Below are 266519 nucleotides of genomic sequence, written 5' to 3'. Positions count from 1 at the left end.
CATAGAACAGTGAGCTGCGAACAGGCGGCAGGCACAGAAGACCCCAGCCCCTGGGAGCCGCCCTGAAGCCAGCACTTCCCTGGACGTGGCCATGGGACTGCCTGCCCCGGCTTTTTCTCTTTCAACGTTTTCACAACGTAGCCATGTCCTAAGCAGAGAATGCTATCGCTCTGCGTTATTTCTTGGGGAAGTACAGAGGGCTTTGTGTTCAAGGGTATGCATGGCGTTAGGTTCCCAAGATATTAAAACCGTAACTGTGCAGCACAGGAGCTGAGGGAGGGGTCGCTGGGTACAGACACTTCCAGAGCCGGACGCAGCACGAGGCCTGCAGTCGTCCAGGTGAAAAGGACAGAAAATGGGTGGCATAGTTATCCTTGCCTACGGGGGCTTAGGGGTTCTGTTCAGTGCGTAACGTAGACATCCATTCCTGCTGGTGGGCGCGCCCACAGGAGGGGTGAGAGACCCTTCCGTTGACAGTGGTTCTGCGAGGAGCTGCCCTTCAGGGAGCAGCGAAGTGACCCCAGGAAGACTTGGGACCCTCCACCCTGCGCAGCCAGCTGGGTGCTTCCCTCCTGCCCCCGCCTGGGGCCCGGGTCAGCGCCAGCCTCCGTCTCTCCGTAGGTTCAACTTTGTGGCCAAGAAGCTGCACCGACGGCTGCTGCAGCTCGGGGGCAGCGCCCTCCTGCCCGTGTGCCTGGGCGATGACCAGCACGAGCTGGGGTGAGTGGGGGGCGGAGCACCCTCCTGCAGGCCCAGCCGGGAGCGGGGTCCCCAGACCAGGGTGCACGTGCTCTCTGCAGGCCCGACGCCACCATCGACCCCTGGCTGCACGACCTGTGGGAGAAGGTGCTGGGTCCGCACCCTTTGCCCCTTGACCTCGGCCTGAGCCCGCCCGGAATCCCGTAAGTGTGGCCTTGGGGCGGCGCCTGCAGGCGCAGCAGGCCGCTCGTCCAGGCTGGCCAGTGGTCCGACAAGTGTCTTCCCCCTTCACAGCTGGCCCTCCAAGTTCACCCTGAAGTTCCTCCAGGAGGTCCCCAGCACGTGCTCTGAGGAGCTGTGTGTGGCCGGGACAGACCCTCAGGGACCCCCTTCAGAGTTACAGCCCTTCCTGGCACCCATGGTCACCAATCAGAGGGTCACCGGCCCCTCACACTTCCAGGATGTTCGGCTGATTGAGTTCGACATCACGGGCTCTGGGGTCAGGTGAGGGCTGGTCCTGGGGACCCGTGGGGGGCATGGCCGCAGCAGGGGGGACCGTGGTCTGGGGTTCAGCAGGTCCTCTTCCAAAGCGGGCACTCAGCGGGGAAGAGAAGAGAGACGGCGGCCAGGGAGGGGGGACCAAGGACCGCCCCTGGCCTCCCTGGCCGCTTGTTTCCTTCCTCTGAAGTCCCCCAGAGCCCTGGGTGTCCCCCACAGCTTTGTGGCCGGCGACGTGGTGCTGATACAGCCCGAGAACACGGCCAGGCACGTCCAGCAGTTCTGTCAGGCACTGGGCCTGGACCCTGACCAGCACTTCACGCTGCAGCCCCGGGAGCCGGGTGAGCCCCAGCCGCCGCTGCTGCCACCGTGCACTGCGCCCTCTTCTGTGTCCCCAGCCCCCGGGCTGCCCCCACCCGCGTCCCCAGCCCCCCACAGCCTCCCATTCCCCACTGCAGGTGTCCCCTGCCCCGCGCGGCTGCCCCAGCCCTGCTCCATTCAGCGCCTCGTGTCCCAGTACCTGGACATCGCCAGCGTCCCCCGCCGCTCCTTCTTTGAGCTCTTGGCCTGCCTCTCCTGCCATGAGCTCGAGCGGGAGAAGCTGCTGGAGTTCAGCTCGGCCCAGGGCCAGGAGGAGCTGTGCGAGTACTGCACCCGGCCCCGCAGGACGGTCCTGGAGGTGCGGGCAGGGGCAGGCGGGCGGGCGGGCGTGTGTGGCCGTTCCAGCCGCAGCCCTCCTGAGGCTGTCTCCGCCAGGTGCTGTGCGACTTCCCACACACGGCTGGCGCCATCCCCCCGGACTACCTGTTGGACCTTATCCCCCTGATCCGGCCGCGGGCCTTCTCCATCGCCTCTTCTCTGCTGGTGAGGGGCCGGCCTCGGGGCAGCCAGGGCCGGGGCCACCAGGGTGGGCGGCGGGGCCCTGCGTGAGGGCTTCGGGCCTTCCCCAGCCCTCAGCGGCCACTGGGGCCCAGCCGGGTGAAGGGGCTGGAGCCTGAAGCAGGGCAGGGTACCCACTGTCCCCTCCCCCAGGCCCACCCCTCGAGGCTGCAGATTCTCGTGGCAGTGGTGCAGTACCAGACGCGCCTCAAGGAGCCCCGCCGGGGCCTCTGTTCCAACTGGCTGGCGTCTCTGGACCCTGGGCAAGGTGACCCTGGCTCTCTGGGGCGGGGGGCCATGCGCAGGCCCCGTTCCCCCGCGTGCACCACAGCCAGTCCCGGGCTAGGGCCCTGGGCCTCCGAGCTTCTTCACGCCGCCTCCCTCCCGCGATAGGACCTGTTCGGGTGCCCCTGTGGGTGCGGTCCGGGGGCCTGACGTTCCCAAAGACACCAGACACGCCTGTGATCATGGTGGGGCCAGGCACTGGCGTGGCCCCCTTCCGAGCGGCCATCCAGGAGCGAGTGGCCCAGGGTGAGACCGGTGAGCACAGAGTCTCAGGTGGGGTGGTGGCCGGGCTGAACCTCGAGGGCCCAAGTCCTGGCTCAAGGCCCCCGCGCTTCCCCAGGAAACGTCTTGTTCTTCGGCTGCCGCCAGCGGGACCAGGACTTCTACTGGGAGGCCGAGTGGAAGGAGCTGCAGACGCGGGGCTGCCTGACTCTCGTCACGGCCTTCTCCCGGGAGCAGGTGGGTGTGGGGGGGGCGGGGAGGGACGCTAGGGGGCGCAGACTCACCCCGTCCCCCCGCCCTGCAGGAGCAGAAGGTGTACGTGCAGCACCGGCTCCGGGAGCTCGGGCCGCTGGTGTGGGGGCTGCTGGATCTCCGGGGCGCTCACTTCTACCTGGCGGGGTGAGCCCGGACGCAGGTCGTGGCGGGGGACCAGTCCCCTGGGGACTCCGACCGTGCTGAGCCCTAGCCTGCCTTTCCCTCCAGCAACGCCAAGTACATGCCAGCTGATGTGTCGGACGCCCTGACGTCCATCTTCCAGGAGGAGGGCGGGCTCTCCGGCCCCGCCGCGGCCGCCTACCTCGCCAGGCTCCAGCGGACCCTGCGTTTCCAGACCGAGACGTGGGCCTGAGGAGCCGTCCTGCTGTTGGCCACGGCCACTCTGACTTCTGCTCTCTGGAGACCATTGTTACCTCTCTCCCTGTCCAGTCCCAGCTGGGAGGACAGTCAGCTCTCCTTCCTGCACAGACCCCGAGCAGCGGGAGGAGACCCCCAGGCAGCCCACACCGTACAGCCTGAGCAATAAAGGATGGGCTCTGGGCGGCCGCTTCTTACCTGCTCTTCCTTGTGCCATAGTGCTTCTCAGGTGGTGGGTGGGCCCACAGCTCACCCGCCCTGCTGGGCGCGAGGGCACCGTTGCTCAGCCCCACACCTCGGTGCCCGATTCTCACGCGGTGGGTGCCAGCTGTTTGCCCTCCTTGTACAAGCTCTGCCCTGGCCCTGACGGCCCAGTAGGGGGAGGCCTGGAGAGGCACCAGGCAAGGCTGGCGTCGACCGTCCCCTCCCAGCCCAGGGCAGAGCAGCCCAGGGCCCTGGGAGGGAGGGGGCGGGGCCTCGGGTGGGAGGGGAGGGGCGGGGCCCAGGCTGGTGGGGGAGAGACGTGTGCGCGGTGTCCCCACCCCGGGAGTGGAATTCCTGCTGGAGGAGTTAGGCTGGCCTGCTCACAGCGCCGCCGCCTAGAATACAGCTGGCTGACACAGGGATCGCTGCGGCTGGGCCTGGCAGAGCCTCTTGGGGACGGGACGGCACGCTGGGCCCAGGAGCCGCCCGCAGCTGGCACGGCTGTTGGGGCCCGAGTGAAGTTTATTCTGAGTGGGGCCTGGAGCCAGGAGGAGGAGGCAGTCGCTGCAAGGTCAGTGCCAGGCCGTGCCCCAGCCCCGGAGGGCCACACTGACCTTCACAGCCCCGGCCTGCCCCGTCGCCGCCCTGGGGTCCCCACCCACCCATCCCGACCCCTGCCCTGGAGGCACCGCCCCTGAACTGTGCCCTGGGGCCCCCACTCATGGCCCTGCTGACCTCAGCTCTGGGCTCACCAGTCTGCCTTTGGCCTCCCTGGGCCCTGAGCACCTGGACCCTCTGCGCCAAGTGCTGGTAGATAATGGGTCGGACAGCGGGGCCCTTGGGAGCCCCCAGGGTGCCAGGACTCCAGACAGTGAGCCCCTGCTGGGGGCTGCAGCCTCGGCCCGCCCCTGGGCCCGGCCCACAGAGAACGAGGACGAGGACGAGGACGAGGAGTGCCCCATCTGCACTGAGGCCTACGGGCCCGGGGAGCACCGCCTCACCCTGCTGAACTGCGGCCACGGCCTATGTGTGGGCTGCCTGCACCGGCTGCTGGGTGCAGCCCCCAGTGCTGACCTGGGCCGGGTGTGCTGCCCGCTGTGTCGCCAGAAAACACCCACGCTCGAGTGGGCGATCTGCCGGCTGCAGGAGGAGCTGCTCCAAGCCGATGGGCCCCAGCGCCCTGCGCCCAACGCCCTCCCCGTGCCGCCCCGCCGGGGCCCCGGGCCCTGGGCCTCCCTAGAGCACCGCTACCAGCTGCGCTTCCTGCCGGGGCCTGTGGGCAGCCGAGGCTGCCTGCCCTTTCTGCCCTGCCCGCCCTGCCTGGGCTCCCGGCTCTGGGCCCTGCGGGAACGGGGGCCCTGCGCCCGCCGCCTGGCGCTGCTGGGGCTGCTGGCCCTCGAGCTGCTGGGGCTGCTGCTCATCTTCGCCCCACTCGCGCTGCTGGGGCTGCTCTTCGTGCTGCTGGACAGCTCCCGCCGCTAAGCAGAGCCCGTCACGGCCGCCACCAGCACGGCCTGGGTCTGGGACAGCCATGGCCGCCAGCGGACAGGAGGCCCAGGCTGGCCCGAGCCTTGGTGCCCTGAGGCCCGATGACCAGGCTGAAGGACCCAAGGGTGACTGGGGCACTAGCCTTCAACCAAGGCCCAGCACCCGGGCAGGGCCACCCAGGAGCCTGTGTTCAGCATCTGACCCAGCCAGGGACTCCAGACTGCCATGATGCCCGGACATGAGCCACTGACGCCCAGGACAGCACTGGAGGAGCTCTGTGACACGGGCCCCAAGTGCCCCTCGATGGACAGGCCCCACACTGCTGCCGGGCTGTCGCCGCCCTCCCACCTGGCCTGCCTGCAGGAGCGGGACGGGACGGGTGCAATGGCAGGGAGTCGAGTCCTTGGAGTGGGCGGAGCCCTGGGCCGGGGCTGCAGGCCCCCCACCTGCCCACGTTCCAGATAAGGGCCAGCGTGTGTTCCCTGAAGGTCAGGGTAGCCGAGGGGAGGGCTCCTGCCGCACAGGCCCAGCCCACAGAGGGCCTGCTCACCTGGCCAGTCAGGATCCAAGTGGCGACGCTGAACAGCCGGAGGGTCAGCACACGCCCCTCAGCTTCAAGGGACGTGGGCCCAGCCAGGCCCTGGAGACGCCAGAGCACCAAGCTGGGCCCCAGTTCTGCCCCTGCCTCCTCTGTGACCTCCCTTCGGGGAGCCGGGGCCTTTATCTGAAGGACAGGCGCCGTCACAGCACCACCTCCTGGGCTCGTTGGTGACATGCTGAGCCCTGTGCCCAGCGCGCGAGATGGCCCTCAGTAATAAACGGTAGCTACTACTGACACTGTTGTGGCTACGTCGCCGTCATCTTTACCCTGCCTTCACCAACCAGGCGACAAAGTTTCTTCTCCAAATCCAGGTCATTCTAGTGCCAGACAGGAGACCCTCCTCCGGTCCTCATACCTGATCGTGACTGCGGCCAGCCTTTGTCCCAACCCCAGTCCAGGCTGGCCCCCAGGCCATTCTCACATAACCTCAGAGGATCAGGTAGGCACCAGGGGCCAGCTGGACTGACTTGTTCCCCCGTTGGCTGCACTCACATCCAGCGGCCAGTGCAGAGGAAGCGTCCTCCCTTTGCCCAGCTGGGCCTGCTTTGCACACCTGCCCCCACAGTCCCGCCTGGCACATACAGGAGGCTGGCTCCACATAGAGGTGTGGGGCGTTCACACACACACACACACACACACACACACAGAGGCTGGCTCTGCATAGAGGTGTGGGGCATTCTCTCTCTCAAACACACACACACACACACACACACACACACAGAGGCTGGCTCCGCATAGAGGTGTGGAGCATCCTCTCTCACACACATACACACATACACACACACACACACACATGAGTGTCAGGCCCAGCCCTCCTGGGCAGCGTGCCTGGACCGCGTGCCTGGACCAGACTGGCCCCCAGCGAGCAGACCAGGTTGACCCCAAACAGCACTGGGCCTTCCTCTGGCTGCTCCAGCCTGGACCCTGTCAGGGCTGCAGCCCTGCGTGCCCACCCTGGCCCAGGCCTGTGCGCAGGCCTAGGCTTCAGTCCAGGGAACGAGGTGCAAACTTTGGCAGAGTTTTAATGGCAAGGTTGGCTGCAGCGACAGTGCCACGCGGGTGGGGACCAGAAGCTGTGGTGGGCAAGGGGTCAGTGGGCAACAGGGCAGGGCCAGATCCCTGAAGAAGCAGCGAGCGAGGACCGGTGGGCGGTGGCGGGCGGGCGGGCGGGCGGGCGCTACATGATGGAGCAGGCAGACAGCGGGTTCCGCACGTGGCAGGTGCACGCGGCCCCGCAGTACTGCCGGAAGGTCTGGTAGCAGCTGCCCTCAGGCTCGCCCCCCCACTGGCCACCGGACGGAGCGGTCAGTGCCTCGGGTGGCAGGCGGCTCAAGATGGACGTGTTGACGGCCAGCGCAGCCAGGCCGTAGTCAGTGAAGAGCACAGTCTCGCGGCGGCAGGTGGGACAGGAGATGAACTTGTACTTGGGGCAGGACTCGTAGAGAATCTGCAAGCACTGCTCACACACAGAGTGCAGGCAGGACAGCACGCGGGGCCGCCGCTGCGTGACGTTGTACGTGTGCCCGCAGGTGGGGCACTCCAGAGGCTCTCCTGCAGCCGCTGCCGCTGCCGCGGAGGCCCCTGAGGCCGCAGGGCCAGGCCGAATCACGTACTGATTCACGATGACCTCGTCCGCCGGCGCCACTCGGGGGAAGCCCAGCTCCGCGCTGCCCTTGCGGGGCCGACGTGGCAGTGGCGGGGTGCAGGGCGCCCCTTCCAAGGCAGGCATGTCCCCCCCACAGGCCTGGTTGACGATGATCTCTGTGTCTGAGGGCCAGGCTCTCTTGGGTGCCAGAGCAGGGGTGGGCCGGGGTGCAGGTGGGAAGCAGGGGGCGGCCGCCTGCAGCTCGGGGAACTTCTCAGGGTGGACCATCTTCATGGCCTCCATCTTGAGGATGACATGGGGGCCCTTCAGGCAGGACATGAGGAAGCTCGGCCAGCCACTGCCCGCCTCGGGCACAGGGTCAGCCGGCATCCGGCTGTCTCCAGTCAGACTGGGTGTTCGGGTGGGTGGGGGAGTTGGGTGCGGCCGGGGGGGAGGAGAGGGGGCAGCATCCTGGTCCCGCCAGGCCTGGTGGGGACCCTGGACGCCCTGTGGACTCCTGGGGGAGGCTGGCAAGAGCTTGGGGGGAAGGGCCCCCCCCAGTGGCCACAGTGGCTTCTCAGGTCCAGTCCGAGGAGGAGGAGGAAGAAGCGGGGGAGGAGGAGAGGAACAGGGGCAGGGGGGTGTGGGAGACTGCCCTGGGCTGGAGGTCGGGCCCAGGGGCTCACCCAGGGTCTCTGGCTGCTGAGGCTGGCGAGGGGGCGTTGGGGGGTGTCCCCCTGCAGCCGAGATCAGCCGTCCCGGGGCCGGGACATCCGGGCAGGCAGGGGCTAGGTGGGCCCCATGGCTCCAGGACAGGGCGCCCAGGGAAGGCAGCTAGCCTGAGCCCTGGCTGCGGAAGGACCCGGGCTGCAAGCTCGGCGGCGGCGGCGGCCGCGGCGGCCGCGGCGGGAGCAGAGGAGAGGCCTTCACCGGGCCCGAGCTGCAGGTGAGAGACAGCGTGAGGGCAGCGCCCGGGCCCACCCTCACCCTCACCCTCACCCTCACCCTCACCCTCAACCTCACCCTGCACAAAAGGGTGCCCGACCTCTGACCCTTACCCTCGCCAGACTCGGAACCCAGCCCCCTCCCCTGTCCCCGTTCCCGAGGCCCGACCTCTGCCTAGGAGTGGAGGCCGGCCAGCGGCGACCCCGCGCTGTCCCGCCCCGCCCGCGCTCACCTGCCCCAGCCTGGCGTCCCCGGCCGGGCCGCGCGCCGCCGCCGCAGAGGTTGTCTCAAAGGCAGGCCTGGATGCGGCGCCCGCGCCTTGGCCCGGTGGCTCCGGCGGCTCTGGCGGCGACCTCGGGCGATGGCCGGGCCGCGGCGGCTCCCGGGGGCGTGGGGCGCGGGGCTCGGCTCGGCGCGGCGGCGGCGGCGGCGGCGGCGGCAGGTGCGTGCCGAGCGTGGCGCGCTCTGCGGCGGAGGCGCGGGGACCGCAGTGCGCGCGGCGCCCGCCCGCGCCCGCAGCGCCACCCCCCCCCCCGTCTGGGGACCCGCGCGGGGTCCGCGGGGCGGGGCCAGTCTCTCTGCCGCCCCTCGATCCGCCGCGGGCCTGGCGCCCGCTCTCGGGGTCGCCCTCCTCCTCCCAGCGCGGGCCGCGTGGGGGTCAGGATCTCCGCGGCGTCCCCCCTCCTGCCTCCCCTTCCCCCGTCCCCGCCTGGCTGAGCCTGGGTCCTAGTCAAGCCCCCCGCCTCAATTCTGGAAGGGAAAGCCTGCTTTGAGTTCTCACAATGCCAGAGGGAGGAAGGGGAGGAGAGAGCCCAGGGGTGGTCCCATGAAAGCTGGTTCCCAGGACCCCACCATGGGACTGCCTTGTGTCCCCGCCAGAGTCAGGGTCTCTGCTTGCCCTTCCACTCGGCCCCCAGTGGGGATGCCTCCAGGGTTTTCTGGCTCACAGGTGCAGCAGACTGTTTCAAAGACCGCGATGTGACAGAAGAGGGTGATCAGGGGCGGGCAAGCCACATCAGAGGAGTGAATGGAGGGAGGAACGGCAGTTGGGAGAATGCTCCAGGGACAGGACAGTTGGACAGATGGGTGGTGTGAGGGGTAGGTGCAAGGTCAAACAGACAGCTGGACAGGCTGCCATGGGGCAGCTCAGGGAGGACACGCACCTACACAGGGTGGGGTGGCCCTTTCCAGCATCCCAGCAGGTCAGCACGTGTCCCGTTGTCACAGAGTTGTGTGCTAACCTGACCGCACCCAGCACAGAGGCTCCATTCCTTTCTGCTTCTTCCTCAGGCCAGGCTTCCTTGCCCACCCCCTCACCCCCCGGGATACGCCCTCTGCCTGTGAGGAGCTCTCAGGTGAGAGGGAAGACAGAGGACACGCTGACAAATACAGGGCAAGGGACCAGGGCTGCATGGGCCTCCAGAGAGCCTTTCCCTAACCTGCCAGGGCCACCACATGGCATGCTGGCACTCCTTTGATCAGCACTGGGCCATGCACCTAACCCTGGACAGTCCCAGCCCCTTCTGGCCACAGCTCCTCTGCTCTGTACAGGCCAGACTGCACCTGGCTATACACCTAGCCCCAAGTCCTGCAGGCAAAAGAGCCCGGAAAGGTCGGCGCTCCTAGTAAAGGGCCCCACGCGGGCAAAACAGGCTGCAGAGGCACCCCTGGCCCATAGGCCTTGACTTTGCCGCTCTTTGCCATCTCAGGCTAGTGCCTGCGCCTCTGTGCCCTCCCCCATTCAGCGAGAGCATGTGTGCTAGTGTGCAGGTGCCCCGTGGGAGGGGCAGCGGGGTGCTTATGGGGCCCTGGCGCGAAGGCAGAGAACCTGCGGCAGCCCCGACCAGGGGAGGACTGGGGGTCCAGTCTAGGCAAGGGCTTTGCTCATCTCCCCACCAACTCCCTAGGCGCGCACCCAAGGTGGTACCGGCCACTAGGCCCCACCCCTTACCCGAGGCCCCGCCCCTGGAGATAAAGTCCACCCAGTGCAAGGCTCCCGCCCAGAGCCCGCCCAAACCCACGCCTCCCGAGCCGGGCGGCTCAGAGATGGTGCAGCCCAAGCCGGGTCCTGGACAGATGAGGCCAGCTGACCCCGAACCTGGTGTTTAGGAAAACCCTTGAGCGCAGAGGCTTCTGGGGAATATAGTTCCCACCGGTCGCACCTCCACCCCAACCCTGTCAGTCCTGTTTTGCGCATGCGCCAGCCTCCTCTCAAAAAGGGGCAGACTCTGTAGGGGCTGTGGGCGGGGCTTCTGGCGCCTGCGCACTGGACCTCTGTTGTCCGCCTCCGAACTTCCCGGTCTTTGGGCCTAATTGCCCCTACGTCTGGTGCCGCATCGGTACTACTCATGTCCGGACCGGTCTGACCGGCCCCATGCAGGCCACTCTGGTCAGCTGGCCTCTGGGCCGTGTCTGATTTGATCCCGCCCTTCCTGGGGGTGCCCCCCGAGCGCCAAGGACTAGGGGTGCGTGTCCAGGCCGCACCCTACTGTCCCGGTTGCCCCAAGCGGAGCTCACCGTGCCAGGCCCAAACCCAAGACCCCAGTGTTCACATCCACCCCCCCACATACAGCGACCCTGTATGGCAGGTGCTATGTGCCCCCTCACAGATGGAGGGGGTGCAAGGGCCAAGGATGGGGACGCTGAGGGATCGGGGCCTTGTGGCCACGAGGCCACCAACCAGAGGGAAACTAGTTTCAGAAATGAGCTAGAAACGTCACTTGTGTATGAAGCCCATGTCGCCAATTGTAAGATAAGTAAGTTTTATCGGCAAAGGTGTGTAAACCGACCATTTCTCATCGGTTAAAAAAAACAGCAAACCTCCAAGCCGTGTGTTCGCAAACATCTTGGTCTCTGCCTGCGGGGTAGAGGCTGGGTCACAGTGAGGACCTCTGCTCTCTGCTTCGGAGCAGAGGCTCTGAGACGTGTGAGTAATGGCTGGGCCCCCAGACCACCTGCAGGCCTGACCCCAGACTCGCCTCCTGTCCTGCCTTCTGGTGAGCTGCAGGTCCCTGGAGGGCCAGGACATGCCCCAGATGCGTTGAGGCTGAATCACCCAGGCTGGCAATGTCCCAGGGAGGCCAGGCTGCAGTCAACGCCCATCCAAAAAAGGAACGGTGGGTGGCCGCTGTGCTCCAGGAGCCGGGGCCTCCTGGGATCCTGGGAACCCCATCTTTGAGCCCCGCCCACAGCCCCGCCCCTCCCCAGGAGGGAAAGGGCAGCTGCCAGTCGCTCAGCTCACAGGCACCGGGCCCCGGCCCAGAGAGCTCACGGGCGCCGGGGCCCGGCCCAGAGAGCTCACGGGCACCGGGGCCCGGCCCAGAGAGCTCACGGGCACCGGCCCAGAGAACAAGACAGCTTGCTGCCGCCACCACTTCAGGTGGGTCCTGGGCTGAGGGGCTTCCGCACCCCCTGTAGGACCAGCTTAGCTGCATATCCCAGCCCCCACCCCACTCCCAGCTCCGTCACAGGGCCCTGTCTCTCAGGGAGGGCAGGGGACCCCTGGGGGCAGCTAGGAGACGCTGGCTCTCACTCTCCTTACTCTCCGCTGCCTTGCACACGCACTGACACACAGGCCTCGCACACACTCAGGCGCTTCCACAGCCTGGCTTTTCTTGGGTTCCCCTGCACTGAGCTGATTTTGTCTCCTCTGCCCACCCCTGCCAGGGCAAGCCATGGACCCCCCTGAGATGCTCGTCAAGGACCCGTATGCCCATGTCAGCATCCCAAGGGCTCACCTGCGGCCCGAGCTGGGGCAGCAGCTGGACGCGGCTCCATCCTCCTTGGAGTCTCAGCCTCTGCCCGTGGGGTCCTGCACCCTGGAGCCTACCGAGGAGGCCCCAGGGCCCCAGGGTGCCAAGGGGCCTGCCTCCATCCAAGGCCAGCAGTCCTGGCAGCAGCCCTGCACCCCCCATGGCAGTGGGCAGGGCCAGGCAGGACTGACCTATGCTGGCCTGCCGCCGATGGGGTGTGGCGGCAACACTGCCCACCACTGCTGGTGCTGTGTCATTTCCTAGCCTGGCCCCTGGGCCGCAGGGCCTGCTGCGCGGCGCCCCCACACAGCAAGCCGGGCCTCTGCTCAGGTGGCCACAGCAGTGCCTGGACAGTTGGAACAGCCACTGGCCTGTTGTCATGGGTGTTGGCTGCTCCCCACCCTGGACAGCGGCACCTACCCACCGAGAAGGCTGACAGCTCAGCCCCTGCCCCTGAAACAGAGCCTGGGCGTTAGCCATAATGGCAGCCCCGGGGACACCCTTGACCACCTCTTCAAGGCCCAGGGCCAGGCAGTAAAGCAGGGCGAGCTTCGTCCCGGCCCCTCTTCCTTGCTGCTACCCGCTTTGGGAGGGTCCCAGGCTGGAGGCCACCACAGGCTGCCAGCCGCTATGGGACATTCCGGGGTGGGGCAGCCTCATGACAACCTAACCTGCTCTGCACTCTCAGGTTGGCCCAGAGGCTGGACAGGAAGGCTGGTCGGGCCTGGGTTTGAGCTGCCCTGCATTCCCTGGGGCCGAGGGTGAGCATGGGAGACAAGAGAGTCTGCGGGTCACACAGCAGGAGCATGCTGGGCCTGGAACCAGGAGTAGAGCCCGAGAGAAGCCTCCAGGAGGAGGACTGTGCTGGCAGCACAGTGGTGGGCGGCACCAGCACGGGCAGGTTTCCAGGAGTGGAAGCCCAGGTGGCCAGCACCAAGCCTGCCCACCCGTGACTCACTGCCCTGCCTCGGCCGGGGTGTTTTCCTGGTTTCCCACAGAACATCCAATTCCTGAACATCTGCCGTGTGCTTCTCCCCGCTGTCCTGCCTCTGGGGCCTGGGCTTTGTGGAGGTGGGCAGAGAAGGCGCTGGGCCAGACCCATCCCCCACCTGTCCAAGCAGCACAGCGCACCTGCGTCAGGGGCATGTGGGGAGCTGAGACGTTTGGCACGGGGGTGAGGCCGGGATGCCGGTGTGAAGACTGAGCAGCGAGGCCGGTACCGGGCACACTGATGTTTCCGGGACCAGGCAGAGAGAGCCGGAGGAGGCCAAGCTGGCCCCGCAGGATGGACGTGTCCTGGTGCTAGCCTTCCCCCGACCCCTGGTGACTGGCCACACGGCAGGACTGGTCCCTGGGTGTGGGCAGGCGTGTCACTGGCCTGACTCCACGGGGCTCAGGCTCCCGGCCCTGCCCCATGACTGGCCCGCACAGGAAGATGACCCCACCTGGGCCAGTCACCAAAAACCCATCTGACCAGCCCAGGAGGCGGGGGCCTGCCGGGATGGCAGGAGTAAGGAGGGGACCCTCTGGGCCTGGCTTCCTCTAGCGGGACAGAGAGGGTTCTGGGGTCCTGACCTCAACCCACCCTTCCCAACACACCCCATTCTGCTATGTCACTGGGCTGGCCCCAGAGCTTTGACCAGGCAGAGGCCAGGGGGAGGTGACCTCTGAGGAGGGCATCCGGAGCTGCCCGCGGTGCCCTGCACCTCAGAGAGTTTCTGGGTGGTCGCTGTATGAGTGGGGATCTCCACTCCTGTGCTGGAGGGCCTCCTTGCAGCCTTACGGGGCTGGCTTGTGATGGGAACATGACAGGCCTAGCCCAGACAGGGACAAAGGCAATGGGACAAATCAATATGGACACACACACTGTGACTGTGCTTGAGCCACAGAGCAGAAGGACCCCTCAGAGCTCTGAGCTGGTGGGGGTCCTGGCAGGCTTCCTGGAGGAGGTGACGCTTGAACTAAGAGCTGAAGAACAGGCATCACCCAGGTCAAAGCCAAAAAGCTTTCCCATCGTGAGGTGGGGGTGGAGTATGAGTGCGGGTGGGGTGGACACAGGTCTGGGTGGACGAAGCGGGAAGATGGGCAAAGTTGAGTGGCAAAGCCAGGCCTGGGTGAGGGGTTAGTGGAGCTGGGTCTGCGCATGAAGGGGGCGGGGCAGGCAGAGTGGGGGGGGCCCTTATCTCCTGATGAGTTGGTGGTGCCGGTGGATCCAGTTGCAAGCTCTTTGTGGCTGAAAGGGGAGCCCACGCCTGCCCACAGCCACCACCTGCCTCCCTGCTGACTGGTCCGTGGTAGGCCAGTAACGCGAGCCCCAAGGAGGGAGCCGCAGGGCGCCCTGGGTCCCCCCTACGCCCAGCCACCCTCTGGCTGGACATAGCCACCCAGCAGAGCGGATGCAGGTAAGAGAGGCCTGCGGCTCAGGCAGGCTGGGGTGGGTTCGGGCCTGGGATGGCACACGAGAGCCACAGAGGGAGACCAGACAGCAGGGCAGGGTGCTGCCCAGCAGCTGTCACAGGGACCCAGGCTGTGCCCAGAGCCTGGTGTCCACCAGGCCCACTGGCCACCACCCACCCTCCCGTGTCCGCAGAGGCCTGGGCTCCTGTCCTCCGGGGGGGCTTCTGGTGCTGAGGCCCCAACCACGCAGGACAAGCATGGGCAGCCTGGGACGGGTAGGCTGCAACCCCCCTGCATGCCTCCCCCAGGATGCTGCCGCCAGAGGGTCCCCGGGCCTCCGAAGAGGGCACAGCTGCTGGGCCCCAGCGAGGTGACTGCGTCATCTGCTACTCAGCCTATGACCTCACTGGGCACCTACCCCGCCGCCTCTACTGCGGTCACACCTTCTGCCAGGCGTGCGTGCGGCGGCTGGACACGCCAGCCCACGAGCAGCGCTGGATCCCCTGCCCGCAGTGCCGCCAGAGCACACCCACGCCCCGTGGAGGGGTGGCCATGCTGGACCTCGACCTGGCTGCCTTCCTGGCCGTCAGGGCCGAGCGGGAGCCGCCTCGCACAGAACCCCAGCCCCCCACGCCCCTCAAAGGCAGCACCGCCATCACTCAGCAGCCGGCCAGGCTTTGGCCTGCCTTGGGCCCCCAGCCCCACTTCCCCCAGCCCAGATGCTGCTTCTGGGGCTGCAGCAGCCTCTGCTGGGACCCCCCAGGCAGCCCCGAGGCCTGAGCTCCAGCCGGTCTGCAGCACGCCTGCCCAGAACCTCTGGCACGTCTGCCCAAAACAGCCTGGCGGCAGAGTGTCCCGGGTGCCACTCTGCGTGTTCACCCCGGGGCCACAACCTAAGGTCGGGAGCTGTGCCCACAGTACCGTAAGCCCCTGCAGGAGCTGGAATCCCAGCCAGGATTCCCAGGCCCCACGCTGGTCTGTGTGCAGGGGAGCGGTGCTGCTGTCAGAGGCGCCTGCAAGGCCAGCCCGGGTCCAGACCCAGCTCACAGGGTGGCTCCTGAAAGGGTCTGGGCTGCAGGCCGGAGCGGCAGGGCCTGGCAGAGGCTGTTCCCGGTCCTGCTGGAGCAGGTCTCCCCTCCTCTACAGAACAGCCCAGAGGCGTGAGCCCGGAGGGAGGGAGGGCCTCTCCCTTCACCCCTGGCCCGTGAGGCAGCCCTGCGATGTTCGTCTGCTCACTGAGCTCCCGCTGTGTCGGGAGCTGTTTGGGGAGGGTCCCCCGCAGGCGCAGTCACTGCTGCCACAGGTGTCCAAGGAGGTCCAGGCCCAGGGTGGGGGGACCTGCCTGAAGGGCTGCTCAGGACAGCCGCTCCCATGCCAGGCCCTCAGCTTCCTTCTGCCTCCCCGTGGCCACCAGACAGGCCCTTCAGAGGGACCAGAGCATGTGCTGGAGACAGTGGATGCAGACCCCACCAATTGGGCTGCAGCATCCCCCCCCCCGCACAGGAAGGAGGCCCTGGGAGGGCCCACGGGGCCCGCGCCAGGCAGCGGGTGGCAGGGACGGACAAGAGAATGTGCTGAGAGGACACTCAGAAACCTCCGCCCTCCTGGGGACAAAGTCCCCCTGCACCAGTGACCGGTGGGCAGCAAGCAGGGGGCCAGGAAGACCAGGCCTGACAGGGAGGGGCCGGCCCCAGCCGGACAGCTCTTCCTCCCCACATCGCAGGAGCAGGAAGGGGACTGACCCCAATAAGAGGCACTCCACGAGCAAGGGGGCCGGTCAGGGCTCAGCTGGAGAGAGAACAGGATGGGCCGAGTCTCCTGGTCCAGGTGAGCTTGGGCAGTGGGCTGGGCAGCAACATGGCCTGGGGGAGGGGCCTGGCCCGCCCTCCCCCTTGCAGATGACGGCATGACACCCGTGACCGTGACCATTGCTGCCCAGCACTGGGGCTGAGCCCGCAGGGAGCTCTGCCAGGCCCAGCCCTGCCCCAAGCCCAGACCTGAACTTGATGACCTCAGGGGCTGTTGCCCTCCCCGCCTACCTGGTGCAAAGGGCTTCCCTCTGGCTATCGGACCTGGGCAGGAAAACCACAGTGAGGTCCGTAGAGCTTCCCGAGGGGTCCCCAGGCTGGCCAGTCAGAGCCCCAGCACCCTGCCCTGCCTTGGGCAGGCAGCAGGCAGCACCTGGCGTGTCACCAAGTCATCCACTCGTGGAAGTCCAGCACTCAGGACCCCCTGCCCAGCCCCGCAACAGCCCTGAGTGACAGTGGGGCCTGGACGAGGCGGGTACCGGGGCTGCAGTGGTACCCCTCAGGGGCCTCGGCTCCTGGGTAAACATTAATGGGGCTCAGCGCACGGCAGGTCATGTGCGCGCCCAGCAGATCTTTGACCTGCAGCTGCTCCTGGCCTGTGTCTCCTCCCCGAAGGTGCCCCTCACTACCCACACAGGTAGGAGCTTCTAGGACCAGGTGGGGACCCAGGACACTGGGGTCAGGGCTGGGTGACCTCCAGGGCTTAGGCGCCCCCCCACTCTCTAGGAGCTGAGGGAGAGAGAGCAGCTTGGGGGCAGCAGGCTCCCCAGCTCCCGGGCCTTGGGCACTGGGAGCTGAGGTAGGTGGCTCGATGGGAGCTCCAGACCCAGCAGGCTGAGGAGGGAGCCTTGAGGTGGGGTGGGGGCGACCAAGCCCCCTGTCCTGCCCCCCATCACTGGAGGTGGGGCCCTTATCAAGCGGAGATGTTGCTGTTTGGTACCAAATACCAGAGTCTAAGCCGCGACCAGCTGCAGTGGTCTCTGTGACACCTGATAGGAAAGGCCCCCGAGTCCCCGGCTCCCGACCACTTCCGGCCACACCCCAGCACCCTAGGCCACCCACCAGGCCTCCTTCCAGCCAGGACCAGCAATGGAGCCAGGGTTCCCTCAACTCGGTCCCCCCAAACTGGACTGGGCTCACCTGACAGCCACTTGAGGTCACTATAGCCATCTCCCTGCAGACAGAGGAAGGGGACAGTCACCAAGGCCAACGGCGGGTGGGAAGGGAGGACAGCGGTGAGGTCTCAGGCCAGGGGACCCCAAGACCTGGCGGGCAGGGGGAGGAGCTGTGTCTGAACTGCCCTTCCCCCCAGCAGATCTAGATTTGGGCCTGGGCCTGTCCCTGCCCAAAATCCATGCCGAGTTCCCTCACCTGCGCCCAGGACCCTCCTGCCACTCTGGACACAGTTGGCCTGGTGGACCAGAGGCTGGGAAATGCAGGTACCAGCAGCCCCAGGGTCCCGGAGCCTCGGCCTGCCTCCCTGCCCACCCACCTGGCCCCTGACCCATTGCTCTGGGGAAGCTGGGAAAGGGGCTCCAGCCCATCCGTCCCCAGGAGAACCCAGGGGCCGGAACAGTTAGGGGCCCCCCTCCTTCCCACTCTTGTCCCTCACCCCAAGCCCCTGTGCCACAGTCTCCCCAACCCCTTTGGGCGCCACCTAAAGGTGTCCAGGAAACAGCTAGGTTCCTGGCCCTACCTGACCCTGATCCCTGCAGGGACCTCCGGTTCTGCCCCCATCTTGGAAGACGGGGATGTGGACCCCTGGGCCCTCCCTCAGCTAAAGGACACTGGCCAGTCCTGGAAAGGTAGGTCTGGAGATGCTGGGTAACCGGACAAACGAGGCTCGGACTTGCCAGGGTGTGACCGTGAGAGGGTTCTTGGGGAGAGCGAGCAAGGAGGGGGTTTGCCTCAATGGGCCCCATGGAAACCCGCCACGCAGACCACCACCAGGGCACCCTGGTCCCTCAGCTCAACGGCCTGCCTGCCCACCTGCCCTCCCTCCTCCCTCCTGTGGGCAGTGAGGCTCCCCGGAGGCCCTAAGGGGCTGTCTGCTTGGCCACTCTGCAAAGGAACAGAGGAGAGGGACCCTGGCCCTGTGCTGGGAGGGGAGAGAAGAGGAAGGGGCCTGGAAGGGGAGCCGGGGCGGGGGCAGGGTGGGGACTGGCTGAGGACAGCCCTGCCCTCTGTCCTCAGAGCTCAGCATGGCCGGCAGGGTGCTCCAGGGGGCTGCTGGCTTCCTCAAGGCCTGTGGGCTCCTGGGCAGCCTCTACCTCTTCATCTGCTCCCTGGACATCCTCAGCTCTGCTTTCCAGCTGCTAGGCAGTGAGTGACTGGCTAGGTGGCTGGGGGTGGGGCAGCCAGCCAACCGTCCCCAGCCTCAGGGCACCATCTCCCGGGCGTAGGCAAGGTAGCTGGAGACATCTTCAAGGACAACGTGGTGCTGTCCAACCCTGTGGCTGGACTGGTCATCGGCGTGCTGGGCACGGTCCTCGTGCAGAGTTCCAGCACGTCCTCCTCCATCGTGGTCAGCATGGTGGCCTCCAAGCGTGAGTGCCCCCCTCCCCTCCCCCAGGATGGTGGTGGCGGGGTGAGGGCCGAGAGGCTGATGCAGTGCCCCTACAGTGCTGACCGTGCGGGCATCTGTGCCCGTCATCATGGGCGTCAACGTGGGTACATCCGTCACCAGCACCCTGGTCTCGATGGCACAGTCGGGGGACCGGGACGCGTTTCGGAGGTGAGTGAGGTGCGGGGGAGGGCAGGGGCTGCGGCTGGGGCTTCCGACCACCCAACTTCGTGTGGCCTCAGGGCCTTTGGCGGCTCAGCCGTGCACGGCGTCTTCAACTGGCTCACGGCGCTGACCCTGCTGCCGCTGGAGAGCGCTGCGGCCCCCCTGGAGAGGCTCAGCGCACTGGCCCTGGGCGCTGCCAGCCTGCAGCCCGGGGGGCGCGCGCCTGACATCCTCAAGGTGCTGACACGGCCGCTCACACGCCTCATCGTGCAGGTGAGGCCAGCCGCTGCTTCCGGCAGGACCCACACGCCAGGCGTGGCGGGGAGGGGTTTCTTGGGGAGGTGGCGACAGACAGTCGAGGCAGATGTGGACAGGGCGTCGTCGGCTGGGGAAGAGAGAGCACACTGGGCCGGGCTGTGGTCCTCTGAGCCCCCGGGGAGTCCAACACCAGACCCAGACTCCTCTGTCCCCCAGCTGGACGCTGATGTCATTACGGGCCGCGGCACAGGCAACGCTACCAACAGTAGCCTCATTAAGCGATGGTGTGGCACCGAGGTGCAGACGGTGAGGTGCCTTGGACCCCTGAACTCCGACCCACTGAATTAGCCGGTGCTGGCTACTCTGAGCCTGTCCTGAGCCCAACCCGCCTTGCCTCCCCAGACTGCAGGGAACAGCAGCACCTGTGCGGCGGCCACTGGGGGCCCCTGCCCTGCGAGGAACAGCTCTGCCGCCGAGGAGCAGCTTCCCTGTGAGGCCCGGCGCCCGCCCCAGCCCCGCCCACCCCGCGCGCTGGCCGCAGCTCACCCGCCCCAGGCCCGCCCACCCCGCGCGCGGGCCGCAGCTCACCCACCCCTGCCCCGCCCACCCCGCGCGCTGGCCGCAGCTCACCCACCTCTGCCCCGCCACCAGGCCGCCACCTGTTCGAGGGCACAGCGCTCGCGGACCTGGCCGTGGGCTTCATCCTGCTGGCTGCCTCCCTGCTCGTGCTCTGTGCCTGCCTCGCCCTCATCGTCAAGCTGCTCAGCTCCACTCTGCGGGGCCGCGTGGGCCAGGCCGTGAGCACCGTCGTCAACGCTGGTGGGCCTTGGGGAGGCGGTGAGGGTGGCGGCGAGGAGGCCCGACTGCGGGTGACCGGCTCCCCCTCCGCAGACTTCCCCTCCCCATTCGGCTGGCTCAGCGGCTATCTGGCCATCCTCGTGGGGGCCGGCCTGACCTTCGCGCTCCAGAGCAGCAGCGTCTTCACTGCAGCCGTCGTGCCGCTCATGGGTGAGCACAACAGGTGGCACCTGACCGAGGGGGCAGGGGGTGAGGGGCCCGTGATGACCCCTGGCTCCCCCAGGGGTCCGGGTGATCAGCCTGGAGCGGGCGTACCCCCTCTTCCTGGGCTCCAACATCGGCACCACCACCACGGCCCTGCTGGCTGCCCTGGCCAGCCCTTCGGATATGCTGATCAGCGCCGTCCAGGTACCACCCTCCCGCACCCCTCCCCTGCCCCCAAGCCCCTCCCACTCCCAACACAGGCCTGGGGCTTGCGCTCAGGCTCAGCCCCCTCCTGTCCAGCCCTCTGGGCTGGAGGCGGCAGGCCTGCCCTGGGGCCTCAGGCTCGAGCTCTCCTGGGCCCCACCTCTGGCTGCCTGCTCAAACCTGCAGCCTCCTCATCTTCCGGGACCCCAGGGGCCCTGTGGGCATTTCTCAGGGTCCCAGGCCTTCTTCTCTTCCCCTGCAACCTTATCATTTCTAGGATCCTGTAGTCCCAGGGTGCCTTCTCCTCCTTTCCAGCTGGCAGCTCCCCCCAACCTCTCCTGAGGGACCACTGCATACTGCTGGCTGTGTCCCTTTGAGGCCTCCCGGCCCTCGGGGGCCTCAAGCCCCTCTATGCCAACACCTCTAGGATGTCCCCCACCCCCAGGCACCTAAACCCCACAGGCCCCTACGTGGACGACTCACCGTCCTCCTCCGTGCACCCTTGGCCGGTCACAATTCTGCCTCCGGGATGCCTCCCCCAGCTGCGCACCCCACGCCCAGTCCCACTCAATCCTGCAGATTCTCTCCAGATCATCCCGTGCTCCACTGCTTCTGTCCCAGCACCCTAACAGGTGCAGCTCCTGAAAGCCTGGATCTTGCTGGGCTGCTGCCCACAAGAAGAGATGAACCCCAGCCCTCCCCGACTCCCACCTGCTCTCTTGCCTTGGCTCTTTGTCCATTTGGAACCTCCCAGTGCAGGGCCCTGATCCACCCCCTCCAGGAAGCCCTCCGGACTGCACCCACCACACCGACTCCTCGACTTCTTCAGCAACCCCTGGAGGGAGTTGTGTTCTCTCCACGTGTGGCCCTGCAACTCCTCCTCACAGGAGCCAGGCCAGAGCCCAGGGCTGGGTGGCCAAACCCGCTCAGGGATGGCATGAGCGGGGTCACCATGAACGACGCGTTGGCAAGCTAAGCCAGCTCAGGGGAAGGTCGAATCCACGGGGTCATCACAGATGCAGTTACCACACGGGGATGCCGTACTAGGGCCCCGACCCTCAAAGTGTTGGGGGGTGCAGGAAGAGCGGGCCCAACACAGCTGGCCAGAATTTGCCCTCCCAGGCTGCCATCTCGGCTAACGAGCGGGACCGCAAACTGCCTTTGGGCTTAGTGCCCTTTCTGCCAAGAAAGGGAAGGGCAGGCGTCCCGGGGAGCCCAGGGGACCCCGTACCACAGAGCCCAGGCTCCTGAACCCTGCCTGCCCTCCCTCCCTCCAGGTCGCCCTCATCCACTTCTTCTTCAACCTGGCTGGCATCCTGTTGTGGTACGTGGTGCCCGTCCTCCGGCTGCCCATCCCACTGGCCAAGCGCTTTGGGGACCTGACTGCCCGCTACCGCTGGGTGGCCGTCGCCTACCTGCTGCTCAGCTTCTTGCTGCTGCCGCTGGCCGCCTGCGGGCTCTCCCTGGCGGGGAGTACAGTGCTGGCTGCAGTTGGGGGGCCCCTGCTTGTGCTGGTACTCCTCATCATCCTGGTCGCCATCCTGCAGCGGCACCGGCCAGCCTGGCTGCCCCGCCGCCTGCGCTCCTGGGCCTGGCTGCCCCTGTGGCTCCGTTCTCTGGAGCCCTGGGACCGCCTGGTGAGCCGCTGCTGCCCCTGCAAGGCCTGCAGCCCCCCTCAGGCTGCGGCCAAGGAGGCCCACTGCTATGAGAACCCCGAGGTCCTGGCCTCCCAGCAGTTGTGAAGAGCGGGCGCCCCCACCCCCGTTGACCTCTGGGTGCCCTGAGGGATCCTAGTGGCTGCGGACATCTGCATCACCTGCATCACCTTCTTTGCAAATAAACAAGCCTGTACCCAGGTGTGGGTGGTCTTCTCTCCCCAACCCCAGGCTGCGTGGTCAGGGCCCCACCTGCCTCCATAGGGAGCTGGGAGTGGGGCAGCGCCGTTGCTGCCCCCAGCGGACACCCGGGGCCCGCACTGAGCCCTCGTGGGAGCTGGCCTTCCCCGGAGGTGCGGCTACACAGCTGATCCCCGAGGCCCAAGCTGTGACTCTGTTTCTCTCCGCGGCCACTGGGGACAGAAGGCCCTAAGTAGTGGCCAATCCAGAGCGTAGAGACTTCCCGCAGCAAGAAGCTCAGGGTCCAGGGAGGCTGGAAGCGGCCGGGGCCTTCCCTGTGGGTACAGGAGGGAAAGGGCGACCGGCTCCCACGCACCGCCGCCGCGGAGGACGCGCGCGGGCAGCTCCTGCGCCATCCAGCCCCCTGTCGGCGGTCGGGCTGGAGGACGTCACGTGGCCGCGGCAGGGCCCCGAGTTCCGCAGGTGCGTCGGGGAGTGGGGCGGGGACAAGCAGAACCGGGTGGCCCCAAGGCGCCCTGCTCCTCTCCGTCCCCGTTCTGCCTCTATCTCTTTTTCCGCAGAGCGTGGCGCAGGCGCTGCAGAGCACGGCGCTGCGGGGTGGCGCGTGGCCGGAGCGGGGAGGGGCGGGGGGGAGGCCCTGCGGGGAGGGGAGTGGGCGGGCGCGGGGCTGCGGGCTGCGGCTGGGGGGGGGGCGGAGCGCGGGGGAGGCGAGCCAGTGCGCGGTTTCCCGGGTCCGCCAGCCTACAGTTGGCCGGCCGCCAGGGGCGCCACCCTGCCGGCCTGGGCAAAGGGGGTGCTCAGTGCCCCCCACCCCAGGAAGTGGGTCCTGCCCGCGACGCCCGGCGCCGCTCGCATCTGGAGGCCCCCACCTACGCGAAACACCTCGGCCGCGAGGCGGTCGAAGGCCTCCGGGCCAGGTGCCCACCTGGGGGTGGAGCGTGCGGGAGGGGGCCGCCCCCGCCCGCCCGCCCCCGCCCGCCCCCTGCTCCTCCCCGCAGCGCAGCGGGTTTCCACACAGGACAGCTTTTGTCTGGCGGCCGGGCGGTAACCGGACACCCCTTCAGCCCGGGGCTGCCCACAACCCCAGCCCGACCTCACGCCTCCGCCCTGAGAGGAGGGCATTGGCGGATCACGTGTCCCGGCACAAGTCGCGCACGGAGAGGGGCGCGCACGCGCAGACCTGCGGGCCGCTCGGGGTCTGGTTTGCCCCGTTAGCTGCTGCGGCCAGTCACCGCCTCCCGGTCCGTGGATGCTACCCTGATGGGAGCACCTTCCTTCCCTGGCCCCCACGTTTGCCTAACCAGACCCGGGGGGACAGGTGTGAATCGTCGGGAAGATGAGACCAGGGGACCCCAGAACCAATTATTGTCCAGGATCATGTCCTTTCACTTCTCAGGTCTCTCCGCCCCACTCCGTGTCCCTTAGTCCCTCTCAGCCCCTCCAGGTCTCCTGTCCCCCCCAACACGCTCCTGGGTCTCCTGAGCCTGGGGCTCACCCTGGCCTCGGAAGGAGCTAGTCACACGTTCTGAGAGCCACAGGGGCCTCATGGGAACAAGACCCCTGGGGCAGGCTCATTACCCCCTTTTGGCTTCCCCCCACTTTTGTAACCTCAGGACACACTTGTGGTTCTGACATCAACCTCACTCCCATGGAAGTCCCCTGAGGAGGGACTGGGCCTGGCTGCTTCCCTGGGGACATGGAGGGGGCAGGTCCCCCTCCCCATGGTGGGAAGGCAGTGAGAGGGGAAGAAAGTACCCCATGCACCTCTTCTTCCGGGGGCGGGTGAGGCCGCCCACAAAGGCTGACTGCTGGGTCCTTTGAGGCCGTGAACGACTGTCTGCCTGCTGCTCCTGCCTGGCGGTAACGCACCCTCCCGCTGGGACCATGGCCACCGGTAAACAGAGCCGTCGTTGTGGATGCCTCCGACAGCTGCAGGCTGGGGCAGGAGGGCCAGGCGCCTAGCACTCCCACAGCCCCTGCCCACTCTGCCCTGCGTCCCGCTGGGCCACAGAGCCGCACTGGGCCCAGACCGGCCCCCCAGCCCAACCTCTCCACCCTGCAGCAGGAACACCCTTGGCTAAGGGTGGGGACCTGCAGGGCTTACCCCCGCCAGCCCTGGGCAGCAGTGGCAACTGTGGTCCTTGGCCGAGGGACACGGGGAGCTTCCTGCTGTCTTGTTCCCAGTGTTCACTTTGGGAGGGCAAGGTGGACAACCTGGTGCCACGGGGGGCTCTGGGGCTCACACCTGGGTGGGAGACACAACCTCTATTTTGTTACCTGTAAAGTAGGGGGGCCATGCCGAACTCCCAGCCCTGTGTGCACTGGTCACAGGAAACAGGGACCTTTGCCAGTGGGGATCTCAGGCAAGTGTGGGGGGCAAGGAGAGAAGGCTTTGACAAACATCTCAAAGAGCACTGCTCACTGGCTCGCTTGGAGGAAAATCTGAGCTGCTCCCTTGCTCATCAGTTTGTGGGTTTGGGACAACTCAATGCTACCAGGCCCCAGAGCCTCCCTGCTGCAGGGCCAGGGCCGTGCAGACTGCTGCTTGGGCAGCTAAACCACTTTGCAGGGCACCGTGAGAACCCCGGATGCCAGGCAGTGACCCTGCACACCCCACATGCCACTGCCTGTGGCCAGCAGAAGCCGGGCCCACCTTCCTGGACTGGCATGGAGGGGGGACTGACCAGCACTTTGACATGCTGACTCACCCTCCAGGTCAGGACTGCAGCTGCAGACCACTCTCAGGGGATGCAAAGGCTAATCTCTATGCCGGCATGCTGCTTGCCCCAACAATTCCATCCACAGATTAAGTATAGAATAACACGTCCTAACGCTGCGGTATACCATGATACCGTAGTGTCATATATTACACGGTGAAGAGAAAAGCGCATTCTCTTTAGGTAGAAATAAACAGGTATTGCCCCCAACACCCTTGGGTTGGTGAGCAAAGGAGGGTAAGAACCGCACTGAGAAAACCAGAATCTACAGAGGACCCAGTGGCCACGGCAATGGAGGCTGTCCAGGGCAGACCCAAGGTCGTAATTCCTGGTTTCTTAAATGTTATGCAAATATACTGCAAGTGTACTGTTTGTAAAAGGAGTGATTAAAGGTGTGACCACGTGTAATTTAACTGTTTTTCCTTCATAAATTTTTTCCCCCCAAACAAAAATCAAGGACGAGTAAAAACATTTGTCCACCCAGGTGTACTGGTCCGTGGTTGCCCAGAGGCCTGGGCGCTGCCCTCGCCTCCACGCAGTTCTGTTCTCTCCTGGGGCCAAAGTCTCAAGGCAACGGGCGCAGGGCCAGCGCGGTCTCCACAACAAGCCGCTGCTAGGCAGGGCCCCTTCCCGCCCTGCCCTGCCCTCCTCTCCCCTCCCCGCCCCACCGGGCCCACTTCTCCCCTCCTCTGCCCCCTCTCCACGGGCCCGGCGCAGCGGGCCCACGTGCTCCCCCACCTGCCCGCGACGGGTGCGGACCAAGGAGGGGAGCAGGGAGCCACAAGGTCTCCGCCGCTCTGGGGGGAGGGCCCGACTCCACCGACACACCCGCCCCGCCGCCCCTTGGCTCCTGAGCCCCGTATGTCTCTGCTATGAACGGCTCCGCGCCCCTCCTCGGCTCGGAGACCCAGCAACCCGCGCTCGGCCGCCCTCCACAGGGCGCAAGGCGGGCCCGGGCTTAAGCGCTCGCCCACGGGGCGCGCCCCGCCTACCTTCCCCGGGCCTCGGGCCGGCCCTCCCCCGCCCTCCCCGCTTGGCCCCTCCCGAGCCCGCGCCCCCGCCCGCGTGGGTCCCCGCGGCACTGCGGCGGTTACCAGGACGCTGGCCCAGCGTAGCCAATAGCGCCGGCCTGTCGGCGTGCTCTCCGGAGCCAACCAATGAAAGAACAAATCAATCATTTGAAACACCCAATGGACAGAGCACCGCAGAGCGAAGGGGGGTATTTTGATAGGGAGAGCAGAGGCCGCGGCGGACCAATAAAGGGCCAAAGGCGTTGGGAAGGCGGGCGTTAGGCGGAAAGATTGACGGAGCTGCAGCCAATCAAATGAGGACGCTTGCTAGCCTCGCTCTGGAAACTCAATACGAGGCTGGCGGGGGCGGGCGCGGCGGCTATATAAGCACCGGCGGCGAGTCAGTTGTAGCACTCTGCGCGCCAGCTCTTCGGCTCTCGCTCCTTATCTACCACTGCACTGCCGCCGCCGCCGCCGCCATGAGGGAGATAGTGCACCTGCAGGCCGGCCAGTGCGGCAACCAAATCGGCGCAAAGGTGAGCGGGGGCGTCGGGGCCGGCGCAGGTCTTCCGGGCGGGGCGAGCGGGCGGCGGGAAAAATGGCGGCAGCGGGCGGGCGGCGGCGGCCCCGCATTGCGGCCCCGCGCGACGCCCGAACCGGAGTCGGGGCGGGGGCGGCAGCGAGGGCCCTTGGGGACGGCCCGGCGGCGGCGGCGGCGGCGGCGGGGGAGGGGAGGGCCGCGCCGTCCGGGGCGGGGCCGGCTCCGGGCACCTCAGGCGTGACTCAGCCCCAGCCCGGCCCGCTCGCGTCTCCCGCAGTTTTGGGAGGTGATCAGCGATGAGCATGGCATCGACCCTACCGGCACCTACCACGGGGACAGCGACCTGCAGCTGGAGCGGATCAACGTGTACTACAACGAGGCCACGGGTGAGACCCCCGCGCCCTTTCCCCAACCCCCTGCCGCCCCGCGGCCCTCCCGTCGCTGACGCCCTCCCGCCCCCCAGGTGGCAAGTACGTGCCCCGCGCCGTGCTCGTGGATCTGGAGCCGGGCACCATGGACTCCGTGCGCTCGGGGCCCTTCGGGCAGATATTCAGGCCGGACAACTTCGTCTTCGGTGAGCTGCAGGTCGGGCTGGGGGGTGGCTTGATAGCCAGGGCGCCTTATAGGTCAAGGGGTGCCCAAGGTCGTCAGTTTTAGGAGCGCAGAGCCGAGGTCCTGATTCACTTTGCACTCCCCGTAGAAGCGGGGTTCAAGGACACTCCCCTTCCTTCTCGAGTCACTCAATCCCCGCTCCTAAAGCGGCTTTGGGGGGAAGGCCCAGCTGTCCGCACGCACGGAAGGAGCAGGCAGATGTAATCTGCCAGCCGTGCAGGCTGAGTCAGAGGCGGTGGCGGTTCCTCTGCCCTTGGGAATTGGCGGAGGCTGCCCGTGGGAGCAGCTGGCTTGTCGTTCAACTACTTTAGCTTGAACTCTTTATTTCTAATCGGGTACGTCGTTACGTTATCCGTGTGGGGGTCCACCTGCTGTACCTGCGGTGGGGGGGTTGTGTGTGGCCTCACGCCGTGTCATCTGGCCTTTTGGCACAGGTGACCAGTGGTGACCACGTGCCTGGCCGAAGAGCGACTGGCTGCTCTCTTTTGCAGGTCAGAGTGGTGCTGGGAACAACTGGGCCAAGGGGCACTACACAGAAGGTGCGGAGCTGGTGGACTCGGTGCTGGATGTTGTGAGGAAGGAGGCGGAGAGCTGCGACTGCCTGCAGGGCTTCCAGCTGACCCACTCGCTGGGGGGCGGCACCGGGTCCGGGATGGGCACCCTCCTCATCAGCAAGATCCGCGAGGAGTACCCCGACCGCATCATGAACACCTTCAGCGTGGTGCCCTCGCCCAAGGTGTCGGACACGGTGGTGGAGCCCTATAACGCCACGCTGTCCGTGCACCAGCTGGTGGAGAACACGGATGAGACCTACTGCATCGACAACGAGGCACTGTACGACATCTGCTTCCGCACCCTGAAGCTGACCACGCCCACCTACGGTGACCTCAACCACCTGGTGTCGGCCACCATGAGTGGGGTCACCACCTGCCTGCGCTTCCCGGGCCAGCTCAATGCTGACCTGCGAAAGCTGGCTGTCAATATGGTCCCCTTCCCCCGTCTGCACTTCTTCATGCCCGGCTTCGCCCCACTGACCAGCCGGGGCAGCCAGCAGTACCGCGCGCTGACGGTGCCCGAGCTCACCCAGCAGATGTTTGATGCCAAGAACATGATGGCGGCCTGTGACCCCCGCCATGGCCGCTACCTGACCGTGGCCGCCGTGTTCCGGGGCCGCATGTCCATGAAGGAGGTGGACGAGCAGATGCTTAACGTCCAAAACAAGAACAGCAGCTACTTCGTCGAGTGGATCCCCAACAACGTGAAAACAGCTGTTTGTGACATCCCGCCCCGCGGGCTGAAAATGTCAGCCACCTTCATCGGCAACAGCACAGCCATCCAGGAGCTGTTCAAGCGCATCTCAGAGCAGTTCACGGCCATGTTCCGCCGCAAGGCTTTCCTGCACTGGTACACGGGCGAGGGCATGGACGAGATGGAGTTCACCGAGGCCGAGAGCAACATGAACGACCTGGTGTCCGAGTACCAGCAGTACCAGGACGCCACGGCCGAGGAGGAGGGGGAGTTTGAGGAGGAGGCCGAGGAGGAGGTGGCCTAGGGCTGCGGTACCGGGTGAGGCATGGGAGCCGTGGGAACTCTTTATTCACTCAGCCTGTTCTCTGATAGCCCTGTCTTTCTGTGTGTGTATTTGTTCTTCTTGTCTCGACATCACATGCTGTACAGGTACCGCCATTAAAGCGTTTTCATAGTGTCTGGCTGCGCCTCTCCAGTTCCTTCTGACAGGCCTTGCGGGTGCTGTTGCCAAACGTCAGTGCGTAGTTGTCCTGCATGGCTGCGAGGGGCACCACTGCAGCTGAGCGGGCTCGCCACGTGCGCAGGGTGAGCACGCGAGGGGCTGCTGGAGGGGTCGGCTCGGCCTGCGAACACGCCGACTCCTGGGAGCTTGGGGCTGCCCTGGGCCCCTGCCCCCTGAAGGCAGGTCTGGCCTGTGCACAGGAAACCTCTAGAAGGCCAGCATGGTCTGCAGGCAGCTGGCCTCTGTCTGACTTTTAGTGTCAGGGCTGTGAAACCCTTCTACACTGGGGAAGAGGGGACGTTGGGTAGTCCTGCCCCAAGGGAATCGTGTGGTCACACAGCTGGCCTTCTGCCTGAGGTTCAGCACGGGTAAGGGAGCCCAGCCCCGGACGCCTCCCCACAGTGACCTGTCACCGTGACCTTGTCTGGGATGGGGGCGGGGAGCCTACTGCACTCACCTGGTATGAACCCCATGTAGAAAGGTATCAGACCTTGGCTTCTGTAGATGGTGGTGTTAGGCCACTGCGTTCTGGGCAGCCTCTCGCCCGGGGCACGGAAGGGATTTCTGAGCAGGAACTGCGGAAACAGGCAGGCGTTGGCATGTGCTGCCGCCCCCAACTGGTAACCGGTGAGCAGAATGTCCCGGTGGGTGCAAGGCTGACATTCTCCTGGGAATGAGTGGCTCAGGGTCTTTTCCCATCTGCAACACTCCGAGGCAGAGAGCCAAGACCTAGTCAGAAAGACGTTTGGGGGGCAGGGGCGGGCGGAGGGGAGCAGCCTCTTTGGGCCAGGCAGAGCCCCCTCCCTCCAGGGAAGCCAGAGCGTGGAGACCTCTGTGCTCGCCCAGGGATGGTGTCCACATACCTGGCTCTTGTCAAACTCATCTGTGGCCTGTGCGACCCCATCGCGAAAATTCATCCCTATCACCCAGGCAAAGCGAGGGACAAAGCCAGCATAACCTGGGGAAGGAGGAGCCAGGGCCCCGTTCCCAATCATGCCCATCTTCCCCCGCCCGGGCATTCGCACCTGCTCCCGGGGGGTTAGGGAAGTCTGTCTGGGCTCCTCTCTCCCCCTAAAGAGACAGGAATGGGTCAGCAGGAGCTCCCAGTCTCGGGGAGGGCCCTTGGGCAGCCTCACTTGCTCTCCCCAGGTCCTGCCTGGGCCCTTGGAGCCTTGCGGGTGCGTGTCGTGCCCAGGCCCCAGGCACCCACCTGAGATGGCCTTGCGCTGGATCAGGTCGGGGTGGTCCATCTGGGGCGGCCTGTGGAAGCAGCCCACACGTAGTGTCTCCCGCTGGTGGGCTGGGGCCAGGCAGTCTTCCCTCATGCAGGGGCACAGCTGGAATGGGGAGGGGCAAGTCAGCGCCCCAGCCCCCACCGGGCTCTGGCTGTGGCGAGGCTTGATCCCAGTGCTCCCAGTGTGTCTCTCAGTTACCTGGTACTGCGTGGGGGCCTCACGGGCAGAGGTGGCGCTCATCCAGGCCTCTTCCCCTAATGCCAACCGCAGGCCCGGGTGTCCAAGGTCCCTGGAGTCCCCCTTCCTGCCCGGTGGGCAGGGAGGGTAGAGGGGGTAGGGCACGAAGCCTGCAGGCAGTGGGACTTGCCTGGATACATTCTCTCCTCCCGGCGGCCCCTGGGCATCCACCTCCTGGGGTGGGAACCGGCCCAGGATCTCACAGTTCTTGTAGGGCTTCAGACCTGTATGGACAGGGCAGCCTTGAGCCACAGCGGGCATGGGGGCGTCCCCGGGGCTGCAGGGCCGGTGGGCGGGCAGCGGCTTAACTGGTGTACTGGCAGACGTAGGGCTCTGTCAGTTCACGGCAGGGCGTAAAAGGTGGCTGGGACTTGCTGAAGTCCTCGATGGACTTGGGCTTGGCTATGGGGGACAGCACGGAGCACGGGCTCTTCGGCACGCTGGCGTCCGCGAGCAGCTGCGCCGTGGTGCGCCCATAGGTGTTCCCCACCTGGTAGCGCAGCTGCGGGTAGAAGCCGGCATAGCTGTGGAGGAGAGAGGAGCCGGTGTGGACCCAGCCTACTGGCCACAGGCAAGATCCGCGACCCGCCTACAGAATGGGGTCACGGCAGCACCTGCTGTCCGGGGCTCTTGGGGCTTGAAGGGGCAGCACAGGCCAAGCACTGAGAACAGGGCTGGCCCACGGGAGGGGAGCTCTGTCATCACCACCATCGGGGTCCCATCCACCCAGCCATCTTCCAACAACAAGGGTCTTAAAGATGAGGCAACGGGGAGCTCTGCCCCCCCGAAAGCATTGCAGGGGTGGTCTGAGACACAGGGCAGCCCATTGTACACGAGTCGGTCCCGCCAGGAAGGTATGGTGGGCATTGGGCCCAGATGGCGGCCACCCGGGAGGCTGGCGGGAGGTGGCACTTGAGCTGAGCGTCATTGAGGCCCGTGGGGAAGTGGTGTGGGCGCCATGGCTAAGCCCTGAGGGCGTCCACTGCTGCCCGGGGCCTGTGTAACGTCCAAGGGGGGTGCGTTGCTTTCCTCTTAAGATCTGCTCAAGAGAATGCAAGTTTGTCAGTCAGCTGCGCGCGGCTGGGGCTGAAGGTGAGAGCCTCTGCAGTGTCACCAGAGTTGGGTCGGGTTCTTCCCAGCCTTTTCCTTGTATGTGGTCTGAGTGTGTGTTGGTGTGCACACACACTCTGGAGGCCTGTTTCTATTCTTATTTATTAGGTTGTGCCGCACAGCACGCTGGATCTTAGTTCCCTGACCAGGATCCCACCCGTGGCCCTTGCAGTGGAAGCTCAGAGTCTTAAACGCTGGACGGCCAGGGAAGTCCCTCGTTTCTGTTGTTGGCATGCGGGACACCTAGCAAGGTGGCCTGGCATCGGTGTCCATCACTTTACTCCACATGCTCCTCTTCTCTTTATGTTTTTATTTATTTTTTTTGGCCGCGCGGCATGCAGGAACTTAGTTCCCCAACCAGGAATCGAACCCGTGCCCCCTGCGGTGGAAGTGCAGAGTCCTAACCACTGGACCGCCAGGGAATCCCCAGTTCATCTCCTCTTTAAAGCGCAGAGTGCTCTATGGAAGGAGAAGCCAGCCTCCCCAGCTGTCGCGCTGTCCCCAGTTTCTGCTCTCGACAGACGTGCTGGCCACCTGAGACGGCTGCTCCAGCAGGGCAGGTCGGCCGGGCCCTCTCGAGCCCACCCCAGCCCTCCCTCCTGGCCCCTCCAGCCCTCGGCCTCACCCCCATTTCCCTGGCCTTCCGGGTCCCCAGGTTCCTGCTCAAGGGCCTCACCCTCTGGCCTCAGCTTCCTGGAGACCCAGCTCTGGGGCCCCCCTCACAGCTGAGCAACCTTCAGCCCTTAGGCCCCGGCCTTGCTCCCCCATCCTCGGGGACCCCAGCCTCCCTGCAGGGCTCCGGCGCTTACCCAGGGATGTAGTGAGGTTCCGGCGGGAAGAGGTTGTGCTTCTGAGTAGCTGTCATCGCGCCTCAGCTCTGCCTGGGCTGCCTTCAGCCCCTCTCGTGCCTGCACCTGGCTCCTTCCAGAGAGGAGTCCTTGTTGCCTGGCAACCATTGTGAAGAGGCCCGGCATTGTTGGGCAGCACCTGGGCCGGGCCCCTTCCCATACCCTGTGAGCACTCCCGTTTTACGGGAGGCCCGGGGAGGCGTCTCACTGAGGACAGACCTAGAGCTTGGGAAACGGGGACTGTAATTGCAGCCCAGTCGGTCCTGCTAAGTAGTGAGAGGCAGGGTTGGGTTTGAACGCTTGCTACCCGCAGGGGGCCAGTACCCAACTGAAGGGCAGCCTCCCAGGGTGAGGCTAAGGGAGCCCCACCCCAAGCCCCCTCCTCAGATGCAAGGCCCTGGATGCTTTGGAGGCATTGCCACAAGGTTCCCGAGCCGGGGAGCTGCTGGGACTCTGTCCTGGAGGGTCTTTCCCCTGGAGCTGGGCACTATTTTCCATTTTAAAGAAATCCTGATCTGTGTGTGTGTGTGTGTGTGTGTGTAGGGAGGACTTTCTAACCATAAAAACGAAGAAAAATATCATAAAGGCAACGATTAGCGGGTTCAAATACGTGTCAAAAAACAGTATAAACAATACTAAAAGGCAGATGAGCAACTGGGGAAAAAGTTTGCAGCAAGTGTTATGTGCAGACGTGATATCAGTGGAAACAACCTTACAAAACAAACCTATGAAAAATTAACACCCCACAAGAAAAATACATGTGAAATGTGCCTATAGTCAACGAGGGCAGAGCCTCTGTCAAACGAATGCTGATGAAACGCTGATGCTGCACTTTCTGACGCTCCTTTGCCAGCATGAGGACCGCCTCTGATTTGGGAGCACAAAGGCTGCACAGGCTTTGACCCACCGCTTCCACTCGGTGCGTCTATCCTGAGGAAATGATCCATGTTTAGCTGAAGACAGGCGTGCACGTCATCCACCATGGCGGATGGCAGTATTTGTTATAGGGAGAACTCCCAGCGGCTCACGCCCAGTGACAAGGGCTCTGACAAGCTAGACCTGCATCTGTGGGTGATTATGCCCTCAGAGAACACCATGCACCACGGGAAGGGCCCTGGAGCACAGACTGGGAGCCCCCCGCCCTGATCAAAGGTATGTTTCCTCAAGGAAGTCTTTATCTGTCTGCCTGTCCATCTGGAGCACCTCCCGAGGCCAGGCAGGGTCAGCGTCAGATGGGAGGGCTCTGGAGAGGAAGAGACGGGGGTGCGGAGGAGGAGACATTCTTGGCCGGGCCCCGCCTGGATGAGGCCAAGGCCAGGGCTGAGCTGGTTGGCTGGTTAGCTCTGGAGCGCGCCGCAGGGCCCGGTGTGCAGATGGACTCTCGCTCAGTCGGCCTCGTCATTGTCATTCCTTTGCGTTTCAGCCTCAGCAGCCCCAGCTGTTTGTGATACCCTCCAGCCTCTGTGCCCCCAAGAAGACAGGCCTCCCCACCTCAGCCCCACCTGGGCCGCCAGGCCTGCCTCTGGGGTGGGCACGGTCCACTCAGAGCCAACCACTGTTGCTCCACTTTTCCGAGGGCCGGGTTTTCCGCAGGGGCTCCTCCTGCGCTAGGGAGTCTCCCTGGACCGTACACCCTACCCCAACGCCTCCTTCAGCTGGCCCTGCACAGCTAGGTGCCCCCTGGCCCCTGCCCCCTTCTCCACCCTCTGCCAGGGCCTCAGTCCTCCCCAAAGCCCTACTAGAGTGGACCCCAGCCCCCCAAGAGACCCCAAAGTCCAGGAGAGCGGAAGGGTTGGGGCAAGAAAGTGGGGGAGGGAGGAAAGGTGGCCGAGCCAGGAGTCACGGGCGTGGGGCGGCTGAGGGCCTCCTGGCCATGGCTGATCCCAGGGCAACCCACCTGGCAGGTCAGGGAAAGGGCACCTCCAGGGCTGCTTCCCCAGGGAGTTCCCGGCAACGGGGTGGGGGTGGGGGGCATGACCAGCCAGCGAGGTCACAGAGCCCCGAGATGTCCCTGGGGGAGGGAGCCAGAGACCCTGACAATGAATTTTGACCAAAAGGCGGTGAAATTCCTGGCAAATTTTCACATCAATGGAGGCGAACACTGGACCCATGGCCCCCTAAAACAGAAGCCACTTGTGACTTCCCAGTAACTTCCCAGGGCGCTGGGCGGGCTGGGGGGCGGGCAGCTGGCGTAGGGTGGCTATTGGCTGGGGGCATGGTGGCCCCCAGGGGTGCAAGAGCTCCAGGCGGGCCTCAGGATGCTAACGGGCCCCTCCAGGAAGCCCGCCCACCTGCGCCCACAACCTGAGGGAACTGTGTGAGTGAGGGCTCTGGACCCCCAGCCCTGGGCCGGTCTGGGGAGGCAGGCCGGTTGGTGGAGGCCTGCCTGGAGGACCCAGGCCCAGAGCTTGCTTCCCGCCAGGGCTGGAGCGACGCCCTCCCGTCGTGACCAACCTGGGCGTCCCGGGCCCCACCAGGTACCGGGTGCCAGATGCTTCGGCGCGAGCGTGCTCCTCACTGCCCCACTCTTCACCATCGGCTCGCATGCACCCCACCCGTGACGTGCGCCCTCCCCGAAAGCCCCCACTGTCCGCCCTCACCCCCGGAGTGGGACCCCGGCCACCAGCGCCCCCATGACGCTGCCCCCACCGCAGAGGGTGGCGGCTGCAGGGCGTGGCAGACCGTGTGGTTCCCGAGGGAAAGCCCTGTCACCCAGAACGACTTCAACTGGGAGCAGGTTTGCCCGGCGGGTCCTGGGGTGGGGGCGGGGGCGGGTCCCCCGAGGGAGGAGCCTGCGGCGACTTTGACCTGCAGTGGCCCTCGCCCGCCGACTACCAGCCGCCCAGCCCGCCCGCCTGCCCGGCCTTCAGCTTCGGGGGTCGCCTTACTCCAGCTCCCCCCCCCGAGGCCCGAGCCCACTTGGGGATGCTGCAGGCCTGGGGTGCAGGGCTGCGGGCCCAGCCCCTCCTGCAGGTCCCTCTGCCGACGGGGTTAGCTCCATCGCCTACAACATCCTTCCCGGGTGCCGCCTGCCGGGCCCCTGCCCGCCCGCTTTCTGCATGAGCTGCTCGCCCCTGCTAGTCTCCTGGGTGGGCTCCTGTAAGGAGGTGGGCGGGGGCGGGGGGGGAGGTGGGCACCGGGCAGAGGGGCCGGGCACGGTAACTGCACCCACCTTCCCTCTGCAGCCTGCACCCTGGGCCCGGCTGCCTATGGCGTGGAGGACTGCTACAACTCGCACTTCCCCTCCGCACATGGGGGTGGTCATCCAAGGCTTGCATAGACCCAAGTGCCACGACACTGGCCCCTTCTGCGCGCTCTCGAGCCCAGTGGGTGCAGCTGGCCCACCCAGTTAGCACATGAAACCCTGGCCTTCCGGGCCTGGGGGCCTTCCCGGGCCTCCCTCTGGAACTCAGTGCCCCCAGCCTGGCCTTCTGACCCTCTGGGCACCCGTGATCCACCCTCCGGGCCGGCCGACCCCTCTGACCTGTGGACCCAGCCTGGAGCCCAGCCTGCCCACCCCCCTTGTTATATAGAGATGCTGTTGCTTCTTCCGAATTCTGTGCTGTGCTTGGTGGTCTTGCCTGGTGAGCTGTGCTGCAGATGTGGCCTGCAGCTAACCTGTCATGTCCGGCTTTCTCTGGCCAGGGATCCCCCTTCCCTTCCCCTTCAGAGTGTCTCCTCTAGGGTGGGGTGGCCTGGGACAGGGTGGGAGGGAGCCCTGTGGGCAGTGTGGGACACACCCATCTAGCCGTGCCATCCCGGAGAGGGTCCGGCTGCCAGTCTACCCAAGGATCAGGCTGCTTGCCGAGCCGAGGAACTGACCGTTGCAGTGGAGGCGGGGGGCAGTCTTGAGGTAAGGTCAGACTGCCCGGCCACCAGGTAGGGCCCAGAGGACCAGGTCGTTAGGGCCCGGCCCCCCTTCTTCCCGCACCTGCCCAAAGACCCTGTGAACTCACACGGGGCCGTGCAGGCCAAGCTGTAGCCGATAGACTCCCCAGGCTTCACTGTGCGGCCCGGCCCCTGCCCACAGCAGCAGCCTGGCCACTGGACTCCTCGTCACCATGGACCCGCCCTCCTACCCAGGGGTCGGCCCCAAGGCTGCCTCCCTGCAGGGGCCTCACCTGCAGCTTGTGGTGGCTCCTGTCTCTGCACCAATTTCCCCAGGGGTCCTCCCTGTGTCACCCAAGCCCTGGGCCAGGCCCCCTTCTCTGTCTCCTCTAAGCTCAACCCCTTCAAACAGTCACTGCACAAGAGCTGCTCCCATGGTGTTGGCATCATCCCTTTCCGCAGGGAAGCCAAGGACAAGTGAGTCTGGGCGTCGCGCACCTGTGACCTCCTCCAGGGCTGAACCAGCTGGGGGTCAAGCCCCAGCACCCTCAGGAATCAGAGCAGTGGGACTGCAGACCGTTGGCACTGAGCCCTGGGCTGACCAGCTCAGGCAGCGGGCAGCAGAGATAGACCTGGGGCACTCTGGCCTTGGGAGTCTGGCCCAGCGTGGGAGGACCAGGAACCCTCCTCTCAGCTGCACCACAAGCAATCCCTAGGTCTCAAAGCCAGGAGTGGGACCAGCAGGAAGGTTGCAGCAATCCCTCGAGCTGGGCTGAGGAGGGAGGGTTTTCCGGAGGGGGCTTTCAAGGATGAGTTTGCTGGGCAGCAGGAAGGGAATTTATGGCACAGCAAACCTCAGAAGCCAAGGCACATGAAAAGGGAGAGGGTGTGATGTTTGGTGTGGCCAAGCTTGGGAAGACCCCGAGCTGGTGGGACAGAAGGAGGTGAGCTGGAGGGATGGAAAAGCTGCAGAGGGCTGCATGCTGGGTCCGGGGGCTTGCATGCTTGGCAATGGGGAGCCCACGGAGGGTGCAGGGCAGGCAGTGACTGCTGCAGGCACTGTATGGGCATCTTGCACTGCAAGAGATGAGGGACCCCCTGGAATCCAGGGCTCACGTGTGCAGCGAGTTGGGCTGGACCTCAGCCTGAGGGCCTAACACTTTTGGTTAGCAAGGGGGATAGATGCTCAAGGTGACAAGAGGACAGCCATCCTTTGTCACCCTGTCACTGCGTGTCCAGGTCTCTGCTAGGCACTCCCTATTTGAGGCAAACTGTTGTTTTTTTTTTTTAAATAAATTTATTTATTTACTTTTGGTTGCATTGGGTCTTCGTTGCTGCGCACGGGCTTTCTCTAGTTGCGGTGAGCGGGGCGGAGGGGGGCGGCTACTCTTTGTTGCGGTGCGCGGGCTTCTCATTGCCGTGGCTTCTCTTGTTGCAGAGCACGGGCTCTAGGCGTGCGGGCTTCAGTAGTTGTGGCACCGAGGGCTCAGTAGTTATGGCGCATGGGCTTCGTTGCTCCGCAGCATGTGGGATCTACCCGGACCAGGGCTTGAACCCGTGTCCCCTGCATTGGTAGGCGGATTCTTAACCGCAGCGCCACCAAGGAAGTTCCCACATTTAGATTTTGGTCTTTGTGACAACACTACGGTGTGAGCTTCGCCGTGTGAGCTTCGCCGGGTTGGACAAGGAAGAAACCAAGTTCCAGGATGAGAGAGGGTCGTGCACCTGGTGGGCGCTGTGAGGTCAGCAACAATATTTTTCATGATTACTAAAACGCTCTTGGCTAAAATAGCAGCTATGAATCTCCTGAAGCAGGCCGCGGCACCCCGCCCCCTGTGCTCCATCCCCCTCCTCCGGTGCCCCCTCCCCCAGGCACCCCGCAGCACTCCGCCCTCCCTCCGCGCCAACCCTGTTCTCCTTTGCCGGTAAACGGCTGCAAGCGCCGCGAGGCTGGGCGGGGTCGCGCAGGAGGGCGGGGCCCGGGTGGGCGGGGCGGGGTTTTCTCGACGCCCTGTGCGTCGTCCTGGCACCGCCTTCGCGCTCCGTCTCCGCCAGGCGAGGGCCGCGGCGCAGTTGCCGGGAACCTCTCCGGGGCGGCGGCGGCGTTTCCGGGGAGCCGGTTGGCGGCCGGACCCGGCTCCTGTGCGGGGCGGAAGTGGGCGGCTGCGGTCCGAGGGGATCCGAGCTGCGGGCGGAATCTGGCCGAGCTGGAGGGCGCCGGGGAGCGGAGCTCGGGCGGCCCCCGAGGCCCGGGCGAGCGGACAGCTGCGGGGCCTGCGGCGAGCGCGGCGGTGCCCGGGGAGCGCGGAGGAGATGGGGCGCCGAGCCGGATTGGGGCCGGGGCGTCGGCCATGTTCGCGGGGCTGCAGGACCTGGGCGTGGCCAACGGCGAGGACCTGAAGGAGACGCTGACCAACTGCACCGAGCCGCTCAAAGCCATCGAGCAGTTCCAGGTGGAGCCGGGTGGAGGAGCCGGGTGGAGGGGCCGGGTGGAGAGGCCGAGCGTCTGGGTGTGAGTCCGGCGTGGAGCGAGGTCGCGTGGGAAAGCGGGCAGATTTCTCTCCCTCCCGATCGCTGCGTCTTTTCCCCGGGCTGGAGGAACCAAGTGTCCTAAGTTGAGACTATGTCGACGGACATCTGAGTGGTTTCCAATTTTTGCAGTTACAGCCAGCGCGGCTGGGAACATCCTTGTCCCTGCCTCCGTGTGTACTCAGGGCATCCGGAGTGCCTGGCCAGACGGGGCTGTGGCTGAGGTTTCTCTTGTCGCCCGAAGAGTCAAATCGAGTTCCGCTTCTTTAGACAGAAAATGGCGTGCTGCTGCCCTCCCTGCAGTCGGCCTTGCCCTTCTTGGACCTGCATGGGACGCCCCGACTGGAATTCCACCAGTCAGTGTTTGATGAGCTTCGGGACAAGCTGCTGGAGCGCGTGTCAGCCATTGCCACAGAGGGGAAGGCCGAGGAGAGGTAAGTGGGCGGTGAGATGGGCAGCCCCCTCCCCAGCTCGGGCACTGAATGTGCCCCGGTGGCTACACATCCCTACTGAAAAAGGGGCCGCCTGTGCACATCACCCACCGGTCTGGGGACAGGCAGGGAGCTGCTTCCGACTTGGTCCTGGGCTGCTCCCTCAGTGCTGAGAGTCCTTCCAGGTACAAGAAACTCGAGGACCTTCTGGAGAAGAGCTTTTCTCTGGTGAAGATGCCATCTTTGCAGCCAGTGGTGATGTGCGTCATGAAACACTTGCCCAAGGTAACAGCCGCAGGACCAGCTTGCCTTGGGGAGGTTTCCTGAGCTGCCTGCCTCAGGAATAGCAGCTCCGGAGCACGTTCCCCACGCTGGCTTCTCCCTGAGCCGAGCCGCGCATCGACTGAACCTTGGCACAAGCTCTGGAGCGTGGCGCCCTTTCTGGGAAAAAGCTGTTTGTGGGCAGCACAGCTCCTGCCCCGTCAGAGCCTGGGGGGCCAGTCACGGGTGCCGCTGTCAGTTGGGGCTGGGCTGGCTGTGGCCTCTGCTGTGGGGGGCTGAGGCCTGCCGGCTTGTCTTGAGGGAGACCCCTGGGGCACAGGTGCTGCTCACAGGTGGGCTCCGGGGTCACGTAGGTTCCTGAGAAGAAACTGAAGCTGGTGATGGCCGACAAGGAGCTGTACCGGGCCTGCGCCGTGGAGGTGAAGCGGCAGATCTGGCAGGACAACCAGGCGCTCTTTGGCGACGAGGTCTCCCCGCTGCTGAAACAGTACATCGTGGAAAAGGAGAGCGCGCTCTTCAGCACGGAGCTCTCCGTCCTGCACAACTTCTTCAGCCCTTCCCCCAAGACCAGACGCCAGGGCGAGGTGAGGCGGGGCGGGGATGTGTGCAGGGCCTCCCCCGTGAAGCCCGGCTTGTCTGCTTCCAGAAGGCTGGGCTCGGATGTGGGGCTGGCAAGGGGCGTTGCAGCACTGCACCTGGGTGTGGGTCTCTGGTCTTTCCTGCGTACTTGGAGCTCGGCAGCTTAGCCGGCCTCTTCAGCTAAACTCTCTGTGTCTTCTTTCAGCTCTGGGAGCTTTTCTCTGTTTTTGTGTTTGATTCATTCCTTGTTTCAACAAATGCTTTTTTTTTTTTCTTTAAATAAATGTATTTATTTATTTATGGCTTCGTTAGGTTTTCGTTGCTGTGCACAGGCTTTCTCTAGTTGTGATGAGCGGAGGCTACTTTTCGTCGCTGTGCGCAGGCTTCTCATTGTCGTGGCTTCTATTGTTGCGGAGCACGGGCTATAGGCGCACAGGCTTCAGTATTTGTGGTACACGGGCTCCGTAGTTGTGGCTCGTGGGCTCTAGGAGCATAAGCTCAGTAGTTGTGGCGCACGGGCTTAGTTGCTCTGCGGCATGTGGGATCTTCCTGGACCAGGGCTCGAACCTGGGTCTCCTGCGTTGGCAGGCGGATTATTAACTGCTGCGCCACCAGGGAAGCCCAACAAATGCTTTTAGGGTGCTGACTCACTGCCCTGGCCCCTGGGCCCTTCAGTGACCCCTGGGGTACTGGGGCACCTGCCTGGGGGTACTGCAGGCTCGTGTGGGGCGGACCCTATGCAGTAGGTGTCACATTTCGGTCCCTGAGAGCTCCAGGGGTAGAGGAGGGCTGTGGAGACGGGGGGGGGGGGGTCTGGAGGCCACCGTGGACACTTTGACCTTTCCTGGTGAGGTTGGGGTCCCTGGCCCGGTTCCAGGAGGACCCCTCAACCTGGGAGGGAGGTGATGGTACGAGGCCAAACGTTGGCCAAGGAGCGTTCGATGTTTCGCCGTGTTCTTTCACCGCCAGCCTTCTCACCTGGGGTTTTGTGTGTGTGGCCTGAGGTAGGGCCTCACCTAATGTCTTCTCTCAGATGTTGGGCCGGTGCTCGCAGCACCACTTCCTGGACAGGCCGCTGAGTGTGTCAGAGCCCTGCCTGCATTGCGTCCCCCTTCGTTTGGGGGAGCCTGGCCTTGGGCCGTGGTCCTGCCCCTTCTTCACTCTCCCCTCCAGGCCAAGGGTCCGCCTTGGAGTCCTGCCAGGGTAAAGGGAGAGCGCGGTGGCAGGTGACACGTTGCCCCACCGTCCTCGGGTGGGTTAGGCCTTGGGGCTGTGGTTCTGTGCCCAGCAGGCCAGGCCGTGGTCAGGTTGGAGTGCGCGCCTGTCTCCGTGTTAGAGGTGCCGGTACGTCGGTGCTGAGACTCGGGTGATGCTCTATGCCTGCCCCGCTTGTCGGGGTACCAAGGCCTGCTGGTGGGTCCTCGGCAGGGGCCCTAAGGTGGGCTGCCGTCCCTGCTGACCTCCCCACTCGCTGCATGCAGCCTGTTGGGCTGCCTTGGTGTCTGTCACACCAGGTGGCCCTGTGCATCCTTACGGCCCCAAGTGGGGCCCCCTCCTGTTGGCTGCCGCCTTGGCAGGAGCCTCCCAAATAGGGGCAGGGGGCGGAGGGGGGTGGCGGCGGCCGCCGGGAGAAGGCGGGAGTGGGGTGGCTGCGGCAGGGCCTTGAGCAGACGCTGAGCGTGGCGGTGCCGCCCATCCTCATCTGGGCCCGAGTCCCCCACGCCACCACCGGCTGCCCCGCCCACCGACTCTGGTGGAGTCTGGGACCCGGGCTGACGGCCTCTCAGAGGAGCCGCAGGGCGTGATGGGTTCGCTTCCTTAAAGACAAGAAACGTCGCCACCCAGCACAAGTTGATGTTTTGTGAGAGAGGAAGCTTAGCGCCACAGGGCCGTGGCGTGTGCGAGGCCTGCCCGGTGTCCCGGCAGGTGGTGCAGAGGCTGACCCGGATGGTGGGCCGCAACGTGAAGCTGTACGACATGGTCCTGCAGTTCCTGCGCACGCTCTTCCTGCGCACCCGCAATGTGCACTACTGCACGCTGCGCGCCGAGCTGCTCATGTCCCTGCATGACCTGGACGTCGGCGACATCTGCTCCGTGGACCCCTGCCACAAGGTGGGCACCCGCCCCGCCGTTGCTGCTCTCCCCCTCGGCTTCTCTTTCCCCTCCCCTTGGATGTGGCGGTCCAGGCACGTGGGCTCCGCCCTAGCCCCTGTGCCACCTCTGCCCACCCGGCTGGGGGACCGTGATGTCCCCTGGACGTCTGAGCCAGAGCCAGCTGCGCCCCGCCCCCTCCGGTCTTTCCGGGGCCTCTGGCCCTCCCCTGCCCCAGAGCCCTCGGGGGCTGCTCACTGGCGAGCTCTGTGTTTAGGAACAGGGCTTTCTGCACTGCCCTTGTCCTGGCATAGGTGCCGTGCGGCCCCAGACGGCGTCCCTTCCCGGGGGCTTCGCAGCGTCACGCTCTGAGCCGGCACTGCCCCCTGCACAGTGGGGGCCCTGGAGGGGCCTGTGCGGCCCCAGACGGCATCCCTTCCCAGGGGCTTCGCAGCGTCACGCTCTGAGCCGGCACTGCACCCACCCCCGCACAGTGGGGGCCCTGGAGGGGCCCATTTCAGAACAAAACGCCCATTTTGCTGTTTCTTGCAGCACCTGGCCTGTGGGGGTGTGGGCACTTGGGCCTGCTTCCTTCGTGCTGTCCCATTCCTGGGGGCAAGCCATGCCTCGGCGACTCGAGGTGGGGGTCCCGATGTTCGCCCAAGGCTCAAGAAAGCTCAGGCAGCGGTGAGTGCTGCCTGGAGGCTGCGGTCTCTGGCTGAGTCCTGACCACGCCTCCTCCCCGCAGTTCACATGGTGCCTGGACGCTTGCATCCGAGAGCGCTTCGTGGACAGCAAGAGGGCCCGGGAGCTGCAGGGCTTCCTTGACGGAGTGAAGAAGGGGCAGGAGCAGGTCCTGGGGTGAGGGTCGGCCTTGTGCCGGGTCCTGTCCACGGGCGTCCGGACGAGCGTGCTGTGGCCGCAGTCGGGAGCGGCTGTTTTTTCCAGTACATTTTAGGAGGACTGGTTGGCGCCCGTGCCCACGGCTGAGAGGCTCGGCTGCTGGGGTGAGGCCGTTGCTGTCCCAGGCGAGCTGGGCGCCCGGGCTGGGGCTCTGGTGTCTGCAGCCACGTGGGGCCTGCCTGTGAGCTGAGAGGCCCGCCGCACCCGGAGGTGGGGGGGTCTGGCTCCCGGCAGGGCCCTCTCTGGGTGGGCTCCGCCTGGTCTCCTGTCTCAGCTCCTCGCTCCTGCAATTGTCTCTGTGGGAACCTGATTGAATTTATGGAGTCCGGGTCGGGTTCTCGACCAGGACTGGACCTTAATTCTTTAAAAACCACTTGATGCTTCAGGTTGTTAAGTAAGTTAAGGGCAAGTCACGAACCACAAGCTTGTGGAAGGCGGTCCTGGGCGGCGTGGCCGTTGTCCATGCCGAAGGGCTGTCTCCTCGGGTCAGTGGCTTGGTGGGCCGGGAGCGCCCCTCACTGATGCCGCGGGCACGTCCTCACAGGGACCTGTCCATGATCCTGTGTGATCCCTTCGCCATCAACACCTTGTCGCTGAGCACGGTCAGGCACCTGCAGGAGCTGGTGGGCCAGGAGCTGCTGCCCAGGGTGAGCGCAACCGGCTGGCCACATGCTGCTTTCTGGGGGACATGTGGGTGTGGGGAGAGCACACACACCAGCCAGGTGGAGGGCATGTGCAGCCAGAGCCCCTGGCTGAGTGCGGTCCGGGTGGGGAGCTCAGGTGAGCACGGCCAAGGCCTGCGTCTCCCTGCAGGACAGCCCGGATCTCCTCCTGCTGCTCCGGCTGCTGGCGCTGGGCCAGGGGGCATGGGACATGATCGACAGCCAGGTCTTCAAGGAACCCAAGATGGTAACAGGGTCAGGCGGGCTCCTTCCCACTGCCTTCTCAAGGGGCTGTGGGGTGGGGTTTGGGGAGGAGGACGGGCCCCAGGCCCACGTCCGGGAGGATGAACGGAGGAAGGGGGCCGAGGGGCAGGGACGATGCAGGACAGCTCTCGGGCCTCTGCCCCAGGAGGTGGAGCTGGTCACCAGGTTCCTGCCCACGCTCATGTCCTTTGTGGTGGACGACCACGCCTTCAACGTGGATCAGAAGCTCCCGGCCGAGGAGAAGGCCCCGGTCTCGTACCCGAGCGCGCTGCCAGAGACTTTCACCAAGTACGGGCTGCGGGCACTGGGCGGGAGGGCCTTCCCCTCGGGCTCCCTCGGGGCTGACGGTGCTCGGGCGCAGGTTCCTGCAGGAGCAGCGCGTGGCCTGCGAGGTGGGGCTGTACTACGTGCTGCACATCACCAAGCAGAGGAACAAGAACGCGCTCCTGCGCCTGCTCCCGGGTCTCGGTGAGTCACGTGGGCGGCGGGGCCCAGCCGTGTCCTCTCACAGACGCCCTCGGCTCTCGCCGCAGCCCGCGTTTGCGAAGAGCCACCTTAATCTTTTCCTGACGGGCGAGAGGCGTGGAGCCCCTCAAGTCCTCAGACCATTGAGAGAGCCCCCGCTCCGCGGTGGTGAAGAGGCCGCTTCCCCCGGGAGCCTTGCTCTGCCTGGGGTGCGGGGTGCAAGGCAGCAAGACGAGGGAGGGATCTGAGTGGACCCCTTCAAGGGTAAGGGAGCGCCCGGCCGGCCCGCCGCGCACGACAGGCCCGGGGCCTCTGCTGGCCCGGTCCTGGTCCCGTCTGAGGCGTTGCGGCTTCCCGGGGAGGATCTCACGCTTCACTGTCTGACAGTGGTGCGTGCTGTTTCCCGACTTTTCCATGTGGGGGAAGCGGCCCATTGTGGGTATTAGTTTCTACCCAGCCACCACCCAACTGGTCAACAGGAACTTATTCTTACGGTTCTGGGGGTCAGAAGTCTGCAGTGAGTCTCCCAGGGCTGGAGTCAGGTGTGGGCAGGGCTGGCTTCTCCTGGGGCTCCAGGGAGAAGCCCCTTCTTGTCTCCTCCAGCTTCCGGGAGCCGCGTCCTTGGCTCCTGGCCCCTTCAGTTCATCTGTCCAGCTTCTCCCGTCCTCCTGTCTCTGGCTTTGACTCCCGCCTTCCTCTTCCAAGGACCTGCGATCACCGTGGGCCCACCCGGGGCGTGCAGGACCATCTTCCGTCTCGGGGCCCGGTGCCCCTCAGGTGGCGCGTTCACAGGCTTCTGGGTCAGCATGTGGCGATCTCAGGGGCGACAGCTTGTCTGTTTCGGGGGCTTCCAGGAGCACAGTCATAAGGAACTTGGATTTGCCTCATTCTTTCTACTCACTTTTGAACTTCTGTATCTTTCTTGTTTAATCGGGTCTGTAGACACAGGATGTCCTGTGAGGTGGGAGCATCAGTGTCTCCCAGCCACGAGCTGCCGCCTGGGGGGCTGGGGTGCAGGTCTTCAATCACGTTCAGGGAGAGCGATCTCGTTCTTTGGTGTAACTGATAGGTTCTAGTAAGAAAGAATGTTGGTTTTTAAAATTCTTTATTTTTAAACTTTTTTTTGGTGGAAGTTTTTGATGAAACCCAAGTAAAGAGCACAGGATTGTGAAGGCCAGTGCCCGTCGCCCACCTGCACTGGGGTCCGCGTGTGGCTGCCGTCCCGTCCGCTCAGCGGTCTGTACGTAAACCCGGCAGACTGGCTTGGCACGGTGCAGCAGGTGTCTCTACAGAAGACAGACTCTTAAAAACCACGACCTTGGCACGTGGTTGGTTGGGGTCCAGGTCCCGACGGTGGCCGCGTTGCCCCAGTTGTCATATAACACTTTTGTGCGGATGGTCTGTGCAAGTCAGGAGTCAAACAAGGGCTTCCCTTCACCTGGCTTCTCCGGCTGACTCTCAGGTCTTGTGGTCTGTAGGGCTACGCGGGGTTTGCTGGGGGAACCAGGGCGTTTGTTCCCCGGTCGGGACTCTGCTGGCAGCGTCCCTTGGTGCAGTGACCGTGTGCTCGCTCGAGTGTCCTGTAACCGGCCACGAGGCCAGCCGAGTCCCCGGTCAGCTGTGCAGCAGGAGTGCACCCCGGGCGCGTCTGGTGGGGTCGTGTCTCCCGCCGCGTTAGGGGCTCGGTGGCTGGGGTCGCGTCGGCGTTTCTGTCTCAGCTGCTGTGCCTGCCCGCGTGCACTCGGTGGTGTTGCCGGTGATCGCTGCGATCGGTTGATAGTTACTCTTGCCATCTCTCTCTTCTGAGGTTTGATGGCCGTGGCTTCAAAAAAAGAAGGCTCGTTTGCTCCGTTCTCTCTCCTCTAGAGCCCGTGGTCCGGCAGGCCTGCCGGGCCAGCCCTCGGCACTTCTGTGTGTCCTCTCGCTACCGGCCCGTTCAGCTTTCCCTCTGCTGGAGTCCCCTTCATCCTAAGCCCCTTGGCCGCTGGGCAGAGCCACCCGTGACGGGCTCTCGTCCCTCCCCACCCCTGCTCTGGAGCCCCACCCCCACCGTCTGCTTCCCCCGTCCAGGCCCGGGTTCTGGCCCTCAGGCCCGGGTCGGGGAGGTGGGTGTTGGGCGAGCTGTGCGACGCCTGCTGTGCTTGCAGTGGAGACCTTCAGCGATCTGGCGTTCGGGGACATCTTCCTGCACCTGCTCACGGGCAACCTGGCGCTGTTGGCGGACGAGTTTGCCCTGGAGGACTTCTGCAGCAGCCTCTTCGACGGCTTTCTCCTCACCGCCTCCCCGAGGTGCCCGTCCTCTCGGTCCACATCTCGGTCGGGGGCGCCGGGCACAGCTGGGGAGGGGGTGGGAGGGCGGCTCTGCAGCCGCCTGCAGCCCAGCGCGGCCTCTTCCAGGAAGGAGAATGTGCAGCGGCACGTGCTGCGGCTCCTCCTCCACCTGCACCACCGGGTGGCCCCATCCAAGCTGGAGGCCCTGCAGAAGGCGCTGGAGCCCACGGGCCAGGTGGGTGCCCTCCCCTGCCCCGCCCCGCCCCAGGCTGGCTGGCGTGCGTGTGCGTGCGTGTGTGAGAGAGAGAGAGACAGAAAGGGAGAGGGAGAGGGAGAGAGGAGAGAGATCTGTGTGCACACGCTCTGGGCCTGCCCCGAAGCCACGCGCTTCCCCCCACAGAGTGGAGAGGCGGTGAAGGAGCTGTATTCCCAGCTTGGTGAGAAGCTGGAGCAGCTGGACCGGAGGAAGCCCAGCCCGGCCCAGGCCACAGAGACCCCAGCCCTGGAGCTGCCCCTCCCCAGCGTGCCCGCCCCAGCTGTACTCTGAGGCTCCGCCTGGGGCTGCTCAGGGGTGGGCAGGGCCCCCGGTGGGGTCGTGGCCCTGGTCAGCCAGGGGAAGAGGCGTCTCTCCTGGAGGTGGACTGACTGTTCTGGGACTGGGGGTGGGCTAAGCGGAGACCCCGGGGACCATCCTGTGGGCAGGGCACCGGTGCTCTGCACCTCAGCCTCCCCTGGAACTTGGTCCTGGGAGGTGTGTGCCTCCTGCGTGAACGGGACCCGGCCGGCTCCCTGGAGCACAGGCCTGCTGCAGGCCTGCTGCCCCCCGCCTGGCCCCTCGCACTCCCACGCCGTGGAAAGCTGCTTGCTTGTTCCTCCTTGCGTGTGGGTTTCCACTGCTGTCAGGCAGACAGGCAGTAGTTGGCATTAGGAAAAGGACACTCGTTTTCCAAGGGGTGGGGGGTGGGGGGTGGGGCAGGGTCCGAGGCCTGAGGGGAAGAGGGCGGGCTGGCAGGGTTGGCGCCCGATTGGCAGAACCGCGGAGTTTGCTGGGGGCGGGGGTCTGCAGGTGGAGCCCAGCTCTCCAAGGAGCTCCTCCCCTGTTGACAGTCCCGAGTAGCACATGGGGGAGGAAAGCCCAGGGTCCCCTGCTGCCTCGATTTACCCTCCGAGCAGCGTCCTCGGCCAGGGGAGGGTCTGCTGCTGCTCATAGTGAGACTTTCACTTTTGTAAATAAAAGGCGTTTTGGTAAATCCAGCAGAGGAGCTGTTCTGTGCGCGCCCAGGGCTGGTTGCAGTGCAGGCTGGCGAGCACTTTCCTGGCGCCTTTCTCCGTGGGCACAGCCTGGATGCCCAGCCCCGTCCGAGACAGCAGCTGTGGATGGTGAGGCCTGGGCCTGGCTGCGCTTGGGGCCAAAAGACTCGACACGGTCAGCCCTGGGTGGGCCTCAGTGCCCATCACCAGTGCTGACATGTTGCCGAGGGGCAGGCTGTGTGGAGGTCACTGTGACCTTGACAGGTGCGGCTCTGCAGGTGTCGGGGAGGCACTGGTAGAGATGGTGACTGAGGAAAGCAAAGACCCGGGGGTGTGGGCGTCAGCAGTCGGGAGGAGCCCGGTGTTCGTGCGCTGATGGGAGTGACAAGGAATGAAAAGTGGATGGGGCTTTGGGGGACGGCTGGGGTGTCACTGAGTGGGGGAGGGGGCAGCGCCAGGCCCAGGTGGGCCCCGCGGGAGCGGGCGCGTTCCCAGGGAGGAGGCGGGGACCCACTTCCAGCTGCCGCTTTTCCTCCGGGAGCCAGGGGGTCCTGGGCTGGGAGGCAGGATGGGGCAGAGGTGAGGAGAGGATGAGGAAGGAGCTGGGCCGGGGGAGGAGCAAGTGCCCGCACGGGGCCCGCGTGACCCCCCTGAGGCTCACGGTCAAGGGGGACAGAGACCAGTCGGAGGCCAAGCTCCTCCAGCCCCGACAAAGGGACCGGGGCCCAGAGGCCCCCGGTGGGCGGGGCTCGTCAGGGGGAGGGCGTGAGCTGCAAGGACGGACGGGGTGGGGGTGAGGGCTGCAGCGACGGCGAGCCCCAGGTGGGCCGGTGGGAGGGGGCAGCTGAGCTCAGGGACCCTCTGGGGCTGCGAGGGAGGCGGGAATCCTGAGGCTGGACCGGGCAGGGCTGCGGGGAGGCTGGGGGGTGGGAGGTCTGGTCAGAGGAAGGGAGCGTCCACACGGGAATTCGGGGAGGAGGGAGCATGTGTGTGGTGCGGGCCCTGCCCACCTCCAGGCCAGCAGTTTGGGAACCTGAGCCCACACTGGGCTGGTGGAGGGGTCGTGGGTGGGCAGCGAGGTGAGGCGTCTGCAGAGACCAGGCTGAAGTTGTGGACCTGAATTCGGGGCTGGGGACAGGGCTGGACAGGGCGCGGGCTGGAGGGAGGGGTGGGAGGGCATCCTACGGGCGTGGTGGGCTCGGTCCTGAAGGGTAGGGACAGGTGGGGCCCCCTTCACCCCTGGAGATGGGGGAGAAAGTACAGAGGAGGCGGGCCTCAGTGCAGGGCTCAGGCTCACCCTTGACCCCGCTGGGGGCAGGCCCTCTGAGGCATGACTTTCTTGACTCCTGCCACACCCCACGTCCAGGCCCCCACCTCACCCAGTGCTGGGGCTCTGGACCCCAGCAGGTTTGGGACCAGCATCTGGCGGAAGCAGCCGCCAGCCAGCGCCCCGCCCCCACCCCCGGGCACCTTTTCCTGCGTCTGCCTGTCAGGGCCCCCTGGGGTTCTCTGTGTCAGAAGCAGCTGGGAGACTGTAGAAAGCCGGAAGACGCTGAAGGACCGCACTCTCATTCCGGGGCCGTGGGGCACCAGCAGAGGCCTGGACAGATACCCTTCCGTCCTGGTTCCAGGAAGGCCTGGGCAGGGGCCACATGGTGCGTGAGGCCCGAGGGGTCCCTAAGCACCTGGCCCAGCACAGAGAGGGGCAGCGGGTCTCGGGGAGCCAGGCCCGCAGCTGGAGAGGAGGAAGCGGAGAAGCAGTGGTTTCTCAGTGATCCTGCCAGAGGGCATCGGACACACGTGGACAGGCAGGAGCCCCATATTCTGGGGAGGACGGGAACCCCCAAGCCCATGAGTGGCTTCTCCCTGATGCAGGTTGGACAGGGAGGTGGAGGGAAGCTAGGAAGTGGGGAGGGATGGCACGCTCGGCAGAGGGACCCGTGTGGGCAGAAGTGTGGAGGATGAGGGACAGGGAGGCTGGAGGATGGGGGGCTCAGGACTGCCAGCGCCCGCGGGACACAGTTGAGCTCGGGGCCAGGACTGGTCTGGGGGCATTACTGGTTAGTAGACCCGCTCCAGAGGGGAGGGTCATCCAGATAGGCCAGTCTCCACAGAGATGGGAACGGGGGTGGGGGCAGGGCCACTTGAAGCTGGTGGCGGGGAGGGGCCCAGAGCCTCCATCTGCCAACTCCGGGCCCAAGTTCTTTCTAAATTTGCCCTCCGACCAGGGCCCTGAGTCATGTGTGGGTTTTTTCCCCCCATTCTAGAACTTTCTGCCCTGTCCTGGGGGGGTGCTCTAGGCCGAGGTACAGGGGAAGACAAAGGGGGAGGCCGGGGGGGGGGGAGCGCCGTGGAGCCCGGGACCTGGTAGAAGAGGGGGAGGAAAAGGAAACGAGCCCTACTCTGTGAGCACCCAGATTGGGCTTGGGCGGGGTGAAGAGGGGAGAGGGTTGGAGGACCCCAGCTGGGGGAGGACCCTGCCCGCCCGCTCCGCCTCTGCTAACCGGCAGCCTGGACACGCCTATCCCCCTCGCTGTGGGTCCTGCGGGGGGCGGGGGGTGGTCAGGCGCAGATGTCCCTGGGGAGGTGGGGGGTCCTGTGGAGGGCAGGCTGAGGAGCAAAGGCACGTGGGACCCCAGGGGAGGCATTGCCCTCGGCCTCACCGGGTGTCCTGGGCCTGGGCTGAGTCAGGAGGGCTGGGAGGGCTTTAAGGTAGGTGACCGACCGGCCGGGGTACCTGGGCGAGTCAGCCAGGCCTCCCCCTCTGGTGCCTCCGTCCAGCCTGAGTCCCGCCCGCGCCACACCCCTGACTCACTTCCTTTGCAAAGAAGCGGAAACCTCCCCAGAGCTTCCTCCGCTCCGGAGAAGGTGTCGCTGCCCCTCTGAGCCTGAGCTGACCCAGTGAGGCCCCTGACCCCACCCCGACCCCCGCCAGGAAGCCAGCACATTCAGCTTCCTGCGTCGCAGGCCCCAGCCTCTGGCGTGGGCTGGGGGCCCGCCCTGGGGGGCTGAGGGCGGGCCAGCGAGAGCCTGAGCTGACGCAGCTGCAGGTACTGGGGAGGGCCGGGGGCATCCACCCCACCTTTCTCCAGCTGTCTCAGGGGCTTCATCTCTCCTTCTCCGGGTCTTGTCTTTCTGTTCTTCTTTTCACCCCACCCCCACCCTCCTCTAGGGGGCTCCCTGCCCCCAACTCCATTAGTGTGCCCACTAGAGCAATGCTGGGAGGCCTGGGCTCAGCTTGGGGACAGGGGCCCATTCTGGAAAGCAGAAGTAACGGCCAGACCGCCCCACCACCACCACCAAGTGTTCGTGGGGGAGGGGCATCTCTGAACTCTGGGGATGCTTGGGCGTCTGCTTCCCACGCCCCCCTCTAGGGACCGGAGGGCCCCCGGCGCCCGGCAGTCGAGCTGCGTCAGGGGCGGGGTCCGGCCTTGACCCTGCTCCACCCCTAATTGGCGGCAGGTTGGCACCGACTCCGACTCCTCCTCCAGGAAGCCCGGGCGGCGGCCGCCTGATAAAATGCGCCCCCGCCCCCCACCCCCCCGCAGCCACTTCCTCAAGGCCGGAGGCTGTTTATGCGAGGATCCGAGAGATTTGCATTGGGGCCCGGCGGGGAGCCGCTTCCTGGTCAGAGGGGCGAGGCCCGTGCCAGGCCCTGCCCTCGGGGCAGCGGGCCGCACTCCGGGGGGCCTCGCGGGGGTGGGTGGGGCTGAGATCTCGGGGGAGGGTCCCAGTCGGCCGGGCGGAAGTCTGGAGACCCTCCCCGTCTTCCTGTTGCAGGGAGGGTGACCTGCATGCCAAGCGCCGCCCCTGCGCCATGGACCGCGGCCAGCCCAGTCCGGAGCCCGCGGCAGCGGACCACGTCGCCCCCGGCCCGAGCGTGATCGCGCCCGTGCGCGCCGTGGTCCGCCTGCGCCGCCGCGTGCGCCTCCTGCGCAAGCGGTGCTTCTCGCCTACGGCCGTGAGGCCGGACTCCGAGCCCCGGGCGCCGCGCGCGGACCCGGACCAGCCTCAGTTCTTCACCTTCGACGGCCCGGCGGAGCTGTCCTCGAGGCCGCCGCGAAAGAAGCGCCGGCGCAGCCGCTTGGTGCTCTACCCCGAGACGTCGCGCAAGTACCGGCCGCGCGTGGAGCGCCGGAGCCGCGCGCAGCGTTGCCTGTTGTTGCTCGTGGCCATCGTGGGCTTCCAGGTGCTCAACGCCATCGAGAACCTGGACGATAACGCGCAGCGCTATGACCTTGACGGGCTGGAGAAGGCGCTGCAGCGTGCCGTGTTCGGCCAGCCGGCGGCCGTGGAGCGCATCGTGGCGCTGCTGCGGGACTACCTGGCCACGCACGTGCACAGCCGCCCGCTGCTCCTGGCGCTGCACGGGCCCAGCGGCGTGGGCAAGAGCCATGTGGGCCGCCTGCTGGCGCGCCACTTCCGCGCGGTGCTCGAGGACGGCGCGCTCGTGCTGCAGTACCACGCGCGGCACCACTGCCCCGAGCCGCGCGCCGCGGAGGACTGCCGCCTGGAGCTGGCGCGGCGCGTGGCCGACGTCGTGGCGCGGGCCGAGGCGGAGGAGAAGACCCCGCTCCTGCTTCTGGACGACGTGGAGCTCCTGCCGCCGGCGCTGCTGGACGAGCTGCACGGCTTCCTGCAGCCGCAGCGCTCGCACCACTTCCACAATGCCATCTACGTGCTCCTCAGCGGCAATGGCGGCGCGGAGGTCACGCGCTTCGTGCTGCAGAACGCGTCCCGCGCGCTGGCCCTGCGCGGAGACGGCGCCCACGGGGCCGCGGCGGTGGCGGCACAGGCTGAGGAGGAGCTGCGCGCCAGCCTGAGGGCGCTCCTGGTCCGCGAGCACCCGCTGTGGGAGGTCGCGACTATCGTGCCCTTCCTGCTGCTGGACAAGGGGGACGTGGTCAACTGCTTCCGGGACGAGATGGCCGGGGAGGGCTTCTTCCCAGAGCAGGCCCGCGCCGAGCTCCTGGCCGCGCAGCTCAGTTACTACCGCGTGGCTGGCCGGGAGTTCGCCGTCACTGGCTGCAAGCAGGTGGTGGCCACGGTGAACCTCTTGTAGCGCAGGTGCCACCGGACGCAGTGGACGCCCACTGGCACGACGGGACGTTGGTTTGACAGGGGCATTTGGAGGGAGGGGACCCTGTGGATTTGCCCCAGGCCTCTACGCCTCGAATAAATCTGTCCATGGCCCTCCGCCGGTTCACACTGGGACCTGGGGGGACCGGTGGGGCTGGGTCAGCTCTGAGCTCCTCTGCCAATTCCAACCTCCCTCAGAGCCCCAGCCTGCCACCTGCTGGGTCCTTAATCCAGCCTGCATTCTTCAGCGCCAGTATGTCCCACAGGTCTGGCTCCCCGGGAGTGGGTAGGTCTGTCTCTGTGGGACAGGATAGATGACGGCAGACAGCGTGAGCAGACCCCAGAGACACACAGCTGGTCCCCTGCAGAGTCGCATGTGACCACGAGTCTTTCGGGTGCCCGCAGCAGCCGAACACACACTCCCCCACACACACCTGCTCACCCCGGGGGCCTAAAATTCCGGATGCTTCACCACTGCAAGAATCCCGTGGGTCTGCCTGGACTTCTCATGGCCTCTTGGGCCCAGGAGCTCCCCGGCAGGCAAAGGGATGGGTGGGGGTGCTCCACCCAATGAACTGGTCCAGTGGAATATTCCCTAAGTGGTCCAGAAGGGGGGCTCTCTCAGGGTGACAGCAGCAGGAGGTGGGTCCAAGTCGGGGGCCCTGACTTCCTGGATCCCCCTGCGCTGCCCACCAACCTGCTCCAGGGTGCTGAACTTGGGGGAGGCCTCGAGTAGGGATCCCTCAGACCTCAGAGGTCCACTGCTTCCCAGGCCTGGGCTGGGGCCTCACGCTTGCCATCCTGGCTTCTCCACAGCCCTGGCTCCGCAGGCTCGTGTCTCCCCGAGCAGGACTGCAGGAACCGCGCCGGCTGCCTGGGGTGGGTGAGCCTTGGGGCCCCTCCTGGGCTGGGCTCCCAAGGGGGGCGAGGCAGTTTCAGTGCTGTCTCGTGGTGGGCACGCGGGTCAGCACGGCCCCACCCACCCGGGAGGAGGGCGCGGCCTGGGAGGTGGGCGGGACAGGAGCACAGCTAGGGGCCGAGGGGAGGGCTGGTCAGGGTGGAGGCGCCGCCAGCGTGGACTGTGCCAGGAGCTCCAGTCCCGCACCGCCGAGCTCAGCCCGACCCCTGCCCTCCCAGAACCTCAAGGACCACGGGGGCTGGTGTCTCTAGAGACCCTGTCAGACGCCCCATCCCTGGGGGTCCCGCATGGTCACAGCCGCCTCGCCGCCATCCATCCTCTTCGTGGTGGTCATGGTGGTCGGCTGCAGACCTGGATGCGCTGAGGTTTGTCAGAGAGAGGAGCCTGTTCCGGCACAGGGAAGCGGCTGACCTGCCAAGCTGGCACGCAGCCCCTGGGCCCCGACGGGAAGGGTGGGGAGGGGGCACGTCCTGCCGGGAAAGGCTGGATTCCTCCCGGCTCCAGGGCTCCCTGGGGGCTGCGAGGGATGGCCAGTTTGCACGGTGCTTCTAAAGCAGGAGGCAGACCTGCAGGTATCCAGCTGAATACACCGGAGAGACAGCGGGTTGTCCGTGACGTCGCTCTAGCCAACGTCCTTGCTCTTTAGCCTTATGTCATCGGGTCTCTGCTTCCCCAGGGGCATTTAACCACTTGCAGCAAGAGGGGTTTGCTGCTGCAGACACCTCCTTGCTCAGCAAGTAGGTAATTGCAGGCTCGTGGTTACCTGAAACCACCTTGGCTGGTGAGTTAAGTGACCATCACTGAGCTGAAACTGCTTTGGCTCCGGAGTGGCTAACTCTCCTAGTGTCAGGGAGAGACTCCTCATCATATGTCCATTGGTGCTCATTCCCATCCGTGGGAGGAAAGCTCTCCCTGCAGAGGTAAAGGCAGGATCTCTTACGCCTGCTGGAATTTCTTGTTTAAGGCAGTTATAGAGGTTTAATGGGACGGATCAACGTGAGGCTTCTGTTCGGTTATGTCAGGAGAACAGGACAGTGAATACAGCAGTGCACACCGTCCTGTGTTCTCCAGCCATCAAGACAATGGGCTGCCCAAGCATAAAGGCCATCCCCCAAACTTCCACATATGGAGGTGAAACCAGGGGGCGCACATGAAGCCTCCACACGAGTGATGGAATCTCTGGGTTCCTTCATTGGGGCAGAGGCACTGGCATTGCTTAGCCAAGGCTCGGAAATTTTGTTGTTACACGACAGGAAGTTACCTAGATGTACGGATATGTCAGCGAGTTTACAGATGACTCAACTTGCATTGCCAGCTCCGTTGAACTTTCATGCAGATATTCAAAGGATCTTGTTTTCCTATGCCAGGGGTGGGTCACATTGAAGCAAGGAATACATTTAGGTGGGCTTAGCTCCCTAACTCTATAAAATGGGCCTGCAGGACAGTTTGGACAGACAGCAGCATCTGGAACCCCAGTGAAATTACTTATAGGCTGAACCAAGAGGCCGTTGCTATGCTGGGTCAGCTGAGGATTCCAATGGCAAATCGAGCAATCGGAGAGGTTTCCCCCTTTCTTCAGGGACTGGGAGATACGAATGAGGGTGTTGTTCTTCCATAGAAGGGAGGGAGGAACAGGGTGAGGGACTGTATTGAAGTAAAGGTATACAGGCCTGGTCCAGACGTTTTGGGAAAGCTGTTGGCCTCAGATGTCCTCTGCTTCGGGTTCTAATGGGCTTTATCTTCAGGTCGCCAGAGAGTGTACAGGTCCAGTTGGGATTTGGTGCCTCCTTTAGATGGGACACTGAACCCAGGAGTCCCCTCTCTGGAGTTTGGTGGCACAAGTGTGAGTCAACAGGATTTGATGGGGCCCTGCTGGCAAGCCTGGAGAGGATCCTTTTGGAGGTGCCTTTTCCAGTACCCAGAATCTCCAGGCTGTGGGCTGTGACATTCGGGGTCTTGGTCTTCCGGGAGTGGGCTGGAAAAGGAGTGCTCTGCCAGAGCTTGGTGATTTTCTTTCTTTTTTAGTTTTTCAAAATTTAATTGAAGTATGGTTGATTTACAATGTTACGCTGGTTTCAGGTGGACAGCAAAGTGATTCGTTACACACACACACATGTGTTCTTTTTCAGATTCTTTTCCCTTATAGGTTATTATAAAATATTGAGTTGGTTATCTGTTTTATGTATAGTAGTGTGTATATGTTAATCCTAACTATTTTCTTAAACTTTTTTTTTTTTTTTGACCACACCATGTGGCTTGCACGATCTTAGTTCCCCCACCAGGGATCGAACCTGGGCTCTCGGCAGTGAGAGCACGGAGTCCTAACCACTGGACCGCCAGGGCATTGCCCAACTGGTTATTTTCAGTAGAAGCAATGAGGCCTTTACAATGCAGAAGTATTTCTCCCTTTCTCAGCTCGGATCAAAGAACCACGTGCTTTGGGTGTCCTGTTCAGGGACAACAGACTCCATTGAACGTGTGCACATACGTCCACTGTCATGAAAAACAAAAATACTTAATAAGAGTTTCAGAACTCTTGAGGGACCAGGTAGGGAGAAAATGTAAATGCTTCAACCTTTGATGCCAACGTACACTTTACCAAATTGTTTTAAGTTATAGACAGCTTAAAGGAGAGGAGAAAAGGGGATCCGTTATGTCTGGAAAGCAAAACATTAAAGCAATTGGTTTTCCATTAGAGTTTTAGAAATTCTTACACAGTTCAGTCGTATGATCTTAGAGTTATAAGAAGGAAAACTGTTTCAGAGTACCCGTCAGAGTCCTTTCCGTGAATCTCTTTAAAGAGGAACACGTTTGGAGAAGCATCAGAGTAACGCAGTAACTATAATGACAGAAAGACTTGAAAATGCCCATTATTAAAAATCTGATGAGAATTCATTATAATGGGAGTGGCAAGGGGATCAGCTTATCTTTTTGACATATGTTTAAAATGGTGAGCGGTTGGAAATTCCCTGGTGGTCCAGTGGTTAGGGCTTGGCGCTTTTGCTGCTGGGGCCCGGGTAACTAAGACCCTGCAAGCCATGCAGCACGACCAAAAAACCCAAAAAACAGAAACAAAACAAAAATCATGACCAATAACATTATATCAGGACATCTCAGAATTTAGCAATTTCATGATTTTGAGCACATGTTAATATGTACCTATACAACTATAAGGTTAAAAGGTTCTGTATTCCTTCTTATTTAGAAGCCTATTACAAGCTTCCCATGTAATCTAGCTCATCAAATAAGCCTGATTAGTTCAGCATTTTACCAGGTGAGAGACAAATCCTTTGAGATTCTCCAGGGGCCCTCTGGAAGAGCCCAGTTAGTGTGAGGTCAGCAAGACTTCATTTATAACATGATTTGGGGTAAGTTTGTCAAAAGTAACAAAAGGTTTTGGACATTTGACCAAACAGGACCACAGATCATTATGAAATGATACTTAATTATCTGTCTGACCAAAGTAACAATAAAAGATTTCAAAGGCAAATACAAGAGGTTACATAGTTGTAAGCAAAACTTAGCTCTTTTATTTATTTATGTATTTTTAAATTTTTTTAGCTCTTTTAATATTGAGAAGAGGACTTCCCTGGTGGCGCAGTGGTTAAGAATACGCCTGCCAATCCAGGGGACACGGCTTTGAGCTCTGGTCCGGGAAGATCCCACATGCCGCGGAGCAACTAAGCCCGTGCACCATAACTACTGAGCCTGCACTCTAGAGCCCGTGAGCCACAACCACTGAGCCCGCGCTCTAGACCCTGCGAGCCACAACTACTGAAGCCCGTGAGCCTAGAGCCCATGCTCCGCGACGACAAGAGAAGCCACTGCAATGAGAAGCCCGCGCACCACAACGAAGAGTAGCCCCCACTTGCCGCAACTAGAGAAAGCCCGCGTGCAGCAACAAAGACCCAATGCAGCCAAAAATAAATAAATAAAAAATATTGAGAAGACTCAATTTTCTTTAGTAATGAAAGTCCTGAATAAGACAACGTAAGCACAGGAAATAATTTTGTTAAAACACAAATCTTTGCTTTCTAAGCAGTTTACTTTAAAAAATGGTAAAGAAAAATTCATAATCTCCCACGAGAAGCAAACCAATATTCCAAGAAAACCTTGTCCTCTTAGCAAATGAAAGAAAATTGTTTTAGTTTTACCTAAGTACACTACTGATTTTTATTTTTTTTATAAATTTATTTATTTTTGGATGCATTGGGTCTTCGTTGCAGTGCACAGTCTTCTCATTGTGGTGGCTTCTCGTTGCGGAGCACGGGCTCTAGGCACACGGGCTTCAGTAGTTGTGGCGCATGGGCTTAGTTGCTCCGTGGCATGTGGGATCTTCCCGGACCAGGGCTCAAACCTGTGTCCCCTGAATTGACAGGCGGATTCTTAGCCACTGTGCCACCAGGGGAGTCCTGCTCCAGTTAACTTAAAAACTATAATTAGGGGTTAAGCATTTGGACCCTAAGAGGGTTCAATTTTATTTTATTTTTATTTAATTTTTATTAAAGTTTTTTTTTGATGTGAAGCACTTCTGAAGTCTTTATTGAATTTGTTACAATACTGCTTCTTTTATGTTTTGGTTTTTTGGTCTCGAGGCATGTGGGATCTTAGCTACCTGCCCACATATTGAACCTGCACCCCCTGCATTGGAAGGTGAAGCCTCAACCACTGGACCGCCAGAGAAGTCCCCCGAGGGTCTGATTTTAAAGGGGCAGGTTTTCACAGGGGAGGGGAAAGGAAGAAACAAAGGGGGCGGAGTCTGAGACAAAGGGGACGGAGAAGACACACAAGATGGTGCCAGAGACAAAGAAGTTAGGGGAGGGGAACTCAAGGAGCACAAGGCTTCAGAAACTGTTGTGTTCTTTTCAAGTTTTTTAGTTGTTTTGGCCAATTTGGAAATGGTATCTTGCAAAGAGGCAATTCTAGACTTTGGTGCACAGTTGCAAGCTTCCAGGTACCAATGAAAATAAATATCCCATTCTTCTTATTTAATTTTAGAACCACATGGGACTTCCCTGGTGGCGCAGTGGTTAAAAATCCGCCTGCCAATGCAGGGGACACGGGTTTGATCCCTGGTCCGGGAAGATCGCACATGCCGTGGAGCAACTAAGCCAGCGCGCCACAACTACTGAGCCTGCGTGCCACAACTGCTGAAGCCCGTGCGCCTAGAGCCCATGCTCTGCAACAAGAGAAGCCACTGCAATGAGAAGCCCGCGCACCGCAAGGAAGAGTAGCCCCCCTCGCCGTAACTAGAGAAAGCCCGCGTGCAGCAACGAAGACCCAACACAGCCAAAAGTAAATAAATTAATTTAAAAAATAATAAATTAAATAAAATAAAATTTTAGAACCACAGTTCTCCAATTTAATCTTAAGAAAAACAAGTTTGGGAAGATTGAAAGTTCCCTGTAATGGCCGTGATAATTCTGGATTACTTTTAGTTGGTTCAGCCCACTTAGTTAAAAATGAGCATGTCAGGGGAAAAAGAAACGAGCATGTCAGGGTCCATAGCTTTCAAACATGAACCTTCCAGAGTCCCTGAGGGAGGGCTGCCCTCAGAGCGCATAGATGACCAGGATCCCTTTTCCTTAAGTTCTCCTGGAAACCCAAGAAAGTTGCTGGAGTCCTAGCCCAGATTCCAAAAGGAATAAAGCAAATTATTCGATTCCAGTTAGCTCGATCCCCCCACTCTTGCACACTCCAGAAGAAAACTGAGTATTCACCAAGGGCGAAACCTTGAACCAGAAAGGATGAAACCTCTCCCCTGAAAGGACAAAGCCTTTCCAGATCCCGAAAAAAGCTAGAGAACTCAAAACGCAAAGAAGCAGTTTGGAATACAAGAAGAGACTCAGGGAAGTGATGAGCATGAAGGGCTCACAGTGTGGGTACCTCGCTTCATTCCAGGGCCTGTCATCTCTTGGGGTTCGCCGCCTTCAGATCCCACTTCTGACACCATATAAATATATCAACTTCAGTAAATGGTAGCCAGTTATTTTACCAGCGAAAGCAAGCTTATTCAGGAATAGCAGAGGAATTGCAATTTGGGATGTGGAAACTATGGCAGACAAAAAAGCCAAATCCAGAGAACAAGGAGGGGGAACTTGCTTTTATAGGGAAAAGAAGGAGTAGGGAGGGGCTGTGATAACCAAAGATTCCATTGGAGGAGCTGGGGTTCAATGGAGTCTTCCCATTGACTGGGCCCCTGCAGTCTCTGATTGGCTGGGCTGTCGGGGGTGGAGGGAAGTTTCCTTCCTCCTGACTGATGGTAAGTAGAGGCACCTTCCTGTCCAAGATGTAGGCGGAAATCTCTTCCTGTTTGGGGTAATTGACGTGCATATTCGTGGAGAGAGCTCCCTACAGACCCGTCCTGACTCCAACTTTAACTGAGGGTTCTATAATTAATTCCACAACTTAAACTTCTTCTTTTGACTTTATTTTGTGCCTTTTAGTTGTCCAGTTTTTTCTATGCTTCTTTTTTCTTATTTCTCACTTCTTTTTGTACTGGTACCCTCCAGTGCCCAGTGTTCCATTTTTCTCCTTAATTGGTTGGCAGTTATACCAGGAACACCTAATCTAACACGTCTTATATCCTCACTGGAGCAGTGAAGGGACTTTCCATCACATGGGCTCCCGTTTAGCCCTCTCCAACCTAAGGACGATTCTTGTCTAAGTATTTTAACTCTGTCCCTTTGTTTCAACCCTGCATATGAGATATTATTATTGTATTTCATTTATATTGATTTTGATATTTTATTTTATTGATTTATTTATGAACTAGTTCCTTCAGATGCTCTATAATCAGTGTTCCAGGTTGTGTATGTGCCTGTGGACTGTTCTGGACTCTCTATTGCCTTTTGTGGATCAGTTTGTTTTCCCTGGGCCGAGATCATGCTGTCCTGATAGTTATGGCTTTATAAGTCTGCAGAAGCCATGACAGCTAGCGGGATATCATTATTCTTGAAGAGTCACGTGGCTCTTCTTGGGCTTGTTTTTAATTTGATTTTGTTAAATTCTTTGAAAAACCTTTTAGGATTTGATCAGAGTTGCATTGACTCTACAAGTCAATTTGGGGAATAATGATCCCTTTGCCCTGCCGTACACTTATTCAGGGCTGATCTACTGCTTTTCAGTGAAGTTTGTAATTTGCTGTAGACACGTCTTCCTCATTTTTGTTAGATTTGTTCCCAGAAACAATACATTTTTTGGCTGGTATTGTAAAGGGTTACTATTGTGTAATATAACATATGTCAAGAAACATGTATAAAACAAAATATATATTTAAAGTTTTATGGGAATTCCCTGGCAGCCCAGTGGACTTGGTGTTTTCACTGCCGTGGCCCAGGTTCAATCCCTGCTAGGGGAACTAAGATCCTGCGAGCCATGCGGTGTGGCAAAAATATATATAAATAAAAAATATATATAATATATATATAATATATATAATATATAAATAAATACAGAAATAAAAAAGTTTCACTGTAAAGCAAGCACTCATGTGCTCACCGTCCAGGTCAAGAAACAGGACGTGGTCAGTCTCCTAGGAGCCCCCTAGCCTCCCCTCTACTCACTGGCTCCCACCCCCACCCCTCCCTGGGGCCTCTCCCCTGCCCCACGCGATAACCACCCAAATTTTAAGATAATTACCACCTTGGTGTTTTTTGTTTTTAATATTTATTTGTTTGGTTGCACTGGGTCTTTGTTGCGGTACTCGGGATCTTCATTGTGGCATGCAGGATTTTTAGTTGTGACATGTGGGATCTAGTTCCCTGAGCAGGGATCGAACCCAGTCCCCCTGCATTGGGAGCACGGAGTCTTAACCAGTGGACCACCAGGGAAGTCCCTACCACCTTGTATTCTTCATACTTCAACCACCTAAATTGATAACCCTAACCAGTCTGGTTGAGTTTGTTTTTTATGTTGTAGCTTTCTTGTTTATTTTTTTAAAAAACAGCTTGATTGAGATATCACTTCCATACCACAAAATATACTCGTTTTAAGTGGACAATTTATTTTTATTTTTTAAAAAAATTTTTATGTATTTATTTATTTTTGGCTGGGTTTGGTCTTCATTGCTGTGCGCGGGCTTTCTCTGTTTGCCTTGAACGGGGACTACTCGTCCTTGCGGTGCGTAGGCTTCTCATTGCAGTGGCTTTCTCTTGTTGCAGAGCACGGGCTCTAGGCCGGAGGGCTTCAGTAGTTGTGGCGCACGGGCTTAGTTGCTCCGCGGCATGTGGGATCTTCCTGGACCAGGGCTCAAACCCGTGTCCCCTGCATTGGCAGGCGGATTCTTAACCACTGTACCGCCAGGGAAGTCCCGCTAATTTATTGATTTTTAGTAAATTTGCAGAACTGTGCAAATATCACCACAATTCAGGTTTAGAGTATTTCCATCATCCAGAAAGATCCATCCTGCTCGTTTTCCATGAATCCCTGTTCCTACCCGTTTCTCAGACAACCACTAATCCTCTTTCTGCCTCTATAGGTTTGCCTTTTTAAAAAAGCATTTCAGGGGACTTCCCTGGAGGTCCAGAGATCAAGACTTCGCCTTCCAGTGCAAGGATTGAGGGTTTGATCCCTGGTTGGGGAGCTAAGAACCCACATGCCTCGCAGCCAAAAATCCAAAAAAACCCATAAAACAGAAGCAATATTGTAACAAATTCAATAAAGACTTTAAAAATGGTCCACATCAAAAAAAAATAACTTAAAAAAAATAAAAAAGCATTTCATACAAATGGAATTTTTTGCAGCTTTTCGCATCTGACTTCTTTCACTCAGCACGTTCTTGAGGCTCACCCGTGCCATGCCCAAGGACGTATCAGCAGTTGGTGTCTTTCTTTCTATTGCTAAATAGTATTCCATTAAATGGATCAAAGACATTTCGTTTACTCATTCACCAGTTAATGGACATTTGGATTGTTTCCATTTTTTTTGCTCTTATGCATAAATGGTGCAAGGAACATTTGCCAAAAATTTCTTTGTATGGACATGTGTTTTTATTTATCCTGAATCAATAACAAGGAGTGGAATTGTTGAGTCATATAAAAAGATTTTTTTTGTTTAATTTTTAAAGAATCTGCCGAACTGCTTTCCAAAGTGGCAGCACCATTCTTCATTCCACCAGCAGTGTATGAGGGTCGCAGCTTCTGCACATCCCTGCCCAAACCTGTTACTAACAGTCGTTTTATTACAGCGATACTAATGTGCGGTTTTACTTTGCATTTCCCTAATAACTAACGGTGCTGGGCATTTTTCCATGTGCTTATCAGCCATTTCTATTATTCGGGTTGTTTGTCTTATTATTGAGTTGATCTTTATATATTTGGGCTGTAAGTGTTTTATCAGATATATGATATGCAAATATATATTTCTCCCAGTCTGTAGGTTGTTTTTAATGTTCATAATTTAAAAATGTATTTTTTGTTTTTCAAATATTTTTATTGAAATATAGTTGATTTACAATGTTACATTAGTTTCAGATGTACAAAAAAGTGATTCAATTATATATATATGTGTGTGTGTGTGTATATATATATATTCTTTTTTTACATTCTCTTTCATTATGGGTGATTATAAGATAGTGAGTATAGTTCCCTTAAAAATGTCTTTTGGGGCTTCCCTGGTGGTGCAGTAGTAGAGAGTCCGCCTGCCGATGCAGGGGACACGGGTTCGTGCCCCGGTCCGGGAGGATCCCACGTACCGCGGAGTGGCTGGGTCCGTGAGCCGTGACCGCTGAGCCTGCGCACCCGGAGCCTGTGCTCCGCAACGGGAGAGGCCACAACAGTGAGAGGCCCGCGTACCGGAAAAAAAAAAAGTCTTTTGAAGTGCAAAATGTTGGTTTTTTTGTTTTAGTTTTTAATTTTTATGAAGTCAAATTTCTTTTTTCTGGAATGGATCATGCCTTTGATGTTGTATCTAAGAACTCTGCTTAATCCAGGGTTGTAAAGGTTTTTCTAAGTTTTTTTTAAAATAAATTTATTTTTTAATTTATTTTTGGCTGCATTGGGTCTTCGTTGCTGCGCGTGGGCTTTCTCTAGTTGCGGTGAGCGGGGGCTACTCTTCGTTGCGGTGCACAGGCTTCTCATTGCGGTGGCTTCTCTTGTTGTGGAGCATGGGCTCTAGGTGCCCGGCTCAGTAGTGTGGCTCACAGGCTCTAGAGCGAGATCTCAGTAGTTGTGGTGCCCAGGCTCAGTAGTTGTGGCTTGCAGGCTCCAGAGCACGAGCTCAGTAGTTGTGGCACACGGGCTTAATTGCTCCGCGGCATGTGGGACCTTCCCAGACCAGGGCTCGAACCTGTATCCATGGCATTGGCAGGCAGATTCTTAAACACTGCACCACCAGGGAAGTCCTAGTCTATGTGTTATTCTAAATGGTTTTATGTTTTTAGCTCTTACATTCAGGTCTATGAACCATTTTTGTACATGCTGTGACATGAGGGTCTAAATTAATCTTTTTACACGTCAATATCCAAGTGACCCAGCAGCATGTTTTGAAAAGACTATCGTTTCCTCATTGACTTTTGCTTTGATCCCTGTGTCAGTTAGGGTTCGACCAGAGGAAACAAATCAGTGGGAGATATAAGGAAATTGTTTCTAAAATCAGTTTACAAGACTGTAGGGGCTAACTAGGCTCCGCGGCATGTGGGATCTTCCCAGACCGGGGCACGGTGTATAGTTGCTTTATAATGCTGTGTTAGTTTCTTGCTGTACAACAAAGTGAATCAGTCATACGTATGAATGTATCCCCTCTTTTTTAGATTTTTAGATTTCCTTCCCATTTAGGTCACCACAGAGCACTGAGTAGAGCTCCCTGTGCTATACAGTAGGTTCTCATTAGTTATCTATCTTATACACAGTAGTGTATATATGTCAATCCCAATCTCCCAGTTCATCCCACTCCCCCAGATTAATTTTTTTGCATGTGGATGTCCAGTTGCTCTACGACCAGAATCTTGTGGATTTTTTATTTCATTTGTTGAGCTTTTTTAAAATATAAATTTATTTATTTATTTTATTTTTGGCTGCGTTGGGTCTTCGTTGCTGCGCGCGGGCTTTCTCTAGTTGCGGCGAGCAGGGGCGACTACATTGCGGTGCACGGGCATCTCATCACGGTGGCTTCTCTTGTTGCGGAGCACAGGCTCTAGGTGCGCAGGCTTCAGTAGTTGTGGCTCGCAGGCTCTGAGCGCAGGCTCAATAGTTGAGGCGCGCAGGCTTAGTTGCTCCGTGGCATGTGGGATCTTCCCGGACCAGGGATTGAACCTGTGTCCCCTGAATTGGTGGGCGGATTCTTAACACCTGCACCACCAGGGAAGCCCTGTTGTGCTTTTTAACTCCAGGTTTTTCCATTTGGTTATTTTTTGTCTTGCAATTCTTTATTACAAAACCCCATTATTTTCAGTCTTGAAAGTTTTAGAACCTAAGCACCTTCTCTTTCTGAAGAGTTGAAATGTTTGCAGCCAGTAGAAAGTGATGGAAGTCTACAAAAATATTCTGAAGAGCCAAAGGAGAAGCCTCAGACTTGCCTCTGGAAACACCAGCGGCTGAGATGAAGGACTGCACAGCAAAGTTTTCCCTAGAATGCCAGACCTCGGGCCAGCTCTTGCTGCACTGTGAGAACGGATGCATCTTATCACACGATACAAGAATCAATCGAAGCCAAAATGACGGAGATTGAAGTGGAACCTATGACATATCTCGATCTTCCCAGTGTGAAGCTCTTCACACAAATCCTGACTACCATAAAAGATTACAGAACCAGAGGAAGGTCTTAGATTGTATGGCAATGGTTATAGAAGAACTGCAATTATCAGTGGGGCAGCTTCAGGCCTTCATGGGCAAAAGTTCTCAGTGCTTCCAGTAGGGGTCAGTACAGTTTGGGAAGAGACGCCACCAACAGCCAGATCCCTCGCCGGCTTCACACTTCCGGAGCTTCAGCTGCAAGCCCCGCCCACCACATGTTGCTCTGGGTCTTGTCAGTCACCTTCTGCAGCTTTCCTGCCACAAGATGCTCAAGAGGAGAGGAATGGCAGACTTCCCAGCGCCTGGGGACTGCCTGGCGTCTGAGCTGGTATTCTCCACCCTCTCGCCTTTGGAGGTGACCGGGTGGCTATAGGGTTCCTTAAGTTTTTTCTAGAAGTGATGGGAACTGTCGACTTAAAAAAATGCACAACGTGAGAGTTGCGATTTGAGTTTTATTTGGGGCAAAATGAGGGCTGCAACCCGGGAGACAGCATCCCAGATCGCTCTGAGAAACGGCTCCACAGAGGCAGGGAGGAAGGTCAGTATAGATGTGGTCTGGGTGAAGGGGGAGTACATGCAGTCAAGCATTATTTTTTGTAGAAGGTTTCTGCTCGTCTCGTGCATGTCACTGCCAGTCATGAGGAGCAGACGTCGCCGTGAAGGATTTGAGTGCTTGTCTGGACACGAGGAGATACAAGAACTGGGCTCATAAAATTGTCTCCTGAAAATATCCATCTATCGGAAGACCTGTTCTGCCAGTGTCACCCAGAGCCCAGAGCGCCTCTGTTCAGCGTTTCAGGGGCTGTTGCAAGGCAGCAGCCGCAGCAGCACATGATTTACGCCTTGTAGAGGCAGCTGGCAAGTGACAATGGCGAGCGCCAATTTGTAGCTGACAGAACGTTGTAGGAACGCTTTTCCCAGGAATGTACAAAATGCTTGGAACTTTTTTCGGAATTAACCTCAGAACCAGTGGCCCATTCTTTTGAATATCCTTCATGGTCAGAAGTCATCATCCTGTGAAGAAGTTTTGCAGGTTTTGAAACAATCCAAAATCACTCAGGACGAGTCTGATGACACATTCGGGCATTTCAAGTCGTAAAGTTATGGGACTGCCGTTCCAGTGTGTCTCAAAGGTGGTTCCAGGTGGAAGAGTTTTGCATCACTGGGGTACATGCATCACTCCACACGATGTCCAGACTGTGGAAACGCCATATGCTCCGTGTCCTGATGTCCACTGTGTGCTGTAGCTTTTAGTTCCAAGTTGACATTCTGAGTCCCAGACCCATGGCAGGAAGGGACCAAGTGCCTTTTTTTTTTTTTTTTTCTTTTTTTTGCGGTACGCGGGCCTCTCACTGTTGTGGCCTCTCCCGTTGCAGAGCACAGGCTCCGGACGCGCAGGCTCAGCGGCCATGGCTCACGGGCCCAGCTGCTCCACGGCATGTGGGATCTTCCCGGACCGGGGCACGAACCCGTGTCCCCTGCATCGGCAGGCGGACTCTCAACCACTGCGCCACCAGGGAAGCCTCAAGTGCCCTTTTTAGCTCTTCTCTGTACTTGTTAAAATCTGCATTACAAATTGCAGATTATAACTACACAGTTATAAAAAGCTATTTTTATTTTAAAGAGCTTTCAAAAATTGAGATATAATTCACATACCATACAGTGCGCACAGTTCAGTGGTTTTTAGTACATTCACAAAGTCGTGCAACCATCTCTATAATCTAATTTTAGAACACTTTTGTCACATCAGAAAGAAACCCTGTGCTTCCCCATTATTCTTACCAACCCCACCCCCCGCCCTAGGCAGCTCATAACTGGGTCATGTACAATATTTGTCCCTTTGTGTCTGGCAGCTTTTACTTAACATAATGTTTTCAAGGTTAATTTTCAAGTAATATCAGTATTTCATTCCTTTTTATGGCTGAATAATATTCCATTGCATATATATCCCATATTTTGTTTGTATCTCCATCAGCTGATGGACATTTGAGTTGTTACTACTTTCTGGCTATCATGAATAATGTTGCTATGAAATTTGGAAGCAACTTTTTTGTTTTTTGGCCGCACTGTGCAGCATGCAGGATCTTAGTTCCCTGACCAGGGATGGACCCCATGCCCCCTCCAGTGGAAGGTGAAGTCTTAACCGCTGGACTGCCAGGGAAGTCCCTGCATACATTTTTTTGTGTGGATGTATTTTTTTTTAAATATCTATTTAGTTTGGCTGTGCTGGGTCTTAGTTGCAGCACGTGGGATCTTCGTTGCAGCATGTTAAGTTGTGGCATGAGGAATCTTTAGTTGCGGTATGCAGGCTCTTAGTAGCGGCCTGCATGTGGGATCTAGTTCCCCGACCAGGGATAGAACCCAGGCCCCTTGCACTGGACCACCAGGGAAGTCCCTGGATGTATGTTTTAATATCTCTTGGGTGTACACCTAAGCTTGGAAAAGAGTAATACATATGCTACGTTATGTGGAAACTCTATTTTTTCTTTTCCTATAAATTTATTTATTTATTTATTTATTTTTGGCTGTGTTGGGTCTTCATTGCCGCACATGGGCTTTCTCTAGTTGCGGCGAGCGGGGGCTAGTCTTCGTTGTGGTGTGCGGGCTTCTCACTGCAGTGGCTTCTCTTGTTGCGGAGCACGGGCTCTAGGCACACGGGCTTCAGTAGTTGTGGTGCATGGGCTTCAGTAGTTGTGGCACGCAGGATCAGTAGTTGTGGCTTGCGGGCTCTAGAGCGCAGGCTCAGTAGTTGTGGCGCATGGGCTTAGTTGCTCCGCGGCATGTGGGATCTTCCCGGACCAGGGCTCGAACCCGTGTCCCGTGCATTGGCAGGCAGATTCTTAACCACTGCACCACCAGGGAAGTCCCTAAAGTTTCATTTTCTAAACGTTAATTTGATAAGATGATTTTCTAAAGACACTCTGGGGTCAGAGTCCCAGTCCTTAAGGATCAGTGCCCAGGAGAAGGGAATGGAGTGTTTTGGAAAGGTAAGGGGTGGGCCTGTGCTCCCCTTCCCCTGGGCTCTCTGAGGTACCGTGTGCTGCCAGCACATTTACTGAGGATAATTCTGTCGACTGAAAAACTACCAGTGGAAACTATCCTGTGTTTTGTGTGGTACCAGCCAGATTTTTCTAGTGGGGGAAAAAAAAAAACCAGAAAAAAAAAGACCTCCCCCTCCCCCACAAAGTTACTGCAACCACATGGGTGAGTCTGGCACTGAGGGCCAGAAGCCAGGAAGTGCAAACCACACCAGTCCTTTTATAGATAATCCTGTGACCTGTGGTGATAGAGCGGTCGGCAGTGACCCAGGACTGGGGGGCGAGAGGAGCCAGCTGAGTCGCGGTGTGGAAGAACTTTGGGGGCTGATGGAAATGTTGTATGCTTTGGTTATGGTGTGGGTTCTGTGGGCATACACACCAGTCCATACTCATCACACTCTAAGTGGCTGCATTTTATTGTATATAAATTATACTGCAGTAAAGTTGATTTTTAGGAATATGAATGATAAACCTAATCATTTTCTTTTGACCTTGATTAAAACGAAAAGAAGCCATGCCCCAAAAGACATCTTGGGACACTCGAGAAGGAGAACTTTATTGACAAAATAACCTTGAGAATTCCAAGTCCTGGGTTACTTATTACTTTGCTCCGAGATAAGGGAGAGGGAGGTTGGAGAACAGGGAACGGGGAGCAGAGGGGCAAAGGCTGGCTCTCCTCTGTACCGAGTCCTGCTCTCGCCTCGTGCAGGGAGCAGGGGTGTCCCAAGTGCTTCCTGGGCCCTCCGTTTCCTGACGGCCACACGGCAGGGCCTTGTTCACCTAACCTGCAGCATCGTTTCCCGTGGAGAATGGCTCTGGGGCTCCTAGGGCACAGCAGCATGTCTGCTGGACCCATCACTACACAGACGGGCTGTGCTCCCCCCGTCGTGTTTCTCGTGGGGCTGTGCACGTATAATCGGTCAGGTCTGGGAGGTGTAAATCTCAGCGCAAACAAGCACCCAGGTGTGCTTCCGCTTTTCATCCTTTTCAGTCCATTGCTGGACAGTTTTAATCCTTAGAAAGTTCTTCAGCACAAACCTCTAACGTTAGAGTGTAGAGTGTATTCCCGTCAGGGAAAGCAAGGCAGAGCGTAAGACACAGACAACTCTGCCTGACCACGCGGCCTGGATGCTGCTGTCGCCTGGGCAGGGACAGACCACTCCCAAATCTGCAGCTCTTCTTCGTCTATGGCCCCATTTTAAGCTGGGCACATCACTGAATAAAGACTACATTTCCCAGCCTCCCTTGCAATGAGGTTGGGCATGTGGCTATGTTTTAGCCAATGGGATGTGAGTAGATTTGGCAAAAACAGACTTCTAGGAAGTGTCCTGGAGGGAGGGGGCCCAGGCCCTAGTTCACCTCTTCCTCCTCACTGTTGGCTGGAATGTAGACTTGATGGCTGGACATGGGCTGCCATTTTGAGCCATGTGAATGAAAGGTCCACCCAGCAGAATAACAGCCTGTACCCTAATGCCACACACCAGCCCCGGACCACCTGTTCTAACTTCAGTGATGAGAAATACATTCCATCTTGCTTACAGGCTACTGTTCTGTATATTGTCATATGTCTCTGGAAAGTTTATGGGACAATTTGGGTTGGGCTCCCTTGGGGGTTCTTGTCCATAGGGTACCAACAAGGAGGCAGAGGTGGATTTTATCCACCGGCGGGACACGTACTGGGGGTAAACCTGGTCCCCAGGCCCCACCTCTGAGCCGGCCAAGAGTTCAGACAGAGAGAGAAGTCCTTTCCTTGCTTATGCCCAACACAGACACTTCCTGTGGAATGGGGGATGGGGTGGGGAGACCGCTGGCAGACTCTGCAATTCCAATGCCAGCCTCACCTGACCATCAAAGCCTTGCCCGCCACCCTCTGCTGAGGCTCCAGGCTCTGTGGGGTGCTCTGGAAGCACCCCACTGCTGGCCCTGATGGTTCTGACGGACGTGGTCTGTGTCTTGAAGTGACTCACATGGTGGCCATGTCCACAGGGCTGTGACACATCCTGTGTCCTGCTGACCATCCACTCTTTGTGACTCCGGGGCCCTGAAACGTCCTCCCTTCCCCTTTTGACCAAATGGGAGAATACTGCACCACGGCCAATCGCTCCACGAGGACCGTGACGGGGTCACTTCCCCAGGCCCTGGTTTGGTTCTACTTCCGGGGCCTGCAGAAGCCAGGAGCCACTATGGGTTGTAAAACCAAGAATGTGGCCCACTGGCCAGCTCTACAAAGATCTTAAGTCATCGGCCACTGCCGTCGCCGACCTACAGTGCACCCTGAAAGGGGTTCGGGGGGAAGACGGGACGAGGCTCTCTGTGATTTGGGAAAACAGGCCCCTTAGAGAGTAGAGAGATTTCAGGAAAGATTTTAGTGAACCGGATTCCTGCCTCTTTCCATACACAGAAAAAAAGGGCTAAAATCATTAATGGAAATACCCCTTCCCCGTGACTAGCAGTTACCTTCTACCGAGATGTGTGCTTGGCTGCACACACCCCCTGGCCCAGACCACACAGATCCTGGCCGCTCCCCCACCTCTTCAGAGCAGCCCCTCAGAGCTACTGAGAAGCTGTCTCCCAGGCTACAGTCCTCGGTAAGATCCGGAAGAAAACTCAGCTCACGGCTCCTACGTTGTGCATGTTTAATGCCAGTCAACAGGTTCAACACAGCTGCCCCTTCCAGGGACACGCCCACCCTCTCCAGGGCCCTCCTGCCGGGCAGCGGGCCTCTGTGGCCGCCCTTCTGCAAGGTGACCCCAGTTCTGGCCCTGCCCCCTCCCCCAAGCCCCACAGATTGCCGGTGTTGTCACTGTAGCCTAGGCCGACCAGGCTCTGCTGGACGTTCTCTCCCGTGGTCGCCCGAGCGAGACCTGGGCCCACCTGACTTGCTCTCAGCCTTTCCGGCGCTTTCCTCTGCGCAGCGCGCACCTTCGCCCCGCCTCGCACGGGACGGCCACCGCGTGAAGCGGACCCAGTTTCTCGGCCCGAGCTGGGCCCGAGCGCCCCCATCCGAAAGGCCTTCGGCTCCCTACCCCCAACCCCTCGCGCCGCGGCCCCGGCGCCCCGCGGCCGACCCCCCAAGGGCCCCGGCCACCTTTCAGGGGACGAGGTCGCGGACTCCAGGCACGCGAGGCTGGTGCGGGGCGGCGCCACCAGTAGGCCCGGGTCCGCAGCAGGCGGCGGCGGCGGGGGTGGGGGGTGCGGGCGCCTGCGCTCAGCGAAGGGCGGGCGGGGGTCTCGCCGCCCGGGCCCCCGGGCCCCAGGGCGCAGTGCTCGCTGCCTCCGCAGGGTGGCAGCACAGCCCGCACCGCGCGGTGCTGGGCTGGCGTCCTCGCCCGGGTCCGAACCCTGCCATCGGGCGCTGCTCGCCGTGCCCGTTCGTGGGAGTCCCGCCCAAGGCGGGGGGCGTCCCGGGCTCCGAGAGCCATGTTTCGGGGGCCCTCGTCCTCATCCCTCGTCGCCCCTAGGACGCCGGGTGGGCGGCGGTCAGGGTCCCCGTGTCCAGCTCGGGCCGCCTCCACCCCTCCCCCGTCTCGCCGAGGCCCAGGGTCCTCGGGCGCCGCCCCCGGGAGGGGGGCAGCACGCGCCCGCCCCAGCGTCCAATCACCCAGGCCGGGGGGCTGCGGGGGTGTCCGGCCCTCCGTCTCCGGCTCAGACCCCCAGCCCGCGCGGGGCGCACCCAAGCCCCACGCGCAGCGGCGTCTGGTGGGCGGGGAGGGGGTGGGCGGCCTCCGGAACGAGCCGCCCTCCAGGCCGCGACCCCAGAACAGAGATGACAGCTGGTCTCTACTCCTCGCACCCCTCGCTCGGCGAGTGGGTGCGCGGGGCGGGGGCGGCGGGGGCGGCGCCCTTTCCCAGCGCCCGCGAGTGGCCCCCGCCGGTTCTGAATGCAGAGATCGGGCCTCTGTGAGCGCCCGTCCCTCCCCTCTCTCGGTCGGGCCCCCACTGCCGAGCCCCCGGCCTCCCGACGCTGGTTTCCCCCTGCGGGTGCCCCCACCTCGTCCCCCCTCCCCCGCCGATCCCCCGCCGCCCCCCACCCCCTTCTCATTAGCATAGCAGCTGCTCGCCGAGCGGAACCCGCTCGCAGGAAAGGGCAGAGGCCTCGAGGATGAATGGGGCCCGCGGCTTTGGAGGGGGCGAGAGAAGAAAGACCGACAGACGGACGCGCCGAGGGACAGTCCGACGTACAGCCAAGCAGAAGAATGCGCCGGGCAGAGGGAGGGGCGTGTTGGCGGCGAGCGGGGAGCCCAGGCCTGCCGAGGCGGAGTGGTGGGGGAGGGCGGCCTCCCTGAGACCCCGGAGCCCCGGGAGGGGCTGCGCTGGAGGCCTCGGGAGGAGAGGAGCCGTCGGTGATTCCCATACTTCCCAGGGCCTGCACCCGCAGGCTCCGCGGCCTCAGGCTTTGTTTCCCAGTTGCACGCAGCGCCTCCTTTCCTGTCCTCAAGGCCCGGGTGGACGCCGGCCTCCTCTCCGCAGGCTCCACTGCGACGTCAGGAGGTACTTGGCCTTCCGAAGGTCAGAACTGCAGGGCCGCGTCCCTGTGCCTGTGTGCGACCGGGGCTGTGCCTCCCTGCGCTGAGCCAGGGCCTTTGAGGGACAGAGCCCGGAAGGCAGCCCCTTCCCTCTCCTCCTCCGAACCCGTCGCTTTGGCCCTTCGCTCTGGCCGGCTGTGTCCTGGCTCCCACGCCTGCTGGCTTTGGACATCACTCTTTCTGGCTGACCATTTTCCTGCATTTCCTGGTCTCCCTCTGGCATCCCTTCCAACAGTAAACACTTCCTGCGTCCGGCCAGGGTCAGGTCAGAGAGATGGACAGTTGGACAGGAGCTGCCAACACTCCTGGCCGGGGGGGTGGGAGGTGGGGGGGAGTGGGGCGGGCCCTGCCCTTGCCCATTTGGTCTGTCTGCTTTCTCCATGGCAGCCACTCCAGGGGTTCCAGAGGCCCAGCCCCGGGGAGGGTCAGCTGTGCCTTCTTTCTCTCCCTGGCCACAAAAAGGCTCGAAGAGCTGTTCCCACCCCTGAAGACCTGCCTGAGGCGGGGTGGTGGGGACTCCCGGGTGACAGGGTTCCCAGAGTGGGAGCCTGCACCCTCTGCTCATCTGTTTATAGCTTTGACCCCCTCTCCTGCGCGAGTGCCTGGGGTGGGACGTGGAGACGAGGTCCGGCCCACCTGGGGTCCAGGTAGTGCCCAGGCCTTATACCCCAACAGCGTCCAAGTTCTAACACCTCCTCCTTTGGGGCCAGGCACCCCCAGCACCCTCAACCACTCCCCCTGAAGGCTCAGGTCAGGCCTTCCCCTGGGGCCTCATTTGCATCAAATATTCCACTCACCTCTGTGCCGTCTAACGAGGGAGCTGGTCCACCTAGTGGGCCAGCTGGGGGTCAGTAAATGCTTGTGTAACCAACTGAAAATTCACTCGGAAAATCCTCAGGGCAGAACAGAGTTGGAGATGCAAAGTAGGAACAGGGTAAGGGCAATGCGTCTGTCTTGGGACAAAATGTAGCTGCGCCCCCCTGAGGGGAAGCTGCCACCCTCAGGCTTCTCACAGGGGCTCTGGAAGCTTTACAGGAGAAAGTTATCTTGTAACTCTCGAGTCCCAGTAAAGTTAGAACTTCCTTCCGTCTCCTAAGGGGGGCCTGATCCCTCCTAAGACCCCCGTCTTTCTTCCTTCTGTCTCCTCTGGGCGGGCTACTCTTGCCCCTGGGGGATGTCCTCCCCTGCACCCTCTCCCATGCAAGCTTCCAGGGTGGACCCAGAGTTGAACTCGGGGTCTGCGCCCTGGGGGAGTGGCTGCCTCATCTCCCAGGCACCACCAGGGACCGGAGCAGAGGAAGGGGTCTCTTACTCATCAGAAGTTCCCCAAAATTTAAAAGATACCCTTTCTGTGCAGCAGGTGGTCCAGCAGAAACCCACAGTAGCAGGGAGCTAGAGGGGCCTGATCCCTCCTAAGGGGGGGCCTGATCCCTCCTAAGACCCTTGGCATCTCAGGCTGGCTTTGGGAGGGGGAAGGGCGGGAAGAGCTTCAAGTAGAACTTTCCACGTGGAGGCCTTTGCCAGGGAGCAGAGGAAGTGGTTGTGGGCGCCCTCAGGTGCCCCACTCCCATGGCTGGAAGCAGGCAGGCGGGCCCTCACAAGTCCTGTGCGTGGCCACTGCGGTGCCTTTGAGCTGAGCCAAGAGGCAGCTTACCAGGCTCTGTCTTCAGGTGGAAACAAGCCAAGCGCTGCACAGCCGTCACCCGCAAACAGCATGTTGCCGCCTGACCCTCGTCCCGGTGCCAAGCCCAAGAAGAACCAACAAACTTTTTTTTAATATAAAAAGATCAATGAAAAATTTATTTATAAATTTTTCACGCTGGGCTACAAGTCTATATCGTACACTCAGGAACGTGCCGCAGACTTCATCCAGTTGGAAGTGATCACACCGGGACCCATACACAGCTTCCATGTAAGCCTAGAAAGTCTTAACATTAATTAACATAATTAAAAAAGGTATTTGCATCTAGAAAAAATATACAGAAAAACTCCTTTTGGAGTAATCTGTGCCTCAGTTTCAATGTCTGCTTGTTTCACTGACATTATCAATATATTCTTCTCACACAAAGTTTTATAAAAAGCCACAGATGACTGCCCAAATCTGACCAGCCACGCACAAAGGGCCTCCACCCACCTGTGTCCTCAAGTGCTCCCCATTTTTGCACGAAGGGTCAGCAGCACTTCTACCCAGGGGAAGCCTCATTTAAATTTGAATAATTCAGCCTCCCTTTTATTTCTCAGGATCAAAACAAGAAGGGGTGTGGGGTTGCATAGAAAATTGGAACCTCTGAAACCAGGAAGGGCGCCTTTCGGGACAGAAAGTGACGCAGAAGCACCGCCTTCGTCCTAGGTCGTCGCGCGGCCCCTCCCGGCGGCCCCTCCCCCGTGGCAGGATTTTCGGATTCGAATCGGGTCCTTGAAGCTCCGGGAGGCTGAAGAGGGGCAAAGCGGCCCTTCAGCTCACTCAGCAATTAGCACAAGAGATTCACAGTCTTATAGGCATTTTATAAAAATATAAATATGGGTACAGTTGCCCTCACAACGCTGGATACAACGCCCTTTAAAATTGGGTCTATAACCAAGATTCAAAAAATACACCTAAAACTTGGCTTAAAATATGTTAATATTTTATATTCTGTCATAAATGTTATGACATTTAATCGTGGCAAATCCATTTACTTTTTTAAAAAAAGTGTGCAATCGACTGTTAACTATAATAGAACTCACTAGAAAAGGCTTGACCCCCCACCCCCACCCCCCCATCACCGCCACACCCGAGCACCCAGGCTCCCGCGGAAGCTTTGCAAACCGGCAGGCTTGGGGGATGGTGGCCTCTCACCGGACAAGGCGGAGGGAGGCCGGGGGCTTCCAAAACTCACGCGGAATTGTGTGTGTGAGTGTGAGAGAGAGGAGGAAAGGGAGGGCGGGGAGGAGGGGAGAGAGGTGAGGGAGAGAAGCCGGAGGGAGACGGAGCAGCACGGGGAAACCAGCAGGCTGGGCGGTATTTCAGTGCAACCAAGAAATGACAGACTCAAGTTTTTAGTTTTAAGACTAGAAAAAAAAAAATGCATCTTCCCCCCCATAACCACATTGACCACGCGAAATATTTTCCAAACAGAAAACTCAGGCGCACAAACAAAACCCACAAATATGCACACACGTGATAAATAGTTTAGAAGCCCGGGAAGAGCAGAGCGTCGTCTCCGTCGCGCGTCGGCCACGGGTCCTTCCACCTTCAGGAGAACATTTTGAGCGGAGGATCCGGTGTCTCGGGATTCCGAACTTGCTGGTAGCGAGACTCAAATTTCAAAGGGGCTGGAGCCCGCGCCCTGCCCCCACCCGCGCGGCGGCGGGCGGGGCCGTGGGAAGCGCTCCGGCCGGTCCCCGGCGGCCGCGGGGGGGCGCCGACCCCGGGCCGCGGGTGGGCGGGCGCGGCTCCCGTGGGCACCGACTTGCGCGCCGGACTTGTGGTGGCCGCGGGCGCCGAGGGCCGGGCGCACACCGAGGTAGTTGGAGGGAAGGTACAGCAGGGAGGACACGCGCGGGGTCCGCGCGCGGGTCGGGGTCCGGGCCGGCATCACCGGCCGCTGCCCGCGTACTTGGCCTTGGTGATGAGATAGAGCACGATGTCCTGGTGGCCGCCGAACGCGGCGATGTGCAGCGCGCTCCAGCCGTCGCGGTTGGCCAGGCGGATGTCGGCGCCGAACTTGACCAGCAGCTTCACGAGCTCCAGGTTGCCGTCGATGACCGACTGGTGCAGCGCCGTCTGGCCCTCGGGCCCGAACGAGTTCACGTTGAACTCGCAGTTGGTCATGTTCTGCAGCAGCGACTGCAGTTCCTGCGTGTTGCCCTTGCGCACGGCCTCCTGGAAGATGCGCTGCGTCTGCGGCGCCGAGCAGGTGGACAGCTCGGCCTGGCTCATGCTGCCGCCGGGCGCTGGCCGCAGGCCGGGCCGGGGCTCAGCGCGGGCGGCGGCTTCGGCGCGGGCCCCCGGCTGCCTCGGGGCGCGCCGCGGCGCATGGAGGGCGCGGCGCCCCTGGGCCCCGCACGCCGCCGCTAGGCGCTCCGGGCAATGGGGGCCAGGGGCCGCCGCCGCGGGACCCCCGCCACATCCAGCCGCGCCCGGCGGGCGGGCGACCGGGGCGGGCGCTGCGCTCGCGGGGCCGGCCGGGCCGGGGCGGCGGCGCCGCGCGCTCCCGGTCCTTGCTCGCTCCGGCTGCGGCTCCCACGCAGCCCCCACGCGCCTCCCCACGCGCCGCTGCACTCGCCCACCCGCCCGCCGCGCCTGGGCGACTTTTACCTCCTTTATATTTGCATAACAATAGGGCGCCCGTGACGCGCGCGCCGGCGGCCCGCCGATTGGGCGGCGCCCGCGTGGGGGCGGTGCCGGGGCGGGGCGTGTCGGGGGCGTGTCGGGGGGGTTGTGCAGCGCGGCAGGGGGCGCTGGTCGCCGGCCGCACGGGGCCGGGAGCCAGGTGGCCGCGTGTGTGTGTGTGTGTGTGTGTGTGTGTGTGTGTGTGTGTGTGTGTGTGTGTGTGTGTGTGTGTGTGTGTGTGTGTGTGTGTGTGTGTGTGTGTGTGTGTGTGTGTGTGTGTGTGTGTGTGTGTGTGTGTGTGTGTGTGTGTGTGTGTTGGGGGGGGAGTCCGCGTCTCTACCGTCGTCCCGCCCACTCTCCCTCCGGCCACCCGGGGAATTCCAAGCTCCCTGTGAGGACAGATCAGGCCCGGCCCAGGGCCGAGCGCGACCCCGAGGGGACCCGAGGGCGACCTCCCCTGGGTGGGTCTTCGCGGGCATTTCAGACTCGGGGGGCCTGGGTGGAGATCCCGGGTCTCACTCTGCTCTCCTGGAGCGCTGGCCACGGACCCTCAGCGTTCCCAGCACCCCGGGCGCTCGCGGTGACGAGACCCGCCAAGCCCGGCCCGCGGGACGCATTTCCACGAGGCTGACACCCCCATGAAGAGCTCGGGCGTGTGACCTCTGCCACGCGGGGCCCTCCCGCTCGAGGACGGCTCCCCTGGCGGCCCGGGTCACCCCGAGTTTGCTCCCTAACTTGAGGGGCACGAGGGGCCAGGCCCTGAGGCTTCCGCCCTGCCCGGAGAAGCAGCAGGTCTGTAGGTGCGGAGGCCCAGGGCTGGGGGCGGTTTGGCAGTGGGGCTCCTCAGTGGGGGCCTGCCGCGCTCTCCTGGGCCACCCCCATCAGCACGAACGGGCCCGGTAAGGCCTGGCCAGGTGAGCAGCCCCAGGGAAGGTGCCAATGCTGCTCTGAAAGAGAACTCTGAAATGACTCATTTCCAAACAGTAAACGCATCTTTTATTGACACTCGAACACTGCAGCCCCATTTCCTCGATAGGATTGAGCAGTCCAGAGCTCTGCCGTGGTCGTTGGAAATTAAGGAGGAATGAATCTCGGAGCAGTAGGCCTGCGGCAGGGACTGGGATTGTTTCAGAGGCTGCTGGGAATTCCCGGGGAGGCAGCTCAGGGCCTCGGCAGGGAAGACCACCCTGTTAGGCCTTGTTTGGGGATGAGCTCGGTGGGTGTCTGCCCCATGCCCCCCAGGCCTCGAGACTCAGGGTGAGCCCTCACCTTGCTCCGTGACCTGGGAGGAGTTGCAGCCAAACCGAAGGAAACACTGGGCAAGACCTCAGGCCTGACCCTGGCTGACTCCCTCGGGGTCCTTCCAGTGGCCGGGGAGGGCCGCCAGAGCCCCTTGCTTAGCTCTTCTCTTCCTGAGGCTGGTGGTCCAGCTGCTCTGTTCAGACCTAACCACCCCACTACCCCCAGGAGCTCTCCACTATGCAGGTGGGTAAGCCCGGGGCTGTGCGTGGCCTGGCCGTGGGTGCCCCTATTGGGAGCCCCTCCTTTGCCCCACTCATCCTGTGGGGACGTGTCCATGGGCGCAGTAAGGGGGCCTGGATTAGTGGCTGCTGAACTGACCACCTCCCCAGCACCAGAGTCAAGGCATGGCTCGGAGGGAGGCCCAGCTGAGGCTGTCCTGGGCTCTGTGCACCCAGACCCACGTTCACCTCTGGGCAGGGACCCTTGGAGTGGGGAGGTGTGACCCTGTGCAAGGCCATGACCTGTTGGGCAACCCGCCCCTGCCTGCCGCTCCCTGGAAAAGCATGGAGGGGAGGGATCTCTGAGGACATGTCTAGGGCAGGACCTCCTTCCAGTCACATCTGTGGTTTTTGTGTATCCGCCAGGGCCTGGCTGTGCCCAGGGCCGTCCCCAGAAGGTGGTAGGTTCACAGAGAAGCCCCAGCCCAGGTGGGCTGAGGCCCCCTGGCCTGGAGAAGAGCATCTGGAGACCCCGCTGGGTCCGGGAGCAGAGCCTGGGAGAAAAGTCCCATTGACACCCCTGGCGGGCGTCAGACAAAGGGCCCCTGTGAGCTCAGTGTGGGAACGCGCGGCCGCCACCTCGAGCCATGAAATCGTCAGCTCGGTGCCCCTGGCAGGGACGGTGCGGCTGGAGTGGCCACAGGAGCGTAGCCTGAGGTCGCTGCCCGCCCCACCCTTGCTTCGCAGCATGGGTCAGACAGGTGTAGCTCCGGCTACCACCTGGGCCTCCCCCTCAACGTGCTGCTCGTTTGTGGGGCTGGGGTGATGGCCACCCTGTCCACCTGTCCACGGGGAGCCGATGGAAGGCCCGTGGCTTCTGCTCCACCGCGGCTGAGGGTAATTTTTCTTGGGGTCGCTCGGGTCCACGCCCCATGTGCCAGGAGCTGCCCTGTTCAAGGACAGGACAGGGAGAGGGACATGTGGGGCACGGGCTCCAGGAAGCACTTGCCCATGTTTGCTGAAGGACATGTCCAAAAGGAGGATGTTTGTTCCAAATGCCTTGCGGGGGGAGGAGGCTCATCCCTGCAGACCCAGTCCTGGGGCTCAGAGAAGCCCCTCCCATGTGCGTGGCATTCCTTGGTGGTGTGGTCACTTCCACAAACAGGCAGGGGGCTCACTGGCTCTGAGGGAGAAGCCCTCAACCTGGATCTGGGGGGACAGACCCAACCCTGACTGCAAGCCTGGACCCCTGTCCTCCTGGGAGCTGGCCCAGGGGCGACACCCTGGAAGGCCATGGTGGGATGGAGTCCAGGGCTGGAGAGGGCTCGCACCTCCTTCTGGAGATCCCTTCTGGGGTCCTCCTTCTGGGGACCTTCCCCAAGGCTGGGAAGGTCTGGGAGGGGCGGCCGGGAGAGGACAGTGTGGAAGGGGCGATGGCCAGAGCTGGGCCAAGGCCCGTGGCCACCTTAAAGCGCTCGGCAGGGGTGGGAGGGTGAGCGGGCAGGCGGGCAGTGGGGGCGGGGCTTCCAGCTAATTCATTAAAATGTGTCGGGGAGCGTGGGAAAGAGGAGAGTGTTTCTTCCCAGCAGCCCAGACACCTGGTAGAAGGGCCGAGAGGATAGAGATCAAATAACAAACACTCAGCCCCGGGCCAGCGGCGGCCTGAGCGGAGGAAGGACGCCCGGGGCAGGAACTGCAGCAGACAATCGCTGCAGCGGCAGGCCTGGCACCGGGGCCACAGCCCACCCTGTCGGCCTGGCGTCTGACCCCTAGCCCAGAAAGGGGCCTGAAGCGGTCACGGGGCACGGAAGGCACTTCCCGATGGGCCAGGACCAGGGTGGGGGCTGGGGCCTAGGATGGGCTGGCAGGGAGCGAGTGAGCCCGGAGGGTCCCCGGACAGACGCAGCCAGTCTGGGCAGCAGAGGGGTGGGGAGGCGGGAAGCCCAGCTGGATGGGGCGGGCGTGGCGTGAGGACCAGGTCCCAGTCAGCTGTCCTCTCCTCTCCCTAGAGGGCTGCGCAGGGGGAAGGGCAGAGCGGAGCTGGGGCCGGACCTGCCTGGCGGGCCTGGAAGGACACGGGCCTCGTCCCCCTGAGCCTGTGGTCCTGGCCTCTCCCTGGCTCCGGCCTCTGTCTGTCCAGGGCCGGCTGCGACACCAGGGCCTCGGGTCACAGAAGAGTCTCCAGGATGCAGCTGGGCTGGGGAGCGGGGCCGGCACCCCCGGCTGCTTCCTCTTAACCCTACGGGGGGAAGGAGTGTGGACGGGGCTGCCGTCCCAGGACAGGACGTGCGGCTGGAGGTCCTGCTCTTGGAAGCAGCACCCCAGCGCAGAGGGTCCCCGCCCTGGTGGGCGCCCACTCACCCTGGCACCCCTGCCCACCCCTTTGGCTCGGTGGCAGAGCTGGCCCTCGCACGCAGCCCACGTCCCTGGGATGGCCTTCCTCTCTCCATCTGTGGGGCGACGCCCTGGCCCAGCAGGCCCCTGGGTGAGTGCCTGGGACGGCATGGCACCGTCCGTGCCCCGCGGGCCTGCAGGTGTGCCCCGCCCTGGGGAGAGGCGGCACCCTCCCCCGCCCCCAGGCCCCGCCACTCGGAGGCTTCCGCCTGGCTCCTCAGCAAATCTGAGCTGGTTTCCGCCCTGGGGCAGGAAGGACAGGAAAGGGATGTGAGCCGGGGTGGGTGTGCATTCCTGGGGGTGAGCCAGGAGGAGGCAGGCGAGGGCAAGACGGGTCTGTGCCCAGGCCCTCTGCTCGCAGGAGCCCCGACCCGGCTCCACCGCCCGGCCCTGTGGGCCCTCTGGGTGTTGGCACTGGCTCTGAGCCTTAGTTTCCCTTGGGAGTGGGGGCAGCAGCAGCTACTTCCTGCCGTTGGGAGGATGGAGGCTCAAACGCACATGTGCTCGGGGCCCTCCAACACGGTGCTGACTGCTGGTCTCGCTCACGCGAGGAGGCCACCCAGCCCTGAGCCTGCGTGAAGGAAAGAGGCCCTGTAGGAACATGGCCCAGCCGGGGCCTGTTGCCTAGGAAGGACCCCCATCCGCGCTCACTGGAGTCTGAAGCGCCAGGAGGGTCTCGAGGGCAGCCCGGCTGGGCCCCGGGCCCACTGCGGGGAGTGAGTGGTGCAGGGGCCAGCACGTACCGCCACAGCAAGGTGGGTGGACCACGCAGCACATGGGGCCCAGCCACCCGTCCTGCACCCCTCCAGCCCCGCTGAGCGCCAGCAGACTTGGGGAGCCCCCCCCCCGGTGCGGCCCTCGCGCCTCTGCCCAGGCCGTTTCCTCCTGCAGGCATGCCTCCCGAATGCCTCCTTGCTGAGCGCCGGGCAGTTCTTGGCTCAGGGTCCAAGCCTCCTGCCCGCGAGGAAAGCGCCGTCTTCCCGGGACGGCTGCGAGGGACTGAGCGCGCTCGGGGCTATGGGGTGAGACGGTACCCAGCAGCGGGAGTCCACGGCCACCACCCGTGCAGCTTTTCCACTTTATTGCCGGCTGCCTGGGCCCCCAGGGGTGAGGCAGGCCACAGGGCCGTGGGCCCAGTCCTCAGGAGGGGCTGCTGGCTGGGCTGGGGGCTCTGCTCGGCTCGCGGGAGCCAGGGACACCTTCCAGAACCTCTCGGAAGTTCTCGGCGACTCGGCCCAGGTGGGAGCCCTCCCAGAAGACTTTGCCGCAGCCCGTGCAGCAGTAGAAATGCCGCAGCCCCGGCCTCCGCAGCACGCCTGCCGGGACCCCCGACAGCTGCAGTCGGGTGCCGTCGCCCAGTGTGGCCGGCACGCGGCTCTGCAGGTCCTCCTCCTCCAGCCAGCGGCAAGAGGGCTCGTAGGTGCAGCCCCCAGGGGCCTCCTCTGGGGTTGAGCCTGGACAGGCGGAGCAGCCACCCTGAGCCCCCGCCCTTAGGCATGCGGCCCCCACCCCACTCTCTCCAGGGGCCCCTCCTTCCATTTCCCTAGCCACCCCCCCACCCTGCCTCCCCTACCCAGGGACCTCTGGATCACAGGTGACTGACCCCTCTCTCTTCCCAGCCCTCCCTGACACTGCCCCCCAACCCCCCAGGGCACAGGGACCAGCCCCTCAGAGTGGTCCCCTCTGCCCCATCCTGGGGGGGGTCCAGATGCCGGGGCCCCTTGTGTCCTTGGTGGGTGCTCCCAGGGCTCACCTGTCTCCCGTTCATCCTCGATTTGGGCGGCCTCGTCACCTGTCAATCAAGGATGTCAGGGTCTGTTCTAAGGATAGACTGGCAGCCCCAGCGCCCACAGGGCACCTTGAAGTGCCCAGCCTTTCCCCCACCCCCAGCAGAGAGGGCAAAGGGCAGGGGACCAAGAAGCTTTGGCGCCAGCCCATGGGAACTCACACCTTGGGAGGTTCTTGGGGCTCAGAGGTCCCTGGGAACCATGTTCTGGGCGTAAGATCGGCCGATTAGGGAACTTGGGGGCCTGAGAACCGGCGGGCAGGGGGGTGGGGGCGGCCCGTCGGTGGCGATGAGCAGATAAGCCCACTGCCAAGGAGGGAGTTTCGCAACCAGCCAGCACCAGGTCGGTGGGCGGGCAGGGGCCCAAGGGACCGCTGGAGCTCAGGGTGTGGGAGAGACCCTGGGAGGCGGCCTCCTCCTGACCCTGCGGGAGGGCCCCACCCGCACCGAGGGCACGGTGTGACGGCCAGGCCGGCAGCAGCCAGGGGCCAGTGCGGGATGGAGGCGGCGACGGCCGAGGAGCCCTGGCCAGCAGGTGGGAGAAGCGTCCCCCAGGCCCGTTGACCCTCGTAATTTGCTTGGCAAACATTTCTTTGCAGATGGTTCCAGATTAACTGCAGCCAGATCTGAATGGACGAGGCGCCCACACCAGCCCTGTCGCCCCCGTGGAGCCCAGCGAGGTCATGACCTCCGTCTGGCCTCCCTGCTCCGCCACAGCCTGTCTGGCCCCAGCCCTTACCTGCCAGCTCGTGAGGGTGCTGCCCAGGACAAGTGTGAGCCTCTGGGTGGGATGTCGGGGGCTCGGCGGGGCTGGAGCCGGGGGGGGCCCTGTGGGGGGCGCTGCTTGTGCCCTGCCCCTCCCCCCAGCCTCCAGCACGTCCTGGCCATGTTGTGGAGAGCTGAGAGCTGCACAGGGCCGGACACAGGCCGTCGTGACAGCTCAACCACTACGTGGGTGGCCCCAAATCTCCGAGGGAGGCGGGAAGGACAGTGAGAACAGCTGGAGGAACACCAGCTGTGCAGAGGGGCCCGGAGGCACCCCGGTCTCAAGCTCACCCCTTCGGCTGCCCCAAGATGCCCTCTGTAGCCACCCCATCCCGCCCTCCACGGAAGGAAACTGAGGCCGGGCCCCTGAATAGGACCTGCCCTGGTGGGGGCGGACAGCGGGGCTCGCCCTCCTTCCTGTGCACCCAGGCTCACCTGCGTTCAGACCGCTACTGGGCAAGGCCAGCGATGCAGGTGTACGCAGGTGAACGTGTGCGCTCTGCCCGCGTGCGTTCATCTGTGCGCACGTGACCGAGTGTGCACGGGCACACGTGTGAGAGCGCATGTGCCAGTGAGCGTGTGTGTCTTCATGTGCAAGATACACATATGCGTCCGTGTGCAGGTGCGCTCCACGTGTGGGGCAGGGTGACTGAGCAGGGCCCACGGCAGAGAAAGTGGGGGACACTATTCTGGGGGCCCTGAGTGCTGGAGCTTCCCGGTCTCCTGGACCAGTGGCCTGCACACCACACAGAGGGGAGCAGAGGCCGTGGCCCTCGTCCCAGCCCTGGGCACTGTCCACCCCCACACCCCCACCCTGGCACCGGCACCTCCCTGGCCGTCCCCGGAGGTTAGCCCTGGGAGCATGCAGCAGCTGGGCCACTGCCCACAGACTCCACGGAGCCCTCTCCTGAGCGAGGCACACTCACCTGTACCGCTAGGGCCTTCTGGGTGGCCGCTGAGCCACACAAGCTGCTTCATTACATCCTTGGAGACCTTCAGGTACTGGTGACAGTTGCAAGCCTAGGGACGGAGGAGGTGCTGAGTCTGTGGAGATGCTCTCCGTCCCTCCAGCCCCAGCCCTGTGTTCCTTGCAGCTCTGGGTCTGCCCAGGGGGTTTCACAGAGACGCACGACACCTCCCTTCCTCTTCTTGCAAGACCATGGGACGCACCACCTCCTGGGAGCCCTCCCTGACTACGTGGGCTCCAAGTGGGCCCTGGGCAGGCTCTTCTAAGTCCTAAGATGCTAGAGGCCTCTGCCGTCACCCAGCTGTCCTCCCTAAATCCAGAGCCAAACCTGGGCCCCCTGGGATGGTTCAACATTGGTGGGGGACGCAGGCCCAGCATCAAAGGGTCAGGGTGGGCGGCCCTAGAGTTGCTCTGACCCCTCAGCCCATTTTGGGGCATGCTGGGGCCATGTCAGTGTCCATGCCTTTTTTTTTTTTTTTTTGTGGTATGCAGGCCTTTCACTGTTGTGGCCTCTCCTGTCGCGGAGCACAGGCTCTGGACGCGCAGGCTCAGCGGCCATGGCTCACGGGCCCAGCCGCTCCGCAGCATGTGGGATCCTCCCGGACCGGGGCACAAACCCGTGTCCCCCTGCATCGGCAGGCGGACTCTCAATCACTGCGCCACCAAGGAAGCCCGTCCACGCTTCTTGATGACTCCTGCTGCCTGCCCTGTGCCAGGGGCTGGCATGGTCTGGCGGCTCCTGGGCACCGAGTGTGTGAGGGGCAGAGGAGCAAAGCCATTTTCGCTTCCACGCAGAGTCCGGGTCGAGGACACGTAGCGGGCTCAGCCGCACCGACCTTACTGTCCCCGAGGGTGGGGTGGGGCTTGTGGGGCCCATCCTGCCCTCGCAATGTGGCCACCCTGGGGCTGCTCCATGACAACCGCTGCCTGGCGGGGTGTCAGGTCTGGACATAGGATTCCCAGAGCGAGGCAAGAAGATGGGGTGGGGGGCCCGGGTGCCCGCTGAAACCCAGCTCCCAGGCGGGTACATGCAGGTATCCTGTCACGGGAGGGGGGGTGAGCCTGTCCACGGGGAGGAGGGGCCGCGATGGGTGCTCAAGCGACGGCTCCGGGCCCCCTCCTCACCTGGTGAGCCCTGTCAGTGCCCTGGACGACAGAGCGCCTGGGGTGGGTAGTAGGCGGTGGCCACGGGCTCCTGGAGCCACGGGCTTGGGGCGGGGAGAGGGCTCCTGCCCTGCCACCCCCCCACCCTCTTCCCACGGCCTTTCATCACGGAGCCTGCTTTACCTGTGGCCTCACTGCTTGGCCTCCAGCATCACAGCCCGGGGTGGCGGGGGGTGGGCAGGCGCCAGAGGGCGGGGCCGCCTCTGCTGGGGGGCTGGGGGGGGCGGGGCTGATCCTCACGCAGGACCCTCCCCTGGGCCTCTCTGGGGGCCTCCCCCCACCGACCGCGGCCAGACTCTGGGCTGGCCTCCAGCACAGGGAGACCGCTGTGGGCTTTGCCCTCCTGGTTGCAGGTCCAGGGGCTCTTGGGGCAGGAGTGAGGGCAGAGCCCAGGCTGCAGGTCAGGCCCGTGGTCACTCCAGGCCCAGCTGGGGAAGAAGCTGAGAAGAGGCGGGCCGTCTAGCCTCCGGCCGCTGCCCTGGGCTGCCTGCCACAGAGGCCCAGGCTCTCCCTGTCCAGGCCACCCGAGGGGACAGCACCAGCAGGTGTGGGAGGGACGGCTAGCGGGAGGAGGGTGGGGTGGGGTCCTCCGCAAGGGGTCCGCCAGCCTTCCCAGGCCTGGTGCTGTGTGTGCCTGGGCGGGGCCGCCAGCTCACGCTGAGTCACTGCGCAGACAAACGCCGGTGCTGTTGTCCGTGAGGGCCGGCCCCGCCCTCGGGAAGCACCGGTGCTAGTTTTCCCACGGCCGCTGCCCACTGTCGGGTCTTGCTGCCACCCTGGCCCCCACCCCCACTCCCGGCTGGAAAAGCCGGTTCTGGGCCACCTGCCCACCCCCAGTCCTGTGGTCCCCATCTGTAGGAGGGCCTGGCACCCAGGGCTTCCCTGTCCATATCCTGTCCACCTCACGGCCCAGCAACGCTTGCCTCACCACCTGCTGTGGGTGGCCGCGGCCCTACCCTTGTGGGGCTCGGCGCTGAGCGCACAGCCATCACCCTCCCCACGCAAAGGGGGACGGAGCCCCTGACCTCCCGTTGTGGAGAAGGGGCCTCCGAGGGGCTGAGTAGCTTGCTCACGGTCACACTTTGGCTGACCTGGCAGGGTCCTTACCCTGCCAGCCCCCAGACAAGGGGGTGCGTGCAGGTGGTGTCTGAGCCAGGTCCACTTCCTGCAGGGCGTGTGCAGACCCCAGCCTCGGCTGCCAGCAGGTCTGGGCAGACGCCAGTGGGGGGCCATGGGCGCCCTGGACGGGTGGACAGTGTGGTCTTGTTGGTCCCGCCCCGTCTCCTTGCCCCCATCCAGCCTGGGAGCCTGGGGGCAGGGTGGGCCTCCACCCCCAGAGCCTGGCTGGGTGGGAGGGGCCAGGTGAGTCGGGCAGGAGGGGCTGGGAAGGTTCCTGGCTCCCCTGTCCCAGGGGTCCACCTGCATGCCTGCTTGCCACAGCTTCCGAGGGTGCTTGGGGCCAACGTCCACCGTGACGCCCAACCCCAGGGCATGAGGCTGCCTCTCCGGGGTGGGCTGCCAGCCGGGACTGGCCCAGGGAACTGGTGGTGGTCCGGGACCCAAAGCCAGGCAGGCCAGGTCTGGTGGTCCGCCCTCTACGGCCTTTTCCCTCCCCCCAGGCCCAAGGAGGGCAGGAAAGGCCACTTTCCTGGGAGGCGCCCCCAGTCCTTCGCTGGGCTTGGCGGGTGTGCGAGCTGGCGCCCTCCGTTCCTCTAAGACTGGGACTTGGGGAGGGGGAAGCTGGAGGGCTGAGGGGTCGGTTCCCAGGTGCTGGGAGCCATGCCCATGAGCAGGCCAGCTCTCAGCTCTGAGCCCAGGAATCCCACCCCCACCCATCACTCTCCCCGGGGAGTGACTGCCACCAGCGCAGCCAGAGCTGAGCAGGGACGAGGTCACGGGGTCTGTCCTGAACTGTGTGTCCCCAGGCACGTCTGCTCCCACCAGCCGTGGACGCACACTTGCCGTGGTCCGTGGTGTCTGCTGTGCCACCAGGTAGTGGACGGCTGGTGCACCGGTGCCGGGAGTGGGGAGAGGGCTGTCACTGGCAGGCCGGACTGGGCCACAGAGTGCGGTGGGAGGGGCCTCGCACACACTCCTGCCCAGAGCCCACCAGCCCCTGCCAGGGCTGAGAGCAGCGCCGTGCGAACTGCTTATAAACACCCTTGAAGCCCCATCAGCCCCGGGCCTCCCCGAGTGGGGTGCTGAGGGGGGCGCGGTGGGAGATGGGCCTCACCAGGGGCTGCCAGGGCACAGGGCGTGAGAGAGGACCAGCGGTCCCTAGGGGACAGGGCGGCAGGAAGTGGCCTTTCCAGGCTGGGAGCCTAGTGGAGGGACCCAGTTCTGAGCAGGACCTGGGCAAGGCTCCCCGCCCAGCCAGCAGCCGGCCTGACCATGCTCCCTGGCAGGCCAGGCCCACCACCCAGTGGGATGTGAGGTACGGTCAGTCTGGTACCCAGGCCCCAGGAGGCCCCACGGGCAGGGCGGAAGGGGGCTTGGGCTGAGGAGCTGTGACACGCTCTAGAGTAGGGGCCCATTTCTCGCTCACTTACAGCAAATTTACAGCAAAGCACAGAAGAGCAGAAGAAAATAAACAGCATCCCCGCGCGGGCACTGGGCGAGAAAAGCCAGCGTGGGGTGGCGGGGTCTCTGGCACCTCCCCGTACCCACCTACACTCGGCAAGTGTCTCCTACTCGTGCCAGAGGGGCTGCAGGGCACCAGTGTCAGTTCCCAGGGCCCTATGGCCCATTTGGTCCCTGCCAAGCGCCACCCCCTGCCCCACCTTGCCTGAGGTCCTGAGAGCGGTGGGTCCAGAGGCCTCCCAGGGCTGCCTTGTGCACCATGACCCCCCAGAGCTGACCCCAACAAATGGTGCAGGGCCAGGGGCAAAGGGCTGGCATGAAAGACCCCCGGCCTGGGGGCGGGCCTGACACCTCGTGGACAGGCACTTAGGCGCCGCCCTGGGTCTGCTCCGCACCTCACTCTCCCACGCTGTCCGGCAGCACTTCGAGGGGTCCTGGGTCAGCTGCCCCCCGAGCCCCCTTCAAGACAAGCTGGCCTGGCCCAGGAGGGCCCTGCTGGCCCTGGCACTGGGTCGGGGTCTGGGAGAACTGGGGCCCCTCCCGCCACAGCCGAGACCCCAGGCACTTGCAGGGTTCAACCCCCCACCTGCCAGCCAGGGGCACAAGCTGGGGCAGCAGGACCAGGCCCCAGGCCCCCGGGGAGGTGTGTGGTTGAGATGGGGCCTGCCTGGGAAGGTTTAAAATCCCAGCCAGTGCTTTTCTGACCTGTGAAGCAGGCTTGCGGCCCTCTATCCCCACTGCTGGAGACCTAGGATGGCAGCCCTGCAGGGGCCCCGCTGTGTGCCCGCCCTGCCCCCAGGCCCAGGAAGGTCAGTTCCCACAGGCCCGGCCCCTCCCCCACCAGGCCACGGTCCATCCCCTTTGTGGGGCCGGGACAATGTCTCCGCAGACAGAGCGGGGGATGGGCCTCTGGCGCTGTCGGCACCCTGGGGGGTCAGGGGCCACGGGTGCCGGGGCCTGCGGTCTGTGACAGACCCTGACAGCGCCAGGTCTGGGCACACGCGTGTGCACTGGCACTCCGCAGGCGTGTGTCTCAGAAGCACCCAGGTCCTCGGGGTGCAAGGGCACCAGCTTTGGAGCAGCTGAGTGTGTCCACGTGTGGGCGTGAGTCAGGCATGTGAACACGGAGCCTGTGTGACCCGGCATGTCACGTGAGGACAAGGGGCCTGCGTGAGTGGATGTGCCTTTGAGTGCTCGCCCAGCAGCCTGCAGTGCCCCGCACGGGGGTGGGGGTGGAGGTCCGGAGGTGTGTTCCTGGGGTGGGAGGAGTCCTGACCGGGAGAGTCCGCCTTTCCCAGCAGATGGGGAGGGGACAGTGGCATCTGGGACAATGGGAGGAAAGCCACGTGCCCCGGGCAGAAAGATAAGCATGGTGTCCAGGACACAGTCTGGACGACACAAGGCCTGACTGAGGGGCACTGCCCGGTTAGGGCCACCCCGGTTAGGGACACACGGGAGGGTCTGAGCCCCTCCCTCAGGCTCTCTGGGGCCGGCAGGCCTATGGCCCGGGAATTGGTCACCCCCGCCCTGTGTACCTTGGTCCTCTCAAGCCTTCACCCCCTTCTCCTTCCAACTGTGCCAGCCCCGGCCCAGGGCCCACTTAGGACCTGGACGTGCAGACCCCGCTGCATGGCGACAGCCGGACTGACAGCCCAGCTTAGGCCATCTAAAGCCAGTCAGAATGAGACCCCACGTCCAGCTCACTTGGATGGGTCGGGCCAGTGTCCACTGAGGCAGACAGAGGGGTGTGAGCCACTGGGCCTGGACAGGTGGCCAAGTCCCCCCCTTCTCGTCGCATCCTGGACTCTGACACAAGACAGTCACAGCCCCCCTCCAGGGGGGCCAGGGAGAACGCGGACCACTATGTGAATTTCAGATGAAACATGGGATTCTGCTCTGAAGTTCGCGCTTATCAGGGTCTGTCCTTGCATTTCCCAAGTCCGGCACCCAGCTCTCCCAGGCTCATAGAAGGAACAGAGAAAGTGAGAGAGCTGCACGGGAGGCCCCGGACGTGCTCCCACGGCAGGGAGACCCCAACGAGGAGCAGTGCACACTGTCCCCAGGCAGGCATGGCCAGGACCCCCTAGCTCTCTCTGTGAGGTGAGGGTGGGTGGGTAGCCACGTGCCCTGGGTTACATCAAACAGAATCTGGGCCAGAGGATGCCCTCTGGACCCAGGCCCTGGGGTGGCTCCCCATCCCCTTTGGCCCCTCAGCACCTCCCCCTAGGCAGCACATCCCCCTTGACGCCCATCCCTGGCAAGACGCTGGGCAGCACACACCCCCACTCCGTGGCCCCCAGTTATCCCCACTAGCTGGTTTTCCCCCTCCCCCCACCGTCCACACCGCCACAGCCCCAGCACCCTCCTAGGCGGCACGTACACCTCCCCTGTGGCCCCTGAGCACCCCACTGCGAGCACATAGCACCCCTCCCTCGAGCACACCCCCAGGCGGCACACAGCCCCCTCCCAGTGGTCCCGAAGCCCCCCCCCCCAAGGTGGCCATACCCCTCCACCGTCCCCGATGAGCCCGGGAGGCGCCCCCTTCCCGGGGCTCCTGGGCACCCCCAGCGCGGCAGGCGCGAGCCGTTCCCAGACGGGGGAGGGGCGCGGGCCGTGAGAACCGCCGGCGGCGGGCGCGTGGGAAAGCGGGAGGAGGGGCGGCGCGGAGGGCGGGGCGCGCCTGGGAACGGCCCCCGCCCCCGCCGGCCTTTGAAAGGGCCACTCAGGGCGCCCGGCCCAGATTCAAAAGCAAACGGCCGCCCGCCCGCCAGCCTTCCCGCGCCGGCGGGGGCGGGGGCGGAGGACCTCGGCTGCCCAGGGCCGTGTGGGAGGGGGCGGGCGCCAGCCGGCGGAGAGAGGGGTGGCAGGCTGGGGAAGTCGGGGAGGGGCCGATGCGGTACGGGTTGGGGGCAGCCCTGGTTGTCCTCCTCCCACCGACAAGTGGAGCTGGGCCCTCAGACAGCAGGTGGCAGCCCTGCAGCCTGGAGTCTGTCACCCACTCACATCAGGCCTGCACAGGGGGCCAGGGGACAGTCCTGCCCCCGTGCTCTCAGCCCAAGGAGAGGGGGGCTCCAAAGGGTGGTGGTATTCCCAGGATTGGGCTGGGGGCCTGGAGAGCTTCCTGGAGGAGGTGACATATAAACTGGGGCTTGGCAGGCCTGATGGAGAGAGTGGGTGCTCAGGTGCTGCAGGAGCTGGGGTGTGATGTGGGGTCCAGTGCGGTCAGGAGGGACCGGTGTGGACAGCAGGCTGGAACGAGTCAGGGCGCTGGCAGTGTGGAGGGGTGGGCGTGGGGCTGAGCCCAAGGGCAGGCGTCCCCCGGCCCTTCCCCCTTCCTGCACCTTCCAGGGCCACTGAGTCAGGCCAAGCAAGAGAGGGCCCCCTCTTCTACTGCCACCTGCGCCTGGTGCAGTGCGTCTGACGAGATGGGGGGAGGAAGAAGCAGTCCCTACCCAGCTCAGCCCCCCACTTCCCGGGGGCCCCCCCGCACTGCACTCTCCCCCGCCACTCCCCCAGCTCCAAGGAGGAGAGCACCGTTCCTTCTCCCGAGGCCCTGCCCTACCCCTGGCTGACTGGGGGCACACCTAGACCCCCACCTGCCCAGGTATCCACCTGCCACGCTGCTCCCCTGTGGAGACCCCGTATCCCTGTGGAGACCTTCAGGGTCTGTGCTGGTCCCAGGTGTACCCGATGATGGGCTCTCAGCAAAGCTCCACCCACAGTGGCCCCGCTCAGGGTGGCGGGTGGGCGGAGAGTGGGGCTGCCTGGGAGGGGCTGGGAAGGGGGTGCCCCCACACCCCAGCCGGTCTGACCCGTGCGGATGGGGAGGGGCAGGTGGCCGGGTGGGAGTGGGGGTGACACATGCCTGCTCCTGCTGCTTGCCCACCCACAGGGCACCCACTGCACTGCCCATCGACCCAAAGGCCCCTGCTCTGTTCGGACACAGATGGAGTAGTCACTGCCTGGCAGGCCCTACTCTGTCACCCTGAGGACCCTCCCCAGACCCAATCCACAGCTCCCTGGGGCCTCCTCCATCTGCAGCCCTGAGGGGCTGGCTGCCTCTGGCCCCTGACCCCAAGGCTGGTGAGCCTGTCTTGCCTGCTGCATCCGGGGCTCAGGGGACAGAGGGTCTGCAGAAGCTAAGCCCGCTATCCTGGGCCAGGCCCCCTGTCTTTGGAGCTGGCAGTACTCAAAAGGAAGAAGAGACCACCTTCCCTGCTGGATGCCAGCCTGGCCCCTGGGCCCGGTCATCCCTGCCACCGACCCCAGCAGCGGGGTGGGGGGCAGGGGCTTTCCTGGAAGGGCTGCTTGGTTTCTGCGAAAGCAGCTGTGGGCAGTGTGTGAACGAACACACAGGCGGGGCTGCTGCCAACAAAACCTTATCTACGGACCCTGAAGTCCGCATTTCATGTGATTTAGCTCGTGGGCTGTGATGTCAGACATCTGGGGGAGGGTGCGCCTTCTGCCCTTCCGCCAGCCCCAGCCCCGGCCACAGGACCCTCGGACTGAGATGGGTGCCCTCCCCCACCCACCCCACGGGCCTGGCTGGCATCGCCTGCCCCTCGCTCAGAAGGCAGGTCATCTGCGCCCCGCCCTCCCTCCCCTTTCTTTCGAGCCCACTGAGCGGTGGTTTAGAGCTGGACTGACACCTCTGGCCAGTGGCTCCTGCTGGCTCCGTGGCTGGGGCTCAGAGAGTGGCACTGATGTGGGCCAGGAGGGCACAGAGCAGCAGGATGGGAGACCCCAGACTTTGTGTTTTGGGTGTCCTCTTGCGGCCCAAGGTGTCTTACTGACCTTGGGCCTGAGAGCACAGAGCCGAGGGTGCCCACGTGGTCTCTGCCCCTCCTTCCAGATCCAAGAGGCCTGTCCTCTCTGGCCTGCACTAGCTCCCCCTGAGGCCATGTCACACCAGCCTGTCTTGGGGCCAGCGTCTTGGCCGTGGCTGTGGACTCGTCCCTCCATCCTGTGTGTCTGTGCACCAGTGTGCCCGCCGTCCCACCCTGCACTGTGACCTGTCTGGGCTACACGCCTGTCCTCTGTCAGGCGAGTCTGCGTCCTCTGCGTTCTGACTTGAAGCATCTCGGCCCTTTTAAAAAGTGAACATCCGTCAACATCCAGGAGGTACATCCTGGGGGGGGGCCCAGACTGCACATGGGAGCACCTCTTAGAAGCACACAGTGAGGACCAGGGTCCAGAGGGGAGTGGCCCTGACCGCCGGGCCCCGGGGCACCTTCCCCGCAGACAGACACAAAAGGAGCAAGGAGCTGGGTGCCTGGATGGGCGCCTGGCGGGAGCTGGGCTGGGGACTCGCACACCCGACCTCCCCGGGCGCTGACCAGCAGGTTCCCTGGCCCAGGCTGTTCCCAGGGCCTCAGCACACATCTCGGACCGCATGGGGGCCCCTGGTAGCCCTGCGGGGGGATGAGAGTCCCACGTGGGGCAGGCATGGTGGCAGACTACCAGACGGCTGGTGACCAGGCAGCCCTGCGTCCGTGCGATCCAGGTCCTCAGTTCACGCCAGCCCAGGATCCTTCCTAAAGAAGTAGGCCACCGGGAGCAGGGGTCCCCAGGGCCGTGCGATCCAGGTCCTCAGTTCCCCCAAGAGCCATCTGGTGGGAACCAAGGCTGGGCTCTGGACGAGACCCAGAGGGGAGGGGCGGGACCGAGAGGAAGGCCCTGCAGGCTTGGGGGAGGGCCTCCTGGGGCCATCAGCTGGGCCCACCCTGCTGTCACCTCCGGGGGGCTACGCTGAGCTTGCCGACGGGGCCAACACCCGGCTGGCATCCTGAGTCTTGGGGCGTGCTGGGCCCCAACCCCTGATGAAACCTGTCTGGTAGCTCCCGCCACCCCCGAGGCCTGTGACAGGAGCCAGCCGCCCGGGGTCTCTGCCTGTGCAGGGTAGGGGCCGCTCCTTCTGCAGCCTCTGTGCCTGTGTGACCCTGGGGGCACCGAGTGTGGGAACGGGGCTGGGGGCCACGTAGCACAAAGGCCGGGGAGGGGCGGGGTCAGTGGCCGCTGCGCCTCTTCCTGTCTGTTCCTGCATCTGCAGTTGGCCCTCAGGGTATAGGGAGGGTCTCCGTGCTCGGGGACAGGCTGGGCATGGGCGCCCCGGCCGGCCCCTGGGTCTGGGAGGGCTCCGGGGCCCCCACCACTGCAGGCCCCCAAGTTGTGGGTGTGTGCGCTGGGGGGCCACTGGCCCGAGGTTCCCCTCGCATGCCCAGGCCCCGAGAGCCCTCTGCCCACACCCGTTCCCGTGCCAGAGATCAGCCTGGGCGGCCTCCTCCACCCTCTCAGGGCCCCTGCCCAGACCTGGGGTCTCCCGGGGGGGGGGGTCTGTGAGCCTGTCCCCGAGGCCCAGCCTCCCGTAACTGCAGGCTCCCCGCCCATCACCCTCCCCTTCCTGGAGACCCCTGAGCTGGCTCTGCTGAGAGCTCCCTGAGGTGGGGTGACTGTCATCCTGCAGTGGCCTCTCCCCTCCTGGGGCCCACTTCTAAGGGCTGACGTCACTGGGGCCACGGCCCAATCCGCACCACAGCAGAGGGGGCCGGAGGAACAGAAAAATAGACGTTATGCCCGGCCACGCCTGGGCTCCTGCTTAGGGTTTTTTTAAACTCAAATTTCTTTGATAAGATCCTTTCCCATGGTGGACAGCACTGGGAATGTCCTCTTGGCGGACGTTCCCGATGGACAGTCCCAGGCCCAAGTCGCCAACTCCGTGGGCCAGGACCCTGCCCTCTACGAGAGACCCACTGCCCCTAGCCCACTGGGCCCCGGGGTGGGCGGGCGGGCCACCTCCCTGTGACAGGGGCCTCCCCCACGTGGCCGGGCACACAGTCCCTCCAGCCTCACTTGCCCTGGCCTCGCACCCCGACGAGCAGCCCCGAGAGTGGCCGGGCAGGCTCTGGGAACGCTTCGTGTGTCAAGTGGGTTTTCCCTCTGGGAACAGCACCAAAATAGCAGAAGGAAGGAAAAGAAAATGGAAACTCAGCCTGGCGGCGGGAGCTCTCCAGGGAGGCGACCAGCTCTGGCCTGGGCAGGGGCAGCAGAGGCTCTGAGCCAGCGTCCAGGGTGCTCGGGCCCTCGGGGGCGCAGGACAGGACCCTGCCGGCTGAGCACAGCACGGAGGCGCTCTCTGGGTCAGTCCTAAGCGTGCTGCTCCCTGCTGGCCGGCGGCCAGTGCCCTTTGATGTCCAGATGGGCTTAGGAGCCACCCTGGCCCTGGCCGTGGCCTCTCAGTGCAGAGCAGGGTCTGCAGCCGCAAGGAGCTCCTGGTCACTGGGCCTCAGGCCATCACCTCGGGGCATCTGTGCAGCCCCTTTTCTGGGCTTCTTGGGGTCCACCTGCGAGAGGGCCACTGGTTCCCCTGGGCCGGCCCCGAGGACAGCATCGCTCTGGCGCTGGGTGGGCAGCCGTTCCCGGCCGCTGCTCAGGCTGAGCTCCTGAGGGGAGGCCGCGAGTACCGTGGCCGAGGGGCTCCGGGGGCAGGCGGCGGGGAGCATGGCCCGAGGTGCCCAGCCCGGGTGCAGACACTGCTGCAAGTCGGCAGTGAGACTCCTCTGCTCATCGTGACCAGCTCCACGGCCTGAAGACCACGGTGGGAACCAGTCCACTAACCCAGAGCCAGCTGGGTCCTCCCACCCTGCCCCGGATGCTTCTGTGGTGAGCGAGGCTGGGCTCAAATGCAGAAATCCGAGCTTCTCAGGGACCCCCTTCTCTGCCCGCCTGGCCCTGCCATGCCGGCCTTTTGGGGTCCTTGTGCACAGATGTAGATGTCCCCAAACAGCTGTCTGCCACCCAGGGAGGGTCCTGCCCTGGGGCACACCCAACCTGCCTCGCTCTGGAGCTGAGCCCCGCTGGAGGCTGCCGGACAGCCACGGGCCTCAGAGGCTCCCCGGCCCTGGGACCCCCTTCCCGACTAAGGCCCACTGGGCGCTGCTGCCCAGCCTCACACCCGGGCTCCCACCTGCCACCCGTGTGGCCGCACACACAGGTCTGCCTGGCGCCCCGCCCCACTCCCGGCAGCCCCGTATGGCCACTGGTGTGGCCACCTTCTGCTTCTGGGCCCTGAGCCGTGGACCCTGTCTCTGTCCTCCTCACCAGCTGGGCACGTGTGTAATGTGTGCACATCTACCACAGAAGGACAGCGCTGGGCAGGGCCCCAGCTGGGCAGGAAGCCCCTTCCCCCCGCCCCAAGAGCTTGGTGTACCCCGGCGTGCCCTCCAGACCAGATTCCCGAGAGCCCAGACCCAGCACCTGCCGGGCCGCCGGCCAGGGGCTCAGCCTAAAACCTAGGATCCAGCCGCGCCCGTGAATCGTATCCTGGATCTTATGTGCCTCGTCTTTGCGCGCCCCCCCGCCCCCCCCCCCACCTTACATGGGCAGGTGCACCACCTGCTCCAGGTCTCCTGCCTCCCCGCCCTGCGGTTAGAATGCTGCAAATCTGTCCCGCCTGCTGCGGCCTCCCTGGGCCCCGCTGCCCCCTCGGGACTGTCTCCTGTCTCCCGGGGGCACTGGCTGGCCCCGCCAGAGTGCGGCTCTGTCTCTTGCCTTTGCACCAGCTCCACGCCCCCCTACGGGGCCCACGCCGGGGCAGGGCAGCGGCGGGGCCAAGAGGCAGGGCACACGTGGGGCGAGGGCAGCGGGGCCCTGGGTGCTCTTCCCGCGAAGGGCAGCGGCCGCCCTCTGCGCCTGGCCCTCGCAGGTCCGAAGGCTCAGGCACCCCCCAGCCAGTGGCCTGCGGCGCGAGTGGCGTTTTCCTCCTGGCTACCCAATTTCCGTTTTCTCAAGAAGACACCAGCAGAGGCTCTGAAAAGCTCAGGAAAATGTCCCCCCGCAGGCCTCGCCTGGCGTCCTGGGGTCTTTACAACACTTGCAGCCTGGAGCAGGGACCCGGTCCCGTCCTCCCGAGCTCCAGCCCAAGGGAAGGCACTTCCCGCCGCCCGGCTTGGCCACCGTCCGTCCTGGCAGGGCAGGGGCCCAGCTTCTGCACAGACTGCACCCCAGGCCAGGCGGTGGGGGTCCAAGGACCTGAAAACAGGGGCTTCCCTCCCTCCCCCCTCCCTCCCACCTGCTGGGCGCCGGCCTGGGGGACTGTGCAGAAGTGCGGGGCCCCGCCGGCCTCCACGTGTACCCGGATGGGGGAAGCCAGGCTGAGCTGTCACCAAACAGCTGGGCTTCGGGAGCCGCTCCCAATGCAACATCGTCATGGCCTGAACTCCAGAACATTCTGGGAAGAGCCAGCACCCTGCACGGGGACTGGCCCCGGCCCTCCCTGCCTGCCGCACCCGTGCAGACCCCAACGCCGAGGGCAGCCATACCCCAGCCCGGCAGGGCCGGGCCCAAAGGCCGCATTGCCTCCCCTCAGCTGCACAGCTCACGACAGGCCAGCAGGGGAGGGGAGGGGTGCCCCCTCCCTGGCGCCCAGTCCCCAGACTCCTCACGGATCTTAACCTTGGGTACGGCTGCCCCGACCTGGGGATTTCCTCAGCCAGACCTTTCTAGCCGTCAGGGTGGACCCAGCAGCAATCCATGGCTCTGGACCTTGCCCTCGGAAAATGGGATCCGCCCCAGACAGATGCACTTTGGTGGGTTCCCTGTATTCCCTCCAGAAGCCCAGTGGGAGGCCAGCCCTGGGCCAGGAGGACATTCCCAACCCTGAGCTTGGACACTCGCCCTGAGCTGCCCTTTCACTCTCAGCTGCCCACCTTGGCCATGCGGGCCCCGACGCTCTGCCACCTCTTGGCCACAGACTACAGTGACCGCCCCTCCCCCACCCCACCCCCGCCAAGCTCCCCCGTGCCGTGGGCATGGGCGTCTGGGGGTGGCGGAGAGGAGAAAACGCACAGACCAGGCAGTGGCCACTGCTCACATGGGCAGAAACACCAAGGCCATCCCGCCACCGCCAGGGCCTCGCGGGCCTTGCCCGTCAGAGCCTGGGGCTTCCACACTGGCCCAGGGCCAGCAAGGGGCACGCAGCACCCACCTGGCAGCGGCTGAAGATGTCCGAGTGGGTGACACGCACGTTGAAATGCCTGATCACGGCTGTGGCTTGCTGCCGGGCCTTGAGGGAGCAGTCCACCGAGAGGCAGCGCCCAGCCCCAACCTGGGCCCGGAGCTGTGGACACATGCAGCCGTCGAGCGGTGGGCCAGAACCCAGAGCCCACCCAGGCCCCGCCTTCCCAGCTCCAGGCCGAGAGCCTCCGCTCTGCCCAGGGTGGGGCAGTGGTGCCGCTCAGCCCCCCTCCCCTTGGCCCCACGACAAGCAGACCCTGAGGTGTGGGCGGCTCAGGAAGTCGAGGCTCAGATGTGAGTCATCTGTGGGGTCCTCACCTTGTGGTACGGCAGCCCTGAGGTCAGGATGACCCTCCCCTCCTGCCTGGCGACCTGGGCGGGAGGAAAAACTGGCAGGTGAGGGTGTCAGGCCAGCTCCTGGGGCTGGGGCTTCTTTTGCCCCCCTTTCGCCAGCCCCCGCCCCCCACCCCGTGCCCCAGAGCTGTCTCCGCCTGGCACCTGAGTGGCCACCAGATTCCCGCAGGCTGAGGCGGGGCATCCCCTCCTGTTATAGATTTGGTCTCAGAATCGTGCAGACGCTTCACAGAATTGCAAACAAAATTAAATTTAAAAAGCAATTTCTAAAAACCCAAAGATGAAACAAGTGAACTACAAAGACAGAAACATTCCAGATGACACGAAGCCACAGTGAATCGACCATGTATCTCTAGGGCTACAGACCCAAAATGAAAAATACCTGGCAGTAATACTATTGTTGGTGATGATAATATCAACATTGTTATTCTGAAATATCTGTGTGTGAATTGTAACATAAAACAGATGGGTGGGCTTCCCTGGTGGCGCAGTGGTAGAGAGTCCGCCTGCCGATGCAGGGGACGCGGGCTCGTGCCCCGGTCCGGGAGGATCCCACGTGCCGCGGAGCGGCTGGGCCCGTGAGCCACGGCCGCTGAGCCTGCGCGTCCGGAGTCTGTGCTCCGCAACGGGAGAGGCCACAACAGTGAGAGGCCCGCGTACCGCAAAAAGAAAAAAAAAAAAAAAAAAGGGCAAGGAAGGGACCTGAAAAGACGTTTCTCCAAAGACACACAAATGGCCAGTATGCACATGTAAAGATGCTCAACATCATGTCATCCGGGAAACGCGAGTCAAACCACAAGGAGACACCACTTCACACCCATCAGGATCGCTTTTATTTTACTTCTATAAAGGAAAATAAGTGTTGATGAGGATGTACAGCGATTGGGAGCCCTCATGAGATGCCGGTGGGAATGTAAAATGGCGTGGCTGCTGTGTGAAACAGTGTTGCAGTTTCTCAAAAAATTAAACACAGAATTACCATATGATCCAGCAATTCCACTTCTGGGTATAGGTCCAAAAGCACTGAAAGCAGAAACCTGAACAGATGCTTGTACATCAAGGTACATAGTAGTAGCACTATTCACAATAGCCAAAAAGGTGGAAACAGCCCAAGTGTCCACCATCAGATGACAAAAACAAATACACACACACACACACACACACACAATGTACAATGGAATTTATCCAGCTTCAAAAAGGAAGCAAATGCTGACATGTGCCACAGCATGGATGGACTTTGAGGGCGTTATGCTCCCTGAAATAAGCCAGACGCAAAAGGACAAACATTATGTGATTCCACTTACATGAGGTCCCTAGAGGAGTCAAATTCACAGAGACAGAAAGTGAAACAGTAGTTACCAGGGGCTGTGGGAGGGGGAAGAGGACAATGATTGCTTAATGCATATAGAGTTTTTGTTTGAGACGATGAAAAAGCTCTGGATATAGACAGTGGTGACGGTTGCACACATTGTGAATGCACTTAATGCCACTGAATCGTACACTTAAATACGGTTAAAATGATCAATTTTATGTTATGTATATTTTACCACAATTAAAAAAAAGCAATAAGCAAGTGGTTACTTCGTAGCGGTAACAAATATATATCTATGTGATTAATAAAAAAGCAAAATTAAAAACAAACACACACAACTGAAGTAAATACGAAGAAAGACCCAAACAAAAGGGCAGTCGAGAGTAAAACCAGGAGTGACAAGAACGGAAGGCAGACGTCCCAACAGCAATGACAGGTGCAAGAGACAGTGGACTCTTATCGGAGTTCTGTCAAGCTATAGCTATAAACCCCGCAACATTCTTTTTCAGAAGACAGAGGAAACAGAGTTTTCAGGGAAAAATGGCCCCAATGAAAGGTCATAGCAAAGGAAGTTCTTTTAGTGAAAAAGAGCCTGCTTTTTCTTGGAGTGCATGTGCATGTCCATACATCATAAACTCGAAAAGGGACAGAATACATAAAACAGATTTAATGATGTCTAATTTTTAGAACTAAGAAAAACCACAATGTGTTAAAAATACTGGAAAATAATAGCAGGTAAAACGGAAAGCAGGCAAGAAAGCTAAATTGACCTAAAATCCCTGGATTAATTTTAACTTTAGACATTGTCAACTCAGAAATAAATGTTAAAATTTCTAGGCCAATCACTAAAAGAACAGAAATAGAATTTATAACTTTCAAACTAATAGAGGAAAAAAATAGAAACAAGGATGAAAAAGACAAAAAAATATAGGAAATAAAGGGAAAAAAGATCAGAAGAAGTAGGAGAAATAGAAAGCACAAGTTATATAGTACAACTAAACACAAATTATATCAGTAATTACAATAGATGTAAATGGATTAAACTTGGTTTGGATTAAATTGGTTGAAAAGCAAAGACTGTCAGACTAGATTTTTAAAAGTCCATCTAGAAGCAGTTTGTAAGTACAGTAATACACCTAATAAGAGCAAAGAAAGGTTGAAAGCAAAAGGGTGAGAAAAGGATATACAAATACTAACCAAAGAATGCTGGAGAAATGGTATTAATATTAGTTCAAATAGACTTTACTGCAAAGAGCAGTACTAGAGCCAAAGAGGTTCACCTCATAATTGTAAAAGATTTCACTCAACAGGAAGATATAAGAATTCTAAAAGTTGTATGCATGTGCACCTAATAACAACTTTAAAACATATTAAGCAGATACTGACATGACTACAAGGAGAACTTGGTGAACCCACTGTCGAGGTCTTCGATAGAAGCAGGCAGAAAAACAACCAAACAAGATATGCAAGACTTGAGCAAACATTAAGTAAGCTTGACCTACTGAGCGTGTGAGAGCAAGAGAGGGAAAGGAACATGGCTGGAGGAGACTGTGGCCTTTTAAAGCCACATGGAACATTTGTAAAAAGGATCATCTGCTTGACTACGAAGCAAGTCTTCACAGATATCTAAATCAGCAGTATACAGGCTACAATTCAGATAGGTGAGAAATTGATTTTTAAAAGATAACTAAAAAGCTCCCAAACCCCAAGCTTTCTGAAACTGAAAAACAGCCTTTCAGAGAACTCAAGTCAAGTAAGTAATTATAACAGACGCCCAAAAATTATTAAAACGAAAAAGTAATGAAAATACTACATATCAAAACGGATGGAATGCAGCAAAAACGGACTTCAAGAAAAATTTATTGCCTTGAATGTTTACATCATAAAATTTTAAAGGCTGAAAATTAAAGAGCTAAACACTCCACTTGGAAATAACCCCAAGCAAGCAAAAGGAAGGAAACTGTAAAGATAAGAAGAGAAATTAATGAGACAAAAAACACAAGAATGAAAGAGAAAGGATCAACAAAGCCAAATGCTAGTTATTTGAAAAGACTTAGTAAATTGACAAACCTCTGTGCGATCAGGAAAGAGGGGGAGCACGAGCGAGCAGCAATCAGAATGAAGCTGACCACCTGCAGGTACCGCAGAGCTTTCGCAGCGGAGCCGGACACCACCGCGTACGCGAAACACTCTGTGAAACGGGCACATCCAGAAAGAGGTACGGACTACCAAGTGACTCAAGAAGATGCAGACAACTAAGTAGTCCTAAAACTACTAAATAAGAAAGAATCAGAGACTCCTGGAAACGCCTCCCCCCTGAAACACCAGGCTGAGGAGGCCTTGCAGGAAGTCGGCCAATGTTTGAGAGGGTAATCTAAATGTTACTCAAAGCAGCAGAAAGCAGAGAGGAGGAAAAACTCCCAGCTTGTTTATGAGGTGGAAGAGAAGATGGTGAGGAAGAGAAGTTCTGTGTCAGACACGGTCCTGGAGGCAGACCCAGCCACGTGACATGCTGGCTAGGCTGGGTCCAGACTGAAAAGGTTCGTCACGTGCACAGGTCACAGGGATGCTCTCAATGGCTGCAGAGAAAGCATCAGGTAGGATTCAGCTTCTTTCATGATGAAACGTGCAGCGGATATGGCACCCGGGGAGCCTCCCCAGCCTGGTGTGGGGGCCTGGCAACCACCGTGGTTCACGGAGAAACATTCCCTGTCAAGTCAGAACTGAGACAGACGGCCACGGTCACCACCTAGTCAACCCCACCTTGGAGGCCTCGACCACTGGGACAGGATAAGGGAAAGAAAGAAGACCCATACAGACTGGAGAGGAAGGAATGAAACCAACCTGTTTGCAGAAGATATGTCCACAAAGAGAACCCCAAGAACTGAGTCGATTCAGTGGAATTTAGGAGACTTTTGCAAGGTGTCCAGATGTAAGATCAACGCTCGGCCAGCTAAGAACTAAAGGCCCACCACAGTTCTGTGTAGCCGCAGAAAAGCGAGCAGCACCGCGCGTCGTGGCAACAAAGCAGAAGGTTCCTGGGGTGAAACCTCACAGACGTGGCAGGGCTTCGTGGAGAGCTTACAAAACGTGCGTGGAACCCTCGCAGAAGAGCGAGACCAACACTCACGCACAGAGGACTCGACGTGATGACACGTCACTGTCCCCACCCTGGCTCACAGTGTCAACGAGATCCAAGCAAAGCCCACGGAGGGGCTGTTTCCGGACCACCACGGGAAGGAAACCACTCAAGCCCCGGAGCCTGCCTGGTGGAGTCGGCCTGTGCTGAGTCCCCCCTGCGCCGGCCACCGCAACACGCGTCACCGGGCAGATGCATTAGTGACTCAGCACCCGTGGTGTGCGCCGCGGTTCAGTCACCCAGGCACCCTCCGCAACCCGGAAGGGAAGCAGGCGTCTAGGCAGACCACACTGTCTGGACAGCTGGGGCACAATGAGCCCCTCCCACCATTCAGGGCAAGTTTTCCATCAGCTCTTTACCGGCAGGACCATCTGTGCCAGCGGGCCTTCCCAGCCCAGGGTCAGGCCTGCTACTTTCTGCCCGGGGCACCCCACAGGACAGGGGCACAAGCAGCGAACGAGCGTGTGGAAGGATGCTCAGCTTCACTGATATTCGGAGGAAGGCGAGCGAAAGTGCAGCGAGATGTGACTTCCTGCCGACGAGACTGGCAGAATGGACGGTGAAGCAGCGACCGCGAGTGTGACCTGTGTGTTGTCACCCAGCGGCTCACGGGATGGAGCCCCGAGTGTGGTTCTGAGCTGCCTCAGCACCGCCGCTCCAGGACTGAGGGGCTTCCTCCTGGGCCCTCCCGGCCACTGGCCAGCCCCTTGGGCTCTCCTTCTGCAGGGCCTCCACGGGGAACCCCAGCCATGTTCCGAGGAGCTTGGCCACATCACAGCATGGCCCACCAGTGGCCTCTTTACCCCTGCAGACCGGTCCTCAGTGCCCTAAGTCTACCAGATTAGCAGATCAGACCCAGAGACCCCAGAACCGCTCAGAAATCACTTCCCGGAGACTCTTCTGGACGCGCTTATCTCCCCACGTCTATCCGTCGGGGTCCCCAGAGCAGCAGGACCGCCTGGAGGCACACAGAGACCTGCTGCAAGGAGCCAGCCGAGGACGCAGGTGGCGGCGGGGGCTCCGTCGGGGCAGACTCTGTGCCACTGTCCGTGCGTGCACTTGCTCCTCAGTCTGGCTCCTGCCAGGGTGGCTGCCCGGCCTGGCCATGTGCCCCCCAGCTTTGCTCAGGCCACGCCCGGGGAAGCCACCACTGAATGCTGGCATCTTCCTCCATCCAGACGGGCTGAGAACCTCCCCAGACATCACGCCCCAGCTCTTCTTTGCTGACGGCTCTTCGCTCAGCAGACTCCGTCCTCTCACACTTGAGCCCAAGCAGCAGGAGGCCCAGGGTGCACCTCAGTGCGGCTTGGCTGGCGCCCCGGCTCATCCTTGAAAGGTCTACTGCCCGCAAGCGTGGATACAGCGCCCGGGCCTCTGCCCCGCGTGGCAGGACCCTCCTCCCTTCCCTCACCAGCAGTGCTGCCTTTCTTTAAAAAATGTTTGAGTGTTAACAGCGCTCATCATAGGAGTCAAAACCCACAGTACAGCCCTTCTATACCGAACAGCCAGTTCATCCACTCAGGGGGTCTGGACGGGAAACGCGTGATTGGGAAAGATCCATGGAAGAGAAAATGTAAACGGCCAAAGGGACACAGCAGCTCCCACGGCTAGAGACGTCCTCTCCGGAAGATGCCCTCAGGGCTCCCGCCGCACCCAAGACCATCACAGGTGTGAGAAGTGCGCAGTCGCCCCCGGCCCAGAATGCTGCCCCCAGCACCGCTCGCGGGTGGCAGTAAACCGTCCCACCCCCGCAGGGTGGGCACTGAGGACGAGGCCCTGGGACCTCCGACCACAAGGCTGAGGGGACAAGTTAAAAGCCTCACGGGAGACGTGGGTAAAGTCCGTCTGTAACGCAGGGGCTCGAGCTGCAGCTCCAACCCCAGGAATAAGCACCTCGGTCCCCCTCTCACACCCCTTGGGAGGGCCCTGGGCCCGTGGCCTCACGGGCTGCGATGTTCCAGGCGCCGAGGTCTGAACCCCCGGCTCCGGTCCGCCCCTGCTCTGCTGCCCCCTCTGCTCCGTCTGGGCCGTCGCGACCCCAGCACTTCCCCAGCCTCTCCGGCTGCTCCATCTCCCGCGTCTGAGGCATCATCACAGCAGCGCTGCACCCCTGGCTCCCAGATATACTGATTTTCTAACGTGGCCACAGCCACTGGAGCATGAACTCACACTCAGCTCTGTGGGGTGGGAGCGGGCGGGCCCCAGGGGCTCACGCACAGGACCCCCGGTGCTCCGGTGCCGGCGGCCCGGCTCTGGTGACGAACCCACTTCCAGGCTCCTTCGGTGCCGCAGGATCCAGTCCCGGGGGCTGCTGGATGGAGGTCCGTCTCCTCGCCCTGCGGCCCACACCGAATCCTTCCTGTGCTTTGAGTCTGATGATTGCCTTCCGTTTCTGCTGTCAAGGGCTCACGTGATGACACTAGCTCCACCCATATAATCCAAGGTCCTCCCTCCGGGGCGGCCCCTTTGAGGTCAGCTGACAAGTAAATCACACCTGCAACTCCCTTGGGCCGCATCATGTAAAACTTCAGAGGGTAACGTGGGAGTGCGGGTGCAGACTAGGGGCCAAACCCTGCCTTCCGTCTGCTGAGACCGGGATACTCTCGGGGCCAGTTGGGAAGGCCCCTCCTCCCTGGGTCCCGTGACCACTGACGCCTGGTCTGCGGTCCTCGAGATGCCAGGCTGGCCGTCCTAGTCTTGCCCCCATAAGCTAGAAACAACCCTGGTTGGGGACAGAGGGGTTTCCGACAAGGACGGCATCCAGAGCCACCCGAGGCACGACCACATCCTCCTCCCCTGGACACCAGGACCAAGCGACCGGAAGAGACGGCTGTGAGGGGCCAGGGCTGGGGAGAGTGGACATCCTCGCACAGACGTGGGGCTGGCACGGGAGGCTCCCGGCTTCCCCCTGCAGCCCCGGGCAGATCCCCTCTGCTCTTCCGGCCCCAGCTTCCTCATTACTGGGGGTGGGGGCTGCTGGGAGGACCCGGCTGGCGGTGCGGAGTGTGGAGGGAAGGGCCACTGCTGACGACGCCCCACAGCTCTGCAGTCCCAGGGTCCTTGGCCAGCTCTGTGCTCCGGCCACCCACCTGGTGAGCCTGGGGACCCCTTCCAGAAGAATGTGTTCAAATTCATAAAAGAAACCACATATTAAAAGCCCACGTTGTGACCCGGCCTCCTCTACGCTCTTTCACGGCTGCACGAGTCACAGCAGACGAGAGTGGAAACAGCCCGAGCGTCTGTCAGCGGCCGGGTGGGTGGATCCGCTGCGGTCCACCCGATGGAACGTTATTTGGTGGTAAAAAGGAGTGAAGCGCTGACAGACGCTACAACATAGCTGAGCCCGGAAAACAGCACGCTTGTGAAAGAAGCCAGGCCCGAAAGGCCGCGTGCGCGAGTCCACTGACATGCAGTGTCCGCAACAGGCGGCTCCCCGGAGACCGAAGCCAGGCTGCCAGGCGCTGGGGAGGGGGCGCGGGGGACAACTTCACGGGTGAAGAAAGTGGTTTAAGATCGACTGTGGCGATGGCTGCACAACTCTGGGAACGTACAATAAACGTGCGGTGCGTAAATCACATCTCAGGAAACCTGGTAGAAAACGCTTACCAGCCATGTTCTAACCCCTGCATTCTGACAGCCCTGCTGGGGTTTCTGCAGGGCCCTGGGGGGTTCGTGCCTCCAGCGGTGTTGTGAGCACCTGCTTCTCGGAGGAGGGGAGGGCCTCACGGGCACACAGCGTTTCCAGGGGCCAAAAGACAGCGAGGGGGCCAGGACTACCCTGAGTCTGCCTGTGTCAGGCCACCCCCCAAAGGATCCTCAAGGGCTCCAGGCCTGCAGACCACAGGTGCCGGAGCCATAAATGTCTCCACCCCGGCATCCAGGGGGTCCTGCCCTCTGCCCTAGTGGCGCGGGGGTCCATGCAGCTGGGGCCCTGTGGCCACCCCAGACACTGCCCCCTCTGCCAGCGGACGCGGGAGGCCTGCTCACCTCGGCGGCCCTGCGGTGGTCCTCGCCCGTGGCCAGCACCAGCACGTCGATGCCCAGACAGCGGAGTCTCCGCGCCAGCCCCTGCAGCATGCTGTCACACACCACGCGGAAGGCCCTGGCCGGGACCTCGGGGGCCGCGTCCTCACCCGCGGGCACCTGCAACACAGCCCCGCTCAGCAGCCGTGGCCCGTCTGGCCCACCCTGGACCCGGTGGGGAGCGAGGGTCCCACGGGCCGTGAGGTCAGCTCGTCCTGAGCAACATGCACTCAGTGCAGAAAACAGCAGAGAAGCTGGGCCCCAAGGGGAGCCGGCACACCTCTCCTGGGGGGGTGGTCGTGTGCACGCTGGAGCAGGGCCTGGGTCCCTGGGGCACACGGGGACACGGCCAGAGGCTGCCCTAGACCTTGGCAGGGGGCACGCCAGACCTGGTGTCAGGAGACCGTTGAGACCCCTCCTCCTTTAGGAAGCTAACCCGCGGCTTTGCTCTCCTTCCTTCCCGGCAGAGGGCCCAGCGTGCGGGACACAAGCCCTCTGGACGGCTCTCCCCGACACCCCACACCCACACCGGTCTCCAACCCTGTAAGGCCCCAGTTCTAAGGACAGGGGTCTCCCCGTAGGAACTGTGATAAGGAGTCCTGGCGGGCTTCGCCTACCTGCTGGGGTGAGGTCGAGGCCTTCTGAAGGGGCGGCAGCTCCCCAGGCCCTGCTCTCTCACCGCGTCCCAGCCTCAGGCTCCTGGCCAGGTCCCCCGACAGGCGGAAGCGCGCAGGCTCTCTGCACAGAGCCCAGTACACCTCCAGCAGGCAGTAGGCATCAGCGGCTGGGACAGGCAAGGTCAGCCTCAGCCTCCAGCGTGGGGACAATCGGGGGTGCGGGGCAGGGGTGCGGGGGCGCCCACCTGCGTAGACCAGCTGCCCCTCGCACAGAGGCCGCCGGTCCCAGTTGGAAAGCTGCTGCGCCTTGTCCAGGGGCTTGCCCAGCACCTGCTGCACCAGGAGGCTGAGGCCCCGCGGCCCTGCGGCCCCATCCGCACCTGGGGCTGGCCTGTCTGCTGCCCGCATCTGCAAGACAGCACCCCTCGTGGGTGAGGGGCCCGCCGCAGAGGGAGGACGGCCACCGCACGTGCCTTGGCTGCCCCACGAGGAGCCCTGGGGCAGGCCCTGTGTCCTCCATGGAGGACAGGGCCGCAGGAGAAGAGCGCTGGTGGCCAAGGCAGGCTGTGTCAAGGTCTCGGGGCCGTGGTTACCCGCCCACTGGTCAGCTCTGGGGCCAACGCCTTAAGCCCCAAGGGTGTGTGCTGAGAGCTCCTGGGGTGGGGGGTGGTAGGCAGAGCCGGGCTGGTTCTGGGGAAGCGTGGGGACGTGTGGTGACACGGCCTCCCTGGGGGACCCTGTGTCCCGGGTCCCTGGTGACCTGTGGCCAGGGAGCAGGGCCGGGGCCAGCCCAGAAGGCATAGAGAGCCCGAGGCCGAGTCCCGGCCCGCAGACACCCCGCCAGCCTGAGGTGAGACCCCTGCCCCGGTATCGCTGTGCAGGCGGCTCAGCACAGCAGGGAGCCCCCCACCCCCAGCATCCCCCCAACGCTGACCTGCCTGTGCACCTGCAGCAGGTCCACGCTGCCCCGCAGCTGCTTCTCGGCCTGGGCCAGGGCCGGGCAGGAGGCACCCAAGCTCCGCAGGTCCCCCGCCAACCCATAACCTGTGGGCGGGGGCCGTCGCTGTGATGGGCACCCAAGGAAGGGGCCCTGGCCTCACCCTGACACCCTCCCCTGGGCAGGCAGGGCTGCGGCGCGGGGCCGGGGGCTGCGCTCACCCAGCTTGGTGATGGAGGGGTCCGCGAGCAGCCGGGACACCAGCCGGAAGAAGGCCTGGGGCGCCTGCCCTCCTGCTGGACTTGAGAGCCGGGGCAGGTCCAGCAGGAACACGCGGCCCTCCACGGCCACCTGCATGAGCGACGCCCGGGGCCGGCCCCCGGCTCCGAACGAGGGCCTCCACTCCAGGTCCATGCCGACCACCTGGCCGGGCTGCAGACAGAGGGGCTGGCGTGAACGGCACAGCCAAAGACCGGGAGGAGGACACGCCCACCTGCCTGGCCGCCTGAGGGTTGATGTCCAGGGGAGGCGGCCTCTGTGGGGAGAGCTGGACCGGCCCTGCGAGTGCCCACACAAGGAGTCGAGTGCCACACCGATGCTCAGGTCCACACCGGGCTCAGGACTCAGGCCCGGAGTCCTTAAGCCAGAGCGCCCGGTGTGGACAGAGCCCCAGGAGGCCTTGGTGAGCAGCCCCCGAAGCCGGCTGCCTGCGGGAGTCAGGCACCCACCTGCAGGAGCTCCTCCTGGTGCCTGGCCAGGTCCTCCCACGAGGCCAGGAAGTGGAGGTGCTCCCTGGGGATGGGCAGCTGGTAGTAATCGTCCTTCCCGTCCTCCAGAGGGGCCTCAGCCGTCCTGCGGAGGAGCAGAGCTGCAGCACCGCCCCCACCAGGGCACCCCACAGCACAGCCCGGCCTGGACCCTGGGGCAGCGGAGTGCTCAGGGCCCGCGCGTGGGCCGGGGTCTACGCGGTCTGCTCCCCACGCCTCTGCCCTCGCAGACTGCAGGCGGCCGGGTCCTCAGGCCCCTGGGAGTATCTGGCCGGCTGAGGGATCTGGCCATGGGGTCTCGCTAGCACCCAAGGGGCTGATCCGCCTGACTCCTGCTGTGTGTCTGCATTCTGCCTGCGCCCCTGCTCGGCTCTCCCGCGCTTCTAATTCCCAAACCACCAGCACGTATGACTTATGGCCACTTTCGAGGGCGGGGGCCCAAGGGCGTCCTCCTTGTGGGCCTCTGAGCCTGGGGACGCTCACCTCTCCTGGATCCTGAGTTGGCGGAGCTCTGCGGCCACCGAGGCCGGGAGTCGCTCCTCGGGCAGCAAGAGGTCCAGGGCACACTGGGCGACCAGGGCCGTGTTGTCGTGAGATGTCAGCAGCTGCAGCAGCTGCTCCTGTAGCCACTGGTCCTGCCCGACCAGGCCCTGGGGGACGGGATTTGGGCTGCTCGCCTGGTCTGCCCCAAGGGGTCGGGCCCATCCAGGCAGCCCCCAGACCCAGGTCTGCCCCTCAGACTGGCCCTGCATCCCCCCCTCAGACCCCAACCCCCGCCAGACCCGGCCCTGAACTTCCCCCTAAGACCTGGCCCTGACCCCGACTCAGACCTTCGTCCTGACCTCCCCCATCAGACTGGCCCTGCATCCCCGCCTCGGACACCCCTCCGCCCCGCCAGACCCAGCCCTGATCTCTCCACCCCTCGGACCCGGCCCTGACCCCGACTCAGACCTCGTCCTGACCTCCCCCCCTCAGCCCCGCCCTGAGCCCTTCATAAGCAGGTGGCTGTCCTCTGAAGACCAGCAGTTCCCATGACTGAGGTTCCATGGTGACCGAGCTGGCTTGAGCCAAGGTGCTGAGGGGCCTGGACGTGTCAGAGGGAAGGGCCGCCATCCTGAGCCCACGGCCCGTCTTGCTACCCACTCCGCCTCGGCCTTTCTCCGCACGCACGAGCCCCCACCCAACACCGCGGCTCTGCTCAACGGCCTGCTCCCGGGCCTGGGACCCGCACCGCCTCCCTGAGCACGGTCTGCCCCAGCCCTCACCACCAGCATCTCCCTCTGCACCTCCTCACCCCTGCCCCTGGGCGGCCGCGGTGCCGGGGGGGGTGAGGCCACGGAACAACCCTGCACCCACTGTGCCCTCAGGGAGGCAAGGCCCGGTGTGGGCGCAAGAGGCCCACGTGGCCCACAGGGTCCCGACGGCGGTGGGGTGTCCGTGTCTGCGAGGCCACGGGTCGCTGTGGGCCCCACCCTCCTGAGGAGTCCCGGCTGGCCGGCAGGCGGGGCCACCTCCCCACACGGCTCTGTCCCCAGCAGCCTCAGGCCGTCCGTTTCCCGCAGGCCGCGGGTTCCCACGTGGACAATACGTGGAAGCCCCTCACATTCTTCAGGATGTCCGCTGCCCTTCCGGACGGCTCGGCCTTGGCACCCAGGAGGGACCGGCCTTCCGGGCCTTGCCTGGGGGTCCGCGTTCCTCTCCGGTGACTCACCACCCCTGCCCGGTCACTCCGGGGGCGGCTCGGCACTGCCCTCCACTGGATGCCACGCAGGCACCAGGCCCTGCACGTGCGCTCAGGAGGGAGGGGGCCCCCCATTCCACTGGCCACTGCAGAGCTCCTGTGCACACGGCACCCGGGACCCCCAAGAGCCCACCCTTCTCCCAGGCCGATTCACCTGGGGCTGGGGATAGCTCTATACCTGCGATGACCCCCACTCCAGCTCTGGCCTGAGGACAGAGGCTGCAGGACGACACTGTCATGGGGTCGCAGTCCGGCCCTCCGTGTCCCCACATCACCCCAAGTGGCGCCTGCCTCTTTCTCGGGGTCTTCAGTCTCACCAGGCCTCGGGGCCCAGCGCCATGGCAAGCAGGGCGCCTGAGGATGGTCTAGAATTTCCTCTCGGTGAACCTCTCCTCATCCAGCGCCTGAGAGCTCTGTTCACAAGTGGTGAAGGAGGGTCCTGGACCCCCGGCCGCTCCGACCCTGCCCCACGGTGGGGGGGTGGTCCTTGCACACTGGGACCCTCTGAACTCACCTGCACATGCTCGGCCCAGCTCTCCCGAGATACGCTTCTCTGCAAAAGTGGACACCAGCGCAAGCCTTTCTAGCGGCAGCCCCAGGAGCACAGCAGCGGGCCTCGCTTGGAGCCCCTCTCCACCCCGGGCCCCAGTCCACACACCTCTACCAGTCTCTTGTAGCACAGATACCGCAGGGCGGCCAGGCGCTGCTGGGTGATGACGTTGGGACACAGGTCTGAAAGAGAGGGCGGGCTCTGGGCAGGGCTGGGACGGAGTGAGTACGGGATGGGGCAGGGGTCGGGGCTTGTGTGGCTCTGCCTGTCTTCCCCCTCCCCTCTGCCCACCCCCCCGCCCCACCCCACGGGCAGCCTCCATTCCACCTGCATCAGAGCGGCCCTCCCAGCCCTGAAGGAGGGTGCCCCGCCCCCATGCAGCACCCCAGAGCCCTCCTTGCGCCCTCCGCCCGCACCTGCCGGGCCCATCCTCCCTTTGGGTCTCCTGGACGCCCACCTCTCAGGGTCTTCCTGCCTTGTCTCCAGGCAGCTGGTGCCTTTGCTTCCTGGCCCCCCCAGAACGTGAGTTTCTCAAGGAAGGGGTGGTCTTGCTCATGTGTTCACAAATTATGCTCACCTGTTGGCCTCACCTTCATATTCTGTTCAGAGCCCAGGGGGGCCTGGGAAGGGCACCCGCTGTCCACTCACCCGCTGTCCACCATCCACTGTCCACTCACCCGCTGTCCACCATCCACTGTCCACTCACCTGCTGTCCACCACCCGCTGTCCACCACCCGCTGCTGTTCCTCCCTCCTGGGGCCAGCTGTCCTTGCAACCTGGTGGTCCGGGGGGGATGCTGACCACAGAGCCTGCCCACCCGCACCTCCCAGTGGGGGCCCGGCCTTCCCCGGACCCTGGCCAGGACCCCATGCTCTCGAGGGGCACGGCCGCCCCAGCCAGGACCGCACAGCCAGCACAGGGAGCACCCTGGCTACAAGGACGCTGTCCGAGCACACAGAGGTCGGGGCTGCCCAGAGGCCGGGTCCTGCCAGCTGCCCCCCAGCCTTCCCTCCCGCTTCCTGCCGAGGCAGGGACGCAAGACCAGAGGGCTCCAGATCCACGGACGTGCCCCACAGGCCGCTCGGGAGCCTGGACGAGACTGCAGCAGGGAGGGAGGGACGGATGAACAAGTTACTCAGGGCAGGAGGCGACGCTCAGGACAGAGACAAAGGTGTCGAAGCTGCTGCAGAAGCAAGTCTCGCTCGGATGGAGACAGACAGACACCAGCTTTCCTGACATTTCTACAAGGCTGTGCATCATTTTGCCAATGAGATACTTTGTCAAAATCCTATGGGTACAGTATCGCATCGACAGAAGGCACTCAGGCCGCAGTCTGCGCTGATGGTTCATCCAAACCCAAACATAAAGGAAAAGGTGCAGATGGGTCAGGCCCAGCCACCTGCCAGACGCTGCCAACTGGAAACGCAACCCAAACGTGCCCTGCTGACTCTGCCCAGACACTGGGGCCTCCACCGGGACCCAGGCCTGGGGAGGGCGGGCTGGGGGAGCTCAGGGCTGAGGGGTGAGCGGGCCCTACCCTGCATCGTGTCTGACTCTGTCCTCCCAAGGAGGGCATGGGGTCAGTCCACGTGGAGGCCCACGCTGCAATGGTGGATGCCCAGCGAGGACCATGGGGGGCGTTGGTGCCCCTCCCTCTGGGGGGGCAGTTTTTAGGACGTTGGAAACGCTGGCCTGTGTTGTCTGAAATTAGGAACTGCCAGGTCTACTGAGAAGAGGCAGCCCTGCCACCGTGAGGCCTCCTGGCTGGGACAGACCCCGGAGCCAGCTGGGGGGCGACAGAAGGGGCCTTGCAATGCATATACCCGGGAGGGGGCCTGGTGGAACCTATTTCCCCAGCAGGGCTGCCGGCCGAGGCCCCACGGAAAGAACCTGCCGCTGCCCTCCTGTCCGCACTCCTGGCCCTCCGCACGATCAGCAGGGAAGGCCCCACCTGAACCGCGGGCTCCGGGCACTCAACTGCTCCAGCCTCGGGCCGGCCGAGACCTGTCGGGTGGGATGGACCCTCCCCAGGCGGGCACGCCCTGTCCTGGGAAGCACGCAGCTAAGGCCAGCCTGAGGCCGCCAAAGGCTGCTCTGGCGCCAGGCCTGGCCCACCACGGCCATGACGTGGCCCCTGAAGTCAAAGGATGGTGTGCCAGGGCTGCTGGATGGTGAGCTGCCCCCGCCACAGCCCTCCCATCATGCCTGGCTCTGTGGGCCTCCTGCCCACCTCCCTCCCCGGCCCTCGAGGCTCTGGTCCTGGTCCTGGGTGGGCGGGGCCCTGCCTCAACCAACCACCACCAGCCTTGCGGGAGGCCCTGGCAGCCGGGGCCTGGATGTCCCCACCTCATGTTCCCACGGGGCAACGCTCCCAGAGCTCCCTGACTGGTGCCCAGGGCAGGTGTGCAGGTGAGCCTGGAGGCCCCTGTGCCTGGGTCAGGGGTCCCTCCAGCCCACTCGCTTGGCTTCAGCTCAGGGCCAGGTCCCCAACTGCAGGGCGGTGGACGCAGTCCAGTCTTCCAGGCCCCTCAGAGCCCAGCACCCCCCAGCGGTCTGCGTCGCTGGGACCTTCCTCAGAGCTCCTGAGTCTAGAACTCACCCTCTGGGTTTTAATCAGCAGCCTGAGGGGGGCTGGCTCCTTCCTGCCCAGCCAGGCCTCTGAGGTGGGCTCCTGTGTCTCGGGTGCAGTGCCAACCCCCGCCCCCACCGCCAGTGCAGCCCGTGGCCCTGGCTCCCAGGGCCCTGATGCACCTGCGCCGCTGGCCTGGGTGGTCCCACCCCTCCTGCTTCTCCCTTCTGTGCACGTGGTGCCTCCAGAGGGGCTGAATCAAAACCTGTCAGTGGGGATGTCCCTGGTGGCGCAGTGGTTAAGAATCCGCCTGCCGATGCAGGGGACGCGGGTTCAAGCCCTGATCCGGGAAGATCCCACATGCTGCAGAGCAACTAAGCCCGTGTGCCACAACTACTGAGTCTGCGCACCACAACTACTGAGCCCATGTGCCACAACTACTGAGCCTGCGCTCTAGAGCCTGTGTGCCACAACTACTGCAGCCCGCGCACCACAATTACTGAAGCCCGTGCACCTAGAGCCCCGTGCTCTGCAACAAGAGAAGCCACCACAAGAAGCCCACGCACTGCAATGAAGAGTAGCCCCGGCCTGCTGCAACTAGAGAAAGTCTGCGCGCAACAACGAAGACCCAACGCAGCCAAAAATAAATAAATATATAAATTCCTTTCTGGAGGCAGGCAGCTTCATCAGATGATTTCTCAAGGTTGGCAGGTGCAAAGTTAGCCTGCAAGTAAGCAAGGCAGACAAACCAGACGAGGACCAGAGACAGTGCTGAAGTTTAGATACAGACCATAACACAGCCAGGAGCACGGTACTCAGAGACAGAAAAAACAAAATCAGAAATGTCTTCAGGCAATGGGAAGGCATACAAAGGGAAACAGCAGATCTGAAAAAGAACCAAACTATAAATTCCAGGGCTGAAAACATAACAATCGAAATAGAAATAGTGGATGGATTTCATAGTACGTTGGATACAGATGAAGAGAGAACTAGTAAAGTGAAAAAGACAGCAGAAGCAGTTACCAGGATTAGACAACACGGAAGAAAAGGGATGAAAAGTATGTAAGAAACGTAAAATACATGGAAGATATGGGGACTCAATGTACATTCAGAGTCCCAGGAAAAGAACAGAGGGAAGACAGGGGAAGGAGACAACATCCGAAAGAGGTAATGACCGAAAAGATTCCAGAGCAGATTGAAGACACCGATCCACAGATTCAAAAGCCCAATAAATCCCAAGCAAGACAAATAAAAAGAAATCTGTAACTAGGCTCCTCACAGTGAAACTGCAGAACACCAAAGACAAAGAGAAGAGTCTAAAGGTATCCAGAGAAAAAGAGACATTACTTTCAGAGGGGAGAAGTTAGATCTCTTCCCAACAACACATTTCAACCCAGTCAAAGGACTGACATCATACCAAGCATGGTCCCTGATCACAATGAGATTAACAGACCATACCAGAAAGATAACCAAAAATGTCATAGCTTGGAAATTAAAAACACACTTCTAGGGACTTCCCCGGTGGTGCAGTGGTTAAGACTCCTCACCCCCAATGCAGGGGGCCTGGGTTCGATCTCTGGTCAGGGAACTAGATCCCACATGCCCGCCACAACTAAGAGTTTGCATGCCACAACTAAGGAGTCTGCCATGCCGCAACTAAGGAGCTCTCGAGCCTCAACTAAGGAGCCCATATGCAGCAACTAAGGAGCCAGCACAACCAAGAAAACAAACAAAAGAAGAAATGAAACATACTTCTAGTTAGTTCATGAGTAAAAAAAAAAAAATTATAATAGAAATTTAAAGTGTCTTGAGCTGGACAATAATAAAAATAATACATATTGAAACTTGGGGAATATATTCAAGAAGAAAGAAGGGAAAGATTCAGTTTAGTGGGATGAGCAGGGCATACAACAGACAGGATCAAAAAACCAAAAGCAGGGCAATGAAAGCAAAAATCAACATATGTGCGACATCAAACAAAACCTGCACAGCAAGGGAACAATCAACAAAATGAAAGGGCAACCTTCAGAGTGGGAGAAAATGTTTCCAAACCACGTACAGATAAGGGGTTAATATCCAAAATATATAAATAACTCATAAAACTTAGTAGCAAACACCCCCAAATAATCTGAATTAAAAAGTAGGCAGGGGAGGGCTTCCCTGGTGGCGCAGTGGTTGAGAGTCCGCCTGCCGATGCAGGGGACACAGGTTCGTGCCCCGGTCTGGGAGGATCCCACATGCCGCAGAGCGGCTGGACCCGTGAGCCATGGCCGCTGAGCCTGCGCGTCCGGAGCCTGTGCTCCGCAACGGGAGAGGCCACAGCAGTGAGAGGCCCGCGTACCGCAAAAAAAAAAAAAAAAAAAAAAGGGCGGGGAACTGAAGAGATGTTTTCCCAAAGAAGACACACAGATGGCCAACAGGCACATGAAAAGATGCTCAACATCACTAATCAGGGAAATGCAAATCAAAACCACAATGAGACATCACCTCACACCTGTCAGAATGGCCGTCATCCAAAAACCAACAAATAACAAATGCTGGCGAGGATGTGGAGAAAAGCGAACCTTAGGACATTGTTGGTGGGAACGTAAATCATTGCAGCCACTCTGGAAGACACTGTAGAGGTTCCTCAAAAAATTAAAACTGGAACTACCGTACGATCCAGCAATTCCACTTCTGTGTAGGTATTCAGAGTCTATGAAATCACGCTCTCAAAGAGATACCTGCACCCCTACATTCACGGCAGCATTATCCACAACAGCCCGGACACGGAAACAACCTGAGTGTCATCGACAGATGAGTGGACAAAGAAGCTGAGGTGTAAATATAAAATGGAACATTACTCAGCCATAAAAAAGAAGGAGTCTTAATGACAGTACCTTTGGAACCGTAAGTGAAATAGACAAACTCCCTGAAAAAAAACCCCACAGCTGACGAATCAATAGTCATGTTTCCACAATGAAAAGCAATCCAGGTTCACAGGCCATTTCCCCTCAACTTCTCAGGAAGAAAGAATTCCAATCTTAGACAAACACCCTCAGTGAAAAGAAAGGACAGGCCGTCATCCACTGCGTGTTCAGAGGCCAGCTTAACCTCGTACACAAAGCCAGAAACAGACATTTCAGGAAGGCGAAGTCTGAATCCAGCTTCAGTTGGCAAACGAGACCTAGCAGTCTACGTAAGTGGCAACACAACCCGGCAGAGATGGGGCCATGGCAGGGATCCAAGATTCATTTAACGTCATATAGTCAATCAACCTGATCCACCCCACAGACAGACCAAAGGGGGGAAAGCATAGCATCAGCCCAACAGGTGCACAAAGAGTATTTGATAGAATTCCACATCCGTTCCTGCTCAACACTCTCACGGGCCAGGAAGTGAGAAGGATTTCCACAGTCTCACACAGTGAAGCTATAAAACACTGTCAGTAAGACTGCTCCTCTGAGAGGGTGCCCGTGATCACCAAGGGGGAGGGGGCAGGGGGCACGGTGTAGGTGTGGCCTCGGTGGTCCTCACCCACGGGGCCCAGACTCCCAGGGGCACCCCAAGTGGACAGATGCTGAGGGGAAGCAGGGAGGAGACGGGAAGGGAGCTGGGGGTCGGTAGACCCCGGTCCGCCTGAACCCCCGGCGGCACCAGCCTGGCACCCGCCCCAGCGCAGGGCGTGGGGGCCCCACTCACCAGGGTCCAGGCCATGCTGCTCCAGCAGTCGCAGGACCTGCCGACCCAGCGCTCTGGGGCTCAGCCTCTCCAGCCTCAAGGTCGTCTGCGGGTACCTTCTGCAGGAGAGAGACACGGCTCGTGCCCAGCAATGCTTTCTCTCGATTAACGCATCTCAAGATTTTACTTTTCATCAATGTCATACACGTGCACAGTTCAAAAGCCAAGTCTTCTTCCAAGGCTCAGAGAAAGGCAGCACGTCAGCACGCCCCTCCTGCCGCCAGTCACCCGCACGACAGTTTTGAGGTGGTCTACATTTGCCCCATGTTTCCAAGAACCACTTTGTATTGTGGCCTCTCGATGATTCAGTTTTAGGTGTTTTGTACGATGTCTCACCACAGAAGGCTCCTCTCCCCAGACAACAGCACCCACGGTTCCAGTTAATTGGGCACAAGCAGCTTCTACCATATCACGATGGTGCAAATACAACTGGCGGCTAGGCCACAGCCTCCTCTTCTCTGTGGGTTAATCCTTGCTGGTCTGATTGCTTCCTTAGCCTCCTGTCCTGTGGACAGAGCCCACATCACCCTGCGCCCCTCTCCCCGCCACTGGCTGCTCCCAGGCCCCTGTCCATCACCGTCCTGGTGGCCCTGCACCTCGCCTGTCCCTAGGCCAGGGCAAAGCGGCTCTGCAGGCGCCTCCCAGGGGCGAGGCGTGGACCTGGAGACGGTGCCCTAGGCCTCACGCTGGACTGCGTCTGGCTGGGCTGAAGCCTGCGCCAGCACTGCTCCTGGAACCGGTCTGACTCCTGCTCTTTCTGAGGGTTTAGGGTCCTGGTCCTCAGTGTGGGTCTCTCTCCATCCACCCAGGACTGGGTCTGGAGTGAATTCCTCCATGTTTTCCCTTCTTTCTGGAATTCCCATTATTTGGATGTTGGGTCTTCTTGACAGAATCTGCCATTTTTTTAAAAAAACAAACTTTCCTCTGCTTTTCCTCCTTTGTTCATTTATTTTGTATGACGTTGGGAAGATATCTTCAAGTTTATCTTCCAAACCTTTTATTGAGACTTTCATTCTGCCATCACGTTTTTAACTGACAAGTCTGTTCTGTATTCCAAAGGCGCCCTCTGTATAGCTCTGGTGTTTATTTCAGACACAGAAACTCTCTACAGGCCTACAGCTTTCGTGTTTGTTTTTAAGTGATTTTCTGCTTCCTCTAAGCTCCAGATAGGCTGGCCAGAGGTCTCAGAGCCCTGGCTGTGTTCCCCTGCTCAGGGGGCTTTTCTGGGGGATAGAAATCGTCAAAACTGATTCTAAAATTCATATACAAGTGCAAAGGGCCCAGAATAATTAAAAACAACTTTGACCTAGAAGAACAGCATTGGAGGGCTAACCCTGTCTGACTCAGGACTTGCTGTGAGGCTACGGCGGTCAGAACACGTGCCACAGACAGAGCAGAAGAGGACAGAGAGACCCACACATATATGGACACCTGACAGAGGCACAAAGTCAACTCTGTGGGAAAGGACAGTTTTTTACAACAAATGCTGCTGGAACAATTAGACATCAGCTGTTAAAAAAAAAAAAAAAGAACTTCAATCCACACCTAGCACCCCATATGAAAATTCTCCAAAAATGGGCCATAGATTGAAATGTAAAACCTAAAATTATAAAACTTCTAGAAGTAAACAGGAGAAAATGTTTGTGCCCTAGAGTTAGGCAAAGATTTCTTAGCTATGATACTAAAAGCATGATGCAAAAATTTTTTTAATTTATAAACTGGACTTCAACAAATTAAGAACTTTTGTTCTTTGAAAGATCATTAAAAGAATGAGAAGATGCACCACAGGGTGAAACGTCTGCAAATAACATGTCTGTTAAGGGCCTTTAACCCAGATTATATTTCTAAATCTCTCAAAACTCAGTAATGAAAACAGTCAACCTAATTAAAAAGTGTGTAGGGACTTCCCTGGTGGTGCAGTGGTTAAACTGCGAGCTCCCAATGCAGGGGGCCTGGGTTCGATTCCTGGTCAGGGAACTAGATCCCACATGCATGCCGCAACTAAGAGTTTGCATGCCACAACTAAGGAGCCTGCCTGCCACAAATAAGACCGGTGCAACCAAATTAAATAAATAAAAATTTTTTTTTAATAAAGTGTAAAAGATGGAGCAGCTAATTCACCAAAGAAGACACACAGATGGCAAATAAGCAAATGAAAATACACTTTACATCCTTAGTCATTAGGGACTGCAAATCAAAAGCACAAAAAGATACCACTCCACGCCCATTAGAACCGTGGACGTTACAGGCTGACCAGGCCGTGGGCCAGCGAGGATGTGGGGCTGGCGATTCTCGCCTGCTGCTGGAGGGAATGGGAAACGTGCAGCCGCCCTGGAAAACATTTGACGGTTTCTCAAAAAATTAATCCACACGCATCACATGGCCCAGGCATCACACTCCAGGGTGTTCACCCAAGAGAAATGAAGACACACGTCCACGCAAAGCCTTGGGCATGAATGTTCGCAGCAGCGGTGTGTGTAACAGACAAAACCTGGAAACCCCCAAATATCCATCGATGAGTGAATGGATAAGCAAAGCGTGGTGCAGCTACACGCGGCAACACCACTCGGCACTAAGAAATGAAATAACGTGGATGAATCTCAGAATAATTGTGCTGGGGGACAGAAGCCAGATGACAGAACTCCGCTTACATAATGTACCAGAAAATGAAAAGGAATCTACAGTAACACAGAGCAGATCAGCGGTCCTCAGGGGGTGGCGGCGGGGGGTGTGTGTGCTCAGCACCTGGACTGTGGTGATGGTTTCGTGGACACGTACATACATCAAAAGTTACAAACTTACACACTCCGAACAGAGTTCATTATATAGTAATCATACTTGAAGAAAACTCAGAGAAAAATGATGCTTGCTGTAGTTTTCTTTTTATTTTCAGTACTATCCTTTACCCGATAAAGGAAGTTTCCTTACATTTGTAGTTTGCTGAGAGTTTTTATCATAAATAAGGTTTGAATTTTATCATTTTTATATACGTTGAGATGCTTACATAGTTTTGTTATCTAATCTGTTGACAGGGTGAATGCCGATGGATTTTTAAATGTTTTACCAACCTCACGTTCCTTAAATAAATCCCACTAGATCATGGTGTATAAACTTTTGAAAAAATCGATTTTACTTTTTTTAGGGCAGTTTTAGGTTCACAGCAAAGCTGAGCAGACCGTGACACACACTGTCAGCATCTCCACCAGATGGTCCACGTGTCACAGTGATCAACCCACCTGGACACGTCATCCTCACCCACACACAGTCCATGGTTTACCTTGGGGTCACTCTTGGTGTCGCACATTCTATGCGCTTTGACAAATGCCTAGGTACCCACGATTACAGTGACATACAGAGTAGTTTCATTGCCCTAAGAATCCTCGGTGCTCTCCTATTCGTTCCTCCCTCCCCATAATCCCTGATTCTTCTATTGTCTCTATAGCTTGGCCTTTTCCAGAACGTCATACAGCTGGAATCTCACAGCAGTAGCCTTTTCAGATTGGCTTCTCTCACTTTGTAATTTGCATCTAAGTTTCCTCCCTGTCTTTTCACGGCTTGATGGCTCATGTCTTTCTAGCTCTGAATAATATTCCATTGTCTGGATGGACCACAGTTTATTTATCCATCCAACTACTGGAGGACATCTTGGTTCCTTCCAAGTTTCGGCAACTATAAATAGAGCTGCTATAAACACTCAAGTGCAGGTTTTTGTGTGGACAGAGGTTTTCAGTGTCTTTGGGTAAATACCAAGTGGCGCGATGGCTTGGTCATATGGCAAGAACGTGTTTAGTTTTGTAAGAAAGCACTAGACTGTCGTTCAAAGTGGCTGCAGCACTTTGTATTCCCACCAGCAGTGATGAGAGTTCTCGTTGCTTCACATCCTCGCCAGCACTTGGCGATGTCAGTGTTCTGGATTCTGTCCATTCTAATAGGGGTGTCATGATAGCTCGTTGTTTTAGTTTGCATTTCCCCGAGGACGTACGATGTAGAGCATCCTTTCATGTGCTTATCTGTCATTCGTGTATCTTCTCTGCTGAGGTATCTGGATCTTTGGTCCGTTTTTAAAATCAGGTTGTTGGTTTTCTTTCTTTTCTAAAAAAATTTATTTATTTAATTTATTTATTTTTGTCTGCGTTGGGTCTTCGTTACTGTGCACGGGCTTTCTCCAGTTGCCGGGAATGGGGGCTACTCTTTGTTGCGGTGCGCGGGCTTCTCACTGGGGTGGTTTCTCTTGTTGTGGAGCGCAGGCTCTACGTGTGCAACTTCAGTAGTTGTGGCTCACGGGCTCAGTAGTTGTGGCTCGCGGGCTCTAGAGCGCAGGCTCAGTGGTTGTGGTGCATGGGCTTAGTTGCTCCGCAGCACGTGGGATCTTCCCGGACCAGGGCTCAAACCTGTGTCCCTTGCATTGGCAGGCAGATTCTTAACCACTGCGCCACCAGGGAAGCCCATGGTTGTTTGTTTTCCTACTGCTGAGTTTTAAGGTAACTTTCTATGTTTTGGATAACAGTCCTTTATCAGATGTGTCTTTGCTAATATTTTCTCGCACTTTGAGCTTGTCTTCTCATTTTCTTAACTCTTTAATATATTAGTTGATTTGATTGCTAATACTTTCTTTAGTATTTTTGCATCTGTGTTCATGAGATACACTGCACTTTAATTTTCCTTTCTCCTAATGTCTTTTTCGAGTTTTGGTATCAAGCCTTAAACTAGCTGAATAAAACAAGTTGGGGACTTCCCTGGTGGTCCAGCGGTTACGAATCCGCCTGCCAATGAAGGGGACATGTGTTCCATCCCTGGTCCGGGAAGGTCCCACAGGCAACTAAGCCCGCGTGCCACAACTACTGAGCCTGCGCCCTAGAGCCCGCAAGCCGCAACTACTGAGCCCACGTGCTGCAACCACCGAAGCCTGCGCACCAAAGCCCATGTGCCACAACCACTGAGCCCACACGCCTCAACTGCTGAAGCCCGCATGCCTAGAGCCTGTGCTCTGCAATAAGAGAAGCCACCGCAATGAGAAGCCTGCACACTGCAATGAAGAGTAGCCCCCACTCACTGCAACTAGAGAAAGCCCCCGCGCAGCAACGAAGACCCAACGCAGCCAAAAAAAAGAAAAAAAAGTTGGGATGTGCTCTTTCTTTTTACATTCTCTGGAAGAATTTGTGTAAGATTGGTACAATCTCTTCCTTAAACACTTGAAGGAATTCACTAGTGAAGCCATCTAAATCCATAGTTTTCTTTGTGGTGAAGTTTTAAACTACAGATGCAATTTATTTAATAGATATAGGACTATTCAAATTTTCTATTTTTTCAGTTTTGTAAGTTGTGTTTTGCAAGAATTTGGTCTGTTACATCTAAACTGTTATATGTATTTGCATCAAGTTGTAAACAACATTTATTACCATTTTAAAGTCTGTAAGGTCTGTAGTGACGTTCTACTTTTCATTCCTGATACGGGTAATTTGTATTTATCTCTTTCTTTCTTAGCATCTCTTTATGATCTGTGCCTAAATCAATTATTTTATTGGAAGTTACAAAATGGTGATTTCTAACTTTATCATTCCTTTCTATTTATTAGCTGACATACCCCGTAAAAGAGTTTTCCTCCCTGCCTTTGAGCATCACTCCAGACTCATGCATTTTTAAAAATATTTATTTATTTATTTATGGCTGCGTTGGGTCTTCGTTGCTGCACACAGGCTTTCTTTAGTTGCAGTGAGCAAGGGCTACTCTTCGTTATGGTGCACGGGCTTCTCTTGTTGCACAGCACGGAGCTCTAGGCATGTGGGCTTCAGTAGTTGTGGCACACGGGCTCAGTAGTTGTGGCTCGCAGGCTCTGGAGCACAGGCTCAGTAGTTGTGGCGCACGGGCTGAGTTGCTCTGCGGCATGTGGGATCTTCTCTGACCAGGGCTCAAACCCGTGTCCCCTGCATTGGCAGGTGGCTTCTTAACCACTGCGCCACCAGGGAAGTCCCACAGACTCATGCATTTTTATAAATTTATTTATTTTTGACTGTGTTGGGTCTTCGTTTCTGTGCGAGGGCTTTCTCCAGTTGCGGCGAGTGGGGGCCACTCTTCATCGTGGTGCGCGGGCCTCTCACTGTCGCGGCCTCCCATTGCGGAGCGCAGGCTCCAGACGCGCAGGCTCAGTAGTTGTGGCTCACGGGCCCAGTTGCTCCGCGGCATGTGGGATTCCCCCAGACCAGGGCTTGAACCCGTGTCCCCAGCATTAGCAGGCGGATTCTCAACCACTGCGCCAGCCACCAGGGAAGCCCCAACTCATGCATTTTTAAAAATCCAAGGTATTATGCTCTATTACCATGCTTTTATGCTCTACTATTGTTTTCATTCTCAGTCTACTCCCCAAGGAGCCTTTGTTCCTTTTAGTGGAGAATGGTATCTAGAAACCAAGATCTGGTTGCTAGGTGTGCTCACTGCTAGGGGATGTCATCGCTTCTGAGCCCTTTCAGAGCATAGCACGAGGACATTTAAAAGAATCATGAAATATCCACGTTAAATCTAACTCACGGCCCCCCCCCCCCACTCTCCACCCGTGTGTCTCCCCTCTTCCCCGTCCGTACTGCTCCACCTATATTTCTCTCTCCTTTTTAATGCATAATAAAAGCAATGGCAGCAACACAACATGTGCCTGGCCTGCTGCTTTGTTCACTTCGTAGGGTGTGAAGTCACGACAGCCCTTTGAGACAGAATTAGTCCCATTTTAGGGACGAGGAAAACACCCAGCTCCAGGGGAGGGAGGGTCCAGAGAGGCCTGCCGCCAGAGCCCAAGGCCTGACTCTCAAGTGAGAGGGTCCGCGCTGCAGGGCACACGGACAGGGCGCCCAGCCCCGCTGCCTGCTGAGGGACAGGTGGCCAAGGAGCCTTGGCAGTCCCAGTGCACTTCCCCTCAGCCACCCCAGGGAGGTGGGAGGAAGCCCTTCTCCTTCCAGATGCCCATGCTCAGGGGACGCCCTGGGGTCACACGCACACGCACACACGTGGGCTCCCTGTTGGCATGCTGCCTCTTCTCTGTAACTGCTGGGACAGGGTTCACAGCAGGCGCTCCACAAACATTTATTACATGAAGGAAGAAACGAAGGAACCAGTGAATGGATAGGAGATATGACTTGCAGGACTGCGTAAGGAAGGAGTCCCTGTGGAGAATTATTTGTGCTCATCTCAGAGCATTAAACTCTCTCACCCGGTGGCTGCCAGCCCGACCTCTTGGCTCCCGAAGCAGGTCCCTTGCCCACCTGGCCGGGGCTCACCTGGAGAGGTGGTGTGGGGTGTGGGGTGACTTTCCCACGTGCCTACTGCCCCTGCCAAGTCCCTGCCCCCACCCCACCCCGGGCCCCCGTGGGGCTCACCTGGCGACGACTCTGATGTCAAAGCCGGGCTGGCACCAGGAGTCCATGAGGGCCAGCAGCCTCCGCTGGAGGTCGGGAAAGCCATCCACGTAGCGTTCCACGAGGTCTGCCTTGTCCTGGAGGAGCAGGGGGAGGCACATCTACGGGGAGACACACCTTCAGGCTGCAGCCCCACTGCACCCGAGACCGCGGACTCACTTCCAGCCCAGTGCAGGGAGTGGCCAGAGCGTCAGAACCAAGCGGCCTGGAGGCTGCTCCACGCAACCTGCCTCCCCGGGGAGCCTGGGGGCCCAACCGAGTGTCTGAGGACCTCGCGAAGCCCCACGCCCGGCTCACGGCCTGCGCCCCATGCTCTGCCCCTGCACACACACACAAGCCCCGCCGCTCCCTGGGCCCCGTCCCTGGGGGGCTCTGTGGTCACCCCATCTCCATCGGGAAGGATGAGAGGCTCCAAGACACAAGGGGGCTCCTGGAGGGGCCCCATTGTCCCCTTGTCTTCACCGAGCAGGGTGGGGTGGGCAGGATGGAGATCAACTACCGGCCATGGCCCTGCTGGCCCAGAAATGCCCATCACGGGCAAGACGGCACCAGCACGTGGCCTGGCACAAGCTCACAAGACCCCCAAGCTGCCTGAGCCCTCAGGGAGGCCCCGAGGGAGCCCCTGGCCGTGGTGTTGGGCACTGGGACATACGGGCCACTCCCCTTGAAAGAACCAGCTCTCGACAAAGCCCCCTCCCAGTGGCCCCTGTGGAAGACCCCTCCTCACCTGCCTTCCCCTCCCCCAGGTGGTCACATAGGGCAGGCTGTCTGGAGCCCAGATTGGACAGAGGCCCATCTGCCAAACCAGGGCTCCAGGTGGGCGGTCCTTGTGGGAGCCCCCATTCTTGAGAACCCTTCCAGCCACCCCAGAGCAGAGAAGGAACGCCTGGTGAACTCCTGGCGATCGGCCACTTTCTGAGCACGTTACACCAATGCCTGCTGACCACACACAGGCCCTTGCTGGCCCCTCCCTTCCCCTAGTCCTGGACCCTCCTCACATGAGCAGGTAGTCACATGTGACCCCTGCCCTCCAGCGCCCTGGCCCCAGCCGTGTGGGGCGCAAAGCTCAGGGCTCAGTGGGAGGGACCCTCCCTACACCACATTTCTGGAGCCCTGGAGCTGGAAGCTACGCGGTTTGCATGAGAATGACCCTTACCTTCTCAACATCAAGATCTGCCTGCAGCCGCAGCTTTGCGCCCAGCACGATGGCCTGGGAAACAGAGGGACCGGATGACACTGGGCCTGGGGGACAGGCGGTGCCACAGGTGGGGGCTCCCGCCCTTCTGCAGCCCCCACTCCCACCCCGTCACCGCCCAGTCGCTGCAGGCACAGCCACGGGGCCGGAAACCAGGCAGTGCTCCAGCCTACAAGCCCCCCTGTGCTGAGCCAGGCCCCGCACGCGGTGGGGTGGGTGGAACGACCCCTGTGCCCTCCAGACTGGGGTGCGGCCTGGTCGGGGCCGCAAAGTGCGAGCTGAGCCAGGTGGCCTGGGTCCTGGCTTGCTGACGAGAGGGTGGAGGACGCAGAGGGAGGGACAGAAGCCCCCATCACCTAGCCATGGGGCCTGGACACGGTGCACACCGCTCTCCCCACGTCTGCTCTTGCTGCCCCACTCCTCCCGGGAGCATCCCCTCCCACCATTCACAGTGCCCACAGCGAGGGCACTCTGTGCGCCCGGGAGGCCCGAGGGACTGCGGCGGCCCTGACACGCGGGGCTCCTTCAGGCCTCTGAACCCTTTCCACAAGCCACACCACGTGCCCCAGTGACTAGGAGTCGTCGGATGGGGCAGGCTCGCTCCAGGTCCATGGCAGCGGGACCGGCGTGGTCGTGCATTGGGGGCATGCAGAGAGCTGCCCCAGGAGCCACAGAGCAAGAGGCTCTGAATCCCCCCACCCCCAGGCAGCCCCTCATATGGGGCAGTGGGCACGCTGGGCGGCCTGCCCTACACGGGGCGCATGACCCTCCCCCGACTCAGCAGAGGAAACGGCGCGGCCCTGGGCGCCCGCACGTAGCACAGGCCGCTCTGCTATTAATAATTTCCATACGTCGTGCTCCCATTATGAGCAAAAATAACTAGCCGGGCAGCCCGGCCCCGCCCCCTGCAGCTCACAGAAGGCCCAAAATAGCGGCCTGGGAAAGGCTGCTCCGGTGGAGGCCTGGACCGCGCGGCGGGGGCGCGGGGCTGGGGGGCCTCTCCCTGCGCGGCACTGACCCGGCGCCCCGCGGCCTGGCCGGTGTCCAGGAGCTCAGCCTCGGCCAGGCCCCAGGGGGCCCAGGGCCAGGGGAAGGGGGGTGCAGGGCTTGGGCGAGGGGGATAAAGCAGAAATGGGGGAGGGGCTGGGGCGGGGCCAGGGAAGGAGCCAGGGTTGAGGAGAGGGTGCAGGGCTTGGGGGAGGGGCCCAGGGCTGCGGGCAGGGCGCAGGTGCCACCACGTGGGGGCCTTCCTGGGCACCACTCCAGCCTCACAGGATGGCACCGACCTCTTCTGGACGGGAAACCCCCAAGAAGTTGAGGGAGATCCGGACCCTCATCCAAGAAGGCCAGAGTGCCCACACTGGCGGCCTCACACACTTTATTCAGAACCTGGGGTGGTCAGAACCCCGTCCCCAGTGTCCTGCATCTGCTGGACCCTTGCCTGGCTTCCAGGCTACTGAAGGGCCAACATCTGGACCTGGGCTTGGTCGGGCCATGCCACGGTCGGAGAAGGGGCCGTGGGAGGGACGACTGGGGGCCTGGGACCCTCCTACCCCCCAGATCAGGCCCTGGGCAGTGACCTGGGAGTGGGGAGGGGAGGGGGCAGCGAGGTGAGCCCCTTGCTTCTCACCACTCTGCTGGGCTGTCGGCCTCCATCGTCTGAGGATCCAGCTCCTCAACAGGCCCCCCCCCGTCCCCCTCCCCATGAGGGGTGCACAGCCCTGGCCACAGGACGACACTGTCAGAGGGTTTGGGTCCCCTTCTCTCTGCCTGCTTCCTCCAGGGCAGCCAGCCTCTATCCAGGCCAGGCTGGAGCCTCTGTGCACCCAGGCTGCCCTCTTTTGGCCAGGCAGCCTGCGTGGACACTGAGGGGTGTGGCCAGAGCATCCAGGGCTGGAAGGCCATGGACACCCCCAGGGACAGTCTGGGAAGTGCCCTTGTCCTGCCCCCGCAGCCCTGGGGAGCTCCGTAGCCTGGAGGCTGGGGGGCACAAGACGAGGAGGGGGACCGTTTGGCCTCACCCGGCCACGGGAGGGCGCCCTAACTCCATCGGGGGCGGCCACGGTTACCTGGCAGCAGAACCTCCTCTAGGAAGCCCCCGGCCTGGACTCCACCTTGGATCTATTGGGCCTGGCTGAGAACTGGATTCTGGTCACTTCTCAGTCTGAGCTTCTGCTGAGGGGCCAGCAGGCCAGGCTGCCCACGGCTTACCACCGGTCACGTGGCCACGTGGGGGGCCCCGCGGATGCAGGAAGATCGCCTGCTGGCCCAGGTGCCTGCAACTGGCTCCAGACCCAGGCCGGGGAGCAGGCCCAATGGGAGGAGGGCAGTGGCCGGGACCTGCAGATGGACACTGCCCAGGGCTGGGCCCACCTGGCACCTTGTGGGCCTCCCTGACCTCCGCCCAGGAGGTTGAGAGCCAGCCGCCGAGAAGAGGGCTGCCCTGCAGCCGGGTCAGGGTGGGGCTGCAGGGACCTCTGACCAGACGGACCCCAGAGCTGCCGCTTTGGGGGAAAGTAACTAAGAAGACCAGAGGGGCTGGGGCGGTGACAGCGGGAAGAGCCCTGCACGGACGCCCGACTGCCCGCTCGGCCAACAGGGGGGCTGGGCAGGTGCCCAGACCCGGCGGCCGGGCCCCGGGACGGGCCTTCCGTCCTCGGCGGCTCAGCGCGGGCCTGGAGCCAAGGGGCTTTTTTTTTTTTTAAAGCAAAGCTATCTTTTTACCTTGATAAGCTGTTTAAAAAATGTAAATAAAATAATGCAGCAGACAAAAGCAGGCATTCACGCGGCTGGGGCCGGCCGCCGCCCTCGACATGAAATATCGCAGCGCATTAAGTCGTGAGTCCCCGCTAATCCGAGCGGACAGGCCTGAAGGCGGCCCCTCGGCGGCGCGGCGGTGGGCACTGGAGCGTGCACTGCCTGCCGGGCCGCCCCGCTCGGGGACAATGGCCTTTCTTCGCACGAGGGGCCTGTGCGGGACAAGAGCCCCCTTTGTGTGCAAGTCTTGCCTCAGAGCGCAAGGGAGGCGCATTCGGCCGCCCAGACGCTCTTTGAAAGGCCTGAGCGTAACAGGAGACGCGACACACCAGCCCGCCTTCTGCCTCGGCGCCCGTTCAGCCCCGGCCGAGCCCCGAGCAGCCGGGCGCCCGGTCCCTGCGCCGCCATCGTGGCCGCGCAGCACATCCTCCACCTGGGCCTGGGCCGCACACCTCCGTTCCGACGGGCCTCCTCACCGGGAAGAGGGCCCCGTGTGGGGTGGGCCTGGGACCCGCCTGGGTGCCGGCCGCACCCCACGCCTGTTGGCACCCTGGCGCCAGAAACTTTGGGCCCCACGAGGCAGCGGGTAGGTGAGCCCGGAGGGAGCCTCTGGGCCCTGGGTGCTGGACTCACCACCCAGGGAGAGGGCACCTTTGAGCCGGGCGCCCGGGGCTGCCCCACCTCCCCTGCCCTGCAAGGGCATCGCGTGTCTCGCATCTCGGGGTGCGCGGAGCCCAGGGCCCCCTGCGCCTGCAGCACAGCTCAGAGCTTCGCTGACAGCGCCCCCTTGCTGCTCACCCGTGGGCCCCGCCGCTCCCGACCTCAGCCGCAGACGGGTCATCCGCGGTGAACACTGGGCCAGGACCCCAGAGCTCCCGCTGCATCTCAGAACCTTCCGGGCTTCAACGAGGACCGCTGCTGCTCACGAAGGACACTCAGCAAACCCACCGAGCTTCCAAAAGCCCCCAGTTCCCACCCAGAGACCTGCAGCCACTAAGCCCCACGTTTGCGCTCCTGGCCCAGCCCTGCCCATGACAAGGGAGCAAAACGCCCTCCCCCTCGGGCGGCCCCCAACCCACATGCGTCGCACACGCTGGGGACTCCTGACTGACGTGGCTGAGAATCTGCGCCCCAAGCCGGCACGATGCCCCACAACCGATCTTCTGAAAACCACAGGTGTGCCGGGGCCGGTCCCTGGGGTGGGAGCCAGCAGGGCCCTCGGGACGCAGACCCTCACAGGGTCACCACCACTGGCCCGACCCAGTCCGAGGGACCCAGCAAACAGGCAGGGGTGGGCACCACCCAGAGCGTGGCCCCCGGCTCTGGGGCAGGGCCGCACGACAGGTCCGGGAGGCCGAGCGCAGCCTACAGATGCCCGGCCACGTGCTCTGTTACCGACCAGGACTAGAGCACAGTGGCCAGTCCCCCGGCCTGGCGTGGTCGTGGCTTCAGGGCCCCCCACGCAGGGAGGGTCTGTCCTCATGGAGCAGCAGCTGGGCCCCAAGGGGCCTCGGCTCCCCTGCCCCCAGGCCAGCACAGGACCAAGTGACCTTTGGGTGAGTCTGGGCAGGGGCAGGAGAAGACAGAAGCGGGCCCCGGGTCTGATCTGGGCCCGGGGCACAGAGACTGCGGCTAGCTTCTCCCACACCCGCACTTCTCAGCCCCCCGGAGAGCAATTCTGGGAGTTAACAAAGGGAGCTGGGCCGCAGCCACGCGGGCTTCTGGGCCAGAGCTGGGCGTCCCCACGCTGCTGACCGAGGGGGAGAGGCCGGCGGGCACCTGGGGAGGAAGGGCCCTGAGCGTGGTGCAGACCAGGCAGGGTGTGGGGGGCTGTACCCAGCCTCTTTCTCAGTCGGTCAGCGCGAGGGGCTCCCAGGGCCGCCACACCAGGCACGAACCTGACATGGTCCCCAGAGCAGCTGGTCCCCAAAAGCCTGCACACCAGACATGAGGCCCCCTGCAAGGCCCCCCACGCTGGAGGGCAGAGGGGACACTTCTGGGCTCGGCGCCTCGAGCCCCAGCCTGGCTCCTGCCCACCCCGCTGACCCACGTGGAGGCCCAGCCCGTGGACGAGAGGCCCAGAGCCACAGGGAGGGTCTCACTCACTTCTTTGAACTTGCCCTCCTGGTGCAGCCGGTGGACTTGAGCCAGCAGGGGGCTCCGGTCTGCGTCCTGCAGCTGGAAGATGCTGACCAGTGGCTCTATGAGGCCGGGGGGGCTCTCGGCGAGGAGCTTGACCGCACGGGCCTGCAGCTGCTTCAGCCCTGGGCTGCCCTGGAGGCCCCAGACCCAGCTTCAGTGGAGGCGGCAACCGGAGTCACGGGGCCTGATGCGGGTGGGGGGTTGGTGCTTGGGCAGGCCCAGTGCGGCCAGCACCTGGCAGCCCAGAGCCAGTGGGTGGACGCTGTGGGTGAGCAGGGGCTGGCTGGCAGGGGCACAGGCAAGGGAGCCGAGGTCGGCCCGGCGTGTGGCTCTCGGGAGGCCGAGAGCCCCCGACCACCGTGGGCGACCTCCACAGGCCACAGGGGCCCGGCCAGGTGCGCGTGGGAAGCCCGTGCCGAGGCCGGGACGGGCTGGGAAGGGGCAGGCTGTGGGCCGCGGGCAGGGCTCACCCGGGCCGGCCCCGGGCACAGCTGTGCCTGCAAGCAGCGCTTCAGCTCACGGGTGACCCAGGCCTCCAGGGAGGGGCCCTTCCCCCGCCAGCCCCGGCTGCTGTCCAGCATGTCCAGGAGGGCGGCGAGCGGGTCCTCCAGGGCGGCGAATCCCCTCTGGGCTTCCTCCCGGAGCTGTGGAGACACAAGGCCTCGCTGTGTTGAGTCCTCCTGCCGGCCTCCCCCACCCGCACGGAGCCGCCCACACCTTCCTGGTCCGCTGCACCCAGGCCGGGCACAGGGACCGTCCAGGCCAATGGTCCTGCAAAGGCTGGGGCTTGCTCCCCAGGCCAGACCCTGGGCGGAGCTCCTCTGTGCCCTGACCACCCGCGTGGCACGCATGGGACATGGCGCTGGCCCTTCAGAGACGGTGACAGGTCAGCAGGGCCCAGCAAGCAACAGGAGACGGAAAAAAGGAAAAAACCCCAACTGAAAAATGCCTTTTGTTTACTTTTCTACCTCCTGTGCTGGGAAGCTCTGGGGGACACGTAAGAGCTGCAAGACAGAGACAAGAACAGGTGTGTCCCCAACACCCACGTCCAGGGGGACAACATGCATCTCACCACCGTCTCTAGAGCAGCCGGGCGTCCTCTGCGTGACCAGCAGGGCCCTGTGCACGGCCAGCCCGCCACGCCCTGCCCACTCCAGTGGTTCAGGTCACTGCGGCTCCCTTAACCGAGGACCTGCTGGGGTCCAGCCCAGGGTGGACCTGCAGGCGTCAAGTGTGAGCTCAGGGGGCCGAAGCCCTCGCACCCAAGGGCTCTCTGGAAGGGGCTGCCCTCGCTGTGGCTGTTGGAACTCACCTGAGATGGCCTCAAACAGACCCTGAGGACAGCTGTCACCCTCCAGGATGGATAGGCAAGGCCACACACACCTCTCAGGGGTCTGAAGGGCACCAGCCGGGGGCTGCGGTTCCCACAGAGCCTGGGGGCCACCGTCCAGCATTGCCCGAGGAGGGGGCGGGGTCTCCATCAGCAGCACCACACCCCTTGCTTGGGAAAAGGAAAGGTCTAGAAGGACCCAGCTCTGGCCTTTGGATTAGGATTTATTTCCATGTGTGCTCAGGAGGTTGGTCCTGGGGACGGCCCTGGGGACCTGGCCCTCAGCCACCAGAGGGAAAAAGCTGCACTAAGGTGAGCTCACAATGAAAAACAACAGGACACACAAGGAACAATTCACCATGATGGTGACCGCAAGCAGGGTGATCAAAGCTCTAAGAGTAAAGAACAGTAAGGTACCGGTTTGGGGATGAAAATAGAATATAAATATGTCTAGAATTATAAAAGAAAAAAAAATCAAAACTAAGTAAAGAATAAGACGCAAGTGGCCCTGAGCGGTAGCTGCAGCCCTGGGGTGGAACTCACGCACCAGGTTTGGGCCCCAGGGGTTTACGTCTGGCCCCGTGTCGCCCTCCCGTGCTACCCCTGCCCTTGGCGTGGTGGGCTCAGCGTCCATGTCGACGATCCTCCGGACCCCTGGCTCTGAGACCCTGGCTGACCTCCTCTCTCCTTCCCTCCTGCCCTCTGGCCTCCCCTTCGTCTCCAGATTCCCTGTCCTGTCCGGTCCCTGAAAACTCCACGTGCTCTGCTGGGCTCCAGCTGCTCTCATGCGGCCGCCCCCTGGGTCCCTCTGCTGCTCCCTTGGCCCCCAGGACACTCTGGCTCATCTGCACCCTCGTCCTCAGGGCTCGAGCCACCGCATCTCCAGCTGCTGGCCCCTTGGTTATCACACACGTCTGAGCTTGGACTGCACAGCGTGGTGCCGGCTGCTCACAGGAACCCAGGACAAGCCCTGGTGAGCAAACGTGTGTCCCCTCCAGGCGGGAGCTTTCGCCAAGTAGGGAACCCGGAGTGTTTATATAACTAACCACAAAACAAGCCTGTCCTGTGCAAAAACCAAAACAGATGGACCGGGCTCCTTCACAGCCAGAAACAAACAGCTAAGCGACATCAAGACACAGCCCTGTGTTTCTCTGGAAATGTTGAAGGAGACACGGCGAAAATCAGAAAACAGGAAGGACGATGGACCCCTACACATCAAACCGGTGACGAACAGAACTCGGGGGGAAGGTGTGGCGTTAAATGCAGCATCGGAAACCAAGACTCCTGGAAACCGATGCCTTGGGCGTCCGGCTACCTGAAGGCTGAGATCAGCCCCGGGAAAGAGGCACAAGGCCGGGGGAGGGGCAGCGCTGCCGGGAGACGCGGGGGTCAGGAACCGGGAGGGACCTCCGGCCGAAACCGTGGTGACGTGGAGGAAGCGGACGCTTCCCAGAGAAATAAATCCAGAGACAGACACTCTGCCCAGGAACAACCATTAGGGAGACCGCCCCCAGGCTTCATTTGCAGGCCCCCCACCCGTGCCCCGCCGCCCCCGGGGCAGTGCCCGGCTCCTCCTCAGGCTCTGCGGCCCTCTGGCTCCTGCCTTCAGTGAACAGGGATGGAGGGTCGAGCCGAGCTCACAAGCCGGCTCACCGTGACACCAGGGCAGAGGATACCACCTCGCAACGAGCCCGCTCCCAACTGGAAGGCTGAACAGCACCACAGCCCTGTTGCCTGAGTCTCACCCTCAAGCCACACGGCACGAAACTGGAAAATCAAAAAACGTTTGGCTTTTGCAAAAACTCTGGATTCTCCAGCTGATGGCTAGAGACGGCTGCTCTCAGGCCTGAGCGCAGGCAGTGGATGGGCCGCTATCTGCCCAAGGCCCCGCAGCTCAGCCGGGCGGGGAGCCCAGGCCTGTCCAGAGAGGAGGCGGGCTGCCGGCCCTCCTCCACCACGCAGCGCTGTGGAAGCCTGGAGTTTACCTGCTCCGGACGCCTGCCCGACCAGCCTGCCCCAGGTCTGGGTGCCCTGCCCACCCTCGGCGGGCAGCTGGAGGCCAGGCTGGCACGAGAGGATGTGGCCCTCTCCCTCCAGCCACGCGTGGGCCCGTCCTCCCCAGAGCCAGGGCAGCCTCCCTCGCCCTTTCCATGCCTCAAGGGAGCAAAGTGCAGGGAAGGAGCGGCCGAGGGCCAGTAACTGCACCACTCCCGGGGGCCGCGAGGCAGAGCTGTCCTCCTGGCACAGGTCACGGCAGGACACGGTCTGGGCAGTGGCAGCTGCCACTGCAGGACCCCCAAGTGGCCGTGGAAGACCCTGGCAGCCTCCCCGCCAGAGCTCCTCCCGCCGGACCACACGCATCCCCCCCGCTGTCCAGGCGGGCTGTCCTGCTGCCCCTCTGGGAGAGGGGGCAGCGGGCGAGGCCCGGCAGGTGCCCCGCACTGCCCGGAAGTTGGTGGTGGGCACAGGCCCTCCCTGCCTGCTCTGAGCGTCCAGCAGGCCTCGTCCCACGGCTCCAATCCCATGCACCCCCCAGAACATTCCGACACGGCAGCCTGCCGAGGCTGGCGGCCAGGTGCCCACACCCCGAGGGCTCACCTGTCCCAGCTCCCGAGTGGACCACAGCGTCTGCAGGGTCTGCAGGAACAGCAGCGGGTCCCGGCCTGAGGGGACAAGACAAGGGCCGAGGAGGGGCTGAGGGGCAGGCGGGGGCCGAGGCCTGGGGGCTCCCACAGACGCTGCCCAGCGCTCACGGCCCCTTGTGCCCTCTCTGCCCCTTCCCCAGGACCGTGGCCCCGCCACCCAGCAGGGCTGCTTCCCGCAGTGCCCACCGGGGTGGGCTTCCCCTGACAGCTCAGGGAGCCTGGCCTCAGATTTAAGCCGCGGTGGGTTCAGAGTGGCCGTGTGAGTGGGGAAGGGGCGTTGGCCGCCGGGGCTAAGTCAGCAGTACTGACCTGGCCCCCCACGGGCAAGGCCCGCCCAGCGGGGTACGCCGCCCGCAAACCCATCCACCACCCACCATGTCTGGCCTCTGGCCCCTGCCGAGGCCCCGAGGTGGTTCCAGCCTCTGTCTCCCCCGTCTCCCCTCTGCCCTGTCCCGGCCCCGGGTGAGCCCCATGCAGGCTGGCCACTCCCCAAAGCTTCCCCACCCCCATGGCCGCTGCTCCCTGAAGCCGCTGTCCCTGCTGCAGAACGGGGCGTGGAGTCATGACACAGGTGCCACTCAGCCCGGTGCTGGCCGGGACAGGGGAGGTCGGGGTCACCCTCCTGCTGGAAAAGGGTCGGCGCCCTCAGGTGAGATCCAAGGCCAGTGCCAAGGAGAGCTCGCTGGCCTGGAAAGGTCGCTGCTGCCAGCTCTTGGCTTGCGAAAGAAAGCTGTTTCCGAGGCCAGGGGACCAGGGACCCAGCTCCGAGGTGCCCATGGCCACCAGCGCCCCCTGGCTGCGGGCCCGCCCCTGGGCCTCAGGCTCCCTGCACTCCAGGCGGGGCTCCCTCCTCCCCAGCGCCTCACTGCAGCCCTGCCAGCCTCAGCAGCACCTCCCCGGCCTAACCCACTCCCCCACCCCCGCTCCCTGGCAGCCCGAGCCTTGAGGCCCAGCCCCTCCTTGCCTTGCGAGTTCTGCTTCAAAGGCCCAGGCGCTGTAACCTTTCCAGCCCCGCTGAGAAATTACAGACAAACCTTCCGGTTCTTTTTTTTTTAAGCTGAATGACCGCACTGTATGTATGTATTTATTTACCTGGCTGCGCCGGGTCTTAGTTGTGGCAGGCATGCGGGATCTAGCTTCCTGACCAGGGATCGAACCCGGGCCCCCTGCATTGGGAGCGCGGAGTCTTAGCCTTCTGGTCCTTTTGTTCAGAACCGGCAGGCACCAAGGCCCAGAGCCCAGGGAGGACCGGAAGGAAAGCAGCCAAGGGGGGTCTGGGCTCCCAGCGTGTCCCCGACCCCAGCCCAGGGAGTGGGAGAAGCCCCTGGCACTTAGCCAGGACCTCGGCCACACCTCGCACATGGTGGGGGTCAGGGTCAGGGGTCAGGACCCCAGCCATGCCCTCACATGGTGTGGGTCGGGGTCAGGCGTCAGAGTCAGGACCTGATCATCAGTGCACACACTGGGGCAGGGGAGGCCACTAACAGACTCTCCTGGCCAAATCTGGGGGATCAGGAGCCCAGGTGGCTTCACCTGCGAACCTACCCAAGAATCAGGGGGACGACGGCAACCTGCTGGCTCCATGCAGGAGGCGGGACGGAGGGAAAGGCTGGGGACCTGAGCCACACCCTGGGGGACAGCCCCCGAGCACACGGGCTCAGGGACCCGGGAGAGACGCCCGTGTACACCACAGGAGGGTCCGTCCCAGAAAGCAAGGCTGGCTGGACAACTGAAGGTCCATCAGCCTGGTTCGCTAGTGAAATAAAGGACGGAAGTCACATGATGCTCTCAATAGATGCAGAACAAGCACCTCTTAAGGGAGAGTTCTAGTTATAATTTAAGAAATAACTCAGCAAACTAGAAGAGAAGGGACTTCCTTAGCCAGACAAAAGGCGCCTATAAACCCTCAGCGAACACAGAACTCAATGCTGAAAGCTTTCCCCTAAGACGCAAACACCAGGAGGATGCCCACTGTGCATTCGACGCCAGTGCAGAGCGGCAAGAAGGAAAAATTAAGGCCACAGAACTTAGAAAGGAAAAAATAAAAGCATCAGCACTCTGACCAATAAACTCTGGTCCCTCCAGACGATGGAATATTATTCAGCACTAAAAAGACGTGAGCCATCAAGCCATGAGAAGACAGGGAGGAAACTTAAATGCCGATTACTAAGTGAGAGAAGCCAATCGGAAAAGGCTGCAGACTACGTTCGTAGTATGATTCCAACTCTATGACGCTCTGGAAAAGGCAGAACTATGGGGTCAGTATGAAGATGAGGAGTTGCCGGGGGCTTGGGGGAGGGAGGATGAACAGGAGAGCATGGGGGGTTCAGGGCAGTGAAACTACTCTGTGAACCTTCAGTAGTAGATAACATGTCACTCTGCATCGTCCAAACCCACAGAACGTACAACGCCAAGAGTGAGCCCCAAGGTAGACTACGGACTTTGGGTGATGATGGCGTGTCCAGGCAGGTCCCTCACTCGTCACAAGTGTCCCATCTGGTAGGGATGGTGATAACGGGGGAGGTGGTGCATGTGGGAGGGGCAGGGGTAGATGGGAAATCTCCACGTTCTTCTCCATTTTGCTGTGAACCGAAAACTGCTCTAAAAAATAAAGTCTTTAAAAATAAAAACAATACCCCAAAACGTCGTTACGCACCGAACAAATGATTCATTTTTTAGAAAGCAATGAAGAATCTAAAGACAAGTATTAGAATTACTCAATGGACTTATTTCAGCATGGATGGTGAACACAAGGACAGTATTAAGAAATCCATTGTTGGGGCTTCCCTGGTGGTCCAGTGGTTAGGGCTCTGCACTTCCCCTGCAGGGGGCCCAGGTTCAATCCCCGGCGGGGGAACTAGGATCCCTCAAGCCACTTGGGTGCGGCCAAAACAAAAAGTCCACTGTTCCCTCCATACTAGCGACAGACAGAAACGAACATTTAAAAAATACCAGGTACAGTAACATAAGAAATTTCAAATTTCTTGGGATAAATGTAACAAAAGAAGTTCATGCAAAAAATATAAAATGTCACTGAGAGGGGCTTCCCTGGTGGCTCAGTGGTTAAGAACCTGCCTGCCAGTGCAGGGGACACGGGTTCGAGCCCTGGTCTGGGAAGATCCCACATGCTGCGGAGCAACTAAGCCCGTGCGCCTAAACTACTGAGCCTGCGCTCTAGAACCTGCGAGCCACAACTGCTGAGCTCGTATGCCACAACTACTGAGCGCACAAGCCACAAGTACTGAGCCCACAAGCCACAACTACTGAAGCCCGCGCGCCTAGAGCCCGTGCTCCGTAACAAGAGAAGCCACCGCAATGAGAAGCCCGCACACCGCAACGAAGAGGAGCCCCTGCTCGCCGCAACTAGAGAAAGCCTGTGTGCAGCGACGAAGACCCAACACAGCCAAAAATAAATAAATTTAAAAAAAAACGTCACTGAGAACAAAATTAAAAGGCCTGATTCAGGACGGGCTATACCGTATAATCAGTAATATGCAAGTTGTCAATTCTCCCCAAATTAATCAGCAGACCCCACACTCTAACCCAAACAGTAGCAGTGTGAGTGGGTGCGGGGGGACTATCTTAACAACCACAGGGAAACCACAGGACCGCCCCACCCAGGCCAGAGCCACAGGGGTTAAGGCTGAGCGTGTGGCCCAGGGAGGGGGGACTTGGAGCCGGAACTGGGCCTGCATGGGCCAGGGTGTGCGGCCAGGGTGGGAAACGGCATAACCTTATTGAAAACACTGGGATGTCACCCCCATCTCACACCTACAGAAAACCCACCAGGGGCTGTAGGTCTCACTGTGAAGACAGATCAACAGAGCCTCCGCAGGGCACCTGCACAATACCTCGATGACCTCGGGACACGGTTAAGTCAAGAATTCCTACCAAAAGAAAGGGCCTAGCAGGCGCCAGCCAGAGGTCTCCCTCTTCCCCACTGGGCTCTGCAGACCACGCCCAGTGCAAGGAAAGCCTGACAGGGTCAGGCTGGGCCAGGCTGCTCTCTGTTCACGGCTCCCCCAGGCCCAGTGCCCTTTTGGGTCCAAGCCACAGGCCAGGCTGCACCCTCGGTCACTCACACCCTCGGCCTTCAAGCCGCTGCCCAAGCGCCGCTGACCCGCCGGCCTGGCCCCCTCACCTGACACTGCACGTGGGATGTGGGTTTGCTGTCTGTCCCCTCCCGATGCTGCCAGCTCCCGGCGGTGACCATGTTGGCCCTGTTCAAGGCCGTGGCCCAGGCCTTGAGGGACACTCTGTAGTGACTGCTGGACGTGCCAAGGCCAGACTTGCACACGCAGACAAGGTCACCAGCTTCCGTGGCCATGGGCAGACACCCGGGAAGCCCAAGTTGGAGCTGGAGGGGCCCCAGGGCCGGTGTGAACGTGGGCCCGGGCCTGAGTGCAGCAGGCACCAAAGGCCGGCACAAGGAGGACTCATCGAGCACGGGGTGCCCGGCCCGGGGCCACCCTGCCAGCCGAGAGTGGGCCAGTCCCGCTCCCTCGACACAGGGATGCACCACAGGAGGCCGGGCTGAGCTAGGAGGGCGGGCACGGGGGCCTTCCGTACACAGCGTGGACATCAGCCGTGGCTGCAGCCTGGCCACCGCTGCCACCTCCCCAGCCTGGGCCCGGGACTGGGCCACCCTGATATCCTGGACCTGCTGGCCAGGGGTGGCCAGACGGCAGGTCAGGGGCGGCAGGGCAGGTGGCCTCTGGCCTGGTACCTGCCCCCTGACACCGCCCCAGGAGCACGTGGGTGAGGGCGGGCGGGCAGCAGTGTGTCCAGAGGACACTGAAGCTCAAGCTCAAGAATCAAACTTCGGGGCCTCCCCGGTGGCGCAGGGGTTAAGAATCCAATCCCAGTGCCGGGGACGCGGGTTCGAGCCCCGGTCCGGGAAGATCCCACATGCCGCGGAGCAGCTGAGCCCAGGCGCCACAACGACTGAGCCTGCGCTCTAGAGCCCGCGAGCCACAACTACGGAGCCCGCGTGCTGCTCCTACCGAAGCCTGTGCGCCTGGAGCCCGTGCTCCGCAACAAGAGAAGCCACCACAATGAGAAGCCCGTGCACCACAGAGAAAAGCAACCCCCGCTCGCCGCAACTAGAGAAAGCCCGCACGCAGCAATGAAGACCCAGCGCAGCCAAAGATACACAAATAAATTTAAAAAAAAAAAAAAAAGCACTGCTGAAGACAGAAGAATAGAGAGAAAGGCAACGGGCCCCAAACAAGTGGTTCATCTCTCAGGATCCCAGATTCTGTGGGTCAGGAATTTAGACGGGCTCCTCCCCAGGGCCTCAGGCACACACCCGAGCCCGGCTCCCAGGGCAAGGCCTCGGGAAGCACCACTCAAGGGCAGAAGCAGACCCCACCTTGTGGGAAGGCGTTGTGAGCCCCCAGTCCTGCCTGACACTGGGATGAGATGGCGTCAGATGCTCTTTGGCCAACCATAAATGTCATGAAATCCAGTAAAAACAGCAACGGATTTCTGCAGAAGCAAGCAAGCTATCCTGACGTCTACATGGAAAATAAACAAGAAACGAGAGAGAAGCAACGAGAGGTTTAGTCCTGCCGGATGCAGCAGGTCATAAAACCACCGCCACCAGATAGCGTGATGCAGCAGGTGAACAGAGCAGAAAGCCGGGGAGACTCCACCCGTGGGGAGCTCAGTGTTGCTGCGTGTCCCAGTGGTCCTCCAGGACGGACTGGACCCATTCCTCACCTCTCCCAGCAAAATAAATTCCACCAGGTCAAAGACTAACGAGGATCACAGCTAACGCCTCCACAGCCCACACGCAGGCAGTCTTTCATTCACAGATGGAGCTAAGCATAGGGCAACAACTATTTTTCTCAGGTAAGGAAACAGAAAGGTCACACAGCCAGGAAGGTGGGTGCTGTGTCGCCTGTTTTCACAGCCTCCCTCAGGTCACAGCCCAAGGATGGTTCCACAGCCCCAGGGGCTGGGGGGCCCCCCACCCCAGCCCTGACACAGGGAGGGCCAGGCCTGGAGGTTCCGGGTACTGCACGAGCCTGTGAGGGGTGGCGGGGCGGGGACGGGGCTTCCTGGAGGGTCGTGCCTGCCCCTCCCTCCATGCTGAGAAGTGATTCAGCTCTGTCTGCCTGACTTTCGAATTTCCCAAGGAAGGGGGATCCACTGCTGCCCGAGACCCTGGGACCTGCTGGACTTCAGCCCGCAGCTTTTCTGATTCAGGTACACTTGCTCATCCAAAGGCCACGATTTCAGGAGAAAACCAATTTTTGAGCCCAGCTGACTTCTCAGTTGGGGAATGTTTTCTTGTTCCCAGGAGAGGGGAGGACGGGAGGGAAGGGCCACAGGTCTTCCCCGGCCTGTCCCTTCCCCTCTTGCCCCCAGCATCAGGACAGGCGGGGGAGGGTGGCATCCAGATGGTCCAGGACAAGCCGAGGCCCTGGGGCCTCGGGTGTCAGAGTCCAGGGGCCACAGGTGAGGAGGGTCCTGCTCTTGGCAAAACCAGCAGAGGCGCCAGAAGCATCCTGGGGGAGGTACCCAGATCCTGGTGGAGAGATGCCCACTGAAGAGGGCTTCCCTGGCCTGCGGTCACTCACAGCAGGCCAGGGGCTGTGTCTGATCCCCAGTCCCAACAGGGTGGTGTCAGGTCCTGAAGACTCTGCACACTGGGGACAGGTGGGGAAAAGCACAGTCTGAAGGTCTGGGGAATCTTGAGCAGAAAACGAGCCCATTGTGGGCGGCTGAGGGTGCCTGGGCAGCCCCCCGGAGACTCCGCTTGGAGCAGGCTGTGTGCACCTGCGGAGGACCCCACAGGAGACGGGGGGCCGACGCCACAGCCTCTCGGGACCCTGGGGTGGGTGGCAGAGGCTGGGAAGAGGCCCCAGGTTCCCCACCACCTGCAAGAAGGGGCAGCACTTTGTCACTTACTGGGGGCCCCCCTCCCACCCCTGCGCCCACCAGAGGTCCCCAGCCCGGCACAGGGGCGGCCCCCAGGGTGCCGGGGCCGTCAGGGAGGGGCGCCCCACTCTCCAACCGGACACCCGATCCCAGCCTGGGAGGAGCCCCTCCTCCTCCAGCCTTGGTCTCCCCTTCCACGTCACCACCTGTCCTTGGTGGGGTGAGATCAGGCTTCACGTGGCCCCGCGTCTGCCCTGCCCACAACACTCACCAAACGCAGGAGACACTCAGAAAGAAAGCCTCCCGGAGCCCACAGACACCACCGCGAGGAGTTCGGGGCTCCCGGAGGAGAAACGGAAGGCAGAGCCTCCGCTCTCTTGGGGCCAGCGACCATGTGGGATCCCGGGGCTCCCAAGCTGGAAGCGCCAGTCTGGGGCCCTCACTCTTCAGACACCTCCCAGCCCCCCCGTCCTCTCTCCCTCTTGGCAGGACTGATAAGATGCCTTGTGTCCGCACTTGGTGTGGGGCGCAGAGCCAGGCTCCAGAGAGAACCCCGCCATTCCCACCAGCCCCCTGCACCCAGCTTCACCCACACTTCAGTGTGGGCTCCCTGAAGTGTCCGTCCAGTCATGGCCAACCCTCGGTGTCAGACATGAAGCAAGTGGCCAGGAGGCGGTCCACTGCAGGACCATGAGGCCACATTTCCCAGGGCAAAGGGAGGTGCCCGCCCGCGGCCCTCAGGACAGGAAGGCCGTGGCAGCAGCCACCTGCCTGCTCCCGTCCACACCTGAGGCCGCTCCACACGTCCCAGGCCCCTAGAAAGCCACATCGCCTGGACGCCTCCCACCTGGGGTCCCTGCCCGGTGCACACGCATGCACCTGTACACAGACCCCCCACACACCCACCCCATGCCCAGCCCTGACAAGTGCAGCCAGGCTGGACCTGGGCCGTGCGGGGTGCAGACTCACCCATGGGGACACACTCACCACCAGCTGGGTCACCAGCAGTGTCACCAGCAGCAGGCTCTCCGGCGGCATCTCCGGCAGGGTCTCCGGCGTCCATCCTCAGGGGAAGGCAGGGAGCTGCTCAAGGGACCAGTGGAGAGGGACAGTTAGGCTGCAGGTTCCACACAGAAGGGAACGGGCCCTGACAGGCAGCCACGCAGGGCCCACTTCTGTGCTTGGGGTGGGGGTGGGGGCTCAGGTGGCCTCAGCTTCCCCGGCTGGACCCAGGACACTCAGCACTAACCTCAGGGGTGGACCCACCATGGGGACCCCTGAGCCAGCCCACACGGGCACACCCAGCTCCAAATCATCCAGGCTGGCCACAAAGTGGTACCATTCCCAGGCGGCCAACAGGGTCCTGCCAACGTGTATTTTATACAAGACACTTTTCCACATTTACGGAGCTGGTCTAGTTTTTCCTCATTTGCGGTGTGATTTATGTCACGGTGACACACACGGCACCTCCTGTGTAAACCCGAGTCCTGACACAGGCCTGGAGGGGCGAGCCCTTGGGGCTTTCTCCTCCCCAACTCCCACACGCTTTTAGCTATGCTGTTGGACATTTACATTCACATTTCTCACTAACACGCTGATACGGTTGTTTCCTGAGTGTCCAGTCTTACACCTGACTGACCAAGCTCAAGGTGAGAATTCACTGTCACGCCCCAGCCCCCCAAACCCCGACAGCCCCTGAAACAGCTCTCCGAGCGTCTTCTGCTGACACGCTATCTGCAGGAGACAGGAGCAGAGCAGGGCTGAGCTGGGTGAACTCCGGATACTTTCCTGCCTTGTTCAGTTTGCTCCAAACTTGTGCTCTGGCCATGCAGACTGACTGGTGTCAGACCGGCCCTCCCACTGCAGACAACGTCCACCAGACACGTTTTAGGCGGCCGACTTCTGGACAATAGGCTGTGCACGACGGGTGATGCCCAGGCTGGGGGGCCCAGGGATGGGCCGGCTCCCAGCTGGGGGCGACCTCCCAGCTAAGATCATGACCCGGAACCTGGTGAGCAGAGCATCCCTCCGGTGGAGGAGGAGGCCGCGCATCTGCGAGCCAGGGCACCAGCTGGAAGGGTCATTCAGGGCCAGAAGTGCAGGTGAGCAATGCAGGATCCCCAGGGCTCCCAGAGGCAGCTGTCCCCAGGCCGAGAGTTCGACAGGGGCACTAACAGTCAAGCAATGCTGCACACTCTGGGCTCCAGCCCAGTGACGGTGGCGAGTTAGCCCTGCCCCAGACCAACTCTGCCAAAATCTAAAACCAAGTCCCAATAAAATCCGTGGAACAGGGCTTCCCTGGTGCCACAGTGGTTAAGAATCTGCCTGCCAATGCAGGGAGCACGGGTTCGAGCCCTGCTCCGGGAAGATCCCACATGCCACGGAGCCAACTAAGCTCGTGTGCCACAACTACTGAGCCTGCGTGCCACAACTACTGAGCCCACGTGCCATAACTACTGAAACCTGCGCGCCTAAAGCCCGTGCTCCACAACAAGAGAAGCCACCGCGATGAGAAGCCCGCGCACTGCAAGGAAGGGTAGCCCCCGCTCGCCGCAACTAGAGAAAGCCCGCGCACAGCAACGAAGACCCAATGCAGCCAGTAAACAAAAGAAATAAAAAAATCCATGGAACACTCTGTATGTTGAGTCCCACCAAGATAAAGATCCACCCTAACAAAATGTCAAGCCGTGCCCCCCAGTTCAAGGTAATCAGCTAGAAATGAACTGTTCACTAGAACAAAGGTCAACATTCTTCAGCGGAAGGTAACAATCCAGTCTCTACAGTGTAACATTTACAATGTTCAGTACATAATATAAAAGTCACAAGACCTGCAAATAGGAGGAAAATATGACCCACACTCAAGGGGAGAGAAATACAGAACAGCACATAATGGAAAGCAACTCCAAGGCAGCTCACAGGTTGAATTTAGCAAAGACTTTAACACAACTATTGTAACTGTGCAAAGAATGAGTGAAAAACATGTTCAAAAAGTTAAAGGAAAATGTGGTCTTAAATGAGTAAACAGAGAGGTACAAACGGAAATTACATGAAACTACATAAGAGAACTAAATGGCAGTTCTCCAATAAAAAGTATAATAACTGAAACGCAAAACCCACTGATTGGGCTTGGCCGCAGACTGGAGACGGCAGATTACAGAGTCAGTGAGTCTGAAGACCGATCAACGGAAATTATCCTATCTACAAAACGGGGGGAAAGATTGAAGAAAAAATAACGCGACCTCTTCCCTGCTGGATTTCCTGCAAGGCCATCATTAACAGGACTCTGACAGCACCCTAACACCTCCCCAGGATGTTCAGACAAGCCTGGAAGTCTGCCCTTGCTCCCAGAGACACCCCTTCTCGAGCCTCTGCCCGCCCGCCTCAATCCGGATGGCTGCTCTCTAGCCTGGCGGCACAGCTGCTGCACTAGGACTCCCTCCCCATCTTCTCTCCTGGTGCATCCGGCATTTCCTGATTTGTAAGCCTTCATGTTTCTCAGTTTTCCTCCTGGTGCTAGAGGAACACATTCTCCACGAGTTTCGTGAGAAGAACTCAAGGGAGGGGCATTTGACCGGTCTTTGTTTGTCTGGAAATGTCTTCGCTGGGCACTAAGCCTCGGCTGGAAGGCTGGCTGTGCACGGGCTGCAGGTGAGAGGCCGTCCCCAGGTATGTGATGGTGACGGTCCTTCCAGCTGCTGACGTTGGTGCTGAGAGCTCTGAACCACCTGACGCCCGACCGTAGGTAGGACACTGCTCTTCTCCTCCTGGGGGACCTTCCCCTGACAGCATCCAGGTGTCAGCAGGACAGACGGATGGGGCAGGACCCCCTAGGCGTGCTCATGTCCTTCAGTCCTGGGAAACGTCCTCCTGGACGTCACTGTGGGTAACGGGCCTGGAAGACCAGTCTGTCTGTCTGTAGGGAAGGAATCCTCCCTTCCCCACCTAGGGTCTCAGTCCCCACCCACGCAGACCTCCCCAAGGCCCTGTTTCCAGCCTGGAGCCTCCCCGGCTCTGCAGCCAGGCTCTGCCAGCCCTCAGCCGTGGGCTCTGCTTTCCCAGCCTGCAAGACCCCTCTTCCCTCCTCTCTGCCTTCAAGCACTTTTGGTTTTCCTAATGTCTTTACTGCCATTTTAATGGACCTCGAGTGGGGCAGGTAATCCGGCCCCTGTGCACAGGCACCCCGCCCCTTGCCGGGACCTAACCCCAGATGGTCCTTCCCACCTCCCACCCCAAATCTGACCCAACCCCGGGGGGCCTGCCACTCCCGGAGGCTGTGTCTCTAAACAGAGACCCATCCCCACCGCACACCCTCTTTGGGTGGCCGGGGGGGCGCACCATCCTCCCAGCTGCCGAGTTCCCGCCAGGGAAGGGAGTGCAGCACCCCGAGCTGGTCTCTGGGCCCTTCTGCTGGCGGTGCTGTCCCAGGGCGCGTGACCGCAGCTGTCCCGTCCACACCGAGGCCCCAGCCAGGGCACTCCGCAGGGAGGAGCACTGTCCCTGCGTGCTTGTCCCGCACAAAGCAGAGGTGCCACTCACGCCCCTCACGGCCGCTGTCCCGCGAAGCCCGCCCGGTCACAGTCTCTGACGGGTCCAATGTCTGTCCCTCTTCTGCAGGCCCTTTGCTGGGGGTCCCAGAGCAGCAGTGGGCGCTGAGGGGTGGTCCAACTCCACGGCCCGCTGACGGGCCTCCGTGACCACACCCCGCCTCTCCGGGGCCCATCTGGCCGGGGCAGGGGGTGACCCTTGGGCCGGCGGAGGGTTCCCAACAGGGGGAGCTGCAAATGGCCCAGGCCCCGTGGGCCCCTCCCCGGGGAGGTGCCGGGAGCCCGGCCTGTTTCTTCCCCTGTCTTCCTGTCCTTCAGCCCAACAGTCAGGCCTCACCCAGGCCCAGTCCCCGTGGGGTCAGCTCACAGCATCACTGAGGCCTCAGCAAGGCTGAGCGCTCGTCCAGCTGGGCTGGCTCCACCGTTGCTGGCTGCCTCTGGAGCCCCTGGCCATTCGCGGCACACAGCTGTGTCCAGATCCATCCAACCACCAGCCAGCCCGCCAAGCAAGCAGCAAACCCCGGGCCAGCGAGCTCCCGGCGGGGCTGGGGCCTGCATCCCTACGCGAGGCCAGGGTAGGGGCCGGGGCTCTCCCGGGTGCAGCGTTCTGGCTCGGCACCCTTTCCTGTCTCCCACCCGAGAACACGGGGCCAAGCACCCACCTCCCACGCGAGGGGTTAAGAGCAATTGGGTTGTTTAAATAAACCCCAAAGGGCGCCGGGGGCTTCTGAAAGGGTCTCCTGCCCTCCTCGTTCCTCCCAGCACGGGGCGGCCCGAGGGACATTCCTCCTTGAGAAGGCGGAGGCTTTATTTCTGCGGGGTGAACGTCCTGCCCACCCCGCTGCGTCAGGCCCCCGCAGGAGGAGCCCCAGCCCAGCAGTGCGCCCACTCCCTGGCGGTCATGCTCTTTCCACCCGAGCCGCTCGGGTTGCTGTCCCTGAGCTCACCGCCCTGATGGCCTCCTTCCCGCTGCAGCCGTCCACTTTGCTGGTCAGCCCAGGAAGGGGGCAAATGGCCAGTGGCTCTTTCACGGGAGGGTGCTTTTCCCTAACCCTCTCTGTTAGGGGAGTCCCTGCTGCAGGCGGGCTTCCACCTCCCTGTTGGCACCACTCTCCCCCTTTCTCTCAGGGGCACAGTGGCCAGCGCCTGGCCACTCGGAGGCAGCTGATTGGCTGGGGCCTCAGGCCGGCCCCAGGTCAGGTGGACAGAGCCAGACCCTCCTTGGGAAAGGACTGAGGCCATCGAAACTCGGCTCTGGTCTGTCCCTGAGCCCTGGAATCTGAAATCAATCTACAACCAGCCACAGCAACTAAGCCCAATGTGCTTCTGAGATTGAAAACTGCTGACAACGACCAAGTTCAAGTTCACCCCACTGCAGACTTTAAAAATTGACCTCACTTTAAAATGAAAAAGTCTGCCTGGAGCCCAAATGGTCTTTAGCCGGAATCGTGGTGCTGGGTCTGCGGCGCGTGCCGAGGCGAACAGGCCTTCCCAGGGACAGGAGCTCCCGGAGGCCCCGCGGTGAGCGCGGTGAGGCAGTTTTCAAACTTTCCTTAAATCAGAGTCACCAAATACAACTTGTTTAGCGTTGTGGCTTTTGCTGAAAGGGGCTAAGCAGAGCCAAATCCCTGCAAGGAGCCCTGGCACACGACCAGATCTCCACTCACCCGAGGCTCCTGCTTCCCCAGCTCCACTCCCTACCTGAGCAGGAAGCCCCCAGCCCAGCAGCAAACCCACCTAGAAACAGACTCAAACCCCAGGAAGCGCGCAGGGGAGTTCCCAGAGACACACCTTGCAGGTCGGACCGCCTCCTCCTGAGAGCTGGGACCTACCTGGGAGCCTCCCGGGCGTCTACCAGAAGCCTACCTGTAAACCTACCTGGGCGTCTACCTGAGAGCTACCTGGGACCCTACCTGAGAGCTACTTAGCAACCTACCTAAGAGCCACCTGGGAGATGGCCTGGCCTGCTACAGGTTCTGGGGTGATCAGGGTGCCCAGATGTGCCTGCCCCATGTCCACCAGCCTCCTGCTTGGCACACTGACCAACCTGGCCCAACGCAGATGCCTCCTGGATGCCACCCCTCAGCCAGGCCCAAGGGGATCCAGCAGGCCCAGTAGGGGAAAGAGGACACCTCAGCAGGGCCACCCTCCCAGGGATGCTGCCGCCTCCAGACAGAGTGCCCCCACGTCCACCACAGCCCAGCCCCACCGAGAAGCAGAAGGGGAGTACAGAGTGGGTGCTCGTGGGCACGTCCCCCCACCCGGCCCGACTGTGCCCAGAGACCCCTCAGGTCCAAAGGAGGCCAAGCCAGGCAGGAGCCCAGCTTGGTCATGAGCTGGGCTGGGGGCACGTTCTTCAGGCCAGTCGCCCCTTCTCAAAGCAGCGTTGTGAGCGGGCGGGGCGGGGGCGGCAAAGCCTGAGACCCCGCGGGAGCCCAGAGGACGTGGGAAGGGCAGCGAGGAGTGGACGATTCACTGTTCCTGACCCGAAGCTGCCCTTCAAACAGCCCAGAAAGGAGAGCTGAAGGACCCCACAAAGAATCACATTGCTGGCCCAGGCCCGTGCCTCCCGTCCATCTGTCCATCTGCCCACCTGGCCCAGGAGAGCACAGAACACGATGCATTCTCTCAGCACCACGGGGAGTGACGGAGCGACCTTTAGAGAGGTCAGCACAGCATTCTGGTTTGGGCGCCAGACCATGCTTCCTGTGTCATTTTTCTGTGTCGTTTTCCACAACTATGGGAGCGCTGGCTGCGTGTCCCCCCAGGTATGCCCTCTGCCCTCCATCGTGGGGCAGATGGGGTGGTGGAGGGTGATAAGGGCGGCCTCCCGGGCCCATTTCCCCACGTGCTGTAAGCGCAGAACGCACACGGGGTGACAGCAGAAAGGGCCTCAGTACTGACTTCCGTGTATCCAGTACGTGTCGCAATAGTAACATGTTGCGTATGCCAGGGTTAAATAAAATATACCACTAAAGTTAATTTCGCCTTTCTTTTTATAGAAAATTTAAAACCACACGTGTGGCTCATGTATTTCTGCTGGACACACTGGTCTTGACTGAGAAAAGCAGCTGACCACATAGGAGAGCGGCCCTGCAGGCGGCCGGACGCCTCTCCACTGCAATCCCCGGCCCTCGGGGCAGGACGAGGGGACACCGGACCCCCAGCTGCCACTCCCCACAACAGCTACGGGGAGACGTATCCTGCTGCCCCCGGTCCCAAATGCAGAGACACCCAGGATCCCCAGAGACCTGGGGGTGCAAAGCCTGGGCCCTGCAGATGTGGCCACTCAGGCCGCTTCAGTTAAATAACAGCGCTAACTTGAAAGCCATTCAAACTGAATTAAACTTTTGTGCGATCATCTCAGTGATTTTTTTAAAGCTTTACTGAGGTGTAATTCACATACCATGGAATTGAACCTTTTGAAGTATACAATTCAGTGTTTCTAGTATATTCAGGCATGTGTAACCATCACCCCTAATCCAGAGCTTGTCATCACCCCAAAAGATCGCCTATCCCCGCCAGCAGTCACCCACCCTGGCCCCCCGCCCTCCTGCACCCATGACCCTGCTCCTGTCCCTGTGGCTTTGCCTGTTCAGGACGCTTCGTGCACACGGAGCCGTAATACACGTCCTTTCCTGTCTGGCTCCTTCCACTAAGCACGACATTTTCAAGGTTCATCCACACTGCGGCATCTCAGCTGGGTAACGTGCCACGGTGTGGACCCGGCCGCGGGCACGCCTGTGGGCAGGGAGCGCCGGGCCAGACGTGGCTGGTGTATAACTCTCGCGGAACCCGCGGACTCGTCCAGGGTAGCTGCCTCAGGACGCTACCCCCCACCCCACCGAGTTCTTGCCAACACTGGTCGATCTCTTAGTCCCTCCATGCCAGAGGTGTGATTTTTAACTTCCTGATTTGACTTAACGATTGTTCCTTTCTTTAAAAATTAAGGTTGCCAACTTTAAACACCAAGGGTCACTGCGATGGTGTCAAACTGAGTCGAGTTACTCCTGCAGCACAAAGGAACCAGCCCTGGGAGTCTCGGCCAGAAGGCTCTTCGGGCCCCGTTCTCACCGGGTGCCAGACTGCAGTGGGGGCCGGGGGTAGAGGTCAGGGGTCACCGCCATTTGGGTGGGCTTTCCTGCTCCCTGCCTGCTCTGACTGAGGGCCTCCTGACGACCAAAAACGAGGCAGAAATCGGAGGAATGACGAATGGCTACTTAAAAACCACATTTTACATTAAATATTCAATGTCATGGGGACAAATCCTTCCAGTGTGTCACGAGGCTGTGTGTCACCGAAGCGGCCACGTCGGGACAAAGGCCCGGGGGGCCTCAACCCACTTGGCACCGGGGGGCACCTGCCAGTCCTCTGGGTTTTCTCTTTTACTTTTTGCGTTTTCTAAATATTATACAATGAACACACTCCGCTTTGTATTCATGAAAAAAGAAATCAAACCACAGATGTTATTCTTAAAAGTTAAAATAAACTATATGGAATCTTAAGTTACAGGGGATGCCAGCCACCCGCCCACCCGGATGCCCGGGGGTCTGAGCTGCAGAGCCGGCCGCTGTGTCGCTGGCTGTCCGTGACCACCAGACACATGTGCTGTCTCAAGCGGCGGCCAGTGGTCCTGACTCAGGGTCCTGGGGCTGCAGCCAGGACTGGTGGGGAGCCCGGGGGCCCACGTCCCAGACAGCGGGAACTTCTGAGCCCATCTGCTCTCTGCTCATCGCCTGCTCCAGTCTCCTGGTCCCCCAGGCCCGTTCTGATAGGAGGCCTTGATTTCTTGAGGAGGTTTTCACGTTTATTACCATAACATCAGGGCGTTCGGTGTAAATCTTGTTTGCGTGTGTGCTTCTCACCTTTCATGAACGTTCAGCAAGTTTTTACTTCTCTTTTGTTTTCCCTTAATTAGTTTTATCAAAAGTTTAGTTCACTGGTCTTTTCAAAGAACTAGATTTTGGGGACTTCCCTGGCGGTCCAGTGGTTAGGACTCGTTGCTTTCACTGCCGAGGGCCTGGGATGGATCCTTGGTCAGGGAACTAAGATCCCACAAGCCGCTCGGTGTGGCCAGAACAAAACAAAACAAAAACACAAACACAAAGAACTGGTTTTTGGGTTTGTACCTCCTGATTTAATTATTTAATTAAGCTTTCTCCTTTTTTTTGAGTTATATACATATTTTTTCAGATTCTTTTCTATTACAGGTTATCGTAAGAGACTGAATATAGTTCCCTGTGCTATACAGTAGGGCCTTGTTGGTTATCTATCTTAAATACAGTAGTGTGTATATGTTAATCCGAAACCCCTAATTTATCCCTCCCCCCACCTTCCCCCTTTGGTAAACACAAGCTTGTTTTCTGTGTCTGTGAGTCTGTTTCTGTTTTGTAAGTTCATTTGCATCCTTCAGATTCCACAGATAAGTGAGACCACATGATACTTGCCTTTCTGCCTGACTTACTTCACTTTGCGTGATCATCTCTAGGTCCATCCATGTTGCTGCAAACGGCATGATTTCCTTCCAAGCTTTTCTCTTTATTAACTCCCTCTACTGCCTTTCGTTTCTTGGTTTTGACTTCGGGGGCACGGTTTCCTTCCCCACTGCAGACGAATGCCTTCTGGTTAAACGCAGGCTTCTTGGACCTGCCTTTTGTCGTGACAGCCCAGACGTCCCTCTTCCCTCCGGCCGGCCCTCCTTCCTTGGGAGGTGGAAGCCCCCGGACTGGCCCTCACCCCTGGGGTTTGGGAGCCGCAGTGCTCGCAGGCTCCGGCGATTACTCCACGCGATGAGCTCTCCTTCACAAGCTCTGGTTCTGTATTACAGGCTTGTTGCTGCCGGTCTGCTCGAAGTTTCTAGCGTCTGGCTTCCCCTTGCTCAGGGACAGGCCCCGGCCTGCAGGGTAGCCGGCCCGGGGCAGGACGCCGTGGGCCGTGCGGGGGGCTGCGAGTGGACATTAGCTCAGGGACCAGCAGCACAGTCTCTGGTCTGAAAGCGCAGGGGGTCCCCGTCCGTGAAAGCAGAGACGGGTGCCCAGGTGCTTCCAGGTCCGATGCACCCAGACAGCCAGCCCCCCGTAGGATGCAGCCCTTCGCCACGGGCCCCTACAGGACAGAACTGAAAGTCTCCTGTTTTATTTACATTCTCCTTTCAACTCTGACCCTCCAGGGAGATTCACCTGGAGCCAGCTGCTGTGTGCGTGGCTTCCCTGGAGTGTGGGCTGCCCTGGCTGGAGGGGCCCTGCTCTTGTCCGAAGGCCGCCCTTCCTTGTCATTCGCACTTTTCTTCTTTAAGCCCTCTTGGCGGGGGCGGGGGCGGGGGCAGGGTCCTCGGCAAATGTGTTCACGTTGGCAGCCTGTAAACACCTGAAGCGGTGGGTCTGATGACCCACCCAGTGCCCCGGCTGAGCCCCGGGGAGAAGCGTGATCACCGAGCTCTGAGCTGGGAGGCTCTCCGCGGCCTTGTGCGATGGACACAGCCCGGGGGGACCCAGACCCACACGGCTGGCCTCGACACCAGGCGCCCCTGTCGCATCTGAGCCTGTTTCTATTTCCTGAGGGAAAATCTCACGTGGCGCTTTGTTTTTTCTTGGAAGTGCCCATTGTTTAAAAAGAAGACAAAAACTCTTTGTACTGGGCGAAAACCAGTTCCCAAGTACCCAGCTCCCGCCCATCTGATTGACATCTGTGCCCCAGAACCAACCAGTTACTGAACTCTTCTGGCCACTGAGGCTTGTCCTCACTCAGGACACGCCCCTGTGCCGGCCTCTACTGATTTACGAATCACGGGATCCTACCAATCTCAGCAGCCCCACCCCCACGGAGGAGGATCCTGGGAAGTTCTCACCTGCGGCAGCGGCCAGTGTCCTGACCAAGGCTGGCTTGGGGCTCTCTGGGCCACAGCCGCCCCAGGCACCTCCACAGCTACTGGGGAATAGAGTTTATTTATTTATATTTTTGGCCACGTGGGGTCTTCCTTGTGGCACGCAGGCTTCTCTCTAGTTGTGGCGTGTGGGTTTTCTCTCTCTAATTGTGGTCCGTGGACTCTGTAGTTGTGGCCATACAAGCTCAGTAGTTGTGGTGCACGGGCTCAGTAGTTGTGGCGCACGGGCTTAGTTGCTCCACAGCACGTGGGATCTTAGTTCCCCCACCAGGGCTCGAACCTGTGTCCCCTGTATTGGAAGGCGGATTCTTTACCACTGGACCACCGGGGAAGTCCCCTGGGGAATAGATTTTTAGCTCAGATACAAGGAAGTTTTTCTAAACAACCTCTAAAGTATTGAATTTTAGAGCTGGAAGAATCTTAGCGGTCACTTAATCACTCCAATTTTCAGGCTATCTGTAAAATAGAAAAACTTGTAATTGAAATCTTCTTAAGGATTTTTAAAAACTAAACATTTTATTTTGAGATAACTGTAGATATACATATACTTGTAAGAAATAATAATAGATGTCCCATATACCCATACACATATACCCCAAATCACAACCAGGACCTTGTGTTGCTTCAGTGGAAAACCAGAACGCTGCAGCCCCATGGAGCCCTCCTGTTGCCCTTTCATAGCTGCCCCAAGTCGCTGATCTGATCTCCATTCACATCATTTGTCATTTCAAGCAAGCTGCAGAGATGGAGCCACACAGTCTGGCCTTCCCAGGTCTGTGTTCACTCGGCACACTCCCTGAGATGCACACAAGTTGCTGTGCGTGCCCAGGGCTCACCCTTTTTGCTGAGGGGGCTCCCTCAGTGTGGACGCAGTCTGTTTGACCAGCGCCCCCTGAAGGGCGTCTAGGCTGTTTCCAGTTTTGGGCTATTAGGAGCAGAGCCGCAATAGTAATCCGTGCACACTGGTGGGCACAGAGATGGTACTTTTTTCATCTTTTTATTATGGAAATAGAAAAGTTGAAGAGTAGTGGGCACACAGAACACCCAGAGAGTAATTCAAACAACGGGACCCCGGGTGGTGAGTGCACAGAGGCAGGGCCGGCCAGGCACCGACAGGCGGACGAGCCACAAGGAAGCCACCAGAAACCCTGACAAGTGCTTGGGTGGAACCCTGGTGGGAAGGCCGCCTGGAGCAGGATTCAGAGTAAAAAGCACGATGGGAAAACAGTCAAACAGCTACACACGGTGACCACCTGACCCGGCTCCCAAGAGAATGGAAAACACACGGCCACACAAACACGTGCGCACAAGTGTGATTCGCAAGAGCCAAACACTGGAAGCAAAACCCTAACGCCCACCAGCGGACCAACAGAATCGGTCCATCCACACAACAGCATGTGATTCTGCCTTAAAAGGACTGAAGGACTGACACACGCTACAACGCGAATGATCCTCCAAACCATGCTGCCGAGGGAGCGAAGCCAGACACGGATCAAACGCTTTATGACTCCACTGATATGAACTGTCCAAAAGGGGCAAATCCACAGACTGGACCACCGGTTGCCCGGGGCTGGGGGAGGCGTGACAGGGAGTGACTGCAGTGGGGACGAGCTAGTGGTGATGGCCGCACAACTCTGTCAGTGTGACAAAAACACTGAACCGTACACTTTAAAATGAACTTTACGATATGTGAATCATACCGAAGTTTCTAAAAAGCACCCAGCAAAGGTAACAGAGACGCTGAGTACTGGCAACCCTTTCAAGGAGTCTTGCTGCAAAGGGGAACAAAGAAATGGTGTGGGCGCAGGAGGGGAGTGTTTTGTTCAAGATGCGAAGACAAACACCTGTTTCGAGGGGGGAAATGATACCTAGAGGGAGCACCCCAGGAAGATACGTGGGGATGAGGAGGGGGCAGCGCCAGGCCCAGGGGGGCCCCGCGGGAGCGGGCACGTTCCCAGGGAGGAGGCAGGGACCCCCTTCCAGCTGCCGCTTTTCCTCCGGGAGCCAGGGGGGTCCTGGGCTGGGAGGCAGGATGGGGCAGAGGTGAGGAGAGGATGAGGAAGGAGCTGGGCCGGGGGAGGAGCAAGTGCCCGCACGGGGCCCGCGTGACCCCCCTGAGGCTCACGGTCAAGGGGGACAGAGACCAGTCGGAGGCCAAGCTCCTCCAGCCCCGACAAAGGGACCGGGGCCCAGAGGCCCCCGGTGGGCGGGGCTCGTCAGGGGGAGGGCGTGAGCTGCAAGGACGGACGGGGTGGGGGTGAGGGCTGCAGCGACGGCGAGCCCCAGGTGGGCCGGTGGGAGGGGGCAGCTGAGCTCAGGGACCCTCTGGGGCTGCGAGGGAGGCGGGAATCCTGAGGCTGGACCGGGCAGGGCTGCGGGGAGGCTGGGGGGTGGGAGGTCTGGTCAGAGGAAGGGAGCGTCCACACGGGAATTCGGGGAGGAGGGAGCATGTGTGTGGTGCGGGCCCTGCCCACCTCCAGGCCAGCAGTTTGGGAACCTCAGAGCCCACACTGGTGAGGAAGCAGGGTCCTCGGGGGCACAGCGGCCCAGGACACCTTTTGAGCACTTCTCAAGCATCATGGCAGGCCCTTCTCACAGCAGCCCTGCTGGGTCGTCCTCATCGTCCCTGGTCCTCAGGTAAGGAAGCCTGCACAGGTAAGGCACAGGGAGCTGGCCCAGGGCCACACAGGGAGGAGACTCAGCCATAACTGAGCAGAGTCACAGGCCCAACTGAGGAAGGAGGAGTCCAGCGTCAGAGGCAGTTGGGTCTCTGTGTTACTGCTGGGCTCCGGGCTCTGACATCTCCCGAGACACAAGCCTCCCCTGGACCCTGGAGGGTGCTCTCCTGAGTACGGAAAAGGGCAGAGCCCATCTACGGGAGTGTTTCTAGGGTTGGGTGCTGTGACGGTTAACTTTATGTGTCAACGCGACAAGGCCATGGTGCCCAGATATTTGGTCAAGTACAGTCACATGTTGCTGTGAAAGTATTTTTCAGATGAAATTAACCTTGAAGTCAGTAGACAAAACAACACTGGTAAAGCAGAGACTCTCCACGATGTGCGTGGGCCTTGTCCAATCAGTTGACGGCCTTAAGAGAAAAGACTGAGGTCCCCTGAGGAACAGGGATGTCTGCCTCTAGACTCTTCCCTGGGTCTCCAGCCTGTCACCGCCCGCGCCCACCCCCGGGCTGAGAATTCTGGACTTGCCAGCTCCCACAAGTGCGTGACCTAATTCCTTAAAAAACAATCACTCTCTCTGAAAAAACCTAACACAGGTGCTAAGATCATGGCAGCAAATAAGACATAAATAGGGGTGTCCGTGGGGCGTGTGCTGAGAAGGGAGAGGTCCAGGCACCTGTAGGGGTCCCCCGACTTTAAGGAGCAGCTCCCGGCCTCTCCTGGGGATGGAGCCCCAGGACCCTGTGGGCAGGCACCACCTCACTCCACCTGCAGGGGCACCGTCTCTAGAGGCTTCTTCTTTCTCCGTGAAGGAGGAAGGGGGACCTTCTGGTGTTCACGGTGTGAAACTGAATGAAGGGAATCCTCATTAAAATGGAGTCGGGAAGGCTGGAAGGGGGAGCTCTCACACACCACCACTCATCGTGTCTGCAGACCCCAAACAGGCAGACATGTACCTCACATGGACCCAGAGGAAAAGGCAGGTTTTCTCCCCGCCGGCAGCAGCCCAGCCAATGGGAAGCGTCGCCACCCTGAACCCCGTTTCCTCCAATGGGCTCTCCCTGCAAGCGGCCCCTCCCAACTTCCTCCTTTTTCTCTGTCAAGTAACATTCCTCTCCTTTATTAGCTGGTCTTGCCTATAGTTTTCGCTGTAGCCCTCTTGTCCTGAGTTGCAATTCTCTGCTGTTCCTGAATAAACCCATTTTGCTGATAAAATAACTGGCTGTTTTATCTTTAATGTCAACCAGAGACTTGGGGGGGGGGCGGGGTACACAGGGGCTCTATGCTTGGCGTCCAGGGTCTCCCGGGCCGCACCACGTGGGGCCCACCTGCCCACACAGGGGCAGCGCCAGCCACGGGAGGTGGGGGCTGGACCAGTCCTGCCGGCTGAGGGAACGACGGAGAGTGGAAGGGTCTCCCTGGGCGGAAGGACGCCCTGACAGACGTCCCCAGAGGGTCGCTGGGGAGGACCACGACTTGCTTCCTCACGTGAGCCTCGGGCCTACCCTCCGGCTCCGACCCAGGGTCCTAGACTGGCTGTGCCCAGCCAGGGTGACCCACCCCCGGAGCCCTCCCAGCTGTGCCCATGCCCAGCACCGGCCGAGGGCGCGGGAGGCCCCAGGGGCACCAACTGTGGCCAGTGCACGGCCCAGGACGTGCTCCACAGCCCCCGCCCCTCGCACGCTCGGCCCGCGCCCCGGGGTCGCTTACCTGAGTCGGCGGGGTCCTCCCGGAACCTTGGCCCGGCCGCGGCCACGGCGTCAGCAGCGGGCCCGGACGGCTTTCCCCAGCGCACCAAGGCCGACGAGGCCTGGCGAGCTGTGGGCGGCGGGCCGGGAAGCGCGAGCAGGAGGACCTCCAGGCGGAAGTCCAGAGGGGCGGGGTTGACTCGGGGGGAGGAGCCGGGCCTCTGTTTGGGGGCGCGGTTAGTCCGGAGGGGCGGGGCTGGGTCCGGGGAGGAGCCGGGAGGCAGGCTAGGGTCTTGGTCAGGCCGGTGGGGCGGGGCCGGCTTGGGAGAGCCTCCAGGCCGCCGTTTGGGGGCGTGGTCAGTCCGGGGGCGGGGCTGACGGGGTGGGGCCGCTCTGCCGCCAGGGGGCGCCGTGGGCCTCAGGAGGCCTGGCCCACCTGGCGCTCCCCGGCCCGCCCCGCCCCTCACCGAGTACCTGGCGCCCGTGTCGGTCCCCGACCCTTCCGTCCTCCTCAGAGGGCCCCCGTAGCCCCACGCCGGTCTCCGGATCCCGGGGCCCCTGCTCCGCGGTCCTCGGTCCCCAGCCACCCCACCGGACCCGTGACGGGACCCCCAACGCCGCCGGCCGCGCCCGCTGCGCCCCGGCCAGGAATCTCCGACTTCCGCCGTGGGGCCGGGCTGGTGTTCACGTCGTCATGCCCTCGCTCGGGGACCTGGTGCGCGACTGGCACCGGGGCGCGCAGGCCGTGGCGCGTGGGGACTGGGACTACGCCCTGCGCCTCTTCTCGAGCGTCCCGGAGCCGCCCGCCAGGATGAGCTTCAACGTGGGCTGCGTGCACCTGCTAGCCGGGGACCCGGAAGCCGCGCTGCGGGTGAGCCAGGGGCCCGACAGCCTGCGCCCCCGGGGTTGGTCGCAGAGACCCCACCCCAGGGGGACGCTGCCCTCTGGCCCTGGGGGGGTCGATGAGGGGTGGGATAAAGTCCCAGCTGCAGGGATGAGCCCAGGACCCCTGCCCTTCCTCCCTGATGGCCACCTGAGGATGTCTCCCCAGGTCCGCCTCAGTGAACACCTAAGCAGGGGAGGCCTGTGTGGGCAGGGGACCCCAGCGGAGCTGAGTCAGGGCCGGGATGGGGGTGCAGGGCTCTGGCACTGCCTCCACTGTGTGGTGACCATGTGCCAGGCTCTGCAGTTTTGGGGAACGGCCGGGATGAACACTGGCTCAGGTGCTCTTGGCCGAGGTGCTAACATACCTGCAAACAGGCTCGAAGCTGGATGGGGCTGGGAAGGGGCACCCAGGGTGTAGGGTTTGGGCTGGGCCTTCTGCAGACACCTGTGGTGATGGCCAGGAGGTAAGGTCTCTGGTTGCTGCCCAAACCCCAGATCTGAGCGCTCACCTGTCTCCCACCCACTCCCCAAAGCAGAACCAAGAGCTGGGGGTACACATGGGCGCACACACACACGTGCCTCCGCCGAGGGGCCGGCAAGTCCACTCTCCACCCTTCAAGCCCCCAGGTTTATTACGGTGGTGCACGTTTCACGGGTGACAACAGAAAGCCAGCAGCACACCGAATCCCCCTTGGAAAGAGACGGGCTCCCGCGTTGTTCAGGCCATCAGTGACAGCTGCCGAAAACGTGTTCAAGGGACCTACCCTGTCATTCTTCACATCTGTGTATGAATCTACAGTTATCTCAGCAGCAATGTCAGTGTTAAAATGTTATCCAACAAGGGGGGTGCAATCACTGGACACCAGTGTGAGGCCAATCCAGTCACCACTTCCTCTAAACTGTGATTTAACCAGAGGGAGGGGACAGAAGTTCTGCGCAGAGGGGTGTGAGTGTTAAATTCGCCTCCACCCTAACCGCAGACGGAGTAGCAGAGGCATGTGTTTTGGAAATTTTTTTGAAAGCAGATGGAACGGCTACAATTAATAAAACTGGTTGTCTCCGAGGACCTGGACAGGGTGAGAAGGGTGAGGCTGGGAATGCAATCTGTTGCCCTACGGAAGCTTCGATTCGCTGCTCTGTGTGGCAGGACAACAGACGGGCTTCCCTAGAGCTGAGTGGCCACGTCAGTACTGTGTGCGGACCTTCAACCTCGGGTCAAACTCACTTCAACAAGCCCCCCACTTGGCCATGACACCGATCCAGTTGCCTGGATTTAACTTGATAGCTGCTGTATGCCCCCCTCTTGCTTGTGTTTAACTGGTGGCTGCTGTCCTCCTTAGGAACAGATGATGTCATCTCTGAGTCTAGTTTCGGGAAGAGCTGTGTTTTACACATATGTTAAGACTTCAGCGTTTTTGCTCTTTCTGATTCTAATAGATGAGAAGTGCGTCAATTTGTACGAAGTACCAAAACTAGGATTTAAAAAAGACAAAAACCTTGCATAACTTTCCCCCCCTCGAAGGTAACTATTATTAATGCGATGGAGTGTTTCCTTGTCCTCATGGTAAACAGGTTGGTTTGTGCTGCCACCGAACTGCCCTTGAGTGCATCGCAGGGCACCTTGGGAGCCCAGGCGGCTTTGGGTTGTGGCTGTGACGCGTGCGCCCAGCCTCAGACCCAGAGGCCCCCTGGGTGGGCGCGGGAGACCTTCTCCTGCAGGTGGCCATGATGGGGGCCAACACGATTCCTTGATCCATTGCTGGGCATCCGCCTGGACCGCATCTGTGACACAGGAGTGACGGGGTTACAGACCTGGGTGTTCCATGGGCATTTTTGTCCCCAGGCATTTGACCAGGCAGTGACCAAGGATGCCTGCATGGCTGTCGGCTTCTTCCAGCGAGGAGTGGCCAACTTCCAGCTGCGGAGGTGAGCACAGAAGTGCCCTGTTATTTCTCTGATGGCCCTTTGGCTCTGCAGAGCCCTTTCCTGTGTTCCTCTCTGCCCACGGGTCATCTCCTCTTACTCACCCTTCCTGGGCGGCCCCAGGGGAGCCCAGGAACAGGATGCTGTGGTCGTGTGGCGGCAGAAGCAGCGTAGGGCCACACCTTGACCCATGGCTCTTTACGGGGTTCAGGGGATCACAGAGTGCTTGTGCCAGCTTCCCCTCCTTTGCTCCTACATCCCTGCTGTAGCCGGGACAGCGCGATTATACCCGTTCTGCCCACGTGGAAACCGAGGGCAGGGCTGGAGGAGTGGTGCGTCCCAGGACATGGAAGTGATGGGGGTCCTCTCTAGCCACCCGGCCCTCGGCGCCCGGCCCTTCCCAGAGAAGAGATCCGGGCTGCAGGACGGGCCCGGCCCCCACAGGAGGTCCCACTGGGGGCAGGTGGGCTCTGGGGGAGACCTCCTCTTCTCATCGACCCAGGAGCCTTCCTGGGGGCGATGGGGATTCTGGTGGGGGCTGGGGAGCTTCCAGCGGGGCTCTGCATGGGGAGGCCCGTGGGGTGGGGCCCGAGAAGCAGGCAGGACACTCCCAGGGCACTCTGCACACCAAGGTTTGGGAGAGGGTCTGGGGTACGCTCCCCTCGCAGGGGAGCGAGGCGCCCAGAGGACAGAGCTGGAGCCCCACATGCTGCTCAGCCCGTCTGTGTGTGGACCCCCTGTGTTGAGACCTGGGTGACCACCACGGCCTCCACCACTGCAGCAGGAGCTGGGGCAACGTGGGGCTGGGCGAAGCTCCGCCCCCTGCCCTCTGGCAGCTGAGGGCCTCCACGCCAGGCTCCCCTGCCGCCCACAGGTTCCGGGAGGCCCTGTCCGACTTCCAGCGGACCCTGGCACAGCTGAGGGGCAACGCCGCCATCGACTACACCCAGCTGGGCCTGCGGTTCAAGCTGCAGGCCTGGGAGGTGGGCGTGCGGGGAGCGGGACGCGGCTGGGCGCTGGGGGTGCTGTCTGTGGGCAGGCGGCCCAGGTGGTCCTTCTAGGCCGCTCGTCCTGAAGACCCCATCCTCCGGGTCCCGCTGTCTTGTCACTGTCACAGCTGGGGCCGTGTTGACTCAGGTGCTCCCTCTGGCCAGAAGGGCCCCCAAATCCCACCGGGGGGTGCAGGGGAGGGTCAGAGGTCAGCAAGAGGTGACAGTCTGGGCGGGGGCTGGGCCGAAGCAGGCCTGGCTGTGGGCCCCTGGCATCCCCGCCCTGGGGTTCTCGCTTGGCGCCGTTCCTGGCCTCCTGGGGCGGGGTGGGCACTGATGGAGGGGCTTAGGAGGAGCGCCCATGCGCTCCCAGAAACGTGCTGCCTCGGAGCCCCTGGGAACCAGCCGTGTCCCAGTAAGCCAGCCGCGGGGGACGTCCCGCCGGGGTGGCCCCGGCCCAGGGCACCGTGTGCCAGGCGGGCTGTGGGAGTCGGCCGGCCGTGACCCCAGCAGGCCATGTGACAGCAGCTCTGGGAGCACCGTGTCCCCGCGGAGTGCGGGGACAGAGGCTGCCGCGGGTGAGCGATACGCACCCTCCGCCCTCGCCCTCGTGGCCACTTGCTGCTGTTTCCCAGCACATCCAGCCCAAAACGTCCTTCCACACGGGGGGAGGGGCGGGCGGAGAGAGGCCTTCCTCAGACAGCACCCCAGACTCCTGGGGGCTCAGTAAGCAGGGCAGCACGGGGAGGAGGGGGTCAGGCCAAATGCAGGACGGGGCTGCGAAGGCCGAGAGGCTGCTTCCAGAGATGGGAGGTCCGCCTGACATTCAGAGCAGAGAAGCAGAGAGGGCTGATCCGCTCCGGCTGGGGGTCTGTGGAATGAGGCCTGCGGGGCAGAGCCGGCCCCGGGGCAGAGCCAGGTGTGGGACCAGGCGGTGGGGCTGGGGGCAGAGCTGGTGGGGGTGGGGCTGGGGGGCGTCCTGGGCCTGCCGTCACCCCCGCCTCACTCTCAGGTGCTCTTCAGCGTGGCTGCAGTGCAGAGCCAGCTGGGGCTCTGGGCGGAGGCCACCCACAGCCTAGAGGAAGCCATCTCCAAGGGGCCGGAAGGGGCCCGCGATGACCTGGACATCGCCCTGGGCCAAGTGCAGGTGAGGGGCAGGTGAGGGGGCAGGTGAGGGGCAGGTGGGAGGTAGGTGAGGGGGCAGGTGAGGGGCAGGTGAGGGGGCAGGTGAGGGGGCAGGTGAGGGGTAGGTGAGGGAGTAGGTGAGGGGCAGGTGCGGGGCAGGTGAGGGGAGGTGAGGGGGCAGGTGAGGGGCAGGTGAGGGGGCAGGTGAGGGGAGGTGAGGGGGCAGGTGAGGGGGAAGGTGAGGGGGCAGGTGAGGGGGCAGGTGGGAGGTAGGTGAGGGGGCAGGTGAGGGGAGGTGAGGGGGCAGGTGAGGGAGAAGGTGAGGGGAGGTGAGGGGGCAGGTGGGGGGAGGTGAGGGGCAGGTGGGAGGTAGGTGAGGGGCAGGTGGGGGGAGGTGAGGGGGCAGGTGAGGGGAGGTGAGGAGAGGTGAGGGGGCAGGTGGGGGGCAGGTGAGAGGTGAGGGGGCAGGTGAGGGGCAGGTGCAGGGCAGGTGGGGGGCAGGTGAGGGGAGGTGAGGGGGCAGGTGGGGGGCAGATGAGGGGAAGTGAGGGGGCAGGTGAGGGGGCAGGCGGGGGGCAGGTGAGGGGGCAGGGGAGGGGAGGGGAGGGGGCAGGTGGGCAGGTGAGGGGCAGGTGAGGGGAGGTGAGGGGGTAGGTGAGGGGCATGTGAGGGGGCAGGTGGGGGGCAGGTGAGGGGCAAGTGGGGGGAAGGTGAGGGCAGGTGAGGGGGAAGGTGGGGGGCAGGTGAGGGGATGTGAGGGGGCAGGTGGGGGGCAGGTGAGGGGCAGGTGAGGGCAGGTGAGCAGAGCCAGACTCCTAAGCTGACTCAGGTGGCTTGCCCAGCCCGTAGCCTGCAGTTTGGGGCTCACATCTGTCTGGCCCCCAAGACTGACTATATGAGCTGAAGAAACTTCTGGAGGGAGGCAGCCTATGTGCCCAGGTGTGGGCTGGACTTCCCATGGGCTATGGGAAGTAGGTGACAGGGCCAAGCCGTCCCTTCTGCTTTGAGGCTCCTGCAGCCTCAGGCCTGGCCCAGTGCTCAGGTCTGCATTGTCTGGACCCCCCTCCAGAAACAGGCCCCCCTGCAGCCTCGGCAGGTCCCCAGGGGTGAGGTCTTCCGGCCGCACAGGCGGCACCTGGAGCACCTGGAGCCCGTGGATTTCTTGGGCAAGGCCAAGGTAAGGGAGGGGTAGCTTCTCGCTTCTCAGGCCCCAGGGGCTCAGGGGCCAGCAGCACCCAGCAGGCCGCAGAGCGGCAGGCAGCCAGGCCCCTGCTGAGCTCACACCGTGTCCCGAGCTTCCAGGCTGAGTTCACAGGGACACCCGGGGTCATCAAGGCCTTGGTGGGTGGACAGAGGACACAAGGCTCCTGGGGCGGGCAGCAGTGTTTCCAAATGGGGCTCACAGATCTGGGTCTTGGAACCTGGCAGTGGAGCCCACCAGAAGCTGCTGAGGACCCCCAAGGTGGTGCCGACCCTGCCTACCTCCGCCTTCGACTCGCTCTTCTGGACTCAGCATCTCCTGAGTTTTGTGTTTCTGTGTCCTCCCTGCATCTCTGCCTCAGAGAGCAAGACCCTGGGGAGGCCCGAGGCAGGCTGGCCTGGGCCACCTCTGCCCACCCTGGGTCAGGGCAGGGCAGCAAAGTCACAGGATGACGGGGAGCAACTCGCCCCAAAGTCGGGAAAGGAGGTTCCCTGTGCACAAAGGAAGATGCACTCTGCTTTCCAGCTGGTGGCCCTCAGCCAGGCCTGACACCCCCCCCCGGTCACCCGAGGGCTAGGTGTCGTGCATCTTTGCTGGAGGGCTGCGTGGAGGAGGGGGCTCTGAGCTGCATTAATCCATCAACTTGGAGTCCTGTTATCACAGGAGATGACTGCTTCTAAGAAACAAGAATATTTTAAAGGTTGTACGAAAAATAAGTTAAAATGATCAGCACAGATGTTTTCCTTCTTCAAACATATTTTTCCCACCTCCCTGCCCCCACCACGTGGTCCAACGTCTTTGGGCCAGGCTTGGGCAGCACCCCCCGTGCAGATGGGCGACTTCGGGGTTCAGAATGGGCAGCGAGGGCTGGGCACCCCTGACTCGGCCGGCCCCTTGCTGTCCCTCCGCAGGTGGTGGCCTCCGCCATCCCTGACGGCCCGCACGAGGACGCCCGGCCTCAGCAGCCACAGGTGGGTGGGCAGCCTTCCGGCCACCTGACTTCTCCTCTGACGTTTTGCAGGTGGGGCCTTCCAGACCCATTACTCTTAAGGATGCCTTAAACCCTCCCCGCGGGCTTCTCAATGTCCTTCTGATCTAAACGTGGGGGGCGTCCCATCCCGGGAGAGAGCCAGTGAAAACTGTGCAGCCTTGCCCCCCAGCCCCCGACGCTCCGTGGGGTCTGCATCCTGAGGAGGGGGGTCACTGTGTGCCCACAGGCTCTCTACGCACGTGGTGAAGCCAGGCCTGGGGCTGCCGAACGGTAGGAAGGGGCCGTGGTCCCCCACTCTTCTTCCCCTGTCGGCAGAGCCCCTTTGCAGGCCCAGTGTGGCCACTCCGGGCCAGGGACCAGGTGGCTGTGTCCCCTTTCTGGACCGGCTGGAGCCCTGGTGCAGGGCGAGGGGTCCCGCCTTGCTCAGCCCTCCCTGTGCCCCCGTTTGTCCTGAGCCTGTTCTGCTCCTGGGGAAAGAGCCTGCCTGCCCCTCACTGAAGCTCTGCTCAGGCCTGGGGGTGGGCACCAGAGGCACCAGGGTGGGGTGCAGACTGGGCTGCAGGCCGACGGGAGCAGCCCTGCCGGCCCCACCAGATGCAGCCTCACAGGTGGTGGTCCGACTGGGGTGCTGTTTGTTTCCAGCTCAGGGCTCTCCTAGGCCCACCTTTCATGGAGGACCTCGACCTCTGTGCTGGCTGGGTGAGGCCTGAGAACGAGGACCCCTCCCCCTTCCCTCCAGGGCCCGTGACACAGGCCCCTCCAGACCTGGTACCCGCTGTGGCCCCAGGACGCCCCTCGATGTGGAGACGGAGGTCAGCTCTGGCCAGGCTGAGCGGGCTGACCATGGCACACTGGTCACCAGTGATGAGCAGGTGGGTGAGCGCGGGCAGGGCAGGCAGGGGCCGTAGTATTTGGAGGGCCCCGCCCCAGGCTGAGCTTCGGGCCCAGCCACAGCTGGGCCCTGCAAGGGCCTCAGGGCAGGGCAGGTGGCCTCATCACCTGCTGGGGGATAGAGACTTGGCTTCCTCAGGCAGGCCAGGGCCTTGGCGGGAGCCAGCCACAGTGACCAGACGCCGTGGGTCAGGGACACACTGCTGCTCACATGTGCGCAGACAGGAGCCTGGGTGTCTGCTCCCACCCTGGGCCCGGCAGAGGCCTGCAGCCCGTGCGCCATAGCCATGAGGCTCCCACCCCTCAGCTGGGGCCCCCGGCCTTCCTTCTTGGACATGGGACTCCCCGAGATGCCCCAGGCACTGGGTGAGGCCGAGGAAGGGAGGGGCACAGGGTTCTCCTGGGCAGATGTGCCGGGCAGGTGTGCCGGGAGGCCGCCCAGCACAGAGAAGGTGGTTAAATTTCACATTCAGTTTATCAAAGGACTCAGTTTAAAACGAGACGGTCACTTCACTTCCTCTTTCACTGAAGTCCAGCTAACTCGGTGGACAGTTGGTGCCCTTGAAAGCCATCCATCACAGCTGTGCTTGATGAAACCCCGTGGCCCTGAGTTCACATACTGGGCGTTCGAGCACTTGACCCTCCTGACAGTGGGCAACAGCTTCCTAATTGCTTTAAACAGCTGACAAGTCTGATAAGAATCTAAACACTCCGTTTACAAACTTAGTCCAACTTTCAGATCCCACCTGAAATCAGCATCTGAGTCAGCTGGTCGGTGTGGCCAGGACTGGGGCCCTCTGGGGTTTCTGCCGCCCCTCAGCACACCCACTGCTTAGGGTCCCAACAAGGGTGAAGTCCAGCGGGTTCCTGGCTTCGGTCCCCAGCCCCCAGGGTCACCGGGAACCCCAGCTGGAGCTGCCGCCTCCTGGTGGGCCAGGGGAAGACGGATTGGCGCCCACAGTGCAAGGTGGCCTGTCTGTAGTCTCCAGGCCTATAGGGACCTGGTTCATGCCCCGGATTCACCTCCAACGCCGTTAGATTTGTGGCTTCCTGCCTGGCCAGGCTGTCTTGCAGGCCATGCCCCTCACCACTGGCTCTGCTTGGACAGTGTCTGGGCACCGCCCCCGACGAGCTCCAGGCCCAGGGAAAGCTACCTCCACCCTCAGGGCCCCACCCCGGCCTCAACCCCACCCCGGCCCGGCAGAGCCCCAGCCTGCGGCTTCCCTTGCAGAAGCCTCACGTGGAGCAAGTTGGCCAGTGGGTCCCTCCAGGTGAGGCGCCCTGAGCAGCTGGTAGTGGGAGGGCACTTTGTGGAGGGAGCCCCAGGCAGGTATCTGGGCGGGGCTGGGAGCAGCCTCTTTGTCCTCCAGGGAGGAAGCTGGTGGGCTTGGGGCTCCCGGTGGTGTCAGCATCTCCTCTACTCCAACACGTTCTACTCTGGGGGTCGGTAGCCACCGGAGTCCCTGACTCCTCCCCGCTCCGCAGGGCTGCTGGTGGCTGGGGGGCTGGGCCCTGGCTCCTCTGAGGATCCTGCAGGCGCTGGGGTAAGAGGCACTGGCTCTCATAAGGGATGAAGGGCTCCAAGGCCAGACCCCATCCTCCGAATGCCTCTAGGGACCCCAGCTAAAGAAGCCTCACGAGTCCAGAGCCCCAGCCCCTCCCACCCTCCCGGTCCCTGCCCTGCCCCCTGGCCTGAAGCCCACCCTGGCAGTCCTGGGCACACAGATCTGGGGCCTTGGACCCAGGGTGTGGCTGCAGGGGGCCCCGAGCCCTTGGTGACCTTCACAGTGCAGTGCACCTTCACCCTGGCCCTGAGGGCCCCAAGAGGAGCTGACCTGTCCAGCCTGCGGGCCCTGATGAGCCAGGCCCTCCCTCCCCAGGCCCAGAGTGGGCAGCTCAGGTGAGCTGGAAAGCCGGGTGGGAGGGCTCCAAGCTGGGCACCTATTAGTCCCGGCCCTGGGAGAGGCTTTTGAGGTCAGAGGTCAGCACCCTCCCTAAAGCCCTTGCCCGCGCTGCCCACTCTGAGGCATCTCTTTGCAGTTACCGAGACCCTAGTGACAGCAGGGGCTGGGTGCCCCTCACCGGGGAGGAGGCACTGCAGAGGGCCTGGCGGGGCGCGGCTGCCGGCTCTGGGGAGCTGCGGCTACGGTGCCAGGTGAGCCGGGGCGGGAGGCGGCCCGGGGCGGGGATGTCCAGCCCTTCTCTCCGTGCCGAGCTTACCCTACAGCCCTCCCCGCTGCCGCAGGGAGTGGGCGGCCGGCCTGTCCTCTACCAGGTGGTGGCCCGGCACGGCTACTCCGCCCAGGGGCCCGAGGACCTGGCCCTGCAGCCCGGAGACACGGTGGACGTCTTGTGCGAAGGTAGAGCTGGCACTGCCCCCGCCCCCCATCGCCCTGCCGGGGCCCCGGGGCAGACGCGGTGTCTGCGAGCAGATGTGGTGATGCCCTGACGCCCCCTGCAGTGGACCAGGCGTGGCTGGAGGGCCACTGTGACGGCCGCGTCGGGATTTTCCCCAAGTGCTTCGTGGTCCCGGCCGGCCGGCGCACATGAGGAGCTTGGCGCTAAGGAGTCCGTGGCAAGGAGGGTTTAATAAAGGCGATCTGCCCCCCAAGGTGTGGTCCGTCTTCTGGGCTTGGCCACTGAGGGGACCTGACTGAGGCTTCCGAGGGTGTGGGGTGGCTGCTTTGGGAAAAGCCCACAGAGCCTGAACACTGGCTCTGCCAGCTCCTGGAGAGGCCAGGGCCCGCTGCCGGCCCCTCCCAAAGAGCCGGCCCCTCTACCTCCAGCAGTCACCCCTACCCCCAGGCTTGGCCTGGCCCTGAACCCGTAGGTCTGCAGTCACACAGCCCTGAGGGCTGCAGGGGTCGCGATGGCCCAGCCCTCGTGCAACATGGGAAACCCGCTGGGGCGCCGGCACCTGAAGGCCATGGTCGGGGCCACGGTACAGCCTCCGTGGCCAGAATGACCCCAACGGCAAAAGGGGGCCATGTGACCATGGGGCCAGCGCCCACAGGGCGAGCCTTGGGGGTCGGGGCTCAGGAAGGCTCCGGCCAGCTCAGGCCTCTGCCTTCCAGCATCAGGTGGCAGCCAGCCTAGTCCCGGAGCCAGAGCTGCACCACAGTGGCCCCGAGAATGGCCGTGAGGGTCAGCACCAAAAAGACGACTCCGGCCACCCAGACGCCATAGCTCTGTGCCCGCCACTGGGCGGGCGCCTCGGCCGGGATCAGGCTGGTCAGGTTCAGCATGTAGCCCAGCGTCCAGCCGATGTCGGTGCCACCGGCCTGCGGGCCACACGGCCGGTCAGGCTGCAGGCAGCGGCCCGAAGCCCCAACCCCCTCTCTCCCTGAGCCGTCACCTGCTCGCGGAACTCGATGCCGCCCCAGGTCTCCTGGCTGAACCCGTAGCCCTCGAGCAGGAGTGTGAGGATGTACAGGCCCGAGGCACAGTAGTCGCGCAGCTGGCCATCCTGCCCGGGCGAGCTCGCCTCCACCTGGGGGCCCGGGAGGCCAGGAGCCCCATGAGGCCTCACCTCCTGGGCCCCCAAGGCTGGCGCCCCTCGGAGGCGTGCCCCTGAGTCTCCTGCCTGGAGCCCCCCAGCCCCCCGGCCACACTGCCTGGGACGGGGTCCCCGCTCGGTGGAGTCTGCAGCCCAGGGAGCTGGGGCCCAGGTGGGGGGCGGGTGGCCCGCATCCACCCACCAGCTTCCAGGGCCTCTGGCAGAACTCCCAGATGGTGGCATTGGCCGTGGCCAGCGGCGGCCTGGAGGTGAGGTTCAGGAAGTGGAAGGTGTGGTAGAAGTTGGAGAAGGCCTGGGGGAGGGGGTGAAGTGCCCGGCAGGGCGCAAGGCGGGGGCCCAGGATGAGCCAGGTTCCGCCCCGCCCCACCCCGCCCCACCCCACCTGGGGTCCCAGGCTCCCCAAGGGCCCCCTGGGCTCGGGCCCTGGGGCCCCGAGGGGAAGCTTGGCCCCGAGGGCAGGCCGCAGGGGCTCACGTAGAACTGTCCCCGCACGGGGGGCTGGTAGACGCTGTCGAAGGCGCAGTCTCCTCGGCCGTCGCAGCTGGAGAAGTTGAAGAGACCCCGGATGGCGGCGACACAGGCCCCGGGGTTCCCCGTCCCCTCCACAGTGAGGTTCTGGCCGAGGTCTCGGGGGGCTGCGGCCTGGACGCAGGGCGACCCGTACAGGGGGGCCAGGGCCAGTGTGCCCCGGTAGCCGCTGTGGTAGCAGGGGTGACGCACCAGGAGGCTCGGGCTGCTCTGCGGGGAGGGTGGGGGCACCTCTGAGCACCCGCCTGGCAGGGTGCCCCGCCCCCCTCCCGCAGAGCAGCCCACCTGCACCAGCCCGGCCAGGAGCCGGTTCAGCATCTGGTCGCGCCCGAAGCAGAGGTAGCTGTGGGTGTAGACGCTGTGTTCTGTGCCATAGAGGCGGAAGGTGGCCTGGGTGGTGGTGTCCAGGATGGGGCCCCCAGGCACAAAGGTGATCTGGGTGGAGGCCCCACCCATGTCCAGGGCGCCCACCAACGTCCCCTCCAGAGGCTGGATCCATTCTCCGGAGAAGGAGTACTGACCACAGACAGGGGGCACTGAGTCCTGGGGCCGCGATGACCCCCCCGGGCGCCCCTCCCACCCTGGGGCCGTCTGTGGCACCTGCACCAGCAGGCCCAGGACGTAGTTGATGGTGACCCAACCTAAGGCCCCTTCGTCCTGCCCAGCCAGGAGCTCAGCGCCCCAGAAGGCCACGGGAGACCGGCTCAGGGCCTGGCTGACCGCTGCGAAGACGTCCTCCGCCTGAGAGCTGTTCTTCTGGCTGCGCGGAGAGGACAGGCCGCTGGAGCTGGCAGAAGCCACCCCTCCTCCATCCCGCCTGAGCAGGACCACAGCTCTCACACTGCACCCCAGGGACGCGTGCGGGCCCACGCCAGCCCCCACACCTGAGCAGCCTCATGCCACCTGTGGCCCCCAGGAACATGGGCGTTTGCTGATGCTTGGCCTTTGGGATCAGTGCCAGCGCCTCCTCCAGGCAGCCCTGCAGGCTCTCGCCAGCCTGTGCAGGGTCAGAGGCGTAGGAAGAGATGCCAGGCCCTGAAACAACACCACAGGACAAGGCTCCAGGCCCCGAAGGAAGCTGGGCTGAAAAGCAGCCCCCGAAGATGCATCATGACCCTCGGAGCCTGCGGACGGGACCGTATCTGGAAAAAGGGTCTTTGCAGATGTCATTAAGTTAGGGATCTTAAAAGGAGAGCACCCTGGATTCCCCAGGTGGGCCGTGAAACCAACGACTGGCCTCCTCACAAGAGACAGAAGAGGGAGATTTGAGACACACAGGGGAGAGGCCACGTGAAGTCCGAGGGAGAGGTTGGAGGGATGCCACGTCTGGAGCCCCAGGAGCTGGAAGGGTTTGTTTCGGGTCTCTGCGGGCTCAGGCAGGACAGATCCAGAGCCCTGGCCCGGCTCCCACTGACCGGCTGGGCACCCTGGGGCAACTCACTGAACCTCTCTGAGCCCCTTTTCTTTAGGCTGATTTGCTACTGCCCAGCTCCAGCCTGTGCCACTTCCCAAACCTCCACCCAGCTGGGAACCCCAGCCGGGCAGCGGCTGGCAGCTCCCAGCACCCGTCCACCGCCGACGGAACTGCCCACTAACCTTTCGCCCGGCAGGCCAGGGCCTGGCTGACCACACCTGTGTCATTCTCCTTGTTTGCCAGCCACTGATACACAAAGAGTGATGTGTGGGAGGACCCAGCGTCGAACACGATCCCGAACTGGGAGTGACACCAGGGTCAGGAGGGCATAGGGGCCGTCACGGCCCAGCCCAGCCTCCCCTGGGTGGGGTCTGGGGGCACACCTTGGTGTCTGCAGGCAGGAGGACGTTGGTGGCCTCCACCAGGAAGAGAATGAGCGTGGTGAGGCCTGAGACCGCTGCAGCCCCCAGCAGGGCTGTGAAGGCCCGTTCCTTCCATGTCAGCCCCATGGGGGTGGGACTGGCACCTGTGGGGTTGGCAGCAGTGAGCACCCAGACTCTGCTGCCTGCAGATGCCGCTGCCCTGGAGAGCCCCTCGGTCCTCCCCGGGGCTCAGACAGCCCACCCCGGCTGGGTCGATGGGCAGGACTAAAGACCACGCCGGAGAGCCAGGCTACGCATGGTGTCACAGCGTCACAGGGGCCGGCAGGGGCCGGGCACCGGGACGCCCTGTCTGGCGACAGGCTAGGCTGCAACACACAGCAATGAGGAGGTCCCGGAGACCCCCTTTCTAGTGCCACGCCGGGGCCCAGCGGAGCCACCCCCGTGTGATCTGCCAGCCCCACTGCCCGCACCCTCCCAGGACCCCAGCTCCCCTCCCGTCCCCCGCAGGATAAGGAGCCCCAGATCCACAGTGAACTCCGGGAACCCAGGGCCCCACCTCTCCCACCTACCTGGCTCCTCCCTGCAGCCCTCACCCCAGGCCTCTCCCAGGACAGTTTTCTAAGAGTCCTGGGGTCAGGCCTGAACTCGGTGGGGACAGCTGACCGACTGCCTGGATGTCTAATTGTTGCCAAGCAGGTCAGCGGGTCCCGGAAAGCACGGTTTCTCTACTGAAGGACCTGAAGGCTGAGGGGTTCTGAACAGATTCATCTGGTTTCTGTTTAAAAACCCAACCTCGGGCTTCTCTGATCTGAACCTTTTCACTTGGCCCCATGACGATCCCTCGCAGCCGGCCCAGGCTGACCCAGGAATGTGGTTTGCACGGGGCCACGGCACCAGCTCAGTGGCTGAGGCCTCTGCAGGGCCCTCTCCAGCCCCCAAACGTCCCTGAGCGGAGACCCACGCACACGAGGTCACCAGGGGCCTCGGGCCAGTTGCCACCACTGCCCAAAGGAAATGGTCTGAGGTCTGCAGAGCTTTGAGGCTCATGGACTTTGTGCGGCATCAGTATCCCCGCAGGAATGCGGCTGTTCCCAGGGGGCGTCCGCCTCTCAGGGCGAATGCAGGGCCCTGGGCTCCAGGCGGCCCGTCTGCGTCATGATCCCATTTTAAGGAGGGAAGAGCGAGGCTCAGAGAGGACGGGTGATCTGCTCGAGCCACCGCCAGGCCAGGCCGGACGGGACCCAGCCTGTGTCCCCAAAAGCACGCTGGCCACAGGCCACTCACAGAGACAGACCAGTTACAGGCAGGGCCAGGGACACCGGTACCCCCCTCACACCCCCCTCCAGGGCGTGTAGCACCCTGAGCCCCCAGCCTGAGCCCCCAGTGGGTGGGCAGAGAGGCTGGGTAGACTCCACACAGAGCACGCCCTCAGGACCGGTCAGCACCCCCAGACCAAGACGGCCCCTCACCTGGGCTGGTGGGTAAGCAGTGGCAGCAGCGTGGAAGCTGGCCCGTCTGTCGCCTCTCAGGCACCTGCCAGGTGCCGTCCCGCCTCTGCCCGCCACCCGACGCTGGTCACCGCTCCCCTGAGCCCGGGTCCGCTGTCAGGCAGGTGACGAGCCGCTGCTGCCTGCCCCCACCTGGGGTCACCACCCCCGGCCAGGGTGGTCCCCTCCGAGGCTGCTCAGACTTTGCCCTCCGACCCCGCCCTTCCCCAGTGGGAGCACGGTGCCAGTGCTCAGGCAAGGGGCAGGTCAGCGGAGTCAGGTGACTGGAAAGGTCCCAAGGCCGAGGGCTCGGCCAGAGCAAAGGCCCGGAGTCAGGACCAGCTGTGGTCCCATGAGGAGGGCGAGAGTCAGCCCCAGTCGAGTGGTTTGGTGGTTTGCAGGCGTGCGGTGAAATTGCCCCTTGTTGTGCACACAGGTCTATTTGTGTGACCCCGGCCACCGCAACCAGATCCGCCAGCCCAGCCCCGGCCCCCCCACCCCACTGGCTCTCCTCGCTGAGGTTTTGTCCTCGGGAGGGCTCTCAGAGATAAATTGAGCCTGGCTTCTTCGCCTCAGCTTGAGACCTGAGGCCCAGCATCTCCCCCATGCCCACGTGGAGACCGGCTGCTCTGATGAACCGTTTGCTGAACCCCCGGTGCTGGAGGCATCGGGGTTCCCGCTCTCCGACTGTGAAAAGCTGCCGTGGACATTCATGCACGAGGCTTCGCCGGACCTGTGCTTTCGCTCCCACCCCGGAGACAGACTGCTGGGTTTAACTGGATGCAAAACTGTGCAGATGTTCTCTAGCGTGAGACAGCCGGTCTCTCTGCGTCCTTCCAGCGTCCGCGTCACAACTTTCCATTTCAGCCGGTCTGGCCGATGCCGGTCCAGCCTCGCTGTGGCTTCAGTTTGCACCAAGGGCTGAGGATGCCGAGAGCCTCCCCACGCGCTTTTTGCACTCGTGTGTCCTCTCTGGTCACGTGGCACATCTTTTGGTTGGATTGTTTGACTTATTCCTGCTGAGTTTGGAGAATTCTTTATATATTCTAGGTGCAGCCCCTCCTCCTGGATGAGGTTTGCAAGTATTTTCTCTCAGTCCGTATCTTATCTGAACAGTGTATTTCACAGAGCAAATTTTAAAATTCTTGATGAAGCCAAATTTATCCGTGTGGTTTTCTGTGGATCGTCTTTTTGTGTTGTTACTAAGAACTTTTTGCCTAACCCCTGGTCATGAAGAATTCTTTCTCCTCAAGTCTCTTAGTTTCATGATGTAACTTGATCTATGAACCATTTTGAATTATTCTTTGTAAGATGTGTGGCTTGGTCAAGTCCACCTCCTCTGCATGTGGACGGCCAAGGCACCGGCACTGGGTGTTGAAAAGACCATCCTTTCTCAAGAAGATGTGGTACCTATATACAATGGACTATGACTCGGCCATCAAAAAAGAAGGAAATAATGCCCTTGGCAGCAACATGGATGGACCCAGAGATTATCATACTGAGCGAAGTAAGTCAGAAAGAGAAAGACAAATACCGTATGATATCACTAACATGTGGAATCTAAAATATAGTACAAACCAACCTATCTATGAAACAGAAACTGACTCACAGACATAGAGAACAGACTTGCGGTTGCCAAGGGGAAGGGGGAGTAGGGAAGGGAAGGAATGGGAGTTTGGGGTTAGCAGATGCAAACTATTATATACAAGATGGATAAACAACAAGGTCCTACTGCATAACACAAGGAACGATATTCAATATCCTGTGATAAACCATAATGGAGAAGAATATGAAAGAGAATATATGTGTGTGTGTGTGTGTGTAAATAACTGAGTCGCTTTGCTGTGCAGGAGAAATTAACACAACACTGTAAATCAACCATACTTCAACAAAATTAAAAAAAAAAGGATGGGGGCTTCCCTGGTGGCCCAGTGGTTAAGAATCTGCCTGCCAACGCAGGGGACACGGGTTCGAGCCCTGGTCCGGGAGGATCCCACATGCCTCGGAGCAACTAAGTCCGCGAGCCACAGCTACTGAGCCCACGTGCCACAGCTACTGAAGCCCACGCGCCTAGAGCCTATGCTCCACAGCAAGAGAAGCCACCGCAATGAGAAGCCCACACACTGCAACGAAGAGTAGCCCCTGCTCACCACAACTAGAGAAAAGCCTGTACGCAGCAATGAAGACCCAATGCAGTCAAAAAAATAATTAAATTTTAAAAAGAGAAAGGACCATCCTTCCTCTGTGGAACCCTCTGCACCTCTGTACGATGGGCCATGTTTGTGAGGGCTCATTTCTGGACATTCTATTGGAATTCTGTCCCCAATTCTGTCTTGATTATGCAGCCACATAGTAAGTCTTTTTTTTTTTTTAAAGATGTGGGTTTTTTTTAATAAATTTATTTATTTACTTATTCATTTTTGGCTGTGTTGGGTCTTCATTGCTGCGCACGGACTTTCTCTAGTTGTGGCGAGCGGGGGCCACTCTTCATTGTGGTGCGCGGGCTTCTCTTTGCGGTGGCTTCTCTTGTTGCCGAGCACGGGCTCTAGAGCGCAGGCTCAGTAGTTGTGGTGCACGGGCTTAGTTGCTCTGTGGCATGTGGGATCTTCCCGGACCAGGGCTCAAACCCGTGTCTCCTACATTGGCAGGCGGATTCCTAACCACTGCACCGCCAAGGAAGTCCCCACAGAGTAGACCTTAATATTGTGCAGTACGAGTCCTCCAACTTCAATCTTCTTTTTCAAAATTGTTTTAGCTATTCTAGTTCCTGTGGCCTTCCATATAAATTTTATAGTCAGCCCCTCTTTATGTACAAAAAAATTCTCCTGAAACTTTTATTGGCGTTATATAATCAGTTTGTGGAGAATTGATATCTTTACAATTTTGAGGCTTCCAATCCCTGAACACAATTTCTCTTCTCTCTAGTTAGTGTTTAGGTCTTAAAATTCTTTTCGTCAGCATTTTTCTAGTGTTCAGAACCATGATCCAGTACATGTTTTGTTAGATTTATACCTAGGTATTTCATTTTTGTGGGGAGCTATGGTACTTTTAAAAATTCAGTTTTCAATTGTTCATTGGTGGTGAGTAGATGCAATTGGTCTCTGTGGTTGACCTTGTACCCACCACCGTGCTAAGCCCACCTATTAGCCCCAGGAGTCTGTAGATTCCCTGGAGTTTCTGACGCAGACAGTCGTGTGGTCTGTAAACAGGACAGCGGCATCTCCTCCTCTCGTGTGTGGCTCTTCTTCCTTCTCACCTACTGCCCTGGCAAAGACTCCCGGGTGCATGAAGTACGGTGATGACTGCACACCTCAGCCTTGTTCCCAGGCTGAATTGTCGTCCACCACGAAGCACGGTGTTAGTTGTAGGTGTCATGCGATGCCCTTTGTCAGGGTGCGGAAGTTCCCTCTAGTTTACTAGAGTTTTCGTCACGAATGGGCGCTGTATTTTGTCACGTGCTGTGTCTTCATCCTTTAATGTGTTCACGTGACGTTTCTTCTTTGGACACTCAGTGTGGTGATACACACTGACTGACTTTCCTAAATACTGCACCAGCCGTGCATTCTCAGGATAAGTTTCACTTGGCTGTGGTGCATCGTTTTCTTTATATCTCACTGGATTTTGTTTGTTAACACAGTCAGGTCTCATTATTTGTGGATTTTGTACTTGCAATTTTGCTTACTAACCTCAAAATTGTTTTGTAATTCCCAAATCAATACTTGTAGCGCTTCCGTGGTCATCTGTGGACATGAACAGAGCAGCAAAAAGTTTGAATGACTCGATGTGCACGTCCTCAGCTGAGGTTGAGCAAGGCGACACTGCCTTCTTGTTTCAGCTCTTGCTGTAAACAAGCGTCCTTTTCACGGTCTGTTTCGTGCCATGTTTTTTGTGCTTTTGTGCTTTCAGGAACCTGAGCCTCTATCTCCCCTGGGGAGCAGTGGTTCGGTGTTGGCTAACTTGGAGTTTGCAGTGACTTCATAGAACAGAACTACTTCAGAGAATAAGAATAATTCTATCTGTTGAGGGTTTTTGCAGCTATGTTCACAAGGGTTTGTTGTTTTCTTTTCAGTGCTGGTTTCAGTACTGGGGTGATGCTGGACTGGTAAACGAGTTGGGAAGTTGTCCTTCCCCTTTTATTTCCTGGAAGGGATTTGTAGACTTTGTACTTCTTCTTTAAATGTTTAGTGTAATTTGCCAGTGAAACTATGAGACTTTCTTTTTCAGAAGATATTTAACTATAGATTTAATTTCTTTAGTAGTAATAGGGCTATTCAGGCTATCTAGTTCACGCTGAGTGAGTTTTGGTAGCTTGTGGCTTTTGAGGACTTGGTCCGTGGCACTCCAGCTATTGAATTTATGTCAACAGAGTTATTCAGAGCATTCCTTTCCTATCCTTTTGTGATGTCTGTAGTGACAGACCTCTTTCGTTCCTGATACTGGTAATTTGTGTCTGCACTTTTTTTTTTTTTTGCCAGTGTTGCTAGAGGTTTATCAATTTTATTGATCATTCCAAAGAATCAGCTTTTTCACAATCTTTTTTCTATTGTTTTTTGGTTTCCACATTCTTTTGATTTTTGCTCTTATATTTATTTTCCTTCTTCTGCATGACTTGGGTCTATATTGCTCATCATTTTCTAATTTCTTGAGATGGAAATTTAGATTATTGACTTGAGACCTTTCTTCTTTTCTAATGTGAGCATTTGTACTATAAATTTCCCTCTAAGCACTGCTTTAGCTGCATCTCTCAAGTTTCTTACATGCTGTATTTTAATTTCATTCAGTTCAAAATATTTTAAGTTTCCCTTAAGACTTCCTCTTTGATCCGTGGATTATTTAGGATTGTGGTGTTTAATTCCCAAGTGATTAAAGATTTTCCTGGCACTTTTCTCTTATTGATTTCTACTCTAATTCTATTATAGTCAGACAACATGCTTTGTATGTTTTTGATTATCTTAAATTTGCTAAGGTTTGTTTTTTCAGATCAAGCTATGCTTTATTTTGGTGAATGTTCCATGTGCATTTGAGAAGAATATACATTCTGTTGCTGTTGTGTGGAGTGTGCTGTAAATATCATTATGTCCAGTTGGTTGATAGTATTGTTCACTTATTTTATATCCTTGCTGATCTTCTGTCTACTAGTTTTATCTGTTACTGAGAGAGAAGTACTGCTGACTCCAACTGTAATTGTGGATTTGTCTATTTCTACTTTCAGTTGTCAATTTTTGCTTCAAAAATTTTTTCTATTAAAGCTCTGTTTTCAGGTGCCTACCTTTAGAATTGCTATGGCTTCTTGAAGAATTGTCCCTTTTTTCAATATGCAATGTCCCTCTTTATCCCCGGTAATTCGCTTTGCTCTAAAGTTTATGTTGTGTGATATTAACAAAACCACTCACTCCTGTCTTCTTTTGATTAGTATTTGCATGGTATATCATCTTTCATCCTTTCACTTTAATCTACTTTATCATTATATTTGAAGTAAGTTTCTTGTAAACAGATTTAGATATTGTGATTTATAATGAGAAATATATATTTGGTCTTCATCTGTCTCTGGTTCTCAGTTCCTAAAACCCTTGCACTTTCCTAGGCTATGAGAGAAATCCATTTACACCTAGTGTAATATGGATAATTTGAATTTGGTAATTCAATTGGTATTTGGCAATTCAATTCAAAACGGTACTTTGAATTTAGGTCTAGCATTTTATTATTTTGGTGGGTTTTTTTCTTCATTCCTCCTTTCCCCTTTCCTGCCTTCTTTTGTGTTATTTGAACATTTTTTTTCATATGCCATTAAAATTTTTCTCTTATGATTTTGACTGTATCTGTTTTGTATAAAATTTTACTGGTTTTTCTAGGGAATTCAAAATACATACATCACTTTCTACAGTCTGTTTGTAATCAGTATTTACCACTTCAGTTGGAGACCACGTTGGTCTCTTTTCTCCCCACCTTTCACGTTATAGTTGTCTTATACATCACACTGACATTGAAATCCCCCCAGACAATGCTGTAACTTTTGCTTTCATTGTCCAACATATTTTAAAGAACTTGAGAGGAGAATAGTCTATGATATGTATCACTTCTGTTGCTCTTCCTTAATCCTGGTGTTCCAAGTTTCCTTCTGGTATCATTTGATTTCTGTCTGAAGAATCTCCCTTAACTGTCCCTTTAGAGCAGGTCTGCTGCCTACAAATTCTCTTAGTTTTCCTTCACCAGCACAGCTCAGCCAATGAAAAGTCACTGTACTTCCAACTCCCAGTTTCCTCCAAAGGACTCTTTGTTTAGAACAGCCCCTCCCAACTCCTCCTTCTCCTCTATAAAAGAAAGTTCCTCTCCTTTGTTCTCCGAACTTACCTGTGGTACACCACAGATTGTGTACCTTGAATTGCAATTCTTTGCTGTTCTCAAATAAACCATTTTTGCTGGTAATATAACTGATGGTTTCATTGATTTAGGTCAACATTACTTGGTGTCAGAAGAGGGACCCAGAGAAGACCCCTAAGAACTCCAAGGCAGTGAGCAAACAGGTGTGGACTTGCAGAGCCTATCGAGCTCACTACTTTCTTGCTGACCCTGGAGTTTGAGGGTTAAGTTTTCTCCAGGGTTCAAACCCCACTCTTTTTGTGTTTTGAGGCTCTCCAGGCTTTATTTGAGATCTGCTTTTTTTGGAAGACTTCATCCTTTCTTTACAGGCTTTGTCCTTTCTGAGAGTACCTGTTTGGCCTGTCTCTTGAAATAAGGCTGTTCCTACTGAAACTGCACTGCTAAGCCTTTGGTCCAATTCCTTTGGAACTGGGTTATTCCTATAGGAACTGTGCTGTTTAAAAATTTATTTCCTTTGCTCTAGAGAAAAAACTCTAAGAAAAGGGATCCCAGCAATCTAAATGTTTTGACAGTGCCCCCTCCACCCCCTTCAACCAGTTTTATGTTTAAAAACTGTGGTCCTTCCTTAGGCACATTTCTTTTTTTGTCTGTTTGTGGTTTTGGGGTTTTTTTTGGCCGTACCATGTGTGGCTTGTGGGATTTTAGTTCCCTGACCAGTGATTGAACCCAGGCCCTTGGCAGTGAGAGCACAGAGTCCTAACCACTGGACTACCAGAGAATTCCCTCTCATGCACATTTCTAATTAAATGGACCAACTTAACCCAAAGTAATTTATAACACTGATGGTCATTATGGGGAACTTTTAAATTTTCCAAGCTTACTTTTCTTAAAGACGAATTGGACAGCCGTGGCTCTAAAAAATTTCAAAACTAAACGGGATTCCTTTTTTTTTTTTTTTTCGCGGTACGCAGGCCTCTCACTGTTGTGGCCTCTCCCGTTGCGAAGCACACGCTCAGCCGCCATGGCTCACGGGCCCAGCCGCTCCGCGGCACGTGGGATCCTCGCGGACCGGGGCATGAACCCGTGTCCCTCGCATTGGCAGGCGGACTCCCAACCACTGCGCCACCAGGGAAGCCCGGGATTCCTATTTTGATTGGTATTTTGAGGCTTCCAAACATTATCAAGATTCTGAAATTGCCACTTAGCAAAATACAATTTTTAAATTAACTGAGGCAAACAAACAATTGAAGAAAAACTGGCTTCTGAGGACTCTCCCCCTGGCCCCCATCCCCTGTCTGTGGACAAAGCAGCCCCTGTGCTCAGCACCCCCCCACGCCCCCCCCCACGCTATCTTCCTCTTTTCTTCTGCCCTCCGCTGTCTCATTCCAATTCTCTCACTGTGCTTCCCTAAACCTCTCCCAACTTCCTCCTCTGAACCTGTTAGAATCTGCCTCTTTATTTATTCTTTAAAATTTTATTTTATATTGGAGCATAGTTGATTAACAATGTTGTGTTAGTTTCAGGTGTACAGCAAAGTGATTCAGTTATACATATATATGTATCTATTCATTTTCTATTTCTTTTCCCATTTGTTTCAGAACATTGAGCAGAGTTCCCTGTGCTATACAGTAGGTCCTCGTTGTTTATCTATTTTAAATATAGCAGTGTGTACATGTCAATCCCAAACTCCCAATCTATCCTTCTCCCCCATCCTTCCCCCCGGTAACCATTAGTTCAGGACCTGCCCCTTTAAACTTAAGTCTTCTGAAGATTCCAACAAAACCCAAGTTCATGTTCCCTAGACTAAGGCCAAATTGAGAGCCCTAAAAGAGTGTCCTAAAGTCAGTGAGGAACCCCACAGGTTTGCTGAAGAATTTAACATCATTATCCAAACATACCAGCCTGGTTTCCCCAGATCTATATGCTTGCGGATGGGGGTCAAGCCAAACATTGGATGAAACTTGCCTGATGGGAACATCCTGAAAGGGATTTAGAGAAACAACCCCCAACTTTTGGCAAGAGGTGAGAACACCTGCTGGAGGACTCCCCCAAGCAATTATAGTAGCCTGTCCTTAGCCTGTGGTTGTGAACAAAATTCAGGCTTGCACACAAAAATCGGATGAACCTGCTCATGACTATTACAATCAACTTCAGATAGTTTAAAAAAAAAAAAATCTGGTCTTCCTTCAGATGTTGAGTCCATCAGGGTAGCCTTTAACTCTGTTTATTAATGGGCTGAATGAAGATCTTTCCTTTTAGTTAGAAGGACCAGGATGGAATGGGAAGCTATGTCCACTCCAGATTTAGTTAATTTGGCAAACCAGCTCACTCACACCCTAGATGAGTCACTTAAAAGATTAATTAAAAAAAAAGATTAATTTCAACTCCAGCAAATAAAGGTCCCTCAACAAAACCCAAACCCTCCTAGTTCCTGCTATTATCGCAAAAAGCCAGGACTTTGGGAAAAAGATTGTCACAAGTGTAAGTGCTTCAAGTGCCTTCAGCCCTCTAACCAGCCTTTCCAACGCCCTCCTGACCACCACCAACGGGCCTCTGAGGAACCACAGGGGTTCTTCCCAACCCTCCCTCTTCATCAGCTCAGAAAAACAACTCTCCAGATTGGGAATCAATCTCTTGGCACCAGAGCCTCACTCTCAGTTCAACTGCGGTAAAGCAGCCCTGGCCTCGGAGCACGAAAGTGATCCAAGTAGTGGGGGTCTCTGATGAACCTCAACAGGGTCCTGTCCCTGAACCTGTTCCTTTTTGCTTAGGCCCCTGAGAGATACCCACACTTCCCTCCTTAGTCTCTCCGCCCCTATTCATTTATTGGGCCAAGACAGCTCAGCAAATATGCCGGAATTTCTTTCTCCCAAAAGGGGAAATAATTCTAGAATTTCACAGTAACAGTCAAAATAGCCAACCAGGTGAGTTCAGTGACCCTTCACTGGCTTGGCTTTGCTTTGTCTCTGACGGTCCTGGAGCTGATTCGGGAGACGCTGCTCATTCGTCCCTGCTGAGTCAGCTACCATCCTCCTTATGGGCAAAACGTCTCCAACTGATATTGGCAAAACCCACAGTGCTCTTCCCATTAAGACTCAAATAGGTCCCTCGAAACCTCTCCCCAGAACTAATCAATACCCTATGAGGAAAGAAGCCCTTCAAGGTGTAAAGCCCGTAAGAGGATTCCAAGGCTCAGAGCCTCACTACCCCTTGTGCTAGTCTCTGTAATACTATTAAATATAACCTGTGAGAAAGCCCAATGGCTGAGGATGGAGGCCTGTCCAGGACCTGCAGGCAATGATCAACGTGCTGCCCCTCGACACCCTGTTGTTCTTAACCTCCCTACTCCACTAGCATCCGTTCCTACTGAAAGCACATTTTTTCACTGTTATTAATCTGTGCTGTGCACGCTTCAGCATTCCAGATGATAAAGCCAGTCAGTACCTTTTTGCCTTCACCTGGGAAGGACAAAAATATACCTGGACAGCAATGCCCCAGGTTTTACAAAAATCCCTCTTACTTTCCACAAATCTTGAAAGCTGACTTGGATGACAAAGTTTTCTGCAGGCTTGACTTTGCTACAATATACAGTTGGCCTTTGAACAACATGGGTTAGAACTGAGCAAGCCCATTTATATGCATTTTCCCCAATAAATACTACAGTAGTACTGTACTGTGCAACTTGCAATTGGTTGACTCCATGGATACAGAAACGTAGACGCAGAGGGCTGACTGAAAAGTTACACGTGGATTTTCAGCTGTGCGGGGGTGGATGCCCCAAACACCCGCGTTCTTCAAGGGCCAATTACACAGACGATAAGCTGCTCTGCTCGCTTCCTCAGACCTCTTCACAGGAAGACAGCATCCACCTGTTAAAACATTTGGGCTTAAAGGGACATAAAGTCTCCAAGGAAAAATTGAGTTGCTCAAACTCGGGATCAATATTTAGGGCACATGATCTCGGAATAAGGGTGACACTTGGATTTGTGTACTCTTTATGGCATCCTGAACATCCCCAAATCTAAAACTAAGCCCCAATTATGAGGTTTTTCTTGGGTTAGCTGGCTACAGTCGAAATTGGATTCCAAATTTCTCCCTTATGGCCCAGCCCCTATATGCTCTATTTTTTTTTTTTTTTTTTTTTTGGTTGCACCGGGTCTTAGTTGTGGCAGGCGGGCTCCTTAGTTATGGCATGTGAACTCTTACTTGCAGCATGCATGTGGGATCTAGTTCCCTGACCAGGGATCGAACCCGGGCCCCCTGCATTGGGAGCACGGAGTCTTATCCACTGCACCATCAGGAAAGGCCCTATATGCCCTATTAAAAAAGATCAAAACTGACACTATTATTTGGGAAGATCAAGATGCCACAGCCTTTGAGACCTTGAAGAAAAGCTTAACAAGACCATCTGCCCTTGACGTCCTAATTATCAGCTTCTCTTTTGCCTCTTTGTATGTGAGAAGGATGGGAACGCCCTTGGAGTACTTGCCCCAAAACATGGGGGCTGCCATTGACCCGTTGAGTATTACAGCCGACAGCTGGACTTGCGGCACGGGGATACCCCCTGGTCTCAGAGCCACTCCTGCCACTGCCCTTCCAGTCAAGGCCACCAGAGAAAGAATCATCACCAGAGAAAGAGTTTTCACCACCTTTGCACCCCACGCGGTAGAAGCCCTCCCAAATTCTCACACACCCGACGCTTCCCAGTTAGTCACCCCACCTCCCATGAAACCCTGCTAACAGCTCCTCGCACAGCTCTCCCCGTTGTAGCAACCTTGCCACTGCTGTTCTGCTCTCTCCCTCTCTGCCAACCTCATGACTGCCTCACACTGACAGATCACCTGCTGATGCCCCATGCCGCTTCACAGGGGCTCCTCTAACCAGGGCGGACTTCCCGTGGTTTACTGACGGCTCCTGTTGAAGATGACAGCGGTAAACACTGCTGGGTGTGCTGTTACATCCCCCCCGAAGTCACCAAGGCAACACCTTTACTTTTTGGCTACTTTGGCCCAACAGGCTGAACCATATGCTCTCGCTCGGCTTGCGCTTCAGCCAAGGGCAAAAGCACCATATTTACACCGTCAGCATGTCTTCGGGGCCGCCCAACACCTTGGGACGCTGATGGAAACAACGAGGTTCCTTACCGCTAATGGGGAAAAGATTAAAAATGGCTCCTATGTCCAAATCCAACAGATACCATACTCTCGCGGCCGCCCTGACGGTTATTAAGATCCCTGGGCATTCCAGACTCGACTCCCCAGAGGCTAAAGGAAGCCATGTCACTGATATTTCCTCCAAAACCACTGCTCTCAAAGGACTCAATGGCCAAACTTCTGTCACGGTCCAAAGACATGCTCCCCAAGACGACAATCTGGAAAAATTGACTAGAAATGCATAACAATTGGCCCCAGAAAAGGTAAAACAATATTGGAAATCTAGTGACTGTTGGTTCGATAAAAAGAACTCTAGCTTGGGCCAAATAACGATCCAGCCTCCACCAGAAATTCTAAGGTTCTCACTTCTCACCATTGGACATGCATTAAACCATAGGTCCACTGACAAAATGAGAGCCTTCACGAACCAACATCGGTGGGGAAACATTCATAAGGCTGCAGAAAGTGTCCACCTGGCTTGTCCCACCTGTCTCACCTGTCCAAATACAATCCAGGCAGGGACTTCCCTGGCAGTCTGGTGGTTAGGACTCCGCGTTTCCAATGCAGGGGGTGAGGGTTCGATTCCTGGTTGGGGAGCTAAGATCCCACGTGCCACACGGTGGGGCCAAAAACACCTCCACGAGAAACAAAACACGATCCAGGGAAACCCGTTCGCACTGCTCCCGGACACTGAACTGCCTCACGGACCACTGGAGGTTCGGCAGATGGATTTCACACAGCTTCCCCACCTCACAGATACAAACATGTTTAGTCATGAGCTGTATGTTTTCTCACTGGACCAGAGTTTTCCCCTGTAGACAGGCCACTGCTTCTTCCAAGGCTAACATTTTGTTAGAAAAGATTCTCCTTCCCTGGGTAATCCCTAATCCCCTTCCCTGGGTAGTCCTTCACAGTGACCCGGGAACCCACTTTGCTGGTCTGGTACTTCGACTAGTCCGTACTGTTTGGCCGGCTTTACACTCTCACTGTCTTACCATCCCCAATCCACAGGGTTACTCGAATGCACTAATCACACTATTAAAACCCGACTGGCAAAACTTACAGAGACTCTCCAACTACCGTGGCCAAAAGCATTGCCGTTTATCCCTCTAAATCTCAGACCACTCCCTTTGGAACTCATAAACTCTCACCCCTGAGACAGTCACCAGACCTCGGATGCACCTGAGAGCCGCCTCTTTTCACCCACTGCTGGTAAGCGGAGGCACACTTCAATATTATAGAGGCCTGATTGCGTCTGTTGAAAGTAACCATGCCCTGGAAGAGCGATCTGTTCACAGCACGCTCCCAGGAGACGAAGAGCTTGAGCACCGCACCTGCAGCCCGGAGACTCTGTTGGAAAAGACCCATAAGGACCCCCTTCACCCTCACTGGGAAGGCCCGAACCAGGCACTGCTAACCCACCCGTGTGCTGTCAAACTCCGAGCAATAGACCCCTGGATTCCGGTGACTCATGCCTGAATGAAGCTGCACACCGACTGGGGACCTGAAAGCAAAGATTTCCCCGAATTGAAGAAGACATCTGACCAGATATCAGAACCGGGCCTGTTAGGTTTCAAATTCACACTAGTCTCTCTCTTGCATCTGGACTATCAACTGACTCCGGATCCTTATCCAAATTCATGTCTAAATTTGTAACCTACAGGCTGTATTATTGACAAACATTTAGTTTCAAATGAATAAGTCTTTGATAACCCAACACTGTCAATCAACTATACTTCAATTTTAATAAATAAATAAAAAGTCCTTGAAGTTTTGCTATTTGGGGGAAAATTTATCAGCTACGGCTTCATGTTTATTCCTGCACTGTGCCTTCTCAAAGTGCTTCTTTCTTTCTGTGTTGACTGTTCCCTTGCTGTATTCACTATTCTAAGACACAGACTTTAGATGGGAAATTCCTGAGATCTCCCTCCTACCCCTCCTTGTTACTTGAATGTGACTTCAAGAGGTTTCCAATCTGTGCACTCGCCCTTCCACGAGGGACACGGTACCCAGGAAAGGTCCTCCCTGGAAGTGATGGACAAAAAGTCACTGAATCCATAAAAAACTGATCTTTTTGTTGCTGTTGTTGTTGCGGTACGCGGGCCTCTCACTGCTGTGGCCTCTCCCGTTGCGGAGCACAGGCTCCGGACGCGCAGGCTCAGCGGCCATGGCTCACAGGCCCAGCCACTCCGCGGCACGTGGGATCCTCCCGGACCGGGGCACGAACCCGTGTCCCCTGCATTAGCAGGCGGACCCCCAACCACTACGCCACCAGGGAAGCCCAAAAAACTGATTTTTGATAAGCAATGCTTTCAGAGAAAAATCTTGATCAAAAAGGAGAAACGTGAAAATTAATAAACAGAAACCTTATTTAACAGGAGGCCAGAAGGGGGAGCGCCCACGGCCTACCGTGCAGCCTCAATTGCAGACCCAACAGGAAGATTACTACTTACTACCCAGCAGGAGAAAGGAAGATTTTCTCCCGGCCCAGCAACAGCCCAGCCAATGAGAGACCATCACAGTTCAGCCAATGAAAAGCCACCACACTGTGAACTCCGTTTCCTCCAACTGACACTTTGTTTAGAACAGCCCCTCCCAACCCCGCCTTCTCCTCTATAAAAGAGTTTCTGCTCCCTTGTTCTCTGCACTTGCTTGTGGTTCACCTTAGACTGCTTGTCCTGAATTCCAGTTCTTTACTGTTCCCGAATAAGCCCATATTGCTGGTAAAGTAACTGGCTGTTTTATTATTTTAGATCAACAGCTCATGTGAGCATCTTTACAACAGCTCTACCAAGTCTTTGTCAGATAATTTCAACACCTGTGTCTTCTCATCCTTGGTACCTGCTGGTAAGCTCTTCATGGTTCTGCAAGTGCCACAGTTCTTCTGGTTTCTAGTACTTTGAATTCCACTCTGAGACTGGGGTCTTGCCTCCATCCTATGGAGAATGCTGGGGTTTTAGCTGCGCCCCCAGTGGTGGGTCTGGGAACGGGCTGGCCCACTGTTGAGGGCGCTGGTTGGGTCAGGTCCACACAGGCCTGGGAGCAGGTCCAGGGGCTCATAAACACCTTTGCAGGTGGTTTTCCTGACCTTTCCAGGTCCCTAGTTCCCAGCCCCTTCCAGGGTCTCCCTTCCTGGCCCTTGAGCCATGTCCAATGAATACAGCATGTCTGGTCCACGACTGCCTTCCTGGGGTCCCCAGAAAGACCCTGGCCCTGTCTGGGTGACAGCTGCGTGGGGTGGGACCAGCAGGAGGGTGCCTCCACAGTGGCTTTGATGATCTCCCTCCTAATCCTGGTCTCTGGAGATCCCTCCCTGGGAATTCAAGTGCGACTCTCTTCCCCCCACACAGACCTCCTAAAGGAGCTGTAGGCACAACGTGTCCCTTCCGGATAGTAGGGCAAACAGTGGATCTGAGTTTCATCCTAATGGTGATGGAAGGTTCTAGACAAGGCAGATGTGCCCTGAGTCTGTCCTCCCCAGGGTGGGGTCTGTCCCTCTAGGGCACACATCCAGGGCAGGGGGTAACGGGGGGTGGCTGTTTGGGGTTGAGGGGGTGAGCCTGGCCACGTAGGCTGGGGCATGCACACTGCAAGGCTTGGAGAGAGCAGCACAGGTAGACAGGGCAGGCCGGGGCCACCTCTGTCCACGTTGTCACCAGGAGGTGAGGACTGGACATCAGACATTATAAAGGCGTGTGTGTCACGGTGGGTGAGCGGAACACACCTCATCACTGTGAGCTTGACCTCATCAGTTTAAACAGAGAGTATTCGGGCCTCTTGCAGGCCCAACCATACTTCTCCCTCAACAAGCCTTTTAAACAATCTGCCTCTTCCAGGATAGCCGTCCACATGATCTGGCCTTGCCCCAGTTAATGGCGTGAACTGTGGGACATGGACATCCATGCAGAAGGCCCCAGTGGGAGGTGCTGGTTCAGTGTTTACCAGTTATATTTTAAGAGCTATTCCCAGACTGTTTTCTAATAAGGCTATGGCAATTCACATGATCTCCTCCCCACACAGTCACCAGCACAGGGTGACTCATACCCTTTAAATTTTTGCCAAACAAACAGGCAGCAAGCACCTCTTCCCCTTCACTGGCTCTTCATCGGCCGCTTGACTTTCTCCTCTGCGAGTTGTCAGTTCAGGCCTTTACCCACTGTCCTCTGCTGGCTTTTGTCTCTTTCTTGTCAATACATCAAAACTCCTCGCATGCTAAGGACCTTAAGCCTTTCCTCGCGCACTAGTCGCCAATACTCCTCCCCCAGCCCTCGCTGGCTGCTGCCGCGGGTTCCCAGCTGGCTGGGTGTGCGGGGAAGGCCACAGAGACCTGAGCGTGCCCCGCCCCCACCCAGCCTGCCTCCGGGTCGGCCACCCCTCCCCTCGTTTTGTTCTTTTCCCAAAACGCCTTCCTCATTTGTACTGGGCTTCATGTCTTTTCTCCAACACGCTGGTTGGTGCTTATGGGGTGTGAGGGAAGGAACCCTGTGAACCAGATGCAAGACCTCAAGCCTCCCACGGGCGGACCTCACCAGCCCTTACCCACAGCAGCTGACCCAGAAGACTGTGGGGCAAGCCCACTTGCTTCCGCAGCCCCAGTCCCTCGACTACAGGGTCCACCGTCAGAGTCTGGGGGAGGGGCAGGGCCACGCGACAAAGCTTCTGGCAGCCCCGGGGTCAGGCCTGCAGGTCACACGGTAATCGTGCCTTCGAAGCACACGGTGAGAGCAGCTGGGTCACGCCGGGAGCTATCCTCGTGGCCTGCGTGGGCTTTCTTCCGGACATGAATTCTCCTGGCAGCACCCCCTGATGCCAGGCTGCCAGCCTCCAGGCCCCCCGCCCTCACCCACGCCATCCCCTGGCAGCCCCCGCCCTCCCCAGCCCTTGGTGGCCCTGGATGCACCCATCTGGCACCTGCTGATCTGCCCACAGGCAACTGGACCAGGAGCCACCAGGGTAGCCAAGCCTGGCTGGACCCCAAAGCACCTTGGCCACTGGAGGGGAGGGTGGTGGCAATGGGCACATCTGGGGATGACTAAGGCTAGTGATGGCCAGCTGGTCCTGTGGTCACCTCCTAGCCACCTCCTAGCCTGGCCACACTGCTGACCACATGCAGAGAATGGCCTGAGGGAAGGAATGGCCCTCCGCTCTGTGCCCAGGAGTGGGGCAGAGGCTGCAGGAGGAGGGTGTCTCTGCCCTCATCCCCCGACCTCACCTGGCTCCTCTGCAGGACCACATCCTGCAGCCGTGTCAAGGACCTGCTCTTTCCCCAGACGCTTCCCCGGAGCCCTGGGGGCCCCGTCCCCAGACCTCTCGCAGAGTGTGCCCTTGGCAGGGCAGGCCTAGCCGCTCCAGCCCCTTGCTCCAGGCCAGGATGTGCAGGCGGCCATCACAGCAACAACCTCAGACCAGCGGGCCCAGAATCTTCTGGGCCCAGGGAGGCAGTGGACGGTGGGTGCTGAGAGAGGAGACCCACGCGGCAGCCGCAGCAGAGAATCAGATTTAATGGTCACTCTAAGGAAAGTCGTACATTTTTCAGCCCCCGCCCCCCCTTGGCTGGGGGCACAGCCAGGTGTCTCAGACCAGGCTCTGCAAAGGGGGGCCAGCCCCCGAGCCCCAGCTATGTACAAGAGAGCCCACCCACTGGGCCACGGGCCAGGCTTCGAGCCCGCAGCACACCGGCCGCCCAGCTCTCAGGCCCCGGCTGCAGGGTCCAGGCCCCTACGTGGAGTGCAGCAGGGTTCTCACCCACCAGGACCCAGCCCCAGCAGGCCCCGCCGAGACCCCAGGGCTCTGCACTAGGAGAGGCCTTCAGAACTCGGCCGCCAAAAGCTGAGCTGGACAGCAGCAGGGAGCTGGGCGGGCCTGGGAGGCAGGGGAGCAGGCAGGGCCCGCTCTGAAAGAAAGAAGGTGTGCCCCCCAGCTGCTGCCCAGGCACCCCTGCCGAGCCGGCGCGGCCGAGGCCAGGTAAGCGGGGTGGCGAGAGCAGCGCGAGCACAGACGATCAGGGACTCGGCCAGGGACGGAGCCAGGCCGGGCAGGCGGGCCGCCCTGGTGCTGGTGATCAGATACGGCAGGGCTGGGGCGCTGGGGCAGACAAGGTCCTGAACACACGCTGAGCCGGGTGGTCTACGCCGTTACTAGTAACGTAGCACTTAACTAGTTAACCAGTGATGCTGCTTCCCTCTGAATCGTCTCAGGGGTTGTAGAAAATTGCACTTATTTCTATGACCCTGCACAGGAACCGCCCCAGAGCTGCAGCCTCCAGCCGAGGCCTAGACCCGGTCAACATCCACCGGCCGCGGTGGCTCCTCCCAGGCGCGGGGGCTGGGACCTCTTTGACCCGTGATGCCTTGAGGAGCAGACCCCTGGGAGGGAACCTGAGCGACGTCTGAGGGTGCCCTGAAGTGGCCGTGAAGACCAGGACCCACACGGTACTGGGCAGCACACAGCGGCCCAGCCCCCGTCGCTGGTCCGAGGAAGCGGCCGGGTGGTGGACCCACCCCTCACAGAACGTCCTCAAAGTCCAGCAGCTTCGAGTGCTGGCGGCTTTTCCACAGGCGGTACAGCCGGAAGTCAAAGTAGGTCTCGATCATCTGCTTCCCTGAGGCAGGAGGGGCGAGGCCGGGGCTCAGGCCACCGCCCCCCGGAACCCACCCCACAACTGGAGACCAGCCCGGCAAACTCACCTTGGGCTGACAGCTCCAGGGGGGACTCGAAGGTGACCCTGTAAGGGGTCATGAGGGTCCTGAGGTTCTGGAACAGCTGAAAAGAGGGGGTGGGCCATGAGCTCAGGGCAGGGGAAGAGAGAGGGATGAGGAGAATGGGGGGTGGGGGACAGGACGCCCCCAGCTGGTTAGGCCCAGGCATGGGGGTTTCTCTGGGAGGATGAGAAGGGAAAGGGAATCTGGAGAGAAATGGGGGTTCTATCAACCCTTCACAGGTCTGGGGTCTGGGCCCCATACCTTCTCCCCGTTGGGGTTCCCCAGGACGTAGCAGCCCATGACGTGGATGACATTCGGCTCCGGGTTCACTTTGCTCATCAAGTGGCTCAACCGTTTCCAGAAGCTGGCGGGGGAGGGGTGGTCACAGGTGGCCTCCAGCCCGACCCCCAGGTGTGAGGGGGCATCACAGGAGGCACTGCGGGGACACGGTGCCCCAGCAGGTGCTGCATCCAGCCCCCCAGCCTCCCAGCTCCCCCCAGCTCACTGGATCATGTCCTCTTCCTTCTCCACTTTGGCAAAGGTGGCCACCTTGTTCTTGAGCAAGTACAGGTGTCCTGGGCCGCCCTGTGAGAGACTGCAGTTAGCAGACGGGGCCGCGCACCGGTGTCCAACCACCGCTGCCCTCAACACGTGCAGATGCAAACGTGCATGCCCAGGGAGGTGGCACCCTCCACCCCCCACCCCTGGGCAGGAAGGGCTGAGCCCTACCTGGCAGAAAATCAGCATCTTCCAGATTTTGGCCCCCTTGTGGTAGACGTTCAGCTTCTTCTCTATCTCCTCTGCAGGAGGCAGAGGTGTGAGTGCCGCCCCCAGCGGCCCCAAGACCAGAGGGTGGGGTGGGGGGGGGCGGAGTACTTACCCAGAATGTCCTCGAAGGTGGCGTGCTCGTGGTCCTGGGACAGATGGAAGCCAGCCCCACGTCAGAGCCCTTCTCAGGCAGCACCCCCCACCCAACACCGCGATGGGGGCTGGGCAGGCACTCACGTAGAGGATGGGAATGATGGAGGGGTCGTCCCTGCGGAGGATGGTGGGGATGTACTCAGCTTTGGGCACTTTAGAGGAGATGAGCTGGGAACAACAAGGGGGCCACTCAGTGCCCTGGCCGCCTGGGAGCCAGTGGGCAGCAGGAGCCCCCCTGAGACCCCCCTCCCCACTGCTGAGCAGCCTGCAACAGCTGTGTGGGGCCTCACCATGACCTTGGGTGGCACGAAGCCCTCAGTGTCACAGGCTACAGCCTCCAGGCCCCTCTCCGTCTCCCAGTCCAGGTCCTCAAAGGCCTCACCCAAGGTGCAATGCGAGCTCTGCAGGTCACTACCTGTAGGGCAGGATGTGCCACGGGCCTGAGGGTCAGCTGCAGCGCCTCCTGTCCCGGCTGCAACCCCCAGAGATGCGTGGAGGCCAGAGCCAGCAAGCCCTGTCCCAGAGGGTCCTCCAGGTCAGGGGGAAACCCAGGGTGGGTGAGAGCGCCAAGCTGAGGACCCCAGCAGCCTGGCAAGGCTGGCGGCTGGAAGGCAGTGGACCCTGGTGCAAGGCCAGTGGGAGCCGGAGGGCAAGGGTCAGCTCCAGCCAGGTGCGCCTGTCGCCTGGGCCAAGGAGGAGTCTGGCACTGCTCCTCAGGCTTCGGGCATGAGGGCGGCACCAGGCCAGGGCAGCCAGCGAGCCGCAGCCCTTAGTTACCCCTGCCCAGAAAATCGGAGGTGCCAGAGCGCCCCCCCCCCCAGTCTGGTGAACTGAGGTTCAGCAAAGGCGCAGAAGCCTAGCTGCTCCCCCGGGGTGGGAGCGCAGAACTGGGGCCTAGGGGAGCCTCTGGGAGAGGTGCGCTGGCCTGCGCCGCCGGGCACCTACTGTCTCGGGAGTCGTGGGAGGTGTCGGCTTTCATGGGGGTGGGGTCGCTCCAGGACCGGCTGAAGCTCCGCTCGCGCCGCTCGGCGAACGCTGCAGCGAAAGCAGAACCCGTTAGGGGCGGGGCCTGCAGCCACACGAGGTGGACAGGGACAGGGGCTGGCTGGGGAGGACGTGGGGACGGTGAGGGGGTCCGGAGAGTGGAGGACGCCACTGCGGCGGGAGGGGCGGGAGTGGGGAGTGCGGAGGGTCGACGTTGGACAAGGACAGTGCTAGGTGGACATGGGCGGAGTCTGAGTGCAGGGGCGGGGCCCTGTCCTGGGGCGGAGCCTGGGAGTGGGAAGGTGCCCGCCCGCGGGGCTGCAGCGGGGCCTGGGGACGCGGGCCTTTGGGGCGCAGAGAGCAGCACGCAAAGCCCCAGCCGGCCAAGAACAGCGCGCCCCCGCCCGCCCGCCCGCCCGCGCCGCTCCCGGGCCTTACTCTGGGCCTTCACCCGCCGGCTGCCGACCATGCGCAGGTGTTTGCGGAAGTTCCTGGGGGCGGAAGCACCGGGGGCTGGTGAGGGCCGCGAGGGTGGCGCCCCGTCCCACGCGCTCCCCTCCCCACTGCTTGCTGGCCACCGTCCCAACATTGCCCCTTGCCGTGAGGGATGCCCTCCCGGCGCCCCCAGCTCTCCCACAGGCAAATCCCACCCAGTCCCTCTCCTCCTGAGACTCCTCCCGGACTCCCCCTTTGCTGCCAGTACAAAGGCACGATAAGCCAGCCTCCTCCTGCAGCCCCACCCTCTCCCAGGACAGCTCCCTCGGCGACCCTGTGCACTCGGGTCTCCCACCTTCGCTGCCCACGCTTCCCTTCTCTCCTTGCGCCCAGGTACTCTGAACCCCGAGAGCCTCCCGCCCCCCGTGGTCAAGGGCTCCTGCTTCCTGCGCACGGTGGCCAGGGCAGCACAACTGTCCCCAAGCGGGAGGTGGGTTAGGGGCTGGCAGCTGCCCCCTCCCCTGCTGCTGTGTCCCTGGGCCACCTCAGAAGCAGGTCTCCTTCACTCCAAACTTTGTGCCCTGCCAAAGCCCAACTTCCAAGATGGACAGACAAGCTTCCTGGACACATCTCTGAGGTGGGTGGGGTTTAGGGAGGGTAAGCCTGGCTGCTGACCCCACTGCTCCGGGCTTCAAGGGCCAGAAAAAGGCACAGGGGGGCCAGCTGGCTGCAGTTCAGCTGTCACTGTACCCCCAAAACACAGGCCTAGGGGCTCAGGCCACTTGACCTTTCCTGCCTGCCGCGTCCCCAGAGCAGGGCCAGGCCAGTGTTCGCCACCGCCCTTCCCCCATCAGGTCTGCTGAGCTGGGTGGGCCCAGGCTAGACCAGGACAGACAAGAGACGGACCCTGGTGGCGAGTGGCTGGCAGGCCCTACCTCTGGATTACAGACGCGGAATCATTCTCCCGTTTCCGGCGCTTCCTCTCCGCGTAGCCCCTGAACACCCTGGGAAACCACCACGAGTCAGCACTGCCCTTGGCCGCAGGCAAGAGGGACAGAGACGTGGGGACAGAGGCTCGAGCACAGGGCCCAGCGGGGCATCCAGGGCGCTGGGCCAGGCAGAAGGTCCTGGCCTGCCTCGCCCTGTCCTCGGCCCAGTTCCGCAGGCCCTGCTGTAGCCTTGGCGCTCGCTGGGACCCAGCACGCCCTCATGGTCAAGGCCCAGGTCCCTGGCCTGCCCCAACCTACTTGGGGGTGGGAGAGTCCCCCAGGGACAACCGCCATGCCCTCAGGCTCGAGGTCCACATGGTACTTACGAGATGCTAGAGTCGAGGCGGGAAGGGGCAGCGTGAGAGAGAAGACACAGTGAGCAGAGACCCTCAGACCCCCAACCGCCCTTCAGTTAGTTCCTTTCTTGTCATTGACCTGGAGGATCCCTCACAGGCACACAAGCACCAGCAGGGTGCCGGCTATGCCGCAGGCCAGCCCTTGCAAGGGCAGCAGACGCGGAAGTCACCGTGGCCCAGGCCACCAGATGCTGTGACCTTGTCAGGCCGCATAGAGGCCTGACTGTGCCCTGCCGACCCTGGGTCCAGCAGCGAAGGTAGCGGCCCCCATCCGGCCCAAGGGCGGTGGTGCGCTCCCCAGGGTAGCACACGCAGGAGGAAGCTTCTGGTATCGGGGACACTGCAGCAGAGTCCCTCCCTGAAAGGAAGCCCTGACAGAACACCCAGCTGTGCGAAGGTCAAGAGCACGCCCCCAGGGGACTAAGTTGTGATCGCTTGCAACACACGAAACACAAGTGGGCCGCTGTTTGGGGCGTGCGTGAAGGCGGAGCTGGGTGACACAGGGCAGCGAACCACCTCTGCTGGTGGCTGCATCAGCTGCAGCCCCCAGCCAGGTCCCCGCAGGACAGGATGGACGGACTGGAGGGACTGAGGGACAGGGCAGTGGGGAAGGGGTGGGGCGGGGGAGGGGCAGCGGGAGTTCAGAGCAGCCAGGCCTGCCTTCCTTCAGGCTGACACATTCAGGCAGAGCTGGCGGTACACGGCACACGGGGCTGCTCAGAAGCAGCCACGCAGGTGGGCTCAGGACCGGAGAGGGTCCGGCAGTAATTCCTGAGCACCAGGAAGACGGCGCCCGGCTTGGGCCCGGCACACGTCAGACGGGACTCACGCTTGCATAGTTGTGGTTGCTGTCTGGAAACTGAAGAGGTTTTCCTTGGGGAACCAGGTACGGATGGGGATGTCATCTGGAAAAGACCAAAGGAGCAGTGACTAGGCTGGCTCAGGGGTTCCTGAAGCCTTTACCCCCACCTGTCGGGGAAGGGGATGCTTCTGCCACAGACGGTGGAGGAGAAGCGCCAGGGCTCCCCAGCGGCGCAGAGCCAGCAGGCTTGGGTGTCCGCTCAGCTCTTCAAGGCACAACAGCTCAGCGGCTTGGTGACGCTTGTCTTTGCTTGGCTCTCCCTCTGCTACCCACAGCTGACGAGTGTTCTTTTGAGAGCACAGCCTGCCTCCAGGGTGCCCAGGAAAAGGATTGATTTTGTCTCCATTTAAGCAGGAGGGGAAGGGCAGGGACAAATGGCTGCAGCCTCTCCTTGGGGTCTCCAGGGCCTTCTCTGCGGCCCACTCTGGCGTCCACTTGGTTGGACCTCCCCTCTCCCAGACCCTTCTCGGAGGGCGAGGTGGAGACCGCCCCTTCCCAGGGCCCCTACAGCCACTAGACAGAGTGGGTCGCTCTACTTTCTTCCCTGACCCCCGTCCCAGCCCCTGGCCTGGGTGCATCAGAGGAACATGAGGTCGTGGAGGTGAACTGCCCACACCCCAGGCCTGTGCCCTGAGGCCCAGCTGGGTTGCTGATCTGGAGGCCCAAGAGGTGCCCTGAGAGGACGTGCCAAGTCTGCTAGGTAGAATTCTGCTCTCAGGAGATGACAACCTCAGAACCAGGAAGCGTGGGGCCACTTGAATGTCCCAGGGAGGCCTCTTGCCGACAGCAGGCCTCCGGGGCTCCGCAGCCACCGGCACAGCTTGACCATCCTGGGGCGAGCCCCAGTAGCTGGCTGGGCCCCAGGCAATCATGCGCCTCCCTTGGTGAGTGGGCCCCAGGGCAGGGACTGTTCCCCAGGACTCCCTGGAGGCAGCCCGATCTTCCCGTTCAGCCAGGTTTTCTACCTGCTCAACCTTTAAGACCCTCCCAGGCCCCCTCCTCGGGGAAGCACTCCTCCGGTGACTTGGTGCTGGCAAGGCTAAAGCCAACCATGAGGCCTGAGGTGGGGCACGGGATGTGGCGGCAGGTCGCCACCTGCAGGCCGTGACCTGGGCACCCTGCTCTGCCCAAGCCTCACAGTGCTCGCTGCTGGCTGGCCGACCCCAGCACCAGCATCCTGCCTGAAGCTGCCCAGGCCCCCAGCGAGCCCCCTCACCAGACACACGGTCAACGCTGTACATCCTCTCCAGCTTCTTGCGGCGGCTGGCGGCCTCAGGCAGAGGCGGTTGGTCCAGCCCAAAGGCCTGAGGGGAAGGACTGGGGGCGAGCTGGGCACATCCAGGACATTCCCTGGAGCCCTGGCGGCTGCCCGCCCAGCTCTGGCAGGGTCTGCTGACGTCCTCACGACTGCCGCCCGGGCTGGTGCGCAGGGGCTGGCTATGGTGGCGGGGGTGCCGCTCCCGCTGCTGCCGCCCCTTCACCACAGCCAGCTCGATGGCCTCGGCCTCCGGGCCGGGAAGCAGGGCCGGCTCCCCGGAGATGGTATACACACGGGGCTGGGGGCCCTCGCCGGCCGGCTTCCCACTGACGGCCTCCTCCGGGAGGCTGTCCTCATAGCGGCCGTTGGAAATGAGGGAGAGGCGGCGCTTGTTCTGGGGGGCAGGCTGCATCTCGGGGGACCCGTCGTGGCCAGAGTAGGCGTCAGCCAGCAGGTGGTCTGGGGGAGAGGCACCAGGTGAGCTTGCGGCCTGCTGGCCCTGCCCTCCCAGTCTCCGGGTGTTCTGAAGGCAGGGAATGAATACCCAGCGGGTGCCTGGCCCGCTGAACGAACCGTGGGCCCTGATGACTTCAGAAGAGGTATTTCTGAGCTGCGCACTCCCCCTAGAGGTTCACGTCTCACGCCTATCGGGGCCCCAAGCCCCTCTTACGTGCGTGTGGGCGACAGGCTGTGCTACCTGTGGGTGATGGGGTGGGGCCAGAAACAAGCAGGCCACCTCCCAGCCTGCCACCACGCCCATGTGCCCAGTGCCAACTTCTCCCCTCCTCCCTACCAGCTGGCCCCCAGAGACAGTGGTGCCAGTCCTGGGGGTGCCAGGAGGCCTGTTGCCATGCCAACAGCCCAAGCTGGGTGGGTGCCGTGGTGATGAGTGACTCGGAGCTCCTCCTGGGGCTCTGGGCCAGGCGGGGCAGGGGGCGTGAGGAAGCCAGCCCAGCAGGGCACTAGCTGCCTGCTCACGCCCCACAGTGCGCAGGGGCTGGGCCTGACCTGGACAGGAGACAGCATCCTCTCGCCTAGGATGGGGGGCTGTGGGTGGACCCCGTCCCGGCACTGTCTCACGTGCCCTTACCTGCACCGTTTCGATTCTCGGGGTGACTCTGGGACAGGTACTCGCCAAACGCTCGGGCTGCTCTGAGGGGTGGACAGCGGGGTGCGCCGTCAGTGCACACCACCCACCCTGGCGTCCCCACCCCACCCAGGCCCTCGGCGCCAGCAAGGGAGGGCTCAGGGGTCACCCCCAGCAAGCACTCCCATCCCACCTCAGAATGCCCAGGGCTGGCAGGTCGCAGTTCGGGGACCCTTGGGTGTCGGTGCACCTTGGCCAGACCTGGGCCCAGGTCTGCTTTCCATCCAGCCCCTGCCACCCAGTGTGTGTGAGGGTCGTGAGGTCGTGCAGCTCGCCCACCGCAGCCTCAGGGAAGGGAACCGCACGGAGGTGGGGGCGGGGCGCCGGCTGCGATCACGCTGCGGGGGCGGGGGCGGGGGCGCCGCTGGCCCCGGCGGTCGGTCCGCCGCACTCACCGCACTTTGGCCGCCACCGAGGACATGGCCTCGCTCCGCAGCGCCCTCCTCCGGGAGGCGACGGCGCCCATGGTCGAGGCGGCGGCGCATCCCCAGGCCTCAGAGCGCGCCCCGCGCCCGTCGCCTCCGTCGGGGGAGCCGCGCCGCGCCGGAGATCGGGCTCGGGTTCGGGCTCAGGCTTGGGCTCGGGTTCGGTTTCCGCATGGCCGCGCCGATCACTCCGCGCGCTCCGCCGCACCGAACAGCACTGCCAGGCCCGGGGGTGGCGCTCCGCCCACCGCGACGTCAGGGAAGGGGCGGGGCTCGGCGGGGCCGCCCCCGTTACGTCAGGGCTAGGGCCGGGCCGTCCACAGCCAAAGCAGGGCGAGGAAGGCTCCGCCCACCGTAACGTCAGAGCCGGGCGGGGCCCAGAAGGGACTACGCTGAAGCCTCGCCCACCACACCGGCAGTAGGTGGGGGGGCGGGGGGCCAGGGGGCCGGGTTGGGCGGCAGGGGGCGGGACCAACCATCTCTCCGCCCTCTCAAAGCTGCCTCTGGAGCTGGGAAACTGAGGCCTGCGGTCCCCCGACCTCAGGGTCCTGGGCCCTCCGGTCAAGGGTCTCCCTGCTCTCGCAGACCCATGTGCCCTGCTCCGAGACCGGCAGGGATCGTGGACTCCAAAGTCATAGAGCTGACAGGTCTCCTTTTTTGTACAAAAGGACCCCCCTGGCGCTATTTAATGATCTGAAAAGTAAGGTGTGGGCATCATCTTAGGGAAGACTCTTGTGTGTACAGAATGGAAACAATGCCTGAGAGCTCGGGAGGGCCTCATCCTTGGTTTGGGGGGATCCCAGCTGCACCCCAGACCTTGGGTGTCCTGCCTGCCTGGCTTGGGGTCCTGGGGTCCCCGCATGGTGACCACTCCGCCCTGCAGCCTCAGGACTGTGGGGCTGCCCATCTTGGTGCTGCCCCCTGCCCGGGGGACCTCGGCACAGGGACCACATGTCCCACACAATCAGATCTACCTTTATTGACAGGCTAAGCAGAAGCATCAGGGGCTCTGACATCTCAGAGGCCTCAGGGGGCCCGCAGGGGCCGACACAGCCCCCCAGGACTGCTGTGTGTGCAGGGGATGCCAGGACCCAGTGCCCCACCAGGAGCGGCCGGCGCAGAGAGGCCCCAGACACTCCAACACCGGCCGGCAGGGCCCTGGGCCCCAGCAGGGTCTCCCTGGCAGGCTGGGGAAGAGCTGCAGGAGCTGCGCCAGCTGGTTCTCTGAAACCCACCCACAGGAGCTGCTGGCTGCAGGGTGCATCAGAGCAGAGACCTCTACCCATCTTGGTCAGAGGGCCAGGGGGGACGAGGAGTCCTGGGATGGTTCAGGGGAAGCCAGACGGGAGTGCCGATGCCAAAGCGAGGGCTTGTCCTCCTGGAAGCAAACCGCACACACGGTCAAGGTCAAGGTGGGGGCAAGCCAGGAGGGCAGCAGGGAGGGAGCAGCTGGCCTGCTTTGGAGCCCTTGGAGCTGGCAGCTCAGCTGGGGAGCACAGGGTGTCCGGGCAGCTCACTGAGTCGGAGCCCAGGTCTGCTGGGGCTGCCCAGCAGCACCTCCTTGTATTCGGTCTGGTGGTCAGACTCATCTGGGCAGAGAGCAGGGCCATGCAGGTATCCTCTTGAGAGCAGGGGCAGGGGCCGGCATGGGTCCCCATATGCAGCCTACCAGGGCCAGGGGCTGCTAGAGGGAGCCTGGTGGCCAGGGTGGCTTATTGAGAGTGTCAAGGGTCAGGAGGGGACATTGCCACTACCATCCTCAGCTGTGTGGGCATATGGCCCGGGGTCCAACTCACCATCTGCTGCAGCCACCTTGGCAGGCTCGATACGTGATACGATCTCAGTGAGGTCCATGAAGGAGGCGTTGGGGCAGGTGAGCACGTTGGGGGCAGAGGCGAAGGAGACATCTGGCGAAGCCCCTGACCGCAGCCGGCCCCACCCTCTCTATGACCCTCTGTGGTCCTAGCCCTGGAATGCGGGTGGGGCACGGACGACAGGCAGAGTCCTGAGCAGCCCCCCACCCACAGTGACATCCTCTCCCACGTGAGCACTTCAAGGGTGGAGAGTCAAAGGGGGGCAGAGGCCAAGAGACAGCCCCCAGGGCCACTGCCCTTGCCCTTGTCTTCTGGCCCCTGGGGCGGGGCAGGGGAACCTGCAGGCCTGAGCAGTTGAGAGGGTGTGCCAACGTGCTGCTGGCTGCAGGGAGCCCTGCCTCTCTTTTGGACTGGGCAGCAGAGGACGGGTCACAGGAGTGGGAGAGGAAGGAGGGGTGCCAACTCAGGCACTCACATCGCACGCCTTCACCTTGCTCGTCCCCTACCGATCCTGCAGCATCTTCTCCATCATGCCACTGCGACCCCAGATGTCAAACACTGTTCGGCCGTGCTGGTACCCCACCTCCTGCACACACACCGGGAACCCCGTGATCGGGACGCGAGAGCAGGGAGGCCTGGGAGGGGCAGCCGGCCTGGACACTCACACAGATCTCGTCGAACTTGCTGAAGTCCAGGGTGCCGTAGCTGTTGGGGGGGGAGGGGCGCAGGTCCTCGCAGTAGTCGCTGCTCTTCACCATCTCCAGCTGCCGGACGCAGCACACATAGGCCAGGCGCGTCTGGATCTCCACCATGTTCAACACCTGCCGTGTCACAGCCCTTGAGTGTGGCTCTCCTGTCCCTGCGTGGCCCCTGGCCTCCATCTGGGCACAGCCACTGAGTCTCCTGCCCTGGCCCTTCCTTCCCCTTCCCTCCCCCCAAGGGGAGGCAATTTCTACTAGGCCTGGGGGGAGGCTGGGCACCCAGCCAGGGGTCCTGGGGTGTGTGGAGCCTCTAGGCCTGGCTCCTTTCCCAGAGCTGGTCCCAGGCGGGCAGGGATGGTGAGTGACCGACCACCACCCTCCTGGACCCAGAGCCTGGAAGGTGCACCCCCTCCCTGCCCATCTCAGGGTCTCAGGGACACAGGCGCCAGGATGTGGGGAGGAGCAGCTGGGGTAGGCAGGGCTGGGCCCCCACCTTGACCTTCGTGGCCAAGGGATTCCAGCGCTTCCACAGCAGCCACCACCTGGAGAGCGCATCCCCGTAGTTGGTGAGGTCTGTCTCATCCCGGCTGCCCATGTCGATGGCAATCACCACCTTTACCCCCATTGACCTGGCCACATCTGCTGGGGAGGAAGTGGCCTGGTCACCAATGGGGACAGGTATGCAGAGCCCCAGGCGGGAGCCTGGCTGGGGTGACGGGTCAGAGCTGGGGGAAGTTGGGGTGGAGCCAGGGCTGGGGGCAGAGCCTGCCTGAGAGGCGCTGAGAGTGGGGGGACGGGGGTGAGGGTTTGGAGGGTGGGGAGGGCCTCCTCTCCACCCTCACACCTGGGCCTGTGGAGGGGGTCGGCCAAGCGCACAGAGCTGTCCAACAGGTGACAGGTGTGCCCCAGGAGGGGCCTTGCCCACAGCAGACCCGACACCTGCAGGCTGTTAGTTCTGACTGTGGGCACAGACGGGCCCTAATTGCGGCCGGCCCCTCTACCTGGCCTGGTTCTGAGCACTGCTGAGCCGACAAATAGAGCCATCTGCTGGGAGCACGCAGCGCCGAGCGTGCGCACGCCCGTAACCCCCAGCGCGCAGGAGCGGTGGGGCTGAGGCGGGGCCGGGCGGCCGCCCCCCATCCGTCACAGTACCTGGGAGGTTGTTGATGGAGCCCCCGTCTATCAGCAGGTGTCCATCTTTGGGGTCGCAGAGCGGGGGCATGTAGCCCGACAGGGACATGCTGGCACGCACGTACCTCCACAGTGAGCCTGGGAGGGGGTCCAGAGGGATCGGGGGAGAGGAAAGGAGCCTTTCGCTGCCCAGGGTGAGTTCCTGCCCTGGACCCTCGGCTCAGAGCCTCGCCGACACGGGTCCTGAGCCCTGCACGTCTGGCCTCCGGCGGAGAGCACCAGGCCCGGGCAGATGACACCCTTCCTGGACATCCTCCCCCTCAGACGGAGCGCAGGGGGGCCGGGCTTGCTCTGGGCCTGCCCACATCTCCCCTTGCCGTGAGCTTCTGCCAGCCCTGCCACCCCACTCACTTCTAAGCAGACCCATTTCAAGGGGCTCCCAAAACACTCTGGCCTGGAGAAGGGCCTCAGCCGCCCACCCACAGATGGGCTCTCTCCTCAGCATTCTGCTCCGACCCACACGCAGCTGTGACCCACGTGGGCCCTCAGTCTGCCCCTCTGCCCCCGTCCCATCTCTACCTCTCCCTGTGCACCCTTCAGCCTTTGGGCCCAGAGCAGTCATCTCTGTTCACATCTCCCCGAGCCTCTTGCCTCCTCTGGGAGATCCTGGGGCTTCCCTGGGCCTGGCCTGGAACTGGCCCCTTAACGCCCCTCCCCGCTGGGGAGCCTGCACCCCGGGAGGAGGTGCTCACCATCTGTGTGGACCCTCATGGCAGAGGCTGTGATGTCCGTGGTGATGGTGAAGTAGGGGACCCACAGGTCCTGTGAGGGGAACGGGACTCAGAGGGACCACCCCCGGCTGCCAGCCCTCGACCCTGTGGGCCCAGGGTGTCCAGGCCCAGGCAGGCTGAGGCCGTGGGCTCTGCTGGGGGTGCACCTCGATCTGCCTGTCCTTGAAGACACTGCAGATGCTTCTGCTGCAGCCAGCCCCCGAGAACACGAACACAGAGGGGATGGGGTAGGTCAGGTCCAGCATGGTCTTTACCATCGACATCACATCCTGGGGGGTGGCACACGGGGGCACGTGTGAGGCCTCTGCAGAGGAGAAGGGGCTCACCCCCCGCCTCCCTCTCCGGGCACCGGCAGCAGGCGACCCCGAGGGAACACCAAGAGCCTGTGTCAGGAGAAGGGAGCAGGGACCTGGGCACTCACGTGCGCTTTCTGCGAATAGAAGCCTGTGGGGAGCAAACACTGTGGCCTGAATGGCAGGGCCTGGAGGTCCCAGAGGAACGCCTGCTGACCCCGGGCAGGCCTGGCCAGCTGGGCCCTCACCGCCCGCTCAGCGGGGACGGCTCAAGGCTCACTGGGACAAGGCCCATCCAGGACCAGGGCCAGCTGAGCATCCACCACTGCCCCTCCGGGCTGGCCTGGGCTTGGCCTTCACACTCCACCGCGGCAGACGCTCCACCCCTCTGATCCTGGGAAGCCCTCACTGCCAAAGCCCCGTGATCTCTGGTAGGACCGATGCCCATCCTTCCTCAGTGAGGACCTGTGAGCACAGGGCACAGGCCCAAGAATGCCTGACTCCTCAGGGGTCAGGGATGGAGAGGAAGGGTCCTCCTTGCCTCTGTGTGGACAGACGCTGGGACGGGCTGTAAGTGGGCGTGGGCCCCCAGCTGGGGGTGAGTCACGCGCCCCCAGCCGCTCTCACTGAGACTCGTGGACGAGCAGAAGGCACACACGTGCCCCTGGAGGACAGGGAACCAGGACAGCCTAGGACATCCCCAGTGTCCTCTGCGGGCAGCAAGGCCCTCACTCCCGAGGAGGCCCTTGCCCAGCACCGCAGCCACCCCACCGTGCCCCCTCCACGTGCCAACAGGTGGGACCACAGAGCAGCCTGGGGGGTCCATCCCCCATGGCCCACAGGGTGGCTGCCCAGTGGGCTCCCTTGGCCCAGCAGAAACTCAGGGTGGCAGGACATGATGCCCGAAGCCCCCTGGCTGTTCCCACACCCGTGGGAGAGCTCTGCCCGACCTGCACGCAGACCCTTGCTGAGGCTAGAGCACCGTCCCCCGCGGCCACTGCCCTCGGAGGCTGTCCTTAGTGACCGGAGCCGAGCAGCCCGCAGCCCCCAGGGAGACTGGGCGCCTTGGGGATCTGTGGATCGGGCAGATGGCCTGCTCCACAAAAAACGAGCAGAGCCCTGAGAAGGGCAGGCTGCAGCCCGCCTGCCCGGGTGGGTCCCCAGATCCTGGACTGTCCCCTGGCGTCCGTTCACCGCAGGGCCAACTGTACCAACGACGTATATTTCTTACTTTCTGTGTCCCTGATGCTCTGGCATTTGGGGTCCCGCACACCGGGGGAGAGAGACAGACCTGGGCTCACCCAGCCCTTCCAGAGCCCACACCCGACCACCTGTGTCTAACGCACACCCCAAGCCTGAATCACCCAGGGCCAGGTGCCAGGCAGCTATGCCCAGAAACCCGCCGGAATTATTCGAACGGGCAGATCTTAAGCTGTGTGCCCTGCCCCGCCTTGCCCTTCCCACAGAAACCCCAATAGGGCCCCGACCTACGCCTTGCCCCCTGCCTGCCTACCGGCACCGGTGCCCCCATGGCCCTGTGGGGTGGGTGTGGAAATGTGGGGAACTGTGCGTGCACTAACCTCTCCTCAGTCACCTTTACAACTCAAGACCAGGCATGAACCAGAGCCCATCCCACAACACTGACGCCCTTGCTTCTCTGTGCCCTCCCTGCCCCAACAAGCCACGCCCTGAGGCCAGAGCCCTGCAGAGCCACGTCCGTCTCGATGCCCTCCTGCGTCCCCGGCCCTGCAGGGCCCCTCACCTCAGCCCACTGCTTGGCCCGGATCCGTATCTGGCTGTAGTTCCACTCCTCAGAGCACAGGGCGCCTGTGAAGGCCCTGGTGGACGTCCGAGCACGTGCGCAGGGATGCCGCCCTCTGTCAGGGCCCGGATGATGCCCACCTGGGCACAGCCTCTACGCCAACAGGAGGATGGAGCAGGCAGTCAGCGCCGCCGGGCCGCCAGGACCCCGGGGACGGCCGTCCCGTTCCACCCCACCCCTCGGTGCCTGAGTCCTGCACACGCCACGGGGAGAGGGGCAAAGATGCCAACTCAGAGAGGAAGTGGGACGCTCTCGAGAGGCAGCCAGCACTCAGCCTCCTCCACCCGCTGGCGTCTGGGAGGCTGTGAAGCCGAAACAACAGGCTTTGAACAGACTTGGGCGGGTGGGGAGGCAGGTGGAGGCCCCCAGCGCAGCCCCCAGGGCCGGACGAGCCACCACCGGAAAGCAGCGCGGGCTGAGACCACTCTGGCCACTGTTCGTGTGTGATGTCCGCCACACAACCAGAAACAGCACGTGTGAGCGGAAGAGAGCGTGTGACTGTAGCCAGCAGGAGGGACAGACAGTGCAAGTGGACAGAGGCAACACCCAGGTTCTAGAACCGATGACTGACACTGAGCGTCGGGTTCAAGGAGCGTTCTGAATGCTGGGCGTAAATTACAGAAAAAACCTACATTGTTGGAGACTCGAGATGAGGAGAACTGCAGACCCGGCTGAGAGCAGAAAGGCGCGCTGCCCCCAGAGGCTCGGCACACACAGAGCTGGCCTCCCTGCCCCGCGCCGGCTGCCGAGGCCGCGGGCTCACCGCCTGGCCCTTCACAGACAATGCCTGCTGGCCCGCGAGCTAGGAAAGAAAGAACAGTTTAAATCAAAGAGTAAAACTAAGGAAATAATAAAGAGCAGAAGTTAATGAACCAGAAGACAAACACGCTATAGAGAGGACCCTCGAAAGGACGAGTTCAGGTACGACTGGTCCATAAAAGTAAAAGGCGGGGGACGGAGGGAGGCGGCCAGGGTCGGGGAGTGGAGGGGGAGGGAGAAAGGGACAGAGACGGAGAGGGAGAGAAAGAGGGAGGAGGAGGGAGACAGAAGGTCTTAATAACCAATATCAGGACTGAGAAAGGGAACCTCTGGACAGATGCTCCAATTAAGAAGGTAAGAAGCTAGTGTGAGCTTCATGCCGTAAGTAGGAAAAATCAGATGAAATGGACACATCCCTAGACCAACATAACCTACCAGACCCGACGCTGGAAGTAGAAAACCTGAAGAGTTCAATAACCATCAAAACAACTGAATCTTTAATTTTCAAATCCTCACAAAATTTCATGTCCGGATGGTTTTACTAGTGAACTGTACTAAACATCTAAGGAAAACCAACACAAGCCACCTGGAACCTTCCAGAGAACAGGGAAAGCAGCAGCACCTTCCAATTCAGTTTTGCATTTTGGAAGGTAGGCAAACAAACCTGCCTACATTTCAAGAAAGGACAAGCACGGCCCACCTTGCTCAGACCCAAGGGGTCAGGTGACACAGAAACAGGGCCACATGCCACAGGCAGATGAGTCCATCCCAAGAAGGTGATGTTTGATGTTACTTAAAAATCACTCAGTGTGATTCACCATATTAACAGGATAAAGGAGCAGAATCACACAATCTGACAGACCCATAAAAAAAACACCCGTGATAAAAACTCGGCAAACTAAGAATAGAAGGAAACTTCCTCAGTCTGATAAAGGGCATCTACAAAACCCAAGAGCCGAGCTGGCAGCGATGGCACTTAGCGCTTAAAGGGAATGCTTTCCCCAACACTCACCACCTCTGCTCAGCTCTGCGCTGGAAGCTCTAACCAGTGCAACAGGCAAGAAAAAGAAACAAAGGCATTTAGGTATTTTGGAAAGAAAGAGTAAATACTGTCTTTATTCTCAGAAGAACAAAATGTAAAAAAACTACAAAAAAAGGTACTGGAAGAAGTGAATTTAGCAAGGTTGTAAGTCATGACATTAATTTACAAATATCATTTGTATTTCTACATAGTGGTAACAAACAATTTAAAATGAAATTTAAAACATACCATTTAGGGCTTCCCTGGTGGCGCAGTGGTTAAGAATCCACCTGCCAATGCAGGGGATACCGGTTCGAGCCCCGGTCCGGGAAGATCCCACATGCCGCAGAGCAACTAAGCCCGTGCGCCACAACTACTGAGCCTGCACTCTAGAGCCCGCGAGCCACAACTACTGAGTCCACGATCCACAACTACTGAGCCCGCGTGCCACAAATACTGAAGCCCGCGTGCCTAGAGTCCGTGCTCTGCAACAAGAGAGGCCACCACAATGAGAAGCCCGCGCACCGCAATGAAGAGTGGCCCCCGCTCGCCGCAACTAGAGAAAGCCCGTGCCCAGCAATGAAGACCCAACGCAGCCAAAATAAATAAATTTATTAAAAAAAAAAAAAACATACCATTTACAATAGCAAAAAAACCCATAAAATACTTAGCTGACTCTAAAATTTACACAGAAATGCAGAGGACCTAGGACAATCCAAACAACTTCAAGAAAAAGAATTTGAAGGAATTACACTGCCTGATGCTTTCCCATAAAGCTAGAGTAACAAAGACAGTGTAGTGGTGTGGCTGGGACAGAACACATGCCTCCGTGCAGCTCACACCTGGGCAGGTGTCTGGTGCTTCACTCAGACGCCTCAGCAGCTCAGCAGGGAGGGAAAGTCGTCACCTAGGCAACCATGTAGAATACCCTCACCTCACACCCCGCCACTCACAGGAAACAGCTGTGGGTGGGCTGCAGGCCCAGATGTACAAGCTTTGAGAAGACGTAGCCTAGGCAAGAGCCCCCAGAGCACCAGAAATTAAAAACCTGTAAAAAACTGGGAAATCACACTTCATCAGAGTTAAAACGTGCTCATCAGAAAACGCCATTACATGCCATTACAACAAAAACAAAAGTCAAGGACTGAAGACAATATTAGTAATAAACATATCTGGTAAAAGACTTGTATTCAGGGACTTCCCTGGTGGCACAGTGGTTAAGAATCCGCCTGCCAATGCAGGGGACACGAGTTCGAGTCCTGGTCCGGGAAGATCCCACATGCCGCGGAGCAACTAAGCCCGTGCGCCACAGCTACTGAGCCTGCGAGCCACAACTACTGAAACCCGCGCGCCTAGAGCCCGTGCTCTGCAACAAGAGAAGCCACCTCAAGGAGAAGCCCACGCACCACAACGAAGAGTAGCCCCCACCCACCACAACTAGAGAAAGCCCGCGCGCAGCAACGAAGACCCAACGCAGCCAAAAATAAAATTAATTAATTTAAAAAAAGAAAGTTAAAAAGAGACTCGTATTCAGAGTATATAAATAACTCCTCTAACTAAACAGCAGAGGGCAAGCCACCTGTGAGAGAGGCGCGTGGAACTGGATGACCAAGAGGCACCTGGAACCCGAGTCCAGGGATGCAGATCAGACTCACGGTGAGGCACGGCCTCCTCCCACCAGGGGCGTGGCCACGACTTCCACCCCGGAGGATACCAAGGGGTGTGGCCACGACTTCCATCCCGGAGGATACCAAGGGGCGTGGCCACGACTTCCATCCCGGACGATACCAAGGGGTGTGGCCACAACTTCCATCCCGGACGATACCAAGGGGTGTGGCCACAACTTCCATCCCGGACAATACGATACCAAGGGCGACAGAGATGTGGGCAGCCCGAACTCTCAAAACTGCCAGTGGGGGTGTAAAACTGTTCAACTACCCCGTGGACAGGTAATTCCACTCCTAGGTATTAGCCCAAGAGAAGAGCACATATGTGCACAGGAAAGATCTGTACAAGAATGCTTGTAGCCGTTTTGTGCACAGTAACCAAACCCAGAAAATAACCCAAGTGTCTGTTGACAGGAGGAGGACTACAGGGGCCCACAGGGGCCCATGCGGTGACGCCACGGGTGCGGTCAGCGCACACAGACAGCCTCAGAGACTCGGAGTTCACGGGACCAAGCCGACACAGGCCGGCACGGAACGGAACGGAAAACCGAGCAAGCAAGCATTATTATTCTCAGAGAAGTTCAAACTGCACTACTAGAACAAACAGAAAAAAACTGAGGAAAGCACTCAGACATTAGAAACATCTTAGCAAAAAAAGATCGATTAGAAGATACATCTGAGAAAAATCACCCAGAAAGTAGAACAAAAAGACAAAGATGGAAACTTGGGAGAGAAAAGAAAAGATGGGAGCATGAGAGGATGAGGGGTCGTCTGCACTGTGCTCCAGAAGAGGGAGCAGGGAGCAGGGGTGCGGGCCTTAGCCAACGCTCCGAGGGTTGGAGGTGATGAATTTCCGAATTTGAAAGGGCCCACTGGGAGTCTGCCCAGCCTAACACACCCAGGCACATCCTCAAGTACTTCCAGAAACACAAGAGTGAAGAGGGTCTCCTACAGGATCCAGAAGCAACAGGCTTCGTGAAGAACACGACACTGAACTTCAGAGCAGCAGTACTGGAAGCTAAGAAGATGATGGGACCACACCGTAAAGTTCTCAGGGAAAAGTATTTCCATGTAGAGTTCGTAACCAAACTGTCATGCGAGTGTGAGAGCAGAGTGAGGGAACTTTCTGCTAAGCGTGGCGTTGAAACTCTTCCCTCCCATGCAGCTTCTCTTAAGGAAACTTCTAGAGTATGAACTCTACCAAAATCAGGAATGTATCAAGAAAGGGGAAGACATGGTATCCAGAAGTGGAGCTGGACACAGGAGAGAGACAAAGGCAGTTCCCAGGATCATGGTGAAGGGAAACTCCAAGGCAACATCCCAGCGGCATGACTGGGGAGCAAGCAGCAGAGCTGAGAGGAGGCCGCTCCAGAGTGAGTTCAGCAGCGATGACTTGGTGGTCTGAGCACACTGAGGGGGGCTGCGTCTCCAGCAGCATCTGCGGTGGGCTACTGAGCAATTATTACTCTGAGGAGGGAGACACTGCCGTATATACAGTAGGATAAGGCTTAGCTCCAAAGACCCATCTTGCTGCAAGGCAAGCAGTGAGCAATGGCTGACTGGGGCGGGGACCACACCGGGATCCCGTGCTGAGGAGGAGGATAGACGGAGGATACGAGACGGAGACACACAAACAGACTTTGACCCTGTGCATATATGGGGGCGGTTAGGAACTTAATCATCTAAAACTGAAAAAAATGAAAAAACAGATAAACAACAGGGTCCTACTGCATAGCACAGGGCACTATATTCAATACCCTGTAATAATCCATAATGGAAAAGAATATGAAAAACAACATATGTACACTATATACACACACAGACACATACACACATGCACACGCACACACACGCATGCACGCGCACACACACGCACACACATAAAACTGAATCACTTTCCCATGCACCTAAAACCAATACAACATTGTAAATCAACTATGCTTCAATAAAAAAAAAAACGTAAATGAGGAAACAGCTGAAGAAAAGTTGGAAGTGACTGTCTGTGGGATATTGTCTGTGGGATATCTCTGGATTTGTTGGTGGGGCAGAGGACTGCTGTGTGTTACACAAATACCATACGGCCTTACAGAATGGCCACATGGCTTTTAAACTAAGTATTACTTTAACTAAATTTTCATTAAAAACGCTGCTGCAAGCCAGCTGCTCCAGGGCACCTCACTGTCCCAGCCCCGCAGAAAGCAGGCTGAGTGCTACCCCCATCCCGGCAACTTTGGGTAAATCACCCGAGTTTCTAGGCCCACTGGCTCAGCTTTCAGGTAAAAACACGGCACTACACGATGCCCCCAAATCACCCCAAATAAACGAGCAGGGTACTCATTACTTCACCACCCAGGCCAGGCCGCACTCAGGGGGCCAGGGCCAACACGTGCAGGCGTTCCACCCTGGCCGCTGCCTGCGGACCGCGGGATCCCTCCCCTGCAGCGCAGCCCCTCAGAGAGAGGCCACAACGTGCGCTGAAGGCACAGGAGGCCAGTGAGGAGGCTGGAGGTGAGGAGGCGGGGTCTCCATAAGGGCAGCCCCTCCCGTGCCCACCCCACTTTCCTGGCTGTAAGGGTCTCAGGCCAGAACTTGGAGCCTCCGAGTCTCCAACAGTGGGGAAGTAAGGAGCGTGAATCCGGCCAGACAAGCAGTTTTGAGGCTCACCTGCATCATTTCTCTGACCCTCTCCAGCTACAATTAGCCGAGGAGTGGAGGGGCCGGGCGCGAGCACAGCCCCGACTCTGCAGGGTGCACACACAGTGACTCCAGCGTCCTCTGGAAGGGACATCCTCGGGCCAAGGCAGGTGGCGAGCCAGGCTCCTCTGTCAGGCCCTGGGGACAGGTGGCCAGCACGGTAAGCAGGGCTGGCACCCAGGCCTGGCACTCAGGGAGCCTCGCTGCAGTGCCGGGGAAGCGGCACAAGCCCGCCAGCCCAGCGACTGGCCTGACGTCCTCCGAGGCCAGGGGTGTGAGGGTATCCACCCCACAGGGCACCCCTGGCCCTGGGACCTGGCCCTCAGAGGGGCGGGGGTCCAGCACAGATGCTGCAGGAGGTGCTGCCTTGCCCCTCCTCGCGCCGACCGGTTCACCCGGGGCCCTTGGCCTGTCACACCCTCACCACACACCTGCCCCTCCGTTTCTGCCCCCACGTGTATTTTTCTCTTTAACCAAGGTCAGGAGAACGGCAGCAACTTGGGGTACAAGTGCTTTGGGTTAAAAGTCCTTAAAGGAACCCACCAGCCCAAGAAACTAAAGGCTGCTTCACGACGGTCGTGAGCAGAGCAGATCACTGTTCCATAAAGTGTGCATTAAAATGGAAAGAAACTCTCCCGCAGCCCAGCGGAAAGACTGGCAAAGGGTCAGAATGGAGTTTTCAGAAGAGGAGACAATCGGAACGAGAAATACATTCTCTTCCACTGTCTTTGTGGAGGGAGGGGACACCTGCCCGTGGAAAACACTGCCGGGCACGTGCGCCAGCCCAGCCCGGGGAGGATGAGCGCAGGCGCACACGTAACCGACTCGTGGCCCGCGGGAAGGGGCGGGACTCACCTGGCTCCCCTCCCCCGGGTACCAAGGCGACAGCGTTGCTGGTCAGCACCCGCGCCAGGCCGGAGAAGTCCGAGCGCCGGTCCGGGGGCCTCTGGCAGACCCGCTCCGACGGCTCCACCTGCGAGAGAGGCCGGCAGACGCGGGGGGCCGGGCCGAGTTCGCACACCCGACGTGGCCTGGCTGTTCTACCCCACTCCTGACCCAAAGCTCCTCCTGGACACGGCCGGTGGGTCTGATCCCGACCCAGTCGTCACCTCGGCGCCCGGGCTCACCTGGGAGGGCTCTTGGGGTGGGGCGGGCAGTGCGGGCAGCTGGGCCACATACCGACGGGCCCAGCCGAAGCCCACAGCCCCGAGGTGGAGGGCGCTCAGGGCTTGGCCACCTGGGCGCAGACGCCGCTGGCAGGGCGGCTCCACCAAGCTGTGGGGCTGGGTGGGCTGTGGCCAGCCGGCGGCCCCTGCGCTCCCACCACGGCCCGCGCACAGCCGCCAGGGCTGGGGACCCCTGAGGAGGAGGCGCCTCAGGATTTGTGTGCTTTGCTGTCCAAAGGAGGAAGCAGTGCCAACCTGAGGCCACCGGGCTCTCTGAGGCCTCAGCTGGAGGTGGGAACCTCAGGCCCATCGCTCTGGGGTTCTGGCCCCCCGTAGGGGCTCCCCCATCCGGGGGGCATGTCACCCTGTGGCCCCGGGAATCCGAAGACCAAGCTCAAGCAGATGTGAGTGCACAGGAGCGGGAGAGCTCGTGGAGAGCCAGCGCCCTCATCAGAGCCAGCGGGCTCAGAGCAGAGTCAGAGGCAAAGGGCCCGAAGCAGGTCGGCGGGGCCCCCAGCCGCCCCGGGCCTCACCAGCTCGGGCAGGCTCCTCCTGGTTAGACGCGGCGAGGGCAGCAGGGGTGCAGGTGGCCGGAACAGCAGGCCCCAGGTTGAGCCGCTGCACAGTGCGGGCCGGCGCAGGCCCGTCCTCCCGGCGCTTCTGGGCACGCACAGCTGCGCTCTCCAGCACCCGCTCCAGCTAAGGGAGAGTGGAGCCCCGCGTCAGGCAGCCCAGCAGAGGCCGCAGGCTCGAGCAGGACAGAGCCAAAGGCCAGCGCGGGGCTGTCCACAGACGTCCCAGGCTGGACGGGACCACGCCTCACGCCCTAGCCCAACACAGGTCTTGGCCTTGGCGGGTGGCACCCTGGTTCTGAAGACCGACCCGGCTGTGGCGTGCTTGGCCCTTCCTCTGTGAAGCTGTGACCCAGGGGGTGCGGGGCTGGGTGCGGGGGCATGAGGGAGCTCCGGGGGCCTGCAGGAAGGGAGGCGGCGCACACACTGCAACCTTCTTTTGCAAACACTCCCCCACAAGGGAGCATCACTCCTGGTAAGAACAGGAACCCACATCGGAGATGACGAGTTTGTAGCTGTCCCAGGACCGGGATGGAAGCGTGAAATGAGAACAGACGACGGGGCAGAGGAAGGAGGTGGGGAACACAAAGCGAAGGGACAACGAGACTCCACTTCACACCCAGGAAGTTGGGAACACAGGGGACTGACAGTGCAGAGCAGGGAGCATGGAGCCCCAGACCTCGCCCACATCACGTGCACAACAGGAGTGCAGTCTGGCAGCTCTCTGAACCTGAAGACACACAGCCTCTGCCGCTCAGCAGCAATTCCAGGTGGTGCCCTGAAGACACCCCTGCACACGCGTGTAGTGAAGTAACTTCACAGTCCGTTGGCTGAGAAGAGACAGATGGTGGGGCATTCACAAATAGAAACTAAACAGCCATGAGACGAGTGAAACAATATGGATACAATTCAAAAGTGTAAGTGTTGAGTAAAAAGGAAATTTCAAGATGGTATAAACTCGAGCACTATTTATATAAAAAAACCAGTGCCATATACACACATAGTAAAAACGTGAAACACGGACAGAGGCTCTGACTTTACAAGAGCAAATACCTGGGTGTCTGCTCTTATTATCCATCCCTTTCTGAGTTGTTGAAATACTTCATTCAGAGGACAAGAGAGAAACAAGGGGTTGGAGGAGAGAGTGGGGCCCCCCTCCCGCCAAGACCTGCCCAGCCTGCAGCCCTTTGACCACGCCCACTGCCTGGCCCAACCCAGCAGCCGGCCGGCCCCTCCCCTCAAGCCCTGGCCACGGACCCCACCTGCTGAGGCCCCACCCACTGCCCCACTCACGCAGGCCGGCTCACCTCGCCCAGGCCCACGATAAGGATGAAGTCGGGCTGCCGGATACAGCGCTGGGTCCAGGGTGTGAGCGTGCTGTCCACCTGGTAGAGCACGATCCGGTGGATGTCCTCCTGCTGCCCCAGCCAGCTGGACGGCCGGTGCTCGTGGATACTGGAAGGCACAGACAGAGGGGCGCAGACGCCAGGGCACCCTTCAAGGCCGGGCTGGGACCCACTGAGAGCAGCAAGCCAAGCTCGGCTAGGCTGTTCCGACACGGAGGCCGGCGTACCTGTCCAGAGCAGCAGAGACAAGGCGCTGTTTTACGTTGCCGCTGGTCAGCAGCAGGGCAGGGCCTGAAAACACAACCACCAAATACAGAAAACTGTGCCGGCAGCTCACACTGGAGGACAAGCGAGGCCCTTCCTTCTCCTGGAAGTTTGCTCTTCTGGAAAGCAATAAGCCTTTCACCACTCAGGAGGAAGTGCCTGTGGCCCTGAAGCAGACCCTCTGGGCAGGTGAGGCTGCAGGTGTGGCGGTGGAAGGGCTGCAGCAAGTACAGGGAGGGGCGGCCTCTCGGAACCTCAGTCTCCTCCTCCACACAGGAAGGGGTTGAATCTCTGCGGCACTGAGACTGTGTATGCGTGGGGGCAGGGAAGCACAAGCTTGTAAAGTGCGAGATTAGACAGGCTCCCAAATCCAAGGCAGCCCGGCTGGCTGGGCTCCAGGCAGGTGCGGCTCACCAGTGTCTATCACCAGGGATCAGCGTGCTTCCTGCATCTACAGGGTCTTAGAGTTGCTGTCCACACAGACACAGTTGCTCTCAGCCAGGAGGGCCAGCGTCAGAATATGTGAGAGGGCCGCCAGGGGCAGAGACAAAAGCTGAGAGGCCAGCGGCCCTCAGTGTCAGGAAGGCTGCTGGACCGCCCTGAGGATGCAGAAGTCCCGCTGCTGCAGGAGAGGCCGGGCTCTTCCCCATGGCTTCCTTCTTACACCCTCGCTTACACCTGAGCTTCTCTGAGAGCTTGTAATCAGAAGGTGAGAGACAAGAAATCACCGCCTTGAGTTTAACTGGCAGCATCTGCTTTCTTGGAGGCACAAGCATAAGGGTGCATTTCACAGGGTGGTGCCCTGTGATGTGGCTGCTGGACTGACCTGTGCGTCTGTGCAGCTCTGACTCAAATGGCAGAAGCCCGTTGATACGGGGAAGCAACTCCTCTGGGGGCTCGGGGCAAAGGGCGCTGGTCCCCCTGGGGGCTGCAGTCCTGCTCTGGGGGTCAGGCCAGGTCGGGCCAGGTCGGGAAGAGCTTCAAGCTCGAGTTGGTCACCCTCCGTGGGTCTGACAGAGAGAGGGCGTCCTCTCGGGGCTGATGCCTCACGTGCCTGCGAGGGCCGGCACTCCTGGGCACTGCGGTGGCTCACCCCGTCCGCCTCTTGGGCGTCTAGGACGAGGCGGGACAGGCAGGCCGTGTCTGGCTGCAGGAACACAGCGGAGCGCAGCCCTGAGGTCCTCAGCGGACCGCAGGCTGGGCTCTATCTGCCCTCAGGGCACGTCTCCTGCTCTGGGCCCGCCTGCCTGGACTCGGAAGGCTCGGAGGAGGCCCTTGGGAAAGTGTGGAGCCCCCCGGAGGTGGCGCTCTGGGCTCTCGAGGTGCGGGCTGCAGCCCCAGGCAGTCAGGACTGTGGTGACCATTCCGTCCGGGGGAGGGTCTGCTTAGGGCCCAGGCCATGGGCAGGTCCAGGGCAGTGCGTGGACACAGGCTGATGCCTAGGCACTTATGTGTCGGCTCCGTGGGGCACGGCTGCTGGTCCAGGACGGATCTGGCCTGGATAGTCACTGCCAGCCTGGCTGTCACACAGCCTCTCTCCCAAGCTCTGGAAGCCAGAGGAAGTGGACTGACACCTTCACAAGTGGAAGAAAAGGACCACTGGCCTAGATCCTCACTCTAAAAACACGCTTCACAAATGTGGTCACCTGACTGTCAGCAAAAGATCACTGCAGGGCAGAGTCCAGTCCTTCTAAGCGAGGGCTCTGGGGCAGCTGAAGATCCTATAGAAAAAGGAATCCTGACTCTACCTCGCATCATCACCAAAATCAATCTCCAATGAACTGTAAACTTGCAAGGTAAAACCCTAAGGTTTTTAGAAGAACCTCTTCATGATTTGGGGGCAGCATGAAATTTCTTCAGTAAAACACAAAAAGCAGTAATAATATAGGAAAAAATTGATAAATAAATTGGTCTATATTAGAATTAACAACATATGTTTGTCAAAAGATATTATTAAAAGAATAAAAAAAACAAGCCACAGAGGGAAAGATATCTGCAACACTTTCATCCAATAAAGCGACTGTATCCAGATTGCCCGTCAACAAGGAAAAGATAGCAAACCAATAAAAAGGGTGGGCAACTTGACAGGCACTTGCGAAAGAAGGTATCCCAATGGCCAGTAAACAAACAAACTTCTTGGTTGTTGGGAAATGCAAATTCAGGCCCAAACAAGATACCACTGCACACTCATCAAAATGCACAAGGAGGAAAGGCCACCTGCCCAGCTGCAGGACACACACTCTTCCCTTTCTCCAGGACAGACTATATGTTAGGCCACAAGGTAAGTCCTAAAGAACTTTAAAGACTGGATTTACAGGGACTTCCCTGGTGATCCAGTGGTTAAGACTTCTCCTTGCAGTGCAGGGGATGCGGGTTCGATCCCTGGTCAGGGAGATGAGATCCCACATGTCTTGGGGCCAAAAAGCCAAAACCATAAAACAGAAGCAATATTGTAATAAATTCAATAAAGACTTAAAAAAAAACCAAAAAGATTGGATTTACAGATGTAGAGAACAAACATATGGATACCAAGGCGGGGGTGGGGGGGTGGGATGAACTGGGAGATTGGGACTGATATATATACACTATTGATACTGTGTATAAAATAGATAACTGGGACTTCCTTGATGGCGCAGTGGTTAGACTCCGTGGGTAAGACTCCACGCTCCCAATGCAGGGGGCCTGGGTTCAATCCCTGGTCAGGAAACTAGATCCCACATGCACGCCACAACTAAGGGGCCCTCGGGCCACAACTAAGGAGCCCGCCTGCCACAACTAAGATCTGGCGCAACCAAATTAAAATATAATTAATTTTAAAAAAAAAAGAAATGAGAGAAAATGGAATCTTTCTTTGAAAAAATAAAATAAAATAGATAACTAATGAGAACCTACCGTATAGCAATGGAACTCCATTCAATGCTCTGTGGTGACCTAAATGGGAAGGAAATCCAAAAAAGAGTGGATATATGTATCTGTAAAGCTGATTCACTTTGCTGTACAGTGGAAACTAACACAACATTGTAAAGCACTATGCTCCGATAAAAAATTTTTTAAAAATTGGATTTACACAAAGTATCTTTTCTGATCACAATGGTATGAAACTGGAAAATTCAAAAATATATGGAAATTAAACAACACATGCATAAACAACCAATGGGTCAAAGAAATCACAAGAGAAATGAGAAAATATCTTGAGAGAAATAAAAACAAAAATAACAACATTCCCGGATGTACTGGACACAGCGAAAGCATAGCTAGGAGGGAAGTTTACAGCTACACATGCCTCCTTTGAGGAAGAAGAAAGATCTCTGATCAACAACTGGCTTTGTACCTTAAGTAACCGGAAAAAGAATCTCAAACTAAACCCAGACCTAGCAGAAATAAGGAAATAATAAAGATCAGAACAGAGATAAATAAAATAGAGAATAGGAAAACAGAAAATCAATGAAACCAATAGTTGGTTCTTTGAAAGAATCAATAAAATTGGCAAACCTTTAGCTAGAGGAATAAAGAAAAAAAGAGAAAAGACTCAAATTACTAAATGCAGAAATAACAGGACATTAGCTATTTTACAGAAATAAAAAGTAATACAAGAGAGTACAGTGAGCAATTGCAAACTAAGGAACTGGATCATCTGGATGAAATGGACAAATTCCTAGAAACGCACAACCTACCATGACTGAACCATGAAGAAACAGGAAATCTGAATAGACCTATAACCAGTAAGAAACTGAACCAGTTAAAAAAAAAAAAAAAAAAAAAAGCCCTGCATGAGGTGGCTTCACTAGGGAATTTTACCAAATATTTAAAGAAAAATTAACACCAATCCTCCTCAAACTCTTCCAAAAATATTGACTCGGAGGGAACACTTCCTAACTCATTCCATGGGGCCAGCACCGCCCCGCCCCACCAGTACCAAAGTCTGCGTGGGACCAAGACGCCAGGAGAAACTACAGACGAGCACCTTTGACAATGCAAAATCCTCAGGAAACAGGAGCTGACCAAACTCAGCAGGGTATTAAGAGGATTACATACCACACCAAGTGGGATTTATTCCTGGAATGCAGGAATGACTCAGCATATGAATATCAATCAGCGTAATAAATCACATTAACAGAACAAAGGGGGGGAAGTATGATCATCTCAACTGATGCAGAAAAAGCACTGTCAAAATTCAACATCTTTTTATGATATAAACACTCAACAAATTCTGAATAGAAAGAAACCTCCTCAACATATTGAAGGCCATACATGAAGAACTGACCACTAACATCCTACTTGAAGGCGAAGGACTGAACGCTTCCCCCTAAGATCAGGAACGAGGCAGGATGCCTGCTTTCACTTAACACTGCTAGGATGTCAGTGCCACCCAAAGCCACCAACAGTTCAGTGCAATTCCTGTCAAGATCCCCAGTTCCTCGAAGAGATAGAAATTTGCGTGGACACACATGAATGTCACATCAGCGCACCACACGGACGCTAACCTCCTGGTCTGGAGGCTGTGCTGCAGCCTGGGGCAGGGGGTGGTGTGTGGCTCTCGCTTTACTATTTTTACAACTTCCTGTGAATCTGTAATTATTTCAAAATAAAAGGTTGGTTTGTTTTTTTAAAAAAGGGAATAAGCTTTTATGGATCAACACATCTCCACTGTGCAACTGCAGATCTTTTGGGTGTGCCCTGGACAGTCTGACCAACGTCACTGAAAATGTATAATGTTTTCTACCTCCAGAATATTTGTTATAAAACAAAGACCAAGACGAATCCAAATTAACGCTTTCTGTGATTTAAATTTTCCCTTGGAGAGTAACTTTTACATATTAAATATTTATAGTAGTATCTTCAATTTCATAAATCATTTTCATTTGGCATTTATTTAATGCCTTCTACTATCAAGTGTCTGTTTCAGATAGCGGACGTTTCGCCATATTAAGATACATACTCTTGTCACAACGTATTGTTCCATAATAGTAACGTAACATTCATTGCACCTATTGTTATATCATTTTTGAAGACACCCCTGAAACCTTTAGGATAGCCCTATCTCAGAAAATTGACTTATTGTCTCTTACTATGGTCGCTCACAGTTATAAAAACATATACATAAAGTGTTAAGAATATGGAATACTTTATGATTTGGGGAATTTCTAAGGGTTCTCAGGAATTTCAGTTTCTTGTTCTTGAGCCCCCAACTTAACAGCCGGGGAACTTGGGAACATGACCTAAGCTGCCTGACCCCAGCTGCGGGTGTTCTCCACGTGGTCAGTCAGCTGCCCCAGCCATTGCGGTGTCCCCTCCGAGTAGTGGAGCAGCTGCACGCACCCACCCCAGGCTCACACCCCAAGATGGGCTCCCGCTGGCGGGGGGCGGTTCAGGGGTCTCTGTGCCCCTGGAGGCCCCAGAGTTCAGCTGGGAGGAGCAGTGCGGTGTGACTCACACCAGCCCCTGTGAGATAGGGTTTGCCCATCAAGACTGTCCAGAGGCGCCCGTCTCACTGTGACGGTCCTCTCCCCAGCGCTGCACCCCTCTCCACCCCCTGCCCAGGGTTTAGCCTTGCGAGCAACACTAAGTGCTCTTTCAGGAGAACCTGGAAGGATGAGAGGCAGGAGGAGGGGGTCCAACCGGACCTCAGGTGCCTTTGGGCAGGGCTTACCGATGGCGCTAAGGGCGTGCTTGAGCTCCAGGGTGAAGGTGGTGAGGGGCACATCCTCTGACACGGGCATGACGGCCACCGTGGAGAGGTTGCTGGCAGGGTTCCCCGAGTCCCACTTGCTCCCTACAGCATGTAGCCCAAACTGGTGACCTGCAGAGCACAGGGGCGTGCGTTGGCCTGAGGGATCGGGCTGCCACTCGCACCGTCTCGGTGTCCCTGGATGTTTCTAGGTGACACCACGGCACGAGAGGCCTCGGCAGATGGAACAGGCACCGGGGTCGGCCCCGAGTCCCCACAGCCGGAGCCCCGCCTTTCCCGCTGAAATTACCAACCACACTGTGGCGCCCTTGCGTTTCATACACACCAGGACCGGGCCGCTGAAGGGGAGACGGATGCACGGATGCAGAGAAGGCCGTGAGGCCCAGAGCAAACGCAGAGTCGAAAGGATCGGCCAGGGGAGGGCCCATCCTCCGACCTGCCCCCTTCCTGGAGTTCTTGCACTGACTGCTCCAGAGACAGCAAACAGTCTGAGGTTTAGGAGATCGACATCTACCACCTCGTCTGCGTGGGGTTTCCAGACCCCGGGGTGAGGCACAAAACAACCCAGGGTTGGTCAGGGCTGGGTCCTGGGGTGCCTGTCCCTGAGGCCACAGGCTTCCCCTTCTCTAGGCGTGAGGCCAGGAAGCCCCACAGCAGCAGGGACGGAGGCAGCGGGCACGTGGGCGCACGAGCGCATCAGCCTCGGCCCGAGCGTCCCCGGCTGAAGTTCGTTCCCGACACAGTCACTGCTTGGTAAGTAGCACCCCCGTCTCCATGGGCGTGGCTGAACGGGCAGCCTCACCCCTCCTGCCGCCCACGCCCCAGCCAGACCCCAGTCTTCTGGGGCCCCAACACAGTGAGGGCTCTTCCTGGCCCCGCGGGCTGGCCGCTGTGCCAGCCCAGCTCCTGCACAGACCCTCCCGACCAGGAAGGGCACGGCCAGGTGCCAGGTGCAGGCGCCGGCCTTGCAGGAGGGTCCAGCTCCGCCAAAAGGGCACCCATTCTGACTCTGCTGGTCTCGTCCCTGGGGAGGAGCGGTGGGTCCTGAGGCGTAGAGCGTGGGTTCCTGCAAGGCCTGACCCAGAAGCCAGAGCGGGGGCTGCAGAAGGCAGAGAGAGGGGCCCCCAAGAGCTAACCTGGGGGCAGGGCAAGAAAGTGAGGGCTGTGAGCCAGTGGGCAGCTGCATGCGAGGCAGCAGGGGGCCCCTTTTCACCGGTTTTCTGGCAGCTTCTCTGTGGGGAATCCCCTTCCTCTCGCTCTTTCCCAGTGACCTCTGACGTTAGAACCCTCCGTCTGACGTAGAACCAGAGGGGGATTCTATTGCCAGCTTCTGACAGTTTTCTTTTAGTCTTTAAGAAAGGCATGTGGGAGGTTCTGGGTCTGACCAAGAAGGAGATGGAGCCGGCATATCGCACCTAACCACTGCCACCAGTTACACGGAGGCTCTGGACACAGTTCTCAGGAGACCCAGAGGGGCGTGAAGAGGAGTGCAGACGAGCCAGGACTCGTGGGAAGACCACGCTACTAATGCCACAAGGGTAGCAGTGCCACTGCCCCGTCCCAGCTACAGCCAAGTGGGGTCCATGCCTCCCCCTCCGCACTCACTGGGTGCTGCCTCCAGGGAGGCTTTCCAGGGCCCCAAGTTCCTGCATGGGGCGATAGACACAGTGGGGTGGAGCCCCCAGCTCTCCATTCCCTGCACTAGGGAGGGGAGATGGACAAGGGAGTCCTCTAGATCTAGTATGAAGTCCTGGCTTCACCCCCAAGCAGCCCATACATGAAACTGGCCAGGATCGCACAGCAGAGGCTCTGAGAACAGAATCCAGTGTGGCATACCAGCCAGGCTTCACACTGGCTCTGGGTAGCACACAAGCACAGCAGACCAGAGCAGTACTGCAAAGGCCTTGAGAATTAAATTAACATTCAAACACAGCCCAAGGAAGAGGGCCAGGACATGCTCTGTGAATATAAGCACATTGACAGTCTGCAAAAATAGAAGATTTAAATGGGAACCAGGCTCTCATAACATAATACTCGAAATACAGGATGCAATCCAAAATTACCAGGCATACCAAGAGCCAGGAAAATCTCAACTTGAACAGGAGAAGACAATTAACAGACAAAAACGACAACATGTGGGCTTCCCTGGTGGCGCAGTGGTTAAGAATCCGTGTGCCAATTCAGGGGACATGGGTTCGAGCCCTGGTCCAGGAAGATCCCACGTGCTGCAGAGCAACTAAGCCTGTGCACCACAACTACTGACCCTGTGCTCTAGAGCCTGTGTGCCACAACTACTGAGCCCGCGAGCCACAACTACTGAAGCTGCGCACTTAGAGCCCGTGCTCCTCAACAAGAGAAGCCACCGCAATGAGAAGCCCGCACACCACTACGAAGAGTAGCCCCCGCTTGCCTCAACTAGAGAAAGCCCGCGCACAGCAACAAAGACCCAACGCGGCCAAAAATAAATTAAAAAAAAAAAAAAAAGACAACATGTCACAGAATTTGGAAGTCCTTGACGAGGCAATAAAGCAGTGATCATAACCAGACAGAGACAGCTGTCATGGACTGTCTTGAAGCAAATGCAGAAATATAATAACTGAAATTAAAAATTCTCTGGGTGGCCTTAGGAGCAGAATCAAGAAGACAGAGGAAAGAGCCAGTGAGCTTGAAGACATATCAAAAGAGAGTACTCGGGCTTCCCTGGTGGCGCAGTGGTTGAGAGTCTGCCTGCCGATGCAGGGGACACGGGTTCCTGCCACAGTCCAGGAAGATCCCACATGCCGCGGAGCGGCTGGGCCCATGAGCCATGGCCGCTGAGCCTGCGCTTCCGGAGCCTGTTGCTCCGCAATGGGAGAGGCCACAACACTGAGAGGCCCGCGTACTGCAAAAAAAAAAAAAGAAAGTACTCAATCTGAACATCAGATGGAGAAAAAAGATTAAAAAACAAACAGTGTCCCAGAGACACTGGGACAATAACAAAAGGTCTAACATTTGCTTCTGTGAATTTCCAGAAGAGGAGAAAGAATACAGGGCTGAGAGACTATCTGAAGAAATAAAGGATGAAACCTTTCCAAATTTAGTTAAAATATATATATATACTTACAGATTCAAGATGAGCGAACCCCAAACAAGATAAACACAAAGAAATTCACGCCAAGCACTCCAAAATCAAATTTCCAAACAGTAAAGGCAAAGGAAAATCCCGAATACAGCCAGACAGAAATGATGCACTACCTACTTGGGAACAATTTGAATGTCTGGATTTCTCATTAGAAGCAACGAAAACCAGAAGGAAGTGGTACAAAATGTTTAAAGTGCTGAAATAAAAGGACTGTCAAGCCAGAATTGCACATCCAGCAAAAAGTATCCTTCAGGACGAAGGTGAAGTAAAGACAGTCTTAGATGAAGGAAAATTAAGAGAATCTGTAGCCAGCAGACCTGCGCTAAAAGGACTATTATTAAAGGAGCGTCTTCAGACAGAAGGAAAATGATACCAGGAGGAAGCTTGGAACACCGGGATGAGGGAATAGTTTTAAACGTGTTTGACGGCTGAAAGCAAAAGTTCTAACACTGTGAGGGGGGTTTCAACCTAAGTAGAGGCTCTGGGCGGGGCTCTGAGTGGGGTGGGCGGGGCTCCCAGGTTGCAGGCCCAGGCACCCAGCCAGACAAAGCACAGACAAAGCGACACACGTGAGACCTGTACCCTGACGACACTGTGGTCTAGCAGCCCGAAGACCATGCAGGAGCTGTGCGAGGTCAGGGCCCACCCAGGGCCCGGCAGGCGGGAACTTCACGTGGCCGGGGTGGGGGCGACCTCGTGCAGTCCAGGGTTCACTGTGTCTGCGGCGGGAGGCTGCGTCACCCATCAGCAGGCAAATAAACCCACATGCCCTCAGGAGTCCGGGTCTATAGGTGCCCCTGGCAACTGTGACTCAAGCATATAAGTCAACAGTGGCAGGAAACAAAGAGGTAGCTTCCAGCTGAATTATTTTCTTAGAGTTAAAACTATTCACAGCCTGAAACCCAAAAATAAGGCAAGGGTGCTAATGATCATCATAGATCAATACCCAACCACTGAGGGGTTCCAAGGCAGTGGGAGAGACACGGCAAGATGCTTGTGATGTGGGCTTCCCTGGTGGCGCAGTGGTTGAGAGTCCGCCTGCCAACGCAGGGGACACAGGTTCGAGCCCTGGTCCGGGAAGATCCCACATGCCACGGAGCAACGAAGCCCGTGCGCCACAACTACTGAGCCTCCGCTCTAGAGTCCGCGAGCCACAACTACTGAACCCTGTGCACCTAGAGCCTGTGCTCTGCAACAAGAGAATCCACAGCAATGAGAAGCCCGCGCACCGCAACAAAGAGTAGCCCCTGCTCGCTGCAACTAGAGAAAGCCCACGCACAGCAACGAAGATCCAACACAGCCAAAAATAAATTAATTAATTAATTAATTAATTTTTAAAAAGTGCTTGCAATGTGTCTGGGGAAATGCAGAGGTGAGCCACCATGCACAGCCCCTGTACAGCAGAAGCTGACACACCTGCGTCAAGGGCAGCTGTGGTCCAATGTGCCTTTTCCTCCAAAGAACAAAAAGTTTAAATTTTGCACTCCGAAGGCCCATAGTTTGGCTCACCATGTTTCTCTCCGCGGCGTGCTAGCCTACACAGGTGGCCTCGCTGCTCAGGGGGGAAGACATACAAGGAAATTTGCATAAGACAGTGGTGCAAAGTGGAGCTGGAGGAGGCTTATCTGTGCACAGAGACACTCCTGAGAATAACCCAGATACTCCACTTGATTTCACACTGGAAGAGTACAAGAGGATAGAGGCAGCTGTAAAAAAACTACCCATAAGGGCACAAAGCAGCAGCTGTACTTCCAGTCCTGGATTTAGCCCAAAGGCAGAATGGATGGCTGCCCATCTCTGCTATGAACAAGGCTGCAGAAAGTTACAAGTACCTCCAATGAGAATATATGAAGAAGCAGCTTTTTATACAATGTATAATCAAAAAGCGGTTGGAAAGAATCATATTCAAGTTTGCACTACTATCCTTGCATGCTTTGAAACTCTGACAGCATACTGGAGGCCACTCAGAAAAAGCTTGGAATAAAGGTCAGGGAGACTACACTTGACAAACTTTTCACTCTTATAGAAATGGAATATTTAGGGGCCTATGTAAATGCACCAATGGTTCAAAGAAATGACAACTACTATGAGGATCTGACACCTAAGGATACTGAAGAAATTATTGATGAACTCAAGGCTGGCAAAATCCCAAAACCTGGGCTAAGGAGTGGACGCTTCTCATGGGAGCCACAGCCAGAGGTCTTACCTCTTTGACTGAACCACCTAAAGAACCTGGCTTTGGTGGGCAAGCAGGCCTTTAATTTATATTCAACTGTAAAAGTGCCACTGGAGAAATAAAATATGAATCTCCTATCTACATAAAATAAAATAAAATAAAATAAAAATTGGTACTAACTTTTCAATGGAAAACTTAACAAATGTTAAAGAGGGCAGACCTCTAAGTGAAAACACAACAGACCCCAGCCCTGCCCCACCCAAGGGCTCTCACCGAATCCTGGATGCAGACCTCCAGCCGCCCGTCCTGCACCACATAGATGCTGGTATCTGGCTCCCCTGGCCGGAAGACGTACTCCCCTTCCAGAAGCTACACAAACACCATGTGTTTGCAAAGTTCCAGGAAAAGTGGCTTCTCAAAGTGACCCAGGACCCTATAAGAAACAGTGCACATGGGACACCTACAGGAAGGAGGGGAGAAGGGACACAGGCCACAGTCCCTGCCGGCCAGACCACAGAGCGAGCTTTCAAGAGCTGCAGCGCCCACAGCACAGGCACCAGCAGGACAGAAGCTTAAGCTGCAGGCATTTCCATCAGCTACTGTGCCATGAGCTCAGAGAACTCTCAGGCCATGAGCGTGAATTTGAACCAGATGCATAAACGAGGGCAGGTAGTGAAGCGCTGGACAGAGGAGTCGGGGCTTCCAGGGAGAAATGGGGAACCAGACTTGCAATTTTCCATCCAGCCATGCGCTTCCCATACTCGCTCCATGTCGCCCTGAAGGTGAACACTCTGATAAGCAGACAGACACACGAAAGAACCGGCGAGGAGGCTCCACTCACCACTGGGAGGGCAGCGATGGCAAGAAGACTTCCCAACTGATGAAAGCAGTGTTCACATGTTGGGGTCGGGGGCGGGCATTCTGGCTTACACGTGAGTTAACTCCCGCTTCACGCTCACTAGATAGAATAGCCTGTTGTGGCTGATCAAACACATATTGTGCGTCTGCTTAATTATTAAAGGGCACATCGGCCAGAAGTAAAGAACGTCCGGGGCTTCCCTGGTGGCGCAGTGGTTGAGAGTCCGCCTGCCGATGCAGGCGACACGGACTCGGGTTCGAGCCCTGGTCCGGGAAGATCCCACATGCCTCGGAGCAACTAAGCCCGTGCGCCACAACTACTGAGCCTGCGCTCTAGAGCCAGCGAGCCACAACTACTGAGCCTGTGTGCCACAACTACTGAAGCCCGTGTGCCTAGAGCCTGTGTTCTGCAACAAGAGAAGCCACCGCAATGAGAAGCCCGCGCACTGCAGTGAAGAGCAGCCCCCGCTCTCCACAGCTAGAGAAAGCCCGCGCGCAGCAACAAAGACCCAACGCACCAAAAACAAATAAATTAAATAGATAAATATTAAACAACAAGAACAACAAAACGTCCACGTAAAAAATAAAGATTAAATGCCTCCCTTTCTAGGGTGCCAATGCTCGTTCTCCTTCAATGCTAAGACTCCCTTCCCAGGTGCCGAGGCCATACTGACTCACCATGTACCTGCTATCTGTTTTTTTTGAAACCTTGAGGGAATGTATCCCTGACTAGCTTAATGCTCTTTGTTCTGACAAGACATAAAACTGCCAAAAACTATGCTTCTCTGGGGAAGTTCCTCAGAGTTATCTGAGAGGTTGTCTTCCAGGCTATAGTCCTCAGTTTGGCTCAAATAAAACTCTTCTTATTCCTATTATAGGTTGTTTATTCATTATTTTTGTCGACACAACCAACGGTGGCCACAGAGAAAGGACACCTCGGAGGCCAGGTGACAGCCAGTCCCCGGAGCACAGCCGCAGGCACATGGCGGGCCTCCCGTGTCCACTTCTCTCTTACCGAACATTTTTCAGCATGTACAAGACTTCTGACGGCAGGTGAGAATTCTTCACATCGAACTCCGTGAGGTCGGCCTCCAGCAGGGAGGGCGGGGGCTCCTTTGGCTGCAGGGTGGGGTATTCCTGCTTGAAACGCAGGATGCTACAAAGCAGAGAGACGTGCACCTGGAGCAGAAGCCCAAAGGGGTTCAAACGCAGATGGTGTTTGCGCTGTGAACTCCATGGCAGGGAAGCCACGGGCGGCGCAACGTCCGCGGCCTCCCCAGCGCCCACTGGGGAAGGCAGCTGAGACGTGCCTAGTCTGAAGGGCACCCCCAGTACCTCTTGGCCAAAGACAGCACCTTGGTCCTCTTCCTCGCCTGCTGCCGGGGGGCAGCTGTGTTCCCCACAAGCGCGTGGGGGAGTGTGGTCACCTGCAGAGAGAAAGGGGGAGGCCGCGTCTGGACCCTGCAGCCGGTGGATCCAGCTCTCAGCCTCAGGGTCGGTCCCAGCCCTCAGGACCTGGCCTGCCCGCAGCCCGACACCAGCATCCCGGCCCGGCCCCACCCTGCTCACCTGCCTAGGACACAGGGAACCATCCTTGGCGCTGATGATAGCGATACCGCGTGGCCATGTCCCCAGACAGCCCATGCTCTGAGAGCTCTGAGTCCTCAGCCCTGCGTCCTCTCTGCCTAGAAGGCTGACGCTCTCCACCCCACACCTGTCACGCTGGCACACACGACAACCCGAGTGCCTGCACAGTCCTCCCAGTCTGGAAGGCTCTTCACCCTCCCCCACAGTCGAGGCCCACCGGACTGCCCCAAACAGCAGCACCGGGGAGCGCGGAGGGCCTGGCTCCTAGCCAGGCACCAGCCAGCCTCTTCGGGCAGCCACTGCCCCCTGCTGTCCCCTAGCTCCCGAGCTGCATCTGCCCCACGGTGCCAGCTGTGGTTGTCGGTGGGCGGTCACCACAACCCCTCCTTCCCTCCCAGGCGTCCTGGCCTCATTGGACCACGTTCCTGTCCTTAGCCCAGGTCCAGCTTGCCGCTGCCCAGTCCTCGGCAGGGTCACCAGGGGACAGCCCCCCACCCAACCACACACGCCTGAGTGCCTTTGAGACCTGCAGGGAGTCACTCCATGTGGCCCTGCACGAGCCTGCGGGGGGCCCGCCCACTGTCCCTGCGCGCCCGCCCCGCCAGACAGAGCAGCCCCAACCGACCGGCCTCCCACAGCGCCTGACACTGAGGAGGAAGAGCCACGTGAGGACACCCACGTGACTCCCCATCGACAGCTCAAGCTTACCCACGAAGAACACGAATCGATTGTGTAACTCGAGGAAAGTAACAAAGAGAAGATATTTTTAAATACCAGCAAATGCTTCAAGCGTGCATTTGAAGCACAGGCAGCCTCAGGCAGTCTGCTGAGACCTCCTGCCCTCAGGCGGAGAAGGGCGCAGGGGGCCCAGCTGCTGGACGGGCTGGACGCGGCTGCTCCTCCCAAGGTGGGTCTTGACACTGGCAAGCGAGGCCTTGCAGTTTCCTCCTCTGCGGAGCCTGGCCCCAAATCCTGGTTGGACCAGCAATCTCAGCACCAGAGCCAGGACCCTCCACCCGCCACACGTCAGGGATGCTCCGGGCGGGGGGCTTCTGTCCTCCCTTCCAGTTCACGTCCACCTCACGGGGTGACAAGGCCTCCTCCCCAAATGCTTCCGCCCAGCCATGCCCTCCCCAGACCCTCCCCGAGCCCCAGAGCCGCTGCACAGCCCCCAGGCATAGGCGTGCGGTGCCGACACCTCTGAGGGGGAGGAGGCCTGGGCCTGCAGCGCGAGCTACCTTCCTCATGATATTCCTGCCGTATAGCATCGCTTTGTCTCTCTTCCGGAACCTGTACTGAGGAGTGGGCTGCCCTTGTCCTGCAAGGGGAGCCAAGGGGCTGCCTGAGCACGGCTGGGACCCACGAGGCGGCCACGTGTACACACTAAGCTGTCCTGCCCCTGCCTGGCCCCGCCCCCCGCCCCGCCCCCAGTCACACAGCACCTTGTCCCAGGGCTGCGACAGACCCTTGCAGAGGAAGCGGGACTTCACTCTTCTTGGAAACATGAGCCAAGGAAGTTCAGAACAGACTCGAATTGCATGGATCCGACGAGCTCAGCCTCGTGGACAGGCCAGCAGTTTCCAACAAAAGCCACCACCCGGGCCTCCCCCACCCTTTCAAGCCCTCCTCCCGGTCCCCCTAGGGCTAAAGTCTGAAGCAAGATACTCACGGAATCAGTTAACACTTCTATACACAAAAAATGGTCATCGGGCTTCCCTGGTGGCACAGTGGTTGAGAGTCCGCCTGCCGATGCAGGGGACACGGGTTCGTGCCCTGGTCCGGGAAGATCCCACATGCCGCGGAGCAGCTAGGCCTGTGAGCCATGGCCGCTAAGCCTGCGCGTCGGGAGCCTGTGCTCCGCAACGGGAGAGGCCACAACAGTGAGAGGCCCGCGTACGGCAAAAAAAAAAAAAAAAAAAAAAAAAAGATTGTCATGCCGATAAGGTCCAGGGCCAGGGCCAGGAGGATTTCAGTTGCAACAACCACCAGCTGGGTGAGGTCACAGATAGAGCACCCGTCAGCAAGGTGCCATGAGGCCCCTCCCAAGCCCAGACACAGGCTGGACACAAAGGACCCAGGGCAGCCAAGGGTGCAATAGGCCACTGATTCTGGGGCCCGCCCATTAGCCGGGGGCAGTGAGGTGGTCACCTGGTGGACTGGGAACGCTGCTCCGTCAGCTGCAGACCCCAGGACCGAAGGGTGGCCAGGCAGAAGCACGCCTAGGGGGGAGTCTGCAGTCGGGAAGGGCCAGGATGGGCACGGCCCTGACTCCCCAGGGAGTAACAACAGAGCTGTGGGTCAGGGACAAGTCAGCAGCCCTGGAGACCTCCAGAAAGAAGCGAGCTTCCAGGGCGCTGAGGTCCCCTGAGCCCACTCGCCCTGGTACAGCGCCACCCACAGCATGGCTGGGCGGGGCCAGCAGCTGTGCTGTGCTGACAACAAACGCTCCAGGCATCATTAGCGCATCTGAATCCTAAGTCCTCAGCTTTCCTGCCCCTCAGGATGCAAATCCAGAGGAGCAGGCCCGGCTGGCCGCAGCGGGCACAAAGGCCACCTCTCAGTGCCCTCTCGCCGCCAACAGGACCACGCGCTGCTGGCCTCGGGGCAGACAGCAGCCCACACAGCAGCAGTGCTGGGAAACCCTAAGGAGTCAACTGGATTTTGAGAGCATTAAATACCAGCTCACAGCAGAGAAGGGCTCCCAGGGAGGGAGTTAACAAGGGGCTTCAGAAGCCCAGACCCCAGGGAGAGAGAAAGGAAGGTAAGAGAGAACAGTGAGGGGCTTCCCTGGTGGTGCAGTGGTTAAGAACCTGCCTGCCAGTGCAGGGGACACGGGTTTGAGCCCTGGTCCGGCAAGATCCCACATGCTGCAGGGTGACTAAGCCCGTGCGCCACGGCTACTGAGCCTGCGCTCTAGAGCCCGTGAGCCACAGCTACTAAGCCCGTGTGCCACAACTACTGAAGCCTGCGAGTCACAACTACTTAGCCCACGTGCCACAACTACTGAAGCCCGCACGCCTAGAGCCTGTGCTCCGCGACAAGAGAAGCCACCACACGATGAGAATCCCGTGCACCGCAACGAAGAGTAGCCCCTGCTCGCCGCAACTAGAGAAAGCCCGGGCACAGCAATGAAGACCCAACGCAGCCAAAAATAAATTAATTAATTTTAAAAAAGAGAGAACAGTGAGTGTGGAATGGTGAGTGGGCAGACGGCTGGGGCCGCCCATACACAGGATGCTGGCAGATTCCCCCCAAAGCTGAAGAAACCAGCCAAACAAGTAGCTACGCTCCATTCCTCCCGGTACCCACATACCTCCTTCCAAGCAGCCAGGAACAGGATGGCTTTGGGGGAGTGGTGGGGGGACTTGTTAATCCTTTCAAGTTTCTACACAAGTGCCAAGGACTAAAGCAGCTTGCCTGATCCTTCAGAGCCAGGATCACACACAGCATCGATGCCAGAAAACCCAAGGAAATCAATGCGCTCAGAAAAGCATTTCAAAAGCAGAATGTCACATCGAGACAGAATAAGGAAGTGATTCAGAAAGCTCAACCCTTTGAACTCAGCTCAGGAGGCAGATGGAAGCAGTGGGAGCTTCTGCTTCACAGTGAGGCGTCCAGGCCCCCCGGCCCAGACTGCGTGCTTGGCTAAAGACGACATCCACCAGGCAGCAGATGAGCACCTTCCTCCTAAGTGTGTCTCTCCGAGCTCAGCCACCCCCTGGGGGGCAGCCAGGGCTGTCCACAGGAAGGGTCACGGGGACGCCCCAGGCCTATTTATACAGTCTCTTGTGGTTAGGCATCTCAGACTTTCCAGCTTTTCACGGTTGTTTTAATGCATCTACATTTCTGGTTTAGAGATAAAGGCCCTTGTAATGTGGCTATATATGTTCCACGGGTAAAAGGCCCTAAGACAAAGCAAGCAGACTTCCTAAGGGGAAGCAGGAACTCACAAGAGTGACCTTGGGGAAGAGGAGGGAGGGCCTCAGCCCTGACAAGGGGAAAACAGGCCCCACACACCACCCCCACATGCAGCAGGCTTCAAGGAGTTGCTGCGGGGCAGATGTTAAAAGGACCCTTTCTCCTTGTCCTGAAGTGGCCATAACTGGGAATTTTAAGCCTGATTCCTCACTGGAATCCTCAGGTTCTGCACCTCTGGGCCGGCGTCCCCCTCTTGCTCCATGGCTAAAAGTGAAACAAAAGAAGAGAGACTGGTTCCAAGGAGGGCACACGTTCCACCACCTCACGCTCACGTGCAAAGCAGTGTCTCCCAGCCCTTCCCCAGGTTCCTGTCCACGTTAAATTATGTTTCTATTGACAGGAAAACCCTGATGAAAAACTGTGTTCTCCATGGAGAGAAGCTCTTTTCACAAGCAATCGGAGCCCCTTCCCTCTCTGTAAATAGCCCTCGCGTGGCTGCCCAGGAACCTAGAACTGCAGCCAAGTCCCGGGCTCCTCTCCCAGCCAGTCAAGGGCCAATGTGGGCAGCCGGGCAAAGGCCTAGCGCAGCAGGGATTTCCAGCACCTGGGGAGGGGTGCGTGGCCACTACAGGCTGTGAGCCAGACCCTCCCTAGTGGCCTGTGCACAGGATTTCCCCCGCAGTGCGGCTGAGCCCTGGAGGTGGGTGTGTTGGTCTGGGGTGTGGTGAACTTGAGGACCAGCTCTGCTCACATGGCCTCTGTGCCGCAGGGAGGAGCCCCGTCTAGGGCCTTCACCCTGTGGCTCCCAGGTCCCTTGGAAGGGCAACAGTAAGAGAGGGTTGTCTCTTCCGAAATCCCACCGGGAGAAGTCAGGGAGCAGAAGGTAGGTGCAGGGTCATCTGCATCTGCTCACTGGTCAAAGGTCGCTGCTGGCCCCGTGGGAAACCCTTTCTTCTCAGATGTCTCCTCAAGGACCAGCAACGCCTTGACCCCAGCTCTGCCGCCCAGCCCTGACCAGGGCGGTCTCCCCACGCCTCCCAGGCTTACAGGCGACAGAGCTCAAGGCCCCAGCACCTGCCACACAACCAAACCGCCTTCAGCTGCTGCACGTGCTCCACAGCGCAGGGGACGGGAGGGAAGGAGACAGAGCGCAGGAGAACTGGGGGGCCGGGGGCGGCGCGGTTGGGGTCATCGAGGTTAGGAAGATGGTGGTTAGGGGGGCGTGGAAGTTAGGGCGCAGGGCTGGAGAGCAGTGATTATGGGGCCGTCGGGTTGAGGGCAGTCAGGTTGGGGGGCGTTCAGCTGCAGGGGCATCGGGGTTGGGGGCAGTCGGGGTTGAGGGCAGTCGGGTTGGGGGGCGTCGAGCTGAGGGGCGTTGGGTTGAGGTCAGTCGGGGCTGGAGGCAGTAAGGTTGGGAGGCGTCCGGTTGGGGGCAGTTGGGTTGAGGTGCGTCACCGGCGACAGCCCTGTGGGGCAGTGTACGTCCCGACGATGCATGGGGGAGGGGATGGCTACCTCTTCTCACAGAACCGGACCCCCAGGTCTGCCACTTCGGGGCGCTCGGCGGCGACTCACCAGGATCGCGCGCTCCCGACGCCCGCGCTCCCGTCACTCCATCCTGACGCCCCGCCCCCGACACCCGGCACTCCCGTCGCTGCTCCCGAAGCCCCGCCCCTAACGTCCGCACTCACGGCGTCCGGCCCTGCGCCTCGAAGCTCCGCCCCCCACGGCCGCGCTCCTGACGGCCCGCCCGGACGCGGGATCTCCCCGAGCATTGGCCATGCCCCCACAGGTCCCGCCCCCCCGCAGGGCCAAGGCTGCACATTGGACGCGTCGCAGCCAATCGGAGCTGCTCTTGCTCTGGCGCGGGGGGCCAGGAGGTGTCGGAAGCTGCAGTGGTCGCCGGAAGCAGAGCGCTGGGTTGCCGGGGTTCGCGTGGCTGTGCGCGGGAGTCGGAGGGCGTTCGCGTCGTTCGGGCCCCAGCATGGGCCTCCTGAGCGGGGCGGCTCGCGCCCTGGTGCGGGGCGCCGACCGAATGAGCAAGTGGACCAGCAAGCGGGGCCCGCGCACCTTCTACAAGAGCCGCGGCGCCAAGGGCATCGGCTTCCGGGGCCGCGACGGCAAGTTCGTGCAGGTCAAGGAAATGGTCCCGGAGCTGGTGGTCCCCGATCTGGCCGGCTTCAAGCTCAAGCCGTACGTGAACTACCGCGCCCCGGAGGGCACAGACGTTCCCCTGACGGCCAAGCAGCTCTTTCTGGAGACAGCGGCACCTGCTATCGAGAAGGACTTCAAGGCCGGGACTTTCGACCCTGAGCGCCTGGACAAGTACGGCTTTGAGCCCACGCAGGAAGGCAAGCTCTTCCAGCTGTACCCCAAGAACTTCCCGCGCTAGGAGCAGTCGGCGGCGGTCGGGTGTGCCTGCGACTGAGGACTTCGACCTATCCTCCTCGCTGAGCCTAGCTCCCGGGTGGCGGGTGGGGAGGCGTTGCCCTCGTTTAGCTTCTATTAAAGACCTTGCCTACCCTACAGTGTTGTTCGGGGCAGCTGGTCATTTTGAAAAGGAAAGTGTGACACGTAACAGGCTAGGGCGTAGTGACCGAGGCGACGTTCTGAGGTTCCAGCCAAACCAGAACCCCAACCAACAGGTTCTGCGAAGTAGGCAAGAACACGTGGCTTAGCTTGCAGGAGAAAGAGAATTCACAAGGCAGATCCAGCCACATGACAGCACTGGTTAATTCATCCCCCAAAATTCACCCCAAGGAACCACTAATGAGAATACTTATGGGTTCCAAAGCAGCTTATTTTGGGGAGTCAGGTGAGACAGCCCCCCTTGGGGTAAACCTAAAGATAAGGCCACACAGGAAGTTGATGCCAAACTCGTATTTCCCTAGTAATCTATAGTCTCCTTCCTCCTTGTGTTTTCCTGTTTCAGTGCATAATCCTCAGATTCTAATTCTGTTTCATATTTAACTGACCCTTAAGTGAAATATCCTAAAATAAACTCTGGAGGAGGGTTCAACATTAACACATTCTGACCTGTACTGGCACACAGTGTTGTACCGTCAGAAAATAAGAAAGCAAAGGATAGAGGCTTGTGTTTTCTAACTCGGAACACGTATCTGTTGTATTTATTAGTGGATGCTGAGGAGCTGACAAATTCCACAGTGGCCTATACTTCAACATCTGTTCCTTCCAGAGAGACAAGGAGGAACTGATCTATGGGAGTCAGATCAGTCACAAACCCAGTTATGTTTCTGGAGTTAAACCGTGTCCAGGTTTGGAAGCTACTCGGTTTACTGAAGCCGCAGTGAGGAGGTATGACTAATTCAGCATATGACAACGTATTTCAAGTTTATGACATGCTAAAGCAACCCAGAACGTGTATACACTTCCTTTTGCTTCTCTGCACAGGAGGCTATACAAGCACTTCTGGGGCCATGACATGAGCTTTTTTAATGTTCATACAAAACTACTTCTGGTGTTTCAAAGTAGCTTAAGAAAACAAAGCCACTCCTTTGAGTTAATACAAACAGTTGCTTAAGTAAGTATGAAAAACTGAAAGTCAGAAACAGGAAACTGACAAGACAGAGCTGGGAACCACGCCCCACCCACACCCTGCCCCCTGCTGCCACAGAATCACCATTTTGAAGGGCCCCAGCAGATAAGGCTTATTTAGGAGGCCAACAGCTTTTCTGACTGCCTACCTGGAGATTCCATGAGATGCACTGAGCCCTATACAGAAAACCTGCATGCAGCCAGAATGTCAGTGAGATGGTCTGAGGATACTTCATTCTCAGAAAAGGTAGACATACTCTTGGTTTTATTGGTGGAAATGGTCTTTACGAGGTCAAACCAAGTAACTTCCCTAGCTCAGCTGTTCTCCCACTTCCAGAGGTGAAGAACATGATCATAAAAGGAGCAAGTGGCTAGAAGGCTGGCGTCAGAGGTGGCTGCCTCCAGGTACTGGTCACAGTCACAGATCTCGACCCCCGAGGCATGCAGCCGGCCGCCGCTCTTCTCCTCTGCAAAGGGCTGGAGAGGACTCTTCAGCTTGCCTCCACTCTGGTGTTTGGTACCACCCTCTCCATCAGCATCAGCTAGACGCTCAAAACAGGGTGCTGGCGACTGGGCCGCAACTTTGAGGGTATAGACTGGGTCTGCTGTTTTGGCTCCTGGGTCGCTGCCAGGAGAGGACCCCAAGCAGAATGACGGATGGGTCTGCGGCAAGCGGCGGAAGTAGAGCCAGGACCAGTCGACTCCATACACCAGCGAGTTGGGCAAGGTGTGGGACAGAGTGACTGGGAGCACTTCCTGATGCTCCTCTGGAGGGAGACAGGAGGACATGGGGAACTTACCCAGGGTTGATCTCATCATCCCCACCCGATGGCCCTACCCACCCTCGAAGCGAGACGCTGTGCCAAGAGCAACCACCGTGTGTCACGCAGAGGACTATCAAGACGCGGACAGACAAGCGGAGAAGCACAGACCATCATCCTGCAGGGAATGCACTCTGTGTTCCTGAGAGAGGAGTCAGCCTGCACTACAGAGCTAACCCTAACGTGTACCCTAACCCTAACCCATACCCTAACCCTAACTCATGCCCTAACCCTAACCCATAACCTAACCTGTACCCTAACCCTAACCCTAACCCTACAGAGCTAACCCTAACGTGTACCCTAACCCTAACCCATACCCTAACCCTAACCCTAACCCTACAGAGCTAACCCGAACCCGAACCTGAACCCTTAGGACTCGGCAGAAGCTTCTCGTTAAGACTTAAAAGCAAAGGACAAGCGAGTGAGCCAAACGGAGGGAAAGGGGTGTATGAGAAGAAATAAAGGGAACAGTAAGTGTAAAGCACAGAGGTGGAAAGACCCTGGCGTGTGTGAGGAACCACACATGAGTGGACGTGGCTGAGGTGTCATCAGGAACTGGCGACACGTCAGAAGGGTCCCGTGATGCAGAGCTCAGCGTGCTGCATTAGAGAGTTTGGACTTGAGCTTGGAAAGGGAGTAACTCACTGAAGAGCTGAAGCGTGAGCAGCTTTCCTTATGGTGAGTTGCTATGGCAACTCTGAAGACAGAGGGCAGGACGGGCAAAGGCCCGGCCTTATTCTGGACAGAACATGGCTGAGAAAGTGTGAAAGTAATATGCGACCAGAAAAAGAAATGATGAGGTGTCACCAAACCTGAGATGGTCAAGGGTCCAGGGCAAGGCCGAGGCTGGCAAGAGCAGCCTCAGAAAACTAGTGGCCAGTGAGCTGGGGATGCGGGCTTAGAAAACTGTCACCAGCCGGAAGGCCCAGTGGCCGGCCATTCAGTCTTCACTTAGCCTGGATGCCACTGCCACCTCCCAAGTGCAGGGATCAGTGCCACTGCACTCTGAATTGTGATCGGAATCTGAATCACGACTAGAATAAGCAGTGATGCGGAAAGCCTGCAGCTGGCATCAAGAAACACACCAATGATACAACCAGGGCCCTGGAGATCCTCCTCCGTAACCCAGGGCTTTGCCTGAGCAGAGGCGGCTCCAGAGAGGAGCTGGACACCAAGCTTACCCTAGAGCAGAGGAGCTGGACACCAAGCTTACCCTGAGAGCAGAGAGGCGCCCTGGCACCACCACCGAAGGAAGCTCCCAGGAGACCTCCCGCTCCATGGTGTGCACGCTGGGGTACCGGGAGGCGAGGGTCACTAGGACAATAAAGGCGCACTGTAGCCGTACATCCAACCAGTGGCAGCACCCGCTTGTGGCCCAGGTGGACACAGCAGCCTTCCTACCACACAGTAATACCACACAGCAACAGCACATCCACTACTCAGGTGCATGTGTAGCATGAACTGAACAACCATGCTGGGCAACAAGAAGTCGAAAAGTACTATAAAGTAGAAACAGTACAAGCAACACTCTGATCACAGCGCAATGAAACAAACTTAATAATGTGGTCAAGATACGAAAAATTGCTCCACCTACAAATTTAGAAACTTCTACTAAACCACACTTGGGTAAAAGGGGAAATACAAACTCAAGTCATAGAATTTCTTCATAAAAATGAAAGTGAAGTTACTACATATCAGAACCTAACAACGTGCTTAAATCAGAAAAGTTCAGACATAAAAACACTCAATACAAAGTAATAAAGATAAGTGAATTGTATTCCCAACTCAAAATGCTAGAAAAAGAATACAGGAGGCACAAGGAGAGAAACAACAAAGATAAAAGGAGAGGTTGATGAGGTGGAGAACAGAAACCACCGGACTATAATAAAAAAGTAAAACCCTGCTTCTTTAAAAGAAGTAAAATATACATGCTAGTAACTAACCTAATTAAGGAAAAAGACATAAAAAATACTGTATACTTGCATAAGTATACAAAGTAAAACATGGTAAAGGGGAAATAACTATTAGAGAAGAAATTTTTTTTTTTTAAATCCAAGTAACTTTACACATCTTTGGGCAAATAAATTTCAAAACGTAGATGAAATGAATAGCTGCCTGGGAAAATACAGTTCAAAACTGACCCCAGGCCTTCCCTGGTGGGCCAGTGCTTAAGACTTCACACTTCCACTGCAGGAGGCGGGGAAGATCCCGCATGCCGCCTGGCATGGCCAAAAAAAAAAGAAGAAAGAAAAAAGAAAACAAAATTGACCCCAGTAGAGACATATAGCATAAACAACCAACTTCCATAGAAAAATATTGAGAAAGTTAACACAGAGCCATCATTCAAAAATATATCAGGCCCAGACAGTCTCACAGGAGATTTTTTTTTTACCAAATCTTGAATGAAAAGATAATCCAAATGGCATATAAATTGTTCAAGAGAAAATGAAGAAAAATTTTCACACTTTTGGTTTTGATTCTCACATGAACCAAACAATGCTGCTAAATAGCACAGAAGAAAGTCTGTGTCTCCTTTGAACGTTAATGCAAGTCCCCAGTAAGGTGCCGCCAGAGCCCAGTACCGCGCTGGAAAAACACCACACCTTCCAAAGACACACAGATGGCCGAAAGGCACGTGGAAGGACGCTCAACATAACCAATCATCAGAGAAACGCCAATAAAAACCCCAATGAGATATAACCTCACACCTGTCGGAATGGCCATCATCAAAAGACCACAAATAACAAATGTCAGTGAGGATGTGGAGAAAAGGGAACCCTCCTACACTGTTGGTGGGAGTGTAAACTGGTGCAGCCACTGTGGAAAACAGTATGGAGGTTTCTCAAGAAATAAAATAAAACTACTGTATGATCTGGCAATGCCACTGCTGGGTACCTATCTGAAGAAAATGAAAAAATTCAAAAAGATATATGCACCCCAATGCTCACAGCAGCATTATTTACAACTGCCAAGATATGGAAGCAACCTAAGAGTCCATCAACAAATGAATGGATAAATAAGATGTGATGTATATATACAGCGGAATATTACTCAGCCATAAAAAAGAATGAAATTTTGCCATCTGCAACATGGATGGACCTGAAGGGTATTATGCTTAGTGAAATAGGTCAAAGAAAGACAAATACTATATGATATCACTTATATGTAGAATCTAAACTATAAAACAACTAGTGAATATAACAAAAAAGAAACAGATGTAGAGAACAAACTAGTGGTTACCAGTAAGGGGAGGGAGGGGGGAGGGGCAAGATAGAGGCAGGGGATTTAAAGGTACAAACTATTATGTATAAAATAAATACACTACAAGGATATATTGTACAGGGACTTCCCTGGCAGTCCAGTGGGTAAGGACTCTGTGCTTCCACTGCAGGGGGCATGGGTTCGATCCCTGGTTGAGGAACTAAGATCCCACATGCTGTGGCCAAAAAAGCAAAACAAAAACAAGAAAAGGATATATTGTACAGCACAGGGAATATAATCAATATTTTATAATAACTATAAACAGAATATAACCTTTAAAAACTGTTAACCAGTATATTGTATACATAAAACAAAATACTGTAAATCAACTATACCTCAAAAAAAGTTTTTGACAACTAAAATAAAACAAAACCATAAGCAAGTGGGATTTACTCCAGGAATATATTCCATATTAGGAAATCCATAAACAAAATTCACCATATTAATATATCTAAGGAGAAAAATAATACAGTTCAACAGATATTATAAAAGCATTTAACAAAAAAATCAACAATTCCTGATTTAAAAAAATACTCATGAAAACATGATTGATGAATACTAAGCACACACATTAGTCCTTATATATCATCAAACCAAATGGGAACCAGCAGGGACCCTATCAAGGTCAGGAATAGGGCTTCCCTGGTGGTGCAGTGGTTGGGAATCCGTCTGCCAGTGCAGGGGACCCGGGTTCGAGCCCTGGTCCGGGAAGATCCCACATGCCGTGGAGCAGCTAAGCCCATGTGCCACAACTACTGAGCCTGCGCTCTTGAGCCCATGCACCACAACTACTGAGCCCATGCACCCTAGGGCCCATGTGCCACAAATACTGAGCCCGCGTGCTGCAACTACTGAAGCCTGCATGCCTAGATCCTGTGCTCCGCAACAAGAGAAGCCACTGCAATGAGAAGCCCGCGCACTGCAACGAAGGGTAGCCCCCGCTCGCCGCAACTAGAGAAAGGCCGCACGCAGCAACAAATGCAGCCAAAAAAAAAAAATTGAAAAAAAACAAAAACAAGCAAGCAAAAAAAGCAACTGATGGGATGCAGTGAAAGCAGAGCCTAGAGGGCAACTGATCACTGTAAATCCTATGCTTAGAAAGAAGCAAGTTTGCAACTTGTTTTACAGCGAGAACTGTCAGAGCACATTCATGTGATAAACAGAAATGACGCAGTAGACAGAGGACTGAAGATTCAGAAGACGAAGCCCTTGAGAACAGCCAGTACAGGGGACACTGACCTTGGAACCATGATGGGAGGCGCCTATAATCCCTTGTTTGTACAGAGGAGGGGGACGGGAGATCACGAGGGATGCGTGAGGCGGGGAGCGCAGGGGGTGGGGGTTTAAGAAAAGAAAACGTGGAACAGCCCTGACAGTGAAGAATCACTGGCTACAGAAAGGTCAAGGTTTGCCTGACAAGGGACCCACAGTAGCATAAACTTGCGGTGAGATCACGCTGCATGGCTGTTTCCCTCAGCCACATTCTGTGGCTCAGGCATAAGCAGACTGGGGTTACCAGTGCTAGATGCTGCCCAGAGGGTACGAGGAAGCAGCAAGGGGAAGAGTTTAACGATGTTTGGAACACAAGGCCGTGGAGCCTACGCTGTCCGCAAGCAGGAAGACTTGGCAGAAGGTGGGACAAGGATGGTTAGGAAAGCGACCAGTGGTTAACACCTCTGGTGGAGAGGTCCCAATAGGGCCAGCAGACTGCTGAATGCAGAAGGTACCAAAACAATTGAGATGGTCAGGGAAGAACCACGGTTAGAGAGCAGCACGCTTGAAACCGAGATTCTGAAGTCGGCAGACTTACAAATCATGGCAAGGCCTACGGGGAGACCCTGGGAACGCGTGGAGGCTGCAGAAGAGCTTGGTGCAGCAAAAGCAGGCAGGAAACTGGGAGCCCCGCCCCAGGCCCCCACTCACCTATGGCCTTTTGGCAGCTGAAGATCGTGAAGCCACCGTGCATACACGCTGCCAGGAGCAGGTGCGAGTGGAAAGGGTGCCACTTGAGCCTCCACACCCCGCCCTGCACGGGCATGTCCGCCAACGGCTCCTTCATGCTCCGAGTGTCCCAGAGAAGAACGTGCTCGTCGTAGCTGAAACCCATCGACCGCAGAGAGCGTGCAGGAGAGCAAGGCCCCGGGGCAGCAGGGGTCACCTCCCGGAAGACCCGGCCCACTTCCCCTCCAGGACTCGGTTCCCTTCCCAAACCCCGACGCCCGCGCTCTGGGTGGAGAGTTGGCCCAGTCGAGCATCACAGTGGCCAACAGCAGGGAAGGAAGCGACGGTGCAGGAGGAACCCATGCGCACGGACCCTAGGGGGCTCACCTTCCCGTGGCCAAGATGTTCTCGCGATGGGGGCTGCTCTGGATGCTGCACACGCCCGTGGAGTGTCTGAGAGAGAAGGGTGAGCCTGAGCAGAAGCCCGGCAGCACTGCTCCGCCCGCGGGCAGGGAGGGCTGCCCCCCACGCCGAGCACCGGCCCCCCGGTGACGTACCTCCTGCTTGTGAACACGGATGTGCCAGGGGTCCTGGTGTCCCAGCCTTTCAGAAGGCCATCGTCCCCACCTGCATGGAAACAGAAAGAGCCACTGATGAGGACGGGCACTGATGGCCATTTCTCAGGGACTGGGTTTATGTCTGTGAGGAAATTCCCACGGGTGGCTTTTCTCGGGTTTCAGGCTGCCACAGGCAGGGGAGCCCCAGAAACAGTCACCCCTGTGCTGTAACCGTGTCTTCAGACACCTGCAGGGAAAGACAGAGGCTACACCCGTAGGAAAAGGGCAGACCTATGGGGGCAGAATGACCAGGTCACACAAGACTCAACCCTTCGGGCTCCTGATGCCAGGAACCAGAGTGGCCCCGTCGAAGTGCTCCGAACAGACCTGCGTGCAGGAGGCATCAGACAGGGAGGCTCTGTAAGGTTCTGGAACCTTTGACACACCGCCATGTGTTTTAAAGAGAAATGCCCTTTGTAACCTTACAGTAAAAGAGCCCTGTGCTTGTTTGGGGGAAACTGAAAGGATAGAAAGAACGAGGGAGCTGGTGCCCTGACCCACAACCAGTCTTTGAAGAAAAGCAACATCAACAATAGAATGTCATGGTATCTCGAGGGAAAAGGGAAGAAACACTGAAGAGGAAGACCTACAGAGAGGACAAAAAGGAGCAAAAGAACAACCACGTCTGCCTGAAACTCCATCCGTCCATCATCTACCACCCACCCACCCACCCACCCATCCACCCATCCATCCACCATCCATCCACCACCCACCCATCCATCCACCACCCACCCACCCATCCACCACCCACCCACCACCCACCCACCCACCTATCCACCACCCACCCATCCACCATCCATCCACCACCCACCCACCCACCTATCCACCACCCACCCACCCACCTATCCACCACCCACCCACCCATCCACCACCCATCCTCCATCCACCCACCCATTCACCATCCATCCATCCACCCATCCATCTACCACACACCCACCCACCCATCCACCACCCATCCACCATCCACCCACCACCCATCCACCATCCACCACCCATCCACCATCCACCACCCATCCATCCACCCATTCATCCACCACCCATCTACCCACCCACAGGTACTTACTGAGCACACTACAAATCCCTATATCAGACAAACGGATGTGGGATGAACATGATCTATGACAAGGTGGGTCAGCAGAGTCAGTCCACCCAGGCACTGAGCCTGTGTGTGAGCCTCAGATACAAGCTACCATTGTGTGGCAAACCTGTGAGGAGAACCGGTGTGGCTTCTTTACACAGCGGCCTCTCCTCTTTCTCTCACACTCCACATTTGCTCCACCAGGAAATCCTATTGATCGACCTTCACACCAAGCTGTCTTCCCACTTCTCCTCCTCTCCACTGCTCCCACCTTAGCCTGAGTCATTCTCATACCTCACCTGCATGGCAGGTCTCCAGCCTAGAACCTCACCCCCTTGCAATCTATACTCAACATATTAGCTGAAGGGGTCCTCTTAAATTTTTTTTTAATTTATTTTTAAAATTTATTTATCATTATTATTTGTTTTTGGCTGCGTTGGGTCTTCGTTGCTGTGTGCAGGCTTTCTCTAGTTGCGGCGAGCGGGGGCTACTCTTCATTGCGGTGCGCGGGCTTCTCATTGTGGTGGGCTCTCTTGTTGCGGAGCAGGGGCTCTAGGTGCACGGGCTCAGTAGTTATGGCACACGGGCTTAGCTGTTCCGCGGCATGTGGAATCTTCCCGGACCAGGGCTCGAACCCGTGTCCCCTGCATCGGCAGGCAGATTCTTAACCAGGGAAGTCCCAGATCCTCTTAAATTTTAAAATGTAAGTCGGAAAATGTCATTCCTCTGTTCAATATCCTACAATGGCTTCATTCTACTCCGAGCAAAAGCCCAAGGCCCCCCTGCGGCCTGCAAGGCCCCATGCCCTGTCTCTGTGACTCCTGACCTTGCCTTCTCTATCCTACTGCTCACTCGTGTCATTCTGGCCATACTGGCCACTCGCTACTCTGAACACACCAGTCTCTATAATGCGACAATCTGCACCTGCTTGCAGCACCTGATGCCCTCAGCCTGTCCTAGCTTTCTTCTTCCCAAAGCCCTTGTCACCTGCAGTGCATAGTACGCCTAGCATTCACTGTCCATCTCCCCACAAGCGACGGAAGTGCGATGAAAGCAGGGACTGTTGTCTCTTGCTCACGGATGCCTCCTGAACCCCTAGGACAGTGCTTGGCACGTAGTAGGTGCTCAGTAGATGCTTGTTGGATGAATGAATTGGTGTTGAATTATTAAATCACTGTCCTACTACACCCTTGCTCTGAATTAGCTAAGCCTCAAGATAGAAGAACTAATCTACAAATGAGAGCTCAAAAAATTAAATCTTTATCGTTCTCCCTGAGTCTGTTCAAGGATGTGACAACAAAAACCCCAGAAAGGATCCTCTCTCAGGCGAAAAGAAGCATTAAACACAAATTCATAATCAGGATGAGCGGGACTTCCCTGGCAGCCCAGTGGTTAAGAATCTACGCTTCCAATGCAGCGGGCTCAGGTTCGATCCCTGGTCAGGGAATTAAGATCCCGTAGGCTGCACAGCGTGGCCTAAAAAATTAATCAATTGATTGATTAATTTTTGAAAAGAAGAAGAGAAAACCAACAAGACACAGACTCAGAGGAGCAGTGAGCGGACAGAGATGTGTGATTTGGGTGAGCAGACCTTGTCCTGGGCCGGGACATTAGGCAGGCACAGGTATGTGACAGGGCAACACAGGGAGTATGGGGCTCAGCTGGAGACCCGCGGAGTAGGCGCTGGGAGCATCCCTGCACGAGCGCTGCAGTGCTGGCAAGACAACGCAGAAAAGCTCAGGAAGCAAGGTCTGGTTAAACACAGTGTCTGTGGAAGAGACACAGTAACTGAAGTCAGGAGAGCAGCAGTGCGGAGCGAGAGGGAGACCCACACAGAGGTCAGAGGACGTGAACCCTTTGTGCGGAGGGAAAGGAGCCCACAAAGCAGAAGGAAGAGGAGCCAGAGAAAGAAGGGGAGAGTCCAGATGGCATGGCGTTGATGACCCAGGGAAGAGAATGTGCGGGGAGCGAGGGGTCGGGCGCGTGAACACCGCTGAGAGGCCAAGACGAGGCTGGCGTGCCCCCTGGACTGGGCACCACAGCTGTCCCTCAGGGCCTCAGCGGGAGCTTCTGGGGGCCCAGTGAGACTGTGCAGCATCCTGACAGGCCAGCAGGACAGCCCTGCAGCCCTGGCCTCCCCGTCTCGCCCTGGAGCTCAGAACACTACCAGCAACTGGACGCAGAAAGGGATACGGGTGCAGACGGTTTCTTGCCTCTGCAAATTCAGCAGCTCCTCTTCTGTCTTCTCTCAGAGACCCATGCCCTCCCCTGCCGTGAGCGTGAAAGGAGCTGACCTGAACGACCTCGTTCCCACGCCAGCATCCCGCTGCATACACACCACCCTCAGTACCAGGAAGTCAACCCTCTCTCTCTCACGCTTCCCTTTCCCTAGGAAGATAAACTACTCCAAAAGGGAACAGACAAGCCTGAAATGCATGACGAGTCACTACCGGACCCAAAGTACCAGGTGGAGAGCAAGGAGTTCCGACTGGATTTCCGAGTGTGAGAAGAAGCATCCAACACTCAGAGCGAGGGCGGGGGCGGCGGCTCCCAGGGGGCGGCTCCAACACGGGGGCCACCAAGACCCTGCAGTGCCTGCAGCAAACTGCACGTCACTCTCCGAGGAGCAGCTAAGTGAGCACCAACTACAGCTTTTGCCCCAGAAAACAGACTCTCCAAAAAGGTCCTTGAGATCCCAACGTGGCCAGAATCCCGCCCTTGGCCTGTGCCTCCTCAGCAAATCTCCAGAGAGGGGCGCCCAGCGGAGGAGTACCGACCTGAATACACGACTTCCGTCTGCCAGTAATCGAAAGCAGCAACCCAGGCCTCCAAGTGATGGGCCTGCCACGTGCCCACAGCCTGCATTCCTGGCCCTGCCTGGTGCGCCTGCAGGAGATGGAGCTGCCCACTGGAGTCGCTGCCAACGATCTTCAAGGGCTGGTCACTGGCCCTGGACACAGGGAAGCAGTGGGGAAATCTGGCTGAAATACATCCACTGACCCAAACTCATCGCCTCTTCTGGCTCCCAACCAGTGACGCTTTATGGCCCCAAGACCTGTCACAGAGAGGCTCTCCAGGACCTGGTACGGGGACACACTTCTTAAGAGGCTTGCCTGGGCAGAGACCGAAGCTGCCAGTAGCCTGTCAAAATAAACCAGGGTCAGCTTCCCCTGATGAAAACACTCTTTTTCGGTGAGGACTGGCAGTGATTCTCCCAGGCTTGGGGAGCCGCAGTCAAGGCTAGCACAAGGCGGCTTTCCTTCTCTCTTGCATGAAAATACGAAGGGACCCTCAGAGGAAAGACTCAGGCCCGTCACCGCTGGCCCTCACCTTCCGGCTTTCCCAGTGGACCAGTCCAAGGACAAGGCCAGACACTGCTTTTCCAGGGCAAAGTGGGAGAACGGCTGTAGTGTGTGAGAGTTCTGCTGGAGAGAAAAGAACGCCATCAGAGAGGAACAGCCCCGGAACCCTGAGGAGACTATTCTCCTGGCTTGGGTATGCCATGCTTCCCTCATCTACTCGGTGAACAAAGTGTGTCAGTCACTCACAGCAGAACCTGAGGACAGGGACTTCCCTGGTGGCACAGTGGTTAAGAATCCACCTGCCAATGCAAGGGACACAGGTTCGAGCCTGGTTCGGGAAGATCCCACATGCCGTGGAGCAACTAAGCCCGTGCGCCACAACTACTGAGCCTGCGCTCTAGAGCCCGCGAGCTACAACTACTGAGCCTGCGCACCTAAAGCCCTCGCTCTGCAATAAAGACAAGCCACCACAACGAGAAGCGTGCTCGCAGCAACGAAGACCCAACGCAGGCAAAAAATAAATCAAAAAAAAAAAAAAAGAACCTGAGGACACTGCACATGGCCCAGGCCCTCCAGAAGCGCTCACACCTGAAGGAGGACTTTCCCACACATGTGACCCCAGGGGAAGCAGGTCTCTGCTTCTCAGACCCGTCGCTGTCCAAGCCCTCCTGGAGACTACTGCAGGCTCCAGGGAGCACTGCTGGTGCGGGTTCCCCACTGCCCAGGCCTCCAGGGACAGAGCTAAGGAGAACTTTCCTCTGATTCTCTTTCAGAAGCCACAGCTTGCCATTAAAATGCTGTTTCTCTTTTCTGAGGTCTAAGTTTTACTATCTAAGCAACCTAGACAGCGCTCAACTCCATCAACAGGGTTCCAGCAGCTGTATCCTCTCTTGGGTTTACCTGTTCCTGCCTCCAGCTCTGGTTCTAGATATCCTCCTCAGATATTTCTTCCCTCTCTCCTAAGACAGGGCTGCTGCTCTCAGCTGGCCTGAAGCAAGGACCTTGCTGCACAAGCCCTCAGGTGCTGTGAATCCAAGGCCAGCTGCACCTCTGCTCCAGTCCCACTTGCAGCACCTACATTAGAGTGGGTCCCCCCACAGACAGGGCACGGTCTGTGGCTGTTCCCTTCAACCCACTATATGCCTTCCCTGCCCCCTCCCTCCCCCAACACGTGGTCATTTGACAAATGCGCGGTACAGGGTCGCTGTCAGATGCTTGGGAAAATACGTGTAGGGATCGCGCGCTCCCCTAGTCATCAACGAGAAACACCACTCTTACCCAGTGAACGCGCTGCTCTTCTTAGCCCCAGCGCCATCAACCCAGGATGCTGGCCCAGGCTTTCCTTACAGGACTTTCAGGTCCACTGACAGCCCCTCTGCTGATGACACACAAGGTGTCCTCCCCTTGGAGTTAGATACAGAACCCAGTAACTCAAAATAGACCGTGTGCTACCTTGGAATGTTTTATGGTAAAGTTCACCGTTGAACAGAAACTACCCTAGAAAAATGTTTGCATCAGCACAGCCTCCCTCCCAAACCCCCTCCATCCAGGTTCCTTCCACCCTCCACTAAGCCTGGCCCCAGTCACTGACCTCGGATCGCACCAGGCGGAGTAGCTCTATGGACCCAGAAGCATCTGCCACTCCCAAGAGCGCATGGCCGGCCACCGCGATGTGGCACCTGAGGAGATAACGCACGTGCGGGTCACAACACAGGATGTGCTGGAGTACAGGGGAACACTATGCGCCCCAGTAACTCATTGTTTACATTGCAGCTCCAGGGAATTCCCTGGCGGTCCAGTGGTTAGAACTCTGCGCTTTCACTGCCGAGGGCCCAGGTTTGATCCCTGTTCGGGGAACTAAGATCCCACAAGCCGCGCAGCACGGCCATAAATAAATAAGTGTATTTATTTCAGCTCCAAAACCAGGTTGGAGCCTACAGTTCTGTTCCAACAAGATCACTCAGCTTAGGAAGCAGAAAACTAGCCTCACTTCCCAGACTGACAGTACCTGTAGGGCTTGGAAACTGAAAAAGGAAACGAGCCCCAAGTCTACAGCATCCTCCAAGTGCCAACAGGCAGGCAGGCAGCACAGTAAAGAAATGAACCCAAACTTCAGACACTTCCTCGTCCTGTTGCATGCTGTCAGGCATCAGGCTCCTCTGACCAAACGATTAGGTACTCATGACAAATTCCAAGCAAGGGGAACAGTTATCAAAGTTGTACCATTTCATGTCCAGGATCGCCGAAGTATCTGTTCTTTGCACCTCAACCAGGGGGCAAGGAGAGCTGTCCTCATTGAAACTATACAGGTAGAGATGACCCAAACGAATTTGAGGCTCATCAACATCCAGCCCACTCTACAAAAAATGCAAATGTGTTCTCTGATTACCTTAATAAATACTGAGGAACCCAAGGGATGGGAAAAGGGACTGAGGGAAAGAAGAGGTTTGCCAAGACTCCGGACCTCTGCCTGGAAGCAGCACCGATGATTTTCTGAGCTGGAGAAACGTCTCTTCTCTTGTACATGATTAGTGAGTAGGTGGATAAACCCTGCTGGACCCAGGATGGGATGCTCCTTCTAAATGGGCCAATAGGCAGGAGCTACAGTTAGGGTCCCCACAGGACACAGTTTGCCTGGGAGAGTCCTGGCTTAGGCCTGTTGCTCCAGTGCCACTGTTCACTCTTAAAAGTATCCTGGTTTGGATCTGCATAGCTAGATGCCTTCAATAGATTACGTACAGCTCCTATGAAATCCCATTTTCTCTTTGCTCTAGACTTCATCCATAACCTTGACGACGCCTGCAGAGAGACGACATCCCGCTTTCAGGATGCCCTGTCTATAACCTACATTCTGGCCACAAGGCCAAGGTCGCATCCACACCTCCTGAACGACTCCACACAAGACTTTTCCCTTTCAGCCTCCCCTGCAGCAGATCACAGAGATCTCAAAGCCTGTGGTCGGCTCTGCCTCTCAAGACACTTTTCTCGCCCTTCTTGAGAGAGGAGTTCGAGTCTAGGGCTTTAGGTGCTCGGGAAATGCCACCTGAGATCGCAGACCTGCAAACCCACGGTGAAGACCTCCCTAGGCCACGATGGCCCCGCGCACCTTGCTCTCCGGGTCGGCGGGCTGGTCCTGCGGCTTCCGCAGCTGGTAGGTGCCGCACGCCAGCAAGTGCCTGCAGCCCTCCAGCGGGCACCACTCCACCGAGTCCACGGTGTGCTCCGTGTCCACCGCCTGCAACAGCCGGACGCGACTGCCGGCCGCCCAGCATTCGGATAAGGACGCGGCGGCGACCGGGGTGGCGGACAGCGGGCGGCGGAGAAGTGAGGAAGCCAGGCTGACAGCAGAGTCCCCTAGCCCGCGTCGCCAAGAAGGTGCACAGCCCAAGGGGCGGTACTTCTCCCACTTCCGCCGTCGTCCCCATGACTCCTTCCGGGGAGGGACTTCCGGCCCCCGTGGACGCCAGCGTGAGGCAGAGATCTCACGCCCCCTGCCGGCCGGCGGGCCTCGACTGGCCCCACGTGCCACGGCGCGTCCCCTGCCGTGGCGGCGAGACGCGGGCCTGGGAGGGGACAGCCGAGCGTCCAGCACAGAGTCACGGGCGAGCTGGGCTCTGAAGGGGGAGCAGAGGAGAGCGCGGCATGGAGGTGGGGTGTGCAAAGTGCTTGGGCGTCCAGGGAGCAGAGTCCAGGGTCTGACCCAAAAGGGCTGGGCCTGGGCTGCCCTCCCTCTCCCTGGTCATGTCCACCCCCAAGGAGCTGCCCATAGGGCAGTAAGTGCGGCGCACCGGTGGGCGCACATGTGCCTGACTGGACAGCAGAGAAAGGAGACAGGGTCGGCCACAGGGCCCCGAGCACGGGTGGTGGACAGGAAGGTGGGCAGAAGGCATGGAGAAGAGCCAGCGTCTAAGCCCCAGCGGCAGGGGTCTGTGCGCCAGTTAGATTTAGATGAAGGGGAGGACACCCAGCACAGCCACGATCTGATTTGGTAAACCAGGTATGTGCCGACAGCATTCAATAAAGTCAGTGAACTCTACAGAACACGTTTGGGGAAGGCAAGTGTCTGATATTGTTATGGATTGAATTGTGTCCGCAAAAAAGATATGTTGAAGTCTTATCTCCGGTACCACAGAATGTGACCTTTGGAAACAGGGTCTTTAGTAACAGAAGTAATCCAGTTAAAATGAGGTCATTAGGATGGCCCTAATCCACTATGACTGGCATCCTTAGGAAGGGGAGGTGTGGTCTGTTAGACACCAACGGAAGACAAGACAATGTAAAGACTGGTAGGTCTCTATGAGGCAAGGACCGCCTGAGGCTGCCGGAAGCTGGGAGAGCCTGGAACAAACCTTCCCTAGAGCCTTCAGAGGGAGCATGGCCCTGCCCACACCTTGATTTGAGAATTCTGGCTTCTAGGACCTAGACCATACATTGCTTTCAGCCACCAGCTTGAGATAATTTGTTATGGCAGCTCCAGCAAATGGGACAAGACAAATCCACATGGCTACCTGGGTAGTTAGCCTGTGGTTTTTAAAGTGGATTCTATCACTAGAAATACAGATACCAGTCAGCAGCTCAGATGGCAGCTGAAGCAGAGAAGCAGAAAAGTTGGTCAGGAAGCCACAGGACAGCCTGAAATGGCTGAGCCACACATCTTGATTTGATCTGGTACAAAAGGCAGTCAGGCCAAGCAGCCCCCTACACCTCGCTCCAAACAGGTAAGAAACATGGCCCACGTTTTAACCATGAATGAATGCTGAACTTTCAGACGCTCTCCGATGTGTGCCTACAAAAATTAAGAGGTTCGGGGCCTTTAGAAGAGAAAAGAAACCAGGGGCTGGGTATCAAATAAAGAACAAGGGAAGCAAAGGGGAATAAAAACACTGTGTGGACCCTGGGGCAGCTTCACGAGGGCATCCACTCCAGGAGACTTGATATGAGCAAACCCTAGGCCCCCATGGCCACCACCCTCTTAGCTCCAGCCCAGACTCAAAGAGTCTCTAACAAGTAGGACAAGACACAGGACCATCAGGAGGGGACAGCCACCAACTAAACTACAGCACCAGCTCCTGCAGCCACGTTGGACAGCGATCCCCAGGTCAAGGCTATTCCAGATGAGCCATGAGCCACGGCGGTAAGCACCCGGGATCAGGACCCAGCGTGGCATCCTATGGGTCGGCCGACACTCTGGCACTTCCCTTTCAATGTAATTTTCCAAGGAATAGCTGATCACAAGACAGTCCTGGTCAGGAAACGTAAAAAGCCCGGAGGGCCGACCTGGCCGCTCCCCAAAGGACACAGGCAAGACACACAGCCTGTAGCCCAGGGCCTCCTCATCCCAGGAGCCTGTTTTTAAAAGCAGACTGAGCACACTCAGGGCCCCATGCCTGGAAGACTACCCAAACCTCAACACGCTGGTCTACACCGGATTCCCCACCCCCATGGGCCTGGCCAGAGCTGGCCTCTGAATTGGGAGTCGTCCTGGCCCTGGGAACGTCCCGAGGGCTCGGGCCAGCTGTGGTCAGTAGGACAGTCTCTCAGGATCACATAGCCTCTTCTCTGACAGCTTTCTGAGCCCCCACTGGTGCTCAACCTGGGGTCTGGGGGAACCCGGAACAAAAAACCCCAACCTGGAAGAGGCACCACAGCTGACCTGCACGGTAGCAAGGTCTTCTCAGCAAAAACCCGTGTGGGCACGTGGAGTCCCTTCACCTGCAGAAAACCCCTCCCTCGGGGTTGGAACTGAGCCTTCCCTCCTGCTCCCCGCATATTGCTATCACCCATTTCCCCAGTCCTGTTCTCCAGGACGCACTGCCCAGGAGGCCTCCAAGTTCTGCAAAAGAAGCTACGGAAAGCTCAGCTCAGTTCACAGACCAAAGGCCACAAAGGGGCTAGCCCCAGCCAGGGAAGCAGAGCACACACAGGGCGTCCTGGGAGATTGCAGAAACGTTGCAGAAAGGAGGGCGTGGCAGGAGCCTGCAGGACCAACGTGGGGCCAGGGATGACCCAAGACGGGTGTCAGCCTTCACTCTCCCTGGAGACCAGCAAGTTCCCAGCCACACCACCCAGCTTATGGCCCCCAGGCGGCTTGGCCAGGTGTACCAGACGCTGCCCAGCCCTGAGATCTGCGGCTCCCAGAAGGAGCACAGGAAAGCAGTTCTCACCCCTCGGGCTGCTCCAAGTCGCAGGCGGACCTCAGCAGTCCTGCTGGGAGAAGCCCCCCCCCCGCCCCGCCCCGCCCCGCCCCGCCCCGCGCTCCCAGGCGCCCACTGTATGAGTTCAAAGGGGCTGAGAACAGGGGCCAAGCAACTAACCACCCTCAGCAGCTCCTGCCGCAGGACAGGGACACGTCTGGGTCTCCCTCACGCTCCCAGGCAGCCTGGGGGTGGGGACGGCAGCCCTTGCACCCGCACCCACACCACGGATGCCGGCCGAGGCGGAGTGCAGACAGCAGCCAGGACTCAGGGCGGTCCCACCCTTTACTTTGCCCCAACCCCGGCGGGCCGCCCTCCTCGGCTCAGCCGCCCGGAAAGTGAGTGTTACAGCAAATGACCCTATTTGTACTTTCTAACCCTCCCGCTGCCTCCCCCCCAAAAAAACTGTACATGAGTTTACAAACATATTAACATATAAATAATGAGAAGCGTCCCGGGGGGCCTCCCAGCTGTCTCTGCTCCGCGGGGTGCGGGGTGGGGGGGCCTCCGGTGGTGGAGCCAGTGCAGGAACAGCCCCTCTGGTGGCCCCGGTCCAGCTGCCCGCAGAGCCCGCAGCCTGGGGAGATCAGAAGCCACTTGACTGCCCGGTCATCGCTCCGGCTCAAGCTCGTGCTGGAAGGGGCGCCTCTTCTCCCGACAGTGCTTCTTGTGGGCCGGCCAGTCCTTCTGCTGGCACTGGGAGCCGCAGTAGCGCGCCACCTGGCAGCGCCCGCAGATGTTGAACTCCCGGAGCTGAAAGGACACAGAAGAGCAGCGCTCCGGTCACACGGCAGACCTGCGAGGACCTGGCCGTCCGTGCGCCGAGGCCGGAGGGTCTGGGCCCCGGTCAGGCAGTGACAAAGGAACGGCCACCGCAGGGGAGAAGCCGCGAGAGGGCAGTCCTAGGGGAGGCCCGGCTCCCCCACTGCGCACCTGCTTCTCCATCATGGTGCAGGGCGGGTAATGGCACTCGTAGTAGGTGCAGGACGTCTCCTCCTCCTCCACCACGTCCCCATTGGCGTTGTAGTACCGGGTCACGTTCAGGACAGGGAACTGCTCCTCTATGGGGTCCGTGGGCAGCTGCTGAATCGCCAGCCAGTATAAGCTTTGCTCCCTTAAAGAGAGAAGCAGGCGTTTCAGGATGCCTTGGCCAGGAAGGGTCAAGGTATGGAGGTGACAATGAGTGACCCCAGGGTGGACCAGCTGCTTCCTCTTCTCAGGCTGCCCCGCCCCCAGCTTTGCAGCTTGACTCTCCTTTGGCCCACCCCACTGCCTGGGCTCACCTCTCTGGAACATCCAGTATGTAGCCTGTTTCATCTTCCCACTAAAAGGCACAGGGCAGGGCTTTGTCTGCCTTGCTCGTCAATCTCCCCAACGCCTGGGACGGCTGCACACAAGACAGGCACGGAGAGCATGTGCTCGCGGCCCCGGGGGCGCCCACATCTGCCCCTGGTTGGCCTGCCTGCCCGATTGCTGTGAGCTGCTCTACACCCCCCGAACACTTCTCTTGCTGGACAGGGCCAGAAGCTTGTAAGTGCCCGCAACTGCCCCACAAGAGGCACGGGCGGTGGGGTGAGCACAAGGCAGTGAGCGGCCCGCCCTGGGGCTGGCCTCCGAAGGAGGCACCTCCCGCACTTCGAGAGCAAACGGATGGGTGGACCATCCCCTTCAACCCACCCGCCCTCTCTGGAGACCGGGCCGGGAGGGACTTGGATAAAAAAGGGAAGGGTCTGGCACAGCACTGTAAATCAACTATACTTCCAAAAAAAAAAAAGAAAAAAGGAAGGGTCACCCTCTTCTAATGTGACAGACAAAAATTAATTCAAAATGGATCAAGGACCTAAATGTAAGACCCCAAACAATAAAACTCTCAGAGAAAACAGGACAAAAGCTTCACAACATCGGATTTGGCAATAATCCTGGATATGACACCAAAGGCACAGTAACAAGAGAAAAAATAGGCAAATTGGACTCCATGAAAAGTCAATTATTTTGTGCATCAAAAGAGACAATCAGGGACTTTCCTGATGGTGCAGTGGTTAAGAATCCGCCTGCCAGTGCAGGGGACACAGGTTCGAGCCCTGGTCCGGGAAGATCCCACGTGCCACGGAGCAATTAAGCCTGTGCACCACAACTACTGAGCCTGCGCTCTAGAGCCCGAGAGCCACAACTACGGAGCCCACGTGCTGCAACTACTGAAGCTCACACACCTAGAGCCCATGCTCTGCAACAAGAGAAGCCACCCCAGTGAGAAGCCCGCACACAGCAATAAACAGTAGCCCCTGCTCACCGCAACTAGAGAAAGCCTGCGCACAGCAATGAAGACCCAATGCAGCCTAAATAAATAAATAAAAACTTAAAAAAAGAGAGACAATCAATAGACAATCAATAGAATGAAAAGGCAACCTATAGAATGGGAGAAAATATTTGCAAACCATATATCTGATAAGGGATTTGTACCCAGAATATATAAAGAACTCTACAAGTCAACCAAAAAAACAAACGACCCAATTTAAAAAAGGGTAAAGCATCTGAATAGATATTCCTCCAAAGAAGACATACAAATGGCCAAAAAGCACATGAAAAGATGCTTAATTTAACTTCACTGATCATCAGGAAAATGCAACTCAAAACCGCAATGAGACCACCTCACACTCCTGGGATGGCTACTATCAAACAAACAGAAAACAAGTGTTGGTGAAGGTACGGAGACACTGGGGCCTCGGTGCGCTGCTGGGGGGAAGGTAAAATGGCGCAGATGCTGTGGACAACAGCGTGGGGCTTCCTCAAGAAGTAGATGGAATTATCCTATGATCCTGCAATTCCACTTCTGGGTGCACACTCTGAAGAATCAAAAGCAGGGACTCGAAGAGCTCTTTGTACAACTGTGTTCACAGCAGCATCGTTCACGACAGACAAGGGGTGCAGGCAACCCAAGTGCCCACTGATGGATGATGGATAAACCAAATGTGCCCCCCCACACACACACACACTCTCAATGGAGTATTACTGAACCTTAAAAACGAAGGAAATTCTGACACATGCTATGACATGGATGAGCCTCAAAGACATAACTGAGGCGAAGTGAAATAAGGCAGACACAGAAAGACAAATGCCATATCAATCCACTCAGATAAGGTCCAAGGACTTGGCAATTCACAGAACAGTAGGTACCAGGGGCTGGCAGAGGAGATGGGTGGGGAATTAGTGTTTAATGGGGACACAGCTTCGGTTTGGGAAGATGAGACAGTTCTAGAGACAATGGTAGTGATGACACACGACAATTTGAATTTGCTTAATGCTACGGAACCATGCACTTAAAAGTGGTTAAGACAGTAAATGTTATCTGTATTTTGCCACAATAAAAAGATTTTTTTTTAAAGAAGAAAAGGGTGAAAGTCAGGATGTGGGAGAAAACTGGCTACTTTCTGAGCCCTTCAATGAAGTCCTGGAAGACAGAGGTGAGTTTCAGTCCCAGCCGGCTTTCCAGGGCAGAAAGGGAGGGAAATGCACCTTTGCAAAGAGCACCTTCCACCCGGCTGGGCCGCCCTCGTGGCCCCACTGAAGTGACGCCAGGAAAGCAGAGCAGAAGGTAGGTGCCTGGCAGGAGCTGTGCTGCCAAACCGCCCGCCTCACATATGGGGTGATTCCTACAAAGAGCCGCCATGCGGAGGCCACTGAGTGAGATGGAAGGATACGTGACGCCGGGCCAGCGGGGAGTTCAGGCCACCCTTGGGCTGGCTCTGCCCCGACAGGTGGAGGACTGCTGACGGGCCGACCCCAGGCCGGCAAACTAAGGCCAACCCCAATCCCTCTGCCCCTGGGCCGACCAGCAGGGAGAGGCCCCTGGGGTGGTCCTGGGCCTGCTGGGAGTGGTCTGAAGGAGAATGGGGCAGCTGGGCCATGGCCTGGGGGAGACCACCGGTGGGGCAGCCCTGGGTGTCACAGACCCTTTTCCAAACAGGTCTTCTTAACCGTGGTCACCTCATCTCACAACAATACGTGGTGCTCAGATGGACAAATGCTGAGATCCCAGAAAGACAGACCCATCACTGGGTGACACGGTGGGCAGTGTCCCTCCAGTGTCTGCAATGGGCAGCAGCAGACCTTCATGGAGCCAGGGAGGGTGAGCCCCAGGCCTACCCTGAACCCATGTGAGTGCTGGACAACTTGGGGGAAATCCACAGAGGCTGGTGTTCCGCTCAGCCGCCCTTACACTTGTCCTGATGACACAAGCTTCCTTCTGTTGATGAAAGAACCCTCCTGCCCCCAGCACGGAGACAGAAGTGACTCAAAACAAGCTGACTTCCCCACGCCACCAGACACTGCTGAGGAAAGCGGGTGTGCAGCCCTGGCAGCCGCTCCTGAGACCTGGAGGTGGCTTTGTGGCTTTCCACATCTCAGCAGGGGAGCCATTAAGGGTCCTATCTTTGCTTCAGCGAAATTGGGCTTAGTTTCTGTCACTTGCAACCAGAAGTCTAGACTCACGTAACCTCCAGGAAGATGAAAATCCTAACCCAGCTACCACAAGAGGATCAGCCTCCCTCAGGAGGGGTCTTAGGATCAGCCTCTAACAACAGAGCAGAGACCCCCAACGCCTGGAGACCCCCCCGCCCCGTACAGAGTTATGGATACCCCTCCAGAGCTATAGCAGCATCAGATTGGATGCGGCCTTCTTACATCTGGGGACCATCCCCCACCAGCAAGCCCAGCTGGCCGGGCAATCCCGCCATTTCCTACCTCCAGTGCATGGGGCTCTACCAAGACCCCAGTGGTGACCACTGCAAAGATGCCACCCAGTCTCCATCCTAAGAAACACTGACACCCCCGCACCAACCTCACCGACTTCTGCCTGTAGGGGAAGTCAGTACCAGCACCGCCAAAGTCAGGAGAAGCTGCCCAGGGGCCCGAGGAGATGCACAGAAGCCCTAGGGAGCCCCTAAATGATGCACAGGTGGCCAGGGACACCCTGGCTCATTTTGGCTCCCATCCTGCTGGTCCCCAGCTCTTCCTAAGGGCTCCATGAAGTCACAGAGGGGCTTGTTCCTGGGGCCACGGGAACTGCCCTTGGAGCATCCCCTCCGCCCAAGTCCTCAGGACCAAGGAAAGGTGGAGGCCGAGTTGCCAACCCCCGAGCCACACTGTCGTGCTTCCTTTAAACCACTGACCAGACAAACTGCTTACAAAAGAGCATGACTGCAAGACCCATCTGTGTGCACAGGGGCATCCCTGAGATGGAGATGGCTCCTACATCTCAAGGGCGTCCTGCCCACCCACAGGGGACCGGCCCATACAGCCCCTCTCCCCGCAAGAGCCAATTCAGAAGACCAGCCCAGAAAGATAAGCATCCAAACGGTCTCCTCCCCCTGTGAAGAAAAAGGGGACCCCCACACCCTGAGAGAAAACGGCCAAGGTCACCAAACCCACAGAAGCCTCAGAGCACAGAGTAGTCGCGGGCCCCTCTTAGCAGTGAGCTTGGAGGGGCCGCCCTCAGCGGCATCTCGGCCACATCACCAGGCCCCAAGAAGACCCACCTCTGCTTGCTGGAGGTCTCCTCGGCTCCGGGCCGCCAGCCCCATGGCACCAGCTGCAGGTTGTCCAGGCGATTGTCCACAGTGACAGCGTTGAGATGCACCACCTGAAACCCAGGGGCGATGCCCCCCCTGTGCCGCTCCCTAGGAAACAGACAATGCTCCAGATGGGCTCCCAACCCTCCTGAACGCCTCAGCCGTGTGCCCTGAACTGGTCCCTGGTCACACCGACGGGACCTATCAGGAGCAAGGCTACAGAGAGGAACCCAAGTATGTCAGTCTGTGGCCCAAACAGGACAGGCCACGTGGACAGCCCAGCCCCTGGATTTAAGAGCTAGGCTGCAGGGAGCCAAGGAGGGAACCCGAAACCATCTCACACACAGCCTGGAGGACACCCCACTTGCGTGGTCCCAAGCACTTCGGAACCTCGCTGTTCACACAGAAGAGAGGAAGGCCCTTCCCCAACCCGGAGGAGGGGCCAGACCCCACCAACCCCCAGAGGAGGCTGTGTCCCAAACACACCGAGCAGAAAGGGCGCTCAGCCTGCAGACTCTCTGGCTGCCCTGCCAGTGCCACAGGTCGCAAAGCAGCCACCCCTCCGGGATAGTGACAATGACACAGAATTAACTGGGAGACCTGGGGAAGGCACCATGTGTCAACAAGGGGTCTGCTGGCTCCACGGGCCCCGTGCACCTCAGGGCTTGCGCAAACCCGACAGGGCAAACAAGCAGCTTGGAACACCCACCACAGCAGCTCATGAAGGAGCCTTCCCGACCCCCTTCCTCGGTTCTTGTCAAAGGCGTATGCAAATATCTTAGCACCATTTCCATCTGCGTCTACTTCCATCCGGGCCTGAGAGAAAACAAGAAAAAGCTCTGTTAAAAAGCCTCTGATTATCGACAACATTCCAAATTAAAAAACAAGCCAGAGGGACAATCCCAGGCCTATTCCTGGGACCCTGGGGGTCTCCGGAGTCTCCCAGACACGTGGCACCAAGAAGCACTCTCCTCTTGTGGAGGCAAGACGCAGTCACGAACCACTCTTTGCGAAACATTGTGGACACAGAGAAATAAATCTTCCTATCCTTAAAAAAAAAAAAAAAAGCCCCCACCCAGTAAAAGAAAAGATAAGCCCTAGACCAAGTAAGTGTAAAAGGGTGACATCTGAGGTAAGAGTGGGTCCACAGACTCGTGGAAGGAGGAGTGCACGGGTGAGGACCAGAGGCCGAACAGCTTCATCAGGTAGGAACAGCAGAGGGCGAGAGAAGGGGGGGCAGCCCTGGAGAGTCTCCCAGGGCACAGAAGCTTGTCCAACTGAACTCAATCACAAACATGACACAATTTGTCTCCTTTTCAGGAAGAGCCTGCAACCAGGCGGAAGTGGGGGAAGACCAGCATCGCAGAGGCGGTAGGGGGCTCCACGGGGCAGTGACAGACAGCTTGAGATGCTCGCGTACCAGGTCTTGCCCTCACATCACAGGGAAGAAAACCCACCCCTTGTGACCCTCCTGGGCATGACTAAGGGCATGCTGGCAAAGGAACGGCGTCCTTACCTCAAAGGAGTAGCCCTCCACAAGCGGGATGTCCTGCTCATCTATCAATGTGTACTTGGTCTGGAAATTAACGTTTCAAGACATTACATTTGGAATCAGTACGAGGTACCGACAATGAGCAGGAGCCGCCCCTTGAGACTAAGCGAGCTCAGCAGGCAAGCGGCCGTCTACTCTGAAAGCAGGTAGAGGTGCCAAAGCCTGGTCCTTCCCCACTCCTGACTGCGCAGAGTCGCGGCATCAGGCTTCACTTCCCATCTGCTCGCGAAGAACCAAAAGAAGTGCCACAGGACTGGACAGGTACTAAGCTGTGCATTTTAATGTGCTGATAAACCTAGTCCAAGAGTATGACGTCACTGGAGTAGAGGGAGGGGGCCGGGATTGAGGCAGAATATGCAGAAGGTTTCAGTTAACATTTATTTATTAAGCCAGGTGGTCCTCACACAGGTGCTCACTGAATCGTCCTTCCTACCTCTTTGTCTGTCTAAAATGTTCCAAATAAAAGTTTTAAGGGATGACATTAGTGCAATCAGTCACTGAGTTAGAAGGGACCTCAGAGCTGATGGGGAGCCCACCCTTCCCTAGTTAGAAAGTCACATCCCCTTGCAGGAAGGGCAGGAAACGGTCCCCAAAACGGACCAGTGTCATTCTCGCTTGGAAAGCTTTTTTCTAGCATCTGAATCGGTTTTACCTTCATCTGACTGCCTCTGCTCCTCTCTCCCACCAGAAGCTTCCGCCGCTGGTGATGGGAACAGGGTTCCCATCCAGGGTAAGGTCCGTGGCTGGTGCAGCTGCACGGCCGGCCGGCTCCTGGAAACAGCCAAGCCTCAATGCCCACAGGTGCCAGGAAGCCCCAGCCTCGAACACGCGGAGGGCGGGGCCAGGTAAGGGAGAGAAGCAGAGGGAGGCCCTGCTCTGGCGAGGCCCACTGAGGCTCAGCCAGACGGGGCCGCCGCTGGCAGCACGAACCCTGCCCGAAGCTCACTACAGACCGGCAGGCACAGGCGACGCGCACACACAGGTCTCGGCGAGGAGCGAGCGCGCCGCCTCGGAAGGGCCTGCGCTCCCCGCGGCCGCAGGCGCAGCCACAGCCCCCTGCTCCCCCGGCCACGGCGCACGGCCGGAGCCCCGGGCCGCAACCGGAGGAGGGCTGCCCCGGGAACCACGCCGTCGGCCCGCCGCCCGCAAACCGCCCGGCCTTTGCCCGTGCCCCGGCCCGGGTCGGGCCCCCGATCCAGCCCCCGTCCCCCAGCCTCGCACCCCCGACTCCGACTCCCAGACCCCGCCCGCCACCCCCAGCTCCGGTCCGGCCCCCTGCCTCGCACCCCGGCCCCCTACTCCCAGAGCCGGCCCGGCCCCCGGCCCAGCGCCCCAGTCCCCCGGCACGACCTTTGCCCCAGCCCCGCGCCGCTCACCTTCCCGGCCACCCGGCCGAGCCGCACGATGCCCAATTTGAAGTCGGTCATGGCCGGGCCTGCGCTCGGCCGGCGGCGCCTCTCCCTCAGGAGGTGCCGGGGCCGGGGCGGGGCCACGGCGAGCCGGGCGGGCCAGTCGGATGAGTCGGGGTCAGGATCGGGGCCGGGCGGGCGGGCGGGCGGGACGAGGCTGGGCCGGGGTCGGGCCGCCGCCTCCTGGCGCCCGCCGGACCTGCCACGCGCCGCCGCCGCCGCCGCCGCGCGCTCCTCAGCGAGCGGGGCCAGGGGCGGAGTTCGACGCGGACACACCCCCGCGCGCCGCCGCCCGGCCAATGGTGGGGCGCGCAGTGCGCCGGCCGGCGCGCGCCGCCACGACGCAGCCAATGGCAGGAGGGCGAGTGCGCCGGCGCGCTGAGGAGCTGGGCCAGCGCGGGGGAGGGGCGCGGTCGGGGGCGGTGCCTGCGCGGCCGCCGGGCGCGACGTCAGTTTCGCGGGAAGCTTTGTGCGGGAGGCCAACCTACAGGCTCGCGGCCCCGACCCTCTACCCCGACACCGACCCGGCCTCCGCCCTCGCCCCCGCGACCCCGACCCGGCCCCCGCCCCTCGAGGAGGGCGGCCTGGCTCCGCGCCCCGGGCCTTCCGGGCTCTGCAGGTCGGGGTCCCTGCGGGACTGGCTGCGGCTGCCGGTAAACCGTCCCCCGTCCTCGGACAGCGGGCAGGAGGCCGGAGTGGGGACAGGGACCCGGAGCCCAGGGGCCACCGTGGCGTAGGGGCTGGGTCCAGTGCCGACAGGCCCGCCCTCCTCCTCCCTGGCCGCCTCCACACAGGGGCCCGGATCAGGACCCTGTAGCCCAGGGGTCCCCAAACCCCAGTCTGTGGACCGGTACCAGTCCGCGGCCTGGGTGCACAGCAGGAGGTGAGCAGTGGGCGAGAGAGCGAAGCTTCATCTGCCGCTCCCTATCGCTCGCATTACCGCCTAAACACGCCCCCCCCATCCGCCCCGGCCCCCGCCCTCGGTCTGTGGAAAAACTGTCTTCCACGAAACTGGTCCCTGGTGCCAAAACGGTTGGAGACCGCCGCTATAGCCCATCCTCGGGCTACACCAGCCTTCCCTGGGCTTCGAGCCGGGGCGCTGAACAGCCTGGGCCAGGTCCTTCCTGAACAGGAGCTCCAAGGGCTGAGGACTTTGGTGGGGCTTTACCTGTCTCCTGACAACCACTCCAGCGGGCTCTCAGCCCCAGCGCCTGATGAAACCACTCTACACCGGTGCACCCAACAAATTGAAAACCCCTGTTCTAGCGAGGGAGGCAGAAAAGGCCCGTGACGTGTGAGTTATATGCCATGTTAAAAAGTGATCAGTGCTGTGGGGAAACAAGTAGATCAGCATTAGGGAGTTGGGGATCCAGGAAAGGTGGTGGGCGGGGTAGGCCTCATTGCCAAGTAATTTGAACAAACTGGGAGGAGGAGGAGGAGTGAGCCATGTGGGCTCTAGGGGAAGAGCATCTCCAGCAGAGAGAAGAGCTAGTGCCAAGGCCATAAATTGGGAACACATTCGGTGTGTCTGAAAAGTGGAGGTGGCCACCGTGAGCAAAGGAGTGCATGAGAGCAACAGGGGACAAAGCCAGAGAGGTGGAGGATGGGAAGGGGGTCATGTAGGCTCTCGTGAGGACTTTGACTTTCACACTCAGAAAAGTGAGCCACTGGAGGATTGGAGCAGAGGAATAGCTATTCAGTGCATTACACTGTCTGATGGAGACAGTGCCAGAAAGAGTGGAAGCAGGCAGGCTGTTTAGGAAGCTAATGCAAGCACCCACCCAAGAAACGATGATGTTGGGACACCTGTGGTGGCAGTGTTCTGTAGCAGTCAGGATAGCCCTGGTTATGCTGCAGTAACAAACATCCCTCAATTCTCAGCAGCTTAGCAAAATAAAAATGTATTTCTCCCTCAGGCTGCACGTTAAGGTTATAAGGCAGTTGAATATGTGATATGGCGTTCAGGGAGGTGTCCAGCCTGGGGTACAGATTTGGCATTCATTAGCATACTTGTCGTATTTAAAGCCATACAGCTGATGAGCTCACCATGGGAGGAAATGCAAATAGAGAAAAAGAGAGGGAGAAGATTGAGCCCTGGGTACTCTCATACTAAGAGAGTATTTGAGAAGAGAAGGAGCTGGTAAAGAGCATGAGGATGTCAGGTATGAGGGAAACCAGGAGAGGGCAGTAGGCCAGGAGCCAAGTGAAGACAGTGCTAGGGTGAGCGGGAGGGATCAGCCTTCTCTGATGCTGCTGAGAGGTCCTGGTCAGTGGGCACTGGGAATTAGTCAATAGAGCACGCAGCACGAGGGCACTGGTCACCTTGACAAGTAAGTGATGGAGGAATAAGCCCAACTGAACGGGCTAAGGGGGAGTGGAAGGAGAGGCTTGGAAACCTTGAGACTGACAACTCTTCTGGGGTTTTCTGGCTGAAAAGGAGCAGAGAAACGGCCAAAACGAGAAAGAAAAGGCAAGTCCAGAGAGAGTGTTGGTTTTATAGTGGGAAAGGAAGCAGCATGTTGTCCACCAGCAGGAATGAGCCCATGGAGGAGAAAGAGGTGAGGCAATCGCCTGAGAGGGGAGGGCGGGGGCTGGCATCTGACAGGAGCCTGGGTGGTTCAGCTCAGCCACAGCTTGAAGAGGAGTCTGAGAGGTGAGTGGATGTGGGTGTAGGAATCTGGGGGGTTCTCTTCTAATGAGAACGAGGCCATCAGTTGAAGGTGAGAGGGGAGTGTGGTCCAAGGAGAGAGGACCAGGAGGGAACCAGGAAAAGACAGTAGGGTGGCCCGGCAGTGTCAAGGGGACCCGTCCGTGTGACTGTGTGTTTTCCTCCAGCCTATTTAGGCTGCCCCCGAGAAGGCGAGGAGAAAGGAGAGCTGGATTCAGCCAGGACTGCGGTTATGCTGGGTGAGTGCAGTGAGGTGAGGGGGAGACAGCGAGCTGTCTAAGAGGGATGCTTGCCCGGGGTATCTGAGCTCGGCAAGTAAAGAAGAGAGGACACCAGAGGGGTCGGAGGTCCCAGTGGGTTCAAAGGATCGCTGATAGAGGAAGTGAGCGAGGACGGGAAGTGCTTCAGAGACTTTTGCAAGGGGCTGCAGGTGCTAAGGGTGATGGTGTCTCTGTTACCTGCTGATCTGTGACAACCCCCCCCCAAACTTCATGGCTTAAAACCACATCAACTTATTATTTTGCACAATTCTGTGACTGACTGGGCATCTTCTGTTCCACACTGTGTCAGCCGGATACCTCCTTCGGTTGGACTCAGCTGGGAATTTGCCCGGAGCACCTCATTTTCTTCCATGTGACCCTATCCATGCAGGAGAGCTGGACTGCTTACTGTGTGGAGGCTCTGCTCTAAGTGATAGGTCCCAGTGGGCCTCTGCTTGAATCACACCTGCTAGTATCCCGCTGGCCAAAGCAAGTCACGCAGGCGAGCTTGGAGGCCGTGTGGGAGGGGTGTGCACAAGAGCATGAGTCCTGAAAGTGTGGCGCGTTGTGGGGGCTACCAGTGGAACAGGCTGCCCCCCACCCGTCCACCCTCTGACCCCTAATGATTCCTGCTCCTCCCACGTGAAGACCCTAGAACCCCACCTCACCGTGGCTCTTGGCTTATGACGTGCAACAAGGCCAGAGGCAAGCTGTCTGCCCCCCAAGACCCAACGTTCCAAGGGGAAGCACAGGATAAGTGAATAGACACCCGGTTCAAAAAGGAAAAGGGGGTGTGCCCCCTGCAGCCACCGATGCACAGCAATGTTGAAATCCAGCAGACAGCTGTCACAGTGCTCCTTTAAGGGCTTGTCTGCTCCCGGCAAGTGCTTCCCTAACGCACCCACCCTTTTTTATGGCTCCCAGTGGCTTCTCCCTCTGCCTCTTGGCCCTGCATGCTCGGTCATCCTCCCTTTTCCATGGGAAATGGGCCCTGTTTGCTGCTGAGTAGCTTCCTCAGCCTGCTTCTTGCCTGGAGACACTTGAGAGCCCAGAGGCCTCTTTTATTTTGAACTTTGTCCATCGTAGTTCAAGCAAATACAACCCCTAAAAAAAACTTTGTGGATTTTCTAGGTATCAAATTATAACACATTTTATTAGACAGAAGCTACACTGCAAATATCTTTGAGCGGCTCCTTTCTGCTGTGGACATCGAGCCATGTGCTGTGGCACAAAGACCTCAAGACGCCTGGAGGCGCTTCTGTATGGCTGACAGCACCTATGAGGGTCCCGTCCCCTGGGAATCTTCAGAGGTCTTAACAAGGGGTCATATGTCATGCCCTTGGATTTCTCTTAACCCTGAGGTCGTGTTTTGCTGCAGTGTCCTGGATTTGATCTTCCCCACGATGCCATTTCTTACCTTGAGAACCTTTGCTGCCTGGAAAGGCTGAGGCTGAGAAATAGTTTTTCTTTTCCAGCTGCAGGACCTGGCTTGAAATACTTCCTCCAACTTCTGCTGGAACATGGAACATTACTTCTTTAGTTCATTTCTCTTTTCTTTATTTCACTTTGGCATAAATGACTGAAAGAAGCCAGTTGGCCCTTTAAGCTTTCTGCCAGGAAAATCAGATCCTTAGATATATTTTCTGCCTTCCCCGTTACCACAGGCAATGGTGTCCCACTTTTCCGCCAATACCTGACTGGGCTCCGCCCTTCTCGGGCCTCCACCAGCAATGTCCTTACTGC

General features: G+C 59.3%; 20 protein-coding genes, 1 long non-coding RNA gene and 2 pseudogenes across 76 annotated transcripts in view; 12 read left to right on the top strand and 11 right to left on the bottom strand.

Annotated features, from left to right (window-relative positions):
* The window catches only part of NDOR1 (NADPH dependent diflavin oxidoreductase 1), an 8399-nt gene extending 4986 nt beyond the window's left edge, over positions 1 to 3413 (top strand). For 2 of the 7 annotated variants that reach the window (XM_067742584.1, XM_067742586.1), the window contains exons 4-14: positions 622 to 720; positions 801 to 902; positions 994 to 1203; positions 1417 to 1538; positions 1656 to 1876; positions 1954 to 2061; positions 2230 to 2344; positions 2470 to 2616; positions 2702 to 2820; positions 2888 to 2982; positions 3067 to 3413. In XM_067742584.1, the coding sequence (XP_067598685.1) occupies positions 622 to 720; positions 801 to 902; positions 994 to 1203; positions 1417 to 1538; positions 1656 to 1876; positions 1954 to 2061; positions 2230 to 2344; positions 2470 to 2616; positions 2702 to 2820; positions 2888 to 2982; positions 3067 to 3211 (1483 nt within the window). In that variant the 3' untranslated portion in view covers positions 3212 to 3413. Of the gene's footprint in view, positions 1 to 621; positions 721 to 800; positions 903 to 993; positions 1204 to 1416; positions 1539 to 1655; positions 1877 to 1953; positions 2062 to 2229; positions 2345 to 2469; positions 2617 to 2701; positions 2821 to 2887; positions 2983 to 3066 lie in introns of those variants that run through there. The other 5 variants (XM_067742585.1, XR_010944738.1, XR_010944737.1 and 2 more) reach the window with 5 other exon arrangements.
* A 538-nt stretch (positions 3414 to 3951) lies between these two features.
* On the top strand, positions 3952 to 5743 carry LOC137227193 (ring finger protein-like; the record flags this gene model as incomplete). Its single annotated transcript, XM_067742591.1, has 1 exon — positions 3952 to 5743. A coding segment is annotated over one exon (951 nt), but the record flags the coding sequence as incomplete, so codon positions are not given.
* A 777-nt stretch (positions 5744 to 6520) lies between these two features.
* Positions 6521 to 8450, bottom strand: RNF208 (ring finger protein 208). The gene is made up of 2 exons (XM_067742565.1): positions 8272 to 8450; positions 6521 to 8034 (listed from the first exon to the last, which is right to left on the bottom strand). Exon 2 carries the CDS (start codon positions 7482 to 7484, stop codon positions 6687 to 6689), a length of 798 nt encoding a protein of 265 aa, XP_067598666.1. The 5' UTR covers positions 7485 to 8034; positions 8272 to 8450; the 3' UTR covers positions 6521 to 6686.
* On the bottom strand, positions 7929 to 9743 carry LOC137228293 (collagen alpha-1(I) chain-like). Its single transcript, XM_067745439.1, has 3 exons — positions 9705 to 9743; positions 8153 to 8673; positions 7929 to 8034 (listed from the first exon to the last, which is right to left on the bottom strand). Exons 1-3 carry the CDS (start codon positions 9741 to 9743, stop codon positions 7929 to 7931), a joined length of 666 nt encoding a protein of 221 aa, XP_067601540.1.
* A 307-nt stretch (positions 9744 to 10050) lies between these two features.
* CYSRT1 (cysteine rich tail 1) lies at positions 10051 to 13505 on the top strand. Its single transcript, XM_067742567.1, has 2 exons — positions 10051 to 11418; positions 11706 to 13505. The coding sequence occupies exons 1-2, from the start codon at positions 11106 to 11108 to the stop codon at positions 12053 to 12055; spliced, it is 663 nt and encodes a 220-aa protein (XP_067598668.1). The 5' UTR covers positions 10051 to 11105; the 3' UTR covers positions 12056 to 13505.
* Positions 13506 to 13524: 19 nt separating this feature from the next.
* RNF224 (ring finger protein 224) lies at positions 13525 to 14972 on the top strand. Its single transcript, XM_067742566.1, has 2 exons — positions 13525 to 13811; positions 14497 to 14972. The coding sequence occupies exons 1-2, from the start codon at positions 13525 to 13527 to the stop codon at positions 14966 to 14968; spliced, it is 759 nt and encodes a 252-aa protein (XP_067598667.1). The 3' UTR covers positions 14969 to 14972.
* Positions 14973 to 15619: 647 nt separating this feature from the next.
* SLC34A3 (solute carrier family 34 member 3) lies at positions 15620 to 22626 on the top strand. 15 transcript variants are annotated; one of them, XM_067742564.1, is made up of 12 exons: positions 15880 to 17435; positions 17712 to 17801; positions 18190 to 18318; positions 18399 to 18542; positions 18619 to 18730; positions 18802 to 18997; positions 19199 to 19288; positions 19385 to 19472; positions 19634 to 19801; positions 19874 to 19990; positions 20064 to 20188; positions 21466 to 22626. In XM_067742564.1, exons 1-12 carry the CDS (start codon positions 17351 to 17353, stop codon positions 21928 to 21930), a joined length of 1809 nt encoding a protein of 602 aa, XP_067598665.1. In that variant the 5' UTR covers positions 15880 to 17350; the 3' UTR covers positions 21931 to 22626. The 15 variants fall into 15 exon arrangements, 14 of the variants coding, with proteins under 14 accessions (XP_067598653.1, XP_067598655.1, XP_067598656.1 ...); XM_067742552.1 differs by having other exon boundaries at positions 15620 to 16015; positions 17312 to 17435; positions 18619 to 19288; XR_010944733.1 differs by lacking the exon at positions 21466 to 22626 and having other exon boundaries at positions 15620 to 16015; positions 17312 to 17435; positions 18619 to 19288; positions 19634 to 19779; positions 20064 to 20185.
* Positions 22627 to 26153: 3527 nt separating this feature from the next.
* Positions 26154 to 28629, top strand: TUBB4B (tubulin beta 4B class IVb). Its single transcript, XM_067742548.1, has 4 exons — positions 26154 to 26307; positions 26590 to 26698; positions 26776 to 26886; positions 27416 to 28629. Exons 1-4 carry the CDS (start codon positions 26251 to 26253, stop codon positions 28474 to 28476), a joined length of 1338 nt encoding a protein of 445 aa, XP_067598649.1. The 5' UTR covers positions 26154 to 26250; the 3' UTR covers positions 28477 to 28629.
* On the bottom strand, positions 28452 to 32121 carry CIMIP2A (ciliary microtubule inner protein 2A). Its single transcript, XM_067742549.1, has 7 exons — positions 32066 to 32121; positions 30456 to 30670; positions 30108 to 30370; positions 29885 to 30011; positions 29538 to 29632; positions 29132 to 29249; positions 28452 to 28710 (listed from the first exon to the last, which is right to left on the bottom strand). Exons 1-7 carry the CDS (start codon positions 32119 to 32121, stop codon positions 28622 to 28624), a joined length of 963 nt encoding a protein of 320 aa, XP_067598650.1. The 3' UTR covers positions 28452 to 28621.
* A 2008-nt stretch (positions 32122 to 34129) lies between these two features.
* On the top strand, positions 34130 to 35751 carry STPG3 (sperm-tail PG-rich repeat containing 3). The gene is made up of 5 exons (XM_067745438.1): positions 34130 to 34250; positions 34471 to 34666; positions 34761 to 34841; positions 34919 to 35161; positions 35265 to 35751. The coding sequence occupies exons 1-5, from the start codon at positions 34144 to 34146 to the stop codon at positions 35382 to 35384; spliced, it is 747 nt and encodes a 248-aa protein (XP_067601539.1). The 5' UTR covers positions 34130 to 34143; the 3' UTR covers positions 35385 to 35751.
* Positions 35752 to 37961: 2210 nt separating this feature from the next.
* Positions 37962 to 52856, top strand: NELFB (negative elongation factor complex member B). Of its 6 annotated transcripts, none has more exons than XM_067742546.1 (13): positions 37974 to 38385; positions 38732 to 38895; positions 39078 to 39177; positions 39528 to 39758; positions 41680 to 41865; positions 42593 to 42705; positions 43292 to 43394; positions 43561 to 43656; positions 43819 to 43961; positions 44035 to 44141; positions 46286 to 46427; positions 46536 to 46644; positions 46810 to 47659. In XM_067742546.1, the coding sequence occupies exons 1-13, from the start codon at positions 38284 to 38286 to the stop codon at positions 46954 to 46956; spliced, it is 1743 nt and encodes a 580-aa protein (XP_067598647.1). In that variant the 5' UTR covers positions 37974 to 38283; the 3' UTR covers positions 46957 to 47659. The 6 variants fall into 6 exon arrangements, with proteins under 6 accessions (XP_067598645.1, XP_067598647.1, XP_067598644.1 ...); XM_067742543.1 differs by lacking the exon at positions 46810 to 47659 and adding an exon at positions 51441 to 52856 and having other exon boundaries at positions 38140 to 38442; positions 43561 to 43664; XM_067742545.1 differs by having other exon boundaries at positions 38140 to 38442.
* An 8179-nt stretch (positions 52857 to 61035) lies between these two features.
* Positions 61036 to 65714, top strand: LOC137228291 (kinetochore-associated protein DSN1 homolog pseudogene; annotated as a pseudogene).
* Positions 65715 to 75977: 10263 nt separating this feature from the next.
* Positions 75978 to 77190, bottom strand: NRARP (NOTCH regulated ankyrin repeat protein). Its single transcript, XM_067742541.1, has one exon. The coding sequence runs from the start codon at positions 76874 to 76876 to the stop codon at positions 76532 to 76534; it is 345 nt and encodes a 114-aa protein (XP_067598642.1). The 5' UTR covers positions 76877 to 77190; the 3' UTR covers positions 75978 to 76531.
* A 4997-nt stretch (positions 77191 to 82187) lies between these two features.
* Positions 82188 to 158664, bottom strand: EXD3 (exonuclease 3'-5' domain containing 3). 11 transcript variants are annotated; one of them, XM_067742503.1, is made up of 22 exons: positions 158298 to 158664; positions 143452 to 143565; positions 135551 to 135615; positions 132093 to 132266; positions 131587 to 131754; positions 126685 to 126738; positions 125490 to 125629; positions 118087 to 118184; positions 111945 to 112018; positions 111801 to 111839; positions 110029 to 110195; positions 109507 to 109630; positions 109000 to 109210; positions 108776 to 108885; positions 108087 to 108249; positions 107842 to 108008; positions 107189 to 107344; positions 98715 to 98768; positions 98368 to 98499; positions 84601 to 84694; positions 82877 to 82915; positions 82188 to 82577 (listed from the first exon to the last, which is right to left on the bottom strand). In XM_067742503.1, the coding sequence occupies exons 2-22, from the start codon at positions 143543 to 143545 to the stop codon at positions 82264 to 82266; spliced, it is 2637 nt and encodes an 878-aa protein (XP_067598604.1). In that variant the 5' UTR covers positions 143546 to 143565; positions 158298 to 158664; the 3' UTR covers positions 82188 to 82263. The 11 variants fall into 11 exon arrangements, with proteins under 11 accessions (XP_067598604.1, XP_067598605.1, XP_067598606.1 ...); XM_067742504.1 differs by having other exon boundaries at positions 143470 to 143565; XM_067742505.1 differs by lacking the exon at positions 158298 to 158664 and adding an exon at positions 147974 to 148111.
* A 291-nt stretch (positions 158665 to 158955) lies between these two features.
* NOXA1 (NADPH oxidase activator 1) lies at positions 158956 to 168891 on the top strand. 5 transcript variants are annotated; one of them, XM_067742522.1, is made up of 14 exons: positions 158956 to 159146; positions 161004 to 161086; positions 161958 to 162066; positions 163085 to 163219; positions 164267 to 164374; positions 165310 to 165369; positions 165616 to 165659; positions 166129 to 166261; positions 167389 to 167551; positions 167766 to 167824; positions 168026 to 168180; positions 168321 to 168435; positions 168526 to 168640; positions 168742 to 168891. In XM_067742522.1, exons 1-14 carry the CDS (start codon positions 158970 to 158972, stop codon positions 168828 to 168830), a joined length of 1545 nt encoding a protein of 514 aa, XP_067598623.1. In that variant the 5' UTR covers positions 158956 to 158969; the 3' UTR covers positions 168831 to 168891. The 5 variants fall into 5 exon arrangements, with proteins under 5 accessions (XP_067598623.1, XP_067598622.1, XP_067598626.1 ...); XM_067742521.1 differs by having other exon boundaries at positions 168307 to 168435; XM_067742525.1 differs by lacking the exons at positions 167389 to 167551; positions 167766 to 167824 and having other exon boundaries at positions 168307 to 168435.
* On the bottom strand, positions 159740 to 161326 carry LOC137227172 (uncharacterized). The gene is made up of 2 exons (XR_010944732.1): positions 161188 to 161326; positions 159740 to 161078 (listed from the first exon to the last, which is right to left on the bottom strand). It is a non-coding gene; the product is annotated as an uncharacterized lncRNA (long non-coding RNA).
* Positions 164664 to 200442, bottom strand: NSMF (NMDA receptor synaptonuclear signaling and neuronal migration factor). Of its 9 annotated transcripts, none has more exons than XM_067742530.1 (15): positions 199132 to 199540; positions 198680 to 198741; positions 197548 to 198048; positions 196299 to 196374; positions 195060 to 195128; positions 194128 to 194180; positions 193651 to 193740; positions 192996 to 193120; positions 192790 to 192873; positions 192665 to 192698; positions 192514 to 192584; positions 192290 to 192369; positions 192046 to 192148; positions 191770 to 191845; positions 164664 to 165074 (listed from the first exon to the last, which is right to left on the bottom strand). In XM_067742530.1, the coding sequence occupies exons 1-15, from the start codon at positions 199200 to 199202 to the stop codon at positions 165037 to 165039; spliced, it is 1533 nt and encodes a 510-aa protein (XP_067598631.1). In that variant the 5' UTR covers positions 199203 to 199540; the 3' UTR covers positions 164664 to 165036. The 9 variants fall into 9 exon arrangements, with proteins under 9 accessions (XP_067598631.1, XP_067598636.1, XP_067598629.1 ...); XM_067742528.1 differs by lacking the exon at positions 164664 to 165074 and adding an exon at positions 187808 to 188019 and having other exon boundaries at positions 199132 to 199543; XM_067742526.1 differs by lacking the exon at positions 164664 to 165074 and adding an exon at positions 190565 to 191684 and having other exon boundaries at positions 199132 to 199529.
* Positions 169030 to 174081, bottom strand: ENTPD8 (ectonucleoside triphosphate diphosphohydrolase 8). Of its 5 annotated transcripts, none has more exons than XM_067742518.1 (10): positions 173592 to 173844; positions 172123 to 172265; positions 171922 to 172039; positions 171210 to 171360; positions 170926 to 171085; positions 170611 to 170841; positions 170272 to 170338; positions 169979 to 170089; positions 169636 to 169770; positions 169030 to 169561 (listed from the first exon to the last, which is right to left on the bottom strand). In XM_067742518.1, exons 2-10 carry the CDS (start codon positions 172246 to 172248, stop codon positions 169119 to 169121), a joined length of 1542 nt encoding a protein of 513 aa, XP_067598619.1. In that variant the 5' UTR covers positions 172249 to 172265; positions 173592 to 173844; the 3' UTR covers positions 169030 to 169118. The 5 variants fall into 5 exon arrangements, with proteins under 5 accessions (XP_067598619.1, XP_067598617.1, XP_067598616.1 ...); XM_067742516.1 differs by having other exon boundaries at positions 170272 to 170530; positions 173592 to 173841; XM_067742519.1 differs by having other exon boundaries at positions 169242 to 169561; positions 170272 to 170535; positions 173592 to 174081.
* A 544-nt stretch (positions 200443 to 200986) lies between the features above and the next one.
* Positions 200987 to 230147, bottom strand: PNPLA7 (patatin like phospholipase domain containing 7). Of its 2 annotated transcripts, XM_067742502.1 has the most exons (18): positions 229872 to 230147; positions 229408 to 229605; positions 228616 to 228768; positions 228382 to 228473; positions 228062 to 228202; positions 214900 to 215229; positions 213554 to 213719; positions 212710 to 212827; positions 211825 to 211992; positions 206346 to 206515; positions 205654 to 205806; positions 203745 to 203981; positions 203560 to 203629; positions 202829 to 202945; positions 202170 to 202315; positions 201641 to 201796; positions 201451 to 201561; positions 200987 to 201129 (listed from the first exon to the last, which is right to left on the bottom strand). In XM_067742502.1, exons 1-17 carry the CDS (start codon positions 230136 to 230138, stop codon positions 201478 to 201480), a joined length of 2766 nt encoding a protein of 921 aa, XP_067598603.1. In that variant the 5' UTR covers positions 230139 to 230147; the 3' UTR covers positions 200987 to 201129; positions 201451 to 201477. The 2 variants fall into 2 exon arrangements, with proteins under 2 accessions (XP_067598603.1, XP_067598602.1); XM_067742501.1 differs by lacking the exons at positions 200987 to 201129; positions 201451 to 201561; positions 201641 to 201796 and having other exon boundaries at positions 202176 to 202945; positions 203560 to 203867; positions 229872 to 230139.
* On the top strand, positions 224629 to 226288 carry LOC137227159 (NADH dehydrogenase [ubiquinone] flavoprotein 2, mitochondrial pseudogene; annotated as a pseudogene).
* A 161-nt stretch (positions 230148 to 230308) lies between the features above and the next one.
* On the bottom strand, positions 230309 to 250856 carry DPH7 (diphthamide biosynthesis 7). 3 transcript variants are annotated; one of them, XM_067742539.1, is made up of 10 exons: positions 250233 to 250856; positions 249350 to 249483; positions 248718 to 248805; positions 247155 to 247249; positions 246602 to 246801; positions 242687 to 242756; positions 242517 to 242582; positions 242112 to 242284; positions 230782 to 230852; positions 230331 to 230483 (listed from the first exon to the last, which is right to left on the bottom strand). In XM_067742539.1, the coding sequence occupies exons 2-10, from the start codon at positions 249355 to 249357 to the stop codon at positions 230463 to 230465; spliced, it is 792 nt and encodes a 263-aa protein (XP_067598640.1). In that variant the 5' UTR covers positions 249358 to 249483; positions 250233 to 250856; the 3' UTR covers positions 230331 to 230462. The 3 variants fall into 3 exon arrangements, with proteins under 3 accessions (XP_067598637.1, XP_067598640.1, XP_067598639.1); XM_067742536.1 differs by having other exon boundaries at positions 230309 to 230852; XM_067742538.1 differs by lacking the exons at positions 230331 to 230483; positions 230782 to 230852 and adding an exon at positions 235886 to 236873.
* On the top strand, positions 234409 to 235079 carry MRPL41 (mitochondrial ribosomal protein L41). The gene has a single exon (XM_067742540.1). It carries the CDS (start codon positions 234536 to 234538, stop codon positions 234941 to 234943), a length of 408 nt encoding a protein of 135 aa, XP_067598641.1. The 5' UTR covers positions 234409 to 234535; the 3' UTR covers positions 234944 to 235079.
* Positions 250857 to 253587: 2731 nt separating the features above from the next.
* Positions 253588 to 262049, bottom strand: ZMYND19 (zinc finger MYND-type containing 19). 2 transcript variants are annotated; one of them, XM_067742500.1, is made up of 7 exons: positions 261816 to 262049; positions 261092 to 261210; positions 260404 to 260463; positions 259597 to 259703; positions 258855 to 258995; positions 254254 to 254434; positions 253588 to 254073 (listed from the first exon to the last, which is right to left on the bottom strand). In XM_067742500.1, the coding sequence occupies exons 2-7, from the start codon at positions 261095 to 261097 to the stop codon at positions 253930 to 253932; spliced, it is 639 nt and encodes a 212-aa protein (XP_067598601.1). In that variant the 5' UTR covers positions 261098 to 261210; positions 261816 to 262049; the 3' UTR covers positions 253588 to 253929. The 2 variants fall into 2 exon arrangements, with proteins under 2 accessions (XP_067598601.1, XP_067598599.1); XM_067742498.1 differs by lacking the exon at positions 261092 to 261210 and having other exon boundaries at positions 261816 to 262048.
* Positions 262050 to 266519: the final 4470 nt, after the last annotated feature.

Source organism: Pseudorca crassidens, chromosome 7 (assembly GCF_039906515.1).
Source record: "Pseudorca crassidens isolate mPseCra1 chromosome 7, mPseCra1.hap1, whole genome shotgun sequence".
NCBI lineage: Eukaryota > Metazoa > Chordata > Mammalia > Artiodactyla > Delphinidae > Pseudorca > Pseudorca crassidens.
Note: the sequence above shows the minus strand (reverse complement) of the source record. Positions and strands in the feature narration are given on the sequence as shown.

Coding starts and splice junctions, on each gene's coding strand:
- RNF208 (XM_067742565.1), bottom strand. CDS start 7,484: ATGCCGGCTGACCCTGTGCCCGAGGCGGGCAGTGGCTGGCCGAGCTTC.
- LOC137228293 (XM_067745439.1), bottom strand. CDS start 9,743: ATGGCAAAGAGCGGCAAAGTCAAGGCCTATGGGCCAGGG. Junction 8,674..9,704: donor TCAAGGCCTATGGGCCAGGG/GTGCCTCTGCAG, acceptor CCGCGCTGGGAG/GAGGAGGGCGACCCCGAGAG. Junction 8,035..8,152: donor GGGTTCCGAGTCTGGCGAGG/GTAAGGGTCAGA, acceptor TCTCACCTGCAG/CTCGGGCCCGGTGAAGGCCT.
- CYSRT1 (XM_067742567.1), top strand. CDS start 11,106: ATGTCCCAGGGAGGCCAGGCTGCAGTCAACGCCCATCCAAAAAAGGAA. Junction 11,419..11,705: donor TGCTGCCGCCACCACTTCAG/GTGGGTCCTGGG, acceptor CACCCCTGCCAG/GGCAAGCCATGGACCCCCCT.
- RNF224 (XM_067742566.1), top strand. CDS start 13,525: ATGAGTGGGGATCTCCACTCCTGTGCTGGAGGGCCTCCTTGCAGCCTT. Junction 13,812..14,496: donor AAAAGCTTTCCCATCGTGAG/GTGGGGGTGGAG, acceptor TGCCTCCCCCAG/GATGCTGCCGCCAGAGGGTC.
- SLC34A3 (XM_067742551.1), top strand. CDS start 15,628: ATGTGCTGGAGACAGTGGATGCAGACCCCACCAATTGGGCTGCAGCAT. Junction 18,543..18,618: donor CAGCATGGTGGCCTCCAAGC/GTGAGTGCCCCC, acceptor GTGCCCCTACAG/TGCTGACCGTGCGGGCATCT. Junction 19,473..19,633: donor CGCCGAGGAGCAGCTTCCCT/GTGAGGCCCGGC, acceptor CCCCGCCACCAG/GCCGCCACCTGTTCGAGGGC.
- TUBB4B (XM_067742548.1), top strand. CDS start 26,251: ATGAGGGAGATAGTGCACCTGCAGGCCGGCCAGTGCGGCAACCAAATC. Junction 26,308..26,589: donor GCAACCAAATCGGCGCAAAG/GTGAGCGGGGGC, acceptor CGTCTCCCGCAG/TTTTGGGAGGTGATCAGCGA. Junction 26,887..27,415: donor GCCGGACAACTTCGTCTTCG/GTGAGCTGCAGG, acceptor TCTCTTTTGCAG/GTCAGAGTGGTGCTGGGAAC.
- CIMIP2A (XM_067742549.1), bottom strand. CDS start 32,121: ATGACAGCTACTCAGAAGCACAACCTCTTCCCGCCGGAACCTCACTAC. Junction 30,371..30,455: donor CTACGTCTGCCAGTACACCA/GTTAAGCCGCTG, acceptor CTGTCCATACAG/GTCTGAAGCCCTACAAGAAC. Junction 29,633..29,884: donor CCAGCGCAAGGCCATCTCAG/GTGGGTGCCTGG, acceptor CTCCTTCCCCAG/GTTATGCTGGCTTTGTCCCT.
- STPG3 (XM_067745438.1), top strand. CDS start 34,144: ATGAATTTTGACCAAAAGGCGGTGAAATTCCTGGCAAATTTTCACATC. Junction 34,667..34,760: donor GCATGCACCCCACCCGTGAC/GTGCGCCCTCCC, acceptor CCCACCGCAGAG/GGTGGCGGCTGCAGGGCGTG. Junction 35,162..35,264: donor CCCCTGCCCGCCCGCTTTCT/GCATGAGCTGCT, acceptor GCCGGGCACGGT/AACTGCACCCACCTTCCCTC.
- NELFB (XM_067742544.1), top strand. CDS start 38,284: ATGTTCGCGGGGCTGCAGGACCTGGGCGTGGCCAACGGCGAGGACCTG. Junction 43,395..43,560: donor GCCAGGAGCTGCTGCCCAGG/GTGAGCGCAACC, acceptor GTCTCCCTGCAG/GACAGCCCGGATCTCCTCCT. Junction 46,645..51,440: donor CGCTGGAGCCCACGGGCCAG/GTGGGTGCCCTC, acceptor TTCCTGTTGCAG/GGAGGGTGACCTGCATGCCA.
- NRARP (XM_067742541.1), bottom strand. CDS start 76,876: ATGAGCCAGGCCGAGCTGTCCACCTGCTCGGCGCCGCAGACGCAGCGC.
- EXD3 (XM_067742503.1), bottom strand. CDS start 143,545: ATGGACGCCGGAGACCCTGCCGGAGATGCCGCCGGAGAGCCTGCTGCT. Junction 110,196..111,800: donor GCTGGGCCGAGCATGTGCAG/GTGAGTTCAGAG, acceptor CCCGTCCCCCAG/GGCCTGGTCGGGCAGGACCA. Junction 108,009..108,086: donor GGGGCAGCTGGTCTACGCAG/GTGGGCGCCCCC, acceptor TGCCTGTCCCAG/CCGCTGATGCCTACTGCCTG.
- NOXA1 (XM_067742521.1), top strand. CDS start 158,970: ATGCCCTCGCTCGGGGACCTGGTGCGCGACTGGCACCGGGGCGCGCAG. Junction 167,552..167,765: donor TGGCCAGTGGGTCCCTCCAG/GTGAGGCGCCCT, acceptor CCCGCTCCGCAG/GGCTGCTGGTGGCTGGGGGG. Junction 168,641..168,741: donor GGTGGACGTCTTGTGCGAAG/GTAGAGCTGGCA, acceptor CGCCCCCTGCAG/TGGACCAGGCGTGGCTGGAG.
- ENTPD8 (XM_067742515.1), bottom strand. CDS start 172,248: ATGGGGCTGACATGGAAGGAACGGGCCTTCACAGCCCTGCTGGGGGCT. Junction 171,086..171,209: donor GGTGGCATGAGGCTGCTCAG/GTGTGGGGGCTG, acceptor CTCTCCGCGCAG/CCAGAAGAACAGCTCTCAGG. Junction 169,562..169,635: donor GCATCGAGTTCCGCGAGCAG/GTGACGGCTCAG, acceptor TGTGGCCCGCAG/GCCGGTGGCACCGACATCGG.
- NSMF (XM_067742526.1), bottom strand. CDS start 199,202: ATGGGCGCCGTCGCCTCCCGGAGGAGGGCGCTGCGGAGCGAGGCCATG. Junction 194,181..195,059: donor TCCGCGTCTGTAATCCAGAG/GTAGGGCCTGCC, acceptor TTCCGCCCCCAG/GAACTTCCGCAAACACCTGC. Junction 192,585..192,664: donor CACCTTCGAGGACATTCTGG/GTAAGTACTCCG, acceptor TGCCTCCTGCAG/AGGAGATAGAGAAGAAGCTG.
- PNPLA7 (XM_067742501.1), bottom strand. CDS start 230,138: ATGTTTCCAAGAAGAGTGAAGTCCCGCTTCCTCTGCAAGGGTCTGTCG. Junction 229,606..229,871: donor GCAGGAATATCATGAGGAAG/GTAGCTCGCGCT, acceptor TGGTCCAACCAG/GATTTGGGGCCAGGCTCCGC. Junction 206,516..211,824: donor GGGTCAGAGAAATGATGCAG/GTGAGCCTCAAA, acceptor TTTCTTTCCTAG/CTCGCGGGCCAGCAGGCATT.
- MRPL41 (XM_067742540.1), top strand. CDS start 234,536: ATGGGCCTCCTGAGCGGGGCGGCTCGCGCCCTGGTGCGGGGCGCCGAC.
- DPH7 (XM_067742536.1), bottom strand. Junction 247,250..248,717: donor TCCGCCTGGTGCGATCCGAG/GTCAGTGACTGG, acceptor TTTTCTCTCCAG/CAGAACTCTCACACACTACA. Junction 246,802..247,154: donor TCCACTGGGAAAGCCGGAAG/GTGAGGGCCAGC, acceptor TATTTCAGCCAG/ATTTCCCCACTGCTTCCCTG.
- ZMYND19 (XM_067742498.1), bottom strand. CDS start 261,866: ATGACCGACTTCAAATTGGGCATCGTGCGGCTCGGCCGGGTGGCCGGG. Junction 259,704..260,403: donor TGGAGGGCTACTCCTTTGAG/GTAAGGACGCCG, acceptor GTTTTCTCTCAG/GCCCGGATGGAAGTAGACGC. Junction 254,074..254,253: donor GCACCATGATGGAGAAGCAG/GTGCGCAGTGGG, acceptor GTGTCCTTTCAG/CTCCGGGAGTTCAACATCTG.